General features: G+C 42.2%; 1 protein-coding gene across 4 annotated transcripts; it reads left to right on the top strand.

The window, feature by feature from the left end:
• The first annotated feature begins 119827 nt into the window (after positions 1–119827).
• Positions 119828–270084, top strand: POT1 (protection of telomeres 1). Of its 4 annotated transcripts, none has more exons than XM_038410215.2 (20): positions 119828–122540; positions 130526–130650; positions 137920–137992; positions 141049–141140; positions 164021–164131; positions 172239–172286; positions 176039–176153; positions 199452–199582; positions 211126–211416; positions 216850–217005; positions 237136–237299; positions 238092–238180; positions 240215–240256; positions 241579–241735; positions 244606–244811; positions 251685–251820; positions 254247–254338; positions 260665–260756; positions 265786–265891; positions 267022–270084. In XM_038410215.2, exons 2-20 carry the CDS (start codon positions 130537–130539, stop codon positions 267132–267134), a joined length of 2328 nt encoding a protein of 775 aa, XP_038266143.1. In that variant the 5' UTR covers positions 119828–122540; positions 130526–130536; the 3' UTR covers positions 267135–270084. The 4 variants fall into 4 exon arrangements, with proteins under 4 accessions (XP_038266143.1, XP_038266134.1, XP_038266152.1 ...); XM_038410206.2 differs by having other exon boundaries at positions 122217–122540; positions 240197–240256; XM_038410224.2 differs by lacking the exon at positions 130526–130650 and having other exon boundaries at positions 122277–122540; positions 240197–240256.
• Positions 270085–288358: the final 18274 nt, after the last annotated feature.

Genomic DNA, 288358 nt, shown 5'->3' with positions numbered 1-288358 from the left:
GTGTAGAGGGCTTCTACATCCATAGTGGCTAGGATGGTGTTTTTAGGAAGATCACCAATGGACTGTAGTTTCCTCAGGAAATCGGTGGTGTCTCGAAGATAGCTGGGAGTGCTGGTAACGAAGGGCCTGAGGAGGGAGTCTACATAGCCAGACAATCCTGCTGTCAGGGTGCCAATGCCTGAGATGATGGGGCGTCCAGGATTTCCAGGTTTATGGATCTTGGGTAGCAGATAGAATACCCCAGGTCCTGGCTCCAGGGGTGTGTCTGTGCGGATTTGTTCTTGTGCTTTTTCAGGGAGTTTTCTGTCAGTGGGAATTGGCCTATGTTCTCATTCCCTTCTGGAATCACACACATTCCATACTTACCCAACATTTTCCACTTGGCAAAGAAGTTAGTTTGAGTTGAGGCAGAAAAATGAGGACTAACTTCAGGTTTATTTAGCTTTAAGGTTTTGGAATGAAACTCAAAAGAAATCAAATGTGAGGTACTTTTATGATGGATTGAACTGCTAGAGAACCTGCCTTTAGCCTGTTCAGTCAGTCTTTCTATCATAGCCTTCTAAGAAGTGGATTTAAAATCCTTGAGGGAGAGGGGAAGGAGAAACCTACAACATTGTGTGTTGAGCTTCCTCCAGTGCTTTTGCAACCCCTTAAAAGTACAAAGATGTGTTGGCCTGTGGAACTAGGCTGAGCATAAGGAAAGAACTTGGTTGCCTGAGCATCCCAGTACAGAAAAATACATCAAAGAAAAAATTGGATTTCTTTTATTTTTAGTATAGTTCAATACAGTATTGAACCCAGTCCATCACATATCTGAAGCCCCTCAGTGGAGGGTACTGTAAAAGTTAAAATACTAGTATCCTGAATGGGATGTTTTGTTTTTCCTACAAATGTGTGGGAATTCATTCCTTATACATGGGAGGGGCAATAGGTCTGGCTGGAGCTGGATAGAGTTTGTGAAGGTTCTGTGCAAGCTTCCCACCCTACTGCTCTGGTACTGCCTCTTCCTCCCACCACCCCTTTGCCCTGCCGCCTTCCCCCCACCCCCCAGGCACTCACCAGTTGTCCAGAAGCGGAACCCAGCTCACCTGGAAGATGACGGTGACAGGCACTAGGACCCAGGAGGCAGTGTCCTACAGTTGCCTGGCAGCCTCAGTGGAGGAGAGGGACAGAGGGAGCCTCTTTCCTCCCTGACAGCTAAGCAGAGCTCCAGAGAAATCAGGGGCGCTGGGGCGGGAACACAATGCCTGCTCAAACTACACCCACAGCCCATGGCTGGCACGGGTTCCTGTGGTAACCGGATTTTTAGGACCTGGTCACCAGTGTTAACCGGATAGCTGGCAGTGTGTTCCTGCAGCGCAGGGAGATGCAGACGGGAAGGAGAGGAAGCAGCAGGCTGCCGGGTGAGCTCCTTCCAAGTCACAGGGGGCTGTTTTGCCTTTCCTGCTGGCAGGAGCTCTCCAGCAGGCCCGAGTGAGCAAGCTCGCTCCCCCTCACCTGGTCCCAGCTGTGCCCTCTGCCTGACCAGTAGGGCCTAAAAAATAGGAGGGCCAAGGCTATAGCCTTATTAGTCTAATGGTTAATCCAGCACTGAGCTAAATATAATCTGTATTTAACTTTCTAATAGGATCAAACAGCAGAAAGAGACTATTACAACAGATACTTGATAGCAGACATGCCATTTGTCCCTATGGGAACAGTTCCTTTATTAAGTAAAAGTCAGATATTTGCTGCATCTCTCAAGAGTTGAGGTGCAGTGATTTTCTTTTCAGGATAAATTTTTCCCCTAAGCCATACAAATTCTTATTTTTCTCAAAATTACTATAAATTGATGCTAGCCTGGAATACCTTCTTTTGCAAAACCAGTTCTTGTGTTCAGCATGTAGGACTACATACGGTATCAAAACCTAACCAAATCATAAACAGTAGTGCTAGAACAAAAATAATTGCTCATCAGATGTGACCCCCTGCATTTTGCATTATCTTACATCATTAGATGTGCTATCTAATCTCTTCTCAAACATGCCTGATGGTGATGGTCCATTAAGTGTCTCCCTGGGTAATTTCTTACACTGCCCAACTGCTCCAACTGTTAAAGACTTTTTCTTAATGTCTAGCTTAAGCTTTTCCTTCCTTAACTTCAGGCCATTGCTTCTTGCCATACCATCTTCTGGGACTGATAATTTCCTTCGTTCATTTTTATTGTTACCTTGATAGTATTTATATATCCCCCTGGAGTCATCTCTTTTCTACACTATAAAATGTAGTTCTTACTCTTATCCTTAGATCCTTGGACTGATCATTCTTGTTGATTTTCATTGTGTTTTCTATCATTTTCTCTATATCCTTCCCACACTCTGGGACCAGAACTGAATGCAATTTTCTAAATGCTATGCAGAGTGACACTTTTAACTCCCTTAGTTGGTAATGTGATGACCTTTATTTAGCAAGATACTTTGACTTTTTGTTTTTTTAAACCACTAAAATCAGACTATGAGCTCATACTTAGTTTATTAATATCAGTTTGTATTCTTACTTGTTTTTATCTGTCCCTCAGTTTGTGTATGTGTTTTTTATTTCCTCTCCCTAGGGGTAAGATTTTGTATTTATTTATTTTTTACGATGAATCTCATCCTACTGTATATGTCTCACTGTTTTACTATATCAACTTGGCAACTTGCATTTGCTTTCCAAGTGGTTTCCTATCCATCCATTTTTGATGTTGAGAATGTGTATGTGCACCATTTTCTCTGGCTGCCCAGGATTATGGATCACCTTGTTATCCCCTGGTTAGGGATAGACAGACTTGTGAGTCAGTTCCCTGTCACTCAAGTCTGTTAGCCACCCAAATAATCTCCCCAGAAGCTCTGCTAGTCTTTATTTTGCCTTGCAGGTTAACCCCAAGGCCCCTGAAGAGCGTTCCCCTGTTGTATCCAGCCCTTATCACTGGAAACTCTCAGAAATTACCAAGTTTCTGTCTCCAAAGAGAGCGTACACACCAACCCATTTGGTTCAGTTGAGGCGTCACACTTAGTATTACAGCTAACTGCACTGAGATAAATTTATAATGAAACCAAGAATAAGTTTATTAATAAAGAATAGAGATTTAAGTGATACTGAGTAAGGATAGTGAAAACAAAACATTTACAAATAAAACAAAAAGAAACATGCTTCTACTATACTAGAACTTAACTCTAGCAAATTAATCTTATCTGAAGCAGTTTCTCACCTAACACCTTTCATACTGAGCTTGCTAGTTTTCAGTCATAAGCAGAATTCAGATTTTTCATGAACCACCCATCTCTACCAAGGGTGGTCCTCAGTGAAAAAGATAACAAAATGTCTTTTTGATTCTCTTTATATTTCCCCAAAACTCCATTGCTTTAACCTGAAAGACAAGACAAATCCCTGTGGTTTTAGTCTCCAGTGTCTTCCCAGGCTCATTTTGCATCACACTATCAACATGGCTTTTACATGCAAATACAGCTTCCATTTTGTTTGGGATTTTACAAAGTTTCATTTACCTCAGAGATGTATTTATTGACAGTGTGACGGAGCAAGGCCAGATGGCTATAGTAAAGTAAAGTCCTGTTGGGATCCAGGAATTGAGCAGGCGGAACCCGCCCACTGCTAAAGGATCTAGGCAAACAGGTAAATCACCATCCCTTTGTCTATGACAAACTTGTTTATCAACCCTGCCTGCTTACATGGTTTAAACATATTTTTAGTACATACATACAACTTCTTAATTATCACCCATTCATACCTCACACAATGCTCATGATGGCCATGTAAAGTAAGCTTTAATTTGATACCTCACATGGCCTTCTTTACAGACAAATACTATGGCAGCAATGTGTTAGGTTTAGTGAGTTTGTCAGGCCTGGACAATAGGAGTTGTCGTTACAGAACAGTGAACACTTTGCCAGTTGGTACTCTGGGGCTCTTAGGGTCACTGCACCATCTCCTTAAGAATGAGAAAGGGGGTTCTGAGGGAAACAGAGCAGAAGCTAAGAGTAGGGTTGTGCAGTAACCAGAATTTCCATCCCATTAAAATTTCACATTTCTGAAAAAAAAAATAACTGAATAGGAACAAAAAGTCAGCGATGCAAAAGTTTCTACGAGTTGAAAGTTTTTTTAAAAATGCCATTTTGGAAGAACGGAAACAGAATTTTTGAAAATATTCAGTCTGAGCTGCTTTGGGCTGCCACCTGCCTGGTTTTCATCAAAAGTTTAAACGGAATTGACACATTCCTGGGGAACTGTTCAACATTTCAATTTTGTCAAATCTTTTCCTATGGAAAACAGTTTGGCTGGAAAATTTTCAACCTGCTCTAGTTAAGAATATTTACTAGCTGGTAGAAAGGAAGATACAGCAAGCAGCAGCCAGATGCAAAATAACCACCCTAGAGAGGTGGTTGCTTGGCCCTGCCAAATGTCATAGATTTTTTAGGGTTGAAAGAACAATATGGACCTTCAATGTTGCTATAAAAAGGCAACCCAGCACTGGGGAGCATTAATAAGGACACAAAAGAAAGTGTTCCTGGGGAAGGAGCTGTATCTGAGTACTGCGTTACCTTGCCGATATCACAGATGTCACCTGCAAATATGATTACAGTTTATTTAGCTCTAGTTTTGGAGCTCTGTACTGAGGGATTAGGAGTATATTTCTTCCATGCAATTTATCCTGTACACTAGCTGAAATAAACAATTTACAGCAGCTCCCTCAGCTATGAAGTCAAGAGGGAACTGATTAAATATGAGAGTTTAGCTAACTCAGAAACATGAGAATATTGTATGGATTTGCAACACTAATTGGAAAACGTTAGGTCCATAAACCAGGCAATAAATTACGTTAATCTCAGTGGTGAAAGTAGGGCGGTATGGTATGGTATGGTATGCCATACCATTAAGATATTTATTGCCGGAAAGACACAGGAGCAGAATGTGGGGCCGCCAGCAGCTCCTTCCATGCAGCTGCGTCTCCTGTCTGGGGTCTGTACAGCCTCACCGGAGGACAGGGCTGGGGTGGGGCTGAGGGCAGTACCAGTACAGCCGCACTGGAGGAGCTGCCAGCATGGGGCATTGGCTCCTGGGAGCAGTGGCCCCACATTCTGCTCCTTTCGCCGCTCTAGTTCCGGAAAGCCATGCAGTTCAGAAGTCTGTATCTGGTGCAGCAGGAGGACAGAGTTCCCCCACCCCACCCCCAGGTAACGTGGGATGGGGAGAGTGTGGGGACCCTGGAATGGGGGTGGGGAGGAGTCACATGGGGGGTCATGTGGGCAGGTCACGTGCCTCCCCTTTAGCTGGTGCCCTCCCCCTTTGTGTCCCTCCCATGAGTCGCCTATGCACAGCATACTGATAAGAAATAAATTCTACTTGCACCCTGGTTAATCTAATCTATATATAATATAAGTATAATAAAATACTAGTAAGTTGTCTGGGAGAACAGAACTGAAATTACCCAAATATTTTCATGTCACGTCTGTTATTTCAACAATGTACATACTACATGCCACAAAATTTTGCACTGGGATATGAATAAAGACAGAGGAAACCAGACTTCCAAATGCCATCCACTAATTAACTCACCAGGGAAATTGTTAGCCAGTCTCCGTTTGCAACCTGCACAACCTGCAGCTGGGAAATCTGACAACCAGCTGAAGAATCAAGATAAGGGGTCAACTTCTGGTCTCTGTAACACAAGGGTAAACCCAGAATGACTTCAGAATTATAGAATAAAAACATCCACACAAAACAAGAGCCACATCCTACCATTCTACAAAATAGAAATTACTCATTGTATGAATTATCCTTATTCAATAGATACATACTTTACACATTTTCCAGGAAATATAATGAAAACCTTGACCATTTTAATAACTTCAAGGTTTGAGCCAAAGCCCATTGAATTTGATGAGAAAACTCCCATTGGAAGCCAATTAGATTTGCTGCCTTTTATTATGTATTTTAAAAGTTACTTGTTAATTCTTTTCAAATGTTTCTCTCATTATTTCACTGACTGCTATCTGGCTAAACAGACTGTGCCTCTGGAATTATTATGAAAGGTGAAGGAGGAACATATGTGTTGTATATTTGCTACATGAAAGCAAATATACTTGGGAGGGTGGGGGCAGCTGCATGCCAGGCACTAGATCAGTTCCAGCAATGTTGCTGTTAGCTCTGCTCTCAGTTTAAGTTTCTTTATATGTTCATTCATTTTTTGGCTTCACTTCAAACAAAGAAATTGATTTGCAATTCATCTCTCTGATATAATAAATCTCATTCTCTGCATGTGTATCTTTTTTCCTTATCATTTTTCTAGTTACTCAGCCCAAGACAATATTTTTAAACAAATTGATTAAAAACAATCATCCCAACAAGCAAAACCCACCACCTTTCATGTGTAGCTGGATCTATTTCACTCTGAGGGTGATCTACACCAGGGGTCTCCAAACTTTTTGGCATGCCGCCGACGGAAGAAGACCAGAAGACCTGCCGCAGGCGGGCCACTGGAGGGGAACACCAGCCGTGGATGTGCAGAGCTGCTGCTGAAGGAAAAAAATGGCAGAGTGCCGTCCGGCAGCACTCCTGCTGCCGCGCAGCCCCTGGGATCATCTTGCACACCCACCATGAATTATTTTTGTCCTTAAACAGCACTAGTTCAATTTACTTTACGTTTGTGTAAAAGCCCAGCTGCACAAGGGAATGCAACATTTAAAATAGGGGCAGAAGGACTCCCTTATTACCAGTGTGAGGTATCTACAGCTTATACTGTCCTGTACTGAATCGCTGCCGCTTAGGATGATATGACAGTGCTATTCCAGCATGTTATATCAGCAAATGATCCCCTATAGGAGCAAACATATGTATTATAAATAAGCTTTTTTCATCGTTATTTTTAGTAAAAGTTACAAACAGGTCGCAGGCAATAAACAAAAATTCACGGAGCTTTTCTACAAATAACCGGGGGCAGGGCTAGGTAGGAGGGAGGAGTGGAGTCTCATGGGTGGGAGGAATGACAGGCCGACTCCAGTGGGCACAGCAAGGGGTGCAGCCATGGGGGGCACACAGCTCCTGCTCCAGAGCTGGCCCCGCTGTGGAACAGAGGTGCAGGGCCCCCACTGCAGCCTCCACTAAGCCCCGGCTGCAGCGGGGGGGCACACGGCCCTGGGAAGCCGCAAGAAGGGGTGCATAGCCCCAGCTGTAGCCGCTGGCTGAAGCTGCAGGGCTCGGGCACATGACCCTGGTTGCAGCCCCACCAAGCCTGGGATGTCACAGAGCTGGGGCACACAGCCCCTGCCACGCCCGGGATGAGGCCGGTCTGGGGCGCTTGACCTGGCTGCAGCCCCACCAAGCCCGGGACATCACAGAGCTGGGGCGCACAGCCCCCACCAAGCCCCCACCAAGCCCAGGACGTCACGGGGCTAAGGTGCACGGTCCCCTTCAAGCCCGGGATGCTGTGGGTCTGGGGTACACGGCCCAACTGCAGCCCCCTGGCAGAAGCCAGGGGTCTGGGGTGCATGGCCCCGGCTGTAGCCCCTGTCAAACCCCAGAAGACACGGGGCTGGGGTGCGCAGTCCCAGCTGCAGCCCTCGGCCCGGCTGCAGGCTCCAGAGGAAGCAGCAGGCCTGGAACTCCAGGGTCCTGGTTCCAGCCAGCCCCAGTTGCAGAGCAGGGGCGCCGTCTCCTCCTCCTGCAGCCCTAGAAGTCACGGAGATCCATTAAAGTCAGGGAATCCATGATTGCCTTGACTTCTGTGACTAAATCATAGCCTTAATTATAAATACATGTAATAATAAACATAGATCCTATTCCAGTTTATGAGCTTCTGGTAGCAATCCTGGATATAAGAGGCTAGATTCCCTTCTCCATCCCAGTCTTTCTGCACTACTCTGTTAACACCAAGGATACAGAGAACCACATAGCCATCTCCTAGAGACTATCTCCTCCTGCAGCACTCCCTCCCTAGCATAGGGGGAGTAGCTGGAAAGCTACTGTGCTCTAGCTATTGCTCACTGGTGAACAGCCTCCTGAAGGCCATTACCATCTGTCATAGGTTATTTCAACCCTAAAGGTGTTTTGTTCTATGCCAGGATTGATACAGAACCAGCCCCAGAATCAGGGAATGACAACTGGCTCCTTTGAGCCCCATCTTCTCTTTCCAGCTCTGTCTCTCCTATGCCTAAAATGTACCAGGTGCAGCAGAGAATCTGGGCCAAGAAATGTGGCTGGGCTAAGTGTCATGTAAATGCTCAGAATTTTCCTTCAGCTGTCATCTGACTGTTTCATAGCATAGCTGCTGTTTGAGCATCTGGACAACATAAGAAAGGTCTGAGTAATCTTTGATATCATTGATTTTTTTTCTTCTGTGATTTTGAAGTGAGAATCATGGAATAGTCTTTGTGGATGCAATCCTGGCTCCACTGAAGTCAGTGGGGCTACATTTCACAACTTAACTTTAAGAAGTGCTAGCATACTGCCTACTGAATCTTGGTATGGAAATTCTGGGACAGATCCTCGCTCCAATGTGCAGCAATGCTAGTTTACACCAGCTGATGATCTAGCGCTCTAATTCAAGTGAAGAGTAGAGTGTTGTTTGCATTGGCCATGACAGATATATTCATACAATGATAAAAATATGAATTTCTTATAATGATGTATGTTCATACGAATCACTTTGGAGTAATTTTTGAGGATCAGCTCACCGGTAAAAATATCAGTTTAAGTTTGACTTACACTATGTGCCAGTTGACACAGTTTAGAGCTGACTAATAAAGACAGGCTTTGTCAAACTGCAGTTTTTTCTGTAGTTCAATGTTATTCAATCAGTAGTTTGGGTTCACTCATATTCATTCCCTGTCTATTTTCATTTGGTGTCTCCCATTTTCCAGAAGCATATCAAGTTGTGCATGGAACAATTCATGTTGATTACTTCCATTCCCATATAATTTATATTGGAGCAGCACATGGTATGGATTTTTCTATTCAGCTTTAACAAAACTCAAGCATAAAAGGGTGTAAACACACAGAGGAACAATATAGACTTTCTGCCTCCAAAAGTGTAACTACATAACTGGATTGTGGATCTATTTGTAAGTGCTTTTTAAGCAATGGCTGAATATTTTGCCTTCAGAAATTTAAGCCAAAGCTAAGTCCAGGGGCAATATTTTCCTATAATCCAATGAAATATGTGTAGAAGTGCAGCTTATAATACTCATCCACTGATAATCATTTTAAAGAAAAACAACTTGTCCTGTGATTAATTCTCTTCGATAACACACAGCTAAATCCTAGCTGTTAGGAAGATCTACAGCTATCTTTCTCAAGCATCAGTTCATCTTTCTATGTGAACAATGTCTGGTGTTTATTCAAGGTGATTTGTTCTTGCTGCCAAATACAGAACAAGCTTCTTACATATTCTCTAACCTAGATTTATACAGGATATCCTCTTAACTGGGACTAACTTTATCAGAAATATATTTATATTTGTTCAGGAAAATTAAAGATGCAATAAGCCAAAAGATTTTTTCCATGATCTCAGACAAGGTTTTCCAACACTGTCACACAAAGATCATGATGTAACTCCTATGCTCGTCCCTCTGTCAGATCATTTTTACTGTCACTAAGAGATTTGTTGTCAAACAAAGGCAGAAGGATACAACACTTTTTGGATGTGAGAGCCATGTCGCAAGCTGCTCCTTAGCTACAAAATATCATGTAGCATCTTAAAAGCAGATGTGTGAAATATCTGTTAGTTCTCTGGCATGGATGCTGCACTCAACAAATACCATAAAAACTCTGACATACTCCATGAATAATTGTCTTTTCAATTTTATTCTCTTGTTGCCCACTGGTCAGTATGTGTTATATGTCTCTCTCTGTGCCCAATCTAAAGCGCATATGGTTCTCTTGCATCTCTTAATTAAAGAGACTGGATCTTTAGCTCAAGCTCACACTTTTAACTCTGGACATCCCAAATTCAATCCTTGTTGTGTCAGCCAAGATGGTGGCTCTTCCACAAAATCAAACTGCTGTGTGCTTCAGATGCTTGGGACAAGTGTTCTCTGTCCAGAGGAAATGTATAATTCACGGGTTAGTGTGGGTTTTATATCATGATCAGTGGAACTGGAGTCAGAGGGCCAATGTTCCATGGAGAAGCTATTATTGACAGGACACCAGGGGAACAGGGAAGGGGCCACATGGATTCAAGAGTGCACAGGGTTTAATAAAGTTCCACTTGTTCAACTTAACCTGCATTCAGCTTCATTCTTTGCTAATGACATAGAATCATAGAATATCAGGGTTGGAAGGGACCTCAGGAGGTCATCTAGTCCAACCCCCTCCTCAAAGCAGAACCAATCCCCAACTAAATCTTCCCAGCCAGGGCTTTGTCAAGCCTGACCTTAAAAACTTCAAAGGAAGGAGATTCTACCACCTACCTAGGTAACATATTCCACACCCTCCTAGTGAAATTTTTTTCCTATTATCCAACCTAAACCTCCCTCACTGCAACTTGAGACCATTACTCCTTGTTCTGTCATCTGCTACCACTGAGAACAGTCTAGATCCATCCTCTTTGGAACCCCCTTTCAGGTAGTTGAAAGCAGCTATCAAATCCCCCCTCATTCTTTTCTTCCGCACACTAAACAATCCCAGTTCCCTCAGCCTCTCTTCATAAGTCATGTGTTCCAGTGCCCATCTTTAAAAAAGGGAAGAAGGAAGATCCTGGGAGCTACAGGCCAGTCAGTCTCACCTCAGTCCCTGGAAAAATCATGGAGCAGATCCTCAAAGAATCAATTCTGAAGCACGTAAAGGAGAGGAAAGTGATTGGGAACAGTCAGCATGGATTCACCAAGGGCAAGTCATGCCTGACTAACCTAATTACCTTCTATGATGAGATAAATGACTCTGTGGATGAGGGGAAAGCAGTGCACATGTTATTCTTTGACTTTAGAAAAGCTTTTGATATGGTCTCCCACAGTATTCTTGACAGTAAGTTAAAGTAGTATGGGCTGGATGGATGGACTATAAGGTGGATGTAAAGCTGGCTAGGTTGTCGGGCTTAACGGGTAGTGATCAACAGCTCAATGTCTAGTTGGCAGTCAGTATCAAGTGGAGTGCCCCAAGGGTCGGTCCTGGGGCCGGTTTTGTTCAATATCTTCATTAATGATCTGGAGGATGGCGTGGATTACACCCTCAGCAAGTTTGCAGATGAAACTAAACTGGGAGGAGAGGTAGATACCCTGGAGGGTAGGGATAGGATACAGAGGGATCTAGACAAATTAGAGGATTGGGCCAAAAGAAATCTGATGAGGTTCAACAAGGACAAGTGCAGAGTCCTGCACTTAGGATGGAAGAATCCCATGCACCACTACAGATTAGGGACCGAATGGCTAGGAAGCAGTTCTGCCGAAAAGGACCTAGGGGTTACAGTGGACAAGAAGCTGGATATGAGTCAACAGTGTGCCCTTGTTGCCAAGAAGGCCAATGGCATTTTGGGATGTATAAGTAGGAACATTGCCAGCAGATTGAGGGACGTGATTGTTCCCCTCTATTCGACATTGGTGAGGCCTCATCTGGAGTACTGTGTCCAGTTTTGGGCCCCACACTACAAGAAGGATGTGGAAAAATTGGAAAACGTCCAGCAGAGGGCATCAAAAATGATTAGGGGACTGGAACACATGACTTATGAGGAGAGGCTGAGGGAACTGGGATTGTTTAGTCTGCGGAAGAGAAGAATGAGGGGGGATTTGATAGCTGCTTTCAACTACCTGAAAGGGGGTTCCAAAGAGGATGGATCTAGACTGTTCTCAGTGGTAGCAGATGACAGAACAAGGAGTAATGGTCTCAAGTTGCAATGGGGGAGGTTTAGGTTGGATATTAGGAAAAACTTTTTCACTAGGAGGGTGGTGAAGCACTGGAATGCATTACCGAAGGAGGTTGTGGAATCTCCTTCCTTTCAAGTTTTTAAGGTCAGGCTTGACAAAGCCCTGGCTGGGATGATTTAGTTGGGGATTGGTTCTGCTTTGAGCAGTGGGTTGGACTAGATGATCTCCTGAGGTCCCTTCCAACCCAGACATTCTATGATCTCCTCAAGGTGCAGCATCAGAATTTATAAGTGCCGTGCAAAAAGCTAAAGGGGGTGTTAGAATATAGATATTCAGGCCTGCTTTTAAAGGCCTATACTTTAAGAACTTAGGTGTATTTTTATAACTTAGCTAGTTATAGACGTATAAAACAAAGAATCAAAATCACAAGTATGCCTGTGTATGGGCCTTCTCTCACTAGGATAGTCTGAGGCCTTGTTCTTAGGCTAAGGCCTTTGGCTCAGCAGTAGGGGCAGCCATAAACTGGGAAGCATATGGTCTGTGCTCACCTATGCAAATTGGTGAGGATTTTTATCAAACCTTCCCCAGGAAAGGGAGATAGGATTTGGGAGGACTTTGGGGGGAAAGACGTTTCCAAACGGGCTCTTTCCCAATTATATCCCTGTTAGACATTTGGTGGTGGCAGCAAAAGTCCAAGGGCAAAAGGTAAAATAGTTTGTACCTTGGGGAAGTTTTAACATAAGATGGTAAAAATAAGCTTAGGAGGTTTTCATGCAGGCCCCCACATCTGTACCCTAGAGTTCAGAGTGGGGAAAGAACCTTGACATGGTGGCAGAGTGGTAGGATTTACTTGAAATCATTTTGAGATCAATTTGAGATTTTTGAACCAGAAGCACAGATTTTAAAAGGGATTTTTTTTTCCTTTGGGCTGCTGGAAAGCAGGTTTCCATCTGAAAGCAGTTAGAGGTTTTTTTTCTCTGCTTTGGGGCCAGAGCACAGACAAAAGGGAATTGTCTTTTGTGAGCTGGAGTTTTCTCTACCTAAAGGCAGGGTAGTTAGCCTCCTGCAGGGAAATTCACAAGTCTTCACAGACCTAAAGAAGTTGTTTTGTTTTTTTTCCTAAGAGCAACTAGAGGGGTTTTCTGTCTATTTGCCTGGAGACAATGGACAAAATGGAGGCAAGGGACAAAGAAATGGAGGAGAAGGAAAAAGAGAGGAAGCATGCACTGGAGATGGAGAAGGCAAAGGCTCAGCAGAATATACCAACAAACCCTAACAATCCTTCTCCAGGTACCACTTCCCATCCCAGAAAGTTCCCCATCTACAAGGCAGGTGATGATACCGAGGCCTTCTTAGAAAACTTCGAAAGGGCCTGCCTTGGGTACTGCATCTCTACAGACCAATACATGGTAGAGCTGAGGCCGCAGCTCAGTTGACCCTTAGCTGAGGTGGCGGCTGAAATGCCTAAGGAACAAATGAACCGGTCTGAACTGTTTAAAACCAAGGCAAGAGTCAGAATGGGGCTAACACCCGAGCATTCCCGTCGGCGGTTCAGAGCCCTAAGGTGAAAACCAGACGTGTCATTTACCCAACATGCCTACCACATTGTGAAACATTGGGATGCCTGGATATCAGGAGCAAGTGTTAAATCTCCAGAAGATTTGCCCTTCCTAATGCAAATGGAGCAGTTCTTAGACGGTGTTCCTGAGGAAATAGAAAGATACATCCTAGATGGGAAGCCCAAAACTGTAATCGAGGCGGGGGAGATTGGAGCCAAATGGGTGGAGGTAGCAGAAAAGAAAAAAACTGGTCACAGTTGGAACGGATACCAGAAGGGACAACCTCAGACCACCCACTACTACCGGGGCAGTCCAAGGCCCCAACTCCCCCCAAGGAACCCTCCACACACCTTATTGTCCCGCCACACCGTTCTCCAGCAACCCACCTCACCCCAGCGACCTGTCAGCTGGACGATATTTTAAATGTAACGAGCCGGGGCATGTAAAGGCCAGCTGCCCCAAGAACCCCAACAGATTACAGTTCATTGCACCGGAATCACCCCAGAGGTCCTCAGGCCCAGATACCTCCCAGATACCCTTGGAGCGGAGGGAAACTGTGAGTGTCACCGCATGGAGGAAACTCTTTCTGGTGGACACCAGGAAGACTGGCATCCTCAGAGACAGTTGGTAGTTCCAACTATGTATCGGGTCAAGTTCTTGAGCTTAGCCCATGATCATTCTAGTGGCCATGCTGGGGTGAACAGGACCAAAGACCGGTTGGGGAGGTCATACCACTGGGAGGGAATGGGCAATGATGTTTCTATCTATGACCAGTCTTGTGAGGTATACCAAAGAGTGGGAAAACCCCAAGACCAGGTCAAAACCCCTCTCCAGCCACTCCCCATCATTGAAGTTCCATTTCAGCGAGTAGCTGTGGATATTCTGGGTCCTTTTCCGAAAAAGACACCCAGAGGAAAACCGTACATACTGACTTTCATGGATTTTACCACCCGATGGCCGGAAGCTGTAGCTCTAAGCAACACCAAAGCTAAAAGTGTGTGCCAGGCACTAGCAGATATTTTTGCCAGGGTAGGTTGGCCCTCCGACATCCTCACAGATGCAGGAATTTCCTGGCAGGAACTATGGAAAGCCTTTGGGAAGCTCATGGGATAAATCACTTGGTTGCCACTCCTTACCACTATCAAACAAATGGCATGGCGAAGAAGTTTAATGGAACTTTGGGGGCCATGATACATAAATTCGTAAATGAGCACTCCAATGATTGGGACCTAGTGTTGCAGCAGTTGCTCTTTGCCTACAGAGCTGCACCACATCCCAGTTCACCATTTGGACTTGTATATGGCCACGAGGTTAAGGGGCCATTACAGTTGGTGAAGCAGCAATGGGAAGGATTTACACATTCTCCAGGAACTAACATTCTGGACTTTGTAATCAACCTACAAAACACCCTCCGAACCTCTCTAGCCCTTCCTAAAGAAAACCTACAGGAGGCTCAAAAAGAGCAAAATTCCTGGTATGATAAACATGCCAGAGAGCGTTCCTTCAAAGTAGGAGACCAGGTCATGGTCTTAAAGGAGCTCCAGGCCCATAAAATGAAAGCATCGTGGGAAAGGCCATTCACAGTCCAGGAGCGCCTGGGAGCGGTAAATTATCTCATAGCATTCCCCACCTCCAACCGAAAGCCTAAGGTGTACCATATTAATTCTCTAAAGCCCTTTTTTTCTTGAGAATTAAAGGTTTGTCAGTTTACAGCCCAGGGAGGAGATGACGCTGAGTGGCCAGAAGGTGTCTACTACGAAGGGAAGAGTGCTGGTGGTGTGGAAGAGGTGAACCTCTCCATGACCCTCAGGCGTATGCAGTGACAGCAGATCCAGGAGCTGTGCACTAGTTACGCACTGATGTTCTCAGCCACCCCAGGACTGACTGAACGAGCATACCACTCCATTGACACAGGTAATGCTCACTCAATTAAAGTCCAACCTTACCAGGTGTCTCCTCAAGTTAAAACTGCTATAGAACGGGAGATCCAGGATATGTTACGGATAGGTATAATCCGCCCCTCTGGCAGTGCATGGGCATCTCCAGTGGTTCTAGTTCCCAACCAGATGGGGAGCTACGTTTTTGTATGGACTGCCTTAAGCTAAATGCTGTAACTCGCCCAGGCAACTATCCAATGCCACGCACAAATGAACTATTAGAGAAACTGGGACGGGCCCAGTTCATCTCTACCTTGGACTTAACCAAGAGGTACTGGCAGGTACCGCTAGATGAATCCGCCAAGGAAAGGTCAGCCTTCACCACCCATGTCGGGCTGTATGAATTTAATGTACGCCCTTTTGGGCTGCGGAATGCACCCGCCACCTTCCAAAGACTTGTAGATGGTCTCCTAGTGGGATTAGGAGAATATGCAGTCACCTACCTTGACGATGTGGCCATATTTTTGGATTCCTGGGCAGAACACCTGGAACATCTACAAAAAGTCTTTGAGTGCATAAGGGAGGCAGGACTAACTGTTAAGGCTAAGAAGTGTCAAATAGGCCTAAACAGAGTGACTTACGTTGGACACCAGGTGAGTCAAGGAACTTTCAACTCCCTACAAGACAAAGTGGATGCTATCCAAAAGTGGCCTGTCCCAAAGGCAAAGAAACAGGTTCAATCCTTCTTAGGCTTGGCCGGTTATTACAGACTATTTGTACTGCAATCCAGCCAAATCACCGCCCCACTGACAGACCTAACCAAAAAGAAACAGCCAAATGCCGTTCAGTGGACCGAAGAGTGTCAGAAGGCCTTTAACCAGCTTAAAGCGACACTCATGTCTGACCTTGTACTAAGGGCCCCAGACTTTGGCAAACCATTCCTAGGAACCACAGATGCGTTCGAGCGTGGTGTGGGAGCAGTTTTAATGCAGGAAGGACCGGATCAAGAATTCCACCCTGTAGTGTTTCTCAGCAAGAAGCTGTCTGAGAGAGAAAGCAACTGGTCAATCAGTGAAAAAGAACGTTATGCCATTGTCTACGCTCTGGAAAAGCTATGCCCATATGTTTGGGGATGGCATTTCCACCTGCAAACCAACCATGCTGCGCTACAGTGGCTTTATACCGCCACAGGAAATAACAAAAAAATTATTTGGTGGAGTTTAGCTCTCCAAGATTTTGATTTTGACATCCAACACATCTCAGGAGCTTCTAACAAAGTGGCTGAGGCACTCTCCTGTGAAAATTTCCCAGAATCAACAGGTTAAAATCCTCCTTGACATGTCGAAAATATTGTTAGTCTTTATATACTTGGTAATATATTTAGAGGTGCATGTGTCTTATTAATTTTGTTTTTTCCTAGAGCTCCAGCCAGTGTTTCACCCTATCTGTGATTTGGGGTGTGTGTCATAAATATAAAGGGAAGGGTAAACACCTTTAAAATCCCTCCTGGCCAGAGGAAAAACCCTTTCACCTGTAAAGGGTTAAGAAGCGAGGATAACCTCGCTGGCACCTGACCACAATGACCAATGAGGAGACAAGATACTTTCAAAAGCTGGGAGGAGGGAGAAACAAAGACTCTCTCTCTCGATCTGTGTGATGCTTTTCCCGGGGACGGAACAGGAATGGAGTCTTAGAACTTAGTAAGTAATCTAGCTAGATATGCATTAGATTCTGATTTCTTTAAATGGCTGAGAAAATAAGCTGTGTTGAATGGAATGTAGATTCCTGTTTTTGTGTCTTTTTGTAACTTAAGGTTTTGCCTAGACGGATTCTCTGTGTTTTGAATTTGATTACCCTGTAAGGTATTTACCATCCTGATTTTACAGAGGTGATTCTTTTTACTTTTTCTTTTATTAAAATTCTTTTTAAGAATCTGAATGCTTTTTTCATTGTTCTTAAGATCCAAGGGTTTGGGTCTGTGTTCACCTATGCAAATTGGTGAGGATTTTTATCAAACCTTCCCCAGGAAAGGGGGATAGGATTTGGGAGGACTTTGGGGGGAAAGGCGTTTCCAAACGGGCTCTTTCCAATTATATCCCTTTTAGATGTTTGGTGGTGGCAGCGAAAGTCCAAGGGCAAAAGGTAAAATAGTTTGTACCTTGGGGAAGTTTTAACCTAAGCTGGTAAAAATAAGCTTAGGAAGTTTTCATGCAGGTCCCCACATCTGTACCCTAGAGTTCAGAGTGGGGAAGGAACCTTGACAGTGCCCATCACCACCAGATAAAGAAGCACATCTTAAGATGGTAACTTAGTTTGATAGCATCCTGTCTGGCAAGAAATCACTTATCAATGGTTGTGGCTGTGAAACCCTCATTTCTGTATTATTTTATCTTTATGGCTCCCACTTTTCTATTGTTAATCTGTCTGGTTCTGTAATTGTTTCTGTCTGCTGTATAATTAATTTTGCAAGGTGTAAATTAATTAGGGTAGTGGGATATAATCGATTAGAGAATTATGTTACAGTATGTTAGGATTGGTTAGATAGATTTCAGTAAAATGATTGGTTAAGGTATAGCTGAGAATATTATTATATAACCTGTGGTCAAACAGGACCACAGGGTCGGAAAATTGGAATCCTGCTTGCTGGAAATTAACCCCAGTAAACATTGCATTGTCCGCACTTTGGACTTCTGACCTTTGCTGCTTGCAGTCTGCATGACAAGAACCAGGGAAGTGGGAGGGTGGAGGGAAAGCCCTCTAACAGGGGGAATCCTGTGAACAATGGATGCAATTTTAAAAGCGTATGGGAATATTTTTAAATGGGTGCCTTGAAGGAAAGTAGCAACTGGAAGTAGACCCCTGTGTGGATGTTGCATACTTACCATGAAGGAAAAGTCCTGTGGCATTATGTGATCCAGTATGCAAGAGCTTAAATGCTTTCAGAGCAGAGGTTTCATAGCACCTGTAGAGGCCACTTCAGCCTGGGTAAGCAGCATAATATACAAACTATCAGCAAATTATGCATCTGCATAGAAGGAAAGCCAATGAACTGGCCATTAATAAGATATAACTATCCACTGCCCTCAACGGATGACGTTTTGCCAGAACTATTCAAACCCATAATCTTTATGGTCTGTGATGTGAAGAATGGATTTTGGCACATAAGACTGGATAAAGATTCCAGCATGTTGACAACCTTTTCAATTTGGTTACTACAGATGGCTGCACATGCTGATGGGCATAAGCCCAGTACCAGAGGTGTTCCAGAGAGCGCTGGGAGGGCTGGTTGGGATTAAAGTAATTGCAGATGATATCCTTGTTGTAAGTGAAGGGAGCAATGATAAAGAAGTTGAATGAGATCATGAAAGAAAACTACAAGCTTTTCTATAGTGATGCAGGAACAAGAACATAAAACTGAAACCAGAAAAAATGTGACTCAGACAGTGTAAGGCGACATACATTGGACATCTGCTTGTAGCAGAATTACTGAAAACAGATCCCAAGGAGATCAAGGCAGTCAGGGACATGTCAGCTCCAACAGATGTGAAAGAGGTACAGTGCTTCTTAGGAATGATAAACTTTCAGTCCAAGTTCTGTCCACACCTGGCTGCAGTGGCAGAACCCATATGTCAGCTCACAAAGACAGGTGTTGAGGAGGTCCCCCACAGCATGCTGAAACAAATGATAATGTATGGCCCTGTCCTGAAGTACTACCACCAGAAAAGCCACTGACACTGCAGTGTGATACATTGGAAAAAAAATTGAGGGTAGCTCTTTTGCAGGAGCAGCCAGTCACTTATGTCCACAAAGCCCTGCCAGAGACTGAACAGGGGCATTCCAAAACAGAAAAAGAGCTCTGGCTATGGTATTTGGAATGGAGAAATTCCATCAGTAGACCTATGGCCACTCACTATAGTACAATCAGACCATAAACCCCTAGAGACAGTTATGACAAAGCCCCTTCTTAGTGCTCCTGTGATGGGGGGTATACAAATCCCACACTAAAGAAGAAAGGGTGGAGCTGCTCTGGGCCAGGTAGCCCCACCCCACTGCACCTGCAAAATCTGCATAAGCTGGAAGAGAAGCTTAAAAAGGGAAGCAGAATAGCTCAGTGGCAGGTAGATGGGGAAGTGAGCTGACTTGCACTCTGAATTCCCGGGAAGGAGCACTACAGTTGCTCTTGTGCCTGAGGCCTGGTGATACTGACCTGACCAAGCCTACAAAGGAGGGACTGGTGACTTTTTGAAGGTCAGCAACTTTATTATTGTGTTCAGTTATTTACTTTATCCTGGGAGAGAGACTCACCAAGTTTCGGACTAGATGATCAGAATGGTCCCTTCTGACCTTAGTATCTAAGAAAACCAATGATTCAGGAGACATAAAACCCAGAGAAAGCCTGCACAGAATGGAGAGACAAAGAACCATCCAGAGGTCAATCCCACAGGGAGGGAGTTCACAGAGAGATAGTTTGCTAGACTCAGTGAGAAGGAGATAGAGACAGGTCGCACCCAGTATGCTTGCCTGTTGAGGTGACCAAACTGTATCAATGACTATGTAACCAGCTGAGTCTGTGTTAAAGACAGGACTCCAACTTAGCTATGTGCTAGCAAGGGCTGGCCAAAGGGACATGGTGTGGGGATATACGTGTTAATTATTTGTTTTTAATGTTTATATCAAAATTTTGTAAAATAGGAAAAATGTATCATGATCCTTGGAAACAAAGTCAGAAGGCCAATGTTCCAGGTTTCCCTGGTGTCCTCCAGGGAATAAGTGGAGTTAGCCTGGAAGCAACTCAGCCACATGACAGAACAGCCCATAGGGCTTAATAAAATTCCACTTCTTCAACTTAACTTGCATTTAGCTTCACTCTTTGTTAATGACACAGGTATGTCGACACTGGAGCTGGAGATGTCATTTCCGTCTCAGGTAGACATACTCACAATAGCTCTGATTGCGCTAACATAGAAGTGTAACTATGACAGTGCAAGCAGTGGGACAGACTAGTCACCACAACTACAATCCTGTCTGAAACCCTAGCTACATACTCAGATGGCTAGTCAGTCCTGCTTGGCTTAATCTCTGGCATCAGCCAAAATGGTAATCATCAAACTATTGCATATATATCAAAATCCTGCCCCACTTCTATAAGCATGTAAGTCCATAAACACAGCAGAACCACTATTGTTCTTCTGGACATGTGGCGCAGGCATAGAAATAGTCATGTAGAGGGAATCTACAGCTCTTCCATATCGGGAAGCGCTGTTCTGTGCCAGTTTTCTTCATGGCAGAGTGGAAGAGACTTGGGGCAGGCATATAATCAATGGGACCAAGACTATACAGATTCACTGGCTTGGACCCCCAGGAGGTGCACAGGAGCAATAGATGTGACTAATAAAACCCTTGGATTCACAGTGGTAGGACTACAGAGCTGGTGATCCACAGTCTAAGGGTAAGGAAAGATTTGGTTCCCTCCAGAATCCATGGACATCCTCTGTGCAAAGCTCACATAGTGTGAGTACATGCAAGGGGACAGGATTTGGCTCATGATGTACAAAAACAGAAAGGGCTAGACCATAGCATTTAAGCCATAGCCTTGAATGGATATGGGGAGGGGGTGCTGCTGATCCACATCACCCCAGGTGTACCCTGTGAAGACTGTCTCGGGCAGATACAGTCTCACTTAGGAGTTCTTAAAATGTATACTAGTGTGGGAACTGTTCTATCCATTAAGATGGATGGAGAAGATTCCTTGCCCCAGTGCACTGGGCCTAGTCCACAGGCTGGTATGTAGGGGAGGTATATGACCCCACTTCTTTCCCAATCTCTTTCTCATTGCATGGGAACCTGAGCAAATCCTCCTTGTGCTGCCAAGGATACATAAAGAGTAGAGACTGTATTTTTAGGAGGCTATTGCACTGCTATGCAAGGGGAGGGGATACATCTTGCATCCTCTTGATCCTGTTCGTCCATTCAAGAGCCACTAAAATACTTATTGTACTTACCTCAGAAGGCTTAAGTCTCTCCTATATTTCTGAGTTCAGTTCTGCTGAGAGGTTCTTCTCATATTTTGAAATTGCATCTGTTCTGAGCTATATACATGTAGTTTCCATTTAGTTTGTCTGAGGCTGGTGGGAGCAGGAGTCTATTGTACAATGTAAAACTGATGTATATCAAATTTCATAACAGGTTTCAGAGTAGCAGCCATGTTAGTCTGTATTCGCAAAAAAGAAAAGGAGTACTTGGGGCACCTTAGAGACTAACAAATTTATTTGACAATAAGCTTTCGTGAGCTACAGCTCCCACCGAATGCATCCGACGAAGTGAGCTGTAGCTCACGAAAGCTTATGCTCAAATAAATTTATTAGTCTGTAAGGTGCCACAAGTACTCCTTTTCTTTTTTTATCAGATTTTATGCATTTTTTCCTTTCAAGGAAAAATTGCACATAGTAAATTTTGCTCTGTATGTTAGAGCTTAGTTCACTGGAAACCAACTAGTTTGTGCAAAGCCAGCTAGCACTGCAGAAAGAGACTATACCTCTCTTCTAGAATCAAAGAGCCTCTTGTTCACTAAATGGCCTTTCTGTATCCATAACACAGTGATAAGAACAGTGCAAATTCCTGTACAGATATATATTGTTCTAAGTATACTTTCGTAGTGTGATAGCAGTATATCAGGTTAGCAAAACTAAAAGTACATGCTTTGTAGTATCTGTCCCAAGCAGCTAAATAATTTTTAACAAAACTGAAATCCTGCAGGGATCGTCTCAAATTCGTATAATGGGCCAAATCCTCAGATGTTTTAAAATGGATGCAACTCCACTGAAGTGAATAGAGTTGCATCAGTTTGCACCAGCTGAAGTCTTAATGTTCTTAATGCTCTTTACTGGGATTTACATACCTATATATTAATAAATATGTATGGATAAACACGTATGTGTCAATCCACTTGCCTTGTGGATCCAAATCTAAGGATCCAAATCAGTGGGACAGAATAGCTTGTATGCCTACTATGGCCTTTATTTAAGCCTGCATTAAGACAAGAGGATACAACTCTGTGGTGTATTAGGCTACAATTCACATATTTTGACCAAACCATTTCCTCTGTTTGCACCAGCGGAAAGTTGTCCCTATTGAGATCATATAAATGGAATTTGAAGTGTAGAAGCATCCAGCACAGCAGTATTTATGTGCTGCAGCTAAAATAATCCATCATGTCTGATGCTTATCTGATGCCCTGCAGATCTGCTGAAATGATCTAGCTCTTAGTCCAGAGTATCTAAAGATATGAGGCTATTCTGACTCAATTCTGTCAAATTATGTACATTTATAACATGAAGTATGCTCCAATCCTTTGTGACCAACTGAGAAAACTATTCATTTTATTACAATCTAAACAAATGACAAACTATGGCCCTTAGGGAAACTGTAAAGCACCTTCATTTTTCGCTTTAACATTAAAACAGATGAATGTGTCCCAGAAATAGTTTTTCCGTTGGATTTCTAGTAATATCTGTAAACTTTGGTGGTTGTTAAGATTATTCTTTATTAAAATGATAAGGCCCATAAAGGAAACAATTGTACAGATGTTCTACAGAATCTAGTGTACTTAACATTTTAATTAAAAACCTTAAAGTTAAAAATAAATTTATGTCCGTATGGTATGTAAATTAAGTATTTAAATTAAATGCTGTACTGCACAATGGGTTAGATTTTAATGTTACAATCCAAAGTAAGTTCCTTGAACCCTTTTCATGGAACATCTTACTCTAGATATCTTATTGAAGCACTTATATGGCCCTTATCACTGTAGTATATGAGTACCTCATAGTCATTGATGTATTTATCCTCTCAACAGCCCAATGAGGTAGGAAAGTGCTATTAGCCCCATTTTACAGATGACTTGCCCAAGTGTGACCCACAAAACCATGCATGAAAACAAGCAAAGAGGTTACAAGAATATACTTATTCAGCTATATATACCTCCTGGTTCACCAAAGACCGTCATGTAAAGCATCAAAGAAAAGCCAGTGTCACAATGTTTATGAATATCATGATAAAATGTATGTACTGCTACTATGTTAGGATGTATATACTTCGGGAAATATGTTCTTAAAGTTTGTATCAAGGTGTTAATCCCCAGCAGAGGTGAAAAACTGATTTCCTGCAAGACCAGAGATGTTTATTTATCTCTTGAAATGTAAACTGAATATTGTTTCATTCACAATCACCAGTCTGAGCTAAAAGCAGATGAAACTTGCGCAATTTAACAGGAAATGAAGAATAGCCTTATTTGGGGGTACAAGTCAAAGGTTTACTGGACTATAACTGGGGAACAAGGAAACATCCTGTTATAATGCACTTAGGAAGTAATTGTGCAGTATAATTACATTCATGAAAATGGGATCTCTACCAAGTTTGGTTGAAATGCGTTATGGTTTTGTTTTATATGTAATGCTACTGTTTCCATTATCCTTACTCACTTTCTTTTTTCTTATTTTCACTACAAATATACCTAAATACTGTGGTGTTAAACAAAGTGGTGATTCTGAGCTGAATCAGACAGGTGTATATTCTCTTCCTCTGGGGACAGCTGACCTGGTATTTCTGTGAGTGTTCAGTGAAGAAAGAGCTGGAAACTACAGGGAAATGCCTCAAAGGGGCTTGGGGACTAGGTGTGATGGTCTTTATCCCACATCACTTGTCAGACAAGAGAAAGGACACATGTTCTGCACCTGTAGAGGAGTAATTTCTTCCTGGATAGAGGAGGTAGAGCTAAGCTGTACAATTAGACTGAGGGAGCTCAGTTGGGGGAGATTACTGGAGATGTAGGTCTCTCAAATGGAGAGAAGCCCTGGATTATGGCTTAACAGGCAGGATACAATAAGGGAAATACAGTGAGGCCTGTGGGAGCTAAATGGCTATTCATTTGAAGGCTTATTTGCATCTTTATTTGAACTTGTTTCTGCTACCCCGGAAGGGGTTTAGACTTTAATGTAACTTGACTGGAGGACCAAGCCATGGAACACCCCAAAGGGGGAGTCAGAAAAAGACCATTACATACCAAGGATGTGGCCACTGGGAGAGGGAGAAATGCAAGAGGCAAAGTACCCTGCAACGCTGTGTCCAGGTGGAAGCGTGCATCCTAGATGTAACGATGCACACTTACATGTGGTCTCAGAGTGGAATTTGGAGATCACCCTCCAAAGAAGGAGAAGAGATACCAACAACCTTAAAGGTGAGAGACAGACTAAGACTTATTTTTTGGGGTGGAGAGGGGAAGATGGATGCCATGGTCTACATGCTAACCAACCAAGGGGAGCAGATACCTACTCTTTTGTTGCGCCTACTACAAGGGCAGCAACAACAGCAAGAGGCTCAAGAGACTCAGCAAGAACATTTCCTGCAATGCCTAGAAAAGTGGACCCACAGGATCCAGATAGTTTTGGAAGAGAATTTGCCCAGACCAGTAGGAGGTATGGCTAATTTGGGCGCAGATGACACCCGGACAACATTTTTGCATACTTTTAAGACAGCAATGAAATCCTCTTGGCCAGCTCAAGTGGCCCCATTTCTCCTAGGAGAAGCTCAGGCAGCCTACCAAGCTTTGTCCAATAAGCAGGAGCAATCCTACAAAATTGTACAAGAGACCATTCTGATTAGACTGGGATTTACCCCAGAACCATACCACCATTAGTTTAGAACACAGCTTTTTTTATCCAGCGGGTAAGCCTGGGGGTTTATGAGTTATGACAACATAATGGTTTCAGCCCGACACAAATTGATTAGGCAAGGTAGTAGACCTTATATTTCTGGAACAATTCCTAAGGGTCTTGTGTGCCTGAGTTCAAAGTTGGGTCTGGAGGTTTTGGCCAACTTGTACCGATGAGACCTATATGGAAACTGATAATGCCAAGCCACCCAAACAAGGGATTAATTTAGAGCAGCGGTTCTCAAACTTTGCCCCCTCCCTCAATGTGGAGAGGAATATGCAACAACTTTCTGCCCCAAGTTATGACTCCCACACACTGGTTTCAAACAAAGCAAAAATATCTTTATTAACTACAAAAGATAGACTTTAAGTGATTATGAGGGATAGCAAGCAGATCAAAGCACATTACCTAGCAAACAAACAAAACACACAAACTAAGCTTAATTTACTAAAAAGATTGGATATGAGTAGCAAATTCTCACCCTAAATGATGATTCAAGCAGGCTGGAGATTCTTAAGGGGCCAGCTGCACTTGCTTACAGCTTAAAAACCCCAGGTCTTCCTTTCAAAGGCTACAAATCCCTTTTGCCTGGGTCCAGCACTTCCCCCCAGTTTAGTCTTTGTTCCTCAGGTGTTTCCAGGAGTCTCTTTGGGCAGAGAGTCAGTGAAGAACCATGATATTGTCACTCCCCTGCCTTAAATGGCTTTTGCATATGGCAAGAGCCCTTTGTCTCAAAGCTTAGTTCCCACGCCAGTCAGTGGAAAAACACTGGTATTCCAAGATGGAGTCCAGTACCAGGTGACCTGCTTACATGTCCCTGTAGTGTCACAGCAGCCATTGCTCAGAGAACATTTGTAGCATCCTCAGGTAGATCCCCACCCCCACCTCAGTGGGAGATAAACTTCTTCTAAGGCCTACTGTTTTCTCCTAATAGCCCTTTAACCTGAATGGGCCCTTCCCAGCCAGCCATCTACACTAACAGTCTTTTGCCAAGTGGGCATTCCCTAGATGTAAACACATTTGTAATACAAATATAGTCAATATTCCTAACTTCAGATGCAAAAATAATACATGCATACAAATAGGATAATCATATTCAGTAAATCATAACCTTTCCAGTGATATGTCACATGACCTATCTTGCATAAAATACATCAGAATTATGCCATAATCATATCATAATAATATCACTGTGAAGAATACGGGGTGCAGTGTCACAGGTACATAATGGAGCTTAACTCCCATCACCTGCAACACAAGGGAAAGGTTGTCATCATGTAGTCATGATCTACACTGGGTGGGAGGACAAATTAATTGAATCCTGGATAAAGGAGATAGAGTTCAGCCATATAAGTAGACTGAAGAAACTCAGTTGGAAGGAGACTTCAGGAAAGGCAGATCTCTCTAATGGAGAGAAGCCCTGGACTAGGGTATAACAGGCAAGATACATCAAGGGAACTATAGTGAAGCATGCACAGAGTCAAAGAGCTATTAAGTTGAAGACTTGTTTGAATCTTTATTTGACTGGTTCCTGCTACTCTGGAAGGGGTTTAGACCTTTATGTAACTTGACCAAAGGGCCAAGCCACAGAATGCCACAGACGGGGAATCAGGAGAAGATGCAGACTGAGAAAGGCCATTACAAGCTAAGGAACTGGCCATTGTGGGGATGCAGGTGAAGTCCCCTGCAATGCTGCATCCAGGCATGAGAGGGTGTCCTAGAGGCAAGGAGGCACACTTACACTTAACTATACCATTAGTAACCTGCAAGGCAAAGTTAGGCCTGGCATAGCCCAGAGGAGATTGTTGGGGTGACTAACAGGCTGGTGGTGTCGGGGAGCTGATACCTAGTTAAGCACAAGCAAATCTCTCTTGCTGGATGGAGAGGGGTAAAAAGAGGACTCTCACACCAAGATCTCACACAAAGTCTGTGATAGACTGGAAAACTATACCTACCTCTTACAAGTCCCATGCTAGCACCCTACCCATTGGACCGTCTTTCCTGACTGTTTTAGGACACCTACTCTTACTAATAAGAGAAGAGCCAGGGCTCATATCACTTTCTGCGACTGTTCTCCCCCAGCCCACTTACTTGCAGGGGAGGGGAGAATGTTAGAGTACCAGGTTAGTAATACTGTGCAATTTGAACAGGGGGTTAAGGCAATAGGCTATACTCCCCTACGTAGCCAAGTAAGGGATGTGAGAACTTAGTCCAAAGAGGGAATTTTAGTTATTTACACTTTGGGGATCATAAATAAGAAGGTTATAAATCTATAAACATGTTTTTTTTAAAATTAATTTAGAAGCATGCCTATACACATTTTCAGATATGTAAACAGCTGCACCTTTACCTGGGGTGAAGCCAATAAACATTTAATGTATTCTAAGTGACATAATCTTTTCAAGCCAATGCCACATCTGAGTCTAATTCTTGCTGACAGATTCTATTTTGGCAATTATTTTTTAAAGGTCTGTTTCTCTTCATTTTACTAGTGCATGATAACTCCAAGCCCCAAGGCATCCAATTTCTGAACTAAAGGTTGAAATACAGTAGTTACTGAAGAGGACTAAATGAAAAAGATAGAAATGATAGTAAGTTGTTTGAAAAAAAATGTATCTATGTTCACTTTTTTTGGAGACGCTGAAAAGGTTCTTGCACAACATAGCCAGTGGATGGGTGATGGCATTTTATTGACAGCCATGCTCTTTCATTTAATTCACATTCCTTCTAGTCATTTTGAATGCCAAGGGTACCTGTTGTTACTGAATATGAGAGAAAAAAATTATGACTTTGTGCTGTTTAGAGGTAGTTGACAGTTAACTGCGTTTGTAGAAGATATTGACAAGATGAGCTGGAAGGCCAACTAGCAGGCAAGCCACACACAACTGTTAGAAGGAAGAGTTGATGTAGGCTATAGATTAAGAATCTCTTCATTTTGGATTTAAAATTACAAAAGCAGGGAAGTGAACAGAAGCGCTCTCCATTGTTAGAATACACAATTTTTTTTCTTTCACATTTATGCTTTCTGAATAATGTAGAACCATGGAATGACTGCTCTAAAATTAATTGAAGTTCACTTATTATTCTGGCATACTGTGTTATCAGGACATTTCTGAAACAAGAGGAAAAGAAGGGTACATTTTCTAAAGGGGAAAGCTTTTACATCAATGTGATCTGGGGTTTGCTGCAGCGTAATTGAGAACAGGACTGACCCTTGCCTTTTTTTTTTTTTGGATACCAGGAGAATATTGCAGTCTGAATAGGAAGCTATTAATCTGTAAACATAAAAAGCCTGGTTCGATAACGTTTAGAGTTATATACAATATGGGAAAGGGGAGCTTCTAATGAAATAATAATATGGCTTATATAAGCTGTAGGCTTCTAGCTGAAATGTTAATAATAGCGTGAAGTGCCATTATTAAAAGTTTTTCACCCTAATAAATATAGCAGTTAGGCAGGGAAAGAAATCAGTTGACCACCTTATCCTATATGAGTAGTATTGTTAGTTATTGGTTTATATTCTCAATAATGAGAGACAACCAGATGCTATAGCACCAAAGCCCAGAAGTGATACAGCTTCTCAGTGAAATGATTGTAAGAACGAGTATAACAATGTATTTTTCCCTAACCTCATTTGGAGAAATATCTGAACCATTTTTGCTGAAATTTTCCAAAGACATGCAGCCTGAAGCAGACACCTGGGACGGAAAATTTCAGCTCAAATGGTTAAAATTTGGCACCTGGAAACAAGGTCTTAGAAAATGTTAGGCATTTCTATTATATAATTAGAAATGTATATATTAAAGGCAACATACATAGGAACACCTATAGTTAAGATGCCTAACATTTCTATCATACTGTTCACAATGCTTATAACTTCGCCAGACTTTAACCTATTTAGCTGAAATTTTCCATCCCAGGTGTCCGCCTCAGGCTAAATGTCTCTGGAAAATTTCAGCAACAATGGTTCTGGTGTTTCTCCAAATTAGCTTAGGGGAAAATATAGTGTTAAATTAAATTCCTACAGTCATTTCACTGAGAAACTGTATTACTTTTGGGCTTTGGAACAGGGACTTGAAATTTTACAGAAGTCATTGCTGTGATATCAAGGATGTGCCTTTTTTTGTTCCTGTGGAAACAAAAGCACAAATTTGGCTAAGTTTTGGCCTTTGAAAAATGTTACTTTACATGGTCAGTAGCAACTTGTTAGATTTTGACAGCTACATTCTCTGAATAGCCATCTGCACTGAAAATACTACCACACAGGGCTTTCTCTAAAATTGCTCCTCCCAGCAGCCGAGACTACTATGGTGCCAGATACAGGAGCTTAGAGCTGGAAGACTACATCTCCTGTGTTCTCAGTGCTTCCACTCTGGCACCCAGGCAGTGAGGAGAAGAGGAAACTGCCTGACTTGAATACAAAGGGTTGAGGAGCTGGACCTGTGAGGGTGATTATGAGGGACACTGAGGAACCAGGACAAGGGGGTCACTGGGTCTGAGAAACAAGGGAGTATCTGGGATGAGGAACAGAGGTGAGAGATAGAGGCAGGAATCTGGGAGGATGCTGGAGCTGCTACATGGAGCTGAGTGAGTGTGAGGTGAGGAGATGGGGACTAGGTGGAGGAACTGATGGTGGGGGACACTGAGAATGGGATGAAGATCTGAAGGGTGGGGGAGACTGGGATAGGCTTTCTGAGATGAGGCAGCAATGTTGGGGGGGACTGTGCCTGGAATGAAGTGCCAACTGGGATGGGAGGGAGAGACTGGGACTGGGGTGAGGGCATACTGCTGGGGCCAGGGACAGAAGGGGTCATGATTGGCCAGGACAGAGTCAGAGATAGAGGGTCTGTAACCGCTAGAGTACAGTCCCTTCAGAACCTGGAATGGAACACAAGATTTCTGGGTTCTAATATTCCTCTGCTGTCAGCTAATATCTGTGAAGCCCATTGTCAAAATATATGCCTCATCTCCTTCTGTGGGCTAACCCAGACAGAAGGTGGCTCCCTATTATGCTATCAGTTATTCTGTTAGCTCCAGTAGTAGAGATCTTGCTATGAATAGAAATGATCCAACCCTACTGATGAACCGTGTGGGAGTCATGACGTTCCATATGAAAAAAAAATGGTTTTTTTTTCCAGTTGCCTTTTTTGAAAAGTTAGAAAATTACATACAAAAACTGTTAAAAATGTTTGGGCTGCAAATACAAGCACTCAATAGTTTGGAAACGACAAAACTGTTACCTGTGTCACCTTAATTTGGCCCCTGGTGTGTATGCATTATTATACAGTCTTTATTTACATGATAACATACTATTTTTTTTATCAGGATTCCTGCATCATTCAGTGCACAGGATGGGCATGAATAGCTCTTCAGTATTTTGTTTTATCATCACATGTATATTACTTATTTTGTTCTTTATCAGCTGAAATGATGGTGGATGTAGACTCTGTTCTCCATACCATAGGGCTTAGTGGCTGAGCCATTATGCCCAACAGTTCAGAATGCCCTTGATATGCGTAGCTCATATGCAAGTGATGAGCTGCCAAAATCTTAACAACGGGTTCCCTCCTCACCCTATGCGGGGGTTGTTGCCCACCCGCACCCCCTGGGACTCCTGCCCCATCCACCCCCCTCGCCTGTCCCCTGACTGCCCCCAGAACCGGGCAGGAGGGTCTCGTGGGCCACCATAGTGGGTGCCCACCCATAAGAGCCAGAGGCACCTGCCAGGGGGGCAAGGTGGGGAGTCCTGGTGGTGCTTACCTGGGGCAGCTCCCAGGAAGCATCCGGCAGGTCCCTCTGGCTCCTAGGGGCGTGGGAGCATAGCTAGAGGGGGAGCAAGGGGAGACCCTGCTCCCCCACTGATCACATCAAAAGTGGTGCCTTAGGTGCCGACTTCCTGGGTGCTCCAGGACTGGAGCATCCCCAGGGAAAATTTGGTGGATGCAAAGCACCCACCGACAGCTACCCATCCCGCGCCCGGCCCCAGATCACCTCAGCTCCGCTGAATGCGCTGCCCCGCTCTGCTTCTCCGCCCCCTCCCCCGGCTTCCCACGAATCAGCTGTTCGGTGGGAAACCTGGGAGGGCTGAGAAGCAAGCGGCGGCTTCCCACTCAGGCCGAGGGTGGCAAAGGTGAGCTGGGGCGGGGAGCGGTTCCCCTGCACGGTCCCCCCTTCCCGGATTACCGGCTGTGGTGCGGGTGGCCCTCCTGACGTCCCCCCGTCTCAGCTCACCTCCGCTCCACCTCTGCCTCCCTAGGCCTGAGCAGGAAGCCACAGCCTGCTTCTCAGCCCACCCTGGCTTCCCGCACGAACAGCTGATTCGTGGGAAGCGGGGGGGGGGGCGGAGAAGCATGGCAGGGCAGCATGTTCAGGGGAGGAGGCGGAGGCGGAGCGGAGATGAACTGGGTGTCGGGAGTAGGGCGGGGAGCTGCCGGTGGCTGTTCTGCACCCACCAAATTTTCCCTTTGAGTGCTCCAGGGCTGGAGCACCCATGGAGTCGGTGCCTAAGGCGCCACTTTTGACCAGTTAAATTTAGAAGCCCTTTTAGAACCGGTTGTCCCTCGTGGAACAACCGGTTCTAAAAGGGCTTCTAAATTTAACAACCGGTTCTAGCAAACCGGTGTGAACTGGCTCCAGCTCACCACTGCTCATATGTCAGTTTTGCAAATTGCCTAGAAGTATAGCTTTCTTGTGCCATCTTTCTCTCTCTGTCTGTGTCACTATGGCATCTACATGCTGATATCAGGCTGACATCCTACCTCCTACGTGCTACCAGCAGCAACCGGCTAATTATCTAAAGTAACAGATTTTATAATGGCTATTAAGGGTGTGTGAAAGGATGGGGGACACCATCCAATGCAGGGCAAGTGCATCCCATCTCCCTTAGGATGTAGGGCCGGGGTATAAGTAGCCCATGTTTATGCCTCTGTAGCCAAGGTCAATATATTCACCCCTATTAGCAGGGCACTATGGCCTAATGGCCAAAGTGAATGCATTTGCCCCTGTTGGCAGGGCAGCAAGTCAATAGATTCACCACAGTCTGCAGGGCCTAGTGGCCAAAGTCAATGGCTTTGCCCCTGTTAGCAGGGCAGTAAGGCCTAGTGGCCAAGTGACCGCAGTCAGGGATGGGGGACCACCACGCACAAAAAGGGGAGTGGTGATGGCCCAGATAGGGGGGCACAGGTCTTCCCTTTCCACCAGACCCCAGCCCAGGTAGTGGCAAGGGCGCATGGCACTGAGTCAGCAGGGGTCTGACCGAAACACGCTGACTCAAAGTTCCAGTTCATTAACTGGGCCACTATCTAATTCCCCTGGACTGCTTCCTACTGTGGTTCCTGCTGCAGCAGTCTGGGCGTCTCCGCAGTCTCCAGGTTCCCTGGCCTGCACTGTCCCTGGTAAGTCTGGACTCTGCGAGGGCATCTGTCTGAGTTGCAGCATCTCTGGCTCCCATGACCTCAGGCTTCAGCTGCTCCTCAGCTGGAGCCTGCAATGTGCATCCTTCCTTTCCAGTGACGAGCCCCAACTGAGCTGAGCTGCTCCCTTTTATATTAGTGCATTTGGAGCATGCCCAATAGAGTTGAGGAGGCATGGCTTCCTCAGCCCACAATGTAGGGTTAACTCTTTTCCTTACAGTGCAGAGCAAGTGTGCCCCATCACAGGGTGGGATTTTTCAAGAGCAGTCACCACTGGACCAACTCAGTCAACGGGGATTTATTGTTGATGTTAGTGAGAGCTGAGCTAGCCCAATGCCAAGTGGTTTTGAAAATCCCACCCTAAATATGTAGAGCTCCTGCACTGAAGAATTTGACAAAATGGATAATTTGCCCTGTAACTGAAAACGATAATTGTGAGACAGAAAAGTAGGGATCTTAAAATGAGATGACAAGGATGGACCATCTTTATGCATTCCACGACAAACCCTGGACCCCAGCACACACCTGATGTGACTGAACTGTTCATTGGAATCCATTATGTTGACCACAGACCACCAGGGATGCAGTAGTCCCAGCAACCAGTGCATTCACACTTCACATGGTAGAAAGGCCATTGAATCCAGGTAATTATAGATCCACAGGACTTACTGCCATTCTTCCTCATCCCCTCAAATCCATTCCATGCCAGCGTGCAGGCAGTCCCCAACAGAGCAGGGCTTCACATCTCTCAAAGTGAGTGGATCCCTTGTGCTAGGTCCTCAAAACCTGTCCTCCCAGTTATGAAGTGGAATAAACCCAGTTCTGCTGTACCAGGGCAGCCATAGAGAGAGGTAGGATTTACTTTGGGTGACTAAGTGTGAAGACAAAAGTAGCTGACTGGCTGTAGACTCAAGTCCCATAAAATCAGAGCAATAATTAAAGAAGCCCTCATGGATAAGTGGTATTCCAGAAAATGGAGAGATGGGGGCCTCTTCTATTATTTGGTAGACTGATTTAAGACTTTATGGCAAGAATTGAGGCTCCTTATTACTACTTTCACTTTATTGAGTCAGGCATCATAAATAAGACCACTCAAAATTTGGAACCAATCGGTTCCCATAAAGCATGAAATGCATAGGCCCCACATTCCCCTCCTGATGCATCTGGGGTGACCAGACAGCAAAAATGAAATATTGGGACAGGGACAGAGGCTCCTATATAAGACAAAGCCCCAAATACCAGGATTGTCCCTATAAAATCAAGGCATCTGGTCACCCTAGATGCAATACCCTCCCTACCTCTGTCACTCAGGATAAATGGCAGTTAAATTTAGAACAAATAAAAAGGAAATACTTCCTTGTATCACACGTAGTCAGCCAGTGGAATTCAGCACCACAGCACAGTTTAGAGTCAAATGTTGTACCTGGATTTTTAAAAGAGTTGGCTAATTTTATGATGAATAATAATGAATTATGCAAGCTAAGATAAGGGTGATCAACTCTCATGCTTCAGTGAATCAACTGTTCAGTGCAGGGAGAAGGAAAGAATGTTCCATCATCTACAATAGTACACAATTAACCAGGTTCATTACTGGGGTGGAGGATGGAGTGTTTCAGCTTTCTTAAAAAGCTAATGATCTTGGCCATTCTCTGAAGCACTTTATTAAACAGGGTGGACCAATGGTCTAATCAGGCATAGGAACGTCATATTAGATGGGCCAGATCCTTGACCCTTGGTATTAGTAGCACCCCTCTGTGCTACTCCTGTGGCATCAAGGGACCAGGAAACTCCCATATTGGAGAAATCTCTAGCTGGCATAAAACCGACTTAGCCAGCTTTACACTGCCCCTTTCTATTGATCTCCCAGTCCACTACTTAGCAAACAGGTGTGTCAGAAGTGTGGTACAGATGAGAGAAGTCATGACTCGAGCAGCTTGAGCCCTGGCAATCAGTTTGAGTGCTGGAGCAATGACTCATATGGGTCATTGACGCTGCTGTAAACTAGGGGAGCCCCACGGCTACTTTTATTTGTAACGGGCTAAACTTGCTCGTGGCTTTCCCCAGAATAGCGACTATACAGTGCTAGCTTTGAGCACAACTTGCTGGATCCAAGGTTCCGGCCTTATAAGAAGGAGTTTAGACCCATAATACCACTCCCATCTCAGTGCTACTCCCATCTCAGCGTTGTTTAATACAATTATAAAGTGTTTTTTAAAATAGTCAGTTGTCACTTTGTGTGTCTTGAAGTAGATCGATATGTCTCCGAGTCCCAGCCAATGATTTCGCCTTCAGGGATTCTAGGATACTAAAATAAAACAACATTCAGACTAGCCGGAAGGGTTTGTAATAACCCACATCTGCTCTTTAATAAAATCCTGACTTTCCTATGAGGAGAATCACAATTTTATGGCAAGAGATCTGTAAATTAAAAATTTAAAACCTGAGGTTAAATTGTCTCCTTTCTTACATGAGAACCCACTGGCATATAGAAGTCAAACTGGCAACTTCTTTTTTTTAAGAGAGAGACTTGAAGTTTAAAAATATAATTAGGAAGGCCAACAAAAGAATTTGAAGAACAGCTAGCCAAAGACTCCAAAAGTAATAGCAAAAAAAATTAAGTACATCAGAAGCAGGAAGACTGCTAATCAACCAGTGGGGCCACTGGATAGTTGAGATGCTAAAGGAGCACCCAAGGATGGTAAGGCCATTGTGGAGAAACTAAATGAATTCTTTGCATCAGTCTTCACGGCTGAGGATGTGAGGGAGATTTCCAAACCTGAGCCATTGGTTTTAGGTGACAAATCTGAGGAACTATCCGAGATTGAGGTGTCATTAGAGGAGGTTTTTTAATAAATTGATAAACTAAACAGTAATAAGTCACCAGGACCAGATGGTATTCACCCAAGAGTTCTGAAGGAACTCAAAATGTGAATTGCAGAACTACTTACTGTAGTGCGCAACCCATCATTTAAATCAGCCTTTGTACCAAATGACTGGAGGATAGCTAATGTGATGCTGATTTTTAAAAAGGGCTCCAGAGGCAATAGCGGCAATTACAGGCCAGTAAGGCTGACTTCAGTACTGGGCAAATTGGTTGAAACTACAGTAAAGAACAAAATTGTCAGATACATAGATGAACATGATTTGTTGGGGAAGAGTCAACATGGTTTTTGTAAAGGGAAAGCATGCCTCACCAATCTACTATAATTCTTTGAGGGGGTCAACAAGCATGTGGTTAAGAGGGATCCAGTGAATATAATGTACTTAGATTTTCAGAAAGCCTTTGACAAGGTCCCTCACCAAAGGCCCTTAAGCAAAGTAAGCTGTAATGGGATACGAGGGAAAGGTCGGTAACTGGCTAAAAGATAGGAGGAAAAAGGGTAGAAATGAATGGTCAGTTTTCAGAATGGAGAGAGGTAAATAGTGGTGTCCCCCAGGGGTCTGTACTGGGACCAATCCTATTCAACATATTCAGAAATGATCTGGAAAAGGGGGTAAAACAGTGAGCTGGCAAAATTTGTAGATGATACAAAACTACTCAAGATAGTTAAGTCCCAGGCAGACTGCAAAGAGCTATAAAAGGATCTCAATAAACTGGGTGACTGGGCAACAAAATGGCAGATGAAATTCAATGTTGATAAATGCAAAGTAATGCACATTGCAAAACATAATCCCAACTATACATATAAAATGATAGGGTCTAAATTTGATGTTATCACTCAAGAAAGAGATCTTGGAGTCATTATGGATAGTTCTCTGAAAACATCCATTCAATGTGCAGTGGCAGTCAAAAAAGAGGGGAAGAAGTGAGTATTATGGGCCCCTTCTGAGCTTGGGCCCGGTGCTATGGCACCATTGGCACCATGGTAAATCCGGTATTACCAAAACCCAGGGATATGGCAGCTTTCCCTGGACTCTGATGCCTCAGCAGGCCCACATTCTGCGATACTACATCCAGTGTGGGTTTTAACCACTACAAAGTTGCAGAGTTGAAAGGCAGTAGAAACCCCAAAGCAGTTCACAGACAATTGTACAATCTAGGCAGACAAGTGTTACCTGTGGGAAGTCTGATGTTAAAGTGGGAGGGGAGGGGAGACGGTTGATATCAGCTGCAACAAACTGACCCAGGTTTTTTGGTCTGTTAAGGTCACTTTGAGCTATGTAAGTGGCTAGAGAAGACCAGTGGGGAATTAGTCCATGCAGAGGTACTCTTTGTTGGTGTAAAGTTGTGGAAGCAGCAGAGCAATATCCTATACCAGCTATCCTGTCCACTCACTGTAGAGATGTTTCAGAGTAGCAGCCATGTTAGTCTGTATCCGCAAAAAGAAAAAGAGGACTTGTGGCACCTTAGAGTCTAACAAATTTATTTGAACATAACTTTTTATAACAATTTAGAGACACTCCCTCAAAAGGGACAGTTTTATGAACATAGGAATTTGGAGATGGGCCCTGAAGGCATGGGTTGGGAACACACATGGCTGTGTGCAGCAGTTCACCACAGTAGCTCTCTAGTTTGTTTTATTAAAGTTTTATTCCTTTCTCATTCCCTGGTATTTAATGAACCCCAAGATCGTGACACTCACCCTCGATATAAAGGAAAGAAGGAGTCGTGTTAGAGCATGGCAGAGCAGAGCTTCACTACACCTCTTCTGGCATTGGCGTAGGCAGAACTGTCCCTAGGGCATGGCGAATTGGGGTGACGGCTCCGGAGTCTGCACTCTGGGGGGCCCCGCAGGCCAGCCCGATTGGCCGACACACATGGGTGGCACCTGAACCACTGGCTGGGAGAGGCTAGGGGCCCCAGCCTCGCCCCTTCCACCTGAGGGAGAGGGCGCTGGGAGGAAGAGTGTGCAGCGCCACCACTGCAGCCTCTGCAGCCCCAGGAAGGTGGGTGGTGTGGTGTGGTTGGGGCCATGTATGGTTGTTTGGGATGGCACCGCCTCCCCTGCCCGCCACCCGGTGCAGTCGGTCCCAGAAGTGATAGATTCATCACTTCCATCCTGGGACCCGCCCCCCCCAGGACGGCCCTGGGTGTAGGGTCCCTAATTATGTTAGTGGTATAAGTTAGGGTTGCCCCTATGCAACCCTAACTTGCACCAGATCCAGGCAGCCAGGGAGCCAGCATGCAGCTGCCCCTCACCACTGTGTCCAAGCACAGCTACTACTTTCAAGTACCACTTTTGTGAGACATCTTGAGTGAGCAGCTCATGATCCTGTGCTGAAGAACATTATACGCAAGGAATATTTGAAGCTGTTCCCTAGTAGGAGAAGTCAGAACGAAAGATGCTATGCAGCCTGTGAACTTTGCCTCAACAATGAACGCTGGTGTCCCTCTAATTTCACTGCATCTGTTATCGGATAACAGAACGTATGCAGTCTTAAAGTGCAGGAAATTGTGGAAGACCTTGTGATTAAACCACTTTCCGTTGCAGCAAATGCCTCAGACCAGAAGGAAGTCAAATTGTCCTGTCACTTCGCCCTATTTTTCATCTCAAGGACATAATGTCAAGCTTTTGGAATTTACAACCTTGCTGGGTGAAACAGCTGAATTGAACGTTCTGAAAAGTGTTTTGAGCAAGAAGGGATTCAACTTGTCAAACTTGGTAGCTCTCTCTGCCAACAATGAAAATGTCAGGTATGGTGCACAAGTCAAACTGGCTCAAATAACATTTTCACAAATGTAACAAGAGCAAAAGGATCTTTTTATTACACTAGGCTCCATGACACATAACTGCTAGAGGAGAGCCAAGCATGCTGGTGAGTGCCAGCCTAGGAGAACAAAGCAATTGCATCCAAGATTGCAAGTCACATTTTTCTGGTCCTATTTGTGCCATAAATCCTTCAAGGACCTTTGTGACTTTGTGAATATCAATTACATCTCTCTGCCCAAACAGTCAACAACTCACTGGTTTATATTGCTGCTGTGACAGGGTCAGGCCAGATGGCTACAGGAGCGTGGTCCTATTGGGATCTGGGAAGTGGGTGGACAAAGCCCGTCCACTGCTAAAGGATCCCCCCCCCCAGCCTAAGAGGGGGATCCACAGGACCTGGACACCAAATAAATCCGGGAGACAACTAATGAAATAAACAGGGACAGGAGTGTGGTCAAAGGGTCAAACTAAGGGAACCGGACGGGGACACCGAGCAGAGAACCCTGGACAGTGCCCTTTGCTCCTCAAAGGTGTCAAGGGAGTCAGTAGACGCCGCCCAGAGGAACTCTGCCCGGATACGTGAACGGACTGAGGATGTAGGTCTGGTCTGGGTGGAACACGTCCGCCAGCACGGACCCTAGCTGCAGCAATATTGCTTTTACCACAACTTTGTAGTCCGTGCTGAGGAGCGAGACGGGCAACAGTCCGTGACCTACCCCGTAGGTGAGTAAGGAGTCATGGAAGAGGCGGACCAGCTGGTAGGCCGCGGCACCCTGCTTCCCGGTCCTTTTACCCTCCCCCATGAGGGCCCTCGCGGCCTAGAGGATTTGATGAAAGTCCCCCTATCACTGGAGGGCAAGCTGTACCTTGTTGCGGGAGCCAAGGACATCTTCTAAAAACTCCTGCAACTCCTCTCACAGTGCATAGGGGGGGTGGGGTTACGGTCTCCTGGTTATTCCCCGATGGGGCTCTTGGTACAGTACCTCGGGACATGTCCCATCGCCTGGCAGAGGTAGCACCGGGCCTCCTCCGTGGAGTAGTACACCCAGTAATGGGCCCCCTAGTAGAGGACTAGGAAGGACCCCTCGAGCGCCTCTCTGTTGTGCGCCGCTGGCAGCAGTTGAAGCTGCACTTGCCGGCGGAACGAGAGGATGTGACGGAGGGCAGGGTCTTTGCAGCCTAATGGGAGAAGGCTGACAATGGAGATGGGTTTCCCCAGGGTGGAGAGGGCGGGTAACAGGGTGGCATTGGGAAGAAAGGGAGGAACAGAGGTCAGAACCACACGGACGCCCAAGTCCTCTAGCAGCTTCAGGGGGACGAACACCCCCCACTGCCAGGTCCTTCTCCACCGCCTCCTGGGCGGCGGCCTCCAATGCTAAAAAGAAGACGACCTTGCCATACATTTTGGAAGCTGCCACAATGGCCGTGGGCCCCACCACCCTCGCCAACGCCCGCATGTAGGTCTCCACATGGGGCAAGGCGGGCACCAGGAGGCAACAGACGCCATGCTTCCTGGTCAAGATGGGGAAGGGGCCCCGGCCACTATAGATGGAAGCAGAGATGGTGGGCGGGAGGCATGACATAGTGGCAGGCAGGGGGGCTGCCGCCACCTGGGTGTACACCCTGGGGGCCAGGGGAGGGGCACCTGCAGAGCTGGTGGAGGGAACAGCGGGGAGGGATGCCCCAGGTGGTGGTGGGGCCAGGGCATTGGGGGCAGCCCCTTCCATGGAGGGCCTGGTCTTTTTAGCGGGGCCCTTCCCCTTCTTCTTACCCTGGCCCTTCCTGCCAGCTGGGGGGCTCCCCCAGAATCTGAGGGGGCAAAGGACATGGCAGCAGCGGGGGTCACCCAGGTGCCTGTCGCTGCTGGTGCTCCAGCGGGGGTGGTGGCAGGTGGTTCAGCAACAGCAGCGGAGGTAGAGGCTTGGGGGAGGGAGGGGACGGTGGGGCAGGCAGGGGAGGGGCAGCTGGGGCTGCTGGAGGGGCCCCACACATCTCGTCCCCTGCCATCATGAGCAGGGAGGGAAGAGGAGACACCAGAAGGAGGAGGGGAAAGGGGAAGCAGGTCGACCACTCCTCCTCACTAGGCTGCAGGCAGGGGAGGAGGGCGCCAAAAGGGGTGGGCTGGACAAGGGGACAAAAACAGGGGTTAGGGTAGTCACTGACATGGGGTGGAATTCTGGCTCCTCAAGCTGCACTAGGGGAGGGGGGGATACAACAGCATTGGGGGTGCAGTGAAGAGGGTTTAACCTAAAATGGGGAGTGGCACAAGTGCATGGGAGGGGGCATGGGTGCATGGAGCAAGAGGCTAAGTGGGCTGGAGTTAAAGCAGGGAAACCAAGGGGCTAGCTTCAGAGGCTGGGGTGGGGCAAACAAACAAAGGCTGCAGAGGGAAAACAGGCGGGGCAGACAAACAAACTGAAGCTAGTAAGGGGGCTGGGGCAAAAGGGAGAGCAAAAGCTGCAAAGGGCAAATGGGGCAGGTAGCAAGGGGAAAAGCTGTGAGGTGGGCAGTCCGGGGGTGGGGGGGGGCACGTGAGCCCATGTGCGCTTGCACAAAGAGTCTGTTTAGGCTGGTTGCTGCTTCTGGCCCAAAGGGTGGAATCAGGCCGTGGCAAACCAAGCAAGCAGCTGAGTCCAGAGGCAGGAGCTGAAGCAGATTGTATACAGCCAGTGGGGGTTGGGGGGGGGGACACAGATGGATTGGGGACAGCTCCACGGCACACCCCGTGTCCCTACAAACACTGTCAAGACCCCCACCACAAGAGCACAGTTCAAAAGTTACTCAGTCTTAAGGCCCCTTCCACGGTGGTCTGCAGAGTCTGTAGTTGCTCCCTCACTGGTAGATGGTCCTCTTCTTCTCCTCCTTGGGGCTTCAGCAGCTTCAGGCAGCAGACTCCGCAGCAGCAGCAGCTCCAGGAACTCCAGGTGGTGGTCCAGGCAGGCAGAAAGGACCCCTCTAAAGGTGGTGGTGATGGTCATGTCTGCAGCAGCAATGGCTGGGGCTGGGGTCCCTCACTCCCCCTTTCTGGGGAGCAGGCCACCAAGGGGCTGCAGTTGGAACAGTTCAGCAATCAGGTAGCAGAGAGTAGGGGTGGGTGGTGTCTGGCTTAGCCAGGGGAGCAGCTGGAGCAGCAAAAGCAGTAGCCATATTGGGATCCAGGAAGGGCTTCGCCTGCCCACTGCTAAAGGATCCCCCCTTATCCTAAGAGGGGGGTCCACAGAATCTGGAAAGCCAAATAATTACGGGGGACAACTAATGAATGGGGACAGTGGTGCGGTTAACGGGTTAAATGAAGGGAACCGGATGGGGACACTGAGCAGAGAACCCTGGACAGCGCCCACTGCTCCTTGAAGGTGTCAAGGGAGTCAGCGGATGCCGCCCAGAGGAACTCTGCCCGGAGGCGTGAACGGACGAAGGATCGGAAATAGGACCCACAGTCACAGGAGACTCCATCGGCCAACCTCCTCACTCTGGTTTTGTAGATGGCCACTTTAGCCAGAGCCAGGAGGAGGTTGACCAGGAGGTCCCGTGACTTGGTGGGGCCACGGACAGGGAGCGCGTAGATAAGAAGGTGAAGGGAAAAGTGCAACCAGAATCTTAACAAAATATTTGGGAGGAGTCGGAATAGGGGCTGCAGCCTGGTGCACTCTAGGTAGACGTGCGCCAGGGTTTCCCTCATGCCACAAAAGGGGCAGGTGTCCGGGATTGGGGTAAACTGCGCCAAGTACTTGCCCGTGCTTACTGCCCCATGAAGGAGCTGCCAACTGATATCCCCGGCGGGTCTCGGGACCAATGTGGAATAGAGGCCGGCCCACCGGGGCTCCTCACCCACTAAGGGTGGCAGGTGGTCCCGCCACTTTGTGTCAGGGCGGGACGCAAGGGTGAGGACGTGAAGGGTGTGGAGCACGAGCGTGTATAGATGTTTCCTTGGCGCGGTCTGAAAATGGAACGGCTGCAGCTCATGTAGCCGGATCACGGTGAAGGGGCAGGGGGGCCAGTTGGGTCGACGGAGCAGGGGCCCGATGAAAAGGTCCAGAGGGCCTGGCGTGGAGCATGGGTGGGGCACGCCCTCCTTTAGGACCCGGTCGAGGAAAACTCAAGCAGCGGGCGGCAAAGCAGCCCTCACCTCCTGAAGTACGCGCAGGGGAGTACAAGGTCTGGAGAGCCCCATGCACTGAGCGAGCGTCAGGGGATCCAGCCAGTCTCCCCGGTCGTAGTCCAGGAGGTCTCCGACCCTGGTGACTTCTGCCAGGACCAACCTCCAGTGCACCGCGGGGGACTCCGCCACCTGCACACGAAGCTGGGGTTGTGTAGCAGGGGCTCCATGAGGAGATCTTCCCCCACGGAGGCTGCCACGGACCTGGTCACTGCGAACAGTTTCCAGGTCCGGAGGAGGTCCTGGTAGAAGACCAGCAGCTTGGAGAGGTCTCGCGGAAGACCTCTCGGATGGAGATAAAGGAGCTGTCGGTCATATCGGAGCCCCCGGAGGCGGCGCAGGAAGTCTTGCACCAGTATGCTCCATGCCGTACTACCTGCACCATAAAGCAGCCTCTGCAGGGCCTGGAGGCAGAAGACACGGACCTGAGTGAAAAAACACTTCAGGCCCTGCCCTCCCTCCTCCAGGGGCAGATGGAGAACCCCTGCAGAGACCCAGTGCAGTCCTGAACAGAAGAACTCCAGAGTCAACGTCCGGAGGTTGGCCAGGAAATCCGGGGCCGGGACCAGGTTATTGAGCCGGTACCAGAGCATGGACAGGACTAGTTGATTAAGCACCAGTGCTCTCCCTCGAAGGGAGAGACACCGGAGTAGTCCTGTTCATCTCCAGAGCCGCTCTACCACCCTGCCCTCTAAACCGTGCCAGTTCTCCGGCGGAGACGGATGCGTGGTGGAAAGGTAAATGCCAAGATAGAGCAGCGGACCCGCGCTCCACCGGATGGCCTGAAGCACGGGTGGGAGGGAGCTAGCCTGCTGCCAGTCCCCTACCACCAAGCCAGAGCTCTTGACCCAGTTGACCCGGGCAGAGGAGGCTGCTGAGTAAACGGCCTGGCAAGCCTCCACCCGCGCCAAGTCGCCCGGGTCCTGGACCACGAGGAGCACATCATCGGCGTATGCCGACAGCACCAGCCGCAGCTCTGGCTCCCACAGCGCCAACCCCGTCAACCTCCTACGGAGGAGACAGAGGAAGGGCTCGATCGCCAGAGTGCACAGCTGGCCCGAGAGGGGACACCCCCGCTGTACTCCTCACCCAAAGCTGACCAGTTCATAGAATCATAGAATCATAGAATATCAGGGTTGGAAGGGACCCCAGAAGGTCATCTAGTCCAACCCCCTGCTCAAAGCAGGACCAAGTCCCAGTTAAATCATCCCAGCTAGGGCTTTGTCAAGCCTGACCTTAAAAACCTCTAAGGAAGGAGATTCTACCACCTCCCTAGGTAACGCATTCCAGTGTTTCACCACCCTCTTAGTGAAAAAGTTTTTCCTAATATCCAATCTAAACCTCCCCCATTGCAACTTGAGACCATTACTCCTCGTTCTGTCATCTGCTACCATTGAGAACAGTCTAGAGCCATCCTCTTTGAAACCCCCTTTCAGGTAGTTGAAAGCAGCTATCAAATCCCCCCTCATTCTTCTCTTCTGCAGACTAAACAATCCCAGCTCCCTCAGCCTCTCCTCATAAGTCATGTGCTCTAGACCCCTAATCATTTTCGTTGCCCTTCGTTGTACTCTTTCCAATTTATCCACATCCTTCCTGTAGTGTGGGGCCCAAAACTGGACACAGTACTCCAGATGAGGCCTCACCAGTGTCGAATAGAGGGGAACGATCACGTCCCTCGATCTGCTCGCTTCAGTCAGAGTCCAGTTGAGGCTGACCAGACACTCTGCGGAGGCATACAGCACCTGGAGAAAACCCACAAACTGGAGTCCGAAGCCAAACGCCTGCAGAGTGCTCAGGAGATACCCGTGATCCACCCTGTCAAACGCCTTCTTCTGGTCCAGGGACAGGAGGGCGAACAACAGACCGTCCCTACACCCGAGTTCCAAAAGGTCCCGGACCACATACAGATTGTCAAAGATGGTGCAGCCCGGGACAGCGTAGGTCTGTCAGTGTAGGTCAGCGAGATGGCTTTCGCTTCGATCTTGTAGTCCGTGCTGACGAGCGAGATGGGACGCGAATTCCATAAATCGCGGAGGTCCCCCTTCTTTGGCAATAAGGCGAGCACGGCTCGCCTGCACGAAAGAGGGAGGACCGCGCTCTGCAAAGACTCAGCCCAGACGGTGACTAGGTCTGGGCCGAGGACGTCCTAGAACACGCAGTAGAACTCCACGGTCAGCCCGTCCATGCTCGGAGATTTATTAGTGGGCATGCAATGGAGGGCTTCCGAGAACTCGGCCAGAGCAAGAGGCAGCTCTAGCCAGTCTCAGTCACCTGCGCTGACCGTCGAGAGTCTGACCCAGAGCACTCTGCAAGCGTTAGGATCGGTCAGATCCGGGGAGAAAAGGCGTGCGTAAAAGGCCCTGGCCCTCCCCCACATCTCCACCAGATCCGTGAGGGGAGTGCCATCCTCCACGAGGAGGCATATGACATGCTTCTTAGCCCCCCTCTTTTTCTCCAGGGTGTAGAAGAAGCGGGAGCCGCAATCCATCTCCCGAAGGATGCGGATGCGGGATCAAACAAAGGCACCCCGGGCCCGGTGGTCCTCGAGGGCCCGGAGCTCCTCCCACTTCTCCCGGCATGCCCCGCAGAGGGATGGATCCTCGGGGCTGGCGGCCAGACACCTCTCCAGCTCTAAGACCTCCCGTTTCAACTGCCCTAGCACCACATCCCTCTATTGGCTGGCACCCCGGGTGTAGTCGCAGCAGAAGAGCCGGGCGCGCACCTTCCCTAGGTCCCACCACCACCGTGCTGAGGGAAAGGCATGCCGCTGCCCTTGCCAAGCCAGCCAAAATTCCCGGAAGGATGCCACGAAGCCCACATCCTCCAACAAGCTGTTGTTAAAGTGCCAATAGGCCGGCCCCGGGCTCTCCACACAGAGAGAGACCGTCACAGTGACCAGGTGGTGATCGGAGAACAGGGCTGGCCGAATGCTGGAGAAGTGGGCCCGCGAAAGGTGGAAATGGGATAAGTAGATGCGGTCCAACCAGGAGTGGCGCAAACTATGGACCTCCACCCGGACAAAGGTGAATATCGAGACGTCGTCCGGGTGGTGGTCACGCCAGACGTCCACCAGGGAGTGATGGTCGACTATCCCCCGGAGGACATCCGCGGCAGCCGGGCACTGCTCAGTCCCCGTGCGGTCCCGTTCCTGGAGGGTCGTATTAAAGTCCCCACCCAGGACCAGGAACTCGAGAGGATCCAAGGTGCCAAGGAAGGCGGATGCCTACTGAAAGAAACACAGCCACTCCGGGCCCAACGTAGGGGCATAGATGTTGACAAGATTGACCACGAGCCCCTCCATATGGACCCGGAGGTGCAGCAGGTGGCCCGGCACAGCCTCGGCGACCCCCAGCACCTCGGACCTTAGGTCGGGGGAGAACAGGGTCGCCACTCCAGCCGTACAAGCTGTGAGATGGCTAAAGTAGACCCTGTCCCCCCAATCCAGCCGCCAGCTATCTTCGGCGGCCGGAACCGTAAGGGTCTCCTACATGAAAACCACAGAGTACCCCCCATCCCAAAGGAAGGAGAGCACCTGGGACCTGCGGAGACCCATCCTACAGCTGCGGGCGTTCAACGTTGCGACGATAAGAGGTGTCATAAGGAGGGCTGGGAGGGATCCTCGCCGGTAGGGACGCTCGCGGCTCCCGACGGGCCGCGCAACAGTCCATGACCTACCCCGTAGGTGAGTAAGGAGTCACGGAAGATGCAGACCCGCTGGTAGGCTGCGGCGCCCTGCTTCCTGGTCCTTTTGCCCTCCTGCATGAGGGCCCTCGCGGCCCAGAGAATAAGATGGAAATCCCCCCATCGCTGGAGAGCAAGCTGCACCTTGTTACGGGAGCCATGAATGTCCTCGAAGGAACTCCTGCAGCTCCTCTCGCAGCGTATGGGGGGCCGGGGTCACTAGCACCCGGCTTTGCTCCGGAGGGACCACTGACACAGCCCCATGGCCCACCAAGACGGGCAGGCAAGGGGCGGACCCCCGACGTGGTGCCCGATGGACTGGCGCCACATGGCCCCTGTCAAACCCCGGCTCAATTGGGGGCAGCGGAGGGAAGATAGCAGGCCCTGGTGAGTCAGGACTGGGAAATACAGAGGCCGCTCCTTGGGGACTATCCTCTGGGGGCAAGGAGGTGGTGACCCCAGGGGCGGAAATGATATCACGGGAGGTGGAGGGGACAGGGATGGGGTCGACAACAAGGGCAGGCAGGAATCCAGAGTAGGAGCAGGACAGGGGTTGGAAGCAGAGGCAGGGAAAGGGGCAAGGGCAGGATCCTGGGCTCCAGGAGCCATGCAGCTGGAGATTGGCCCTCCTTGGTGGAACTCAAGGAACTTGGGGGTGGGAAGGGGGCCCTCCACAATGCCGGGCTCTGGCACCATGGCCAGCGGAGTAGCCACAGCATCTCCAGTGGGGTCCCCGCCCGGGAAAGAGGTTGGTTGCCCCACACCCACAAGGGACAGCCCGCGGGGCCCGGGTCCCAGCCACACGGCACCGGCCGTAGCCTCAATGGGCTCGGCGGCCGACAACAGGATGCCACCCGCAGCTGGGCAGATGGAGGAGCAACCCTCGGGGGCGGGAGCAGAAGCAGCAGTTAGGGAGGAGGAGCATGGTGAGAGGGGGCCGGGGTGAGGTCGCTCAGATCGAGGCCCACTGGCAGAGGTTCGTCCTCCCCCTGGGTGACCGGGGTCAGACCCAGGGCCTTGATCTCCTCGTAGATGGAGGGGAGCTCCCCTTCCACCACCCTGGAGGTCTCCCCGCCAATGCCCAAAGTGACGCTCGCCTCGGGGCTCAGAGGGGCTCCGGACGGTAACGGGGCAGGAGGTGCTCCATCGGGGGCTTTGAAGGGAAGGGGCTCCAATGGAGGGACGGTACTGCCCTCCCGTGCTGCCACACCCTCCCCAGCCAGCACTGGGGGATGGAACGCGCCTGTGGGCAAAGCAGAGGGCTCGGCATCGGTGCCCCCTTTTTTGGTCTTCCGGGGGGCTTCTGCATCAGTGGAAGGGAGTGGAGCTCGAGCCTTCCGCTTGCCCCGCTTCCCCTGGACAAGGGCCCAGCCCTCCATGGCATCATCCAGGGGCCGGCTAACAGGGGTCGGGTTGGGATGCAGGGCGATGGCTCAGGGCATATGGACAGCAGCGGTGGAGCGGCATGAGGGAGGGAAAAATCCCCCTGGGGCAGGCCCTCTCCCACGCTTGGTGGTATCCCTGCTACACCCTCCTCTAGATGCCCCGCCAGACTGCAGGCAGCAGAGGCGGGGCTCTACCGCTTGTCTGGGCGTGCTGGGGGGAGCGTCCCTTGGGCCCGAGAGGCAGCAGTGGTGGACTGAGTGGGAGGAGGGGCGGCTCCGGGCGCCGGGCAACCAGGAACACCGGCGATGACAGGGCTGGCACCCCGCTGGGGCTCGGGGGTCCCAGATGCCTCTCCTTGCCGGGCCAAAGGGCAGTCCCTCTGCACGTACCCCATCGCCCAGCAGAGGTAGCACCGGGCCTCCCCCATGGAATAGTGCACCTGGTAATGGGCCCCCTGGTAGGGGACAAAAAGGACCCCTCCAGTGCCTCTCCATCACGTGCCACCAGCGGCAGTTGAAGCTGCACTTGCCGGTGGAACGAGAGGACGTGACGGAGGGCGGGGTCCTTGCAGCCCAGGGAGAGAGGGCTCAGAACGGAAAGGGGCTTCCCCAGGGTTGAGAGGGCGGGTAATAGGGCGGCATTGGGAAGGAAGGGAGGGACTGAGATCAGGATGAGGCGGACGCCCAGGTCGTCCAGCGGCTCCAGGGGGACGAACACGCCCCCCACTGCCAAGCCTTTCTCCACCGCCTCCTGGGCGGCGGCCTCCGATGCTAAAAAGAAGACGACCTTCCTGTACATTTTGGAGGCCACCACAATGGCCGTGGACCCCACCACCCTCGCCAACGCCCATATGTAGGTCTCCACATGGGGCGAAGCAGGCACCAGGAGGCAACGGACGCCGTGCTTCCTGGTCATGGTGGGAAAGGGGCCCCAGCCGCTATAGATGGTAGCGGAGGCGGTGGGCGGGAGAGATGATGTAGCGGCAGGCGGGGGGGCCGCTGCCACCTGGGCATACACCCTGGGGGCCGAGGGAGGGACACCCGCAGAGCTGGTGGAGGGAGCAGCGGCTAGGGACACCGCGGCCTGTGGCAGGACCACGGCAGTGGGGGCAGTCCTTGCCATGGAGGGCCTGGTCTTTCTAGCGGGGCCCTTTCCCTTCTTCTTCGCCTGGCCCTTCCCACCGGCTGGGGGTGCTTCTTCAGAATCCAAGGGGGGCGAGAGGCATGGCAGCAGCGGAGGTCATGCCGGTGCCCGCCGCTGCCGGCGCGGGCAGGTGGTTTGGCAGTGGCAGGTGTGGTAGAGGCTTGGGGGTGGTGACAGAGGGGCAGGTGGGGGAAGGGTGTCTGGGGCTGCTGGATGGGCCCCACCCGTCATGGCCCCCACCATAAGAAGCAGGGAGGGAGGGGAAAACACCAGAGAGAGGAGGGGAAAGGTGGGGCAGGGCTAGGCTGCGGGCAGGGGAGGAGGGCACCAAAAAAAGGGGGGGTAGATGTGGGGTATCAAGGGCTCGTAGGGGACAGTCACCGACTCAGGGTAGAAATCCGGCTCCTCTAGCTGCACTAGGGGAGGGAGGTCACAGAAATGTTAGGGGGGTGCAGTGAAATGGGGGCAAACTCAAACAGGAGAAGAGCACAAGCGCATGGGCGCACTGGGTAAGAGGCTAATCAGGGAAGGGGTACCCCGTGGGGAGGGGGGAGAACCAGGCCAGAGGCAGGACAGGGAACCGAGGAGCTAGCTTCAGAGGCCAGGGCAGGGCAAACAAACAAAAGCTGCAGAGGGAAAAGGGCGGGGCAGGCAAAACAAAATTGAAGCCAGCGAGGTGCTGGGGTAAAGGGGAGGGCAAAAAGGCTGCAAGGGGCAAAATGGGGTAGGTAACAGGGGACAAAGCTGGGGCTCACTAAGGGGATCCAGTCCAGGGAGATGGGGGGGGGGCGCATGTTCCTACGTGCGCTTGCAAGAGTCAGTTTGGGCTGGCTGCTGCTTCAGGCCCAAAAGGTGGTGAAAGGGCGCGGCTGGCCAAGCAAGCAGCCGAATCCCAGAGGCAGGAGCTGAGGCAGATGGTGTGCAGCCAGTGAGGGTGATGGAGGAGGCAGCGGTGGTGGTACTGGTGGGGGTTGGGGGGGACACACAGATGGATCAGGGGGCAGCTCTACACCACACTCCCTGTGTCCTGGGAAACACACTCAAGACCCCCACCACAAGAGCACAGTTGGAAAGTTACTCAGTCTTAAGGCCCCCTCCACAGTGGCCTGCAAAATCTCTAGGTGCTCCCCCACTGGCAGATGGTCCTCTCCTCCTCCTCGGGGCTTCAGCAGACTCCACAGCAGCAGCAGCTCCAGGAACAACAGGTGGTGGTCCAGGCAGGCAGAAAGGACCCCTCTCAGGTGGTGGTGGTGTTCACAGCAGCAAAGGCTGGGGTCCCTCACTCCCCCATTCTGGGGAGTGGGCCAGCAGCCCTCCCCCGAAGGGGCTGCAGTTGGAGCAGTAGCAGCACCCAAGGCTGAGGGGGGGGGGGGGTCCAGCAGCCAGCCAGCCAGCCAGCCAGCAACTAGGTAGCAGAGAAGGGGGGTAGTGTCTGGCCTAGCCAGGGGAGCAGCAGCAGCAGGGACTAGCAGCAGCAGCCCTCTCCCTCCAGGCCAGAGGGCTACAGGAGAGTGGTGGAAGGTAGATAGGTTAAGCAGATCCCTTTTCACTGTGTAAAATGACAGGTACTATTCCAGAACAATCAGGAACCTGCTAGAACCAATTAAGGCAAGCAGGCTAATTAGGACACCTAGTTAGGGAGAGGCACATAAGAGCTGGGAGTGAGAGAATGTGCTGCTGGAGGACTGTGGAATACAAATGCCATCAGGCTTCAGGAGGAAGGTCCTGCAGTGAGGACAAAGAAGGTGCTGGGGGGAGGTCATGGGGAAGTGGCCCAGGGAGTTGTAGTTGTCACACAGCTGTTACAGAAGACATTGTAGGCAGCTGCGATTCACAGGGCCCTGGGCTGGAACCTGGAATAGAGGGCAGGTGCAGGTTCCCCCCATTCCCCCAACTCCCTATTGGACACAAGAGGAGTTGACCTGGACTGTGAGTCATATCAGAGGAGAAGGTCTCTGGTCTGTCCCCGACCCACTGGGTGGGACAACAGAGACTGCGGGGATTGTTCTCCTCCCTTTCTCTCATGCTGGCCAGTGATGAGGTTAGCTGAGTGAACGGCAGGTTTGAGCCAGTGTCAAATGTGGCCAAACTGAGGGCTTCTGTGAATCTCTGAGGCAAGCAAAATCCGCTGGAAAGCGGAGGATCCACCAAGGCAGAGGAGGAACTTTGTCACACTGCCAGTAATTAAATGACTCCTGCTGCTTTGGCTAGCTTTGAAATACCATTTCTTGTTCTCTGAAGGAATGCCATATATATTGCAACAATTCCATTAAGCAGTGAAATTGATTTTGTCTTTCTTTAAAGCCCATTATCCTTATTCAAAAAAGCCAATCCAGTTTTTCAAAAAGGCTGAACTATCTCACCAGACTTCATGTGAGAGATTAAAACAATAAACACTAAGTTTGAAAAATGGATCCCCCTCAGAATTTCTTAGTAGAATCATGCAAAACTGCATGATTTGATGAAGTCAACCAAGATGGAGCAAATATGGAATTTTACACTGTAGCTATTAACTACTTTTTTTAAAAGGTTCATCTACTATTGAACATTTTGATATTGTCAAAGTTTCAAGCTAACTGCACCTGTATCCCCCACCAACCCCCACCCCCACCCCCAATGCCCAGTCACTTCTCAGGTCTCCAGCCATCACCTGTCTCTGAGTAGGGACTCTTGTCCCATTTTCTTTTGACCAGGTCGTTTTAAGGCTGCACAGTTCCCTGCCTTATACTGTGATATCCCCTGCAAGCCAGTCTGCCTATTGGCCAGAATCGAGGGCTGGGAACAGTGTATGCCAGCAGTTACAAGTTACCATAGTGCTCTTTCTAAGCAAGCACATTTATTCTTCAGGTTTATAGAGAAAATGTAATAAAAACAATAAACAGATTTAAACTCACTAAACATACCAGGAGCCACCCACCAGTTTTATGGGGCCCTAGTAGGCCAAAGTCTTGCCAACCTTCTGCACAGGATGGGTTCCCCCCATGTGTCCTGTCCCTTTAAATGTTAAGGGGTCTGTACTCTCCTCCCTACCCAGTGCAAAGCCTCACTTTTGTGTTAGTTTCAGATTTGCAGCTTGAACAGTTGTGTTTCTATCAGTTCCCCTTGTGTCTGTCTCTTTCTCTGCTGACTCCAGAAAGATAACATTTGGTGACGAGGAATTTATATTCCACAAGTGTCCAGTGCTCACGTTGCCTGACCAAGGAGAAGAAAAAGGAAGCAAATGGTACTATGAAAAAGGGAACAAAGTTCACTTAGAGACACAGGAGGTGGCAGGCAGACTCATGCTGAATTTTGCTGCTGGGACAGCATATACCATCTAGCTAGAGTAGGATAAGTAGGCAAATAAAGAGAGAACACAGGATAAGAGTACTGCCATTACTGATGGCATTATTCAAACAGAAGCTGTTTATTCATTCATTCATTATTTATTATTCAAAGAGAAAACTAGCAGCCATATTGATTGACCAAGTGTAAGCAAGGTGGCTGAGGTAATATCTTTTATTGGGCCAACTTCTGTTGATGAGAGCGACAAGCTTTCAAGCTATACAGAGCTCTTCTTCAGGTCACATGTGCAAGCACGCAGACCAACAGCCTTAGCCTGAACTGAGGGTTTGTATCCAGCAGAGGGAGTCCAAGTACAACCAAAGGAGTGTACAAGCACACAGGGAGCAGAGGGCAATCAGATGCAGATAGTGCACAGTAAAGGAGTTGAGGAGAATTTCCTGTGGAAAAGGTGCCCAGGAAGTGTGAAGTCCAACAGGAGATCAATGATATGGCAATTTTTGTGGGCAATATTGGTGAGTTTGATGAAAACCGTGAACGAAGGGTGGTATATCACAAATATTTTGAGCAATTTGTAACCTATGACACAATTCCAAATGGACAAAAAGTGTCAACCTTGCGGGCAGCGTTAGGTCCAAATGAAGACTGCTGTGCAACTGTGCCTGGAACTGCCATTTACACCACAATTACTGCAGCAATTCAGGAATATTTTTCTTTTACCCCTATTGATTGCAGTACAACAATTTTAGTTCCATCTGCAACATCAAGAAAATGGAGAGTCAGTAGCACAGTTTGTTGCTGCTTTAAGGAATTTGTCAAAGCGTTGTCAGTTTGGACAAACATTAAATGATGACATGCATGACCAATTAGTTTCCAGATTACACAGTGACCAGGTTCAGAAGAAATTATTGACTATATCAGTTCTTACATCAAGAAGGCTGTTGAAGTGGTATTGTAATGGAGACCGCAGAAAAGGATTCTCTGGAATTCAGTGTGAACTGAGAAGTTCACCACCTGCATCAGCGAGACAGAAAACCAAGGAAACATTAGGAATTCCTGTTTGGCCATTGTGGGCAAACTATGTACTGTGAGAAGGACTGCTATGCACATCAGGTTATTTGCAAAGTGTCAGAAGAAAGGACGCATCATAATGACCTGTCGTATGGTTCAATGACTAGCAACACAGAGTAACCATACATCCAAGAAGACATCTATGAAGATTGAACCTATGAAAGGATCATTGGGAATTCATAATGTGGAAAAAGACAAAAGCTATAGTCATACTGACCAAGACCTAGCAGTACACATGTTATTGGAAGCTGGAGTCAGACATGGCATCCGGCTCCTTGACTGAAGGAATTCCTACAAGAATGGAGCTTGATACTGGAGCTGCTGTTTAATTGATTCCTGCATCTACTTATCACCAAACATTGTCACAAGTTCTGCTGAAAAAAACCCTCCATGGTTTTGAAGACTTATACCAAAAACAAACTAGTTCCAAAAAGGGATACTCCAGGTGAAAGTTCAGATAGATGGACAATCCATTTGTGATTAAAGAAAAGTATCCACCATTAATCGGCATATCTTGTTTGAGAAGCTCAAGGTGAATTGGACCAAGATTAAGGGAATCGTGAATGCACCTTGAAAACTTCAAGAAACACTGGATAGACACTCCAAAGTTTTTGAAAAAGAACTTAGACAGACGAGCAACATGTCAGTGAAGCTCACTGTTAAAGTCTGAGAGCCAGCCAAAATGATGTAAGCCCAGAGTTGTACCTTATGTGCTAAAGCCTCTCGTGGAGGCTGATTTATATTATTTAGTGAACACTGGAGTCTTGTTACAGGTTTCACTGTGAGTAGGCTACACCCATCATACCAATGATCAAGAAGGATGGCTCAGTCCTAATTCGTGGAGATTTCAAAGTGATACTGAATCTAGTTTTATAAACAGAACAATATCATTACCTTGTCTTGAAGATTTGTTTGCTACTCTTATTGTAGGTCAGTGTTTCAGTCAATTGGATTTCTTCAATGCATACCTACAAGTGGAGTTTGATCTGGCATCTCACAAACAACATGCAAAATGGCTCATTTTGTTACAACAAGTTACCTTTTGGTATCACCTCAGCACCTTCCCTGTTCCAAAAAGCCATGGATGAAATCTGAAGGGACTGAACAGAGTTCAGTGCTATTTGGACAACTTCCTTGTTTCAGAAAAGGATCAAGAGGATCATCTTTAAAATTATGAAACTGTTCTGCAACATTTGGAAAACCATGGACTGAGACTTGAGACAAATGTGAGTTTTTCCACACCTTCAGTTCAATGTCTTGGACATTCACAGGCTTAAGGAAATTACCAGAGAAAGAGAAGGCAGTTCTTTAAATGCCACTGCCAGAGAATGTGTCACAATTACTTTCATTCTTAGGACTCCTTGAGTATTATGGTAAATTTTTGCCTAATCTGGCAACAATATTGGCTTTACATTGGTTGTTACAAGCAAAGAAAAAATGGAAATGGACTAAAGAGAGTGACTATGCATTTAAAGAAGCAAAGAAACTGTCAATATCAGCCAAAGTTCTTATACACTTTGATGTTTCACTGTCATTGCAGTTGGCTTGTAATGCTTCACAATATGAAGTGGGTGCAGTTTTTTGGCATGGAGAAACTAATTGCCTTCACTTCACACTCACTACATCTGAGAAGAAATCTGTGTAAATATACCAGGAAGCTCTTGGCATTGGATTCAAAATTCGAAAGTTCCATATCTATCTATATAATATACATTTTACCTTGCTGATGGATCACCACCCGTTACTTTCAATTTTTGGACTGAAACATGGAATTCCATCACTAGCTTCTGCTCATATGCAACAATGACATTGCTACTTTCAGTTCATTCCTACACTATTCAATTCCATAAAGGAACTTAGCTTGGCAATGCTGATGGGCTGTCATGCCTGCAATGCCTAAGCTCCCATCAACCCAAGAAAACATCAGACAAAGTGTTTTAACTTAATTTGATGCATAGGTTACCCATCACCAGCACAGACATTAATAACAAAACTGCTAAAGATGTTGTGCTTTCTCTTGTGAATCGAATGGTACTACAAGGTAGTGTTGGATCAAAAATGTCTCCAGTTTATTCAATTCACGTTATGTCAATATGAATTATCTATGACTAATGGTTGCATCTAATGGGAATAGCGAGAGATCATTCTGAAATAACTTCATTGTCAGGTTTTGAAAGCATTTCACCTCAATTCTGTCCTGAAGAATTTCAGAGATTCCTAGCTTCAAATGGAATTCAGCACATATGCTTAGCTCCTTACCATCCTGCTACAAATGGACTAGTGGAACAATTTGTACAAACACTTAAGCATGCCTTCAAAGCTAACAAGTGTATTTTGAGTCATCAGCAGAAACTGGACAATTTCTTGCTTGTCAACATGAACACACCACATGATACTATCCAGGAGTCACCTGCAACTGAAATGGGTACTGGAGAACTTGTAAAATGCATGGGACCTGTTCACTTTGTAGTAATACTTTCTGATGGTGTTTTATAGAATTAACATATGGACCAGTTTCAGTCTTGACTAGTATTGGAGTCCAGGGATGATTCAGTAGGACTCTCTGTTCATCCAACTGAACCTCCATTACTACTCCTAAGTTTGATGACTTGATGGAAAAAACTTTGGTACCAGAGCCAGCTGATTCCTTACCACTGACTGTTCCTGTTGATCAGGACACTGCTGCACTACCATCACTATGTTATCCCCATAGAGTAAGAAAATCGGTTGTTCAGTTAGTGAGTTGCTATTCCAGGGAAGAATCCCTTGCAATTTAAGAGTCTGCTGTAGTCATCCCAGAACATTTAATTAGGTTATATAATGTTTCATGTTAGCCATGTAAATAGTAACGAATATGTGTTTGGAAAGTTTTTTAAAGTGGGGTAGAAGAATGTAATGTCCTGTCCCTTTAAATGTTCAGGGGGCTCTGTACTCTCTACACTCCTCCCCCACCCCTCCGCAAAGTCTCACTTTCATGTTAGTTTCAGTTTTGCAGCTTGAACAATAAAGCTACCACTGCAGACAGCTGTGTTTCCATTAGCTCCCTCTGCATCCGTCTATCTCCTTCTCTGCTGGCTCCACAAATATAACAGAAAGTCCTATTTGTTTGCTGGATGAGAGGGAAGGCCCCAAAAGCCCTTTCTTGGTTTGAGTGTCTTGAAATCCAAGCCTGAACTAGTATATGTAAATACCACAGGGATGGTACTTCTCTGAAGTTGTTTACAATCTCCCGGAGTAATCACACACACACACACATCCCACACTGTTTTTAGTTCCTGAAGGAGCTCTGGTGATCCTCCCCAGTAGAGTAGAACACAATCATACAAAGAAAAGGAGTACTTGTGGCACCTTAGAGACTAACAAATTTATTTGAGCATAAGCTTTCGTGAGCTACAGCTCACTTCATTGGATGCATTTAGTGGAAAATACAGTGGGGAGATTTATATACACACACAGAGAACATGAAACAATGGGTTTATCATACACACTGTAAGGAGAGTGATCACTTAACATAAGCCATCACCAGCAGCAGGGGGGGGAAAGGAGGAAAGGCTTTCATGGTGACAAGCAAGGTAGGCTATTTCCAGCAGTTAACAAGAATATCTGAGGAACAGTGGGGGGTGGGGTGGGAGGGGAGAAATAACAGGGGGAAATAGTTTTACTTTGTGTAATGACTCATCCATTCCCAGTCTCTATTCAAGCCTAAGTTAATTGTATCCAGTTTGCAAATTAATTCCAATTCAGCAGTCTCTCATTGGAGTCTGTTTTTGAAGCTTTTTTGATGAAGGATAGCTACTCTTAGGTCTGTAATCGAGTGACCAGAGAGATTGAAGTGTTCTCCAACTGGTTTTTGAATGTTATAATTCTTGACGTTTGATTTGTGTCCATTTATTCTTTTACGTAGAGACTGTCCAGTTTGACCAATGTACATGGCAGGGGGCATTGCTGGCACATGATGGCATATATCACATTGGTAGATGCGCAGGTGAACGAGCCTCTGATAGTGTGGCTGATGTGATTAGGCCCTATGATGGTGTCTCCTGAATAGATATGTGGACAGATTTGGCAACGGGCTTTGTTGCAAGGATAGGTTCCTGGGTTAGTGGTTCTGTTGTGTGGTGTGTGGTTGCTAGTGAGTATTTGCTTCAGATTGGGGGCTGTCTGTAAGCAAGGACTGGTCTGTCTCCCAAGATCTGTGAGAGTGATGGGTCGTCCTTCAGGATAGGTTGTAGATCCTTGATGATGCGTTGGAGAGGTTTTAGTTGAGGGCTGAAGGTGATGGCTCGTGGCGTTCTGTTATTTTCTTTGTTGGGCCTGTCCTGTAGTAGGTGACTTCTGGGTACTCTTCTGGCTCTGTCAATCTGTTTCTTCACTTCAGCAGGTGGGTATTGTAGTTGTAGGAATGCATGATAGAGATCTTGTAGGTGTTTGTCTCTGTCTGAGGGGTTGGAGCAAATGCGGTTATATCGTAGAGCTTGGCTGTAGACAATGGATCGTGTAGTATGATCTGGATGAAAGCTAGAGGCATGTAGGTAGGAATAGCGGTCAGTAGGTTTCCGATATAGGGTGGTGTTTATGTGACCATCGCTTATTAGCACTGTAGTGTCCAGGAAGTGGATCTCTTGTGTGGACTGGTCCAGGATGAGGTTGATGGTGGGAGGGAAATTGTTGAAATCCTGGTGGAATTCCTCAAGGGCTTCTTTTCCATGGGTCTAGATGATGAAGATGTCATCAATGTAGCACAAGTAGAGTAGGGGCATTATGGGACGAGAGCTGAGGAAGCGTTGTTCTAAGTCAGCCATAAAAATGTTGGCATACTGTGGGGCCATGCGGGTACCCATCGCAGTGCCGCTGATTTGAAGGTATACATTGTCCCCAAATGTGAAATAGTTATGGGTGAGGACAAAGTTACAAAGTTCAGCCACCAGGTTAGCCGTGACAGTATCGGGGATACTGTTCCTGATGGCTTGTAGTCCATCTTTGTGTGGAATGTTGGTGTAGAGGGCTTCTACATCCATAGTGGCTAGGAAGATCACCAATGGACTGTAGTTTCCTCAGGAAGCCAGTGGTGTCTCGAAGATAGCTGGGAGTGCTGGTAACGTAGGGCCTGAGGAGGCAGTCTACATAGCCAGACAATCCTGCTATCAGGGTGCCAATGCCTGAGATGATGGGGCGTCCAGGATTTCCAGGTTTATGGATCTTGGGTAGCAGATAGAATATCCCAGGTCGGGGTTCTAGGGGTGTGTCTGTGCGGATTTGTTCTTGTGCTTTTTCAGGGAGTTTCTTGAGCAAATGCAGTAGTTTCTTTTGGTAACTCTCAGTGGGATCAGAGGGTAATGGCTTGTAGAAAGTGGTGTTGGAGAGCTGCCTAGTAGCCTCTTGTTCATACTCCGACCTATTCATGATGACGACAGCACCTCCTTTGTCAGTCTTTTTGATTATGACGTCAGAGTTGTTTCTGAGGCTGTGGATGGCATTGCGTTCTGCATGGCTGAGGTTATAGGGCAAGGGATGCTGCTTTTCCACAATTTCAGCTCGTGCACATCGGCGGAAGCACTCTATGTAGAAGTCCAGGCTGCTGTTTTGACCTTCAGGAGGAGTCCACCCAGAATCCTTCTTTTTGTAGTGTTGGTAGGAAGGTCTCTGTGGGTTAATATGTTGGTCAGAGGTATGTTGGAAATATTCCTTGAGTCGGAGACGTCGAAAATAGGATTCTAGGTCACCACAGAACTGTATAATGTTCTCAGACTCTGTTGGTAGTTATTGGAATTCTGATGGCTACCAAAGCTCATCTTAAGTGATCACTCTCCTTACAGTGTGTATGATAGAACCCATTGTTTCATGTTCTCTGTGTGTGTATATAAATCTCCCCACTGTATTTTCCACCAAATGCATCCGCTGAAGTGAGCTGTAGCTCACGAAAGCTTATGCTCAAATAAATTTGTTAGTCTCTAAGGTGCCACAAGTACTCCTTTTCTTTTTGCGAATACAGACTAACATGGCTGCTACTCTAAAACAATCATACAGAAATCATTCATAAATGTAATACAATGGTCCCCCAAAATACTACATGGGGTTGCTGTATGTGTCACTGAGAGTATGTAATAATATTATACACAAAGATTAGGAAAGGAAGTGAGGAAAAAAAAACTATATCCAAATGAAACTGTGGATCATGCCTGTAGTCCTGTATACATAAATAATGAAAAAGGGAGCTTAGGTAGGCAAACTTCTCTTGTCCTGAAATCCAACTCTAACAAAAGATAGGACAATATTTCAGAAGAGTAAAACTCAGTTTCTTTATGCTGCAACCAAAATAACCCCTTCTTTTATTTAAGTGCTGTGAACTAAGGGCTTTGTCTCCCTCACTCCTTTAAAAGTGAGCCCAATCAACAGCATACTGCCTGCGGCTAATATTGTGGAGGATGAACAAATGGACAAATACTGACTCAAAGGGAAATGTGTGTTTAATATATCAAGTGCTGGGTAATAACATGAGAGAACCCATGCTTATAAAACTAGACTACCTCTTTATTAAGAAAACTATTTAAGGAAGTGCTACAACTGTAGCTGGCATTCCAGCCATGTGCAAACAGACTAACTTCCTGGTGCCTCCTCCAAACTCTTCTCTCCTGCAACATGTGCGCCTCCCTCCAAGTTACATGAAGGTTGCAGCTGTGTGTGCCATCTACTGACTCGTCCATATCATCTCCTACAGCACCAGCCTTATTTGTGTTAATTAAGAGAGAGACACTGGGTTTTCCTGAAACACATCTTTGTTGTATGGCAAGTTTGCAGACTCTGTTGGTAGTGATTGGAATTCTGATGGCTACCAAAGCCAGCCTGCAGTCCTCTGACCTATTTATTTCTTGAGATTTAAAGCTAACTCACATTATTTCTAATTTACATTATACTGTAAACTAGACATCAATGCAACAGCCATTAAGATTTCTCTTGGAGATCTCCCAAGACTGGTTGCTGCTGACTGATGTTGACTTGATAGACTATGAAAAGATGAGAGAAATTGTCAAATTCGTCAAACCTGATCTGGTACTTAAAGGCAGATTGTTTGACAAATAAGTCATGTGAAAGCTATTTTCAAGGAAACATTTGGCAAACTGTTAGAACTTTCTTAGGACAAGCAGTGGGTAATATTACTCAAGGATGAAATGGTGGCTGTATTGAAGAAACTCGTGTCAATTTTGTTCTCGATTCATGCATCAAAAAATGCTCTTGAAAGATTTTTTCTCCTTTGAAAATCAGTAGACCCATGATACAAATAATCCTTGCTGGCAGATTGATTTTGTAGTGTCAGTGCACTATAATTTGACCTGTTAAAAGATGCACCCTAAGGGCTTGATCATCAGCAGATATAAATCAGCCTAGATCAACTGACTTCAGTGGAACTAGGATTAATTACACCAGCTGATACTGTGGCATTAAATCCCAAGAGATCATAATATGCTCTAGGAGAGTCTTTCTGATGAAAAGTACAATTTACTGAATACACTATCTTAAGACTGACATCACGCCAGTGCTCCATTAGTCAGCACCCAAGGTAGAGATGACCTCGCAATTGATGTATTTTATATCCCTTGCTAGGTGTAACTCATTTTGTGCCTTAGTCTTTCTTGCTACACGCTTTGTTATTCTTTTGTACTCCTCCTTAGCAAATGGTCTTTGTCTCCACATTTTGTAGGATTTCTTTTTGATTATCAGGAAGACCCTACCAAATTCACGGCCATGAAAAGTGCGTTACAGACCATGAAATCTGGTCTTTTGTGTGCTTTTACTCTATACTATATAGATTTCACGAGGAGACAAGAGTTTCTCAAACTGGGGGTCCTGACCTAAAAGAGATTTACGGGGGGGTCACATGGTTATTTTAGGGCATCACAGTATTACTACCCTTATTTCTGTGTTGCTTTCAGAGCTGGGTGACCAGAGAGCAGCGGCTGTTGGCCAGGCACCCAGCTCTGAAGGCGATGCCCTGCCAGCAGCAGTGCAGAAGTAAGGGTTGTAATACCATACCATGCTATCCTTACTTCTGTGCTGCTGCTGGTGGTGGCTCTGCCTTCAGAGCTGAGCTCCCGGCCAGCAGCTGCCACTCTTCAGCTGCCCAGCTCTGAAAGCAGCTGCCACCAGCAATAGCACAGAAGTAAGGGTAGCAACACCACAACCCCTCCATAATAATCTTGTAACCCACGAACAACTCCTTTTTGGGTCAGGACCCCTACAGCTACAACACCATGAAATTTCAGATTTAAATAGCCAAAATCATGAAATTTATGATTTTAAAAATCCTATGACTGTAAAATTGACCAAAATGGACCGTGAATTTGGTAGGGTCTTAATTACTAGGTCATTAAAGAGCTCCTGATGGAGCCATATTGGCCTCTTACTCTTTTTTCTATATTTTCTTGCATTGGAATAGTTGTGTGTTTAATATTGTCTCCTTGAGAAACTGCCAGCTTTCCTGAACTCCTTTATCCCATTGATGTTTTTCCCATGATGTCATGTACTCTTGTACATGATAGGTTGCAGGGCTGCTACTTGTAGGTCGGGCTTCTGTACCATATTTGCACTGGCTACAGAGCTTTTAGATGCAAGAGATGCATTCTTTTTAGGGCTATCAAAAATTAATTGCAATTAATTGTGCAATTAAAAAATTAATCGTGATTAATCACACTGTTAAACAATAATAGAATACCATTTATTCAAATATTTTTGGATGTTTTCTACATTTTCAAATATATTGATTTCAATTATAATACAGAATACAAAATGTACAGTGCTCACTTTATTTTTAGTACAAGTATTTGCACTGTAAAAAAAAAAGAAATAGTATTTTCAATTCACTTAATACAAGTACTGTAGTGCAGTCTCTTTATCATGAAAGTTGAACTTACAAATGTAGAACTATATACAAAAAACTGCATTCAAAAATAAAACAAGATACAACTTTAGAGCCTACAAGTCCACTCAGTCCTATTTCTTGTTCAGCCAATCGCTCAAACAAACAAGTTTGTTTTCATTTGCAGGAGACAATGCTGCCCACTTCTTGTTCACAATGTCACCTGAAAGTGAAAAAAGGTGTTCTCAGGGCCCTGTTGTAGCCGGCGTTGCAAGATATTTACATGCCAGATACACTAAAGATTCATATGTCCCTTCATCTTCAACCACCATTCCAGAGGACATGTGTCCATGCTGATGATGGGTTCTGCTCAGTAATGATCCAAAGCAGTGCAGCCTGACACATGTTCATTTTCATCATCTGAGTCAGATGACTCCAGCAGAAGGATGATTTTCTTTTTTGGTGGTTCGGGTTCTGTAATTTCCGCATTGGAGTGTTGTTCTTTTAAGACTTCTGAAAGCATGCTCTGCACCTCATCCCTCTCAGATTTTTGAAGGCATTTGAGATTCTTAAACCTTGGGTGGAGTGCTGTAGCTATTTTTAGAAATCTCACATTGGTACCCTCTTTGCTTTTTGTCAAATCTGCAGCTAAAGTGTTCTTAAAATGAACATGTGCTGAGTCATCATCCGAGACTACTATAACATGAAATATATGGCAGAATGCAGGTAAAATAGAGGCACAGACATACAATTCTTCCCCAAGGAATTCAGTCACAAATGTAATTAACGCATTATTTTTTTAATGAGCATTATCAGCATGGAAGGATGTCCTCTAGAGTGGTGGCCGAAGCATGAAGGGGCATATGAACATATCTGGCATGTAAATACTTTCCAGTGCTGGCTATAAAAGTCCCATGAAAATGCCTACTCTCACTTTCTGGTGACATCGTACATAAGAAGTGGGCAGTATTATCTCCCGTAAATGTAAACAAATTTGTTTGTCTTAGCAATTGGCTGAACGAGAAGTACGAGACTGATGGACGTGTAGGTCTAAAGTTTTGCATTGTTTTGTTTTTGAGTGCAGTTATGTAACAAATCCCCCTACATTTGTAAGTTCAACTTCCATGATAAAGAGATTGCACAACAGTACATATATGAGGTGAACTGAAAAATGCTATTTCTTTTATCATTTTTACAGGGCAAATATTTGTCATAAAAATAATTATATACAGTGAGCAGCATACACTTTGTATTCTATGTTGTAATTGAAATCAATATATTTGAAAATGTAGAAAAACACCCACAAATATTTAATAAATTTCAATTGGTATTCTATTGTTTAACAATGCGATTAAAATTATGAATAATCATGAATAATGTTTTTAATCATGATTAAATATTTACTTAATTGTAAAAAGAAAAGGAGTACTTGTGGCACCTTAGAGACTAACAAATTTATTAGAGCATAAGCTTTCGTGAGCTACAGCTCACTTCATCCGATGAAGTGAGCTGTAGCTCACGAAAGCTTATGCTCTAATAAATTTGTTAGTCTCTAAGGTGCCACAAGTACTCCTTTTCTTTTTGCGAATACAGACTAACACGGCTGCTACTCTGAAACCTTACTTAATTGTGTGAGTTAAGTGTGTTTAATTGACAGCCCTAGTTCTTTTTAATATACTTAATGCACTGCCAGGTCTGGCTGTTACCAGCTCAGGTAAGGTATATAGCACATGACACCACCTCATGGCTAAAAGTTATACTACAGTTTTAGCATTCCGTTATCCATGGGACCTTCCCTGACAGTTCTTTGATTTTGTTAAAGTCTGCTTTTTTGAAGTCCATTGTCCTTGTTCTGCTGCTCTCAATCTGGGTGCGCAAGAGACAATGGTCCTGTCCAAGAAGTGCTAAGGAGAGAGGAACAGCAACAGGAGGGCAGTGTTTTAGGGAAAGGAAGGAGAAGCATTTTCAATGTTTTTCGACTCTGTACTTAGGCTGGTGTAGTTGCAGGAGAGGGACGGGTCTTCATTTCACCCACAGTTTTTGATGTTCCACTGACATAATCCTGTCTTGTACACCCAAACCAGACACAACCCCCAAATTAGGACTCTTCAGGGACTAGCAGTAAAGCCTCCCCACTGGAGCCCCTCACTGCTACACTCCTCAGGGTCTAGGACTGCAGGTGTTAAAGATCATCCCCCACTACAGTAGTACCAACATCTCTTGTGGACTGTTGAGTAAGCTACAAATCCCTACACCCACCTACTAGCAGTCCATCACCACCAGATATCTTAGCTATCTGGATTCCACCAATGTTCATTGGTTCTTTACAGCTTTGTCTTTTTAGTGCCTGAGATTGATTTCCTTTGCCTTCCTCTGCTACTTTCTGATCCTTGTCATTACTCTACCCTCTCCTTCCTCTTCCCTGTCCCAGTCCCTCCACTCCTCATCATCTCTCTATCCTTCTCCTCTATGCCTCCACAGCCTCCCAGTCCCACAGGATGCCCTGTGACCTTCCTCATCCCCATCACCTCAGCTCTGCCCACTTCTCTGAACACACACACAACCCTTAGGCCAAATATTCAGTCAGTGGGAGCTGTATTGGTGTCTCAACACCTCTGATAATCAGGTCACTGATATTTTGTAAGTGATCTTGAGGCCACTTTTCTGCCTCCCCATCTTTTCTGCCTCCCCATCTGCTTTCCTAGGAGCATATCAGGCCCATTCAACACAACTCAGAACTCCATCAAGGTTTGTAACAGCTCCTTTGGGTCATTAAGAAAAGTAAGGATCCCTGAAGAGCAGTGGCCAACCTACGGGGTTGGGAGAGAGAAGCATAAAGCCAGCTACAGCTGCAGTATGCCAGGCAGGATTTCCCTTACACCAGGAAATTCCCAGTGACCTTTTAAAGCTGACTTTCTGGCCCCTTTGTGCCACCACAGTGGTACACAGGGGTCAAAGCTGAGGCCAGAATGTAGTCTTTTCTGTCCAAAATTATACTGTAAACTCTTCATGGTAAGGATCATATCTTTATATTCATTTTGTAAAGCACCAAGCACACTTTTGGGCACCGTATATGTTAGCAATAGTAATAAAAACAAGTAGTAGTAATCTAATTGAAAATGTGTATTTTACAATCATGGTATCAAATTTTACCTTCACTTACATCTATGCAACTCCACAGTTTGCATGGATGGAATTGAGATTAGAATTTAATCCAGTATATGTGTAATACTGACAGACACCGGTCATTGGTGGGTGGGATTGAACCTGGGGCCTCTTGAGCTTAGTGCATAAGCTTCTACCACATGAGCTAAAAGCCAACTGCCTCTTTGCTAAGGCTGTAGAGCAGGCTCATTAATCTCTCTCTCTAAGTGGTCTCAGTGCCACTAGATGGGTCAGAACACCACACCCTGGAGGTGTGTGGGTTACATATGCACACTTGGCACTCTTAGTCTCTCAGAAAAGAGATGACTAAGGGGTGATATGATAGAGGTCTATAAAATCATGAATGGTGTGGAGAAAGTGAATAAGGAAGTGTTATTTACCCGTCACATAACCCAAGAACCAGAGGTCACCGCATTAAATTAATAGGCAGCTGGTTTTAAACAAACATAAGGGGATGTTGTGAAATTCAAAAGTATAACTGGGTTAAAAAGGGAATTAGATAAGTTCATGGAGGAATGGTCCATCAATAGTTATCAGTCAAGACGGTCAGGGATGCAACCCCATGCTATAAAACTCTGATTGCCAGAAGCTGGCACGGGGGACAACACCAGAAGGAACTGAGGTGACTGGGGCTAGATGGTCTTTCTACAACCACAGCTCTGGAAGTTCAATGCTGAGAGGATGCTTGTGGCCCCATTGGGCAGTGCCTTCCGGAAGTTTTCCAAAGTTCAGTAGTATTGTGATGGGAACACTTACTACACATGGATCAATCAATAATTGCCCTGTTCTGTTCATTCCCTCTGGAGAATCTGGCACTGGCCATTGTCAGAAGACAGGATAGTTGGCTAGGTGGATTATTGATCTGATCCTGTATGGCCGCTCTTAACAAAAAAACTTTATTGCCCATATGAACTTTGTGATTTAAAATTGTGAAAGAAATCTTGGATAATTTTCAGCTGTAGTTAAAAGGAAAATAATTACTTTTGCATTGATATAAAGGAAAAGCAATATCTTAGTCAGACCATAGCCCAGCATGATGAGCTCTGATGTCTCACAAGGCCCAGCAATTGTTAACATCCTTTAGCTTTTATGTGAGTCTTATAAAATATTAAAGTCTACTTTGGGGATACTTCTGCTTAAGTAATCAATATTCCTTATTCCCTATTTTTAGTCTCCCCTTTCTTGAAGTTTTTAATCATCCTAGCTTGTACTCTAAGAGGCATGATATGGATTTTATCACTCTCAGTACTTTGTAATTGTCCTGACACAGAATTAAAACAAACAAGCATATCTTTTATTATATTTTTTCTAGTCGCCTTTTTCTTGTCTTATTATTGTCTATTTTGTTTTCCTTCTTATTCCTTCACATCAACTTTCTCCTACTTTCCAGTTAGATTTGCCTAAATGAGAAGATGATTAACTACTGTGATAGTTAAAAAATCACTACAGTAAGAGCTGTTCATGACTTTCCACAAATATTCATTAATTTTTGGACTGTCAGTTTATATAGAATATATATTAAACTCTCATATGGATCCATATAACACCCATCGACTTCAGTGGAAGTTGTGCACTTGTATCAAAGGCCTGCATTTGACTTAGTACTTATAAAATATGCATCTCCAAAAAAGTCTAATTTCTAACATCTCCTGGGTGGGGTACATGGATATATAATGTTTTTGGAAGCATGTCGTATTTTTATTTTGTCTGGACATGATTTAGACCAGCAGTTCTCAAACTGTGGTAATTTTAATGGGATCGCCAGGACTGGCTTAAACTTGCTGGGGCCAGGGGACAAAGCCCAAGCCCAAGCCCCACCTCCCGGGGGCCAAAGCTGAAGCCTGAGGATTTCAGCCCTGGGCAGCGGGCTCAGGTTACATAGAAGAAGATGCAAAAGCCAGTGGGCGCTAAGACGCAGCCTTGCTTCATACCAATATCAGTACTAAACTAGGATGATATTTCATTTTCATACTAGATGGTTGCCTTCATTCCCTTGTGGAACTCCTTTAATAGGGAGAGAACCTTTTGTGGACGGCCAATTTTCAACAGGATCTTATAGATGCCATTCCTGCTAACCATGGTTAAGGCCTTTTGTAGGTCAAAATCATGCCTAATAAACACCTTAACCGTATCCAATCAAATGTGCATATTCAAATAGATAACAAAAAAACAAATGCAAAATCTATTTCACAGTCCAAGTCAATATGAAAAGGGTCCTATCATTAGCTGCCAACTGGTTTTGGCCGGTGTTAAAATGACTTAGGACAACAGTTTAAATTGTGTGAATAAAATAGTTTGTTAAGAAGTGAATATAAAGTAAACAGAGGTTAATAGCTTGAAATCTTACAGCAACGAAAAGTCAAGAACTTCAGCATATGAGTCTCTGAGCTGTAGCTCACGAAAGCTTATGTTCAAATAAATTTGTTAGTCTCTAAGGTGCCACAAGTCCTCCTTTTCTTTCTTCAGGATTCTTTCTTCAGGCTACCTTGCTTCCCATAGGTTGCTGTATTAGGGGGCCATCATAGCAGCATAAGTGATGGTTGTCCTCTTAGATGATACACCAGTGATTGAACTGGGGACCTCCAGAACTAAAAGCCATGAGCTGCTATAACTTGAGCTACAGTGCCCTAACTAGGAGCACTAACAATGCATATCCTCTGCAGTTAGGCACAGAAGGGATGAATCACACATTCACCAGTGAGTTACACATGCACTCTTTTCCTTATGGCCCAGTCCTGGAGGTGTTGAGTCTATCTGAGAGGTTCTGAGCACCGTCAACACCCACCGACTTTAAAAGAAGTTGAGGACACTCAGTACCTCTCAGAAGATCTGAGTATCAATGGAACTGGATCTCAGCCTCAACTGACCTCCTGGGTCCTTGATCCAGAAAAACCCTAAGCTTATCTCACATTGAAATTTGTACAAATGGAGGATGCTCAGTACCATGCAGGAGCACTATTCAGGTTCACGACCTAGATGCAGCCAGTAGAGGGTGAAATGGTAACAATTATTTATGAACAAGTCCAACAATGATACTTTATCCAATTGAGGGCAGTGTCTGGGTGAAAAGATTAATGTAGCTTATCATAGCATTTGCTATGTTAGATGCTGGAGAAGCAGTTTCCATTCTAACCCCCACTTTTTCAGTTGCTCAAACAAATTTCTTTTGAGTTGAAATTATGGTCTCAACCCAAAAGAGTTTTTTTTTTAATTTGTCCAACTTATCATCTGTTTCTAGATGTGAAAAATATACACATTTTCCATGGTCTGATTAATATTTGGGCTTGCACATCTCAATAATGGCTAAAAATAGAAACTTTAAAGTTTACTAGATTTAAAATCTGTCTTGTGGAATGAAAAACAATGGAAGATTAAAGGCAAATAGCACCATATCTCTAAAGTTCTGAAAGTTTGAGAATGGAATGGTCTCTCATGCATGATAGAACAATTTCTGTTTGGTTTTTCACAGAACCCTGAAGCTGAAGTGGTTAAGGACTCTGGTGCTTAAGTATGGTCTCAGAGATGTATGCATGTGTATATGAATTTGTACATTCTCTTTGTCATATGCAGTGTTTTGAAACAAACTATTATAATGAATGTACAAATTATTAGCACTCTCCTTTGGTGAAAATGCTGTTTAGATCAATACTAGATAAAAGGTCAAATGGGAGAAAATGTGTGTTCAAGTTTTAAAATGGACTGAAGAGAGGAATTGGAGTGGCAGTTGTGGACACCCTCCTCCTTCCCCCCACCAGGGCACAACCTGGACTGTGGGACTGGTATGTTCCCTTTAACACTCTGGATCAGGGTACTCTTACAGTGCTCTGCTAGTAACTAAAAGCCCCTTCTGGCTTTGCTCTCACATAGCCATTAGCACATGAGGGCACACCCAAAGTTACATGCAGGGTCTCACAGCCTGTCATGAACTATACATAGGGAGACCACAGCAAATCCCCCAGGCCCAGTCTTGCACCCCAAAAATGTACCATCTTGCATGGATTAAGAAGGTCCTGAGCAGTATAAGATCATTAATTAATTCAGCACTCCTTCAAAAGATAGTGGATGTGCCCCAGACTTTTTGTAATTTGAGCAGATTCCCCAAGCTCTTTAGACAAATTCACTGATAAAGATAAAGAATTAAAATAAGTTTATTAACTACAAAAAGATAGATTTTAAGTGATTATAAGTGGTAGGCATAGCGGTCAGAGTTGGTTACAAAAGAAATAAAAGGGAAAATCAAAGTTTAAATTATAAACTTTATCAGACTAAGCAAGGGTTGAATTAAGCAGTTTTTCTCGCCCCACTCGAAATTGCAAGCAGTTCACAGTTCTTAATACACAGGCTGAACTCCCTGCTCCCTAGTTCAAAGTCTTTTCTGCCAAACGTTCTTGTTGCCTTCAGAGTAGATGGGGAGGAAAGAGGCAGACTCTTAATGCCGCTGTCCCTTATTTTATATGCTCAGTTCATGTGTTTGGAAAAATACTGGCTCAAATGTGGAGTCAAGCATCGCCAGTCCTGATACCTTGCTGACTCACTGAGTTAAGCAATCCCCACTGTGTAGAGCTTGAGCAACTGTCTCTTATTGAATACTAAATCTCTTGTGTGAAATTCCCCTGCTGGTCAACGGCTAGTTTAACAGCCATCTGGTGTGGGTCACCCCCTTTGTTGCCACTGGACAACTTGCTATGGGCGTCTCCTAGACTCACAACATATTTCCCTAACAACCATATAGCAAAATCTCGTAATTCCATATACAATGGTATACATATTTTGATAGAAAAATGAGTTTCAGCAAATCATTAGTTTTCATAGGATATCTTACAAGGCATTCTTGGTACAAAATATAACCACACACAAGTGGTGAATATGTGGGTTACAGAGTGCTATTTTGAAGTACAGTATGTCACAGGTATACAGCATTCTGTGTTTCCACAAAGTCCCTGGCTGAGTTTCTCTCTGTCATGGTGTTAAATCACCCTGTCTGATTGCTTTCAATGTGATCACTGAGAGTGACTATTTGGGGGAAGGGGGGTTAGCTCAGGATTTTATGACTACTCTGACAACTTGAAATTAAACAAAGGTTTCTAACCATCAGAGGAGTGAAGTTTTGGAATAGCCTTCCAAGGGAAGCAGTGGGGGCAAAAGACCTATCTGGCTTTAAGATTAAACTTGATAAGTTTATGGAGGAGATGGTATGATGGGATAATGGGATTTTGGCAATTAATTGATCTTTAAATATTTATGGTAAATAGGCCCAATGGCCTGTGATGGGATGTTAGATGGGGTGGGATCTGAGTTACTACAGAGAATTCTTTCCTGCGTATCTGGCTGGTGAATCTTACCTGTATGCTCAGGGTTCAGCTGATTGCCATATTTGGGGTTGGGAAGGAATTTTCCTGCAGAGCAGATTGGAAGAGGCCCTGGAGGTTTTTCACCTTCCTCTGTAGCATGGGGCACGGGTCACTTGCTGGAGGATTTTCTGCTCCTTGAAGTCTTTAAACCATGATTTGAGGACTTCAATAGCTCAGACATAGGTGAGAGGTTTATTTCAGGAATGGGTAGGTGAGATTCTGTGGCCTGCATTGTTCAGGAGGTCAGACTAGATGATCATAATAGTCCCTTCTGACCTTAATATCTATGAATCTATGAATCTATAAACCGCTTTAGCTTCGAGGTACCTTTAACTGGTTAAGACCTCTTGAATTAAGACTGTCTGAATTAAAGATGTCTTAGTAAATGCCTAGGATGCCTCATATAAGGGCACACTGTTAAAGTGATTAAGCAGCTGTCAGTTGGCTCTAACGATATTGAACAGCACTGAGGTGCTTCTAAAGAATCCATGCTGAGGCACAGTTAACAGAATTTTTTCCCCTTTTTTCCTCCTTTATTATCTTACTTTCTAACATTTATATATTCCTTCTCTTTCACTCTTTTTTTCTTATTAAAACAAATAGAGATATAATTTAATTGCTACATATATATGTTAATGTAAAATTATGATAGCACATTTAAATGGAATCCATTTAGGAAATTAAACTACTCTCAGAAACAGTGCTTTACCACATTGCACATACTGTATATGTTTAAATTTACATTAGGCCAATATTAAGCAAAGCAATTAACCTATTCTTTTTAAGCTATAGTTAAATTCATTCCTATTCAGCAAAGCACCCACTTAAGAACTTCGATAAGGCAGGACCTTATGAAGCAAGGATTCATTGCTTCTAAAGTTTTTTTTTATTATTATCCCATTATCCTAATCCCAGGATGTGTGTCAATGGTAAGACAATAACTCAAAAGAGATTTATTTTTTGCAGTAGCTTCACTAACAAATATACGCACACAAACTATTTTATCAGTGAATACAACACAAACCACTGTCACTAGTCAGACAGTTTAGATTTAAGTACAAAGAGCAATACAGTTCCATCCTCAGAGCTACGGTTAGGGTGACCAGATGTCCTGATTTTATAGGGACAGTCCCGATATTTGGGGCTGTCTTATATAGGGGCCTATTACCTCCCACCCTCGTCCCGATTTTTCACACTTCCTGTCTGGTCACCTTAGTGTGGGAACACAGCTGAATGTAGAACCGGTATTATGACAAAGACAGATGCAAACTAATATCTAGTTATTGTTCACTTCTACAGAGGGCTATTGGGAAGCAAGATAAGATTAATTGAATCATTTGCAAAGTTGACAAGAGGATGCTACTGCTAAGCTAATTAGCCAACTATGGTACTGCAACAAGAGGATAATTAGTGAGTGTATTAATTTAGAAAAAGACTTCTCATTTTAAACAAAAGAGTAGATGCTGCCTTGTACTTCTGGCAAACAATTTTCAGTCTTTAATTCAATCTTCCCTACCCTCTGCTCCTGAAACTTCTCTTTAAGGGGGGCATGATCCAAAGTCCATTGAAGTTAATGGAAAGATCCTTATTGCTCAGGTTCCAAAAGTTTATGTTGACTTCTGTGATGGTTGATGCTAACAGAACATACATCTTATTTAGCAGGGCCAGTCATAGATGTATTGGTTTATTCAAAGAGCATAAAAACTAATCATATGTGAAATTCCACACTGACTGGCCACCTACCTTTACAGAAAAACTAAGAATTTTTGCCTGCTTTTAAATCCATTTTAGAATGCAGCCCTAACAATGTAGTTGCTACCAGGTTCCTCTATAATTACATGACAGTGCCCTGTCCACAGAGTCCACAGAGCAAGTCCCCCAACTTAATCTCTCAGTCTTCCCTAGGTCCCTTACTGTTTCTCTTTCCTTTTCTCTTGGTAAGGGAGGAAACTTTTCTTCTGGTCAGCCTGACTCTTTCTGCATTCTATACTTTAATGATAAGCCATTGGAACCTGGGCATTGGATAAGACATTGGAACCTGGCAGCTATATTTGTGAGTCTGCTCCAAGAGTAAGGATGTCACCTTGAAATATTGACAGTGGACTGGAAAGCATTCTATAGCCATAGCGTTATAACCAACAAACACTCTATAAACATGTTAGTAGCAAGCATATCAGAAAACAGTTGTCATTAATTGCAGTTAGCAAGGTTCAGGGACTATTGTAGACAAGAAATTAAATTATAATATTGTTATGAGTTTAGGTGAAATAGAATGGCTTATCTTCATCTTGGAGTTCTTTTTGTCTGGTACAACAAACCGTAATAATAAATGAGACCCTGGTTGAGATGTTGATCTCAATTACACCAGGATCCATTTTGTTAGGCACACTTGTGAATAGTGTTCTGTAGGACAGATATCAGGAAACTGTAGAACTGAAAAATCAGATTGCCCGCTAATTATTTACAATACTTAACTATTCATTTCTGAGAGTTTCATTGTTTTAATTCTATGCCCAGTACTGAAAATGCTTATTTTAATAGGTCGTGTTATTTAACAACTAACCAGTTTTCATCACCTACTTTTTCTTTTCTTCCCAAATGCCTCTGCACTTTCTTCCATGCTGTTTCTTATGCATACAACACCCTTCCCATACTAACATGTAAAGCTATGACTCCATCCTACATTAGATTCCCCCCATCTCTCCCTCCCCCAGCCCCCGAGACTTATGTTGAATACTGCTAGCAGATACTGAATAAGCATGTGGATAGCTGGGACCAATGCTACTGATACACTGAATTACCTCAAAAGAAACTCTTTGCTATGTCCCAATTCTACACACAGCTCGTCTAAGCCAAAACATTTTTGTATTACTATCATCCCATCCTGCTTCTGCCATCCCCCATTTACTTATTACAGCAATTATTGCACCTTGTATTACATTTAGATTATAAATTCTTCAGAGCAGGCATTGTCTCTTACTATATATTTATACAGTGCCTAGCACAATTGAATCTCAGCATGGGCAAGACGTGTAGGTACTACTGTAATACAAATAGTATTACAGCTGCAGAGGCACAGGAGCTAGCAAACAGAGCTGTAAACAGGGGAGTTTGTATTGTGGTGCTTGTTTGGGGTTTGGTTTTGCTGTGGGGGGGGTGGTCTTTTGGTGTGGTTTGTGTTTCCCAGATTAACAGGATTTAGGTGGGAAGGCTATGACAGAGGCAGCAGTGGGAGTGACTCGTGTAGTGGAAGACACAATGAGGATGACTGGATGTGGAAGCTGTGGTATGTACATGATCCTGGAGGGGGGACCTGGTAAGAGTTTTGTCTGCATGAAATGCCGTCTGATAGAGCTGATGGAGGAAAAGATCCGAGGTTTGGAGATGCAGGTGGAAAGTCTGGTTGAGGTTAGGAAGGGCTTTGAGCAGATGATGGAGCAAAGACATGAAGTATCTGAAGGGAAAAGCTCAAACTTGCAGATGGAAGCAGGGCTGGGGAATTCTGAGGGGAGACTGGGTGAGGAAAGTGGCCAGTGGAAGCATGTGACTAAAAGAACCAGGCAGAGGAAAAGACGGGCTAGTGAAGGAGAAATAGAGCTTAGGAACAGGTTTGCAGAGTTGGAAAATGAAGAAGGGGCTCAGCAGGTAGTTGCTGAAGGTGGAAGGGCAAGGAAGAAGAGAAGAGAGGCTAGTCCTATAGGAAAAGGGGAAGAGTCAAGGGAGACTAACTACACCAAATATGAGCCCCAGGAGGATACAGGATGGGTTGAAGAGGATTATAAGGGAAAATAGGAATGGAAAGAACTTGCAGCCAGAGGAAACAGGGGATAGACTGGAGAATAGCACCATCACCAGGAAAAGGCAGGTCTATGTGATCGGGGACTCTTTATTGAGAAGAATAGACAGGCCTGTAACTAGAGCTGATCCAGAGAATAGAAGGGTGTGCTGTCTTCCAGGTGCTAAGATACGGGATATAGACCTGAGGTTGAAAAGGATCCTAAAGGGAGTGGGAAAGAATCCCCTAATTATCCTTCATGTGGGAACAAATGATACGGCTAGATTCTCGCTGGAAAGTATTAAGGGAGACTATGTTAGGTTGGGGAAGACGCTTAAGGAATGAGGCTCAGGTGATCTTTAGTGGGATTCTGCCTGTTCCTAGAGAAGGGCAACAAAGGTGTGACAAGATTATGACTGTCAACAGATGGTTTAGGCAGTGGTGCTATAAGGAGGGCTTTGGGATGTATGGCCACTGGGAGACATTCATGGACAGAGGACAGTTCTCTCGGGATGGACTTCATCTGAGTAGGGAAGGAAATAGACTTCTAGGATGGAGGCTGGCACAACTGATAAAGAGAGCTCTAAACTAGCAATTTGGGGGAGATGTTTGGGAAATGTCCAGGTAATCTCCACGCCAGATTTTAGCATTGAGAGGGAAGAAGATGAAGTAAGAAAGGATACAGCCGTGGGTAGGAGAATGTATATAAGGAGGAAGGGCAGTGTGGAGACCAGTCTAACAGGTTATACTGGCTGTAGAATGACTGTGTCTAATAGGGTACAAAATGTGAGCGAGGCCAAACAGCAAAAATTAAGATGTTTGTACATCAATGCAAGAAGCCTAGGTAACAAAATGGAGGAACTAGAGCTACTGGTGCAAGAAGTGAAACCAGATATTATAGGGATAACAGAAACATGGTGGAATAGTAGCCATGACTGGACTACAGGTATTGAAGGGTATATGCTGCTTAGGAAAGACAGAAATAAAGGTAAAGGTGGTGGAGTAGCATTGAAAATCAATGATGAGGTAGAATGTAAAGAAATAAGAAGCAATGCAATGGATAAGACAGGTTTAAAAAGTAGCAGCCGTGTTAGTTGTATTTGCAAAAAGAAAAGGAGTACTTGTGGCAACTTAGAGACTAACAAATTTATTTGAGCATAAGCTTTCGTGAGCTACAGCTCACTTCATTGGATGCATTTGGTGGAAAATACAGTGGGGAGATTTATATACACACACAGAGAACATGAAACAATGGGTTTTATCATACACACTGTAAGGAGAGTGATCACTTAAGCTGAGCCATTACCAGCAGCAGGGGGGAGGTAAGAAGGAAAACTTTTCATGGTGACAAGCAAGGTAGGCTATTTCCAGCAGTTAACAAGAACATCTGAGGAACAGTGGGGGGTGGGGTGGGGTGAAGAAATAACATGGGGAAATAATTTTACTTTGTGTAATGACTCATCCATTCCCAGTCTCTATTCAAGCCAAAGTTAATTGTATCCAGTTTGCAAATTAATTCCAATTCAGCAGTCTCTCGTTGGAGTCTGTTTTTGAAGTTTTTTTGTTGAAGGATAGCCACCCTCAGGTCTGTAATCGAGTGACCAGAGAGACTGAAGTGTTCTCCGACTGGTTTTTGAATGTTATAATTCTTGACGTCTGATTTCTGTCCATTTATTCTTTTACGTAGAGACTGTCCAGTCTGACCAATGTACATGGCAGAGGGGCATTGCTGGCACATGATGGCATATATCACATTGGTAGATGCACAGGTGAACGAGCCTCTGATAGTGTGGCTGATGTGATTAGGCCCTATGATGGTTTCCCCTAAATAGATATGTGGACAGAGTTGGCAACGGGTTTTGTTGCAAGAATAGGTTCCTGGGTTAGTGGTTCTGTTGTGTGGTGTGTGGTTGCTGGTGAGTATTTGCTTCAGGTTGGGGGGCTGTCTGTAAGCAAGGACTGGCCTGTCTCCCAAGATCTGTGAGAGTGATGGGTCGTCCTTCAGGATAGGTTGTAGATCCTTGATGATGCGTTGGAGAGGTTTTAGTTGGGGGCTGAAGGTGATGGCTCGTGGCGTTCTGTTATTTTCTTTGTTGGGCCTGTCCTGTAGTGGGTGACTTCTGGGTACTCTTCTGGCTCGGTCAATCTGTTTCTTCACTTCAGCAGGTGGGTATTGTAGTTGTAAGAATGCATGATAGAGATCTTGTAGGTGTTTGTCTCTGTCTGAGGGGTTGGAGCAAATGCAGTTATATCATAGAGCTTGGTTGTAGACAATGGATCGTGTGGTATGATCTGGATGAAAGCTAGAGGCATGTAGGTAGGAATAGCGGTCAGTAGGTTTCCGATATAGGATGGTATTTATGTGACCATCGCGTATTAGCACCGTAGTGTCCAGGAACTATTTCTCCATGTTATTTCTCCCCCCCACCACCCCCCACTGTTCCTCAAATGTTCTTGTTAACTGCTGGAAATAGCCTACCTTGCTTGTCACCATGAAAGATTTTCTTCCTTCCCCCCTACCCCCCCCGCTGCTGGTGATGGCTCATCTTAAGTGATCACTCTCCTTACAGTGTGTATGATAAAACCCATTGTTTCATGTTCTCTGTGTGTGTATATAAATCTCCCCACTGTATTTTCCACCAAATGCATCCGATGAAGTGAGCTGTAGCTCACGAAAGCTTATGCTCAAATAAATTTATTAGTCTCTAATGGATAAGACAGAGTCCGTCTGGGTAAAAATTACATTGGGGAAGAAAACTATTAGAGCCTCTCCTACAATAGTGCTTCGGGTGTGCTATAGACCGCCAGGATCTAATTTGGATATGGATAGAGCCCTTTTTAATGTTTTTAATAAAGTAAATACTAATGGAAACTGCGTGATCATGGGAGACTTTAACTTTCCAGATATAGACTGGAGGACCAGTGCTAGTAATAATAACAGGGCTCAGATTTTCCTAGATGCGATAGCTGATCTTCATCAAGTAGTTGCTGAACCGACTAGAGGGGATGCCATTTTAGATTTGGTTTTGGTGAGTAGTGAGGACCTCATAGAAGAAATGGTTGTAGGGGATAATCTTGGTTCAAGTGATCATGAGCTAATTCAGTTCAAATTGAACGGAAGGATTAACAAAAATAAATCTGCAACTAGGGTTTTTGATTTCAAAAGGACTACTTTCAAAAATTAAGGAAATTAGTTAGGGAAGTGGATTGGACTGAAGAACTTATGGATCTAAAGGTAGAGGAGGCCTGGGATTACTTTAAATCAAAGCTGCAGAAACTATCGGAAGCCTGTATCCCAAGAAAGGGGAAAAAATTCATAGGAAGGAGTTGTAGACCAAGCTGGATGAGCAAGCATCTTAGAGAGATGATTAAGAAGAAGCAGATAGCATGCAGGAAGTGGAAGATGGGAGGGATCAGCAAGGAAAGCTACCTTATTGAGGTCAGAACATGTAGGGATAAAGTGAGACAGGCTAAAAGTCGAGTAGAGTTGGACCTTGCAAAAGGAATTAAAACCAGTAGTAAAAGGTTCTATAGCCATATATAAGAAGAAAACAAAGAAAGAAGTGGGGCCGCTAAACGCTGAGGATGAGGTAGAGGTTAAAGACAATCTAGGCGTGGCCCAATATCTAAACAAATACTTTGCCTCAGTCTTTAATAAGGCTAAAGAGGATCTTAGGGATAATGGTAGCATGACAAATGGGAATGAGGATATGGAGGCAGATATTACCATATCTGAGGTAGAAGCGAAACTCAAACAGCTTAATGGGACTAAATCGGGGGGCCCAGATAATCTTCATCCAAGAATATTAAAGAAATTGGCACCTGAAATTGCAAGCCCATTAGCAAGAATTTTTAATGAACCTGTAAACTCAGGAGTTGTACCGAATGATTGGAGAATTGCTAATATAGTTCATATTTTTAAGAAAGGAAAAAAACGTGATCCGGGTAACTACAGGCCAGTTAGTTTGACATCTGAATCATAGAAGGTTAGGGTTGGAAGGGACCTCAAGAGGTCATCTAGTCCAACCCACTGCTCAAAGCAGGACCAATCCCCAAGTTTTGCCCCAGAGCCATAAATGGCCCCCTCAAGGATTGAACTCACAACCCTGGGTTTAGCAGGCCAATGCTCAAACCACTGAGTTATCCCTCCGTAGTATGCAAGGTCCTGGAAAAAATTTTGAAGGAGAAATTAGTTAAGGACATTGAAGTCAATGGTAAATGGGACAAAATACAACATGGTTTTACAAAAGGTAGATCGTGCAAAACCAACCTGATCTCCTTCTTTGAGAAAGTAACAGATTTTTTAGACAAAAGAAACGCAGTGGATCTAATTTACCTAGATTTCAGTAAGGCGTTTGATACCGTGCCATATGGGGAATTATTAGTTAAATTGGAGAAGATGGGGATCAATATGAACATCAAAAGGTGGATAAGGAATTGGTTAACAGGAAGACTACAGCAGGTCCTACTGAAAGGCGAACTGTCAGGCTGGAGGGAGGTTACCAGTGGAGTTCCTCAAGGATCAGTTTTGGGACCAATCTTATTTAATCTTTTTATTACTGACCTCAGCACAAAAAGTGGGAGTGTGCTAATAAAGTTTGCAGATGATACAAAGCTGGGAGGTATTGCCAATTCAGAGAAGGATTGGGATATTATACAGGAGGATCTGGATGACCTTGTAAACTGGAGTAAAAGTAATAGGATGAAATTTAAAAGTGAGAAGTGTAAGGTTATGCATTTAGGGATTAATAACAAGAATTTTAGTTATAAGCTGGGGACGCATCAATTAGAAGTAACGGAAGAGGAGAAGGACCTTGAAGTATTGGTTGATCATAGGATGACTTTGAGCTGCCAATGTGATATGGCTGTGAAAAAAGCTAATGCGGTTTTGGAATGCATCAGGAGGAATGCATCCCTATTCCAGTAGGGATAAGGAGGTTTTAGTACCATTATACAAGGCACTGGTGAGACCTCACCTAGAATACTGTGTGCAGTTCTGGTCCCCCATGTTTAAAAAGGATGAATTCAAACTGGAGCAGGTACAGAGAAGGGCTACTAGGATGATCCGAGGAATGGAAAACTTGTCTTATGAAAGGAGACTTAAGGAGCTTGGCTTGTTTAGCCTCACTAAAAGAAGGTTGAGGGGAGATATGATTGCTCTCTATAAATATATCAGAGGGATAAATACAGGAGAGGGAGAGGAATTATTTCAGCTCAGCACCAATGTGGACACAAGAACAAATGGGTATGAACTGGCCACCAGGAAGTTTAGACTTGAAATTAGACGAAGGTTTCTAACCATCAGAGGAGTGAAGTTTTGGAATAGCCTTCCAAGGGAAGCAGTGGGGGCAAAAGATCTATTTGGTTTTAAGATTCTACTCGATAAGTTTATGGAGGAGATGGTATGATGGGATAATGTGATTTTGGTAATTAATTGATCTTTAAATATTCAGGGTAAATAGGCCTAATCCCCTGAGATGGGATATTAGATGGATGGGATCTGAGTTACTATAGAAAATTCTTTCCTGGGTATCTGGCTGGTGAATCTTGCCCATATGTTCAGGATTTAGCTGATCGCCATATTTGGGGTCGGGAAGGAATTTTCCTCCAGGGCAGATTGGAAGAGGCCCTGAAGGTTTTTTGCCTTCCTCTGTAGCCTGGGACACGGGTCACTTGAGGGAGGATTCTCTGCTCCTTGAAGTCTTTAAACCACGATTTGAGGATTTCAATAGCTCAGACATAGGTGAGGTTTTTTGTAGGAGTGGGTGGGTGAGATTCTGTGGCCTGCGTTGTTCAGGAGGTCGGACTAGATGATCAGAATGGTCCCTTCTGACTTTAGTATCTATGAATCTAAATACACATTAATAACTAATTATTTTAGGCAGAATAATTTTATTTGAAATTTAATTGGTATTGGGCTTTGCATTCTGGATTTTCCAGCAATGAGGTAACAAAAGCATATATGTCTTACTGTCAATTACAGCAGGTGGATTATTAAACACTAAACCTGAGGGTGACAAGCACAAAGTAACTACGTGATTTCTTATGTATTAATTAGTGATGAAGTCTCTTTATAGAGATGCAATTAGTAGAACTGCATTCTTGGAAAACATCTAGAAATTATTAAACATACTGTAATGATTTTAATCATTCTTATAAATTTGTATTTTTTGCTGCTATGAAGTGTAAGTCAAATGAACAACAGATTATTTCAGATTTAGTGAAACTGATCTCTGCCTTCCCATAATTGAGTGAATTTGGCCTTTGTAAATAAATTTCTAGAAAACCTTATCTAAAATGCTGCCATCAATAATACAAGTTAGCCAACCAACAAGGGCTGGCTCTAGCTGTGTGAGATACTTGCAGATCCAGATAATTTTTGTTCCTTTTGCTCTGTTACAACGGCTCTCAGTTGAAATGACTGGGGACTGTATTATTGACAAATTTTAATGTGTGGCATTTTAATATAGCAGCATTTCAAAGGACTATTAAAGAATAACTAATGTCTCATGGAAATAAAGCATTCTATATGGTACAGGAACAATTCCAGTGTAGTATGGTTTTTATATATTTTTTATTTATTACTTCTTATTTATTGCCAAAGTATTTGCATGAAAACAGAGGCCGAAAGGTAGGATTTTCAAAAGTGCTTGAGGGAATTAGACCCACCCAAATCCCATTGAAAGTTGCCTTTTCTAAGGCATTTTTGAAAATCTCACCCAATACTTCCAAAACTGGAGCCACGATTTTTTTAAAAAAATAGAAGCCTAAACTTAGGGTATGTCTACACTATGAAATTAGGTCAATTTTACAAAAGTCGATCTTTAGAAAGTGATTTTTTACAGTCAATTGTGTGTGTCCCCACTAAGCGCATTAAAATGGCGGAGTGTGTCCTCAATACCATGGCTAGCATCGACTCACGGAGTGGTGCACTGTGGGTAGCTTTCCCACAGTCCCCGCAGTCTCTGCTGCCCATTGGAATTCTGGATTGAGAATTGAGTCAAACCTTATTGACTGACTCATTTAGGCACTTTTGAAAATCCCACCTTTTAATACTGCCACTATTTAGGTACCTAACTATAAATGTATGCACCTAAATTTAGCCATCAAAAGTTTAATCTATATGACTTACTAAAAGTCACACACTAAGTCAGTGCCACGGTCAAGAATAGAACACTGGTTCTCAGTTCTCTTCTCTGCAGAAATATTCTGTTTCTGAAAAATTATTGTACATTTCAAAAATATTTAAAGTATCATGAGAACATATCATTCCTGCTTGCTGCATTCTTTAAAATGATCTAAATAATGTACTTCATTGTCTAGTGTTTACCTATTGTTCACATGGGCTACAGTTTATTAACAGACAAAAACTTTGGATAAACTGGAGTTAAGTTTGTACAGACTTATCGGTGAGTTAAAGAGGAGGAGGAGGGGGGCAGAATTTTCAAGGGTAGTATAGTGAAGCGGTGTGGTTCCTTGCCGCCCCAGAGAGAGATGAGTCCCTCCAGACACCAGAGTGGGTGCAGACAGGGAGCTCTGAGCCCACCCCCCAAGAAGGTCAGGCATTGCCCCAGAAGTATAAAGGCCCGATCTCAGAGCTCACTGGGAGAGCAGCCACTGGGGAGGCCAGATGCCTCTGACCTAGATCATGATTGGGAAACCCCAGTGGCCTGCAGTAAACCCAAGGACTGGCCCGACCCGCGCCAGCTACCTAGAGGAGCTGCCGAGGCTGCCCCGCGCCAGCTACCCGGAGGAGTTGCCGATTCTACCCCTCACCAGCTATCCCGAGGAACCCATCGTGCTTGATCCCCCTGACGACACCACCCTGACCCAGGTACCTCAAGAGGGGGAGTCTGGAAGTAGCCCGGGGGCAGCCGACCCTAGTCTTGCTGCAGCACTGCCAGAACCCATGTCAGTATGTTGCGGCCAGGATCTCCACTGACACAGCAGTGGGTCTTCTGCTGCTGTTAGGGTCCCGGGCTGGGATGCAGTGGAGTGGGAGGGCCTGCGTCCGTCTTGCCACCCAACTCGTGGGTGGCAGTCTTCCTCTCTCCCAGGCCCTTTGGAACCTAGGGCCTGGGCTTGCCATTATATACTGTTTGTTGCTCAGACCCTGCCTGAGGGCCTGACTCACCATTGCCCTGCCCTGACATAGGGCCTGGGCTTACTGTGTTATTTCTTCCTTCACAAAGGCCACAGAGGACAACTCCTGCAGCTGGAATAATTCCCCTCAAGACCTATTCCCCAATTTAGCGTGGCAGTGTGGGTCCCTGCTGCCCCAGAGAGAGACAAGCCCCGGCTAACCTCTCTACACATGGTGGAGAATGTGAGCATGATCCCTCAACCCCTGTGAGAAGGAGTCTTGTGGGGGGAACATACCCCAGAAAAAGCCATGAATATGAACAAACTTATAAACCTCCTGACGGAGTGCCAGGAGCAGCAGCAGCTCATCCAGCAGCTGGGAGCACAGCAGCAGCAGCTGATTCGGGACCTGGGGGTTCAGAACCAGGAACACCGGCAGCAATGCATGCAGCAGCTGGCGATGGTACTACTTCGCCCTGAGGAGCCCCAGCTGGGAGATGCGGCTGGGTCACCCCACACCACCACGCCGGTGCAGCTAACCAAGATGGGACCTGATGATGACCCCAAAGCCTTTTTGGTAACTTTTGAAAGGGTGGCGGTGGTCGCAGGGTGGGTCCCTGACCAACGGGCCACTCTCTTGGACCTGTACTTGACTGGGACAGCCCAAACAGCATACAGAGGGCTGTCTATGGAGGATGCAAGGGACTATAACCAGGTAAAGGCGGTGATCCTGGACACCTTGGATATTAGCCTGGAAACCTTTTGACAGCGGTTCAGGAGCCAGACCTACCCCACATGCACCAGACCCCGGCTGGTGGCCCAAGTGCTGAAAGAAGTGTGCAAGCAGTGGCTACAGCCAGAGAGGAGGACTGCGGATGAGGTCACGGAACAAATTATTTTAGAACAATTCGTACACATCCTCCCGGTGCGAGTAAGGGCCTGGGTGCTTCACCATAGGCCAGCGATGCTAGCCGCCGCTGTTGCATTGATGGAAGACTTCCTCACGGCCAAAACACCGGAGAGGCCAGCTACTAGAGAACACCCCCCTGGGCCAGAGCGCCCTAACCCGAAAAGAAAGGGGGCATTCAGACTGAAATGCGAAGTCTCCCCCGCGGGCAAGAGGCTCGTTCAGGACTTTGGGCCAGAAGCCCCGAACTCCTGCTTTAACAAGGGTCCATGCCCCCCATACCGAGTGTCCTGAGGACCAATCAGAGTCCACCCAGGAGCCTGACAGGAGCCCCCACCCGGGGTGGTCACCTGGAACTCAAGCCCTGTTTTTTATGTGGGAAATATGGACACTTGCAGCGTGACTGCACTGAGATAGACTGCAGCTTCAACCATGTCTGTGTGTGGGAGACCTAGGCCTGGCTGCCACAGGTCCCCAAGATCACAGTTCCAGTAGTTGTCAGGGACCACCAAACCCTGGACCTGATCAATTCCGGCTGTGGCCAGACGCTAATCTGTCAGAACTTGGGGCCCTGGGCCGACTCCCACCTGGGGACGATTCAGCTGCAATGCAATGCAATGCAATGCACGGCGATGTGCAGCCCTACCCCAGTGCCTGGATCCCGCTAACGGTGGCCAGGGTCACATGACCTATTGTCGTTGGCCTGGCTCCTCGACTAGCCTACCCGGTGATTCTGGGGTGGGACTGGCCAGCATTCGAAGAGATCCTCTGCTCAACCCCTGCACTGGAAGGAGTTTGCCCCGAGGCCCAACTGGAGTAGGAGGAGGAGAAGACCCTGGACCCTGAGGGAGGGACCAAGGAAACCGAGGACCCCCTGCCTGGGCCGACTGTCAAACCCCGACTTAACACCAACTTTTTCTGTGATCAAAGAGCAGATCCCACTCTTAGTTAGGCCTACAGACAACTAGCCACTGTCAATGGGGCCATGATCAACTTGTATCGCACAGATCAGTGGCCCTATTTCAAGCTATGCCGTGACCATCTTTACTGGGTGGAATGGGATCCACGCACAGAAGAACCACGGATGCAGCTGCTCGTGCCTCGGTGCCACTGACGAGCAGTAATGAAGCTCGCACATGACATCACTGCTGCCAGGCACTTGGGCCATGAAAAGACCGTTGCCCGGATTTGGACGCGGTTCTTCTGGCCCGGCGTTCACCAGGAGATGAGGAACTATTGTAGCTCCTGCCCAGAGTGCCAGTTAGCAGCTCCCCCATGGGTGCCCAAGGCCCCTTTGGTTCCCATGCCCACAGAGGAGATGCCATTTGAGCAGGTGGGCCCACTCCTGAGAAGTGCCACGGGATTCCAGTATGTGTTGGTCATTGTTGATTATGCCACCCGTTTTTCCTAGGCCATGCCATTGCGGAGCACCACCGCCCGAACCATTACCAGGGAACTAGTGAAGGTCTTTGCTCGAGTGGGCCTGCCCCTTGAAATCCTGATGGATCAGGGCACCAATTTCACCTCCCGGCTGTTGCAGCAGGTATGCGAGTTCCTGGGAGTTAAACAGTTACGCACCTCCATGTACCACCCACAAACTGACGGACTGGTGGAACGATTGAATTGGGCTCTGAAGGAGACGTTGCGCAAGTTCCCCCCAGAGGAGCTATGCCGGTGGGACCAGCTACTCCCATCCTTACTGCTGCAATCTGCAAGGTACCCCAGTCATCAACAAAATTTTCCCCATTCAAGCTACTATATGGCCGCTGCCTGCAGGACCTGTTAGACTTAATGTGGGAGACATGGGAGCAGTCTCCATCTCCAACCCAGGGCCTCCAGCTGTTCTCCAGCTCCAGGAGCACCTCGCTCATGCCAGAGCCCTAGCACATGAAAACTTAAAAGGCACGCAGGAAGCCCAGGCACGAATCTATAACCAGGAAGTGCAGGTTCGTGCCTTTGAGCCAGGTGATCGGGTCCTGCTCCTCCTAATATTGAGCGAATCGAAGTGCTAGCCCATCGGCACGGCCCCTACGAGGTGGCCTGGAAGGTTGGGCCCATCACCTATGAGGTCCACCAGCCCGACTGGAGCAAGAAGACCCAGCGGTATCACATGAATCTATTGAAACCACGGCAGGAGTGGGAGGGCCTATTAATTAACCCTTACCCGCCAGAACCAGAGTTGGGTCCCCGCACGCCCCGACAGAGAACCCCACGGCCCCCAGCTCAGCGACATGCTGGTGACATCAAAACATTGCTAAAAATAGCATTTTGGGCTTTTCTTCCTGATTTGGGATGAAAAAAATTCTGAAAACTCAAAATTTTTCACAGGATGGAAATTCCACTTCCCAGCCAACTTTAGCTAGCAAACACATGGGAAGAAGAAGTAAAAGTGACCAGGAGAGATGAGAACAGCAGGCAATCAGAGAAGATTCAGTACTAGTAAATGTAACATCCTTTATCCACACAGATCCAAAAATGGGTTATTTTTTGGCATGTTGGTATAACACTGTTCTAATATTACTTTTGCACTCTAATCAAGCATTCTAGTTGCCATAGGGAAATGTGGGATTAAGAGCTGGAACTTGAGAGTTGTGGTGATCCACAAGAATAAATCCATTCTTATATTAGGTTGGCATTAATGAAAACGACTGAGAGAAATAAATCCTAGAGAATCTCCTTGAAGAATTCCTCTACTTAACACATACTTTACAATTCAGCTTTATTTTGTATTGTGTCTTTTACACAAGTGTAACTGTAAGCAGAGTCTGAATGGGCTCACCCCTTACATCTAGTGATAAGCTGTGGAAGAGGACTTCAGGCTGGTCTCGTTTGCATGGGCAGACCCACCCTGCCTAGATGCTCAGCATGATAGGATTGTTTGTCCAAATGATCACTTTTGGCTGGTGTTGGATCCCCAGTCTACTTGTTATTGGGGCAGGAGTAATAAATGGTTGTTATCCTTGTTGTGCTAATCAAGGGCAGAAGAACTGTACTTGGCATATCCCGATTGAGGGACTCACTTTAAACTAAACAGTATTCTCTAGACAGGGGACATGGGTTCCAAAGCAAAACTGTCTAGTCCACTTATGATAAGTGGTTTTGGGTTGTTTTTTTTAATTGCTCATAATGTGTTATAAGTAGTGGGTTGCACTACTTTTTGGGGAGAGGATATTCCACTTTTTGTTGTTCATCCTCATGCTATGGATACACTTGCAGATGTAGAGTGCAGGGAGTTAAACCAGCCCTTGGAAACAGCAACAGGAAAAGCACTGCCGTGCATTCACACTGTCAGCTGCAAGTGCAGTGGCACAGCCACATTAGCAGCTCTTGCAATGCCACAGAGAGCAGTGCATTGTGATAGCTATCCCAGTGTGCAAGTGGCTGCAGCAGGCTTTTCAAATGGTGAGGGGGGGTGGAGTGTGACAGGGAGTGTGTTGTGCGTATGTAGGGGAAGAGAAGTTGTGTTTTGGGAGGCAGAGAGTGTGTCAGCATGCTGTCTTGTAAGTTCAGACAGCGGCAGGGGGAAACCCCGACATCAGCCTCTCCCTGCCTCTTTCTCTCTCTCTCTCTCACATATACACACACACACGCACAGATGCCTGCCTCTGCAGCACAAGCATTCCACAGTAATGGTTTGCTTTGTCCCTGAGCAGATAAGCATGCCGGCTGTCAGAAATGGAGCTTTGAAAGGGGGATATCTGCATGCCTGCAGCTGAGTTCAAAAGAATGACGAGAGTGGCCACTTGACTTCAAGTGATTATGGGATGTTTATGGAGGCCAATCACAGTGCAGTAATGCAACATGTTGGCCACACTGACACCCCAGTGTTTCAGCCAGGGTGCAGCAAGCTCTATGCTTCTCGTGGAGGTGGAGTACCAGGAGTGCTCCAGCTGCAGAGTCCAGGCGTTCTAAGTGCCTTGCCAGTGTGGCCTCAGGAGTTAGGGGCCCCGGGCTGATTAAATGCACTCTAACTAGCAAGTGTAGCCAAGGCCCCAGTCTCTGCTGTGTCCATGCACATGGTTCTAGGGGGAGTTTAAAAAGCCTTTAAAAAAATGTCCTTGGTTGGCCCCTGAGGCAGGAAGTGAGAACTGTGTTTATAAACAGAGTGATTAATGGGTGATTAAGACAATAAAGGGCTGTTAACATGTTTCCTAAAGTTAAATGATCTGTTCCAACTCAAGCTTGATGAACGGCAAAAAGTGAGTCGCCTAAATGACAGAAAGTAATTGAAGATTTTTCTACAATTGTTTCAATTGTTGGATTCAAGAGGTGGTAACAACATTACTAATATCTTTCTTTGAGAAGATAGCTGATTTTTAGACAAATGAAATGCTAGCAGATCTAATCTACCTGGATGTTAGTAAGGCATTTGATACAGTTCCAATGAGAAATTATTAGTTAAATTGGAGAAGATTGGGATTAATATGAGAACTGAAATGTGGATAAGGAACTGGTTGAAGGGGAGACTACAATGGGTCATACTGAAAAGCAAACTGTCAGGCAGGGAGATTACTGGTGGAGTCTGAAGTTCCTCCGGGATCAGTCTTGGAACCAATCTTGTTTAACATTTTTATTACTGACCTTGGCACAAAAAAGTAGGAAATGTGTGTATGATACAAAGTTGGGAGGTATTGCCAATATGGAAGAATATCATACAAGAAAATCTGGATGACCACGTAAACTGGAGTAATAGAAATGGGATGATATTTAATAGTGCAAAGTGGAAGGTCATGCAGTGACTAACAACAAGAATTTTTGCTATAAACTGGGGACTTATCAGTTGGACATGACAAAGAGGAGGAGAAAGACCTGGGTGGGAGTGTTTGTTGCTCACAGAAGGAGGACTATGAACTGTCAATGTGGTGTGGCTGTCAAAAAGACTAACTCGGTCCTGAGGTGCAGCTGCAGCGTGAGGCAAGGTATTTCCAGTAGAGACAGGGAAGTGTTAGGATACAAGGCACTGGTGATGAGACCTCATCTGGACTACTGTTTGTGCGCAATTCTGGCCTCCCATGCACAGACACTGACTCCCTGTGTAGGTGCTCTGGGCCTCAGGTATCCACATTAAAAAAAATGGTGGGTGCTTAACACCCAGGAGCCAGAGCTTGAGTGTGGAATGCGATGAGTTCTGTGCTGCTAACAACTTCTGCCCTTGTGGCAGGGAGTTTGTTTATAAACAGAGGCAGGGTGATTAAGATAACAAAAAGCTGGTCATTAAATTAAATTAAATTAAATTAAATTAAATTAAATTAAATTAAGGATCATTAGATGATCCTAAAAGCATTCCAAGGCACTCCAGCTAAAAGACAGGAAACAAAGGGTAGGAATAAATGGTCAACATATTCGTAAATGATCTGCAAAAAAGGGTAAACAGTGAGATGGCAAAGTTTGCAGATGATACAAAATTACTTAAGATAATTAATTGCAAAACAGACTGCAAAGAATTACCAAAGCCCAATGAGTAGAGAGAGGGTGGAGACAGGTACTTGTAGCTCATGCCCTGCCTAAGGGCCCCAGACACCATTTTACCCTTACTTTTTCCACAGTGTAATAACAGAGCTAATTTAGACTCAACTGAGAGCCCACAGAGCTGCTTGGCCATTGCTCTGCCTAGCAACTGAACAAGGGGGATGTTGCCGCTTCTGGGGAGATGCCCAGGTAAGCGCCGCCCAAAGCCCGCCTCACCCTGTCCCATGCCACAACCCCCTGCCCCCTCCCACACCAAAAGTCTGCTGCTGCTGGGGGTGTGGGAGGAGGTGTGGAGCAAGGTAAGAGCCAAGTAGCGAGCCACCCTCCCCCAGCAACCACAGGGCCCCATTGCAGCTGGAGAATGCTTCCTTCTGAGGGCAGGTCCAGACGATTCCAGAGCCTCTGGGATTGGTATTGGCAGCAACCATAGAGCACAATCCAAAAGTCCTGTTGCCAAAGTGGTTTGTTGGTGGCCCTCATACGTTCTGAGGGTTCATTATCCAATGCCTGATGTTTTGATTTGGACAACCATTTACCCAAATGACAAGGCAAAGGTGGGGCTGATCATCAGCCTTCTGACAGGAGAAGCCTTGCACTGGGTATCACCCCTTCTGGAACGGGCAGACCCAGTTCTTGGCTGTTTTGAAGAATTCATCCAATTTTCTTGCTCATATTTGATGACCGTAACCAGACCCACACTGCTGAAGCCTCCCTGCAGTTCCTCACACAGGGTTCACAGGCTCAGCTTATGCAGCTCACTTCTGGCGCCTGGCTGCCTACACTACCTGGAATGAGGTAGTACAAATCTATCACTTTTGCTCAGGGTCAAATGATGCCATAAAGGATGAGGTCGCTCAGGTCGCCCCACCTCTCCTCCCCCGAGTTGTCATCCTCTATCAAGCTTTGTATTCAAACTGACAACTGGCTGCTTGAGCAATGCCTGGATAGGAGGAGGACCTACAACAGACACCAGCCTAGTACCGTAACCTCCTGACCATGCCTTCTGCCCAATCCCATGCAAACTGATGCCACTTAAAGATGCTTCATAGACCAAGAGAATGAGCATTGGTACCAAAATGGGCTGTCCATATTGCAGGGAGTGTGGCCACTTTGCTTCTGGGTGCCCACACAGGGTCAGCCTGGCCCTTGTGCCAGTAAATGACCTTGTCCCTCCCCAATAGAGGGGTCATGGCTGGATGTAACAGGGGGATCAGGTTCCCCAAATGGGCCCCCTCTACTACTTGCATTTGTCCCTTCACTACAGGACCCCACTAGCAAGTCTAGGTCTGGATCTGGATCCCAGACATACCTGAAGTAAGCTGCACCTTGCTTGCATTGATTGACTCCAAGGCATCTAGCAACTTCATGGACTTGACTTTTGCCAGAGTTAACTGCCTGCCTGTACAGAAGAAGTTTTCCCTGGATTGGGTAGAGATGATTGACAGCAATATGCTGTCCTCCTGGCCCACCTCCTATGAGACAGGATCTCTTCAGGTCCTCCAAGCAATTTAACTTGATTCTCTCATCTTACTTCCCAGTCATACTGAGCCTTCCCTGGATTTCCCTCCATAACCAGAGCATTTCCTGGGCAACACAGGAGGTACGACTTAACTCCAGGTTCTGCCAGCTGTGGTGTCGAATCAGACTTAGCATGGGAGAGCTCCAAGGAAGGAGTCCTCCACACTGTGCACATCAGCATCAGGAAATACCAGTCCTCTAATTCCAGCAAAGTATAGCGACCTTACCAATGTATTTGATAAAAAGAATGCTAATGTCCTCCCCACACACCATCCCTATTACTGCCCCATAGATTGGGCCCCACCAAATTCACAGTCCATTTGGTCAATTTCATGGTGTCATAAATATAAAGGGAAGGGTAAACACCTTTAAAATCCCTCCCGGCCAGAGGAAAAACCCTTTCACCTGTAAAGGGTTAAGAAGCTAGGATAACCTCACAGGCACCTGACCAAAATGACCAATGAGGAAACAAGATACTTTCAAAGATGGAGGGGGGGAGAAACAAAGGGTCTGGGTCTGACTGTGTGATGCTTTTCGCAGCGGCAGAACAGGAATGGAGTCTTAGAACTTAGTAAGTAATCTAGCTAGATATGTGTTAGATTATGATTTCTTTAAATGGCTGAGAAAATAAGCTGTGCTGAATGGAATGGATATTCCTATCTTTGTGTCTTTTTGTAACTTAAGGTTTTGCCTAGAGGTATTCTCTATGTTTTGAATCTAATTACCCTGTAAGGTATTTACCATCCTGATTTTACAGAGGTGATTCTTTTTACTTTTTCTTCTATTAAAATTCTTCTTGTAAGAAACTGAATGTTTTTTTCATTGTTCTTAAGATCCAAGGGTTTGGGTCTGTGGTGACCTATGCAAATTGGTGAGGATTTTTATCAAACCTTCCCCAGGAAAGGGGGTGCAAGGTTTTGGTGAGGATTTTGGGGGGAAAGACGTTTCCAAATGACTCTTTCTCAATAATAAACCTGGTTAGATGTTTGGTAGTGGCAGCGAAAGTCCAAGGGCAAAAGGTAAAATAGTTTGTACCTTGGGGAAGTTTTAACCTAAGCTGGTAAAAGTAATCTTAGGAGGTTTTCATGCAAGTCCCTACATCTGTACCCTAGAGTTCAGAGTGGGGAAGGAACCTTGACACATGGTCATGGAATTTTTAAAATTGCAAATGTCATGATTTCAGATATTTAAATCTGAAATTTCACAGTGTTGTAACTGTAGGGGTCCTGACCCAAAAAGGGGCATGGGGAGGCACAAGGTCATTGTAGGGGGATTGCAGTATTACCACCCTTACTTCTGTGCTGCTGCTGGCGGCAGCACTGCCTTCAGATCTGGGCAGCCAGAGAGCCATGGCTGCTGGCTGGGAGCCCAGGTCTGAGGGCAGTGCCATAGCCAGCAGCATTGCAGAAGTAAGGATTACATGGTATGATATTGCCACCCTTACTTCTGCACTTCTGCCTTCAGAGCTGGGCCCTCGACCAGCAGCTGCCACTTTCCGGCCACCCAGCACTGAAGACAGCAATGCAGAAGTAAAGGTGGGATGGTATGGTATTGCCACCTTAAATCTTTGCTGCTGCTGGCAGGGCACTGCCTTCAGAAGATTGGCTCCTGGCTAGCAGCCGCTGTTCTCTGGCCACTCAGTGCTGAAGGCAGCGCAGAAGTAAGGATGGCAATGCCATGACCCCCCCTACAATAACCTTGCAACACCCCCCGCAACCCTATTTTGGGTTGGGGCCCCCAGTCTGAGAAACACTGGTCTCCCCTGTAATATATAGAATAGGGTAAAAATACACAAAAGACCAGATTTCACAGGAGAGACCAGTTTTTCACAGCTGTGAATTTGGTAGGGTCCTACCCATGGATCACCAGCCAGGGCCTAAAATCCCATTTGAGCATATTTACCCTCTATTTGAACCCTAGCTCAAGGCCCTACAGGAATATCTTGATAAGAGCCTGGCCAAGAATATCATCCAGATCTCCAAATCCCCTGCTGGAGATCTGATCCTTTTTGTCAGGAAGAAGGCTTGAACGCTGTGTCTCTGCGTTGACTGTTGGGCTTTGAACAGCATTTATTGTCAAAAACAACTATCCTGTCCCATTGATCAATGAACTTCTGGAATGGGTCAGCACAACTAAAATTTTCACCAAGCTCGACCTGCATGATGCTTGCAACCTAGTCCACATCTGGGAGGGCAACAATTGGAAGACAACCTTCCACTGAATATGGCCACTACAAATACCACATTGTGCCCTTGGGCCTCTTCAGTGCCTTGCTACATTCCAACACTTTGTGAATGACATCTTTAAAGGTATTCTAGACCAGTTCACCATAATCTACTTGGATGACATTCTCATCTTCTCTGAGAACTCTGCATCATTTCTCACATCCTACAGATACTGGAACACCTCAGAGCAAATGGCTTATATGCAAAACCTGAAAAGTGTGAGTTTGAATCCATCACCATCGACTTCCTGGGTTATGTCATCTCGACTGACTGGATTTGTATGGACTCCTGGAAGTCTCTGCCATAGTCACTGGGCATCGGTCCATACCAAAAACTACCAGCAACATCCAGTGTTTCCTGGGGTTCACTAATTTCTATCTGCAATTCATCAAAAGTTTTTCCAGAGTGGTATCCCTGTTTGTCCAAATCCTCCAAAAAAAAGTTCTGCCTTTGTCTGGATGCCGGAGGGCCAACTGGTTTTGGAACAACTTAAGAAGGCCTTCACCTCAGCACCTGTGTTAATGCTCCCAGACCCCTCCAAGCCTTTCATCATTGAGCCAGATGCATCTGATTACACAATCGAGGCCATACTATCACAACAGCAGGGGTCACCTAGCATACTCCCCTGTGCATTCTATTCCAGGAAGCTAACACCCACAAGACTAAACTATGTCATCTATGACAAGGAGCTGCTGGCCATCAAGGCTGCTTTTGAGGAGCTGAAACACTGGGGGAAAGGCGTACGCTTCCCCATTCAAATGTTCACCGATGACAAGAACTTGGAGTACCTGCATTCTGTGAAGGCCTTTAATCAACGCCAGATCCAGTAGTCCTTGTTTTTCTCCCATTTTGAGATTATTCTATGCTACCAATCTGGGGGCTCCAATGGCAACCAGGATATGCTCTCCTGCAAAGGGGAGAACCTCAGCAGTGGTGAAAGGCCATTAGAACCGTCCACTATCTTGAAGTCCCACTGTTCTGTTATTGTGCTGGTGAGCACCAACCTCCCAGCTCTTGTGAAATACTCAATATCTAATGACACATTCACAGCAAAATGGATGTCACTTGGTGCTGACCTCCATCCAAATGTCACTATTAAAAATGGGGTACTCCTGTTCAGAGACTGTTTGTATATCCCAGAAGGTCTGTCTCACCTTGTGATTCTCTGACTGTGGCATGACTCACCCCACTTGGCCTCTTCAGGCAGTGGAAGACAATAAAACTGACTTTGCAGCATTTCTGGTTGCCAAATCCCCCACACACCTCCATTACATCCTACACCGATTCTTGTGAAGTATGCTTCCAGATAAAGGTCCTCCATATTAAACCTCTGGGCTATCTACCCCTTACTCTGATCCTGGGAGTCCATCTTGATGGACTTCACTGTAAACCTCCCAAGGTGCCAGGATCACACAGCCATACTAGTAGTCATGGATCTCCTATCTAACATGTTCCATTTTATTTCCTGAAGATTCTCCACCATGGAAGTGGCAGGCTATTTGTTCTTTGATCATGTCTTTGAGCTCCACAGATTACCCTCAACATCACATCTGACTGCGGACCACAATTCATCTCCCACTTCTGGCAAGAGCTATGCCACCTCTTGGACATTGATGTGGTTTTTAAACAACATATCACCTCCAAACAGATGGAAAGTCGGAATGAGTGAACTAAATCTTGGAGTAATATCTGCTTGTTTTCTTAATTACCACCAGAATGACTGGGTCCAACTTTTACCCTTCACGGAAATCAGTTTTAACAACTCTGATCACAGATCCACTCACCAGAGACCTTTCTTTTCCAACTATGGCTTTCACCACGGATTCCACTCATCCCTACCACCAACTTTCCACGGCCCCATGGCCTCTGACCTATTAAACTCCTCCACCATGTCCAGGAGAAACTGAAATCCCAATTGCATGCCACCAAGGAGGACTATAAGCCAGTTACTGTCAGGTACAAGGTATGGCTCACCACATGACACTTGGACACTTCCTGTCCCTCCTGAAAACTTGACTACCAGAACCTTGGCCCCTTTCAGGTCATTCAACAAACTAACCCAGTCATTTTCCATCTCCAGGTGCCCTGAGCAATGAGTTCACCCTATTTTTCATGTGTCTCTTTTAAAGAAACACACACACAACTCCCTCCCCAGAATAACACAATCTCCTTCCACTCCAGTCATGGTGCAGGGACAAGACGAGTACCTCATAAGACAAATCCTCAATTCCAAGATCCTTTGACTGGGAAGGTACAGCATGGAGGAACACTTGCAGGAACTAGCTAATCACATTCATACTCCCAACCTGCTCTGTGAATTCCATTGATCCCATCCTGACAAACCTAGTTTGATGGCACCTGGGAAGTACTCTCAAGGCACGGGTGGTGGTGGTGGTGGGGAAATGTGAGGTAAACCCTCACCCAGGTCTATGATGACTCATCCCTCACCCAGAACCTGTGATGACTCATCCCTCAGGTGTGCTGCAACCACCAATCCATGAGCAAGGACTGGGGCAGATTATCTCTAGGGACCGCTATTTAATCCACAGAAAGATCAGCAAGCTTGTCTGTGAAATGTTACCACTTGGCTGGGAACTGTCCCTCTCCCTCTGGTGTTAGATTGCTCCGGCATCCAGCTTGCTCTCATCAGCTGGCTCTATACAGGTATCCTCGTGCAGCTAGCCAAGCTGGCTTTACCTCTGCCTTAGTGACTCACCCAGCGATTCCCTGATAGCTAGCACCTTCCCTTCCCTATTCAGGGGCTGCCAGAGGCCTCTACCCCAGGCTGTGGCTGCCCTCAGACCTGCTTGAAATTGTGCTCCCACTGCCATAACCCTTATGGATGTAGCAGTAGTATCTGGGGTGTGGAAAAACCTAAGCAAACCTTCTTCCTGCTCCTGGCATACTATTGGCCTGCTCTGCAAAGCCTCCTGCAATGGGGGCTGCTATGTGGGGAGCGCAGACTTGCTTGGCTGAGCCTGATGGAGTGGTTCCCTATGTTGATGGTATTACCAGTGGGGTACCTGTGTATGCCCTACTGAGGGCACAACAGCGGTGTAAGGAATAATGAGTTGGACAGCTACAAAAAGAGGAAGGCAAAAGCCAGGGCAAGAAGCAGAAAGGGAGAATAGATTGGAGGATGGCATGTCAGAGCTACAGTTCAGCACAGCGCCTGAATAACCCAGCTGTTCTCTTGCTGGATTCCTGAAAACAGTCACCTGCTAGAGATTTAGTCCAATGATTATTCTATTCTGTGCATGGTCTTATACCACCAGCTTCATCACCCAGCACCGTCCAGGAGTGCATGAACCACCCATTCAGAGAGGCTAACTCCCAGCCCCGCTCCTTCTACCTAAGGCCCTGCCCCTCCCACCCCCCTCTCCTGCCAGAGCCCTGAGCCCCACACTGCGGCTGACAGCCCCCGTGCCCCATTCCTGGGATACCCCAGCTGGCTTGCCCCTGTGCCCCCATACCCAGAGTGCCTAGCAGCCTCAGCCACTCTGAGGCCCGGGCTGCAGGCCGGCCCACCCTAACCCCTGCCCGCTTTGGGGAAAAAGAGCAGCTTGGGCTGGGGCCACAGGGGAAAAGTGGTGTTGGGAAGCAGAGACCTTGGAGCAGAGTGTGGGCAGGGCCACGTTAGGGTTGCTATAGCCTGCACCTTAACCCCCTACCCCAGCCCTGAGCCCCCTCCCGCACTCCAAACCCCTTGGCCCCAGCCCCACCCCAGAGCCTGCACCCCCAGCTGGAGCCCTTACACCCTCCTGTACCCCAACCCCCTTCCCCAGCCCAGTGAAAGTGAGTGAGTGAGGGTAGGGGAGAGCGAGCGACAGAGGGAGGGGACTGGAGTGAGGGGTGAGGCCTCAGAGAAGGGGCAGGGCAAGGGTGTTCCATTTTGTGAAATTAGAATGTTGGTAACTCTGGGCCATGCCTGCCTGCTTGTGGGGGCTTAGCTAGGTCACCAATTCTGGCTGGATGAATTCCTGGCGGTTTCATCACATGACATAATCTTTAATTAAAAATTAATATTTAATTCCCAGAGACTCCAGGACAGTCCTGGAGGGTTGGCAACCCTAGGTTTAGCCTCCCCTGGCCTGCAATACCCGCTGCCCATGCAGGAGTGCATTAAACAGTATAAAGGTCTGTTGCTGACTTTCTTAGTTACTACCCATGTGTCTCTGGATCGTCCCAGATGTCGAGCCCAGATGGTTACGAATACCCACGGGTTGTGGCGGATTGGGTAATCAGTGAGGTGGAGAAGGGGTAATCTCCGCCAAGATCTGAGCCCGTTTCCACACTCCCATTAGGGCTCAGTGTTATCCTGATTGGGACCTCTCATTGAGGAAAGCTTCTGGATGGTAAGTTCAACCACTACCTCCTCATGGTGAGAGTCGGTAACCGGCTTGGATAGCTGCGTGGATTCTGGAGGACGAATCCCTGTCCCTTTTGGGGTGGAGATTGGGGTGGGCAGCCCCAACAAATCTGTCCCCCGTTAAGGGTAGTTTTCCCCTGGCAAGGGTTGCCTCCCCCAACAATGGGTTGAATCCTGCTGGTAAGGGTTAGTTTCCCCCTGGCAAGGGTTATATCTTTTAATTATGGAAAAAAGAAATTTTTATTTATCTACCAGATTGGTGTTGGACCGGGTAAACAATGCCCCCACTGCTGGCTTTGATGCCCTGGCTGGCAGTGTTAAATATATTAGGGAAGTAATTAGGGTTGCTGGACCTATGGACAAGATGTTTTTTAATGAGTAGATTTCTCACGAGTCTGAGAAAAGAGACCTCCCTATTGAAAATGAGAAAGGAGTTGAGAAAATTGATTTGACAGGTGAGAACCAGGTTGAGGATGTTTTATCATTTTTATCTATGGTTTTTACTAATGACACTTTTAATAATTTAGATGTGGACAATTTAAATCCTGGTTTTGAGTATTTAAATGAATTTGAAGATCCGTATTTTAAAGAATCTGGGCATTTTAATACTAATTTAACTACTGTTTTTAACAGTATAGGTACATATAATTTAATGAATTTACCAAATTTATTAAATAGTAGCTCATGGAAAGATGGAGTTTTTTTTTTATCTAGAATATCCCGTCTATTGTTTTAATTGTCCAATTTGCCCACAGATTTTAGCAACATTCGGAAAATGGGCAAAACATATTAATGTAGTACATAAAAGCAAGGCCATAAGAGTGGTCAGCAAAAAGTGTGGAAAATCCTCTCAATTCCACAATATAGCATGCCACTACCCCAAATGCGTGCCCAAGGAAGTGGATACCCCAGTGAAAGGCTATACCTGCTCAAGTTGTGAGCTGGCTTTTCGGCCTAAATCGGGCCTAAGCCAGCATTGTAGACATAGACATTCCGCTATTAGTAATGAACAGAGAAAAGAAAATATAGCAGCTAGGAGTAAGGCTAAAGAAGCAACTCGAATCTGGACAGATCATGAGATTGAGTGGCTTTTTCAATTGGAGACGAAATATGTAGGAGAAAGGAATATAAATAAGTGTATTGAAAGCAAATTAAAAACAAAGACCAATAACCAAATTTCAGATAAAGGCATGAATTGGCTAAGAGGAAGATCAAGAAAGATAGAGGTATTGATGAAGTGGGAGAGGTAGATATAGGATTGAAGAGAATATACTGGAAGTTCCGCCTCTGAGAGAAATAATTTTGCCACTAAAGGAGCACCCATATGTGGACAAGTGGGGAAGGTTTCTAGGCAAGGGAGACAAAGTAGGAAAGCTGGAGAAATATCGAATAACCTAGGGGAGATCGAAATTTTATTAAAGGAAAATCAGACAACATCGGTTGGGTAGGCAATGGTGGAAAAGTTGTATAACTCGTTGGTAGAGATAGATATTAGTAGATGTGAGGAACAACAGGAGATGAACAATAATAACAGAAAAGGGAATGGAGGGGTGGGTGATAGAAAGAGACAGTCTAACTCTATTTGGAGATATGCCAATAAGAAGGATAGATACAAATTTTACCAAAAATTATTTGTTAAGGATAAAAGAAGATTAGCCCGCATAATCATGGGGGAACCAGATAGGGCTAAATGTGATATTCCCCTCAAAGATATTGAGAAATATTATGTAGATATATTGGAAAAAATTGGACATGGAAGTACGGTAGGATGGCCCCCGGACACAGAGAGCAGATAATGATTTATTAATGAGTCCTATTTCTGTGGATGAAATCAGGGAAGCCCTGAGAGAAATTCTCAAAGATAGTGCCCCTGACCCAGATAAAACAACAGTGAATGATTTATGGGATATTTTTAATCTGGACTCCTCAATTCTCATGAAAATTTTTAATATATGGTTTTTAAATAGGCAGGTCCCTGATACTTTTAAAGAAAATAAAACTATTTTAATTTCTAAAGTGCAAATTGAGGAAGAATTAAAGAAACTATCCTCCTGGAGGCCATTAACAATAGGTTCTGTGTGGATACGACTGTATACGAAAATTTTAGCTAAAAGATTAATGACTGCAGTCAAAATTTACAATAGACAAAAAGGTTTTATCTCTGCTCCTGGCTGTGAAGGGAATATCTCAATTTTAGACAACCTGATAAAGGGAACAAAGCAAAATGGAGAGGAATTAGCCATTGTATTTGTGGATTTGGCTAAGGCATTTGATTCAGTGGGACATGGACATATTATATCTGGCCTAAAAAGGTTTGGGATAGATGAGCACTTTATAGAAATTATAACGGACCTCTACGATAACTGCACTAATAGGATTTGGGTGGGTGAAAAGAGCACTGAGTCTATTTTAATTAGGAGTGGGGTTAAGCAACGCGACCCTCTATCTCCTATTTTATTTAATATTGCCATGGATCATTTACTAAGTAAGTTTTATGTTCAAGAAAATAGTGTCACGTCTTTGGCATTTGACGATGACGTGGCAATTTTAAGTGGGTTGTATCAAGGGATGGCCAAAAATCTGGGAATTTTAGATTGTTTCTGTAGAAACACTAATCTTTGGGTTAATGTGAAAAAAAAGAAGGGATTCCACATATTAGCAAAATATAAAACCTATGTGATTAACCCCAAGAATAATTGGAGAATGGCTACCAAAATTATTGATTATGTACAGCCAGGAGAATTCGAAAAGTACTTGGGCGCAAGGATAGATTCTTGGATAGGAATTTAAGGAGTGCCTCTTAAGGACAAATTGACTGAATGGAGTGAGAACTTAAGTAAGGCTCCTCTTAAACCGGCCCTAAAACTGATGATTTTACAAACGTATATTTTACCTATGCTATTTTATAATTTACTTTTAATTGAGCCCCCTTTTTATCTTTTACATGAGTTGGATGTTTTAGTTAGGAAAACAGTAAAACAGATTTTACATCTCCCACAATGTACTACTGATGTATTATTTTATGCAAGGGGAAGAGATGAAGGACTTGCATTAACCAAATTCAGTGTACAAATACCCAACCTGCTTATCCACAAGTGGAGAAGACATATTGTGTCTAAAGATAATTCGATAGATTTATCCTATCTATATGCTGGAGAAAACTTAGTTGATAAAACATTGGTTCTTAGTGCAGCAATACCAAATGCTAAGAAATGGAGGGAGAAGGAATTTTTTAGATGGTGTGGGTTAAGGTGCCAGGGGATAGGTATTAAATATTTTTAAAATGATGTAATTAGTAATTTGATTTTGAAAAGAGCTAGTATGGTTAAATCCTCCTCATTGATTGATGCATTACACCTTAGGGCTAATATGTACCCTACAAGGGAAACATTGGCAAGAGAGAGAGAAGGATTAAATGCCACCTGTAGATGGTGTGGTAAGACTAGAGAGACAATACCAAATATATCGGGAAAATGTTTTAAAACTAAAGAGGCTAGGATTAGAAGACATAATAGGGTAGTTTCTGCAGTAGTAGATAAGGTGTGCAAATTGGGGTGGAAATCAATAATAGAACCTCACCTGAGAACTAAAGAAGGAAATTTTGAGAAATCCAGATATTGTTTTTATAAAAGGAGATATTGCGGTGGTGGTAGATGTCACAATTCGCTGGGAGGATAATGCGATAGTCTGGAGAAAGCCCACAAAGAGAAGGTCGCCTATTACCTCAAATTGGAGGAAGATATTAAGAAACTAATGGGAGGTACAAATGTCCACTTCTTTGGTCTCGTAGTTGGGGCTCATGGCCAATGGAGCGAAGGAAATGATGATCTTTTAAAGCTGTTAGGAATTGAGAGAGGTAAAAATTTTAAGGAAAATCTTTGTAGACTAGTTTTATATGCCACTGCAGATATGATGGCTATGTTCAGTGACAAGTAGAGATCCTGGAGCTCCATTCCATATATCCTACTATACCTCTACCCCAATATAACGCTGTCCTCGGGAGCCAAAAAATCTTACTGCGTTATAGGTGAAACTGCGTTATATCGAACTTGCTTTGATCCACCAGAGCGCGCAGCCCCGCCCCGCCCCCCCCCGGAGCACTGCTTTACTGCGTTATATCCAAATTTGTGTTATATCGGGTCACGTTATATCGAGGTAAAGGTGTATTACTAAATTTTAGCGATTTTTTTCCATATTTTAAATGTATGGATTATCAATTATCAATATCTTTATATCCATTGCTATTTATCAAGTTGTCCTTTCAGATAGTGGTTTTAAGTCATTAATAAATACTTAGAAATTTGGACTGATATCCTATTTTAAATTATTCTTTTTACTGGACTTGGATATGGACTGGCCGCTTATAGTAACCAGGAAAGGGCAGGTAGTCACGCCTTGTCAAGGTTCCTTCCCCACTCTGAACTCTAGGGTACAGATGTGGGGACCTGCATGAAAACCTCCTAAGCTTACTTTTACCAGCTTAGGTTAAAACTTCCCCAAGGTACAAACTATTTTACCTTTTGCCCTTGGACTTCCACTGCCACCACCCAATGTCTAACCGGGTTTATTTTTGAGAAAGCGCTGTTTGGAAACATCTTTCCCCCCCCGAAATCCTCACCAAAACCTTGCACCCCCCTTGCTGGGGAAGGTTTGTTAAAAATCCTCACCAATTTGCATAGGTGACCACAGACCCAAACCCTAGGATCGTAAGAACAATGAAATGTTTCTCCCCCCGTCCAGCTTTGAAAGTATCTTGTCTCCTCATTGGTCATTTTGGTCAGGTGCCAGTGAGGTTATCCTAGGTGCAAGGGTTTTTCCTCTGGCCAGGAGGGATTTTAAAGGTGTTTACCCTTCCCTTTATATTTTAGCATCTCTTGCATGCTCCCCTTGGGGAGAGCTGTGCATGCCACCAGGCGTCGTCGGGGAAGTGGGTTTCTTTTTTACACCTTGCTTTGGCATGACACTGGAGTCAGCAGGTGGAAGAAAGATGCCGAGCCCACTCCCTCCTTCAGCCCTGCTCCCTCTGTTTCTGCCCCTTGTGCTGCTCCCGGCCCACTTTCGTCCACGCGTGGGACCAGCGAGCACAACAAGTCAAGGCAGCACTCGGGCAAGGGCAACCGCTTGCTCACTGTTGTTACTGCGCATGCTCCAGATGCTCGGGAGTTAGGGGCAGCTGTTTCCAAAGTTATTCTTGCACATGCTCAAAGCCCTCAGGAGTTACGGGCCGCCGCTTCCACGGTTGTTACCGCACATGCTCAGAGCGCGGAGGCATGTGCAATAACAGCAATGCAATAGGGAGCTGAGTCTGAAACTGCTACACGCAGCCCTCTTGGCTCTGTGCCCCATGACAGGTACCTACCCGCCTGCTGAGAGGATGCGGCGTGGGGAGGGGGATAATGGGGCAGGTGAAGGACTGCCGGGGGTAGTGATGGTGGGTTCACCACCCAGTGCAGGCGGACGGGTGGCTCGTGCAGCATCGCCATGCACCGCCCTGTGGGGATTGAGGCAAGACAGTGAGAGGCAGGTCCAGTTGCCTCCTCTGAGCCTCCCTCCTCTTTGGCCTGGTTGTCTCTCCCTGGAGGGGGGCTGCTGGACCCTTTCCTTCCGCACTTTTCAGTGGGCACCTCTGACACACTTTCTCTGGTCTCCAGCGTGAAAATGTTTCTTCCCCCTGAACGTCCTCGCTGCAAAGAGAGCCGTGCACTCTTGTGAATGGGACTGAAATTGACCACTGCCCTGGGCTGTTGTAATGGTTCTGACCAACACAGCCCTCAAGTGTCTCTCTCTGGGTCCTGGTATCATTGGTTGGTATCTGCACGGACAAACAGCATAAAATACATGCTTCTCATTGTGCAGTTGTGGTTATTTATTTTCTTGCTGAGTGATTCTTGTTTTAGAGAGGCAAAGGCTTAAATCCAGGCTTTTTGCATTCCTAGGTTCTCAGCAACAAGTATACTTGACATCCTGGAAGGATCCATCCAGCATCATTGTTTGATTTTGAGATCCATTCATTTCACAGTTTATGTGTGTCTTTCAGTAATGATCATTTTACAGAATGAGATCTTGTTTGTTCTGAGTAGACATTAAAGATCCCATAAAACTTTTTGTAGCTTAGCTCATGCACACACTGATGTGTAGCTTGCCAGTGAGTTAATATCCTCTCATCCCAGAATTGTATAGGTGCTATATTACTAGAAAATATTTTTTAAATTCTTTTGAATGAGTGGCATTAGATAAATGCAAAAATCTATTCAGAACTTTCCATGTCAAATGATAACATGGGGTTAAAATATGGTTTCTTCTGTGTTCCTTCTAGAAAACAATAAATATAAGGGAATTTTCATTGTCATTATTTTGTGAAAAGGTCTCTGTATGGTTGCTGTTATTGGAATAAGAATGTCCTAAGCCCCATGACTAGATATGGGCTTGAAGCTCTAGAGAAGCAGCTCATTAAGCCTTTGTGGATATAAGATCATGAGATCCTTATGTTGCCCTTGAGCCAATTACACTGCACACTGATATCCTACAGTGATATTCATCAAAAACTTAAATTTATAGGCGCCAATATATCAAGCAAAAAACCAAAAACAGAACAAAAAAAGCCAAACAAACCACAGTTATCTTTATGCATATGAGTAGTCCAATGGGACTATTTACATGCATAAAGTTAAACATCTGTGTAACTATTTGCAGGATCAGGGCTGTAATCTGTTTTGTGCTTGCTCTATTTGTTTTTACATGAAAACTGTAGTTTAAAAACATCAATTATATATTGTTAAAGTGGTGTACTTCAGGTGGGTATTTAAAGCTTTCAGCTTGTCCCAATTTTTGCTGATATATAACCAGAAATTGTATTGGCGAGACCTCTAGCAGCCAAATGCTGATGCACTTGGTTTTGCTGTTGTCCTCATTCTTCTCAACATCTTGATGAGAATTCTTCTAGAAGTTCTGTATCTGCTTTCTGGTTTGAGGAGCCTCCTCTTGTATATGCCTCTGTCTAGTTTTCTGATAAATGTGAAGTCTGCTCCCATCTCTGTCTGTTAGAGTCTTCTGACTATCGGACCGCGTGGAATCTAGAACTACCACCAATGAAGCATCAATGTGATTTCTATATTAATTAATTTGATTTAATGTTAAAGTCCTTAATGGTCTTCATAGACTCTTCTGTTCTCTCTTCTCTGGTTATAGGAGGCCTGCTTTACTCCTTATTCACCACTCAGCTGCTACGAGGTTTCTCTGCTCTTCTACCCCTTCATCAATCTTTTTCCTCCTCTTTTATGAGTTGTTGGATTAAAAATTGCTTCAGAGAAGAGGCTACAAAGTTTGCAGAAACCCTCCTATTGGGTAAAGCTGATCTAGCCTAAAGTGAAGTGAAAAAAACTCCAGTGGCTGTCATTCAGTTAAGGATGGCAACAGCTGAATATTAGGAAACTGGTAACATTTAGCAGTGGTATTGGACAAATTAGTGCTAAAATGTATTTGGGATTTTTAGATCTTTGCAATCAGAAGCTATATTCTTCATGAAAACAATTTCACTACATGTAACTCCATGTCTACACTAGCACTTATGTCAGCAAAATTTTGTTGCTCTGGGGATTTGAAACGCATAATGCGGGTACACGAGTGGTTACAGCAGCATAGCTGTATAGGTACCGCTGTAAGCTTACACTCGTGTAAGTGTAGAAATGGCCTAAGATTTCCTCCTCCTCTCCCCTCCTGTCAGTAGCATGTTCTGGCTAACTTTACACCTAGATAGAAGAGTTGAACGAGCTGTTAACAAAAATTATTTTCTTGAATTTGTTCAAATGGCAAGAAAGAGCTTGCTGTAGTTGTGGAGAATTTTATTTTGCTTATTTTTTTTCAGTCTCTTTCTGTGTCTGACTAGTTCAGGGATCGGCAACCTTTGGCACACAGCCCATCAGGGAAAGCTGCTGGCGGGCCAGGACGGTTCGTTTACCTGCAGCGTCTGCAGGTTCGGCCGATCGCAGCTCCTACTGGCCACAGTTCGCTGTTCCAGGCCAATGGGGGCTGCGGGAAGCGGCGTGGGCTGAGGGATGTCCTGGCCACCACTTCCTATAGCCCTCATTAGCCTGGAAGCATATAGAGAAGTGTTTGTAGGATCAAGGTTTTGGTTTGTAATATGGATTCCTCTCTTTCCCCTGCAACTCCCAGACCCAAGAAAGAGCTCTGCGTAGTTTGAAAGCTTGTCTCTCTCACCAACAGAAGTTGGTCCAGTAAAACATATTACCTCACCCACCTTGTCCCTCTAACATCCTGAGACTGACATGGCTACAACAATGCCCCGTATCCCCATTATATGTTGTTGTTGTAGTAGGCACAGAGTGTAGACTTTAACTATTGGTTCTTTTTTCCTTTCTTAAAGTTTAATACTATTTGTTTATTTATTTTAAAACACCTGTTCCTCTATAGTTCTCAAAGATAATTTACCAGTGATTCAGCTCCAGTGGATTCTTTCTGATTTAGGTCACGTGCAAAAATCCATTTGGTCTCCACTATCTGACAAAGCTACTGCATAATTTGCTCAAGAAGGGCAGTGATTGGACTTGCACATCTAGACTGAGGTATATTGGCAGAGCTATTTAGGTAAGTTTGTATAGCATCTACCCTCACTTTATTTTATTTGGCTGAAGCCATTGCTATTAGACCTTCATTTTCCCAATTACTAAATAACCCAAAAAAAGGAAAAGTTAAAAATAACCAAATATAGAAATGTATTCAGCAAGTTTTTGGTAGTCAGAATGTGTGTGTGATTCCCAGCCGTAATAGGAGGTCAAATGTATCTTTGTCAGTACTAGTAAGTGAGACAATTTGCAGTGCTAAAATGTTTACTTAGGGTTTAACTTATTGTGTACTGGTAGCTGTGGTAGAACATAGTCGCTGTGCAAGAATTGTTTTTTATACTGAGTTTGCTACCTACATGTTTGTACTGAAACCTTTTAAAAATTATAACCTATTACCATACTAATTACTAACTAGGATACAACTTTTTCATGTTGTTGGAAGAAGCATGGAAGAACAGTAATGGATTGTCTTGACACAAATAATAGTTGTCTTTCTGGCTCAGTTTAATTTCCTTTTTGTCTTATCTCATAGTCATGTTGTGCTTGCTTTCAGGTCAATGTTACTGTATTGTTTATGTCCAGGCAGCATTAAGCCATAACTTGCTAATAAAGTTGAGAGTTGTGGTACAGATGTGGGGACCCGCATGAAAGACCCCCTAAGCTTATTTTTACCAGTTTAGGTTAAAAACTTTCCCAAGGCACAAACTTTGCCTTGTCCTTGAACAGTATGCTGCCACCACCAAGTGATTGGACAAAGAACAGGGAAAGGACGACTTGGAGTTCCTATTTCCCCAGAATATCCCCCACAAGCCCTTACACCCCATTTCCTGGGGAGGCCTGAGACTAAACAAGATGAGCACAAACCAGCCTGGGTTTTTGGGTCTTAAAAATCCAAATCAGATTCTTAAAAAACAGAACATTATTAGAAGAACCAAAAAAAAAAAAAAGATAAGAGAACAACTCTGTAAGATCAGAATGGAAGATAATCTTACTGGCAGTCAGATTCAAAACACAGAGAATCCCTCTAGGCAAAACTTTAAGTTACAAAAAGACACTAAAAAAGGAATACACATTTCCTCCAGCACAGCGAATTTTCACAAGCCAAAACAAAGAAAACCTAAGGCATTTTCTAGCTAGATTACTTACTAACTTTACAGGAGTTGGAGGGCTTGCATCCTTGATCTGTTCCCGGCAAAGGTATCACACAAACAGACAAAAGCCTTCCCCCTCCCCCCCGATTTGAAAGTATCTTAATCCCTCATATTTTGGATCAGGTGCCAGCCAGGTTACCTGAGTTCCTTAACCCTTTACAGGTAAAAGAACTTTGCCTCTGGTCAGGAGGGATTTTATAACACTGTATACAGAAAGGTGGTTACCCTTCCCGTTATATTTATGACAAGAGACTTAATGGTTCTAGATAAAGGGATGATAAAAACTAATCTGAGTTTTATTTCTAGAGTATACTTTGTACATATACAAAATTAAGATTTAATCTATTTGTATCTTAACGGGCGTCCAGATATGTGGCAAACTAAAGTTCTAAGTCTTTTTATGTGGAAAGTGTCTGAACATTTTGACATCCATTACATTTTAAGGCAAAATCCAGTATTTTGTATTCCAGTATTCAAGACATACTACAGTGCATTCCAGTTAGGACAAATGATTATAAAGGGCATGAAGTTATAGAGGACAAAAGACTTCCTGTATGGTTTTCAATACATTTCCATCAATTACTGGCATGTTTTGGCCATTTATGACCATTATTATTGTTCTCAAGAAGGGAGGAAGCAAAGAAAATGGGGAAAAATATTAATATAAATAAGGGGAAACTAGAGACTTATTTGTGTACAGGTTGCTTATATGCCTTCTTTAAAAAAATTCAGTATATAATGAACATAAGAACTGCCATATTGGGTCAGACCATGGTCTCTTTAGACAGAATCCTGTCTTCTGACAGTGGCCAGTGCCAGATGCTTCAGAGGGAATGAACACAACAGGGCATTTTGAATGATCCATACCCTGTAGTCCAATCCCAGTTTCTGGCAGTCAGAGGTTAGGGACACCTGGAGCATGGAGTTGCATCCCTGACCATCCTGGCTAATTGCCATCGATGGACCTACCTTCAATGAACTTTGCAGTCAATTTTGGATTTAATTATCATGAGTAATTGTGTATCATCTTCAAATTTTGCCTCCTCACTGTTCCCCCTTTTTCGAGATCATTTATGAATATGTTGACTAGCACAGGCTCCAGTACAGATCTTTGGGAGACCCTGCTATTTCTCTTTCTCCTTTGTGAAAACCGACCATTTATTCTTATTCCCTGTCTTTTAACTAGTTACTGATCCATAAGAGGATCTTCCCTTTTATCCCATGACTGTTTAATTTTCTAAAGAGCCTTTGGTGAGAGACCTTGTCAAAGGCTTTCTGAAAGCAGAATTACACTGTTTCAACTGTATCACCCTTGTTCACGTGTTTATTAAAACCCATAAAGAACTCTAATAGATTGGTGAGGTATGATTTACCTTTACAGAAGTTGTGTTGACTCATCCTGAACATATCACATTCCTCTGTGTGTTTGATCATTTTGTTCTTTACTATAGTTTTTCAGTTTCCTTGGGACTGATGTTAGGCCTATCAACATGTAGTTGTCAGGATCACCTCTGGAGCCTTTTTTATAATCAGCATTACATTATCTACCCTACAGTCATCTGGTACAAAGCCTGAGGTAAGCAACAGATTATGTACCGCATTTAGTAATGTTGCGATTTCATACTTGTGTTTCTTCAGAACGCATCTGCTCCTGGTGACTTATTGTTTAATTTATCAATTTGCTCCCTAGCCTCCTTCATTGACACCTCAATCTGTGACAGTTCCTCATATTTGTCACCTAAAAAGAATGGCTCGAGTGTGGGAATCTCCTCCACATCCTCTCCAATGAAGATTGAGGCAAATACTTCATTTAGCTTCACTGCAATGGCCTGGTCTTCTGTGAATGATCCTTCAGCACCTTGATAGTCCAGTGGTCCAACTCACTGTTTGGCAGGCTTCTGCTTCTGCTGTTTTGTTTCTTTTAAAGCTGTTATATTTTTGACTTTTGCTAGTTGCTCTTCAAATTCTTTCCTCGCTTGTCTTATTATTCTTTTACACTTGACTTACCAGAGTGTATGCTCCTTTCTATTTTCCTCACTAGGATTTGACTTCCAATTTTTAAAGAATGCCTTTTTGCCTCAACAGCCTCTTTTACTTGGCAGTTTAGCAATGGTGGATCATATGTTGTTAGAGCCCATCCTCCTCCTTTTCGAAAGAAAAGTAGCCAAAAGACTGATGCTGAAATTAAATCAACCCTAAAATCTTAATTGCATATACACTTAAATTCATGCTTACTGCAAAACTAAAGGGGAAATAAATAGACACATAACATTTCTAGACAGGATTTTGAGCTGTTTTTAATCCATCCACATTTGCTCCAACTTCTTGGTCACACAGAGTACATTTATTTTCTGCTAGCTCTTTTCTGATTAATATGGACAGTAGAATTAGCAGGTGCGTCAAGTACAAATGTGTCAGTATATACCTAGTTGCTTATGTTAGAAAGCATACCTATAGATGAATACACAAAAAAAGAAGCTTACAAGAAGTGGAAGCATGGACAAATGACCAGGGAGGAGTGAAAAATATTGCTCAGGCTTGCAGGAGTGAAATGAGGAAGGCCAAATCACAATCAGAGTTACAGCTTGATAGGGATGTTAAGAATAACAAGAAGAGTTTCCATAGGTATGTTAGCAACAAGAAGGTGGTCAGGGAAAGTGTGAACCCCTTACTGAATGGGGGAGACAACCTAGTGACAGAGGATGTGGAAAAAGCTAATGTACTCAATGCTTTTTTTGAATCTGTCTTCACAAACAAGGTCAGCTCCCAGACTACTGCACTGGGCAGCACAGAATGGCAAGGAGGTGACCAGCCCTCTGCGGAGAAAGAAGTGGTTCAGGACTATTTAGAAAAGCTGGATGAGCACAAGTCCATGTGGCTGGATGCGCTGCATCCGAGGGTGCTAAAGGAGTTGTCTGATGTGATTGCAAAGCCATTGGCAGTTATCTTTGAAAACTCATAGTGATCGGGGAGGTCCCGGATGACTGGAAAAAGGCTAATGTAGTGCCCATCTTTAAAAAATGGAAGGAGGAGGATTTAGGGAACTACAGGCCAGTCAGCCTCACCTCAGTCCCTGGAAAAATCATGGAGCAGGTCCTCAAGGAATCAATTTTGAAGCACTTAGAGGAGAGGAAAGTGATCAGGAACAGTCAGCATGGATTCACCAAGGGCAAGTCATGCCTGAATAACCTAATTGCCTTCTATGATGAGATAAATGGCTTTGTTGATGAGGGGAAAGCAGTGGATGTGTTATTCCTTGACTTTAGCAAAGCTTTTGATACCGTCTCCCACAGTATTCTTGCCAGCATGTTAAAGAAGTATGGGCTGGATGAATGGACTATAATGTGGATAGAAAGCTGGCTAGATCATCGGGCTCAACGGGTAGTGATCAATGGCTCCATGTCTAATTGGCAGCCCATATCAACCGGAGTGCCCTAAGGGTTAGTCCTGGGGCCAGTTTTGTTCAATATCTTCATTAATGATCTGGAGGATGGCGTGGATTGCACCCTCAGCAAGTCTGCAGATGACACTAAACTGGGAGGAGTGGTAGATACCCTGGAAGGTAGGGATAGGATACAGAGGGCCCTAGACAAATTAGAGGATTGGACCAAAAGAAATCTGATGAGGTTCAACAAGGACAAGTGCAGAGTCCTGCACTTGGGACAGAAGAATCCCATGCACTGCTACAGACTGGGGATTGAGTGGCTAGGCAGCAGTTCCACAGAAGAGGACCTAAGGGTTACAGTGGACAACAAGCTGGATATGAGTCAACAGTGTGCCCTTGTTGCCAAGAAGGCTAACAGTGTTTTGGGGCATATAAGTAGGAGCATTGCCAGCCGAATGAGGGACATGATCGTTCCCCTCTATTCGGCATTGGTGAGGCCTCATCTGGAGTAGGGTGTCCAGTTTTGGGCCCCACACTACAAGGATGTGGAAAAATTGGAAAGAGTCTAGCCATAGGGCAACAAAAATTATTAGGGGGCTGGAGCTCATGATTTATGAGGAGAGACTGAGGGAACTGGGATTGTTTAGTCCGCGGAAGAGAAGAATGAGGGGGGATTTGATAGCTGCTTTCAACTACCTGAAAGGGGGTTCCAAAGAGGATGGATCTAGACTGTTCTCAGTGGTAGCAGATGACAGAACAAAGAGTAATGGTCTCAAGTTGCAGTGGGGGAGGTTTAGGTTGGATATTAGGAAAAACTTTTTTACTAGGAGGGTAGTGAAGCACTGAATGGGTTACCTCGGGAGGTGGTGGAATCTTCTTCCTTAGAAGTTTTTAAGGCTCAGCTTGACAAAGCCCTGGCTGGGATGATTTAGTTGGGGATTGGTCCTGCTTTGAGCAGGGGGTTGGACTAGATGACCTCCTGAGGTCCCTTCCAACCCTGATATTCTATGATTCTATGAATACAGTGATACCTTCATTAAAGGTCACATCCAGTAAGCAAACCCCCGTTTTAAATGTTCACACTGAATTATTCCTAACATTTCCATTGCAGTATTTATGACCACATAAATATAGGTATAAACAATGATTTGCAAAGTCCCCACTTGCTGGTGAGAAGAATCAGGCTAAGGGCAAGTCTACACTACAGCGCTGCACCAATGCAGCTGCGCCGTTTTAGCACATCTCGTGAAGACACATTATGCTGATAGAAGAGCACTCTTCCATCGGCATAATTACTCCACCATGGTGACAAGTGGAAGCAATGTCAGAGGGAAAGCGTCTCCCACCAACATTGCACAGGTGTGGACAGCATGAAACATGCATCATTTGGGAGGTGTTCACATGCCTGAGTGACGTACGTTAGATCGACTTAACCGGTAGTGTAGACCTGCCCTAGGAGTTGCTTTCCCCTCTGGACCTGCTGCCTGCCAGAGTTTCTCTCCTGCTTTCACTGTTGGATACGGAGATGGGGGCAGTCTATGAGTTGCAGAACACGAATGGCATGTGTTCCCCATTCCAGATGAACAAATCCTAAAGAGGTTGTGTTTGCTTTGGTTAGGCCAAAGGCTGATCCTTTTTTTAAAACCATCCCTACTAGGCAGCTGCTTTGCTAGGCCCTTGGGTGGTGATTAAGACAGTTTTCATTGTATTTGAATGGACATTAATTTTTCCCAACCATAAGGATAAACTGCAGTCAAACTTTGCTATACAGTTCTGTCATGAGAATTCAAATCCTATTGATGGCCAGGAGTTGAAAAATTTGTCAGACACCTACTAGCCAGTGTGGGAGAGTTTGAGGTAGGATGCAGCAGCAGCAGTCATTCATAAAAGTTCAGGCCAACACTCAGGAAGTGAGTTTCCTTCTCCACTTAAACCCAAATATCTGTTGCTGGAGACTGGAAGTTGCTCTGATTTCTTCTAGAGTGTTGTCTCTGGACTCTATTGGGGGCTTCATTTTTTATATCCACCATTGGCTATTAAGGTTAGTAATAAATATCAATCACTTTTTTTCCATCCTCTTGGCACTTTCTAGCTACTGGAAGGATGAGATTTTTTTTTTTTAAACTCTCTGGTCCTGCCAACTCAGAGTTTCCTGTTAGTGGTTGTTTTTGTGGTTGCTGCTGGGGTGGATGTGCGTGTGAGAGAGATATGCCTGCTACTCTCCTTATACCTTTCCCTACCTTCCTGTCTACCACCAGGGAAGAATTCTATGATGCTCCACCTACCTCTAGTACAGTCATTTTAAGTCTCTTTTCCTATGAATAGCTCCATCTACTGCTGCTCATAGACTTCTCAAATAGCAGAGTGAAATTGACATGATCCTTGCCAGTGTTGTTATTGCCCACTGTTCTGAACATCAGCAGAGAAATTTGGCAGACTTTGTCAATTTCACTGTGTTGCTCTTTGGGAAAGCTCTGAACACCAGGGACAGTACAATGTGGCCCAAAGTAATTTTGTTAAGGACTGACAGTCCTGAGGGGACTGCAATCAAATACTCAACTGTAATAAAATTAAAATGATCTGCACAGCCAAAGAACTTCAGAGAGTTTTTGTTGCCTACCCCTGTAGGAAACTAACTAATGCAAGTTAGTTCATATGCATGCCAAAGCCATAAGAAAAATCTCTAAAAAAAGGCTACTATGTGAACTATTTATCTTTCACACTGCACTTCAGTCATTGTTCAGGTATCACAGGAGTACATAACCTCTTGTATTGATTTACCAATCTCTGACAATCTGAATTGCGAGGTGTGTGCAGAACAGGCCTTGGCCTCACTGAGTCTTACCTCACAGTGTAGACCAGGACTTAGTCTCCTAAATCCATGTTCAGGTTCGTGCATGATTTTTCAAAAGTGTAGAGCACCCAGCACTTCTATTGGCCTCAGAAGGACTAAATGTAGATTTAATACTCTAACTTTAGGGTCTGATTTTTTAAAATCTTGGTGTGTGTATGTAAAGTTGGGCTCTGAAGTCCATATTAGACACCCAATGCAAAATCCTGGTCCCATTGAAGTCAATAGGAGTTTTGCTGTTGACTTCAATAAATGGTATGAGACTATATAGACCCTAATGGTTTCTTTGGAGCCTTTCTGGTCTACAGGCATTATTTAAAATGCAGATGACTGACTCCCACTGTAATACCTACATTACAAGCATTAGTCTGTTATTCAAGTCCTTTTTAATACGTAGCTCATTGATACAGAAGACAAATTGGCCAAGAGGCCAAAAGTTAGCTGGCATATGCCAGCTAAGGATTTTCTAAATGAAATAGACTAATATTCTTGGAAAAACTTAATACACAAAAGTAGTAGACCTCTTTTAATTAAGAGATCAAACATTGATCTGTTTTTGCTTTGGCCCTTCAGACGGAGCCTGATTGCAGTCTTTACTCTGATAAAATTTCCATTGAGGCCAAGGCGAATTTTGCTGGAGCAAGGACTGCTGGACTAGACTCACAGGATTTGAGAAGAGCACTCAAAAGGGACTGAACTAAAAGGAGAATCAGATATCTACTTTGATATAGGGACATATTTTCTGCTACCATTACCAATCCACTGATTTGCAGTTTTTGAATAATCTCTGGTTTTTGGTTTTATTCTATTGTAGGTTAGTTTTGAATGCAGTATAACAAATGTCATATCTAGAATTCCCTTTAGCGAACCATGTTTAAAGGGCACTCACATATTACTTGAGGGCATATTACCAAAGTACATCATTTCCAAGTAGATCCTTTTTCCCTCATGCCCACGTACAAACTGGAGGCTTTCAGTTGCAACCTCCACCAAATTTTTACTGCTGTTGTATACTGCCATCCTTTAAAGGTTTCAGATTGTACAGTAAGGGCAAACATTGAACAGATGTGACATTAAAATATCTGAGAAGGTTTTAGAAATAGCTTGTTGAGAACATGTGGCAGATGTTCACTGAACAGGTTTAGATGTACTTGCTATTGTAAACAGGATGCAAGTTTCCTTGCAGTAGCTACAATGTCTGCATAATTGGTGCTTAACGTTTCACTGTAGCAAAAAATCATACAAGAAGCCACATGCTTCCTGTTATTTAAGGAGCTAGTAACCTACTAAAAATCCTTAACTTTATACATTGAACATGTGAAAGCAGGTCTGAAAAGTGGACTTGCTAGCATCTTAAGTCCCTTTCCCTACTTTTTACAAAACAGCTAAATATTTTAAGAAATATGGATTGCAATTTGAAAAAAAATTACTCTTGTAACTACTAATAAAAGTAATCCATTCAAAATTACAAAGTCATGAACATTTCAGCTTTCATGGTCTCCATTAGAGAAGCTAGAGAGAAGACAAAAGGAAAACTCATTCATAAAATGTTTGATATTTTAAACAATATATTGTTTGCATAACCTGCCACATTGATGAGTTCAAGGTATCTTATTTGCCTATATTTTTAAAGTTGAAATTTATGAATTGTTTAAAAGTCTTTATACTCCATACCAATACTTTGATTTTCCCCCCAAATCCCATCCTCACTTTACTTTGCCCACAACAGCTACAGCAGGCTCAATAGCAAGTTTCCTTGTGTAAGCACTAACATTTGGCTTATGAGTTAATTAGCAGCTGCTCGTCTGTACCAGTAGCTAACATTAAAATAAATAAAGAGTTGTGCAATTGAAATGGAAGTAGAATCAAGCTCTAGCTATATTTGTACAGCACCTAGCATAAACAGGGCACTGTTCCATGATTAGGGCATCTTCAGGACTATGGTAACACACCCTACACTGGAATAGAGCACATGGAGACTGAATATTCTCCAGGCTAGATCTTCAATTTTAGGATTTATTTCCCTTATCATTACGGCAAAGCCTGAGTTAATGTCTTAGGTGTAGTTAAAAATTAAGCTTTTCTTTTTATTGAGATTTTGAAACCTGAATAAGGGGATGGATGAATCAAGAGTGGGGGGATTAGATAGGTTCCCTTGAGAATTGTCAGCATGTTAATTTTTTATTTTATATATTGTATTCATATCCAGCAGTTTCAGAATGCTCTTATAAAAAGAACTTAAACAGACCTGAACCTCTTCGTATTTAAGTGGCATGGCTATCAATTAATCATTTTTTTCTGCTTACTTTATAGAAGCCTAACAGAAACCTCTTCCCACAAAATCCCCAGAACACATCACCAACTTCCCTTTTGATGAGATTCAGTCAGATCTCAGCAGCTAGGCCTAGGACAAGGTTGAACAGTACATCTGTAGAAGTCTTTCTACTCTGAAGTAATGGTGATAGAGGTTACATTATACTACTCTAGGGTCCATATTCAGATTAGACACTAAACCAAAGTCTTAACCATCCACATAGATTCTATGCATTTTTATATTTTTAACCATAAAAAAGTTTTATCTGGACAGGAATCAGTATGTATATTTACATTCTGTCCATTCAGCCTCCCACGGAAGTTTCTATTAGGTAGCCTTCATTAACAGTCTTCAGTTTGTTGTGTAATCATGCCATGCATTAATAGCTACTGCATTTTAGTATGTGGGTTAGGGAGCAAATGGAATGCTTTAAGGTTCATTAGGATGAAAAATACCATTTTTAATAAAGCTCAGATCCACGACACTAGTATCAGTGGATTATAAAAGACAAATGAGCATGCATGCTAAACTGGTGACAACAGTGACACTAACAAAGGAATTTTCCTTGCTTTTATAACAGAGCTAGTTATACCTAAATGTGAGATTTTGCACACAGCAGAGTTTGTTTTCTTGTTGTTGCTTTAAAAGGAGTAACCCTCTTCCTTTTTTAGAATAAAGTTTTAGTCACTTGACTGGTAAGAGACAACACTTATCTATTCAGTCATTTTCTCCCCTTCTGCCCCAGAAATCAACATAGCTCTTCTACTTGCTGTCTTTGAGGGCAAGGATCAGTAGTCCCAGCACTATGGTTTAAGGAAATGGAGTGGCTGGCTAGCTGAATCCAGACACTGTGGCTCCTACATGAAATGTGTTTTTTTCCCCCCCTTCAACCAACAAGATTGTGGAATAGAACTTGTTAAACATTGCTCAATCTATTAGAACAAATTTAAAAATAGAGCCTAAAAACAACTGTAGGCTATGCCTTTATATGCATGTGAATTTGTTCCAGCATATCACCCTGGAATGGTAACCACTGAGAAGGTTGTAAACTGCTCCCAGATCTCAGCTAGCTCCAGCGCTCTGCAGGAGATAAGACAGTCAGTCACTGGTGTGCAAGGGGTTCAGTATATTTTTGGAGTTGGGGAGGCTTGCATAAGGTAATGACAGAGCTTCTCTGCCCTACTAAAGCTGTTTGCACCTCTCTCTCCTTTACAGTATCTGCATGACCAAAACCAATATTGGTAGAAAATCCAAACATTTGCCCATTTTGGAAGCATTTTGCCACATGTCAATGCTTAAGTTATAATTGTGTCTTTTTTTAGCTTGTGTCTGTCATACTCTCATCTTTCCCCACTCATCTACCCCGGCTACCCCTCTACAAGGGCTGGATGGAGAGAAGGAAATAGTGCTGTGCAGGCAACACTGCCTATCATAATGGAATGGGATAGGTCTACATGCAGCAGAACCCTCAGCTCCAACATGAAATCCAAGGGGTACCAGCTAGTCCTAAGTGCACCTCATTCACCAAATAAAGTTTTCTTTAATGTGAAGTGACTGAATACAAGAGGTACAATTCCAATTTAAGGGGACTGAGGGCAAGTCTACACTACACTGATGCAGCTGCACCACTGTAGCACATCTGGTAAAGACATGCTATGCTGACAGGAGAGTGCTCTCCTGTTGGCTTAATTACTCCACCTCAGCAAGAAGTGGAAGCCGCAATAGCACCAGTGTGGACAGTGCAAAAGGCATATTTCTGGGGCTGGGGGCGAAGAGAGCTTTGTCACACTCCTGAGCAATGCAAATTAGATAGACTTAAGCAGTAGTGGAGGCATGCCCTGAGTTATTTAGTCTAAAGGAGATTGTTCACTTTCACAGTAGAGACTAATTCCTTTATCTGGCCCTCTTTTCCTCTGTCCTGTTGCTCTTTTTGTAAGGCTCTACTTGTGCCTCGCTACTTTTCCGCTTCCCCCCCTCCTAGCTTGTGCCAAGGTTGCTCATATGGGCTCTACACGTCTCTTGTGGCATAAATACCAAAGCACCACAGTCAATAGATGTAAGTATATTTGTTTTCACTGTGCTCCTATGACAATGTAAGATACGCACTGTGGGTAAGAACAGCACAGGCATGCTCTGCTGTTGTGGTGGCAGGGACAGGGAGAGAGGAATAGTAAAGTTGCTGTGATTATGGATCAAATCTTTGTAGATCCAGATAGATCAACAGCTCCATTAGCTTCAAGTATCTAAATTAAGCAAGTATGCTTTTGTAAAGTAATCATGTTTCTAGAACAAAATATTTTGGATATGTATATAATAAATCATTTCCTTCAATCAGTGTCATTGCCAGACATTCAGCTGACATACTCTTTAAAAAAAGCCTCCAAAACTTACTGCATCTTTTCATAAGAAAATGAACCCAAACAATTGGCTACGCAGCAGTTCTGCAGAAAAGGACCTAGGGGTTACAGTGGATGAGAAGCTGGATATGAGTCAACAGTGTGCCCTTGTTGCCAAGAAGGCCAATGGCATTTTGGGATGTATAAGTAGGAGCATTGCCAGCAGATCGAGGGATGTGATTGTTCCCCTCTATTCGACATTGGTGAGGCCTCATCTGGAGTACTGTGTCCAGTTTTGGGCCCCACACAACAAAAAGGATGTGGAAAAACTGGAAAACGTCCAGCGGAGGGCAACAAAAATGATTAGGGGACTGGAACACATGACTTATGAGGAGAGGCTGAGGGAACTGGGATGGTTTAGTCTGCCGAAGAGAAGAATGAGGGGGGATTTGATAGCTGCTTTCAACTACCTGAAAGAAGGTTCCAAAGAGGATGGATCTAGGCTGTTCTCAGTGGTAGCAGATGACAGAACAAGGAGTTTTGGTCTCAAGTTGCAATGGGGGAGGTTTAGGTTGGTTATTAGGAATAACTTTTTCACTAGGAGGGTGGTGAAACACTGGAATGCGTTACCTAGGGAGGTCGTGGAATCTCCTTCCTTAGAGGTTTTTAAGGTCAGGCTTGACAAAGCCCTGGCTGGGTTGATTTAGTTGGGGATTGGTCCTGCTTTGAGCAGGGGGTTGAACTAGATGACCTCCTGAGGTCCCTTCCAACAATATTCTATGAATACAGAAGTTAATCCTGGAGATGCTGTCTGAACAATAAATTAAGTTTGGCAGTCCAAGTTCTTAAACCTTTGAGCCTGAAATAATTAAGTTAGCCATCTATATTTCAGTGTCTAATCTCTGCATTTCTGTTTTAAATTTCCTACATGTAATTCAAAGGGGGAAAAAAAGAGAGACAACACTATTTGATGTTGGATAGAAAGGAGGCCCTTCTCCCTTAGCGAAGTTATTTGCAACTGTGCGAAACTACTCAAAGTACCTCTCAAAGTAGCACAGATGCCAGTCACTCCAGGGCTACATGTCAGGCTAAGGGGCTGTAACTGGGACCACATTTAGTTATGTAACTAGACTCCAACTCCCCCATGTGACTTACAGATCAGATAAGCATTGATTTGTGCAAGTTGGTAGCAAATATTTATTTGCAGTACTATTTTTAATGCAACGGTACACAAGCTCCAGGATAAGAGGTCAGACAATGCATTTTTAAGCTCCCCTTCCTCACTCACTATTGTCTGGAAAGACGGGTAGAAGCAAACAGAATATAAATGAACAATTTAAGAGGGATAACACATTAGTCCCTCTCTGGCGAAACCATGGAATCCTCTAGTTTTAAATTTCCTAATTCTTTGTTCAGTCTAGTTTTAAGTATGGCACCTTTAAAAGACTACCAGGATTACATAACATTTCCAGGGAAGATTTTTACTATTCATATATAAGCAAATCCAAGAGTTAATACATTGGTGCAATTGCAATACTTCAGATGATAGATTTGTTCTATATATCTGTGGTCTGAACTACCTGTTATTTAACTGCATCATGTTCTCAGAGTGAGAGACTGTTCCACTGAAAAAGTGGGTATCACCCCAAAAAATATTATAGTCAACTTTCATGACTGGTCAATCCTATGAAGCACCTTCAGCATTTTTCCTAGTAAGCCACCTCTGCAAATTGGTCCAGTGTTGAGAGGGAGCATGCAGCAGCTCACAAAAATGAGTATATTTGCAAACTGTGCAGACGTGGACTAGGATAGTTAAGTATCTCACTAAGATGAAGAGACACCAACAAGCACTACCACAAGAAATCTAACCAACAAAGAGTTGGTTGCTCTTACAAGTGAAGTTGCTCTTACAAGTGAAATAAGGAGAGTCAAAGACTGGACCCAAATGTGACCTAATTTAGATAGCAGCAATCAGACACCTTACAACCTTGTCTGGGTGTTGTGAAAAACATTACTCTCTGCCCCCATACTGGCAGCTGGGGCAGGGAGAGGAAGAACAAGAACTTTCTTCTGCAGCAACTAAGCTCAATGCAGAGAAGAGGAGGAATGAACTTGCGCCAGGAGCTGCCACATCCTGGGGGTGGAGAATGGGACAAGAAGTGAGAACCTTCCTCCGCAGCATCAGATACACCCTTCTGCAGATGGGTAATAGGGAAGGGAAATAAAAATCCACCCAGACTCTCCAGCTTGCGGGGGGGCGGGGGGGGAAGGAAGCGCGGACTACGCCCCAGCAGCAGCCACTGCTGTCTCCACCTGCTTGGTCTGCAGCCAGACAACCCCACAAGAATGCAACATGGTCACATGACCTCCGGCAGACTCCCATCCCTCTCCAGGGAGACCCTGTGCCATCTTGTACTGATGCAGTTACAAATACAGGCTCAGGCTGGCCCTCTCCTCAGCTTATCTCCTCAGTCTCGGCACTGCTTAGGTGATGGTTGTCAGGGCCTTCTCGTTCCTTTCACCTGAGCTTGACTCAGTCTCCGAGCCCTCAGATTCCCCAGCGCTGGGATCATGGCGCCCGTTTTCTCCCTTTGTACCAGCCTCCCCCGACAGCTCCTCAGACTTGCCCAGCTGCAGGTGCCCCTGCTGCAAGATGATGTCAGCAGCAGCCAATCCGGGCACGCCTGGGCAGCCCACCCAGCCTGGCTATTGGCTTCAATGCAGTTTGCTCCCTCCTCCTCCTCTTCTTGACACCGGAGCGAACCGCGGTAAGGACTGAGAAGTGGCCAAGCTAGAGGTGGGGGAGAGAAATAGGAGGGGAAAGAAGGAAAAAAACCAACAACAACAAAACCAAACCCACCAAGACAGCAGCCACCATTTCGCACAACAGGCTGAACCCGAACAAGCAGCCCAACCAAGTGCCCTACAGAGAGAAAGAGACAGAGATACACACACGAGTTAGACAGGAAAAAATACCTTGGAACTCCACCATAGCCACAAGACATTTAATCACTCCCTCCCCCCATACTTGATGCCTCGTTATAGCCGCCTCTTCTGCGTCCAGATCCTGTCATCTCAACTCCCTCCTGTCCCAGCAGTGGTTCTTTACAGCCCCTCTGTGCCCAAGGCACGGGGAAGGGTAGGCTATGGCACGGTGGCTAGCGGCTTCTCTGGTCACCCGTTTGTGGCGGCTCCATCAAGGCAGGGTAAAGAGCTGCCAGCCCAGCTTTTATGTGGTGCCCCGAGTTTGCGCACTGAAGGAGGCTCGCTCAGCCCCTGGTGGGCGTCGAATGAAACCCCAGCAGCTGCCTCCCCTCCCTCACCCAGCCATCGCTAGAGGGGCTGAAGCCAGGGAGGGAATGCAGTGCGCTGTGTGGGCGGCACACACAGGGAGGGGATGTGAGGGAAGGGCAGGAGCTCAGCATAAACAGAGGGGCTGCGCCTGTCTTTCACATACTTACCTCTTGCTCTGCCTGTGGCTAGTCCAGATCAGAGCTGCCCCAGACCTGCCCCCACAGGTATCATTCACTAAAGGGGAGCCTCACAGGCAAAGCTGGCCCTAGTGCCCCAGTCTCGTTCCTTGGAGGAGATTCCCCTAGGCAGGCCTGCGCTAAACCTCAGTCACTTGTGGAGACACTTCCTCAGCCAGACCTGCCTCAGGTCTCCACTAAGTGGGGGGGAAGAGGGGAAGATCCCCTCAGCTAGCAACCCTCCATCGTTCACCAAATGGGCTTCAGTCTCATCCCCGTCTCACTCTGCGTGGGGGAGACTGCCTTGGTCTCGCAGCCTCCCCCCCCCCCAAAGCGCGTGTGGGCCGGCAGGGCTGGGCCAGTCTCACAAGAGGTCGGAGGTAGGCTGGCGCAGGGGCTCACTCGCGGGCAGGCTGAAGACAGGTTTCCATGTCTGCGTCCCTGCGGAAGACAGGGTCTCGCTATGCACTTGAGATCACCCGCAGCATCATTTTGGGCCCGAACTCCTGCCCCGTGGACTCCGCTGCACGATCACCCCAAGTCTCCACTCAGACGCAGTTCCCTCGCCCTTGCGGTTCCCTAGCCTGCCCCTTTCTGGCATTTTTTGATCGCAGGGCGCACTCCCTGGCCCTCGGCCCTCGAACAATTTAATATCGTGAGGAAACCCCCTTTGTGAAATGGACATGGCACGAGGGAGGACTTAACGGACAAATACAGGCTCAGGCTGGCCCTCGCCCCCAGCTTATCTCCTCAGTCTCGGCACTGCTTGGGTGATGGTTGTCAGGGCCTTCTCGTTCCTTTCCCCTGAGCTCGACTCAGTCTCCGAGCCCTCAGATTCCCCAGCGCTGGGATCATGGCGCCCGTTTTCTCCCTTTGTACCAGCCTCCCCCGACAGCTCCTCAGACTTGCCCAGCTGCAAGATTGAGGAATCATAGAAAAAACTTTTTCATTAGGAGGGTGGTGAAGCACTGGAATGGGTTACCTAGGGAGGCGGTGGAATCTCCTTCCTTGGAGGTTTTCAAGGTCAGGCTTGACAAAGCCCTGGCTGGGATGATTTAGCTGGGGATTGGTCCTGCTTGGAGCAGGGGGCTGGACGTGATGACCTCCTCAGGTCCCTTCCAACCCTGATAGTCTGTGTCAGCAGCAGCCACTCCGGGCACGCCTGGGCAGCCCACCCAGCCTGGCCATTGGCTTCAATGCAGTCCGCTCCCTCCTCCTCCTCTTCTTGACACCCCGCGGTGAGGACTGAGAAGTGGCCAAGCTAGAGGCGGGGGAGAGAAATAGGGAGGGGAAAGAAGGAAAAAAAACCAACAACAACAAAACCAAACCCAGCAAGACAGCAGCCGCCATTTCGCACAACAGGCTGAACCCGAGCAAGCAGCCCAACCAAGCGCCCTGCAGAGAGAAAGAGACAGAGATAGACACACGAGGTAGACAGGAAAAAATACCCTGGAACTCCACCATAGCCACAAGAGGTGTAATCACTCCCTTCCCCCCACCCTCGATGCCTCGTTATAGCCGCCTCCTCTGCGTCCAGATCCTGCCATCTCAACTCCGGCCACCCGTTAACGGACGCAGACGGCGCTTCAGCCCACAAGCAAAATGGCGGCTGTTTGGCTTCGCCTTGGTCACCTTGCCCCTGCCGGGCGGGGCGGGTGCACCCCGTGTCGGGGGAGGGAGGGGAGCGCGGAGGCCGCCATTTTCCCAGAGAGAGGCAGTGACGTGGAGGGAGGCGGGAGCGGCGGCGGCGCGGGGATTTGTACCCAGGTCGCGAGGCAAAGGCGCTTCCCTGCAGGGTTCTGGGTACCGAGCCGGCCGGGGGGACCCCTCTGCTCAGTCCTCTTTGCCAGAGCCAGCTGAGGGCTGCGTCCTGCCCAGGCTAGGGACGTCCGCAGTGGGGCCGTTGCTTTGTTTTGGTTGGGATAGGAAAGGGGCTCAGCTAAGGGGGAGCTGCTGCCTGGCCTGTGATCGTTACAGGTGAGTCTCCTGTTATGGCTATCGCTCCTGCCCAGGTGCCGAGGGGGAAGGGGGTTTCCTAGTAAGAGTTAAAACGTTAGGGAGGCCTCCGTTTGCATTTGGGAGGGCTGGGGTGTGAGATCCCCTCCCTTCTAAACCGTGCATGATTCTGTACAAATTGCTTTGGATATTTTACAGATGGAAAACAAAGGCATAGGGAAGATAAATGACTTTCAGAAGGTCAGAAAAGAAGTCTGTAGTGGAGCAGGGTCTGGCCATGTGTTAGGCTAGTGCCCTAATCCTTAGATTATCCTTCCTGTCACGTATGCCTTACCATAGTCTTTACTTACACGATTGTATCCTATTTTTTTCCTCCCACAGGATCCTTGCATTGTTCTGTGCACTAAATGGGTGCTTTTTATCTTCATTCACAAAAAGAAAAGGAGGACTTGTGGCACCTTAGAGACTAACAAATTTATTAGAGCATAAGCTTTCGTGAGCTACAGCTCACTTCATCGGATGCATTCAGTGGAAAATACAGTGGGGAGATTTATATACGAGAGGCTCATTCACCTGCGCACCTACCAGTGTGATATATGCCATCACGTGCCAGCAATGTCCCTCTGTCATGTACATTGGTCAAACTGGACAGTCTCTACGTAAAAGAGTAAATGGACACAAATCAGATGTCAAGAAGTATAACATTCAAAAACCAGTTGGAGAATACTTCAGTCTCTGTGGTCACTCGATTACAGGTCTAAGAGTAGCAATTCTTCAACAAAAAAACTTCAAAAACAGACTCCAACGAGAGACTGCTGAATTGGAATTAATTTGCAAACTGGATTCAATTAACTTAGACTTGAATAGAGACTGGGAGTGGATGGGTCATTACACAAAGTAAAACTATTTCCCCACCCCCATCCCCCACTGTTCCTCAGATGTTCTTGTCAACTGCTGGAAATGGCCCACCTTGATTATCACTAAAAAAGGTTTTCTCCCTCCCCCTGCCCCTGCCCTCCTGCTGGTAATAGCTCATCTTAAGTGATCACTCTCCTTACACTGTGTATGGTAACACCCCTTGTTTCATGTTCTCTGTGTATATAAATCTCCCCACTGTATTTTCCACTGAATGCATCTGATGAAGTGAGCTGTAGCTCACGAAAGCTTATGCTCAATTAAATTTGTTAGTCTCTAAGATGCCACAAGTACTCCTTTTCTTTTTCTAATACAGACTAACACTGTTGCTACTCTGAAACCTATCTTCATTCAGTGTCTGTGACTCCATATTTCATGTACTGCACACCATCCAAACCCTATGAAAACAGAATTTTTAATTTCCTTTGGACTTTTCTGTGGTTCTCCATAATATCTGAGTGCTTCAAAAACATTTAATTAATCTTCACGAATCCCCCTGTGAGGTGGTGGAATCCCCATTTTATAAATGTGGAACTGAGGCACAGATACTTTAATGTAAAAGATATCCACTAATTCTGGGAACCCAATTTGAGATGCTTTGGACCTGATTTTTTCAGAGCATTTACTACTTTATAGCACCGTGTATGTTCAAAGCACAGCTCTTGTTGACTTCAGTTGCAGCTGTGAGTATTCAATTCTTCTGCAAATCAGACTCCAGGGTCTCAACTCAGGTATGAGGAACACACATGAAATGTTCCTGTGAAATGTTTTTAAGTGTCTTGCTCAACATCACATAGGAACTCTGTGGCAGAGGCAGGTATAGAATCTGATTCTCCAGAACAGCATTCAGCTGCCTTCACCATGAGACCCTCCTTAATCTTCGTGCAGTCTCCAGCTTCATTCACTACACACGTTCCAGCTTCTGCAACTAATGAAGCAGGGGGTCATACAGACAACAGTCTCATTAAATACTGAACCTAGATTTATTGCCAGAGCACAGTCCATTCTGTGCATGAAATGAGGCAAGGGTCCTCTGGGGAAAAAAGAGTATGCAATCATATTATTAAAGATTGTATAATAAAGCACAAGGGACCAAATTAACCTTAATTTTAGTGTTTCCTAACTTTGTTTAATGTTGCAAACATAATCTTTTTATGTAGTTTTTTACTGTAACATCCTAACATAAAACAATCCTGAAAAATACAGAAATTCCATCACGCGGTACCATAATAAACCTCACATGGGTCATCCAGCAGGATTTGGATCTTCAGATCCCAGCACATATCTTTACTATTTGAGCTAATGGACTAACTGTTAACAGTAGTAGGCTCTTATCCTCTTTATGGGCCAGAAGCTACCAAAAGGGGATAAAACACATACTTTGCCAGTAGGTTTCACAGCTATTTGCTAGTCAGAAAAGTAATATAGAGACTCTCTGGAATCCCAGATTCTGTAGGAGAGTGTCTTCTAGTGGTTATAAACACTTCCGTTGCTGTACACACTTTCATCTGTCTCAGGCTCCTGCAACAGGCAGCCAAAAGGCAGAATTGCAGGCCCATGCTTCCTGCCTTCCTACAGCTCAGCAGAATGTGAGAATGCAACTGACATGTCAAAATGCGTGACAGGACTGTCACATGAGATGCCTGATGCTTGGCAATCCTTCATAAAAAGGGGCATTGGGACATTTTTGGTGATTTCCAGGAGTGACTCTTTAGGGGGAAGCCCAAAACTTCTGCCTTCAGCACTGGAATGAGGAGGGTGTTGAGATTTCTACCATCTTGGAGCCTGCATGGGGAGGTTCCACATTTCATATCGAATAGAACAAGGGTGACATCTGATGAATCTGAAGCTCCAATAGCCAATAGAAGGAGGTTTTTATTCTCTTCCTACCTGTTTCCTCCTTGTCATTTGGTAGGGGAAGCTTCTACTACACACTCCATTGCACTCACCTCCCTCTCCTCACCCATTGGTTTTTTGGGGGGTGGGGTGGTCCTATCATAGGGTATTTCAACTGTAAAATCTTTGTAATGTTATAGAATATCAGTGTTTTCAAAGTTGCTTTCTTTGTCTACCTAGGCTAAATAAAATAAGTCTATGTAATCGTTGTCAGTCAAGGAGATAGGGGGAAGAATAGCTCAGTGGTTTGAGCATTGGCCTCCTAAACCCAGGATTGTGAGTTCAATCCTTGAGGGGGCCATTTAGGAATCTGGGGCAAAAATTGGGGTTTGGTCCTGCTTTGAGCAGGGGGTTGGACTAGATGACCTCCTGAGGTCCCTTCCAAGCCTGATATCCTATGATTGAGTATCTGCTTGTTTACTTGTTCCATAAATGTGGGTCTAACTTCCTTTGCAGTTCAGAGTGTACGGTATTCTGAGTATTATGCTGAGGATTTTTTGACCCTGTCTTCTATACATTACATTGCAAGGCCTCTTTATTAGGAAGAAAGTAGTGAAAAAGGCAGTTGCACTGTTGGCCTAGGAACTATTTTCATCATTTTATTCTGTATGTTAGTGGGATACTGTGCAATTGGTGAGATGTAGTATCAAGAGCTTCCAGAGGTCTTGCTACTTGGTTATATAAGGTATTTTTTCAAAATTTGCATTACAGTTTAAAAAACCAACCCCTCCCCCAAAGTAAGGAGTAAATATTCTCAGGTGAGGGCTAATTTGACAGATTTTCTAGAATATATTGTGATTTCTCATACATGCCTCGTTGCATGGATACAGTAGGTAAAGAAGCCAAAAATTGGTTTTACTGGTATTGCTTTTTAACTTATTATTGTCTGAAGGAAGGATTTGATATCGATACAGCAGAACCTCAGAGTTACGAACACCTGGGTTATAAACAACTGGTTAACGACACACCTCATTTGGAATGGGAAGTATGCAATCAGGCAGCAGTACAGACCAAAAAAAAAAGCGCAAATACAGTACAGTACTGTGTTAAATGTAAACTACTAAAAAAATTAAGGGAACGTTTAAAAAAATAAATTTGACAAGGTAAGTTAGCTGTTTCTGTGCTTGTTTCATTTAAATTAAGATGGTTAAAAACAGAATTTTTCTTCTGCACAATAAAGTTCAAAGCTGTATTAAGTCAGTGTTCAGTTGTAAACTTTTGAAAGAACAGCCATAATGTTTCGTTTAGAGTTACAAACATTTCAGAGTTACAAACAACCTTTCTTCCCTAGGTGTTTGTAACTCTGAGGTTCTGCCATAGTTAGAAGTTAACAGAACCTTTTATGGCCAAGGTATAAAACTAGACTAAAAATTCAGAGAACATATTTTACTGCCAATTGTAGATAGTCTGCCCTACAGGAGTAACAAATGAAGGGGTCCCAGGTACAGTAACCATGCTGAGGAATAACTGTCAAGCCTTCCCGCACTACAGTTGCCTTGGCTTATTGGTGTGTCAAGAGCTCAGTACAATAGCATGGTTGCACGAACTTGCCTGACCCTGCCGAGTATATACTCGCATTGCTAGCCTGTGCTGCCACATCCTCACTGCTCTTTTTAGTGAGGTAGTTAGTTTAAAGCTAGCATGGGTAGCTCCACATGAGCTGCAGATTACACCCTGAGTTGCAGTGTAGATGTAGCTTAGATGGGAACAGCAGTGGATGACCAGTGAGGGAGGTGTGAATAGTGGATGGACTCAACTAACTTTGGATGCTGGGAAGGGAGGAACTAACTTGGGAAGGAATAGAGGGAATTGTCACTTGCTCTGGGTTTTGAATTGCTAGAAAACTGAGATGAGAAGGCATCTGGCTCCATATGCACTGGCGAGCTTTTTAGTCTTCAACATGATGAATTATTGTTTTTCATTTTTACTTTAGAAAGTGCAAAAGCTTATGATCAATACTGCAAATGGATCATTAGTGTTATGTGATGATTCAACAAGCCTAGAGTTGAAAGAAATGGTAGGAAACAAGTAATTTGAATGGACCAAAGTAATGAACACAGTTAATTCTCTTAAAGTAAAATGAAATATTGTTTTAAGAGTTCTTAAGTAGTGAGATGAAAAAGGATTCATGTTAATTGGAAAGTGCAGAAAATCAGTTTCTTGATGTTCTTTAACATCCTGTATATCAAGGATCGGCAATCTTTGGCACGCGGCCTGCCAGGGAAAGCCATTGGCAGGTCGGGCTGGTTTGTTTACTTGCAGCATCTGCAGGTTAGGCCGATCACAGCTCCCACTGGCCATGGTTCATTGTCCCAAGCCAATGGGGGCTGTGGGAAGCGGCATGGGCCAAGGGATGTGATTTCTGAGTTAGAAAATATAAAGTATTTTGGTTAGTTTGCCTGAAACCAACAGAAGGACAAGACTAAAAGGGCAGGAAGTTCTATTTAAAGTGGACATCTTCTAAAAAGACTAAGTATGAAGAAATAAAACAAAATTAAGAACATAAGAATGGCCATACTGGGTCAGACCAAAGATCCATCCAGCTCAGTATCTTGTCTACCACCAGTGGCCAATGCCAGGTGCCCCAGAGGGAGTCAACCTAACAAGTAACGATCAAGTGATCTCTCTGCTGCCATCCATCTCCATCCTCTGACAAACAGAGGCAAGGGACACCATTCCTTGCCCATCTGGCTAATAGCCATTAATGGACTTAACCTCCATGAATTTATCCAGTTCTCTTTTAAATAGTTCTAGCCTTCACAGCCTTCTCAGGCAAGGAGCTCCGCAGGTTGACTGTGCTGAATGAAGAAGAACTTCCTTTTATTTGTTTTAAACCTGCTACCCATTAATTTCATTTGGTGGCCCCTTGTTCTTATATTATGGGAACAAGTAAATAACTTTTCCTTATTCACTTTCTCCACACCACTCATGATTTTATATACCTCTATCATATTCCCCTTTAGTCTCCTTTCCAAGCTGAAAAGTCCTAGCCTCTTTAAACTCTCCTCATATGGGACCTGTTCCAAACCCCTAATCATTTTAGTTGCCCTTTTCTGAACGTTTTCTAATGCTAGTATATCTCTTTTGAGATGAGGGGACCACATCTGTATGCAGTATTCAAAATGTGGGCATACCATGGATTTATATAAGGGCAATAAGATATTCTCCATCTTATTCTCTATCCCTTTTTAAATGATTCCTAACATCCCGTTTGCTTTTTTGACTGCCGCTGCATACTGTGTGGACGTCTTCGGAGAACTATCCACGATGACTCCAAGATCTTTCTCCTGATTAGTTGTAGCTAAATTAGCCCCCGTCATATTGTATGTATAGTTGGGGTTATTTTTTTCCAATGTGCATTACTTTACATTTATCCACATTAAATTTAGTTTGCCATTTTGTTGCCCAACCACTTAGTTTTGTGAGATCTTTTAGAAGTTCTTCACAGTCTGCTTTGGTCTTAACTATCTTGAGCAGTTTAGTATCATCTGCAAACTTTGCCACCTCACTGTTTACCCCTTTCTCTGGATCGTTTATGAATAAGTTGAATAGGATTGGTCCTATGATTGACCCTTGGGGAACAGCACTAGTTACCCCTCTCCATTCTGAAAATTTACCATTTATTCCTACCCTTTGTTCCCTGTCTTTTACCCAGTTCTCAGTCCATGAAAGGATCTTCCCTCTTATCCCATGACAACTTAATTTACATAAGAGTCTTTGGTGAGGGACCTTGTCAAAGGCTTTCTGGAAATCTAAGTACACGTGTGGACAAGGGGGATCCAGTGGACACAGTTTGTTGATCCCCTCAAAGAACTCTAATAAATTAGTAAGTCATGATTTCCCTTTACAGAAACCATATTGACTTTTGTACAACAATTTATATTCTTCTATGTGTCTGACAATTTTATTCTTTACTATTGTTTCAACTAATTTGCCCAGTACTGACGTTAGACTTACCGGTCTGTAATTGCCAACATCGCCTCTAGAGACCTTCTTAAATATTGGTGTTACATTAGCTATTTTCCAGTCATTGGGTACGGTAGGTGATTTAAAGGACAGGTTACCAACCATAGTTCTGCAATTTCACATTTGAGTTCTTTCAGAACTCTTGGGTGAATGGAATCTGGTCCCGGTGACTTATTACAGTTAAGTTTCTCAATTAATTCCAAAAACACCTCTAATGACACTTCAGTCTGTGACAATTCCTCAGATTTGTTACCTACAAAAGACGGCTCAGGTTTGGGAATCTCCCTAACATCCTCAGGTGTGAAGACTGAAGCAAAGAATTCATTTAGTTTCTCTGCGATAACTTTATCGTCTTTAAGTGCTCCTTTTGTCCAGGGGCCCCACTGATTGTTTAGCTGGCTTCCTGCTTCTGACGTACTTAAGAAACATTTTATTACCTTTTGAGTTTTTGGCTAGCTGTTCTTCAAACTCCTTTTTGGCTTTTCTTATTACGTTTTTACATTTAATTTGGCAGTGTTTATACTCCTTTCTAAATAAAATTTATTTTATCATCTGGTATCTTGAAAAATCAGTTGAGTCTAGTTTTTATTAAATCACTATATGCATTATTCTTATGTCTACTTATTTGTATGAGAACTTGTGAACACAGTTCTGTACATCTTATTAAAATTGTTTTTATACCAAATTCATGCTATACTTCGAATGACTTTTTTTCTTTCCCCCCAACAGAAATTGTGGTAGCTTTTTTGAATTGCAATAAACTGCTGGTAATGACATAAAAATATCTATTCTGACTTCCCAGGTCAGGGTCTGATACTTACTATTTTATATGGATTTTATGGGCAAATGATACTCATGATGCCCATTTTGTTCTTTTTTCTGTTTTAAGTATTATGTGTGAGCATTATTTTGTTACAGAAACTTAATATAAAATGAATTCTTAAAAAAAAAAAATAGCTGAAAAGCTTGCAAATTGAAAAGGCTTAACTTGAGACCTCACGTCAGGCAAGTGCTCCTTTGATATGCTTTGCATCCTGCTAACATCAGTAAGATATTTGAGCTCATCTGTTGTTGAAGATTATAAATATGCCAAATGAAGCAGTTGAACTTCAGCTCAATTGAAGTGACTTCACATTCAAACCAAAGTTGCAACAAGATTTAATTATTTCTTTACTGTACAGGTTAGTAATATGTGACTAATTGATGCCTTTATTTTTAATCTCACTTAGATAAAGCAGCTATGTCTGTTCAAGTCATTGATGGCTCTCTTGAAACTCTACTACCAAGCCATCTGCAGAAAGTGGATTTAAAATACCTGCAAATGGGTTGTGATCAGGCCAACAAATACTTTCAGGTAACTTACTAGCAAGAGGATATTGGTCATCTTTAAAAAAATAAATAAATAAAAAAAATGCTAAATGTATAAGGCATGCGTAAGCTCCCCTTACATGGCCCCGGCATCTGTATATCCTCCCTGGATCTAAGTCGTTGTTTAAAATACTTTACCATTTTCTTTATAGCATTTGTATTCCAAAAAATTGCAGTTTTGGGAGCGTTTTTTTGGGCTTGATTAGATAAACAATCAAAGAAAGGGAACTACCCTAAAATGACAGCACTATGGATTAAAATCACTTTTCTGGTCTGGTGATTTTTAAAGGCGTTTCTCATTTCTTATACAAAGCAATTCAATCTTCCAGTTTTATGAAGACAATTATTCTAATAGCAGCTACCACATCAAAATGTAATTGTTTTTTCCTCTTTATGCCCTTGCTATAAAATGTGCTACATTGATAATAGCAATGTTTGGTTGCCAAGTAGTTAGTTGTTCCAGACTGGGAAATGTAGGGGGTATGGAGCAGTTCACATTTAGGAGTGTGTTCTCAGCTTCAGGCACAGAATGTTAGTGAAATAGACACCTTAGATCTATTTCTTAAAATGTGAGGCCTTATTGTGTTCTTTTATCAAAATGTTTACTTTAATAAGATTTCTGTGAATGTAACTTTAAATCCGTTTTATCATCCCAAACACTTGGGGGGGATGGGAATCAATATCCTAAACTTTCATTAGGTCTGCTGTGAAAAACAATCTCTGTTTAGAAGAAAAAGCCAAACAAGCCCGGCAGTTCAAACTTTCGATCATTGTTTTGCATATTGTGCACATTCAGAGAAAGGCCTGTGAGGTGGATGTGATACAGAGATCCATTTCCCATACGGTGTGGGGATGCTAGTGAGATCTTGCCACAAGCCATCTGGCCTGATTGTTGTTTCTGTGGGGGGCTGAACCTGCGGACCAGATCACTAAGAGTAATGGGGGAAAGGGGAAAACACAGGAGTTTAAAAGAAAGAGAATTCATTTCTAATTGCTATCGTGTTGTGTGTGGCCAAGAGAGGTTTAGGCCTCCTTTCTCTATACTTTTTGTGTTGTCTTCAATCCTCCATATACTAGGTGGTTTAGTCTGCAGGAAGGGCTTGTTGCTGCAATTTCTTGAGGTGGAGTGAATTATTCCCAAGAAGATGAGAGGAAATATTTTTGAGAATTGAAGTGAAAAGGGACATGACATCCCCACCCCCTAAAGTCTTTCAGGAAAAAACACATTCTCCTAAGTTCTGTGTTTCTCCTTTCCTCCCACTTTCGGATATCTGTACTCTTTGGAGTAAGCACATCTGCAAGCAAATGTGACAGACTGTACAGAATTACTGGACATGTAGTAAAACGTTGAGGCAGACAAAAGCAGATTCGAACTTAGGAAATACTTCTGCCAAAATCTACATCTGCAGTTGGAAAGTAGAATGTTTAGTGTGTCTGGTGATAGTGCAATATTTTAGCTGATTGTAAAGGAGAAGCTAGATACAATTGCCTTCTAGGACCCTTGTCTCACATTGAGAGAGCTTGATTCTGCTGCAGCCTCTTCTAGGAATAAGCAGGTGACTGTGAAAGAGTTGTTTGGCACAAAACAATACAGTTAGCAATCTAATCCTTTTTTAATGTTGAGTGCTAAGTGCTCTGGAGAATCCAGTTTTGCATGGCTAGCTGTGAGCAACCGTAAAATAGCCTGAGATCATCTCAGTGGTTGAACTCCATAGAATGCATCCGATGAAGTGAGCTATAGCTCACGAAAGCTTATGCTCAAATAAATTTGTTAGTCTCTAAGATGCCACAAGTCCTCCTTTTCTTTTTGCAGATACAGACTAACAAGGCTTCTACTCTGAATCCATAGTTACTGTCGCTCTCTAGAGGAATTACCATGTTGCAGAGCTAAAAGAAAACGAATCGAATCAATTTTTAATTTTTTGGCCAATGTCTAAATTCATTTTGTCCTCAATGAATTTATCCTGACTCAGCAAAGGTGATAAAGGAACAGATAGCAGCATGGAATTTAGTCTAGTTTAAAAAGAAAATCCTCTTGCTACAGCTGCCCTGAATCTCCCCACTGTATTTTGTAGTTTTACAATCACATTTTCCTGTTTTTGTTTGTTTGTGGTTTTTTGGTTTTTTGGTTTTTTTTTTTTGGTTTTAAAGTTCCCCTCTCCTTTTGCTGTATGAAACTGACTGCTCAGGGGAATCGGTGAAACTGACTAGATACGAAGTACTAAACTGCAAAAGTAGACCCACTAATTTTAGATGTTTGTTTAGGCATAAGTTATAAAATATTTTCAGACAAAAGTTTTGTTTTCTTAAGTTTAACTGCCAGCTGAAATGAGCGTCCAAGCTATTCTGTTGGAATGTGGAGACTATACATTGTAAACCATTTTCCAAACCTTTTCACGAAGGTGTTTGGATACGTGAGGGACAGTGCTGTGAAAGTGAGCAAGTACTGGTCATAAGCCCGAAACACGTACTACTTAATGGAACATGTTTAACTTCTTGGCACATCTCCTGTACTTCTTGGGGAACATTTGGAGGAGGAGCTTTAGGAACATAAGTTTTCTAGTGGTAGTTGGGGAAGAAAGAAAGTGGGGCAATTCATAGCTACTCCAATGAAAGCCATTTACAAATAGTTCTTGCAGTGTCACTGCAAATACTTAGGCCACGTCTGCACTTACCATGGATCGATGCTGCTGCGGGTCTAGTGAAGACCCACTAAATCAACCGCAGAGCTCTCTCTGATCGACTCCTGTACTCCACCGTAACGAGAGGAGTAAGGTAAGTCGATGGGAGAGTGTCTCCTGTCGACGCAGCTTGATGTAGACACTGCAGTAAGTCCACCTAAGCTATGTTATTCACATAGCTGGAGTAGCGTAACTTAAGTCGACTTACCCCGGTAGTGTAGACAACTCCTTAATATTGCTTTCCTTGTTGGTCATTGCAATGTGCAATGTTTGGTTTCCTGATGCTTTTTGCTATGTAGGACACTTGGATTAGGACAGCTCCTTTTCCAAAGATAGGTGCAGCCCAACTGACAATGGTGTAATTTTGTCACTAACTATCAAATGTAATTTTAAGCATGTAGAATATATAGTATGTATCTGCATCAGTAGAAATGCGCAAAACATGAGGCAGACTAACTGAAAGCCCACTTGATTTATGTCACAAAACTGGATTTTGTCACTTTACCAGAAGACACAGATAAGCTTCTGAGTACTGAAATGCAAAAAGAAAGGAGGGGGAAAAAAAGCAAACCAAAACACACACACCATGATAAGATGCACCCAGACACTGCATGAGTGCTTGGAGAAAAATGAACAGGAGTACTTGTGGCACCTTAGAGACTAACAAATGTATTAGCGCATAAGCAGCAAAATGGTTGTTTATATCAGCCAGGTGCACCTAATTTGAAGCAGTGCAAGTACTTTATCTACATATGAAGTCTTGAAGGTTATCAGATACCTTTCTAGTAAACCAGCTGCTGAGGATTACATTGCTGTGAAAGCACAACTGCATTGAATGAAAAGGACGTTATTTAGTTTTATCAGGTTAGCACAGAATGTTTTCCAGACTTGAAAGTTGTCTTTAAGAGCCAGTCCATAGTGCAAGTGATTAAACCTTCTTTTTATGTTCTGTCAGTGGTACTCGAACTTTTCCTGCTGTGGGCCCCCCCACCTCCTTACCAGTAATGGAATCTGTCTGTGTCCTCCCTCCATTACTGCACAGTGTGCTCAGTGGTGGAGCTGGGGGCAGAACTGGGGATGGGGGAAGGAGCTGGGAGTAGAGGCGAAGCTGACCTGGGGGCAGAGAGGGAATGAGGGCAGAGGTGGGGTGGGGTGGAGCAGGCAGCGGAGCAGGCAGCCAGGGTCGCAGCAGAGTTGGTCTGGGGAGAGTGGGACTGGGTGGAGCTCCTTTCCCCACTCCTGTGGGGGCTGGCCCTGGCCTCACTGCAGGGCTGCCTCCCCCCGTGCCCCCGCATGTTCCTCTGCGTCCCCCCAGGGGACCACTGTGTTATACTAATGCTAGATGTTAAATGCAGGGGCATGAAACCAGATAACTTAGGTCAGCATATAGTGCTGCAGCAGAATGAACTCAAATGAAGAACAGTTCCTTCCAACAAAAGTTCCAGAACACTTATTCTTCCTCATTTGTTTTTATTAAAATTTGGTGTCTCTTTTTTAACAACTTGTGCACAGGTTATCCTTTGCTTGTGTCAAGGCTGATTCCCCACTCTGGCTCTCTGAGTGCAGGAATTGGGGGCCCACAAGGATTCTAAAAATTAATACTGGCCACTCTAGGCTTGTATTAAACTCACAAGGTTATAACTTTTCTCTGACCTTGGATGGGTAGATGCTGCAACCACCCAAGTGCAAAAAAATCCTTTGAGAACCCAGGAAGGTGCACTTGGGAATTCCTTTCAGTGGGGTAAATTTTATTAGAAACAAAAAGAAAGAAAATACATCTGGAAACTCAGGCTATTGCTAGATTTAAAAAAAAAACAAAAAAACCCCACTTACAAGGATTAAGCATCAAGAATAACTTTCTTGAGGTGCAGCTTAAAAGTTAAAAGCAAAATAAAAGCATTTGGGGTTAGCACAGCGGAGTCCACAAGCCATAAAGAACTAAAAAGAGATAAACGTAATCGCATCTTCCCAGACATTTCCTGATCTACTTACATATCTGGGATTTCAAATGAGTAGTTTTAGGTATGATACTGAGGATTTTTCATACCTGGCCCAAGCTTCTTACAGCATACTTGCTCCCCCTTTCTCGGTCTGTTGTTCTCGGAGAGAGGCAAACAGGAAGTTTTTTCTCAATTTTAAAAAGTTCTATCCTTCCCATTGGCTCTTTTGGTCAAGTGCCTGCTCCGTTCTTTTTACCTATGCATTGCAGGGAGACTTTTTAACTCTTTACAGGTAAAGCAAGTAGAGGACAGCTACTAAGAGGGATTTTATAGCTAGCTTGTGTTCATAAAAGGGAGCCCGCCTTTCATTTATCACAGCTTGTAATTAACTCTTAGGTTGCTTTCTCCCTTCCTCCCTCCCCCCCCATCTTGAATCAGTTTCTGCTCTTTTACACTGGTAGCTCTGTTAGATTCAGGGGAACTATGGATTTAGACTGATGTTACTGGTAACAGGCAAAATTCGGTGTATTTTTTTTTAACAACTTGTACACAGGTTATCCTTTACTTGTAATTTTAAATAAATCCCCAAATTAAAATATGAGTGGAAAATCTGTTTCTTTAGGTACTTTTAGGGACATTTCCGGTACCTTTATAAAGCATTGTTTTAGTGTTTGCTGGTGATTAAAATGTGCATTTATGACATTTCATGTTGCACCATAAAACTTGCCATCTTGCTCCTGAAAAGTGGCACTATTACCATGATAAATAGTGTTATAACTTTTTTTTTGTTTTGTTCTAAATGAAACACTATTGCTGCTTTGGCAGAAATAAAGCTGTACAACATGTTCTGAATCACTACTCTATTTGAAATATGTTGGAGATTAGGGGTACATGGATTTGTTTTTAATTTATTTTTTTTAGAAAAAAAAGAAAAATTATTTGGATTTAATGTGGAGACTTCTATTTTGGTTACTAGTCAGTTGCCCAATGTTGTTTATTTCTTAAAGTGTCTGTAATAGATGGCTATTGATATGTAGCCTATACTCATTTAGCTTTCCTGCCTCCATTGACAGCTGTTTCCACTGCCTAACACTGTCTTCTAATATTTAACCCACACTTCCCGTGATGCTATATAAGACCACTATGATTCTTTCTGTCCTGGTTGGCTGGTAATAACATACCTGTCATCTTGTTAATGCTCCTTTTGTGGTTTTTATAGACGGTTGTCTTTCTCCCTCTCTACTCCACTCATGTTTTTCCATACTGAACATACCCAGTTCTCTTACAGATAGATAGATATAGATTTATTTTTCAAACCTTATCATGTTTTTCTTCCCGCTGAACCATTCTTCATATTGTTCTATTTTTAAAATGGACATAGCACTAAACCTGCCAAATGTGGAGGAATGCACTCAGTTGACTTACATGTTCTGTTAATTAACCTTTTTATGGTAAAATCCCATTTTTGCCCCATTCATTCATTCTGAGCAGATGTCCAGTATAACTAGAATTGGAATGCAATGATATAATTCTGTGCTTCCATTTGACTTCGGTGTAAACGGAGTTTGATTGTTAGTAGGTTACCCTGTACAGCCAAAAAGTATTTGCAACAGTCACACAATGGTGTGATTCAACTCTACATGCCCCGGGTTTGCATGATACCAATATTCTGATCAGTTCTCCACGTCTTAAATACATTTATATAGAGGATTATTTATTCCCATATGAATTTCTTTACTTTTGTCTCTTGACTCTAATTTCACACACGTCTCAATACTTCCCTCCAGAATATTTGCAATCCATTGTATCTTCTGATTATTTTGCATCACCTCTTTAGACACTTTTTTTTTACTTCTGTGAATTAGCCCTTCATTTGCCCTTAACTAGCAAAACCTATCTTTGTGGTTACCTCCTTTAAGTACATGGCCTACATTTCTGAGGTACTCATTAGCATCTGTGTAGCAACTACTGATAACTCTTGCAGAAATGTTGTTGAGAGTTGCTTATGTGTCTGTCCACTTGAGTCTTCCTCAGAAATCAAATTTATTTTTAGTGCCTACATATTTTTATCTCCTGGTTTGTAACTCTCAGTTAATTATTTTGTTATGTTCCTCTGTCTAAATATTATTTCCTGTATTCTGAGAGGCTATTGTTTTCCTGCCTTCTCTTGTTTACTTGCTTTAGTTAACTTCTCACCGGATATGTGCCTCTTTTCTCCAAGTGGAAAGTCCAAGAACATGTATAAAAAAATAAAATATACCAGACGTAATGAAAAGCAGTGATTAATTTAGTTTTGGTCACCTGTTAGCCACTTGCTTTCTTCCTTTCTCGTTGCTCTAGCCTAGATGGTTGAATTGCTCAATGTCAAACCCCTCTTAGACCTGACAGCTTTTGGTTAAAATTCACTTACTTGCTCTCATATCTTCTTAACCTTGACCACCAAATTACTCTAAACCGCCCCCACAATCTGTTTGTCAAACCAGAATAACATTAATTCATGCTGGACACTGGCTTTGTGCTTTGAAGCTTCTACCAGTTATTTTTATTGCAGTGACCCAGAGTTGCTCATAGCTTTATTTTAGAGTTTTTTGTTAATCAAATATTTTTGTTTGTTTGTTTCTTCTTTCATTTCAGGGAACAGTTATTATCTCCTACCCTTTAACTAAACTTGGAAATGGAACAGAATTTTTCAAGATTGTACTTCAAGGTATTCCCATTTAAATATACAATTCTTTACTTTTGTGGAAGTTACTAATGTATCTCTTAAAATTTTTCTATATCAGTATTAATAAACCTTGGAAAAGAGCTGTTTTGTTGTGTTCAGCACTTGTATACCCTCAGAATATGGTATTTTAAATTTACATGCCACTGAGTCATTTGAAACAACGTGACTATAGCGCTTCAGCAGACTTCCTGTAGTTATGCAACCTTGTAATCTGTTGTGTTAGATTGTTCCAGCAATATATTACTTTTATGTACTGTCTTAATGCTGCATTTCTTCAGTTTGTAACCACTTGAAAAACTGAAGAGCAACTGTATCAAATTCAGTAGTAATAGCCATGGTTGATATATGGAAATAAAGCGTTTATTGTGGCCATTGTGCTGGCAGAAGGTATAATGTATAACATATTGAGTCCTATTCCAGGTTGAACAGATTAAAGCTATATCTTTAATTAATTGACTTGGGTTTTAAAAAAAAAAAAATTGAGACATTTAGTAGTCAAGACTAAACTGCACAGCTAGAAGCTGAAACAAAAGATGAGGAAGGGAAAGATTGCTAGTGATATTCAAAACAACTGCTGAGAAGCCCAACTCTCCCAGTTCCGTGGAGAAAGAATGCAGATGGTGTTCCTAGATACTGCTTGGGGCCGTAACTCTTGTATTGGACTCTGGCAATACAGTATTTAAGGGCTTGTCTACACTGGCAATTTACAGCGCTGCAACTTTCTCACTCAGGGGTGTGAAAAAACACACCCCGATCGCAGCATGTTTCAGTGCTGTAAAGCACCAGTGTAGACAGTGCACCAGCACTGGGAGCCATGCCCCTCATGGAGGTGGGATTTTTAGAGCACTGGGAGAGCGCCGCAACCACACAAGCCATGTTAAAGTGCTGCCGTGGCAGTGCTTTAGTGTTTTCAGTGTAGACTAGCCTTAAGTTTTGAAGACCCTCTCCTGGCCCAGAAGAAAATATTTTATTTCTGTCTTCCTCTTTCCCACTTTACTTCTCCTCACCCCCATCCTGTCCTCCACTAGAGGATCTCTGCTACTTGACTCCTCTCTGTCTCCTGGTTGTTGTATGAGGGTAGGGAAGAGGGTGCTAATCTATTATTATACCTCTCCAGCCTCAAGGGTTACTTTGTGGTTCTTGTCCTCTACTCTCTAGTTACGTTTACAATACACATCACTTTCAGCAGCGTGTTGTGTACATGTAGCTACATGCCAGAGTGAAAAGCACATTGTGTCCACACTGTGGCTTGCAGCTAGATGATCCAATGAAAAGCTCTGGCAGAGGGGAGGCAGCAGAGAAAGGCTCTATCAGTGGAGAAGCAACGGGACACCGCGCTGACAAAAATAGCAGTGTAGATGGGGAGGCATGGCTTGGGTGAGTAGAGAGCCTTATTGGGTGTGTACTTGAGTATATACTGACATCCTTCAAGCATGTCTTTATTCTACTTGCCTAAGCCATGCCTCACCATCTACCCTGCTGTTTGTACCTGTGCTACAGGGTCTACATGATTATGTACACTATACACCCCCGAAAAGCATGCAGTGTAGATGAAACTTATCTGTAGTGCTGATGCTCCTAGCACAGACGTGGGCAAACTATGGCCCATGGGCCACATCCAGTCCACGGGACTGTCCTGCCTGGTACCTGAGCTTCTGGCCGGGGAGGCTCACCCCCGGCCCCTCTTCCCTCCCCCACAGCCATGCCACCATGCGGGCAGTGCTCTGGCCTGCCACTCCTGTCGGGCAGTGCGGCAGCGTGGCTGGCTCTGGCATGGTAAGGGAGTGGGGGGTTGGATAAGGGGCAGAGGGTCCCAAGGGACAATCAGGGAGCAGGGGGCGGTTGGATAGGGGATGGGGTCCCGGGGGGGGCGGTTAGGGGTGGGGGTGTGGATAAGGCAGGGGACAGGGAGCTGGAGGAGGAGGAGGGTTGGGTGGGGTCCCGGGGGTGTTTAGGGGTGGAGGTTCTGGGGGGGGGGAGGGTCAGAAGATGGGGAACAGGGGCAGTTTGATACGGCGTGGGAGTCCCAAGGGTCTGTCAGGGGGTGGGGGTGTGGATAGGGGTAGTGGCAGTCAGGGGATAGGGAGCGGTGGGAGTTGGATAGGGGGTGGGTTGGGGCGGGGGGCTCCTGTGAGGAGGCAATCAGGGGTCAAGGAGAAGGGAGGGGTGGATGGGGGTCGGCGGTTCTGAGGGGGGTGGGAAGTAGGAGGGGGTGGATAGGGAACGGGGGCTAGGCTGTTTGGGGAGGCACAGCCTTCCCTACCTGGCCCTCCATACTGTTGCACAACCCCGATGTGGCCCTCTGGCCAAAAAGTTTGCCCACTCCATCCTAGAAGCAGCAGGTGAATTTGATGCAGTCATTGTCAGTTTCACTGCTACCTACTCAGGTCTGAATAGACCTGAAACTTCCCCAGAGTTTGGTTAACCTGAGCCGCAGCAGAGTGCAATTATCTATGAGCCTCAGCAGGGGCACTGGAGTTCTTTACAGTTTCAAGAAAATGACTGTATCAGTTCACACATGGATGGTCATTTCTGTAATCATAATAGCTAGAATATGTTTTAAAATGAAAGCTTAATTATAGCAGATATTCAAACCTAGGTCTCCCAGCTCCCTGGGGAAAACTTCTTGGTACTTTTTCAAGTCATGGATTATCTCCATATAAAATAGTTATACAATATATTCTTTGCTAATACAGAGAATTAAATATAACTTAATAGTGTATTCTATCTCTAACATAAATCATCCAAGTGGGAGCTTTGTCACTTCTATGTTTAATATACATTGTTTTTCTGTACATGCACATTTTAAATTGTGATCAAACACATAAAAAGTATTTTATTTCATATAGACAGTATTGTTTGTATAGCTACTTTTCTGTGCCTTTTAAAATATTTTGCATGTATATATCAGTTTTCATTCAAATAAAAATGTGTTTTGCACTGTAGAGAAGAATGTTTTTGTAGAGACTTTTCTGTCACCATTTTGGTATAAAAGGATTGGTAAAAGTAATCTGGATTGTTTATGCTTCTCTTTATAGAGTCAGAGAATTCATGTTCAAAGACCAGCACCATCAATGTTTTATTCTTTGGAAGGTTGGCAGACGATTGTGGAAAAGTTGTACATCAAGGGGTAAACATTTTTATTTCTTCGTCTTTCTGAGTGGCTTTTCTAAAGATCTAGCTTAATTTACTATTCTATCTAATTTGTTTAAATAGATTTTAAGCGACATATTGAGCCGTTGTTAGAAATATTAACTAGAAAGGAAAATATAGTTTTGTTTGGGTTAATAAGAAATTAACATAAGTAAACTAAGAACTTGATTATTTTATATTATCAGAATACCGTCCTGTTTACCTAGCAAATGAATGGGGATGAATATTGGTGAATGGTGACTCGGAGGCTGCCCAGTTATGAATATAAGTAACATTTATGTTGTAGTTTGATGTAGACAGTAGATTAATCACTGAGTTGATTTAAATGACACTATCAAGCAAAAAGTGTTTTGAAAATGCCTAAAATAATGCAACTCTTACTATTTATGCAGTATAATTGGTGTACCTTACTTTTTGTGGATAATGAATCTAGCAGTAGAATATACATACAATATAATATTAATGCCTATCTCTTGTATATAAAACCACATATGGCACTTCAGTCACTGACTGGCTGCTGTCTTCATAATGCAGCAGAGTTACAAGTTTGGTTTAATATACCAGTGAGATGCATGTAAAGTCAAATCAGCACAAGAGGTTGGTTGTTATGGTCCTAAAGTAGGAAAGTAAAACAATTTTAAACAACGAATGTGCTAAATATTGGTTAGCTTGGATGATGATGACACTTTAATAAACTGATTTTCAGATCAATAGTTAAACTAAAAAAGGAAGGCCAGAAAAAAGTGAATCCGGTACATAGCCTTGTTTTAATGATTCAACATTTCTGAAGTAAACAATTTAAAGCAAAAATCAGTGTGAATTTAGTGTGGAAAGAGCAATGGCTTGGGTAGTGTACTTGGCAAGCTTCTTTGCACAACTCTGCCACTACATTTTACCACTGTACTAACCTGTGGGGGCACACGCATGCGCGCACACAACTGACCACTCTTCGGGGCGGGTCTGGAAATGGGCAGCTTCAGCCTGAGTTGCTCTGTATTTTTGAAGTGTATGAAATGCATAGGTATTGGGCTAGCTCTGCTCTTTTAAAGACCAGTCAGCTTTTTTTTTTTTTTTAAACTCCGAGCTAAGTTATGACTTAAACTTGGCTCTCAGTAGGAAAAAAAAATAAACTTGTACTTCTCATGAGAAGCTTTAATACAAAACCATATCAGCTTCAAGGATTCATTCATCAGACCATGAGGAAGGTGGGATGGAAGCTGCTGGTTTCCAGGGCTACACTGAGTGCTTTAAAATCCTTGAGGTCCTAGCACAGAGGTGGGCAAACTACAGCCTGCGGGCCACATCCAGCCTGCGGGACTGTCCTGTCCAGCCCTTGAGGCTAGCCCTCAGCCCTTCCTCTGCTGTCCCCCTCCCCTGTAGGTATGCTGCCACGCAGACAGCGCAGCTTGCGCCCGCCCACCTACCAGGCTTTCCAATAAGCCAGTCCTGCCACTCTGAGCAGCATGGTATGGGGGCGGGGGAGGGTTAGATAAGGTGCAGGAGATCCCGGGGGGCAGTCCAGGACAGGGAGAAGGGGGCGGTTGGATGGGGCAGAGGTTCTGGGGTGTGTGTCAGAGGACAGGGAATGGGGGTGTTGGATAGGTGTAGGAATCCCAGGGGGCTTGTCAGGGGGTAGGGGTGTGGATAGGGGTCGGGGCAGTCAGGGAACAGAGGGCAGTTGGATGGTGCAGAAGTTCGTGGGGGGGCAGTCGGGGGATGAGGAACAGAGCGGGGTTGGATAAGTATGGGAGTCCAGGGGGGCTTGTCAGGGGGTGGGGGTGTGGACAGGGGTTGGGGCAGTCAGGGGACAGGGAGAAGGGGGGATTGGATGGGGGAGGGCCCAGGGCTGCAGTTAGAGGAGGGGGCCTGGGAGAGGGTGGTCAGGGGACAAGGAGCCGTGGGAGTTGGATGGGTTGGGGGTTCTGAGGGGGAGCAGTCAGGGGGTGGTAAGTGGGAGGGGGCTGATAGGGGGCGGGGACCGGGCTGTTAGGGGAGGCACAGCCTTACCTAGCCGGCCCTCCATACAGTTTTGCACCCCCGATGTGGCCCTCAGGCTAAAAAGTTTGCCCACCACCTGTCCTAGCACTTTAAACATTCTTAACGTGACTAAATTAATATCACATTTTTAAAAAGTGGATTGCCTTTCTTTTTGTGTATGAATGGATCTCAGGGGAAGGTAATTAAAAGTTAGTAATTACCGAAAGCAAATGTCTTCAGAACTTACCTTACGTGTGAAAGAGGGTATATCAGCCCTTTAAAGTGAGAGACTAATGCAGAAGATATTTTGAAGACTGCACTGCTTGTAGGAAATCTACTATAGTCCACCTGATCAGAAAGAAGTGGACTATGAAATAATTGTTAAAATAAAAAAGTGAATGCTAGTTCCATCTTTGCATCTCCTCTTATCTGCAAACACTTCCTTTCTGCCTCTCATGTCATCAGATACTTTCAGGTCATTTAGAATCTCTGAGCTGAAATACCATGATATCTGCAAATCCTTTCTTACCAAAGCTTCTGGGTCTTGATACCTGTTATCAGCCTTCTTGAAAACATCATCTGGTAATTTACCAAACATCAGACCGATATTATTCAAGTTAAATAAAGTGATGTGCATTTAGGATACAGTTGAAAACTTAAAATCAAAGCTTTTAAAACTGAGCACCTCAAAAGATGTTCCATAAAGATAAACTTAAGTTACGCAAGGGGAAAAAAAGGGTTTTGAAAACAAAAAGATTTGTTTTTCTCCCGAATGTGTCGTAATCACTACCAACTGCAATGTTTTTCAAGAATGAATGTTCTTTTTCAGTACCAGATGCCTGAAAACATACTGATAAAAAGAATAAAGCATCCTTCTATTTGAAGCTATAGAGATTCACAAACCTTACACTCTGTTTCTGATACAGAATACATTTCAACTTTTCACTTAAGTTTCATTTACACAACAGTTTTTGCTGGATCCTTAAGCTTTTCTAGATTCGTTCTTGAAAAGCATTTTAAGAGCAGCTGTCTTGCTGGTAACATTTGCTAACACAAGCTTATTTTATTTTTTAAAAATACCTGTACTTATATTCTGAAGCTTATATTCAGACCCAAGTGCTTGTCAACAACCATTTTTAAAATGATTCCTCATCCACAAATTAACTGGGTTTTTTTACATGCATCTTTTAAAAAATTCAGCATTAAAATCTTTTAGTTTCTTTTAATCTTCCTGTTTGAACAGTGCTGCATCGTTTATACTCAGTTCAAGTTTACAAGGTTGTGGTAAATTCTGCGTATACAGCATTTAGGAGTACATGGTGAGCTAGCAATATCCTGTCCCAATAGGTAGAAAGTCTAGTCATAGATGTTCACAAAAAAACTGGGCATTTTGCTTCATTCAAGCTTAGGATCTCTCCTTCTGTCAGAGTCGTTCTAAGGAGGATGAGCTACTGAGGCCTAGTATTTCTGAGAAGGTGTCTTCTTGTAGGAAGCCTTCCAAAAGGTTGAATAAGTAAGATGTGCAAGTACCTACTTGAATAATTTTCATTGCCCCCAGTGGAAATTGCTTAAATATTTTCTGCATCTCTATAAGACTAGCTTAAAAAAAGATCCATGAATATTCTTTTGGCAAAAATATCGATCCATCACAAATATATCAAATGTAAAGTCCTAGATTAAGGCTAGAAGGAACCACTATAATCATCTAGTCTTACTGCATCTGTAATACAGGTCAAAGAGGCTTAGCAGTCATTTCGAATCAAGCCCATAATTCCGTTTCAGCTATAGCATGTTTTTAGAAAGATATCCAGTCTTGATTTAAAGATTTCAAGTGATGGGGAATCCTCTACATCTCTAAGTAAGTTATTAGTTACCCTCACTGCTAAAAATTTGTGCCATATTTCTAGTCTGAACTTGTCTAGCTGCGATTTCCAACCTTTAGATCTTGTTATGCTTTTGTCTGTTAGATTAAAGTGCTGTCTACTGTCAGAAATCTCTTTCCCATTTAAGTGCTGGCAGACCATGATTGAGTTGCCTCTTAACCTTCTCTTGGATAACTAAATAGACTGAGCTGCTTTTATGTTGCTTAAAGGCATGTTTTCCAAGGTAGACCAGTTTTTCAGCAGCCCCTTTTTGTGAAATTGAGCTTGATTATATTAATTTGGTTTTTAAGCTGATGAAGGGTCCTTTTGAGCCATTTGGTACATATGAGCTTAAGGACAGTACATGGGAGGTCATTTCAGACGTGATGGTAAAGACTTTGGGTCACAGGGTGAGCTTTGTTTCATGTGACATATTTCTGTGGGTTCTGATGTAACTCGGAGTCTTGTCTAAGTGTTTCTCAGATTGAATCCTTCACTGTTATAGACTGGCATGCCTAGAGCTTAAAGATCACGTCAAGTCTCATGCAGTTTGGGGCAGAGTAGCTTTTGCTGACAGGCTCAAATCTCTACAGCAGATTTGCAAAGCAACTACATGGTAGTTTGTACGAAGATTCTCAAAGCCATGTGACATCAAGAAACAAATCCAGGTTCAGATAGTCTTGTTCCAGAGCCGATTATCCATATCACCAGTGGCTGAGTCCTCTGAAAATTAAAGACCTGATGGTTTTTGCCCTTTCTGGCAGAAATACAAGCAGCAAAATGATGCCCTATGCAATAATTAGAAGATCAGAGAGCAGAGCATCAAACAGCAGCCATTGAACAGCCAATTTCAAATGTCCAGAGTGCACCAGCATCAGTGTTCAAACCTCCGTTGTGACTTGGAACTTCATTATACTTGCACCACTTTTAAAATGTGGTGTTGGGTTTGTTTTTTTTTTTTTTTAAATTGTTCAGTGTTAATCTGAGTGGATGAATTTGAGTTCTGGAAAGAATGGAGCTGTGACTCAGCAGGGTTTAATTAAAAAGCAAGATTATTATTCTCGATACACAAGCCCCCCTCCTGATAAGATACAAAAGGCAATAAAGATCAAAATGAAAGGAAAATACAGTTCCTTTCCAAGATTCTGATCTGAAATACTTTTTGGACTGCAGTAATCCATAGGCATCTCCAGCAGAGTCTGTTCTGAGAGACAAAGGTCGATATGAGTTAGATACCCCTTGAGGTCTTGCTTCCTTAAAGGCACAGTACTAAATTCCCACTCAACTTTTGCTCATGTTTATATCATCACTGTGCTACGGTACTATGAAGCTCTATTAATCCTTTTAAAAAGAAATAGAAAATAGTAGCTGGCCAATAGAGAAACAGTCAGTTCAACAAGGTTGAATGCTTTAGCACTGCTTGACACTTAGCCCTGGTCTACACTATGTGTTTAGGTCGAATTTAGCAGCGTTAGATCGATTTAACCCTGCACCAGTCCACACAATGAAGCCATTTTTGTCAACTTAATGGGCTCTTAAAATCGATTTCTGTACTCCTCCCCAACGAGGTGATTAGCACTGAAATCGACATTGGGTCGAATTTGGGTTAGTATGGACTCAATTCGACGGTGTTGGCTTCTGGGAGCAATCCCACAGTGCTCCATTGTGACCTCTCTGGATAGCATTCTCAACTCGAATGCACTGGCCAGGTACACAGGAAAAGCCCTGCAAACTCTTGAATTTCATTTCCTGTTTGACCACCGTGGTGTGACCACGCAGAGCTCATCAGCAGAGACGACCATGGAGTCCCAGAATCACAAAAGAGCTCCAGCATGGACTGAACAGGAGGTACTGGATTTGATCGCTGTATGGGGAGATGAATCTGTGCTATCAGAACTCCGTTCCAAAAGACGAAATGCCAAAATGTTTGAAAAAATCTCCAAAGGCATGAAGGACAGAGGCTGTCACAGTGACCTGCAGCAGTGCCACGTGAAACTTAAACTTAAGGACTTAAGCTCAGGCAAGCCTACTAAAAAAACCCTAGAGGCAAACACCTACTCAAGGTCAGAGCCCCAGATATGCTGTTTCTATGATGAGCTGCATGGAATTCAAGGGTGTGCCCCTACAACTATCCCACACCTGTACGTGGACTCCTGCAAGGGAGTCTCACGCAACAGGGATGAGAATTTTGGGGATGAGGGAGATGATAGCGCACACCAGGCAAGCGGAGAAACCGTTCTCCCCGACAGCCAGGAACTGTTTATCACCCTGGAGCCAATACCCTCCCAACATGGACTCCCGGACCTTGAAGGCAGAGAAGGCACCTCTGGTGAGTGTACCTTGTAAATATATACACGGTTTAAAAGCAAGCGTGTTTAATAATTAATTTGCCCTGAAGAATTGGGATGCATTCGCGGCAAGTATAGCTACTGGAAAAGTCTGTTAACGTGTGGTCCCGCTGTTTGCTGGCATTCAGTAACATCCGTTTTTATCTCTCTGTGTTATCCTCAGGAGAGTGATATCATTCATGTCACCTGGTTTAAATAGGGAAATTTTATTAAGGGGACATCAGAGGTTCCTGCTGGACTGTTTCCTGTGGCTGAAAAGAAATCATCCCCGCTGTTAGCCACTAGGGTGTGGGGAGGGGTGAATCGATCATCCCAGAGAATGGGGGAGGGGGTTAGTTGGGTTTGTGCTGCACATTAATCCGAAAACATGAGCCCCTCCTTTTAAATGACCAATGTGTCTTTTTCAGTTTTAATCTCCCTTTTTTTCCTCCCGCAGCTGCAAATGTTTCAATGCTGTGACTAGCATCTCCGTCTCAGAGGCTAGGGCAGATAAAAATGCGAAAAAAACGCGCTCGTAATGAAATGTTCTCTGAGCTCATGCAGTCCACCCAAACTGAAAGAGCCCAGCAGAATACGTGGAGGTAGACAATGGTAGAGTCCAGGAAAGCACAAAATGAACGCAAGGACAGATGGCTGGAGCAACAGGAGAGGTGGTGAGATCAAGAGGAAAGTTGGTGGCAGCATGATGAAAGGAGGCAGGATGCAATGCTTAGGCTACTGGAGAATCAAACTGATATGTTCTGGTGTATGGTTGAGGTGCAGGAAAGGCACAGACCGCCACTGCAACCCCTGTGTAACCAACCGCCCTCCTCCCCAAGTTCCATAGCCTCCTCACCCAGATGCCCAAGAACGCTCCTGACTACTGTCCAGGGTGCCTGTGTATGGCTTCGTGAGCCATGGCATTAAGGGGTAGGCTGGGTCCCCAAGGATAACTATAGGCATTTCAACACCTCCAATGGTTTATTTTCTGGTCTGGAAAGTAAGTCCCTTGCTGCAGCTGTTCATACCGACCACAGTTCCTGAAGATGCGAGCGTCCTGTACCTTTCCCAGCCATCCTACTTTGATGTTGGTGAAACGTCCCTTGTGATCCTATAGTGCTTGCATTGAAAAGTACCCCTTTTGGTTTATGTACTGGTTGCCTTGGTGATCCGGTCCCAAGAAAGGGATATGCGTTCCGTCTATCGCTCCACCACAGTTGGGAATCCCATTGCAGCAAAGCCATCCACTATGACCTGCACATTTCCCAGAGTCACTACCCTTGATAGCAGCAGCTCAGTGATTGCATTGGCTACTTGGATCACAGCAGCCTCCGCAGTAGATTTGCGCACTCCAAATTGATTCCTGACTGATGGGAAGCTGTCTGGCATTGCAAGCTCTAATCTTGGTATTCTTGCGCTTCAGAGCAGGGGAAAGCAAGTCATAAAGTTCCATGAAAGTGCCCTTACGCATGCGAAAGTTTCGCAGCTACAGGAATCATCCGAGACCTGCAACACTGTGTAGTCCCACCAGTCTGTGCTTGTTTCCTGGGCCCAGAATCGGCATTCCACGGCATGAGACTGTCTCATTGCCACAAGCATGGCCAAAGTGCTGGGGCCTGTGCTTTGAGAGAAGTCTGTGTCCGTGTCCTCATCACTCTCATCACTGTGCTGCCATTGCCGCCTCGCCTGCTTTTCCAGGTTCTGGTTCCGCATATACTGCATGATAATGCGCGAGGTGTTTACAATGCTCATAACTGCTTCAGTGATCTGAGCAGGCTCCATGCTTGTCGTGGTATGGCGTCTGCAGAAGAGTAGAGTTGCAAGGGAAGTAGTGGTTGGATGACCAGTTTTGCAGACCTACTGCACCGTCTGCTGCCAGGACACAACAGCTGAGCAGGCTGCACGCTTGCCGTGGTATGCAAGACAGGAGCAGCCGAGCAGAGTGGCAGCGGAAGCGGCCCTGCGAGACCACCAGAAGAGCAGAGTGGCAGAGGATGATGACAGTCATATAGAGGACCTGTGAGGTGGATTCATAGCATCAGGAGAGCAGAGTTGCAGCGGAAGTGGTAGATGATGACAATGTTTTGCAAACTTACTGCACCATCTGCTGAAAGCAGTATGGCAGCCGCACGGAAAAAAGTTGCGAAACGATTGTCTGCCATTGCTTTCACGGAGGGAGGGGTGACTGATGATGTACCCAAAACCACCTGTGACAATGTTTTTGCCCCATCAGGCATTGGGAGCTCAACCCAGAATTCCAGTGGGCAGCGGAGACTGCAGGAACTGTGGGATAGCTACCCACAGTGCAATTCTCTGAAAGTCAACGCTAGCCTCAGTACTGTGGATGCACTCCACCAATTTAATGCGCTTAGTAGGGACACACACGATTGACTGTATAATATCGCTTTCTAAAAAATCAACTTCTGTAAATTTGACCTAATTTCGTAGTGTAGACATACCCTCACAGTTACAAACTCTGCACTTGTAGGCGTTCTTAAACCTGGCTTTCCTTTCGCAGCTTTAGCTAACACAAGGGAAGAAGTGATGATAACAGATCACACCCTTTTCACTGGCTCCCAACTATAGTGCTCTCCATGTCTGCCATAAGTTGGTGGCATTCATTAATCTTCCAGAAATGGTTAGGTATTTCTCCTCTCTCTCTCTCCCTCCCCCTCCTTTCTACCTAGGGATGCATTTTCTGTTTACACTGTTTTAAAAATAGTTTGCTGAATCTAGTGATTTCTGTGCAGTGTATTCATATGACCTGAAAATCCCACATGCTTGATGTAAAGAATTTGATTGTCCACCCAATTGTGATAAAAGTGTTTTTTTATAAGTCCTCTTATCTATAGGGCATTGTAGATCATCAGTGTGAAACTGATAATTTCTATTTTAAAAACTAATGTTATATAGCAGTTCACATCTTTAAAACGCTATACAAACATTACCTAACTCTTCATAATGTCTCCTTAAGTTGTGTACATATTAACCCCATTTTTCACATATAGAAACAGTCACACAGGCTGTAACTTCCCAGCGGTCCTACTGTAAATCAGTGGGAGAGCTGGGAAAAGATCTCTGCTTTCTATATCCTAAATCAGTGGTTCTCAAACTTTAGCAACCTGAGGACTCCCGTTTTGATTTAAAATTTTTCACAGACCCCCAAAGTCCCCGCTCAGCCCCATGTCCCACTCCACCCCTTCCCCCAAGGCCCCACCCCCCCATTTCCTGTCCCCATTCCACCCCTGCCCCTCCTCTTTGTGCCCCCTCCCCTGATTGTGCCCCATTCCCACTCCTCTGCCTCCCTCCCAGCACCTCATGCATGCTGCTGGGAGAGAGGGGAAGGAGTTGATCAGCGGAGCCCCTGGAGTACCCTTGCGGACCCCAATTTGAGAAACACTGCCCTAAATCATGTTGTCTTTTATAATACAGTGCTGAAAGATTTCTTTTTCTTCACTTAAATTGTGCATTACTGACAGTGATTTAATGTTCACAGTAAATATTCAATTTATTAATTGGTCACTGTGTGACTATTTGAACCTGTACAATGGTAAAGTTTCTTTTCAGTGCAAGACAAGTCAGTCAGCTATACAGAACTCTAATCCTGAGTCAGCAACGAAGTTCCAGAATCACTTTTGTGCAGCCAGTAATCTGCTAAAATGCTGAAACAGGAATAATATATACAGGGGCATAGCTTTTTGGTTTAGGGTTGATTTCACTATTGGGGGAACAACATAAACAGCATCAGCAGCAGTAAGAGCAATGATGCACAACATACAACACCTGGTATTGGCAAAACAGCTCAATTTAGCAATGCTTGTATATGTTAGGGTCTCTTTCAGTTGTTTTGTTTTAGTGTATACGCACCGGGTAAGTGTAAGGTAACATTAATATATGTCAGCAGTGTAAAGGAAAGGAATGCTACATTATCTAATCATTTTGACCTATTTTAATTTATTTGGGTTTGAGTGGGTTTTACGTTTTGTGTGACTTATACGATGCCTTTAAGCAGCAAAACACATATTTTGTTTCCATTTATGATGCTATGTAAAACTCACCATCCCCTGGAATTTTATTTAAGCTGTCTGTTCTCACCTATGTGTTTAGGGAAAAATTTTTAGCAAATCCTTCAATGACCAAATATACCCCCATCATTTAAGCTTGCAGTCTTTTTTTTCTGCAGAAAACATTTTAAGATTTAGGATCTTAAATCATTTAGAATAGCATTGTGAGAGACTGCTGAAGTAGCAAAAAGCATTCATAGTGCAGTATTTGGCTAAAAATGGTCAGCTTTAATCAGAAAGCTCTTTTATTTGTTGTAATCAAATAAACACATGAATAAAAAACATGCAGTAAAAGCTTATGGGAGTGCTGTTGATACAAGGTCAAATAGAAAGCAGAAGGCTTTTATCTAACTTGTTTATAGCCTGACAGGAGTCCATCAGTCTGAAGGTTTTTGTGGGATATGGACCACTGGAGGAAGCTCTGCTGAAAAGTACTGGTGCCAAAACTGGCCTACTGTAAAGGAGCTTTAAACTGCCCTATATTTGTTCAGCAAGATGTCTTGTTGCTTCTTTGAGGAGTGTCCCTGTGGGTGCTCCCACTTTAGGTGTTTGTGCGCCTGTGCGCTTCTAGGCGGAGATTTGTAGTAGCAGTGCCCCGGCTGTCTGGTGCACGTGCGGCAGCTGCCTTGCGCCGCTCCGAGTGGCTACCCAGCGTATGCAGCCATCCACCCTCCAGCTCCTTCTCTATCACTGTTGGCTTCTGTCAGAACAGCAGTACCCTCAAAATCTTGCTATTCCTTTAGTTCAACCCCCATAGTTTTATCCTTTTTTATTCTTCCTTTATTAAAACCAAACCAAAACCAAAACACAACAACAACAAAAACCTTAAAACAAGGGTGGGCAAACTACAGCCCGCAAGCCATTTTGAGCCAGCCCACAAGCTGCACCAGGCTGCTGATTCCCGCTTCAGCTGGGGCGCAGGGTCAGAGGCCGCACCAGGCCTGCTTTGGCTCTTACGCACAGCAATGGGAGCTGCAGGGAATGGGGCAGTGTGCAGAGCCACCTGGCCATGCCTCTGCGTAGGAGCCGGAGAAGGGTCATACCACTGCTTTCGGGAACATCTCCCCACCACGATCCCCCCCCATCCACTCTCCTAACTCCTCAATCCCCTCCCAGAGCATCCTCTTGCACCCCAAACCTCTCATCTCCAGCCCCACCCCAGAGCCCGTACCCCCAGCCGGAACCTGCGCCCCTTCCCGCATCCCTGCCCCAGTCCTTATCCCCCTCCCACCCTCTGAACCCCTCAGTCCCAGCACAGAGACCCTCCTACACCCCAAACTCCTCATCCCCAGCTCCACCCCAGAGCCCTTACCTCCTTTTGCTCCCCAACCCTTTTTTGTGAGCATTCATGGCCCGTCATACGATTTCTATTCCCCGATGTTTGCCCACCTCTTCCATAAAACCTTTTTCGTTTTTTCCCTCCCGAGGCGGCCATCCACCTCACAGCCCAGAGGCACTTGAAAGGGCCTATTCCCATTCCTTCTTTGTGAACAGCCTCTTTGACATGCTTGGTTCTCCAGGTTTTAAATGCTGTCTGACATGTAGACTGTCAATACCATCTCAGACAGTCACTCGCAGTGTGTCCGTTGTCTGGGAGAGACACGCATCGCACAGAAGTGCCACCACTGCAAAAAACTGACAGCGGGGACTAGAAAAGCTAGGGATCTCCAATTAAGACTTATAATGCTGGAGAAATCCCATCGACCTGCTTCTGATCCTGAGCCTAGGAGCTTTCTCTGCCAGCACTCACCCGTGGTGGCATTGGACATGGGATCCTCTTCAAAAACAGCTGCAAAGGACCCAGTCCTGCAGAAAGCCACAAAAAAGCTCTCTCACTCTTCACCTCAGTGAGAATCACCTCAGAAAAGGCAATCTCCGACTGCCAAATCTGCCCCAGTACTGTCGGCACCCAGAGCCATGGACCAAAAGGCACCAGGACAGCCTGAGGAGCAAACCCCCTCCTCCCCATGGTCTAGCTCTAAGGACCCAGGCGCAGCCGGGGCAGCCCTCCCCTCCCCTCCCCGGCCTGAACCTAGCCCTGGCCCGGATCTGCTGGGGCTGGGAGAGGGACCTATCCTGCAGCCTCAGCCTTGGAGCTTCTGGGGCAGGGAGAGGCGCCTTTCCCCTACAACCCAGGTGCTGCTACATGGGAAGAGAGCTGGGGGGAGTCCTCTCTCCCCACCGTAGCCCCAGAGCACCCTCCTGCACCCCTAATCCCTCATCCCCGATCCCACCCCAAAGCTCACACCCCCAGCTGGAGCCCTCTCACTTTTGCACCCCAACCCTCTTCCCTAGCTCTGAGCTCTGTCCCACACTCTGAACCCCTCAGCCCCACCTCCACTGCATGAACCTCCTGTGTTCTTTACTGAGGGCAAGTCTACACTACTGCTTAAGTCAATCTAACTTATATCACCCGGGTGTGAAAAAACCCTCCCCCTTGAGTGACGCAAGTTGCAGTGACCTTAACAATGTCTATGCTGGTGCTATGTTGACAGGAAACGTTCTCCTACCGACAAACCAATTTGGGGACTGCCCAGGAAATCAGGAAAGAGCCATTACAGGTTTTGTCTCTGAGAGAAATGAATATTCTCAGATATAATCAGCATATATATTCCAATACATTTTAACAAGTATTATGTGGGGGGCAGGGGAAGCTAAAAGGAGAGTGATCTCTTTATTTCACTTTAGGACTCCTAAAGTTTGTTCCAGCAAAAGAGGCAATCTGCACAGTACATGGTTGATAGCTAGTCTCTTTGAAAGGCTTAGAAAGTGTCATATACTAAGTGGGTTTTTTTGCTTCAGTTAAGAGATCTTTGCTATCCTAATAAAGGTCTTTTGAAGTTTTTAAAATCCATCTGAGATTTTTTTTTCCAAGACTTCTGTTCTTTGACTGTTGTGTCAAAAAAGGATGTAGAGGAAATGCTTCCAAACAGTAGCTTTCCCAAATACCTCACAGTATTTCAGCTAAATATATAGCTTCCAAGTTTTGCTCTGTACCATGCATCAGTGGTTCTCAACATTTTCTTTCTGAGCCTCCCCCCCAACTCCACGGTCCACCTGTGCCACAATAACTGATTTTCTGTATATAAAAGCCAGGGCCAGCATTAGGGGGTAGCAAGCAGGGCAGTTGCCTGGGGACCCATGCTACAGGGGCCCCCACGAAGCTACATTGCTTAGGCTTTGTCTTGAGCCCAAGTGGTGGGGCTTCAACTTTTGACTCTGGTCCCCAGCGAGTCTAATGCTGGCCCTGATTGATGGCCCCCCAGAAAGCCCCAGACCACTGGTTGAGAACCACTGTCATATGTGTGACAGTCCATGCAAATTGTATAATGAGGTAATTTGCATATTTGTGCATAATTTGCATATAAACATGTCAGTGACAGATTCAGGGAATTCAATTTATTTAGCTTGGCACACACAATGTAAAGGGGTGATTTGATCAGTATAAAACATACACTTTGATTCACACAGAAATTAATGTAGGGAAGTTCTCCGACCTGTGATATGCTGGAGGTCAGGCAATCATAGTCACTTTGGAATCTATGAAATACTAGCTTATGGTTAGAGCCCTACACAATACAAAATCCATATCCGCAGATATCCATGGAGCTGCAGGGCTCTAGCAACAACAAGCAAGACCAGCATAGCCATGGTAGTATTGTTTTTTCCATTTCTAATTACCTTGGAGGCATTTCAATAATATAGTATTGAGGGTCATGTAAATACCTAGATACTTGAATCAAAAATCATATCCCAGACCATAGAATCATAAGACTGGAAGGGACCTCGAGGGGTCATCTAGGCCAGTCCCCTGCACTCATGACAGGACTAAATATTATCTAGACCATCCCTAACAGGTGTTTGTCTAACCTGCTCTTAAAAATCTCCAATGATGGAGATTCCACAACCTCCCTAGGCAGTTTATTCCAGGGCTTAACCATCCTGATAGGAAGTTTTTCCTAATGTCCAGCCTAAACCTCCCTTGCTGAAATTTAATCCCACTGCTCCTTATCCTATCCACAGAGGTTAAGAAAAACAATTTTTCTCCCTCCTCCGTGTAACAATCTTTTGTGTACTTGAAAACTGTTATCATGTCCCCTCAGTCTTCTCTTTTCCAGACTAAATAAACCCATTTTTTTTCAATCTTCCCTCATAGGTCATATTTTCTAGACTTTTAATCATTTTTGTTGCTCTTCTCTGGACTTTCTCCAGTTTCTCCACATCTTTCCTGACATGGTGCCCAGAACACGATACTCCAGTTGAGACCTAATCAGCATGGAGTAAAGCGAAAGAATTACTTTTGTGTCTTGCTTACAATACTCCCGCTAATACATCTCACAATGATATTTGCTTTTTTTGTAACAATGTTACACTGTTGACTCATATTTAGCTTTTGGTCCACTACAACCCCCAGATCCCTTTCCTCAGCACTCCTTCCTAGGCAGTCATTTCCCATTTTGTATGTGTGCAATGGATTGTTCCTTCCTAAGTGGAGTACTTTGAATTTCATCCCATTTACTTCAGACCATTTCTCCAGTTTGTCCAAATCATTTTGAATTATAATCTTATCCTCCAAAGCACTTGTAACCCCTCTCAGCTTCGTATCGTCAGCAAACTTTATAAGTGCACTCTCTATGTCATTATCTAAATCATTGATGAAGACATTGAACGGAACTGATCTCTGCAGGACTCCACTCATTATGCCCTTCCAGCATGACTATGAACCACAGATAACTACTCTCTGGGAACTATTTTCCAACCAGTTATGCATCCATCTTATAGAGCTCCATCTAGGTTGCATTTCCCTACTTTGTTTATGAGAAGGCCATGTGAGACAGTATCAGAAGCTTTACTAGAGTGAAGATATACCATATCTACCGCTCCCCCCACATCCACAAGTCTTATTACCCTGTCAAAGAAAACTATCAGGTTGGTTTGACACAATTTGTTCTTGACAAATCCATGCTGACAGTTATTTGTCATTATCTTCTAGATATTTGCAAATGTATTGCTTAATTATTTGCTCCATTATCTTTCCGGGTACAGAAGTTAAGCTGATTGGTCTGTAATTCCCCGGGTTGTCCTTATTTGCCTTTTTATAGATTGACACTATATTTGCTCTTTTTCCAGTCTTCTGGAATCTCCCATCTTCCATGACTTTTCAAAGATAATCACTAATGGCTCGGATATCTCCTCAGTCAGCTCCTTGAGTATTCTAGGATGCATTTCATCAGACCCTGGTGACTTGAAGACATCTAATTTGTCTAAGTAATTTTTAACTTGTTCTTTACCTATTTTAGCCTCTGATCCGATCTCATTTTCACTGGCATTCACTGTTAAACGTCCAATCACCACCAACCTTCTTGGTGAAAACTGAAACACAGAAGTCATTAAGCACCTTTGCCATTTCCACATTTTCTGTTATTGTTTCCCTCCCCCCCCCCCCCACCATTGAGTGAGTAACGGGCCTACCCTGTCCTTTATCTTCCTCTTGCTTCTAATGTATTTGTAGGATGTTTTCTTGTTATCCTTTGTCTCTAGCTTGATCTCGTTTTGTGCCTTGGCTAATTTTGTCCCTACATGCTTGTGTTGTTTTGTTTATATTCATCCTTTGTAATTTGACCTAGTTTCCACTTTTTTTAGGACTCTTTTTTTTTTTTATTTTGGGTCATTGAAGATCTCCTGGTTAAGCCAGGGTGGTCTCTTGCCATAATTCCTATCTTTCCTACGCAGTGGGATGGTTTGCTTTTGTGTCCTTAATAATGTCTCCTCGAAAAACTGCCAGTTGTCTTTAATTGTTTTTCTCCTTAGATTTGCTTCCCATGGGATCTTACCTACCAACTCCCTGAGTTTGCTAAAGTCTGCCTTCTTGAAATCCATTGTCTTTATTTTGCTGTTCTCCCTCCTACCATTCCTTAGAATCATGAACTCTACCATTTCATGATCACTTTCACCCAAGCTGCCTTCCACTTTCAAATTCTCAACCAGTTCCTCCCTATTTGTCAAAATCAAATCTAGAACAGTCTCTCCCCTAGTAGCGTTCTCCACCTTCTGAAATAAAATTGTCCCCAGTAATTTCCAGTAACTGGATAATCTGTGCACTGCTGTGTTATTTTCCTAACAGATGTCTGAGTAGTTGAAGTCCCCCATCACCACCAAGTCCTGTGCTTTGGATAATTTTGTTTGTTAGTTTAAAAAAATCCACCTCTTCTTCCTGGTTAGGTGGTGTGTAGTTAGACCCCCTACCATGACATCACCCTTGTTTATTACCCCTTTTATCCTTACCCAGAGACTTTCAACAAGTCTATCTCCTATTTCCATATCAATCTCAGTCCAAGTGTATACATATAGAAGACCAGGTAAGGAACTGCAGCGGCAAAAGCAGCAGCATGTTGGGCCACTGCTCGTTGGAGCCAGTGCCCAGGCCAGGCAGCTCCACTGGCATGGCTGTACCAGCCTCAGCCCTGCCCAGTGGGGCGAGCACCAGGGGTCACTGGCAGCTGTCCCTGGTCACACTAGTGTGTGCAAGTGGCTCATAGGCCCATCAGTGTGCCTCTCCTGTATATTAACATGTAGGAGAAAAAGAGAAACCTTATTAGGACTTGACACTTTTAGATGCAAATTTAATGTACAAAACTTGGAAAGCTATTGACCTGCATTTACTTTTACAGAAAATTCTTGAAAATGTCTCTTTTCTTGAAGAAATCAGCTAGCCTCTGGAGCATTATTTCCCACTGAGGGATGGAGTGGAAGTTAAAGATAATCTATGCATGGCCCAATATCTAAACAAATACTTTGCCTCAGTCTTTAATAAGGCTAAAGAGGATCTTGGGGATAATGGTAGCATGACAAATGGGAAGGAGGATATAGAGGTAGATATTACCATATCGGAGGTAGAAGCAAAACTGAAACAGCTTAATGGGACTAAATTGGGGGGCCCAGATAATCTTCATCCAAGAATATTAAAGGAATTTGCACCTGAAATTGCAAGCCCATTAGCAAGAATTTTTAATGAATCTGTAAACTCAGGAATAGTACCGAATGATTGGAGAATTGCTAATATAGTTCCTATTTTTAAGAAAGGAAAAAAAAGTGATCCGGGTAACTACAGGCCAGTTAGTTTGACATCTGTAGTATGCAAGGTCCTGGAAAAAATTTTGAAGGAGAAATTAGTTAAGGACATTGAAGTCAATGGTAAATGGGACAAAATACAACATGGTTTTACAAAAGGTAGATCGTGCCAAACCAACCTAATCTCCTTTTTTGAAAAAGTAACAGATTTTTTAGATAAAGGAAATGCAGTGTATCTAATTTACCTAGATTTCAGTAAGGCATTTGATACCGTGCCACATGGGGAATTATTAGTTAAATTGGAGAAGATGGGGATCAATATGAACATCAAAAGGTGGATAAGGAATTGGTTAAAGGGGAGACTGCAACGGGTCCTACTGAAAGGCGAACTGTCAGGTTGGAGGGAGGTTACCAGTGGAGTTCCTCAGGGATCGGTTTTGGGACCAATCTTATTTAATCTTTTTATTACTGACCTTGGCACAAAAAGTGGGAGTGTGCTAATAAAGTTTGCAGATGATACAAAGCTGGGAGGTATTGCCAATTCGGAGAAGGATCGGGATATTATACAGGAGGATCTGGATGACCTTGTAAACTGGAGTAATAGTAATAGGATGAAATTTAATAGTGAGAAGTGTAAGGTTATGCATTTAGGGATTAATAACAAGAATTTTAGTTATAAATTGGGGACGCATCAATTAGAAGTAACGGAAGAGGAGAAGGACCTTGGCGTATTGGTTGATCATAGGATGACTATGAGCTGCCAATGTGATATGGCTGTGAAAAAAGCTAATGCGGTTTTGGGATGCATCAGGAGAGGCATTTCCAGTAGGGATAAGGAGGTTTTAGTACCGTTATACAAGGCACTGGTGAGACCTCACCTAGAATACTGTGTGCAGTTCTGGTATCCCATGTTTAAAAAGGATGAATTCAAACTGGAGCAGGTCCAGAGAAGGGCTACTAGGATGATCCGAGGAATGGAAAACTTGTCTTATGAAAGGAGACTTAAGGAGCTTGGCTTGTTTAGCCTAACTAAAAGAAGGTTGAGGGGAGATATGATTGCTCTCTATAAATATATCAGAGGGATAAATACAGGAGAGGGAGAGGAATTATTTCAGCTCAGCACCAATGTGGACACAAGAACAAATGGGTATAAACTGGCCACCAGGAAGTTTAGACTTGAAATCAGACGAAGGTTTTTAACCATCTGAGGAGTGAAGTTTTGGAATAACCTTCCAAGGGAAACAGTGGGGGCAAAAGATCTATCTGGTTTTAAGATTCTACTTGATAAGTTTATGGAGGAAATGGTATGATGGGATAATGGGATTTTGGTAAGTAATTGATCTTTAAATATTCAGGGTAAATAGGCCAAATCCCCTGAGATGGGATATTAGATGGATGGGATCTGAGTTACTATAGAAAATTCTTTCCTGGGTATCTGGCTGATGAATCTTGCCCATATGCTCAGGGTTTAGCTGATCGCCATATTTGGGGTCGGGAAGGAATTTTCCTCCAGGGCAGATTGGAGAGGCCCTGGAGGTTTTTCACCTTCCTCTGTAGCATGGGGCATGGTTGACTTGAGGGAGGCTTCTCTGCTCCTTGAAGTCTTTGAACCATGATTTAAGGACTTCAATAGCTCAGACATGGGTGAGGTTTTTCATAGGAGTGGGTGGGTGAGATTCTGTGGCCTGCACTGTGCAGGAGGTCAGACTAGATGATCAGAATGGTCCCTTCTGACCTTAGTATCTATGAATCTATCAGTGAGCAGGCCTGGGTGAATCAAGTTGGGCAGTGGAGGAAGGACTCATACAGGAGGACCCATCTTTTTGTGTGGAGCCCTCTGCATATTAACTACCCACCCTGTAATGAGAGATCCTGAGGCCATTGATGTCTGAAGGAAGCACATATATCTGGCAGCATGTATTTTATATTGTTACCTTTTAAAAAATTGAAAACAAGTTTTAGCTGAATGATCCTTGTGAGATTCACCAGAGAAATGCAGATCACTTCATATTTTCAATTCAGAGGCAGGATTTTCTTTCTGTAATAGTCTGAAAAGCCCAGAGGAAAATCAGTGGTATATTAACTGTATCTCTGAGATCATTATTGATTTCTCCATTCATTAATCAAGATCAAAGTTTTACAATACAATAGGAAAAATAATTACAGGCATAAGATATGGAAAAGTACAAGATGTACTTTTATTCTCCATCTGTTTAATTAATCTGCACCTTTATATAGTTGACTTTCCACTATTGGGAGTTTGATCTTAATTTACTGGACCATATTTTCAGCTACCTCTTTTCTTTCATTTTTTTAAAGCTCTCAAAATGTCACCACCTCACTGAAGAAATCATTGAATTTTAAATGCTCAGGAAATTTTTTAAACTAATTAAACACTGTCTTAAGCTTTCTGCTTACAACAAATGTTTTATTATTTTGCAAGTTTAATGCAGTTCATTTCACATACCACAAGGATAATATAGTTGTGACGTCTTTAGGTAATTTCTTTTGCGGCTCCTCTTAATGTTAATGTCCATATGGAAATGACAAACTAAGGCTATGTCTACACTACCGCAGTAAGTCTACCCACGCTATGCAACTCCAGATACGTGAATAACGTAGCTGGAGTTGATATACCTTAGGTTGAGTTACTACGGGGTCTATACCGAGGGGGTTGACGGGAGAAACTCTCCCATCGACTTACCTTACTCATCTCATTGTGGGTAGAGGGGTCGACTGGAGAGCGATCTGCTGTCGATTTGGCATGTTTTCACTAGACCTGCTAAATCGACTGCCGGTGGATCGATCTCACAACATCGATCCCGGCTATAGTGTAGGCATAACCTAATAGTGACCACTATAAGCCATATATCATTTTTCTTTTAAGAAGAAAATGTGAATGGGAGGGTTTTTCCCCATGAGAAAAAATGAACATTTAAAGACTAGATTCTTGTGTGTGTGTATTCTTAAGTCTAGATTCATCTTCCAAAAGTGCTTTGTGTTTATCTTGTATATACACTTGGGCACATTTTAAACACAGCTTTGCATTAGTGTTCCATCAGTGTATCAGACTTTCTTAAAGTTGTGGCTATATATAAGAAGGGAAGAGTGATACTAAATTGGCCAGCCTAACTTTACATATCTGCATTCATAATTTAAATAATTAAAAAGAAATTGTGTTACTTACTGATTTTAGGGATTAGAACAGGTGAAGGAGAGGCCCTACATTTTTTATATTTTGAAGTAAAATAAATAAAAATTCGTAGCACGTAAAGCAAGAGACTGAGCATCTTTGTGAAACTCTGTCATTGATTTGCTGTGACAGAGGGCAAGTCTCAACTTCTCTCTGCATTAGTTTGTCTATTTGTAAAATTTACCCACCTTTCAGATTTGTAGCAGTATCACAACAGGGGAAACATGCCCAGTTTTTCCCTTGTTTCATTCTTGCCCTCATTTTCTGCCTTGTCTAAAATATAGATTTACAGCTCTTTATGGCATGAACCATATCTATCTATATGTTCTGAAAAGTGCTTACTTTCCTCTGGGGACAGTACATTGAGACATTGCTTGTCCTGAGATGAGTAGATGTTCCAGTAATGCTGCTGAAACATATTGGTGAGTTTGGAGTTTTTCCATTGAGAGGAAAGTATTTTAAGATACTGCATTGGGAATGAGGAGATCTAGGGTCAATTTCCATTTTCCCACCATAGATTCCCTGCGTGACCTTGGTTAAATCATCTAGGCCCAGATTTTTAAAGGTATTTTAGGCATTGCTGTGCTCAGCATTGCAGCACCTAAGTCTAGTTTTCAAAAGTGACTTAGGAACTTAGGAGACTGCGTACCATTGATTTTCAATAAGGCTTAGGCTCCTAAGTCACTTAGTGTTGAAACACTGAGTGGAGGAACCTAAATCTGGGCCTTGTTCTCTCTGTGACTCAGTTCCCCTTTGTAAAATGGAGTTGATAATATTTCCCTTTCTCTGTCTTGTTAATTTAGACTGTATGTTCTTTGACAAAGGGAGTTTCTCTCACTGTGATTGTACAGTGCCTATCACAAAGAGGCCCCATTCTTGGTTAGGGTCTCTAGACACTACTATGCAGATGCTAATAAATTACAGTGAGCGCTCACCTAGAATCATAGGGTTAGAAGGGTCTTCAAGGGTCATCGAGTCAAACCCCCTGCCAAGATGCAGGATTTGTTGGGTCTAAACCATCCATCATAATCATTATGTAGTAAACATTCTGTGACACCTTTGTTTTCTATATCATGATGATGTAGTTAATTTCCAATTTTATGATCTCACATTTGGCTAAACTCCGCTATTGCATACTCTGCCATTGGTGAATGAGTAAACCAGTTGAAACTATTCAATTTTGGTTTTGATGCTTAATGTCCTCCCCAACTGAGGTCCTGACTAATGTGTGTATGTGTCACATACATTTTTGACGTGCGACTTCTGTTGGATGCATCACTATGTAAATAGTTACCTCATAGGTGTAAAATAGCTGAAGTGTGCAGATGATGGAAATATCTTATTCATTTTCATTCTCAACCCAGGAAGTATATAAATCTTTTTCTTCTCCTTTCGCCCTGTGACTAATAACTTTCTTTATTCCTTTTTTGACAGGCCAATGGTACAACATTCTTCCTCAAATAGAATCATTTCATGCAAGCATATTCCATTATGAGTTTAGTACAGTTTTGAAATCATTGACATTTAAAAGCTATTTAAAAAAAAAAACCCATAACAGAGTGTCTGTACAAAAGGCAGTCTCCACAAAATAGCTTCCCTTTGGCTATATGCCAGATTGACTGTTGGGCAAACAGTTTTGTTTGAAAAAGAACAGGGTGAGAGATTGAGGGGCATATGTGTGTGTGTTCCTGATTTAAACACTTGCATTGAAGAAGAATCTTCTAAAAACGTTCATACATATATATTATTCAGCTTGGAATTTTGTGTATAAATTATACCACTTGCAAATTACCTATGTTGTTAAAGGACCCGTAAAAGTGTGATTTGCACATTTCAAGGACATGGAATATTTGTATCTTGTTAGTGCCATTCTCTAGGTTAGTCCCTAGAACACTTGATACTTTTATTTTTGATAGTCCAGTAGTTAGAAATTCTTTTTTGAAAGATGTGCTGCTTGCATATTCCTGCATTTTGAACTTTAAATTATATTTCAACAAAAAATATTCTCCTCCTTTCCTTCAGGTGGCATTTCTGATTTTGCTACTGGTGGTGAACGTATTTTTCTTTCAAATAAGGAGAAGTAGTTAAAGTGGTGGGGGTAGGGGACCATGGCTATGCTTTATATTATGAACTACTTTCATTGTACAAACAAAAGGTATGAGACTTGGGATTCCAAATAATGTCTGAAATAAAGAAAGGTCACATTTTTCAAGGGACCTCATAGACTTCTAAGCAGGGGTGAAAGTAAAGCCAAAGACGGTTAGTGGCGAGGGGGGGGGGGCAAAAGGGGCAACGACATTAAAGTGCTGCATATCGAATAAAGAACAATGTCAGTTATTGGTTTAATTTTGTCTTTTCAATAGGACACCATGATTGTAGCTGGATTTAACTTGGCTAAGTCACCTTCTGCAAATGAAGATGACCGACACTGCTGTCATCTGGAAGTATCTGAAGATGCAGGATCAACCATTTACGTACGTGGGTACACAGGGTTCAGTTTTCCACTTTAGATGTCCAAGTTGTCATTAATTTGTTGTTTAACAGAAGAGAAAAAGTAGTGATAGAAAAAGCACATTACTGTAAGTACCATAGGCTATGTCTACATTGTGCAAGTGCTGACTCCGGGGGTGTGAATTGTGGTGTGCACCAAAGTGCTGTGCTATAACTACCGTATGTGGACACTGCTGGCATGAACTGAAAGGTACCTAGTTTGTGTTCCCTTAGTACTATTTGAGGAGGACTATGTTTACAGTAGCGAGATACCTTTTAGTTCACGTTAGCAGTTGGGCAATTACAGAAAAGCACTTTGAGTGCTGCAGTTCACTCCCCAGTAGTCCGAATTGTTGGGCCATGTAGACAAGCTCATAGATGGTTTGTTTACTAAGAAATAGCCAGTTATGGTGCAAAACCTTGGAAGTTTTTAGGTTTGAGAGGCATTTTATGGTATGTCACTTTATCAAAAATTAAATGTAAAAACATACTGTAATGCAAAATTAAGGTTGTACAGATAACCTAGTTAATACTGGCTTTGACTTTTTAAAGTTCATACAGCAATGTTCATTTGGACATATGGCAGACATGTTTCCTAGCCCATTTTTTCAAAGTGGTGTAGCTTGTCAAGAAAATTTATACTATAAAATATACAGGATGTGCAATGGGTCCTGGTTTTTCCTTTCTGTAGGAACCTGGGAATTGACAGGGGGTGGAGATGGGAATCTTATCTGCTACAGCCCTTTTATAAAGCTGTGGAAGAGTAATGGGTATCTCAAAGTGCTGGATCAGGCCATGGGAAAATTTCCCCTGATGCACATTTTATGCAAGGCAGTTTATATTGCCCAGTGAGGCCCCAGATATAGATGATATGTTGAGGGAAGGGCTGACATAGCAGGGATGTATCAGGTGCTGTGGTTGGGGTCAGAGCATGTAATGCTTTGGCGAGTCTACCCATAGGCAGCCAGCAATGGGCTGTTGCAATTTACACAGCCCTCCAGAGCTGTCTGAGTTACTCTGTGGTCTGCACTGGTCCTGCAGCAGCCAAGAATTGAGAGGGTGGGAAGGTGGTTTAAATCACCATAAATTTCCCTGTACCTTGGCTATTTTAGCATGATGTTTCTTAGCCCTGGTCTACACTAAGAGTTTAGGTCAAATTTAGCAGTGTTAGATCGATTTAACCCTGCACCCGTCCACACGACGAAGCCATTTTTGTCGACTTAAATTTTAAAATCGATTTCTGTACTCCTCCCCGACGAGGGGATTAGCGCTAAAATTGACACTGCCGGGTCGAATTTGGGGTAGTGTGGATGGAATTCAATGGTATTGGCCTTCAGGAGCTATCCCAGAGTGCTCCATTATGACCACTCTGGACAGCACTTTGAACTTCGATTCACTAGCCAGGTACACAGGAAAAGCCCCGGTAACTTTGGAATTTCATTTCCTGTTTGGTCATCTTGGCCATGCAGTCTCCCCCAGAATCATAAAGCGTAGAATGTTTCTATGCTCTCCCTATCATCTCCCTCCCTGAGGTTATCGCAGATTTAGAAGGCAAAAAAACTGCACTTGCAATGACATGTTTTCCGAGCTCATGCAGTCCTCCCGCACTGATAGGGCACAGCTTAATGCATGGAGGCATTCAGTGGCAAAGGCCAGGAAAGAATTGCTGTGTTTGCTTAACAGCAAAAGTATCATGCCTCACTAGTGATCCTACCCGAGCCAGGTCGCTGTATCACATGCACTCCGTGCTGTGTCAGCCTGGGGTGGGGGCATGACTGCTTTGTGAGCAGGAAGGCCATAGATATAGACGTTGCATTAGGTAGCTTCTGTAGCTAGAGAAAACATTCCTGTGCATTTGGCAAAGTCTGTGGCAAAAAAAGAGAAGCCCCATTCAAGTTGGGTTTCAGGAGTGTAATGGTTATCACCCAACATGCGAAGGGTCCTCAGTTCAAAACCAGGCTGAAACAGGTCACTGTTTCTTTCTCTGACTCCCTTCCTGTATTTTTAGTCTTAGAACAGACCGCGCTGTGAAATTGTACTTTGAATTATATCAATTATGAGTTAAATAATTCTCTCAAAGTTATAATCCTGGGTTCCTTACCCTTTCAGCTGCTTTGATAAATAAACATTTTTGTTGGGGCAAGGGAAAATTTTCATGAAGCCTTTTATAGAGACTAAATGCTATCTAGGACTCTGAAATAATCTTGACGTGGCCCATAGAATGCAATCCTTTGTTATGGATTTGTCATTCCACAAGTTGAACTGTCCAGGCTTCATGAGCCCTGGGAGCAAGGGGTAGGCTGGAGTAGGTGTGACCACATGGTGCTGCCGGCTGGGAGAGCAGCCTGAGGCAGAAGCCTCTAGCTCGCATGATATTCCAGGCAGGATTGAATCTCCATGAGACGAAGTTTAAAGAAGAGAATGACCTGGAGTCCCTCCCATTCGGTGCTCTAAGAGGAGGATAGCCATGTCTGTCCAGGGGCCCTGATCGACCTCACCAAGGTCTGCCAGGAGCACTCAGGAGATGTACGACTGCTATAAGTCCTACTGCACCATCTGCCACGAAGGCAAGGAGCTGCTGCTATGTAGCAATGCAGTACCGCATCTGCCAGCAGCACCCAGGAGACCTCTGGTGACGGTGAGCTGAGCAGGCTCCATGCTTGCCGTGGTAGGAGCCAGCGGACGGAGCCCCAGCCCGGCAGTGGGCTGAGCTGCTCATCCCGCTGCCGGTCTGGGGCTCTGTCCGCTGGCCCCGCTCAGCCTGCTGCCTGCCTGGGGTTCCGATCATCCAGGCAGGCAGTGGACTGAGTGGGGCCGGCGGACGGGCCCCGGAAAAAAGGCACGAAATGATTGTCTGCTATTGCTTTCACAGAGGGAGGGAGGGGGGCCTGATGACATGTACCCAAAACCAGCTGCGACAAAGTTTTTTGCCCCATCAGGCATTGGGAGCTTAACCCAGAATTCAAGTGGGCAGTGGAGACTGCAGGAACTGTGGGATAGTGCACCGCTCTGTAAGTCGATGCTAGCCACGGTAGAGAGGATGCACTCTGCCGACTTAATGTGCTTAGTGTGGACATACGCAATCAACTGTATAAAATCGAGTTCTAAAAATCGACTTCTTTAAAATCGACCTAATTTTGTAGTGTAGATGTACCCTTAGAGGCACAGTGTAAAATCTCACAGTAACTATTCATTTCCAGGCTGTTGTGGGGTTATATTTTTACCTCTATAGCATTAAAGGGTATGTTAATCTACAGTTAGACCTCTCATTTTTCATTTATTAAGAAAAAAAATTTGTTTTATTAATATTAGCACTTAAATGTTGTTGGCCTTTGATACTTCTAACTTACGAGATGTGGGAATAGTAATTATCCTTTTTTGCTTCTGCGGTTATTTATTATTTATTATTCTTTATTATTTATTATTCATGTGTTTACATAGCTACGACTGTATCTTTTCTATTGAAAAGATATTAATGTTCCTTGCAGGATCTGCGATCTTTATTTCAGATCTGTTGTTGTCTTTTTTGTCTTTCATAAGCCAGGCTTTTATAATCTTTCCTGCATTTTAATGACAATTTTTCAATATCCCTCATGCAAATTATCCAAGCAGCAGTTCTAGTACCTAGTAGGCTAAACAGTGAATATATGCATTTTTCCCTCTAGCAGCACTGTTGTGATATGAAATGAAGTAGAACTGTATTATGGTGTGCTGAAAACATTTTAGCTCATGACTACTCTGATCAGGCTCAGAAATGATTTTTCAATTACTTACAACTTTTATTTTAAAATTTCGCACCCCAAATCATACACTAAACAGCCTCATTAGTGGCTAGTTATATGCTAAGTATCAAGCTCCAAACTTCCGTTTGGCAGGAACTTTTTTTAACTGATTTTTTTAACTCTTTAAATTCAAAAAAATTGAATGAAATTTCAGCTCTAAAAACCTGTATGAAATATTTAAGCCCACTGTAGAGTTATTAACCAGTGAAAAAGAATTATAATGCAAATTGTTTTGTTGCATTAGTTGTTGGTGACAGTGATGATGTACATATAGGATGCTTAAGCACACTTAAAAGTAATATACATGAAACAATGGATAGGTAAAGTATGAGCCACTTTGTGTAATATAATTTCTTAATAACAACTAGCTGAAAACCAATGTCAAACATCTTGCTATAATTATTTATAAATAAAATAGTGCTTTATTAGTTATAAAACAAACCACATGCTAAACAGATATATTGGTAGACTAGGGGCTTGTCTAGATGAACAGGTAGTTTGCAGCAAGTTATGATGTAAATCTATCCCACATTAGCCTGCCGTACAATAAATGTCTATGTGTACCCTGCTGCTGTGTTATAATTCTGTGTCTTTGGTTCTAGTCGTCCAAACACATTAACTTTACTCACAAGAGTAGTCCTATTGACCAGTGTCTTTTAAATTAGCGTGCATTTTTTTTTTTACTTTAGTGAACCAAATGTCAATTTTCCAGATCTTTTAAATTGCTCATAAATTGCTTACGCTTGCTGACTATTTGCTGACAAGGAAAGTGTGGGCCCCTTACTGAATGAGGGAGGCAAGCTAGTGACAGAGGATGTGGAAAAAGCTAATGTACTCAATGCTTTTTTTGCCTCTGTTTTCACTAACAAGGTCAGCTCCCAGACTGCTGTGCTGGGCATCACAAAATGGGGAAGAGATGGCCAGCCCTCTGTAGAGATAGAGGTGGTTAGGGACTATTTAGAAAAGCTGGACGTGCACAAGTCCATGGGGCCGGACGAATTGCATCCGAGAGTGCTGAGGGAATTGGCGGCTGTGATTGCAGAGCCCTTGGCCATTATCTTTGAAAACTCGTGGCGAACGGGGGAAGTCCCGGATGACTGGAAAAAGGCTAATGTAGTGCCCATCTTTAAAAAAGGGAAGAAGGAGGATCCTGGGAACTACAGGCCGGTCAGCCTCACCTCAGTCCCTGGAAAAATCATGGAGCAGGTCCTCAAAGAATCAATCCTGAAGCACTTAGAGGAGAGGAAAGTGATCAGGAACAGTCAGCATGGATTCACCAAGGGAAGGTCATGCCTGACTAATCTAATCGCCTTTTATGATGAGATTACTGGTTCTGTGGATGAAGGGAAAGCAGTGGATGTATTGTTTCTTGACTTTAGCAAAGCTTTTGACACGGTCTCCCACAGCATTCTTGTCAGCAAGTTAAGGAAGTATGGGCTGGATGAATGCACTATAAGGTGGGTAGAAAGCTGGCTAGATTGTCGGGCTCAACGGGTAGTGATCAATGGCTCCATGTCTAGTTGGCAGCCGGTGTCAAGTGGAGTGCCCCAGGGGTCGGTCCTGGGGCCCGTTTTGTTCAATATCTTCATAAATGATCTGGAGGATGGTGTGGATTGCACTCTCAGCAAATTTGCGGATGATACTAAACTGGGAGGAGTGGTAGATACGCTGGAGGGGAGGGATAGGATACAGAAGGACCTAGACAAATTGGAAGATTGGGCCAAAAGAAATCTAATGAGGTTCAATAAGGATAAGTGCAGGGTCCTGCACTTGGTATGGAAGAATCCAATGCACCGCTACAGACTAGGGACCGAATGGCTCGGCAGCAGTTCTGCGGAAAAGGACCTAGGGGTGACAGTGGACGAGAAGCTGGATATGAGTCAGCAGTGTGCCCTTGTTGCCAAGAAGGCCAATGGCATTTTGGGATGTATAAGTAGGGGCATAGCGAGCAGATCGAGGGACGTGATCGTTCCCCTCTATTCGACACTGGTGAGGCCTCATCTGGAGTACTGTGTCCAGTTTTGGGCCCCACACTACAAGAAGGATGTGGATAAATTGGAAAGAGTACAGCGAAGGGCAACAAAAATGATTAGGGGTCTAGAGCACATGACTTATGAGGAGAGGCTGAGGGAGCTGGGATTGTTTAGTCTGCAGAAGAGAAGAATGAGGGGGGATTTGATAGCTGCTTTCAACTACCTGAAAGGGGGTTTCAAAGAGGATGGCTCTAGACTGTTCTCAATGGTAGCAGATGACAGAACGAGGAGTAATGGTCTCAAGTTGCAATGGGGGAGGTTTAGATTGGATATTAGGAAAAACTTTTTCACTAAGAGGGTGGTGAAACACTGGAATGCGTTACCTAGGGAGGTGGTAGAATCTCCTTCCTTAGAGGTTTTTAAGGTCAGGCTTGACAAAGCCCTGGCTAGGATGATTTAACTGGGACTTGGTCCTGCTTTGAGCAGGGGGTTGGACTAGATGACCTTCTGGGGTCCCTTCCAACCCTGATATTCTATGATTCGAATATTGAGGGATGTAGAATCAGAAATGCAGGGCTGGAAGGGACTTCGAAAGATCATCAAGTCTCGCCACTGGCACTGAGACAGGACCAAGTAAACTAGACCATCCCTAGACATCCCTTGTCCAACCTGTTCATAAAAACCACCCATGATGGGGATTCCACAACATCTCTTGGAAATCTATTGCAAGTTATCCTTGTCTTTAACTATTCTTAACCTAAATCTCCCTTGCTGCAGATTAAGTCCATTACTTCTTGTCCTGCCTTCAGTGGACATGGAGTACAATTGGTTACTATCCTCTTTCTAACAGTCCTTAACATATTTGAAGACTGTTTTTACTTTCCCATTTTGTCATCTTTTTTCAAGATTAAACAAGCTCAGCGTTTTTTTAATCTTTCCTCATAGGTCAGGTTTCCTAAATCTTTTATCATTTTTGTTGATATCCTGTGGACTCTTTCCATTTTGTCCACATATTTTGTAAAGTGTGGCACCCAGAATTGGACACTGTACCGTAGCTGAGCCCTCACCAGTGCCAGGTAGGGTGGGATGATTACTTCCTGAGTCTCAGATATGGCACTCTTGTTAGTACACTCTAGCATAATATTTAGTCCATTTTGCAACTGCATCACATTGTTGGCTCATATTCTGTTTGTGATCCATGACCATCAGTTACCAGCTATTCCTTATTTTGTATTTGTACATTTGATTTTTACTTCCTAAATGAAGTGTTTTGCATTTGTCTTTATAGTATTTCATTTTGTTGAATTCAGACCAGTTCTCCAATTTGTCAAGGTCATTTTGAATTCCAGTTCTGTCATCCTAAGTGCTTGCAACCCCTCCTAGCTTGGTGTTAGTCACATATTTTATAAGCATACCTTCCATTCCATTATCTACGTCAGTAATGAAAATATTCACAAGTACTAGACCTATGACAGACCCCTGCAGAACTCCACTAGTACACCCTCTCAGCTTGACAGTGAACCATAGTTAAGTATGCTTTGAGTATGGTCTTTCAAGCCTTAGCTGAGTCAGCTCAGCATGGGGAGAAACTCATGGGAAAACCTTGCTCAGTCCCAGTACTACTGCTGAGGTGGTGCTGGCATGAGGGAGAGTGTGATGGCAGTGGAAATGGGGATGCTGAGATGAGGCTTGGGAGAGTCGTTTCCCAGGGGAGTAGGAGACTCAGGGTATGGGGCTGGGGTTATTTGTCTTCCATAGGTTCTTCAGTGACCCAGTTCCCGGATCTGTGAACATCTCACACTCATTACCAAGGGCGCTGGAACATTTTTTTTATATGGGGGTGCTGGTAGCCATTGAACCACTAGCTGCAAACACTGTATATAATAGAAACCATTTCAAGCAAAGGGGTGCAGCAGCACCCCCCATATCCCTAGTTCCAGCACTTATGCTCATTATTGTTTCTCCTCACACAACCCCAACATGGCAGGGCAAGGAGTCAGGACCCCATTGTGCACATGGGACTTGCCGAAGGACACGCAGGGCATAGCAGGGACCTGAACTCTGCTCTCCCTACTTCTAGGCACCCAGCACTGGCCTTTCTGCTTTTATGTAAGGCTAAGTCTTACTCTTGTAGTTTCATAAATTATGGAGGAAAGGAGAAAAAAGGCATTGTGTTGATTTTTCTTTTATCACCTGAAGTCAGACTTGTCTTTTGTCGGAGAATAAAGAATTTTAAAAATACTTGCGTAAGCAGTTTAAAATTGTATTTGTTATTACAATTACTGTACAGTTTTCAGATTTGTAATCCATAAATCTGCTGACTTTCTTCTCCTCAGATTTATACTAAGCCAAGTACAGTCACTGCTTCAGAAACAGCATCCATGGTGAGTTTATATTCTAGTAGTTTTTTAATTTGCATATGTAATTTAAAAGGTTCACTGAATGTGTATGAGTAGAAAATTTTTCTATCTCCTTTACTGGAACATAATTTTTAAGTGGCCTTTGTATTTTGAAAATGACATGCATGGAAAATACACTAACGTTTGTAAATAGTACTTCATGCTTCTCCAGTGCGTTTCTTGCCAAAATCTTAAAAAGTGCAACTAGGGCCCTGATCTTGTAGTGGGTTACACTAGGACAAACTCCTGCACCCTACAAAAGGTCGACTTAGTTGGGGTTCACACAGGTTCAGGAGTCCACCCATACACAAAACATTGCAGGAATGGGACCAAAGAAGGTAGCACAGCACCCTTGTGAAGTAGGAACATGGATCACTTTACTCACCTCTGAAAAAAAATGGACTTCTGGGTTGGAACACAGCTTTTTAACAGGGCAGAAAATGAAAAGCAGAAACTGAAGTAGGGGAACCCAAACTCTTCCAATTCCTAGAATTTTTGTTTCTTTTGGGTTGGCAGTTATTTGAGTTAGCTTAATATTGGAAGTTTTTATTTCTCTGGTGAAAGATCTCTCTCTCGAATGCTTAGCCAGACAGTCGGCCATAGCGATTGTTTGCCATTTGGCCTGTTCGTTCACAACCGCAAAGGCTTGACGGCCTGAGAATCCAACATCGGAACAGACTTGATGAACTCATGTAATAGGGGGTCTGCCTCTGGGTCGCCTCCATCCCTCAGTTGGTGGAATTTTATCCCAGACAAGTCACCCGGAGAACGGTGTTTGCTGGAACAGCTTGTGGCATCCTTGCAACATGTCCAAAAAACATAAGGCACTCCCTGTGGACAATGGCCCGAGTAGTCTGTAGACCCAAGCAGCCATAAACATCTACATTGCAGATGAAATCATTCACTTTATGCCCAATATACGACATTGACATTTTGTGTGGAAAGCCGTGTTACGCAGCTGTACAACGGTATGGGAAAGATGTAGCTTGAATAAATCCTGAACTTGGTTGTCATACTAAGATGATGTTGTTGATTCCATGTCCGTTGTAAACAGCCCATGGCAGATGCCGTGATGTAATCTGATGGAGAATCTCGGTGTGAGAATTGGAGGAGTTGGTAAGTGTAGAATCCAGATAGCGAAAGCTGGAGTCTGATTCAACAGTTTCGTTGTTCAAAGACATTGGAGTCGGAGGTGGACCTGGTCCTAGATTTTGCAGTTTTGTCTTTGACCGTGAAACATGGAGACCAATCTTAGCTGACTCTTCCATATGCTGGAGTGCCCCAAAAAACCTGTTGGGGCTTTGTACTAAAAGAATGTCATCAGTGTAGTCAAGGTCTGTGAGCATGAGATCACTGATCTCAGTGCCTATGGACCTGACAGAATGCTGCATTATGAAATCCATTGCCTGACAAAAGAGTGTAGGGGACCAAAATGCAACCCTGCCTAACACCAGATACTGATTTAAAAGGCACTGACATCCGGTTCCCCTGATGAACATGGGCAGTGGTTCCATTATGCAGCTCTCTAATCAAGTCCAGCAAGTCCTACGCCCTGTAAGGCCTTCCGTAACGCGACACAGTCTACTGAATCAAATGCAGCCTTAAGATCAACATATGCTACATGCAGGGACTTCCTGAACTCACAATGTATCTCTGAAAACAAGTGAAGGGCCAAAATGGCATCTAATGTGGACCTGTTCCTCGTAAAGCCTGACTGTTGGGGCAATGTTCCGATGTAGCAAAGGCTCTAGGCTCACCAGCAAAAATACGCAAGCACCTTACCTGGAACGAAGAGCAAGATGATCGGCTGTAGCTCTTATATTCACTGCACGGTCCCTTGCCCTTATGGAGTGAGTCCTTCCAGGCAGTTGGCAGGGTTCCAGTTCTCCACACCAGACGAAAGATGGCCAGAAGTGATTCTGGTGCAGGATCAATAGCACATTTTAGCAGCTCTGAGGGGATGTCATCAGTACCGACTACACGTCCGTTTTTCAGTTTAGAGATGGCACACTTTACTTCATCCAATGTAGGTGCATCAGTACAAATGTCTGGATTCACCCAGTGTGAGAGAATGTCATCATCTGATTTACATGGATGGCCTTTGCTGTCGTTCAGGATGCCGTTTGTAGTGACTGTTGATCGCTGAGGTTGCAAATGGTGTGGAATGCTGGCTTAAAGTCGCCCATGGCTAAGCCAAATTCAACATCATCCACCACTTGATTATAATATGCCTCACGATCGCAGAGTGCCAGGGTGTTAAATTTCTGCTTCAGCTGATTACGAGCCTGCTTATCGCTATGCTGGCGGGCTGCGGCCATCAATTTAATTATCTGGAAGGCCTCCTCTGATAGCCATGGTCAGCATGCTGGATGCCTATAGCCAATTGTCTGCTCAGCAGATTGGTTGAGGATAGAAGTGAACAGGGATCCGGCAACATCCACATTCTCTTGCAGAATAGCTGGAGCCGAGAATCTGTTGCCGACATCAGTATAAAACCTGTTGGCTAAATCTGGCACACAGAGTGCGTTGATGTCAAACTTTTTCATCACAGAGGGTTTACCTGCTCGTTGGAGCAGCAACACCATTCAGGCGACAGCTAGATAGTGATCTGTGTCCGTGTATTCCGCACCATGATATTGAAGGTAAAGCTGAAAGATCCTTGAGCCTATATTTGTGCTTTTCACAAGTTAGAGCTATCTCTACTTTACTTTCTTTTGATTTTAAAAACACAACTTGGTTCTTGTTGGACACTGGCTTCCACCTAACACTACCTATTGCAGTGATTGATTTTTAATCGAAACATCCGTAGACCTACAGAGTGGAAATGTTGTTTGTAAGATATTTTTAAAGAAGGGATAATTATATAATTCTTTGAAAGTATCACACAGGATTCTCACTCATTCACCCTCTCCCTCCCACAGTTTAGAGATTCAACTTTTTGAGGTATGACCTGGGTCTTCCATCTATGTGTCCATTTTATGTTGTTTTTTTGTAGGAAATTTTTTTATAATTTCTTTATCATCTTCAATTAATTTGGGGAAACTGTTGTTTTTTTGTTCATGAAAGGAGCTGGCAGGCACATTGTGGGACTTTATGTTGGGGGATGCTCAGTAAGACAGAGCCCTTGAGCTAGCCTTCAAGTACCTCAGAGGTTCAAAAATCTTAAGAGCTAGAGAAATTTCCCTGGATGACTGTTGCAGGAGATGCGAGACTCGAGAGCAGTAATGATGCGAGGTGATCTCTGCAAAGAAGAATTACAAAAATATTTTATCCCGAGATTACTACTGCATCTTTAAAATGTCCTCAGATGCCAGCACGATGGCTAAAGTTAAAATCGATTAAAAATATATTTTCATGTGTTCTCTGTCATGCTTATACTGGTTTCATTCACATAGAGACAGGCAAATTCAAATAAGTTGAATTGACTAGTTTGTATTTATAACAAGGAAAATACAATCACAGAAAGAAATGGAGAGTGAAAATCAAATATCTCCTCATGCTTGCTTGCTGCCTGTGGGTAGTGGACATATTTGTTTTGAGCTCCTAAAATGAATAAGGTAGACTCCTGCTCTAACACCTGAGGGGATTAGACTAGATAGTGCTTATTTAAAAAAAAATAGCAAGAAAAGGGCAGGATTTGGAGTGGGAGGGTTAAAAGAAATAATTTTGGATTGATTTTTTTTTTTTTTTTTGGAGTAATGTTTTCATATGTATCTGCTTTTTTATTGTCTTTCCAGCCTGTTGCACCAAAATACACATATACCCCTCTGAGTCATCTTAAAGGCGGAACTATAGTCAACTTGTATGGTGCTGTGAAATTCTTCAAGCCCCCATATATAAGCAAAGGAACGGGTATGTACTGTATCAAACAGAAAATTTAAAATCTCTTAATATATCTCAGGCTGTCTGGTATGGTAAATGACCATGAATGACAACCTCAGGGCAGACTATGAAAAAGTAGGGCAAACACCCCAACCTTGCTGTATGCTCTATAATTAGATTTCACCAACCCAGTAACAAATGTGGACTCCTGAAGCACACTAACAGTCTTTCCATGGAGTCACAGACTGTTGCCTTGGGCATTCCAGTCTGTCTTGTCAGCCAGGCAAGCTGGACTTAGCGATAGCTTGTTGCCACACATCAAAAATCACAAAATATTTGGGTTGCTTTCAGTCCTAAGAAACCAGTCATTTACCAGAGGTCAATTTGTACCTCAGATCTCACACCAAAGACAACATGTGTAGCCAATCCTTTGGTAAACTAAGGCTTTATTAACTAGGAGAAAGAAACGAGAGAGTAATTTACAGGATGAAGCACGCAAACATGTATACCAAAATGAGTTACAGTCTATGGTTTTAAAAGGTGACAGAGTTGTAGTATTCTGTCGGCACTAAATGTCTTTTAGGGCTGTGTTGCTGGCAGATCAGGTCAGTCCAGGGCCAGAGGCCAATTTACTTTTATTTGGATAGAATGAAGTAATTGTTGAATACAAAAGAGTGTATAGAGTGTTTAAACTTCATGGAAACTAATGGGCCGTTACTTGTACTGTTCTCACTTACCTGTTCCTGTACAATGCAATAGCAAACATTTACATTGTTTGTACACCTGTGAGTAAATAACCCATCAAACTCCAAAGTGTAAAGGAGCTATAAATATGGATTCAAGAAAGGATGGACTCTTACAGGGAAGTGTGCCAGATGCAAAGTTGGGCTCCCAAAAGACAGACTGGGTACCCTGAAAAGACTTTTTTTATTTTATCACTGCCACCATTTGGAGTTACAAATTGTGATTTATCTGTACATATATTTTACCTGCTTTATTATCTCAATAACTTTCACCTTTTCTTCCTATCTAATAAATCTTTAGTTAGTTTACTATAGAACTGGCTGCCAGCATTGTCTTTGGTTTAAGATCTGGAATACCAATTGGTCTGTGTTAAGAGACTGGTCTCTTGGGACAGGGAGAAATCTGATGTGGTGTGATTTTTGATTTTTATAACCTTAACCTTTTGTCACAAAGTTCAGTTTGTCTGGGTTGCAAGATAGACGGGAGAGGCTAAGGGGACTGTCTGTGACTCCATGATAAGACTAGTGTAATGATCCAGGAGTTCACATTTGTTGTTTGCTTGGTGAAATCTAACTACAGAACATACCACCAGTTTGGGGTGTCTGCCCTTGTTTTTTGACAGTCTTCCGAGATAGGCTCTTACAGTGGTGAGCCACTCCAGACAACATGACAAGGGACAACCCATGTTGACCCTCAAGAACTCTGCTTCTCTTTCACAGCTCCAGCCCTGTGAGAGTCCAAAAGGCAAAAGAAATGAAAAAAATTCTTGTTCAGTATCTTTATTTCCTTTTTCCAGAATTCAAGCTTGATGGGACTTTTTGCATGTAGCCTCTTCGTGGGTGTGAAGGGGCAATTAACAAAGTCTTGTTGTGATGTTCTAAAATGGCCCATATAGTTTTGATAGCCTTCTTAATGAGCAAAAAGAAAAGGAGTACTTGTGGCACCTTAGAGACTAACAAATTTATTTGAGTATAAGCTTTCGAGAGCTACAGCTCACTTCATCGGATGCATTTGGTGGAAAATACAGTGAGGAGATTTTATATACACAGAGAACATGAAACAATGGGTGTTACCATACACACTGTAATGAGAGTGATCAGGTAAGGTGAGCTATTACCGGCGGGGTGGGGGGACCTTTTGTAGTGATAATCAAGGTGGGCCATTTTCAGCAGCTGACAAAAACGTATGAGGAACAGTAGGGATGATTCCTTCTGAAAAGTTAAAAATTGTTTAGAGTTATTAAGCAAAAACTTAAATATTACCTTATAGCATGTAATAAAGATATAATAAGTGAGATTGATGCAGGAAAAAATTTACAAGCATTTAATAAAGTCTAAACACATTGTTATAAGTTCAACACCCATCTTCAGCATATTAACACACAGGTGAAACAGAGTGGTTTCCTGTGATGAATTTGTCAGTGCTTGGCTGAGGCCAGAAGCTTTGGTAAGAGCTGGTGTCTGGTCAGCCAGCGTCACAATAAACAAGTGGGGGGTTTTTTTTAGGCCTTTCGCATTTACAGCATTAAAAAAAATCAAAAAGCCATTTTTAATTTATTGATATTTTCATGCCTTTAGCTATGGAGGGTAAAACTAAGGAGAATAACAGAATGACATCTGAGCTTTATTCCTCAAAATAGAGCTTTTAAATTTTCCCTATTTTGCCCAGTGTGTATGATTCAGTTTAGACAGACGGGTGGAGAAAGAAAGTAGAAGATGGGTATCTTACGGTAATAGTCCATGCAAATTAGGGCAGAAGATTTGAAGCCCAGAAGCCCAGCATTTATCCTTAGGGGGAATAGATTGCTTTGCTACTGTGTATAATAATTCTTTTTTGAGATTTTAACAATGAATGCAATTATACTGTGCTGTAAATGTGACACCGTTGTGTCTCTTACACAAAGCAGCAGTTCAGAGCATAAATTATTCATTTTACTCATAATGGGAACACTTGTTGTTTATGGTGTCATGCCCAGAGGCTGTACTCAAGTTCGGCAGCCCCATTGTGATAGGTGCTCCATAAACACAGAGGTAGACAGAGTGCCTGCTCTATTTATTCAGAGTGAATCGAAAGCCTATGCTGGTTGTTCAAAGGCTTCAATACATTTTAAGGATTTTTTGCTAACTGTGTTACCACTGAAAGGGAAGGTAAATTATCTGTTGTAACATCTCTTAAAGTTAGAAGCCTGATTTATGCATTTTTAATATCAGTATAATTATGTCAGTTTAGGTATGATTTTTTTTTTTGGTAACTCAAATATTTATCTATGTTCAACCCCTAGTGTAGACCCAGTTATGTTAATAAAAAGGTGTCTTATTAGGGTTGCCAACTTTCCAATTGCACAAAATCAAACACCCTAGCCCCTCCCCTTCCTCAAGGCTCTGCCCTCTCTCACTACATTCCCCCTCCCTTGGTGGCTCATCTCCCCCACCCTCACTCACTTTCACTGTGGCAAGGGGTTGGCTTGCAGGAGGGGGTCAGAGCTCTAAATGGGGGTGAGTGCTCCAGGGTGTGGCCAGAAATGAGGTGTTCAGGGTGCGGGATGGGGCTCCAAGCTTGGGGGTGGGGCCAAGGGATTAGGAATATGGGAGGGGGCAGGGGGTTAGGGTATGGGACGGGTGAGGGCTCTGGGCTGGGGCCGAGGGATTCGGAGTGCGGGAGGGGACAGTGGGTTGAGGCAGGGTTTGGAGTGCAGCAGGGGATGAGGGATCTGGGGTGGGGCTGGGGATGAGAGGTTCAGGGTGTGGGAGGGAGCTCTGGGCTGGGGCAGGGAGGATGAGGGCTCTGGGCTGGGTGTAGGCTCTGGGGTGCAGGAGGGGACTCTGGGTTTTTTGGAGGCAAAGGGCTGGGGTGCAGGAGGGGGCACGGGTTCTGGGCTGGGGGTGTAGGCTCTGGGGTGGGGCCAGGGATGAGGGGTTTGGGACGTGGGCTTGCTCAGGCATCTCCCAGTCAGCAGGGCTAAGGCAGGCTGTCTGCCTGTCCTGGGGCTCCATGCTGTGTCCCAGAAGCGGCCAGCAGGTCCGGCTCCTAGGCGGCAGGTGGGCAGGAGGCTCCACAGTGCACGCTGCTCTTGCCCACAGGCACCACACACCCCTCCAAGCCCCTATTGGCAGGGAACCAGCCAATGGAGTGCGGAACCAATGCTCGGGCAACGCATGGAGTCCTGTGACCCCCCCCCCCCACATCTAGAAGCCAGACCTGCTGACAGGAAGGGACTAGTCTCCCTTAACTCCTCAGCACCGCCAATGGGACTTTTAATGGCCCGGTCAGCAGTGCTGACCGGAGCGGCCAGGGTCCCTTTTCAGTCGGGTATTCCTGTCAAAAACTGGACACATGGTTACCCTATGTCCTATGCCAGTTTAGAATATTTCCCTTCTCATATGGGAATAGCTATACTGGTATAAAACACCTATATATTGTTATAACTATGTCCATATTACAGGGGTTGTACTGTTTTAACTCTACACGTATGGGTAAAATATAATATAACTCTTGTGTGCTATTGAGTTATCAGGAAGTGTAATAGTATTTCCTGTGGACAATTATGAAACATAATGTATAGCAAAAAATAAGTCATGAAATACTGTAATTTAGATGTCAGATCTTTAAAAATGGATGCAATCATTAAATCAGGAATCAAGAGCTAATAGTGATCCATCTGCCATTACAGAGATCATAGCATATGTTTTGCTAGTTTTTCTCTTGAAACTAAATTAAAATGAATATCACTACTTTCATGTCAACATATTCTTTGATACACGCTTGTAATATAATTTTTGCATATATATATATATATGATATATATATAGTAATGTGTCTAACCTATACATTTCAGGGTCCTTTATTTAAGATGAGTTAGTTGTCTATTGGTTATTTTATGTTGCTGGTAGAGAGCTCTGTGAGAGAGTCAAACAGCACTGGTTGTGTTTTCTGAAAATGATCCTTTTTGACAGTACTGTAGACTAATACAGGAATAAATGTAGAAGAAGAAGCTCCAGCTGTTCTATGTTATGAATATTATTGTGGCTGTTACATTATACACCATATATTCCTAGGTATACATAGATAATAATTGGAGGGAAAAAATTTGGAATAAAAATATTTGCCCAAATCTAATTTATTTAGACTGGGGGTGAAAAGGTATTTATTCCAACATGTAGAGTTGGAAATATATTATAAAATAGTTAATAAATGCGCACATGCACACAGCTATGTATATATTATATATATTATACCTTTAATATACCTTGATTTGTTTTATTTATGCACAGAGATATGTTTATATTATATGTATTATACCTGGTATACCTTGATTATTATATTATAGTATAGTATATCATAGATGCTGTTTTTGGCCTAAGAAAATTAAATGGTAAATCTTTTCATATAATGCATGATATTAGGGCCACAAAACATAATTTGGGTCATCCAATCTGATGTCTCTCTCCATGCCTCTCTTTTTTTGAAAATCCATCATTCTCACTGTTAGGGACCTTGGGGTTGAGTTCCCTTAGCTGATTCTGGGGCTAGCCGGTGCAGCCTTCAGGCAGGTTAATGAATCCAGCTGGCCTGTGGAGAATGGTCTGATTGGACAGTCCACCTGAATGACTGAAGGAGCCAACAGGTTTGCATTTAAGCGCAGCAGCAGGTTTCTGGCTGCTCAACACTTACACCCAGAGTTGCGTTTGCTCGTGTCGCTGCCTTGCTCCTGCCTTGTTCCTGTACTATTCCAGTCTGCTGCTGCCCTTTTCAAGTCCTGCTCCCTTGCCTGTCTTCTGACTCTGGCTCTAACCTTTGACTTGATTTCTGTTCCCTGATTCTGGCTTTGGCACATGCCTCTAGCTTCCCACTCCTGTCCTCTAGCTGTAACCACTAAGTCGGACCACCACATCCCAGTCCTGATATCCTCTATGCTGCATAACATGGTTTAGATTATCTGTTGTCTTGGTGTCTGTCACCTCCCCATCTAATCTCTTACTTTATCCAATTGCTCTTAGGTAGGAAGGGGGTAACTGTATTAAAATCTAGTATATTGTGCTCTATTAAAAAATTGTGACTCTCTGGTTACCTTTTCTAGTTCAGAAGTGTTCTGTGAAGCTCAACAACTTGGAGCATATTCTGTGGTATCTGCGTGCCTGGCTGTAGATAGCAGATTTCTTGTTGTATTTGGGGTGGTTACTAGATCTATCAAGGTAGGTGTGGTGATCTGTTAGTTTCTTGTGTATGGTTGTCTGTACAGTTCCATTGTTGGAGCTGATTGTGGCGTCAGGAAATTGCTGGTAGTGTGGGAGTGTTTAAGAGAGAGTTTAATGGATGGGTGGTAGTTATTGAAGTTGTGATGGACATCGAAGAGGGAATTTAAGCTGTTTGTCCAGAGGATGAAAATATCATTGATGTCTCTCAGGTATATCACTGAAGAAGAATTTCTGGACAAATGCATTGCAAAATCAAAGTGGCCCATGAAGAGGTTGGCGTATTGCAGAGCCATCCTCGTACCCATGGCTGTTCCCATGGTTTGGACAAAGGGTTTGTTGTTAAATGTAAAATTGTTATAGGGAGGATGAAATGGATGAGTTTGACAATGTATTTGGGGTGAATATCTGAGAGTTTTCCATTGTGTAAATATTTGAGGTGGACAGCTATGCTGTCATTGTGAGAGATGTTGGTGAATAGGGAAGTGACCTCCATGGTGGCAAGGAGGGTATTCTGACAGAGATGGTTGATGTTTTGGAGTTTGTGGAGGAAGTCAGTTGTGGCTTATTACAACAGTCTGTAATCCACTAACCCCACTTTTTGTCCTATGATTGCAGAGGTGTTAATGGGCCACTCTATCATGATTGGTCCCTTAGAATATGTGCTAACTCTTTATGCTAAACAATCAGTTCAATCTTGTATTTAACTGTGACACATGGAGTACCTTTCCCAGACCCGAAGAAGAGCTCTGTGTGGGTCAAAAGCTTGTTTCTTTCACCAGCAAAAGTTGGTCCAATAAAAGATATTACCGAAAATATATAATAAATATATAATAATCAATTAAAATTACTATAATGTTATGTCACACTTTAAGCTCTCAAGAAATTGAATAATTAAGACAGTAATTCCATATTTTGGGCCCCATTTTTCAAACAGGCACTTGAGTACTTATATAGGAAGTCCTGTTAAAATTGATGGGATTACTCATGTGCAAAAGTGTTTGCAAAACCCTGTCATTAATGTACAATGTGATGCCTAAGCAGTTTAGGTGGCCTAGTGTGACTGAGGTGTTTTTGTTTTAATTTTCTTGCCTCCCTATTCATAATGATCACATTGAGGAGAATTCTTTTTTACTTTCTTGTATATCCTTTTTATCCTTCTCACCTTTCCTACTCAAGTGATATAATGCTGAAGGGTGTTTATTCTCTGTGGTTTCCATTCTCTGGAAATTGCTGCTGATTATCTGACATTCCTAAAACCAAGAATATGTATCAGGCTTTATCTATAACTATATACTGAATGGTTCAAAATTTCAAAGGAAATCTCCCTAACTCAAAAAGGGATTTTTCCCCCCTTACTGATTAAAATTGATCATTGGTGTTAATTATTGTTGGGTATGTGTCTTTATTTGTTTAGAGGAGTTAGCCGTGTCTCAGAACTTGGTATGTTTATGAGCGAACGACGTTCAACAGATTACAGTAGTACAAGCATCCTTTTAAGGAAAAAAAGAAAGTAACAAACCATGAGAGAAATATATGTGTTACTCTTAAAGATGTGACTTCTTTGAATGTAAAAACAGCATGCTAAATATTTAATTTTATATTTTACATCTTTTACAGAAAAGTTCAAATGCTGCAGACAGTGTAAATTTCTTGCGCTTTTAATAAATGTGCTAACCTTGTATTTTCTGTTTTTATATTTATTCTTTCCCTCTTCTTGACTTTTTGATACAATATGTACTGTTCTTTATGGCTTTAAAAATGTGGCAACAGCAGTGGCTGTATATTTTAAGCAAACTGCAGTTTTACTCCAAATGCAATAAATATTTTTGTATCGTCCATATTTTTAGTTACTGGTGCACTCTTCTTTCCTTTAAAATTTCTTATAGAGCAAATAACATACACAAATTCAACTACTAATTCTCAAACAGTGGGCCAGATGGCAACCTCTATTATTCAATATAGATTGCCAGGTAAATTGGAAGCTCCTACTGCTTCCCTTGTTCAGTAGAATATTTTTTTGGATAGACACAGTGTGTTAGAATCTGGCCTAATGTTTTGTAAACTGCTTTTTCTGTTATCAAGAGCAATTTCATTCCTTGATATAATTGTGATTGATTCACTTACAACTTTATTACTAAACTCTCTGTGCTTGAAATAGTTCTCACTTTGATTTGCTGTTTACAGCAAGAATAAATTCCCGCTGTTCAGGTAGATATTGCTGTGGTATTCAACAACCTAGTTAAAACTCAATTTTATACATGTTAATGTCTATAGCAAAAATTTCAGTCAGAGTTGGGTACTAACTTCCTTAGAAGCTATGCCATATTAAACCAGCTAAGGTTTTAACTGTTCATAAGATGCAATGTCATTGGAACTGCTTACAATGACACATAAGCAGCCCGTTGATGTGAACTAGAGAGGAGTATTTGGTATGGTCAGAAACTCTGTTATAAACCATAGGAATGAGCTAATGTTAATTTAGGATATTTGGGCTCCATATTCAGATTAAGAGGTTTAGTCTGGTATGTCTACACCTGAGTATTTTTAAAGGTGCAAGTTTATTTCTTCCTTTTGGCGTGGCATAACCCAATCCATCTTACTCTTTCCTACCGTGGGAAACTGCTGTGAAAAGAGATCTTCGTACCATTAGATAATGGGAGGCATAGAAGTAGCACCAAGAGTCTTCCTGACGGAAACTCCATTACACGTGTTTGCAAAACATACACAGAACCATTATATTAAGATATATTGTACATTGAATGAAAGTGTCAGCTCAGTTTACACATATGTGCACAATGTCCATTAAGGGATAGTGTATTTAACCCCTCCACCACCGCATTCTCATATATATAAAAATCCAATATATGTACAAAGTAAATTTTAAAAAAATTAGTGTTTCGGAGCTAAGTCCCTATTCAGTTTCAGGATTCTACCTCATGGAGAGTAGTTGCTTTTCAAAAAAAGGTTGCAAAATCGTGTGGTTGATTTTTATTGGATGCTGTGGGTTGGATAATATATTTTATTAGACCAACTTCTGTTGGTGAGAGAGACAAGCTTTCAAACTACACAGAGCTCTTCCTCAGCTCTAGATGTTGGTGCAATAAAAGATATTACCTCACCCACCTTTTTTCTAATATCCTGGGACCAACATGGCTACAAAAACATTGCATAAGCAGTTTTTGCTCGAATTCTCAACAAAGGTTTTATCTTGAGCTGAGAACATGGAAAATTTTAGCACAACTGTTGTTTGAGCTATATGTATTTGAAAAGGGCACTGTCAAACTATAATGCTTGGTCACTTTTATTTATCATCACCCTGCAATAAATAATAGCACAAACATTTTCAGAATGCTATATGAACACCGATCACACACGTGCACCAATGAAGGGGTCTATATTATTCTCATTCTTTAGATGGGGAAACTGGCAGAAGTAAGTTACTTTGTTTTATCAGTACAGTAATTCTGATATATGCCTCACTCAGGAGTATTTATTATAGTCCAACTAGGTAGATAGTATAAAATTTTTCCAGCCTAGCAAGAAAACCCCTGTAAAGATAATTATAGATTGTTGTTGGCATGTAACTAGTTTCTTTACTGTTTAAAGTGTTATTTTCTATAAAATATCCAATATTTCTTCTGATGCTTGGTAAAAATAAAGTAAAATTATTAAGGTTAATAAATAGTTAATAAGTATTTGATAAACCTATCGTTTCAGTCACTTAGTTAATGAAAAGAAATCCCACAACAGTTATTGTGATCTACAATTTACAAACACTGTCATTAAAGCATCTGTTTAGCCAGATGCCGCTCATAGTTTTTGAATGTTTGTGAGTGTCTCTTAAGTTTATTCCCTAATTAGAAATAACAATTAAGATGTATTAAGCTTAAATCTTTGGAGTGTTCTCTTTGGAGTTTTGCAAAATTCTCGTTCAGATTTTTTTTCTAGGATGTGTTATAAGTATTTCATAAACCTATCGTTTCAGTCACTTAGTTTAGTACAAGGATCTTTGTATACTGATTACCCTGGTAATGAAAAAACAAAATGTTGCTATAGGTATTAAAGGAGAATGTGGTTTTCTACAATTATGTTTTTATATTATTGCAATTTAGAATCCGAACAGTCTCTATATGAATCCTTGTACCAATAACCTTTTCTCCCTTTGCAGTAGGAGGTTATTGATCCAGTCTAGTGTCTTCCTGGTGTAATGCTAGACAGTAGAATGTATTCCCTTGTCCAACCCGGATCGAACTTTAATCTAATTTGTTAATCAAAATTTTGTCAATTTTAAACTACACAAACTCACTCTAGCAAGTGACGTGTTGATGCTCTGTCATATTTTTTAAACCAAATTTTTGCATACTTTATTGTAGCCAGTCAGGTAAAAACTACTGACTGATCTGAAGCCTGACTGGAAGTGGCCAAGGTTCCTTCACATAATAATACAGGCTATTGGATGTACAAGAGACTTTGGAGCAGTTGTTGTACCTGGACTCCAGATCGTAGTACATCATCTGGTAGCATAACGCAGGTTTTAGGCTGTTGAACTAACAGTTTAACTCCTTAAGTGATAGGAAATCTGTTTAGTAAAGAGATTGTACAATGTCCATTTTGCAGTGTTTGTTCGTACTGAGATGTCCCTCCAGTTCAGCAGTTCTCAAAACTAGGCAATCTGAGAGCCTGCTTATTTGTTAGTCTCTAAGGTGCCACAAGTACTCCTTTTCTTTTTGCTTATTTGAGAATACGGAAATCAGACCTCAATTTGATCTTTCACAGATACAGTAAATGCTGCAGCTATGCAGTTTCTTGCCCTCCTTTCGTAGAAAGTAGGTATTGTTCCTTGTAGAACACAGTATTTCAGTTCAAAAGGAAATCTGAGGTTTTGATGGTGCTTGTGTAGTATTTCTTTTTCTCTCTCTTCTTTATCCCTCTTCTATGACACATTTTCTGTACTTTGATGTTTTGCAGAGGATATTGGAACTCTGGAAGTGATTAGCTAGCTCCCTGTGTCCTGCTTAATAGGCCACATTTTCTCAGTATTATTCCTCTGAGGATAGTACCTGAAGATAACTTCAGTTACAGGAAAATAACTTCCTTACCTGCTGCCTACAGGATTCAAATTAGACCTCATTAGAAATGCAAATATACGGTATTATTAGGCCCTACCAAATTCACAGTCCATTTTGGTCAATTAAAAAATCATAAATTTCGTGATTACAGCTATTTAAATCTGAAATTTCATGGTGTTGTAATTGTAGGGGTCCTGACTCAAACAGGAGTTTTGTGGGGGAGAGGGTTTGCAAAGTTATTGTATGGGGCCTTTTGGTACAGCTACCCTTATTTCTGCGCTGTTGCTGGCGGGGTGCTGCCTTCAGAGCTGGGCACCTGGCCAACGGGCTCTGAAGGCAGCACAGAAGTAAGGGTGACAATACCGTGACACTCTTTCCCCCCCCTCCCCCTACCAAAGAAAGAACTTTGCAACTCCCCTGAAACTCCTTTTTGGGTCACGACACCCAATAAGAGAAATGCAGGTCTCCCCCTGTGAAATCTGTATAGGATAGGGTAAAAGCACACAAAAGATGAGATTTCGGGGGCAGACCAGATTTCACAGTTTGTGATGCATTTTTCACGGCCATCAATTTGGTAGGGTTCTAAGTATTATACAGCTTGGAAAACCATAGTAAAATTGTAAAATTTATTGAAAATTGCTGTTAGCTGCCCGGTAACTATTGACTTCTTAATGCATCTGGTTTAGGAGCAACTATACCAATAATTTGATTAGAAACATTCTACTAGCCACTAGTGACATTACTTGAATTTATTTTTTAAACAGCATATTATTCAGTTCCTAATTTAAATACTGTTGATCTTAAAAATGCGTATTGTGCAAGTAAAGGAAATAATTCTGTGCAAGTATTTTAGCAGAGTATAACATGTATATATTCATGACTTCTTTGATTAAAGACTTAACTTAGTATTACTAGCCGTTTTTCTTTTACAATAAAATTCCCAGGCAATTTGCACTTACTCATTCCAAGGAAATTAGGTGAATTGCTCAAGATTGCCTTTAATGCCTAACAGAGAGTTTAATTTTTCATCTTTCAGAGTAGCAGCCATGTTAGTCTGTATCCACAAAAAGAACAGGAGTACTTGAGGCACCTTAGAGACTAACAAATTTATTAGAGCATAAGCTTTTGTGGGCTACAGCCCATTTCATCGGATGCATAGAATGGAACACATAGTAAGAAGATAGATATAATATATATCTATATCTATATATATCTATATCTATATATATATATACAGAGAAGGTGGAAGTTGCCATACAAACTGTAAGAGGCTAATTAATTAAGATGATACTAGCTCATAAATATCCCTGTGAAATGTAGTTGTAAGTGAGAGAATATGATAAAATATTTTTATGATGGATAACTTCAAATCTTATCAAACTTTCCTGCTTTTAACTTCATAAGCAAGATGAAACTAAGGATTTTGAATGTAATTTTGAATAGAACTCATTTATGCTAATTAACGTGTAGCACTCATTCCAACAAAATATAATTGAGGCCAAGAAGGTATCAAAAATGTAAGATGAGAACATCTGCAGGTACATTAGTCAGGATAAATAAAAGTTTTAGGAATATAATTATTCCTACTAAAGGCCAACCACTAATCTTGAGGTTTCCTGCCCCTTCCTCTGTCCCATTTAGAGATGGGATACTTGACTTGATGGACCTGTGATCTGGTCTGGTGTACCAATTCTTGCTGATAGGAATAGGCAAAAGAATCTTCAATAATGATGTAGAACCAGTTCTGAAGGCATCTAGTATTTTAGAATTAAGAATTGTATAATCTGTGCCAGAATATTGAAAAATCAGTTATCATGTGTATAGAAATGCTGTACCAATTATTTATATTTGTATTAGAAATAGGAAGATGTGGGGTTTTGGCTCTTTAAATTGCATATGGGTTCTCTCCTGTCAGCACTTCTCTCATCTCCCCGTATTCATATAGAGTTTGGTAAAAGAAAGATCTTTTTAAATGGATCCAAAACTGTCATATGTACATGTTCATCAGAAGAATATATCAAACAAGCCTGATTAATGCCCTCCATGTTTCTGTGACCCATGTGCCAGCTTCATCTAATTAATGGATCATGACATCCTTTGTTTCCTTCTAGGTCTTCACAGTCTTAATATGGAGAAGCTGTCACAGTGTATTGATGGTGTCTTTGATTCCTCTAAGCAGTTTATTTGTGCTTCTATTGCTTTATAAAATGTTTACTGAGGATTAGCTCTAAAACCAAGTTATGAGAGGTGACCTAAGGAACTGAACAGAGAAGAATTATAACAGAGTCAGTTGTGTTTTGCACACTTCTTGCCTTTCCCGAGGATCACAGTGACACTAGCCAAGGGGAAATGTGTGTATCACTAATTGCTTACTGCTAAAGTAAATTGTTCTATTGGGGGAAAGACCTGAGCCTTAATAGCAAATGTTTTTGCTGTAAGTTTACACTAACTTTTGTACTGTTGTTGTTATTAGTATAAGATGTTTTTATATTATCCCACAGGATGTAGATGCAGTTGTGATATTAGACAAAATGATAGGTTTGCCTTTCTGATTGCTGACTGGTTTGTGGCACTGATTATTATAATTTGATTAAGCTGACATGGCCTGTGTAGTTTCTTGGTTGCCATATGAAATATGACTGAAGCTAACATTGCTCTAAAATAGTTGGTGGTCATATTTCCAGCACTGACTTTGACTGTTGTTTGTCTGACTTGAAAAGTTCTCTATAATGGTAATTAGTTAAATCCCTGGGCTGTGTTTATAAACTCTCCTGCCATTTCATGTAGTCATTACAGAAGCTGAAGACATTCATGTTGTCACTCAAACAAGGCAGATGCTTAGCATTTTCATGTTTCTGGTGTGTGTTCTGTTCTTACTGTTTGTTCTAGTAGCAATTAACAGTATAATTCTTAAACTGGATTATTCATTGCTTTCATAATTTAGCTTCTTGAAGTATGAATTGATGCCTGGTACATTCTGTTTATACACTGCTTTCTGAAGAACCTAGACAACTTGGGACACCAGAGTTGCAACCGAGTTAGCTGTAGGTTGCTTGAACTGTGATGCAGGTCACAAGAAATCCCCAAACACTGTCTCCTGAAATTTACCATCGAACCCTGAGAAATATTGCACTTGGCCACTCTGAAACCCCCAAGTTGCTCTCTAGCTCAGCATCTTCCTCTCTGAAAACAGAGAAGATCTGCCTTCCCCACCCTGACAAACAAAATGGTGCCTGAGCCGGATGGAGTGCAACTGATGGCTGTACTACAACAGATGCCTGCAGACACTCTTGACATTAAATCTACAGTCTCCATTCTACAGACTACCATGACTGAGTTTCAGAGTATGCTACAAGCTCTATCCAGATAGATGGATGAAGCTGAACACAGAATTTCTGACGTGGAAGATGATCTCAAAGGGAACAAGTTACAGTTTATAAAGAACTGTAATAATATCAAAACTAATAAGACCAAGCTAATTGATCTAGATCGGCAGTTCTCCAATTGTGGGTCAGGATCCCAAAGTCGGTCATGAGCCCATTTTAATGGGGTCCCCAGGGCTGGCTTAGACTGCTGGTGCCTGGGGCCAAGGTCTGAGCCCCACCACCTGGGGCCCAAGTCCCACCGCCCAAGGCCAAAGCCCAACAGCATCAGGTTACAGGCCCCCTGCAAGGGGGTGAAGATAGTTGCATTCAATTCCCCTCAGGAGGCAGAAAAATACCTCACAAATCTGCCACCTCCTCCCTTTTAAAAGGAGATGTCTTTGGAGTCATCTGATGATATGGAATTGGTTTTGCTCTCTCAGATCGGATATGGCTTGTCTAAACAAGTTGATATGCACTAGCTGATATTGACATGTTAGTTCCTTTTCTTTTTTTTCTCTCTCATTGCGATTAAAGGGTTATCAATTTACTTCCTATTGCCTTAGCTCATGGGAAAGGAACATCAAAATGTAAAATCAATCATTTGATTAGTAATTATAATTTTTTAAATCATTGCTTCATTAGATGGTGCGTCCTCATAGTTCTATTGGTAATAGGTGATTACTGTACTTGTGATGTTTGGGGCCCCAGAGGCTGGAGAGGGTCTCCAAGTTTCAACTGATCCAGGATGCCTCCTGGGTGTCAAATGTGGTTTTTTGGATTGTTTAAATAGATTTTTCTTTTTGATGGTATGGTGCTACTGTGTATTTCTTTCTCCACTATCTTTTCTGTTTTGTTTTTTCATGTATTTAATTCCTCTTTCTGCCCCCTCTTCTTTCCCTTCCATGCTGAGAATTCCCTTCCCACTTCTGTAGAATATGTATCAGGAAGTGACACTCTATATCTGGATGATAGAACTTTTGCTGCTTAGATATGCAAGAACTATATGCTGCTCAGGAAAATTTGCAATTTCTCACTTATTCACAAAGCGTATATGTTATCCATTATGTTTTAATAATGATGGCTCTGTGTGGCGGGGTGGTCACCCCGCTCCGGCCCTGAAGGGGTTAAAAGCAGCCCTGGAGAGGGCTGCAGCTGGAGAAAAGCTAGGCTGGTTAGGGGAAGCAGCCACAGCTGGGGCCACACCCCAATCAGGCCACAGCTAGCCCTATAAGAGGGCTGAGGGCCAGAAGCTCACTCTAGCCCTGGAGTGGGAAGGGCTAGCTGCCTGGGAGCAAGGTACCTGAAACTGGAGCAGTGCTGGGGAATAGGGCAAGGGAGCTGGGGAGCTCCAGCCTGGTAAATCCCCAGGCTGCAGGCCTTGGTGAAGGCCTATACAGGTACGGGGGTTGCAGAAGTGCAGCCTGGGGTTCGGCAGAGGCAGCTGGTCCAACCTCCTTGCCAATGATGAATTGGCCATGACAGACTGCAGTTTGCCCCAATGAGCGGGGCTAGATGATGACTGGCAGTAGCCAGTGAGGCAAGGTAGGTTTAGAGGGTTGGGGGTTCCCCTGGGAGAGGAGACCCAGAGTGTGGGGGGTACTGCTGGGCAGAATCCTGAGCTAAAGGAGCACCGCGGTCTGGCAGGGACAGGTGAGACACTGGCCAGCAGAGAGTGCTCCAAGGCTGGAAAGAGCTAATTCCCAAACAACCAGCAGGAGGTGCCATGCTGGTGAGTCTCGCATCACTACACTCTGATAATTAAATGCGTCTCCTTGAATATAAAGGGCTTTAATAACCCTATTAAAATAAAAAAAATATACCCAGTGCTTAAAAAATAAAGAATGTTGACATTTCTATTCTCTAGGAGACACATCTGACAGATCTTTATGCTTCTAAACTGAATAGAAATTGGGTAGGCCTCTCAATTTCTAGTTACTTTAATTCTAAAACAAAAAGTATTGCTATACGATATACATTTAAAAAAAACCTGAATGTTAATATTTTGAGCGCAAGATTTGACAATGAGAGCAGATTTACTATCCTCAAGGCTGACACTGGCAATTGATAATCAAATTTGCAGGCCAAACCAGTGTGATCCCAATTTTTTTCATAATTTTTGAGAGTATAAATGACATCGGCCATCAGCCTGTTGTTACAGCTGGAGTTGTTATATGTTCGCATCCTTTTGAACCGTCTCATCCCTCTTGTCGTCCACGTCCTTCCAGAATCCTAATGTGTTTTCAGACCATCTCAGGGCACCACAGATGTGAGTTTTGTTGCACAACAGCTCCCAGAGAATTGTAGAGAACAGTACCAGCCATTGTTTATAGCATTTATTGACTTATCTAAGGCCTTTGCTTCCATCAGTCATGAAGGGTTATGGAAAGTGCTGTTTAGGTTCAGTTGTCCATTGAAGTTCATTTGAGTTCTCAGGCTACTTCATGATGGGATGACCGCCACCATCCTCCGTAATGAGTTGGAGACAGACCTATTCACCATCCATGCTGGTGTTAAGTAGGACTGTGTTATTGCCTAAAACCTTTTTTCCATCTGTCTTGCCGTGATCTTGATTCTTATTCGTGATCATCTTTCTTCTGGAATTGGGATTGAGTATTGCATTGAGGGCCAGCTCTTCAACCTGCAGCATCTTCATTCTAAAACTAAGGTCACCAGGACTGTTATTACCTACCTTCAGTATGCTGACTGTGCTATCCTTGCGCACACCGAGGCTGACTAGATCTCGTCTTGGGCACCTATCAGAGCCTAGAACTTTCCCTCAATATTGGGAAAGCTAAGGTGTTCCACCAGCTTGCCTCAGTACAAGTTGCCCCCATTCTCTCACAAATTGTCATCAGTGGTGAACTCCTGGAAAATGTTGAGCATTTCCCTTACCTTGATAGCCAATCTTTATGTGGAGATCTAATATAGAATCCATTGTCCTTTGGAAAGTTACTTCATTGTGTCTTTAGTGACAGAAATCTGCGGATGGAAACTAAGATCCTGGTCTATAATGCAATAGTCATCCCCGCTCTTTTTTATGAGGACATGACATGGGTGACATACGAAAGCCATCTTAAGTGTCTGGAGTAGTACCAACAGTGCGGCCATATCAGATGGGAAAATCACCACGCCAGTGCCAGCCTTCTCTCTGTAGCTAACACCACCAATGTTGAGAGGAAGATTATAAAACATCAACTTCACTGGTCTGGTCATTGTGTGCGGATGGCTGATACTCATCTTCTGAAGTAAGTCCTCTTTTCTCAACTTAGTCATGATAAGAGGACCCATGGGGGACAGAGGATATGCTACAAGGACACCCTGAAAGTATATCTTAAGAAGGGAGGCATTGACTCCATGAATTGGAAAGAGCTGGCTGGTAATAAACTTCAATAGCATTGCATCATACGTCAAGCCTCAACCTGTTCTGAAGAGAATCGCCTTGCTCAAGAGGCTGAGAAACGGCAGAGGAGGAAGAAAAGTGTACAGCATCCCAACCAGCAGTTGTGCTCTCTCCAAGCCAACACCTGACACATATATGGAAAAACCTATAGAGGATGGATTACACTTCTAAGCCATCTTAAGTCTCATCAATGACTTTTCCCCCTGCAGACATCATCCTCATATCAAGGGATAGCAGACAATGATAACTGGAGATTTTAACAAAACTCTAGATCCAGTCCTTGATAAATCATCTCCATCTCTGCATAGAAAAGCTAATACTTATCAGCTACTTCAGACATACTTGGCTTTATTTAGGTTTACAAGATGGGTGGAGATAGGGGAAATCTTACAGCCGGAGACGGTACGTTTTTTTTTTCTTCTTCTTCTTCTTTCTGCATCTCGTTCAACATATACAAGATTTGACTATTTCTCAGTGTCACAAGACTTGATAAATTCTATCACAGATTGTGGCATTGGTACTATTGCTATATCTGACCATGCTAGGTGAGTCTTTTAGGCCCCAATAGTATGCACCCCCAACTAAGATGTGGAGATGAAATACCTTTCTTTTGTTGATACATCATTTGTTAACTCTTATTTTATTTTATTTTTAAACAATTCCCCTCTCTGCATCATCACTGCCACGTTTTGGGATGCCTTTAAAGCCTTCATCAGAGGACATGTCTCATATGTTACCTTTAAGAAGAAATGGAGAGAACATAGAATCGATACCCTTGTGATGGAAATCAAGACCTTGAGTGTAAACTATTCTTCTGCCTCTGCCCCAAAGAAACTAAGACCCATCTAAGATATGAAATCAAACAAACTTCTCTCCCAAAAGGTTGAGTTTGCTTTATTCTATTTCAAGCAAAACTATTGAGAATTTGGTCAGAGAGAGGGCAAGACTTAAGCTTAAGGCTAATAGAAATAAATAGTTGCTACTTGTTATAGTACCTACAAATTATATATACCACAGACAGATATTAATAAACAATTTCAGCAGTTTTTTTAATACTATGTTTTGCTGAAGAGGAAATCAGTAAAGATGCCCAAGGTAACTTTTTAGTCGACTGTCTCTGTCACAGATCTCTGAGCTGGAGAAGGAACTTATAGAGGCCCCTCTAGAAATAATGGAACTGATGAGCTATACAAGAAATGAAGGTTGGAAAGACTCCTGGTATAAGCAGGTTCTGCTTTACAATAATTTTTACACCTAGATTATTGAATACGAGGCAAAGAATGAGAAAATGTTCCCACCTATTGTGGAAGAAGCTGTAATTTCAGTTATCATAAACCTCGGAAAGATCTTGGACTATGTAGTAATTACAGGTCAATTTCTTTAATGAATTATGATAAGATTTAGCTAAAGCTCTTGTTATGCAGTTGGACAAAGTTCTCTCTCAGGTTATACATATACATTACATGGGGTTCCTTTGTAATAGATAAGGTTCAAATAATTTGCTCTGATATTATTGCCCCTTCAAGAGATTCTAAAGAACCTTTTTCTGTAATTTCTTTAGATGCCAAAAAAGCCTTTGACCACATAGCACAGGACAATCTTTTTGAAGTATTAGCAAAATATGGATTTGGTAGCCAATTTATTGCTGAGATTAAGCTTAGATACTCTAACCTGACTTCCAGGGTAGTTACCAACAATATTATTTTTGCCCTATTTGCATTACAGGGAGGAATATGGCAGGCCTGCCCCCTTTCTCCTCTTCTCTTTGATTTAGCTTTAGAATCTTTAGACAGTGCCATCCAAGCAAATCAACATATTCATGGTATCAGGGGAGGCCAGACATAGCACCAAATTATGCTCTATGTGGATGATGCTTTTGTATCTAAGCCAGAGGGTACCATTCCTAACCCCCCTAACCACTATTAAAAAGTTCGGACACTTCTCAGGAAATAAAATTAATTGGGGTAAATCAGAAATCCTAGGCATTAACAAATTTGTCCACAAAGGTCTTTTCTCAAATTGGGACTTTGAATGGCAATCCTCTGACATGAAATATTTAGGAATACTGATTCCCAATAATATTCAGAACTTCCCTAAGATAAATATATAACCAGTTATCTCCCAACTGGGTTGTGATTTTGGAGATGGAATTTGTTAATCTTCAGTTTGTGGGATAAAATTAGTATACTGAGAATGAGTGTCCTTCCCAGAATTCTGTATGTCCAGAGTGGTCTCCCTATTTCGATTCCTCAAATATATTTTGAGAAATTAAATAATATTTTCAGAATGCTTCTCTGGGGAAGGAGGAGGAAGGAATTGAGGAAGTGAGTAATTTAGACTGGCTCTGAACAAATTACAGCTCCCTCCATCTCTGGAAGAATTTTGTTTTCCCAACTTGAAAAATTACCATATCTTTTTTGTTATGCCAGTCATTTTTGTGACTGTTAGAGGTGACCATGCAGACCCTACCTTGGGTTCAGATTGAATGAGAATTGGTGTATCCTCTCCCCATTTTGGGCATTATAGGATAGAATTATTATGGACTGGATGGCTCCTGAGCTCTCACAACAAGAACCGTGAGACAAGTTTGGTCAAACTTGGCTAGAAAGTTCTGCTTCCATCCATTCTTCCATTTAGAGATGGTTCTGTGGAGCAATCTTTCCATAAAATCGGTGGTAAAATGATGTGGAGGAATTGATGGAGCGAGGAATTATGACTTTGTCGCAGCTAATTGACAATGATGAACTTAAACCATTTGTAGATCTTCAGCAACAATTTGGCTTTCCCTGCTCGGGAGCGTGGAAATATCTCCAATAAAAGCATTTACTTTCAAATGTATTTTAGACCCAATGCATTGGAAGCTCCAGAGCCTCCATAACATTTTTATTATTTTGGATCAAATCTTCCTGGATTTACTCACCCAGTGATATCCTTTTATGATTTTCTGGTGCAGAAAACTCTGCCAAAGATTGATAATTTGAGAGTTGCTTGGAATAGAGATTTGGATACACAACTATCTCTGTAGTGTAATACAATTGTATCTAATGTTAAAAAAACAGCTGAAGATTTGAGACTATGGCTTATTCACCAAAAGACACTTTTTTGAATATACTGGTCCCCACATAATCTAATTATAATGGGCCTCATAACTGCTGGTGGCTGTTGGAAATGAAACTCCACTGGTGCTGCATTACCTCATATATTTTTGGGAGTGCCCCTCTATCAAGAATTTCTGGTCTGAGGCAGGTCAAATGACTACTCTGATTTTGGAAGCTAAATTGGAGCCCTCTCCCTTAAGTTTTGTTCTTGGATATGTTCCTGATACATGGAGGTTACCTGGTAATAAGGTAGAGTGGTTCCAATGTGTGTGTTTGGTTGCTAAAACCAAAATGGAAAAGTCAGTCCCCACCATTAACCATGTGATTAATAGCCATTATTTTTTAATAGCTTGACAGCCCATATATATATATATATATAGATAGATAGATAGATAGATAGATAGATAGATATAATTTTAAAAATAACCTAGACAACTTGCTGATGGCTTAAGCAGTGTTAACTAAATTCTGAGAAAGGGACTCCAAGGGGATTATTTAAATCTTAACATTGGAAGTACTACAACCATTTCTGATTGAGCTCAGGAGTCTAGATTTGGTTGCTGCCAGTACACAAAATAAAACCGAGAGGGCAGAATTAACGCTTCCCCTATTAGTGTGGTTTCTGAGAGGAGACCATACCAAAGGTACTGAGATGTAGGCAAGAGGGGAAAGATTTCTGTTTCCAGCCTGTAAATCTGAACTTTTTACTCCTCAAGTTAGCACTTTACCAATATAACAACATTTACATTGTATATGAAAGTGATCTTTTGCAAAAACGAAAACTTGAGTAAAAAATTAGATCTCAAGCAGTTCAGAACTGCTGATTTTCACCTTTTGCTTTGGTCATGACTATACTACAGACTGCAGGCATAGCTATGTCAGTCAGGGATGTGATGAGGTGTAATTTGTGACCGACATAGCTGTGCTGTCAAAAGCCCCTATTACAGACTCAGTTATATCAGCAAAATTGTGCTTTTACCGGCATAGCTTGTCTCATACTATTGCAGGGAAAGGAGTGTATAATAAGTTACAACGCTAAAAGCATAGTTTCACAGGCATAAGCTGTATCCAGCTAAGACTGCATGCTAGTAGAGTATACCATTACATTTATACCAGTAAAGCACTCCAAGCGTAGACATGGCCTTAGTTTGCACAATACTTAGCAGCACCAATTAACTCCAAAACTCCTGGTGTCTTCCAAGTCTGAAAGCATAAAATGTTTCAGTTCACTTTTCCAGTAAACATTTTCAACTCCACTATAAATGGCATACTCAGTATAAATGGCAAGTAAAGTAACTAATGAAATGAGGGCTGGAGTGAAAAAATCATGAATGGGCAAGTAGGCCCACTTTTATGTATTGGTGTGTAGATATACAATTTTTAAATGTAAGAATTTAATTTAATTTCTTCACTCTTAGGAATGCTATTTTGTACATTCTGGCACTGTTCACCTAGGGATAGCAACCTTCACATTCAAAGCCAATGTGCACTTCTCCCTTTTCAGGAGTTAGTACTTCAAAAATGGAACCGTTGTGTATTGTTAGTTAATGCATTGAATGTAATGATATGCTTTTCTTAAGGGTCTTACTGTACATTATTAAAACCATTTTCAAAACAAAGTTTTGCATACATAACTGCCTGGCTAAGTCATATATCAACATAGAAATGGACTATGGTGCCATTCCTCTGCCGATGTCCTAGTGGTATTTTCAAAAGCAACCACGCAAATTAGGCACCTAACTCCTTAAATCAAGACAACAATTTCACCATTACTTCCTTACGGATTTCTCACTTAAAGACGTCCAGCTGAGCACTTGCTTTTACATTTCTGTTTAGGGAAGTCTGTAACATACATAATACACTGTTACAGTTGTAGTGAGGCAGAATAAAGGTCATATAGTCTTTGGAGTTTCACCCTGTGGCTTGTTGTGGAAGTGCAGTGCCATTTCCTGGGTCTCCAATGCCTGCCTCCCAAAACTAAATAAAATAGCAGCTTGAAAGATGATAAACTTTCAAACCACTGATATGTGCCTGCAACCCTTTTTCTTATGTCTGCATGTGGGGTGGTAATTAATGTTTTAATTTACTCTTAACACTTGCACAGCTCTTTATCTCTTAAAGTACAGTGGAAACACTATTATTCTCACAACTTTGTGAGGTAAATAGCTATTTTCCCCATTTTGCAGATGAGGAAACTGAGACTTGTGAAGATGTGACATTCCCTAAACCCTACAGTGGGCCCATGGCAGAACAAAGAACAGAATATGGGAGTTTCTGACTCAGAGCTCTTTGCACAAGCAACCATACTGGTTTTCAGCTATTCTAACAGCTTACATAGCATATGATGGGACGAATTTTCTTATTAGCATTACACCCTTGATTTATGTGTTAATCCAAATATGAATATATTAATACTAAAATGTCATTAAGTCATTAAATGTCATAAATATTTTACAGATTATTGTTCCGTTGTAACAATTGTGGACCAATCAAATGTGAAATTAACATGCACGCTTTTTAATGGAAATCTAGATGCCCTTCCAAAAATCTACAAAATTGGAGATATCGTTCGATTTCATAGAATAAAGGTACGTTGTTTTTAATACATTTGGTTTTTTTGAGGGGGAAGGCATTAGCAATGTGGGGTAACTTCATTCATATTGAGAAAGCCCAATGTGGGACAGAGAAGTTCACTAGTTTATGAACCAAGACTAAATTGATTTCAAAAACTAATAATAATAATTAATAGGCACCCTGTTGGTAGTTTTTATCTTAAGAAAGTTAGAGGTAATCCTGGGAATTCTAGAACAGTGAGCCTTATTTGAGTGCTAGGTAAACTAAATGAATAAAATCTTTAAAGATAGCTATAGAATTCATATGTGAACAGAATATGATAGGAATAAGCCACCATGGATTGTGTAAACAAAAACAATACCTCTTCAAACTATTAGAATTATTTGAGCTATTTACCTTGAACGTCACCCCAACTTTGGGGCATGCTAGATCAATCTGGAGGCTGCTCTAAAGTCAACTAGCTAGCCATAATCCTCTATAAAATGGCGGCAGTGGAAACCCTCTAGCCATTTTTATGTACTGGCACATGTGCACTGTAAAAATCTACATATTCCTAAATAGTGTTCTTAATTTGGGTGTCCCAAAGATTTAGTGAGTACCATGCACCACCTTGGGTAAAATTCAACAGACTGAGACCCACATTACATCAATAGTTTTATCTGTAGCTCTGAGCCAAAAGTAAATAAAAAAAAACAAAACCTAGAAACTTTTCGAAAAATGGCTGTTATGGGGTATTTACAACTCCACAATCTCTGTCTTAAATGACCCGAAATTGAGTCACTAAGCCAATTCTGCACCCTTCTAAGGTATGCCACATTTCAAAGGAATCTGACTAAGCATGCCAATTTAAAAGGCCATAGAAGGTTGCCCTTTAGACTAAAGTTGTGACATAACCTTTATTATAGTGGTGCTGCTGCACCATGATAATAATTAAAACAGGTATTGGCAAGGCTCTATGGGTCAGAGCTAATAATGTAATGGGGAAAAAGAGTTCATTTGGGATTAGTCTAGATACAGAATCACTTGATTTGCTCAATGTTTCAGGAAATGAAAATTGCAAGCATCTTGATAACAGGATTGAAAGATTGTATTGCATAATTATATTTCTGTTGTAATTTTGTGATTTAAGCTAATACTTAATGAATTACTACAAATATACCTGGGCCTTCTACTGCATCAGTTACTACAGATATACCTGTGCCTTCTACTACTGTGGAGGGAAGAAAGTTTAGCTTTCTCCCTAACAGTAGAAGCACACAGTCTGTTTATATCAACACCGTACTCACACGTATCATATTGTACTCTCCTTTTGCCCTTATGTTACACACACTAAACTACATTAAAAGAATGTTGAGGTTACAAGTCCAGCACTCAAAAAGTTAGGAAATACCAGAATTGAGGTTGCCTGTGCAACATTAATTTGGCCCTCTTGTGAGTATGTATTGTGATACAGTCTTTAATTATATGATCATGTGACATTTCAGATGCAATCCAGACCAATGAGGGGCAAGGCCCCTGCCCTGCAACCTAGGATGCCTAACAATGCTTCGCTGTTGTAGCTCCCACCTGGGCAGCTCACAAACAGCATGCAGATAACACCTTGAGTGATTGATTGTGTATAGCTGCAGTCTGCTAGCAACACTCCAGTCACAATCTGGCTTCCACCAGCCTGGGTTACCACATGCAGGATGACGCCAACACACTCCCAATCCTGAATTTCCCCCGAAAAGTGTGTTTAGCACTGTCCAACCCTCTCTTGGACAGTCCAGATATATAAGGTCCATTGCCTCTGTAAGAAGATCAAGATACAACCGGTTGCCACCTTAAATGGGGTTACACATACAGTTCATAACCCTGAATTAGTTTTGATTAAAGAATAAAACAAGTTTATGTAACTACAAAGAGATAAGTTTTAAATGAGTACAAGTATTTAGTCATTAAAGTCAAAAATGGTTTCAAGGAAAATAAGAATAAAAGCTTCCTACTACTAAACTTAACAAATTAGACTTGGTTCAAGATGAAATTCTTACCACAGGTTTTCAGTAGCCGTGCTGACTAAATTTCCGGTCAGGATCTTCTCCCAAGGTCCAATGGCTGTTTTTTTTTTTTGGTCATCTTAGGTCATGAGAGAGAGGTTGATAGGGAGAGATAACTTGGGGTATTTTTGCCCATCAATTTTATAGTTCAGTCACCCTTTTGAAATGTATTTTCTTGAGATAAATTTTTTCCAGTTGAGAGCAGAGACATAGTCTGATGGGAAAGTGGCTTCATTCTGTCTCTTTTCATCAGTGCATATGGAAATGCACACTTTCTTTGTCTTGGTTCTTCCCTCTTTCACTGTCTGAGGAGTATATTTTCAGCTTGTATGCAAATTGAGGTACACACACATTCCTTTGTTTAATACAGGCCTTCTTGACCAGACCCACTAACTGGGGCTATGTGAGTTTGAATATGTGCCTTTAGCATCATGGGGCGGGGAATTTCATAACTGTACACACAAGGTTGCTACAAACATTGCACTATAATATTATTGACCAGTCAGTTATTAGGTTTCAAATGATACCTCACAAGGCATATTTTGTACAAAGATTTTTACAGTAATGTGTAGAGTGGAAAACTTGACCAGATTTAGGTGCTTTTTCAAGGAATGGCAAAAAGCACATCCCCAGCATGAGAGAAACTCTCCCCTGCCAAATTTCAAGCCCTTGCTTCATGCATGGGAGCATTAGACCGACTCAACTAAACAGTTGTAAGAATTTTTTATAATATTGGCAAAACAGTGTATTTTCTCCCAAACTCATTCAAAGAAACAACCAAACCATTTTGGCTGAAACTAGAAAAATATTTGGCCTGAGGCACACATTTGGCATGGAAGTATTTCAGTCCAAATGGTTAAAGTCTGACAAAATTATAAGCAACTTGAACACAGGATCTTAATATGGGATGTGTCAGGCAACCTTAACTATGGACAGTGTGACCAGGTATGCCTATAACTAGGGATTGTTGTTTCTGGTGCATCTGTTTTCTCTTAGCGTGTTACCTGAAATCCTCTTTAGTGTTGTTTTGCCAAGTCTTTCACAATTTTAAAATATTCCTAATTGTTTCTTCACTACAGTATTATCAGAGAAATGTGTGCTGTGTGTGTCTGTCTTTTAGGGTTGTCTCTTCAATAGAACGTTGTTTGCAGTGTTGTTGTAGCCATGCTGGTCCCAGAATATTAGAGACACAAGCTGGGTGAGGTAATACCTTTTATTGGATCAATTTCTGCTGGTAAAAGAGATAAGTTGTCAAGCTCTGCATTTCTGGGCCCAGACATGAAAAAGAGCTCTGTGTAGCTTGAAATCTTCTCTCCTTCACCAACAGAAGTTGGTCCAATAAAAGACATGACCTGACCTGCCGCGTCTATTCAGTAATATCACAGTTTTATAATGTTTTTAAAGTTGACTGTTAAGTGGGAATGTTGTGGGGTAGATACACTCCATCATGGGGTGTTGGGTCACGTGACAAATAAGGGGTTATCAGAGTAGCAGCCGTGTTAGTCTGTATTCGCAAAAAGAAAAGGAATACTTGTGGCACCTTAGAGACTAACAAATTTATTTGAGCATAAGTTTTTGTGAGCTACAGCTCACTTCATCGGATGCATTTGGTGGAAAATACAGTGTGGAGTTTTATATACACACAGAGAGAACATGAAACAATGGATTTTATCATACACACTGTAAGGAGAGTGATCACTTAAGATGAGCCATCACCAGCAGCAGGGAGGGAAAGGAGGAAAACCTTTCATGGTGACAAGCAAGGTAGGCCATTTCCAGCAGTTAACAAGAACATCTGAGGAACAGTGGGGGATGGGGTGGGGGGGAGAAATAACATGGGGAAATAGTTTTACTTTGTGTAATGACTCATCCATTCCCAGTCTCTATTCAAGCCTAAATTAATTCCAATTCAGCAGTCTCTCGTTGGAGTCTGTTTTTGACTTTTTTTGTTGAAGGATAGCCACCCTCAGGTCTGTAATCGAGTGACCGAAGAGACTGAAGTGTTCTCCGACTGGTTTTTGAACGTTACAATTCTTGACGTCTGATTTGTGTCCATTTATTCTTTTACGTAGAGACTGTCCAGTTTGACTAATGTACATGGCAGAGGGGCATTGCTGGCACATGATGGCATATATCACATTAGTAGATGTGCAGGTGAACGAGCCTCTGATAGTGTGGCTGATGTGAATAAACCCTATGATGGTGTCCCCTGAATAGATATGTGGACAGAGTTGGCAACGGGCTTTGTTGCAAGGATAGGTTCCTGGGTTAGTGGTTCTGTTGTGTGGTGTGTGGTTGCTAGTGAGTATTTGCTTCAGATTGGGGGCTGTCTGTAAGCAAGGACTGGCCTGTCTCCCAAGATCTGAGAGAGTGATGGGTCATCCTTCAGGATAGGTTGTAGATCCTTGATGATGCATTGGAGAGGTTTTAGTTGGGGGCTGAAGGTGATGGCTAGTGGCGTTCTGTTATTTTCTTTGTTGGGCCTGTCCTGTAGTAGGTGACTTCTGGGTACTCTTCTGGCTCTGTCAATCTGTTTCTTCACTTCAGTAGGAGGGCATTGTAGTTGTAAGAATGCATGATAGAGATCTTGTAGGTGTTTGTCTCTGTCTGAGGGGTTGGAGCAAATGCGGTTATATTGTAGAGCTTGGCTGTAGACAATGGATCATATGGTATGATCTGGATGAAAGCTAGAGGCATGTAGGTAGGAATAGCGGTCAGTAGGTTTCTGATATAGGGTGGTGTTTATGTGATCATTGCATATTAGCACCGTACTGTCCAGGAAGTGGATCTCTTGTGTGGACTGGTCCAGGCTGAGGTTGATGGTGGGATGGAAATATATATATACAACTATACTCTTAACCCAGCAGAAGAATCTGTCCTATCTTGGGGCCTCTTCTTTTACCCCTCCACCCCTACGAACATGATACAGTTCTGTGGTGACCTAGAATCCAATTTTCGACGTCTCCGACTCAAGGAATATTTCCAACACACCTCTGACCAACATATTAACCCACAGAGACCTTCCTACCAAGACTACAAAAAGAAGGATTCTGGGTGGACTCCTCCTGAAGGTCAAAACAGCAGACTGGACTTCTACATAGAGTGCTTCCGCCGACGTGCATGGACTGAAATTGTGGAAAAGCAGCATCACTTGCCTCATAACCTCAGCCGTGCAGAACACAATGCCATCCACAGCCTCAGAAACAACTCTGACATCATAATCAAAAAGGCTGACAAAGGAGGTGCTGTTGTCATCATGAATGGGTCGGAATATGAACAAGTAGTGGCTAGAGTAGGTACTGCTGTCCTAGTCTATAAGGCAGGGTGTGTTGCAAACTGGCCAGAGGCCTGGTGGTGCTGCCCTTATTCTCAGGGCAGCATGAGCTACCAGCCAGAGTCCTGGGGAGCTCTCCTTTTCCTTAGAGCTGTGTGGCCTAGCCCTGAGGTAGGTGTGGGGCTTTTCATCATCCTTTTTTTTTTTTAAGTTTATGTTTTAATAATCTGTCAATCATCACCGTCTTCAGGAAAAGTGACAGATATCCTGAAATACACTGAATTTTGACTAGTCCTTCTCATGTTAGTCATGTAAGCAGTTCCTTTGACTTCAACAGGGCTGCTTATATGATAAGTGGAGCATCATTTGTCATTACTGTGATAATATCTGTACTTGATTGTTGGTCCAATTTCCTATTAGTTTGATAGGTCTATCAAAGTTGTAGTTTTGCACTGTTGCAGGATAGCTTTCACAGAAACCCATGCTCTTGATTATTACAATTTTTTTAATCGATGATCTTATAATAATATGTGCATCTGTGTGGTCTACTAAATATTACTTGTTCTGAAGGAATATCTGTAAAAGAATTAAGTTGTTTCTATCTGATCTCCCAGAATATTTTAAAATATTGACACTTTTTAAACACACATGCAACATTTTGCCATTTGTTGCTCACACCTGCAGTATTTCTCCTGCTTCTGAATTCTAACCTACTTTTTAAGCTAAGAATCCAGTACAAGTTAAAAAGATTTTTCTTCTGAATTAGTCTCAGCATTAGATCTGAAGCAAAGATGGCAGCATTTTTAGAAATTTGGTCCACACCTTAAGGCTGGTATTCAGAAAAGGAGAAGAGTCAACAGGAATACTTGCTAATAGAAGAGTAATTTATTTTATTTTGGCTAATAATATTGCTTAAAAGGTTACATGCAGTATCTGAATTGTATTGAAGGTAGCTATATCATAGAATCATAGAATATCAGGGTTGCTATATGGTTCTTCACCTCCACAATGTTCAATCAGGCAAACGAATTAAAGCATAGTTCATCCTCAATACTTTTTTCATCCTTGAGTTTAAAACAAAAAAAAAAAATGATGTTGGTCTTTTTGGAATTGTAACACAAGAAAATGCAATATTGGCTTAAACCAATTTCTACCTATTTAGGGTTAGCATAAGACCTTCATGGAGGGGGCTGATTATCCCACATCCACCTACTGCATGTTTCCTTAACCTTCCTCTGAAGCATGTGGAGCTGGCTACTCTCTGAGATAGAATAATGGACAAGACAGACCACAGGTTTGATCCAGCATGGCTGTTCTTCATGTTACCCTATCCTGACTTGGTGGGACCATCTCAAAAGTTAAGAGTAATTTAGTGTCAATACTTTTTTCATCCTTAATCCTCTACTGAGACTTCCAATAAGTATGCCAACAGTCATGATGGCACTGTTTGTGACTTTTTGTGTGTTTGGTGTGGACATCTGTCCCCTAGGACTTGGACTGAGTTTATAGCACATTTATAGCACAATACCATGAAGGGGACTAAGTGCCATAGTGGTGTAATGCATTTACCTTAGATGCAAATCCTATTTAGTATTTGTACACTTTTGAAACAAATGTACACTCACAAGATTGAAACTATCCACCCAGATCAGCAATTTCTGTACAATAGTTGGTGTTAGCTACTTGATAAATAAGTGCATTGGCAGAACTGTATGGAAAAGCTTGCACAGCATAGTGTCCAAATTGTGTCTTTTTAAATGTGTCCTATTTTAGAAGCTGGTGGATATTCTCTTCAAATCATTACAGCTGCTTTTAGTAATTTATTTTTGTTAGCATTCTGTTTAAATATATGCACAAAGATTTAATTAACATTGGGAACACAACATATTTACTGAAATATTATATTCTTACTTCTCTCTTCCATTACCACCTGCCTTCTTATATGGCCTCAATTATTATGCATCTATTAGGATAAAGGAATTAAAATAGTAAAACCCAAATATAAGAGAGAGAATATGATCAGGATACCATATTATTGAAACCAGTTTAAATTGTGGATTAGTACGCTTAAAGAAATGTGACAAAACATTTACAAAATATAAGGTAATGTTCCAGAAGACATCATTTTGGGAAGGAAAATGTTTTCATAAAAGCAGCTGTCACAGGCATCAATCCTCTATCTCAGGAATAATCTGAGAATCTGATTGAGCTGGTCAAGGTTCGATCACTTGGCAAATTTAGAATAGTAAAAGTTAACTAAGTTGCGTATAATAATTTAACATGCTTAAGTAAATTATAACTTTACTGTTTTCCCAATGCCTTATAGCAACATGCAGTATATTCTTTGCCTGGTTTCAGTTTCAGTTTCTATCTATAGTGAAATATTGTTCTATTTAAGAAACAAACAAACCCTTTGTCTTGAAACGAAACTACCAAACATTCTTTTGAGAAATGTATGTAAATTATGATCAAGCCTTTGAACTTGTGGCATCCAGGTTTGAAAAAGCTGTCTTCGATTCCTAATCCATCTGGAAATCAACTTTCAGATTTAGTTTAGATTCTTCTTACTGTACTGTACTTACTGTAGCAGTTATAAACTAGCTTTGTTGTCTTTGTGAGGCATTTTGATGATCTATGACAGCAGTAGTTTTGTAATAGTCTCTTACATTGCTCTTGCCTTTATAATTTAACAATCAGTTTTGATGGAAAATTACCTCAGAGATACTATTATCCCAGTCTAATATTCAATTTATTATCACACTTTCCCTTCCATTGAACTCGATAGATGATGTTTTTTTGAATCCAGATATATTTGGCTTTTTAAAATTTATTTATGAAGCATTGGAGATTAGTAACTGTTGTGTAAATGTATTCCGGGTGAAATCCTGTCCTATTGAAATATATGGAAGTTTGCCTTTGACTTCAGTGGGATCAGGATTTCACACTCAATTCTTCAGGTTTAAAATTACTTATCCAGAAGCTCCCTTAAACCATAAGTGAAGGTAGTTGCTTGCTCATTGCAAGCAAGGTCCATGCCATCTGTTTCGTTGTATTTTTTTTTCCCCCACTAGATGTTTTTTTTCTACAGTGATTATTATTTATTCCAGAGAGTATCTGTCTTGCCGCCAGCCAAGATTCCAGGAATAATAAAAAGTATTTCTTGTAGGAAAAGGTTGTCATCTTTTAATAAATTCACAGGTTAGCTTTATCTATGTTTAATTAAATTTAAAGTTAGTTTAAGTGCTAAGTACATCGATATTTTATAGTGTATCATTGCTTACCATGGTTTGAGAACTATTCACTGTGCTTTAACAAGCCACATTTGATGGAACTCTGTCCATGAATTTTCTTCAGATTACCCTCCACTGATTTAGTCGCAGTCTTTTGCAATGGGCAAGCCAAGAACATTCTCCCTGTACATTCTCCCTGTATATTCTGTAAACATTCTCATCTGTTCCTTGGTTCTGATGTTCTCAGCTAGGTAATTTTTTTTTCTTTGTAACCTCTGCTCTATGTACTTTTCTGTTCAGATTGTCATTTGCTAAATAGTACCATGCATTATTTACCTTATGAACAGCTTTGAGACCTGTGAGTGTCTTCCTCACTTACCCAAACTTACGGAATTTCACAGAAAAAACTTCACTTCAAGATCATTTGTTAATGTCCTCCATCATGCTTTTTGAGGACTACTTATGTTTCATTTCCTTTACTGCTTAATTACTGTATTTAACTGTGTTTGTCTCTGATTTCAATCATAATAAACTAAGGTTACTCATAGAGACCGTAGGAACATGGCACACACAAACAGAACCCATAAGAAAGGAGCATGAAATCAAGGCTACAGTCAGCGAAAATAGTCTAAATTGAAGGGATAGATGAAAGCTCAAAGGATTCCACATGAGCCAGTATAGTTTCCTGTCTGTCTTACACAGGAATTTAAGAGCTTCATAAACTTCTCTCTCTCAGGTCTAGTGGTGAGTTTTCAGTCTATAAGTTGCTGAGATACTATGGCAATGGGTACTTGATAAATTATTGAACAAATAAATGGGAAATAAAAGCAAAACATCTGTGAGAGGGATTCATTTGAAATGCCACATAAAATATTTGATATAGCTGAAATCTTTTTGATCATAGATAAATGAATAAAACTGAAGAAAGAAGGCTTTCCTTTTCCCTCAGTGCTGCATAGTTTTGTGCATAGTATAGAATATATTGCCAGTGTCAGCAGCAGAGCTAAAGGCTATTCATTTATCATGGGTTTATGATGTTTATAATAGAAGTTTTACTTTTTTTGCATTGAGGTGGGAGTTAGGAGACAGAGTTGATTCACTTCAAAAGAATTATGAAAAATGCATATATTCCAGATTTATGTCTTTTATTCTTCTGCTGTTGGGTTGTTGTTTTTTTTTTTTGGTTGGTTGGTTTTAGCTAAAGGTCAAAAGATTAAAATTTATAACATTATCTTTAGGAAAAGCTACCTCATGAAATGCTGCTTACTTCATCTGTCAGGTCTAGAGAATATATAAGTGCATGTAAGGTTGGATTTTATCCTAGAAATGATCCTTAAGGCATTTATAATTGTAGACAAATTAGCAAGGATTAAGGAACTTCCTGATATCAAGCCCTCTTTAGCTGCTGTGTTTACGAATTGATAACGTTTATTTATTTGTATACTTACGTTACAAATTATGCTCTGGAAATGTTGGCAAATCCTTGATTAAATCTCCTGCTGTTTAGAACAGTTTTGTAGTACAGATTCTCTTGGGTTTATGCTATTTTCTAAATTGCTAGAATATTTAATTGGCCTGAAAACAGGGCACTGGGAACCCTGTACTGATCATTTTACAGCATGGCTAAGATCTAGGATGTAGAAATGGCAAAATTATTCAGATGAGTTATTCTGAACAATTACTGCCTTTTGATAGCCAACTCTTAAATTATATAGTGCTGGATTACCCACTTGGCAAAGTGGGCCAGTGCCTAGAGCTCCTGTTTATGGATCATATCATGTATGTGAGGATGTCCTATTGACATCACATAGAGACTGGAGAATATGAGGAGCAGACTGCCTGCTGCTTGAGGGAACACTTCAGGATTTGAGCTTGCCAGAATGCATTGGATAGTGGCAAGTATAAGTTAAATCAGTCATCTGGCAGGCAGGTGTCCATTGCAGGAAGAAGAATAGTTAGGACTCTGAACTCCCATTAAGGTAAGTTGCATGCATGAGTCAAGGAGGAAATTGATCTATTTATTGTGTTGTCATATGAGTAGAAGTGTAGCTCACAGAATTGGTGTATTTTATTATTGAGGAACCGAAGGGGCAATGTTCAACAATCTACTTTATTAGCTTACAGTGTGGTCTAATGTATAAGGAGTTGGACTGGGAATCATGATACTGGGGCTCTATCAGTGGTCTGCTTAGTAACCTGTGACCAGCCATAAAAAAATAAGAACAGCCCTATTGGGTCAGACCAATGAGCCCATTAGTTGTCTTCCGACAGTGCCCAGTGACAGATGCTTCAAAGGTAATGAACAAAACACAGCATCCAGCGAAGTGAGCTGTTTCTCACGAAAGCTTATGCTCAAATAATTGGTTAGTCTCTAAGGTGCCACAAGTCCTCCTTTTCTTTTTGCGGAAACAGACTAACACGGCTGCTACTCTGAAACTAGCAATTATTGAGTGATCCATTGCCTGTTGTTCAGTTCCAGCTTCTGGCAGTCAGAGGTTTATGGACACCCAGAGCATGGGGTTGCATCCCTGACCAACTTGGCTAATAAGTTCATGGAGGATAGCTCCATCAATGGTTATCTAATTTTTTTTAACCCAGTTATACTTTTGACCTTCACCTCACCCTGTGCCTCTGTTTCCTCATCTGTAAAGGGTAATAGGACAGATGCTTACCTCCATTTGGGAAGCACTTTGAGGTCGATGAATGAAAAGCTTTATATGAGAGCTATTTTTATAATGTATTTGCATATGCATTTTGGATCCTGCCAGTACAGGAATTATTGGTGTTAGGTTGCATTTTCTGTTGCTTGTCTGGTTGGTTTTCTGGTTGTATTCATTTGTTTTGGTGTCTTTTCATTTGGTTCCTCCCTCCATATGTGTTCTTATTTTGTAGGACTAATACATTTTAAAGAGCAATAACAGGCAACAATCATTTTTATGCATATAAAATATTGAAATTTTTATACATTTTCATGCACTGTACTCAATATTTTTTTTCTTCCTGTTTTTGTGTTGTAGATCAGGGAATACAATGAACAGATGCAGGGGATTACTGGTATTGGCTTTGCATCCTTGACATTTGATGGTACCGTAGGAGCACCGATAGTGCCTCGAACCTCTAGTAAATCATACTCTTTCACAGAAGAAGAACAGAAAACAATAGAAGAACTACGTATGTGGGCAGCTAGTAATCTTTCAGTCTGTGGGCCAACAGCAAAATTGTCTGGTGTCCAGCCAATGCTGTTTTTTGACCTTACTTGCCAACTTGTAGGGAAAGCAGAAGTGGATGGATCTTCCTTTCTTCTCAAGGTGGATTTTTAAACAATTTAAATAATTTAAATAGTTGTTACAGATTGACTATTAGATTCTTATTTCAAGACTTTATGTTCAGGGTTTTAATGAACTCACTCAATCTTGTATTTAAATAATGTTATATAGGAGTCTTTTCGACATTTAAGGGTTATTTTAGTAAATATATGATCCTCAACCAATTCACTTTCATACAAATTCATACTTTAATTTGTCTTTAAAGACATTCAGCTCACCTATTCCTGTAGAATTATTCACAAATATTGGTGTGACAAGGTACGTGTTCAGAATAGGATTTCACAAGCATTTGTAGTTAGAAATTACAGAATTTCTTAATGCTGAAAAAATATTGTCTCTTTTAAGTTTTTACATTGTTGCTAGTTAAATAATAGACTTCTTCTATGTACACTTCTCTGTATTATGTTTTATTAGAACATATGCAGGATATAATTTAATGCACTATGTAGCATTGTTTAGCATATGGATGGATGAATTGAGTATGCTATCTTTTTGAGGTATTTGAGTTAGCCTTTATTAGTTATGCCTAAATTCTTTACAGAATCAGTGCTTGAGTAAAGAAACAAAATACAATGTGTCACACGGTTTGAAAGCACTCTCTGGGAATTAATACTTAACATCAGCTAAGTGAAAAGGGATCTGGTGTGTCTAATTTTCCTGAATTAGAAACAGTGACAGTGGACTGATTTTTATCCTAAAACCCCTCTATGAGTTCACTGTTAACAAATAAGAGACAGTCTGATGTTTTCCATCTGAATATTTCTGCTTTTATATGTAGTAACACCAAGAAACAATTATCTGAAGCCATATTTTAGTATTTTTAGATAGGCAGAAAATAGTGCATTATTCCTTCATTAAAGCAGCATAGATGTTCTCATGCAGAACATTGTTTACATGACATAAAAAGGAATGTTATTTAAACTACATCTTGCAACATGCCCTACAGCTGTTACAAACATTTTAATTCAAACAAACCCATGTAAAAGGGATGTCAAACAAGGACTAATAAAATGATTTAAGTACTTTATGAACTGGAGGTAAAACGTTCATAGTTCATTGCCTCAATGAGCACACGTTCATGCTGTGAGATCCTTTTGTAAGGATACAGGCAAGTAATTTATTAAATTGTTTATCTTTCATTGCTTTCTGTTTATTTTACGTTCGATAGACTCCTGCATTTGTGTTAGTTTTATATAAGCAAAAGAACAAGTGGGAGGGGGGAAACAAAGGCTTGACTTGTGAAGCAAGTTGACTTGTGAAGCATATTAGATCAATTTATTTGTATTAGTAACCTTGACAGAGTCATTTTTGTGGGAGTAGCATAAAAACATTACCTCATAAAACTATATTTAAATATAGCAGTTAGACAAATTCAAAAATGCTAATTTTGGGGTTAATATTGTTATGGCATTGTTAATGCACTCCTTGGTGCCTATGTGCTAAAGTCTATCTGATTCTCTATAAAACATTGATCTTACTATAAGCAAGGCTCATACTTTTGGCAGGGTCTTGGCTAGCCTGTGCTGAATTGCTAAAAGATAGTGTCCATGCCATCACCATTTCATATAGTTCAGATGGTGCTCTTGATTAAGTCTTTGTTCTTATGATTTAAAGCAATGATTACTTTGACTATTTAATAATTTTCAGCAGACCAGTTGCTCAATGAATAAGTATGTGAAGGTAGTCATCATGGTGGCCTAACAGACCTTTTGATGTTCACTCAGAGAAACAATCAAACTTACTTCCAGGGCTTTGTGCATGGCCAATAGTATTTGTTTAACCAGTTTTTGATATTGTATTTGTTGCACAGAACTAATAAACCAAATGACCAGTAATAGTGTTGTGAAAAAAAAAAAAGAGCAAAGAGCAATTGTCAAGTGCTTACCAACCGCTCTGAGAATTTTCTGTTTAAATTGGGGATACTCAAATCCTCACACTGGAGCAAAAGCTATCAGAAGCAGGAGAAGAAGGAAAAATGAAATTGAATTTTTAATGCATAAACAAGATTAAGTTTACAAGATTAAAAGACTTATTGCTTCCTTCGTTAAATTCTGGTGGCCTCTGCCCACCTCTATCATAAGAATAGCGTGCCCTGCCGTGGAACCATTCAAAGCTGTAAAGCAACTAAGAGGTGCCTGGATGTTTCCTACTGCAGCGTTTTGTATCCATGAGTATAAAAGGCCTCCACCCCAACCTTTCCCTGTCCTTCCATCAGCTGTGAAGGACCGTTCCTGTTTCCTGCACAGGTTTGATTTAGTTAGCATACTAAATAACCTTTTTAGCCTTTTAAATAGCCTAATGTTCAAATTTTTGGTTCATAGTGTAATAGGAATTGGTCCCTGCTGTAGCAGGGATGGAGAAATGGACAGGTCCTTAAAGAAAAAGTGTCAGTGGCTTCTTATTCTAGCAAAATATTGGTTCCATCTACTTATTCCCAGTGTTTCAACTGCTTAAGAAGGAAGCTTGAGCTTCATTCACATCTATGAAAGTAGAGAAGGAACCACAGATTAAAGACCTTTCTTGGAAGAGGCCTTAGTGGCTAATGGGTATGAAAAGGGATATCCTTAAAAAGAATCCATCGGTCCTTCAGGTTTCTCCAGCTATCAAAAATTAAATTAAATAGTTGTCCTTAGATCTGACAGGGGGGAATCAGCTCTTTGGATCAGAGTTTATCAATTCCCTCTTTTGCGTATTGGACTACGGAGTTGTTCCAAATGCAGCCAGGTGGAAAATGGAGGGAAATTTTATCAGAATCCATACACACTGCTGCTTTTTCTGTCAGTTGACCAGCTCTACTCCTGAGACCAACAGTAAAAGAAATCCTTGGTGCCTTAGTCCACTTCTTTAAAGTACAGAAATACTGGCATCTTTTAAATAGGTCAGGTAACTTAGGCACCAGGTAAGATGTTGGATCCAAAGTTGGTTCCAATTATGCCCGGGTGCAGTTGTCGGCGGAAGTTAGAACTTCTTAGGATCCATGACAGCAAGTTCCTTTTCCTGCTCTGGGTCTTCAGTGTGGGTGGCTTTCTTCTTTTGTTTGCTTTGTCAGGTTGAGCACATGTGTTTTCTCTAGCTTTTTTTCACGACTTATATTTCTTGTAAATGCTTGAGGACCCTTCAAACAGGAGATATCTTTCCATCTAAGCTACAGGAAGTAGACAAAAAGGGAAAAGTCTCATCTTTTCTTTTGCAAATTACGTCTACAGATCCTAACTCTTGGGGAAAACATGCTTTGGCACCATGTATTGAGAACTGTCTAGAAAACAATGTCCATTGGGGTTGTAAGCATGTCTCCTTGTGGATCCAACATTTAATTGTTATGGCCCCATCTACCCTTAGTTTCTTTCCTACACTGTAAACAGCAGCTTTCTGAACCATTATTTTATTACAACCATTATTATCTACTTTGGTAATAACCTTGCCACTTTTTTTCATAGGGTATAGATTAAACTATGGTTTTAAGAAGCTAGTAACTGCCAATAGTTTAGCCTTTAATTTTGGTCTCTGTTGTTGTGATGCCCTAGACTGGTTATTTGCTCTGTTGCCAATTATCCCCATGTGGACCCACATACAAAATTCCAGATTTGAATGGTATATATCAAATGACAATAAAATGTCCATAATGAACCACCACACCAGATACCTTCAGCCCTGGGAGAAAACAACTCTTTTTAGAGAGTTCCTAGCATGTACTCGCTTTTCCTCCTTTGGTCTGCCTTCCACAGCAGTAGTAGCAAAAACATCTATTGACAGAGAGGAATCTCTGAAAGGCCAGCTAAACACTAGTGGGTGCATCTCCTCCAACTGAGTACCATGAGAGAACCCCCCAAAATATTTCCAGGGCTGGGTTCTTAAGTCCAGGTACAATTTGTATACTTGAGAGAAGTTTTTTTTCCTTCTCCCAATCCACCTGTTATACCAATAAAATAAAAACCAGCAGGATCTTATTAAAGGGGAAAAGGCAAAATACCATATTTATTGTGAATACAGAAAGAATGATAGTAAGCAGTTAGCTATAACATTCCATTCAATCTCATATTTATTCACACATTCATTCATACGCACGCACACACACACACAGGTTCTGCCAGGTTGTTGTTATAGTTACCAGCCTTAGAGTTGCTCATGCCAAGCCACTGGCCAGGTGGCCTGGACATGAGGAGGGACCAGGGCCTTATCAGATGCTCATCTGATGCTCGTGGAAGTTGGTTTGCAGAATCAGATGCCCAAAGTTCTCACTTTCTAGAGTCCATTTTTATAGGAATTTCTTCCTATGCCAGTCTATGGGAATTGCTTCATCATGCTATTGCTGAATCAATCAGCAGATGGCACATTCCTGACGGCTCCATGCTGGCAGATGTTATCTTGTTCTTTGGTTCTCCCATTCTTGAGGCTGTTGGGTGGATTCCAGTCTGCCCTCCTGGGTCCTCTAGTTATTTCCAGTTGACACCTTCTTCAGCCGATGGACACTGGATTCTTAGGCTGGCACCTCCCTGATCATTCAGTTATTATCCACACCAAGCATCCATCCACATACATCCTCTATCTCTTTTTTAATCACATTTTTAACAAAGCGAGATGAATACAACAGAAGGGCGGGGGGTCTCTTGGTGCTGTTTCTGTTGTTACAGGGTATTGTTTTGAGTCTCTCTCTGTGTGAGTAGTTGTTGTTACAAAGAACTGCTTTGAGAACAGACTTTGTCTTAGAATATACTAACATAATTAGCAGCTTGCAAGTTTCACACATAGAGGGAGAGAAACAGTACCAAAGACCAGGAGACCTCTTAACCAGTGATACCCTGGAATTCAAACCATGGGAATCAAACTCATTTGTGACTTTAATAAAGAACTTTTTTAATATGATCCAACACACCTGCCTGATAAGCATCCTAGAAAATCAAGTCCATGTTAACAGGAGAGCCAAATTGTCTCGAGACATTCCCTCAAGCAGTCTTTGTGTCACATACTATGCCAGATCTGTGGCACTTCCCATCACACTCCACCACTACTACTTGGTTTTTAAATCTGGCTTTTTTTAAGGTGTGTTAAGGCTAAGATGTTAGATTTACCTTTTGAAGGACTGGGCTTGTTCATCATAAAGACTGAGAAAGTTTGGAGAGGGGAAAATAATAGCGAATACCAATTTAGAGTATGTGTAGCATAAAAATATATAGGGGCCATGATCAACACTACTTAAACTTGAAAAATTGCTGCTGAATCAAGTGAGAGTTTTTCTTAGTTAAGGAGGAAAGTAACCTTAGTAATTATTTTGACTCACAATATTTAATAATGTGAAGGTAAGTAGTTACATATGTTTGTAACAATTTAATCTAAAGTAACCAACTTTTTAAACCTTTTATTTTGCACATTAAAAGTATTAAAAGGGATTGTTGAAATAATATCTTTTCATGGCAGGTATGGGATGGTACAAAATGTCCCTACCCATCTTGGAAGGTGCTTGTGGAAGAAAGTGACCTTGAAGGAGATAAAGTTCTCATCCATCAGCTGAGAAATCTGATTGTAGACATTCTAGTTTACGATAACCATGTTAAACTGGCAAAATCACTGAAGGTAACAGAGAAATCAGTATTTTTAACTTTAATTTTACTGGATTTTTTGTTTTTGTTTTGGATTCACTTCAAGAAAGCTAGCTATCCACTTCTACAAGTGATGACTTTGTTTCCAATGTGCTTTTTATCCTTTATGATCTTTCCTGTACATGCTCTTTTAGTGCAGATCACCTTCAGCAGGTGTGAAACAGCCTCATTACCTTAAAATCACTATGAAAAATTATCCTTCCAATTAAACAGCTCTTTCCAAACATTGTAACGTCATTCATTACCATTTGAACATAATGCATTATGGAAAATGTACTCTATAGTTGAAAATTATTTATTGGAACTGATGTAAAATGGGGTTAAATTTGTTGCCCAATTAAATGATAATTCTACAGTCTATTCTGTGAAATCTGCTGCATTCTGCAATACATATCTTGTTTTAGTGGGTCAGTAATGTTGATTATACTTACTTAGGGAAAAGAACAACATAATTAAACATGTTTCTGAGTAGTAGCCATGTTAGTCTGTATTCGCAAAAAGAAAAGGAGTACTTGTGGCACCTTAAAGACTAACAAATTTATTTGAGCATAAACTTTCATGAGCTCACAAAAGCTTATGCTCAAATAAATTTGTTAGTCTCTAAAGTGCCACAAGTACTCCTTTTCTTTTTATAATTAAACATTTGATCTTTAGCAACAGTACCATCTTGCTTCTGAATAAAATAGATTAGCAGAAAATGTAGCTTTCATTTTACAGCATGATTATTACACTATTTAAGATGTACTTGGTTTTAGGATCAATTTTATAAGTAATTGGGAAGGGGGGAGTGTAGATACATTTTTATGTGGCAAATATTAATCCAGTGTTATGGGAAGACTTAAAATCAATTTACAATACTGATATTGTAAATCTATATAAATAAATAAAGACATGTTTGTGAGTAATTTGCAGATAAGAAGATGGCTCTTGTTTATGTAAGATTGTTAACTGTTTTGGTCACACAGTTATTTTTATTAATCTTAGATTTTTTCCCAAATATAGATTTATCTCTTGCTAAAAGATTCACTCCAAAAGCAATGTTGAACAGTACTGTCTGAGAATTAGGAGGAGAAAGTCTACACTTTTTAAGATTCCAAAGATGATCAGTTTTCTTTTACTGGGAAGTCTTGGGTATTTGTAGCACCACCCCCAATCCTCAGCCAGTAATGTTTGTAATAGAAGTTTCCCGTCCTGAATCCAGGTTTTAATGTAAGAACATAATACATGGGGTGGTTTCATAAGATGCCTCTACTTTTCTTCCCATTTATCTCTTCCGGCTTCCTTCTTGTATCTCATACATCTGTTCTTGTCTATGCCGACCAGCAAGTTATGTTTATGTTCCTGTCATCTGTTTTGTCAACTCACGTTCGCATAGCATGATTAGATTTTCAGGTGAAGACAAGCCCTAGGAAAGTCTCTCCAGACACAACTTAGTCAAACATCTTTCAGAGAGAATATGATATCTGTGCTTTGCTGCCCTGTTTGGCCCAGCATGTAAGAACCATAAGGTGATTTTAGGAACCTGAATTCCTAATACAGAGTAACAATAAAAGGGTTTTGCTAATCCTATGTAAGCCAAGGTTTCTGCCCCAAGAACCTTGCAGTAAAAGTACAGATAAAGGAGATGAGGAAGAACATATTGTGACACTGTATGGAGTTTGGGATGTTATGCATACCAATATTATAAAATTGCAATGAGTTATGCCAGATACGCCATGTAACGTATATGGAAAAATGTTGTAATTTGCCAAATATGATAATCTTGTTTATATGTTTGTATCACCTTTGCATTATGAGTTATAGATATGTATGTATGTCTGTATTTCAAAACTTGTGCTTTGCTTCTGGGTGACGCCCCCGACAGTCTGGCATCAGCATTGCCTAGCCTGCTTGGTGACCCATCCAAGCTGAGGATGTGTTCTAGAGGGACTTTCAAGCCAGCAAACTAACCAATACTGCTAGGAACCTGATATATGGACTTCAAAGTCTTTGTATGTATGTAACTGTTTTACCATTTAAAATCTCTCTTCTTGTTCTTCCTTTTTTCTTTATAATAAACCTTTAGTTTTAGACACTAAAGGATTGGCTGACAGTGTGGTATTTTGGGTAACATTAAAACCTATACTGACCTGGTGATATGGCTGACTCTTTGGGGTCAGAAGAACATTTTGTACATGTGAGCAGAGTTTTTTAAATAACTTCTCACTGTACTGGACCTAGGTGCTGATTTGGAGCCAGAGAACTGGAATGCAGTCAAGGGGGCTGTGTAATTTCTTTTTTTGCTTCTTGATAATCAGTGTGGGGGATCAGAAGAAGAGTTTGGGACTTGTTGGGGAGTTTAACTTCAGTGTTACCCACCAGTCTTGGGAGTATCTGCTCTCCCTTTTGCAGCCTGCCCCGACATTAGCATTTCCAGTGAGAGCTACCCCAGGCCAACCAGGGCACACACATGTAACAAGAATGTGTTTTACATGCTTAGGTTTGGTACATATCTTGTAGGTCCCGATTGTTGTGTGTATGTTTATGTTGCAATTTTATGAGTATATATCTTTGAAATTTTTATTGCAGGCAAAACTAAATCTATCTTAGGTATTTATATGGCTCATGATACCATACTATCTGAACACCTCTCAATCTTTGATGTATTTATCATCAGGTAGGAAAGTGCTATTATCCCCATTTTACAGATGAGGAACGGAGGCACAGAGACTAGGTGACTTGCCTGTGGTGGAGTGGGGAAGTCTGTGGTGGAGCAGGAAATTGAACCCTGGTCTCTCAAATCCCAGCCTAACCACTGAGCAATCCTTTCTCTCTGGTAGGTAATAGAAGACTAGCCAAAATAACTGAATTTCTAGGAAGGGCTTGAGTTGAGATGGTTTGGACCCTGGGGGAATGGAGACTATTCAAGTGTAGTGTCAATGTGGGGTTGGGGGATGTTTAGAGGTGAAATTGATGATGGTGATGAAGAAAAAGGGTTTGGTGAGGTGGAAAATGTTGATAAAGCAAAATGCACTAATGGGAAGTGCAATAGAAAATGAGAACACATAGCAGCAGAGGTAGAATCTTATTAGAAGGATTGGTGAGGGGAAGATAGAAAGAAAGGAAGGAGACCTGAGAAGAGAAGACTGCATTGTGCACATCCTTGTTATCTCTTGCCTGAGCAAGACTTTTGGCTGTGGAGATAAAGGAAGGGGCACATTTTGTATGTGTTATAGATGAAGAAGTGACAGCACTTTGCACAAATTTGGATTTGAAACTAGGAGGACAGAAAGAGTATTGGAAAATGACCCCAAGATTGTGAACCTGCAAAGTTCAGGGAGCTGTGCCTGCCCGAAATATTGATGGCACAGTATGATTAGTCAAGTAAGTATTCATATATCGCTGGAATTCACTAGAATTTTTATGACATACATTTTCTAAACTACAGGCTAAATCAGAATTGTAGGCATTGAATCTTTTTTGTATTCATTTACAGACTTAAATTTTTGCTATAATAGGTGGTTTTAATTTAGGTGAGGTTACAGTAAAAATGTGAATTCCAGCTGCTGCCTGCTGAAATTTTATAAATCTTTGAAGTTTAATGTTTGTGTGCACTCAATTTTGCTTATTTGTCATACAGAATAGACTCATAATTAAAACTTCAGATGTTCTTTGTAAAAGGGAGAGATGCTTTAATAAAGGACTTGCTTTGAGGGGATGTTTGCAAGATATGTAACTGAAATAATCTATGGTCATATTATTTCATGTAATATGTCATGTAATACAGGCTTTTGTTATGCAGAGATAAGGAAATCACCTAATCCTGTGCTTAACTCTGAGCACATGCTTAAAATCCTTTTGAAGTCAATGTGATTTAAGTAAAAATCTCAGTGCTTTCCGGAATAGGTATTAATATAAGAATGCCCTTAACAGGTATTGTAATTTAGTAGGTGTTTTGGCAATTTCAGTATGATAGAACCAATAAAATACTACACTGTTTGTTGGTACATCCTTTTTTCTTTGAAATTCCTTTAGAATTGTGTTTTCATGTGAATTGCTGTTAAAATGGTAGGTTTCACTTTCCAGATCATCATGTACTGTTTGGAATAACAGCAGCAGCTTTGAATAATGATGTTTTAATGTAAGAATAATCTCCTTTACCCAGACTTGTTATCAAGAGGTCAATAGCAAAGACTGTATAAAAACAAAATATTTAATTTTATTTTAAAATTATATGCATTTGAGAGCATTCTGACTAGGAGCAAGAAAAGATCATAGTAGAGAAGTTGGGTAGTGCAGTATAGTCAATTTATAACAAATCATGAAGCCTGGCATCATAATATATCTTCATGCTTATTCCCTGCAAGAGTTTGTAAAAACAACTATATTGTCTTTGTGTATGCCAGAGAGAACTAAAGATCTGAGTATATTATATACATCTTTTTTTTTCCAGTTAGATTATGAATAGGGTTTTCTGTTGGGAAAACTAAAGATTAGTAAGACTATGACTACGCTGTAATTACTACTGATAAATAGGCTTTATTTTATATATGGTTGCTGCCTTCATTTCCCCATCAGGTCAGAATATAGCACTTCAGCATTGCTCTGTGTGTGTGTGTGTGTGTGTGTGTGTGTGTGTGTGTGTGGTTGCTGCCTTCATTTCCCCATCAGGTCAGAATATAGCACTTCAGCATTGGTGAGTGTGTGTGTGTGTGTGTGTGTGTGTGTGTGTGAAAGTTCTAAATCTCTTTAGTTCTTTTGTTCCTCAGTCCAAGGTCTGTGATTGTGTTGCTTGTTCCTGACACTCACTTCTGAAGGACTGGACACAATTTAACCCATTATGTATTGCTATGTAGAATGTGGATAAGACAGAATGGTCATCAATATATGTTGAACAGAAATCATTTTGAGTTTTGCAAGCGGATTAGAAAGTTAATATTTGCTCACTGGTACCATAGAGAGCTCCAATGTTAATTGGAAACTGATCATATTAGATACCAGTGTACACTAATTACTGGCCAGTATTGGCTTTTTAATGACTGCCACTCTAAATGTTCTTTAAAATACTGTGCATTCTTTTTAACAAACATAGGCATTGTCCTGTATGGTTTAGGATAGTGGGGAGAACTTCGTTTGCTGAAAAGTTGCTTTAGCTTTTAATTTTACTTGCCTTAAACATCTTATGTAAATTTGTTGTTTATCATATATTTTATTTGTAACATTTTCTTTTATTGTCGTTTTTTAGAATCATCATCTATTAATTATATTGGTACCTATTTCTGGTATGTTCATGAATGCTATCTGGAATGTTTTGTTGTTGATTTCCATTTTGATGTTTCTTTAACATTTTTTTTAAACATACTTGTCTTACAAGTGCCAGTTGTAGTTCATTAAGAGATTGTTCTAGTTCAAGTAAGGAGAGCTGTTTCTTGTCTCTAGTCATCGACATCTATAATTGAAGATGTCATTTATAGAGACTGATAGTGGCAGTGCTCTTTTTAATGTTTTTTTTCCTGTTGGATTATATCTTAGCATCGGCTAAAATATAAAGAAATGTCATATGCTTTTTCTACAAGCATTCTGTGAATTGGGAGGTGATGTTCAAAGCTTCTTGCTTAACGTGATGCTAACAATATGCAATGCTGCCTCCCAAAGGAATTTATATGTATTACGCTTTCTTACATAGGGTATAATCAATTAATGTTATACTGTGTTGCTATTCGTAATCTGTACAACCATTTTAATATATGATGCTGCTGATTATAATTATATCACTTTACTTATAAGCAGTTATCAAATGTCTAAAACAAATTAATAGTATCACTAAGAATGAAAAGACATCTGTGGATGTGATCAAAATATAAATATGGGGGAGGCAATGCCTTGTAGTGATCAAAAAACTTGGAGAATCATAGAATAGAATCATAGAATATCAGGGTTGGAAGGGACCCCAGAAGGTCATCTAGTCCAACCCCCTGCTCAAAGCAGGACCAAGTCCCAGTTAAATCATCCCAGCTAGGGCTTTGTCAAGCCTGACCTTAAAAACCTCTAAGGAAGGAGATTCTACCACCTCCCTAGGTAACGCATTCCAGTGTTTCACCACCCTCTTAGTGAAAAAGTTTTTCCTAATATCCAATCTAAACCTCCCCCATTGCAACTTGAGACCATTACTCCTCGTTCTGTCATCTGCTACCATTGAGAACAGTCTAGAGCCATCCTCTTTGAAACCCCCTTTCAGGTAGTTGAAAGCAGCTATCAAATCCCCCCTCATTCTTCTCTTCTGCAGACTAAACAATCCCAGCTCCCTCAGCCTCTCCTCATAAGTCATGTGCTCTAGACCCCTAATCATTTTTGTTGCCCTTCGTTGTACTCTTTCCAATTTATCCACATCCTTCCTGTAGTGTGGGGCCCAAAACTGGACACAGTACTCCAGATGAGGCCTCACCAGTGTCGAATAGAGGGGAACGATCACGTCCCTCGATCTGCTCGCTATGCCCCTACTTATACAACCCAAAATGCCATTGGCCTTCTTGGCAACAAGGGCACACTGCTGACTCATATCCAGCTTCTCGTCCACTGTCACCCCTAGGTCCTTTTCCGCAGAACTGCTGCCGAGCCATTCGGTCCCTAGTCTGTAGCGGTGCATTGGATTCTTCCATCCGAAGTGCAGGACCCTGCATTTATCCTTATTGAACCTCATTAGATTTCTTTTGGCCCAATCCTCCAATTTGTCTAGGTCCTTCTGTATCCTATCCCTCCCCTCCAGCGTATCTACCACTCCTCCCAGTTTAGTATCATCCGCAAATTTGCTGAGAGTGCAATCCACACCATCCTCCAGATCATTTATGAAGATATTGAACAAAACGGGCCCCAGGACCGACCCCTGGGGCACTCCACTTGACACCGGCTGCCAACTAGACATGGAGCCATTGATCACTACCCGTTGAGCCCGACAATCTAGCCAGCTTTCTACCCACCTTATAGTGCATTCATCCAGCCCATACTTCCTTAACTTGCTGACAAGAATGCTGTGGGAGACCGTGTCAAAAGCTTTGCTAAAGTCAAGAAACTATACATCCACTGCTTTCCCTTCATCCACAGAACCAGTAATCTCATCATAAAAGGCGATTAGATTAGTCAGGCATGACCTTCCCTTGGTGAATCCATGCTGACTGTTCCTGATCACTTTCCTCTCCTCTAAGTGCTTCAGGATTGATTCTTTGAGGACCTGCTCCATGATTTTTCCAGGGACTGAGGTGAGGCTGACCGGCCTGTAGTTCCCAGGATCCTCCTTCTTCCCTTTTTTAAAGATGGGCACTACATTAGCCTTTTTCCAGTCATCCGGGACTTCCCCCGTTCGCCACGAGTTTTCAAAGATAATGGCCAAGGGCTCTGCAATCACAGCCGCCAATTCCTTCAGCACTCTCGGATGCAATTCGTCCGGCCCCATGGACTTGTGCACGTCCAGCTTTTCTAAATAGTCCCTAACCACCTCTATCTCTACAGAGGGCTGGCCATCTCTTCCCCATTTTGTGTTGCCCAGCACAGCAGTCTGGGAGCTGACCTTGTTAGTGAAAACAGAGGCAAAAAAAGCATTGAGTACATTAGCTTTTTCCACATCCTCTGTCACTAGCTTGCCTCCCTCATTCAGTAAGGGGCCCACACTTTCCTTGGCTTTCTTCTTGTTGCCAACATACCTGAAGAAACCCTTCTTGTTACTCTTGACATCTCTTGCTAGCTGCAGCTCCAGGTGCGATTTGGCCCTCCTGATATCTTTCCTACATGCCCGAGCAATATTTTTATACTCTTCCCTGGTCATATGTCCAAGCTTCCACTTCTTGTAAGCTTCTTTTTTATGTTTAAGCTCCGCTAGGATTTCACCATTAAGCCAAGCTGGTCGCCTGCCATATTTACTATTCTTTCGACTCATCGGGATGGTTTGTCCCTGTAACCTCAACAGGGATTCCTTGAAATACAGCCAGCTCTCCTGGACTCCCTTCCCTTTCATGTTAGTCCCCCAGGGGATCCTGGCCATCTGTTCCCTGAGGGAGTCAAAGTCTGCTTTCCTGAAGTCCAGGGTCCGTATCCTGCTGCTTACCTTTCTTCCCTGCGTCAGGATCCTGAACTCAACCAACTCATGGTCACTGCCTCCCAGATTCCCATCCACTTTTGCTTCCCCCACTAATTCTACCCGGTTTGTGAGCAGCAGGTCAAGAAAAGCGCTCCCCCTAGTTGGCTCCCCTAGCACTTGCACCAGGAAATTGTCCCCTACGCTTTCCAAAAACTTCCTGGATTGTCTATGCACCGCTGTATTGCTCTCCCAGCAGATATCAGGAAAATTAAAGTCACCCATGAGAATCAGGGCATGCGATCTAGTAGCTTCCGTGAGTTGCCGGAAGAAAGCCTCATCCACCTCATCCCCCTGGTCCGGTGGTCTATAGCAGACTCCCACCATGACATCACTCTTGTTGCACACACTTCTAAACTTAATCCAGAGACACTCAGGTTTTTCCACAGTTTCGTACCGGAGCTCTGAGCAGTCATACTGCTCCCTTACATACAGTGCTACTCCTCCACCTTTTCTGCCCTGCCTGTCCTTCCTGAACAGTTTATAACCATCCATGACTGTACTCCAGTCATGTGAGTTATCCCACCAAGTCTCTGTTATTCCAATCACGTCATAATTCCTTGACATCACCAGGACCTCCAGTTCTCCCTGCTTGTTTCCAAGGCTTTGTGCATTTGTATATAAGCACTTGAGATAACCTGTTGATCGCCCCTCATTCCCAGTATGAGGCAGGAGCCCTCCCCTCACAGACCTTCCTGCCTGTGCTTCCTCCCGGTATCCCGCTTTCCCACTTACCTCAGGGCTTTGGTCTCCTTCCCCCGGTGAACCTAGTTTAAAGCCCTCCTCACTAGGTTAGCCAGCCTGCTGGCAAAGATGTTCTTCCCTCTCTTCGTAAGATGGAGCCCGTCTCTGCCCAGCACTCCTCCTTCATGGAACACCATCCCATGGTCAAAGAATCCAAAGCCTTCTCTCCGACACCACCTGCGTAGCCATTCGTTGACCTCCACGATTCGACGGTCCCTACCCAGGCCTTTTCCTTCCACGGGGAGGATGGACGAGAACACCACTTGCGCCTCCAACTCCTTTATCCTTCTTCCCAGAGCCACATAGTCCGCAGTGATTCGCTCAAGGTCATTCTTGGCAGTATCATTGGTACCCACGTGGAGAAGCAGGAAGGGGTAGCGATCCGAGGGCTTGATGAGTCTCGGCAGTCTCTCCGTCACATCACGAATCTTAGCCCCTGGCAAGCAGCAGACTTCTCGGTTTTCCCGGTCAGGGCGGCAGATAGATGACTCAGTCCCCCGGAGGAGAGAGTCCCCGACCACCACCACCCGCCTTCTCCTCTTGGGAGTGGTGGTCGTGGAACCCCCAACCTCAGGACATCGCATCTCATGCCTCCCAACCAGCGGAGTCTCCTTCCGCTTTCTCCCCCCAGACATATCATCTGGTCCACTCTCCGCATTGGTACCTGTGGAGAGAACATGAAAGCGGTTAGTTACCTGTGTCTGTGTTACTGGAACCCGGACATTCCGCTTACCTCTTCTGGAGGTCACATGTTGCCAAGCTTCTTCACTGGCCTCTTGGCTCCTCTGTGCAACCTGCTCTACATCTTTAGAGCTTTGTGCCCCTAGAAGGCTATCCTGAGTTTGGTCCAGAAAATCCTCAGTCTCTCGTATACAACGCAGGGTCGTTACCTGTTGCTCCAGACCTTCAATCTTCTCTTCCAATATGGAGACCAGCTTGCACTTTGTACAGACAAAGTCGCTTCTGTCCTGTGGAAGAAAGACAAACATGGCACATCCAGTGCAGGTCACAACAGCTGAATCCCCCCCTTCCATATCACCTACCTACTACGGAGCTTCCTCAGAGACGTTGGCAAGATGTAAGCCTCACTGGGCTCACTCCAGGCGAACTCCCAGGCAAACTCCTGCTGTGAGCTGCTCTGCTGTCCCCGCTGCTCAGCTGGTTCGCGAGGCTCTGGCTATTTTTAAACAGCCAGGCTTCCCTGACGCAAACACACAGACACCCTAATGCCCGCCCCCTGCAGGCTAGCAGCCAATCAGACACTCACTCAGGCTCCCTCCCAGCAAACACACGCTCGGATACTTCCTCAGCAAGCAAACACACACACTCGGATACTTACCAGTCCCAGGCAAACTCCTGCTGTGAGCTGCTCTGCTGTCCCCGCTGCTCCGCTGGTTCGCTGCTGCTCAGCTGGAGAGGTTCATCATTCACTAATATAGTACAATATGTGGTTCGATTGACTTTGCTTGAAGTCCAACACAATATCCATCCTTAATGTATTATAATGACATTGAGTATTGCTAGCTTGCAAACTCTTGTCTGTCTTTTAATCCAGCCGTTTCATTTCTCTTTTGCTTGGGTGGAAAGAATGATGATGCACTATTTTGTGCTCCATAGAGCCAGCTGGAGCAAAAATAGCTTTATAAATTACTCATTTGGCTCTCTAATTGTAGTTATAATAAGTTGTTGTTTTTTTTTAAGATCAGAGCCAAAATTCATGTTTAACTGCCTCAAATCTTTGTAGAATCTCACCTTTAGTCTTTAAAAAATGGCTGCTCAGAGCTAATCACACAGTTAGATTTATTCCTTAGGATCATTTGATATGAGGAGAAATACAGCACTTAACTATTAAAAATTTATCCAGCTCAGAAATTTTTGCTATCAGGCAAATTTTGTAAGGTGGCGTCTCTTGTATATTTTATAAAGATTCAACTCCAAAAAATTCCCTTATATTCAAGGGTCTTTCATTTATGTATGATTCAGACTAAAACTCCAGGCTAAAAATCAGAAAAAGAGGAATTTATGTCTTCCAATAACTGGATGATTGGTCAGTGAGGGGAACAAGTCCACTTGTATATCCAGTTCGCATTACTCCTTTTTGATCATCTGTGTCTGATCTTAAACATGGGGAAGTTGACATTAATACCAAATCAAAAAAGCAAGCTTGTTGGGGTCCTGCTTGAGCTTGAAGGCATTTCTACCAAATGAGCAATTCTGGGCAATTCATCACCTGTATCTGTCTCTCCATTTTACCCTTTGACTACTACCCAAGTGGGCCTGAAAATGTTAGGTCTTATGACCACATGCACTTACATGGTCCAGCATGCAAGATTGCTCCTGTGTTCCCTTCAAAGTTGTTGAAGTTGGACTATCGTCCAAATTATCAGGCAGAGAATGGGCTTGTCCAAATGCCTCTGGCAGTTCTTCATTCTCTCCAGTGGTGGACAGTTCAGAGTAATGAGCAAAGGGAACACCCTGGCATACATCTTCCCACCTCCTCTCCCAAAACAGGACCATAAATACTGATGCTTACACAATAAATTGGGTAGTATATCTGGGGGAATTTAAGATACAAGGTTTGTGGATGGAGCAGGAAGTATCTTTTCATATCAGCTTCAGGCCATTTACAATGCACGCAAGATATTTTGAGCACTGATCAAGGGTGCAACAATTCACATACATCACAGTAGTGTTGTCAGTGAGTATTATGTGAACAAACAAGGGGGAGCTCATTCAGCTTTGTTAGAAGGTGATGAAATTGTGGCAGTTCTGCATTGAAGGGAATGTCAATGCCACAGCCATTCATTTACCAGGGCCCCAGAATTACTTGGCCAATCGTCTAATCAGGAACTTCTCCCTGAATAATGAGTAATCTCTAAAGTAATAATGAATAATGAGTGATCTCTAAAGACCAGTGTGCTGAAGTCCATCTTCAGACAATGGGGCATTCCGACTATAGACCTGCTTGCAATGGAGGACAATAAGAAGTACAGTCACTTTTGCTCTCATGCAGGTTTCAGTCCAGGTTCCCTGACTGATGCATTTCATCTGAATTGTGGATCGGTCCCAGTGTATGCTTTCCTCTTTGATCCCAGTCGCTCCTCAGGTCATCATCAAGCTGAAGGCGGATTATGCCAGACTGATTCTCATTGCACTAGCTTGGCTGAGACAGTGCTGGTTTTCTGACTTCCTCAATTTCTCTATCATACCACTCCACTCCTCTTCCTTGTTTTACCATTCTACTGCCTCAGATTTTGCATCCAGCACTGAGCAGTCTGCACCTCACTTTCATAGCTAGATAAGGAGGAGGTATACTGTTCTGCATTTAATAGTTTCTCCTTAATAGTAGAAAGCCCTCTACTAGGGTTATGTATTTGGTTAAGTGGAATTGTTTTCATCTTGGTTCCTGGCCTGGGGAGTTCAACTGAACAGGCCTGCATCCAGGACATTTTGGAGTATCTATTATCCCTTCAGTCCTCTGGTCTGTCAGTCAGTTCATTGAAAGTCCACTTGTTGGTAATTTCGGCATTTCATCCTCCAGTTCAAGTAAATCAGTTTACTCAAACTCCATGGTAGTCAGATTTCTGAGAGGGATCACTTATCAAAGTGATTTCTCAGAGGAGCCTTAACATAGTGTTGGCTGCTCTCCTGGGTCCTCCATTTGACCCGTTGGCAACTTGTTTTCTATCTCTCCTATGCCTAAAGGCAGTGTGTCTTGTGACCATAACTTACATGAGAAGAATGAATGAGCTTCAGGTCCTATGTATACCTGGTTTTTCAAGGACAAAGAGGCCTTGAGACCTCATCCAAAGTTTTTGTCACAATTTCATCTTAACCAGACAATTCGTTTATCTCTGTTTTTTCCCAAACCTCAATCAAATGCTGATGAACAGCATCTTCATTCCTTGGATGTGAGATGATGCTTGGGATTTTACTTGGAAAGAACTAAGCCAATTTTTTCATCACTTCATCTTTCGGTTTCATTTGCAGATTGCATAAACAGTCAAACAGTCTCCACACAGACGACTTCCAGATGGATAACATCCTGTATTACAATGGCTTGTGGGATAGCTCAGACTTTACTTCCACAGAGGTTAAGGTCCCATGCAACATAGATCACGTTTCTCAGTGATGTTTTGACATTGGACGTTTGCAGGGCTGCTATTTGGTCTTCCATAAATACATTTACCAAGCATTATGCTATTACAACTGCATCCAAATCAGAACTGAATTTTGGAAAGGCAGTCTTTCAAATGCTCTTTAAGGAGACTCGGAGCCCCACCTCCTTCTAATACAGCTTGTGACTCACCTGAGTGGAATGCAGGTCTGCAACCATTCAAAGAAAAGACTGGTGCTTACCTCTACTGTATCTCTTCTTTGAAATGTGGGTACAGATATGTATTCTATGATCCACCTTTTGTCCCCTCTGCGTCAGAGTCTCAATTCTTTACTTTTCAGTGTGAAGAAACTGAGGAAGGTAAGCACTGGCCTACCCTTAATTAAATTGGAGAGGAGATAAAGGGCCAGAGGGTATGACTGCTACCTCTCTGGGTACTGCTAGGCTACCTTCTCTGGCTTTGGTGCACAGGGCATGTACACATCTGAGTGGAATATATATATGCACCCACATTTTGAGGAACAACAATTATAGTATTCTAGTAAGGTAAGTAGTCATCTTTTTCCTTGAGTTTAGGGTTTTGTTTTGTTTTTTAAGTTGCTATCTATATAGCACTATAAGTCTATGCAACAGCATCCTTATGTTTTGGGTGTATCAACTTTTGAGACTTCTCATACTTCATTCTAAGTCTGATGCAAAGAATTCCATATAAGTAAGATGTATTCTTTCAAAAATTACTCATGTTTTTCTTTGACATTCTACCTTTCCTAATTTGACAGCCTTTCAGCTGTTTCTAATTGGCTTCTTCTGGCTTCCTGTGGTCACACTGCAGGATTAATCCAAATTACTCTTGGATTATGCTTATCCTGTTTTTAGTTGGAGTTAATGGTGGAGTTGATGATTTTGTAGGTCATGGGGCTTACAAATGCTTTCACAGCACGGACTACATCCTAATAGGGAGATTATCTCATGAACCAACTCCTTTCACATTCATAATTGTATGGACCAGCTTCCCTTCATTATTGATACCATTGTACCAGCAATAAAAGCAATTGTTTGTGTGGGGTGGGGAAAAGTAATATTAGGGAAGGTAATTAATAAGTATGTATTAAACTGTATTTTATTAACTTTTTAGGTGGAAACAGTTCCCTCAACAACAGCAACACTCCTAAGGATGTGAACAAATTTAAGCATGTGAATAGTCCCATTGGTTGCAGTGGATCCACTCTCATGCTTAAGTGCTTTGGCATATTGGGGCTCAGGGCAAGAAGGGAAAGGAAAACAAAAGAAGTTAAGAGAAAAGGAACCTGGCCTTCCCTCTCCCTCAAGTAGAGTTCTGTTTTCTTTGGATGAATCAGATTCTGTGTACTAAGCTGTGTTTTCTTTTTTCTTCTCATCCCAGTATTCTAGTGGCGTGGTGTTTAAGCTGAGCCCAAGAAAAGGGCAGTTGGCACCAGCCAAACCTCTACCTCTGCTTGCCTAGTACATACTTATCCCTAACTCAACAAGATCAATCACGCAGTCATCACATATATCAGGCTTTCTTCTGCACCTACTCAGTAGACAAAAAAAATACACATACACACACCATGATATATCTCATTTTGTATTAAATCCAGGGTAATGATTAAAAAAATACAAATTAGATTATTGGGTGACCAAGCCCAAATGACTATAAATGTATGAGATGGAAATTATCTCTGGATTTTTAGGGAGGTAGCCTTATCCCCTAGATGATTTCTCATTGAAGTTCAGGCTGTTCATTTCACATTTATTCCTACTTTGCTCAGAATTGACCTGTAAAAAGATTCATGCTTAAACTGATTCTGGGGAAAATGGAACTGAAACTGCAAAATCTCCAGATTGCCAATTTGCTTAAGTCAGTGACATTTTCCCACTTGTCTCTGGCTGGATTCATGTGTTTTATTTCTTCTGGGCTGCTCCATATGGATAAATTGGAGGCTTTTGCAGTCATCTCACTATACCAATACTTGGAAAGCTCGGGAAAAACAAATAGCATTTCTCCTTCTAAACACTGCTGGAGGCTTTTCCTTACCCTCCCACTTCCCTGATTCGTGTCACACAGACAGCAAGCAGCAAAAGAACAGAAGTCCAAAGTGCGGACAATACGATGTTTATTGGGGGTTAGTTTTCAATCAAGCATATTGTGAAGCCCTTCACACTAGTCGGACTTATCTCTATATGCTGATAGCATCTGTTCCCCAGTGTTCCGTTCCAGCACTGACACCGCAGAGCATTTACCCTGTCCCCCTTCCCAGCTCTGATACTGCAGCATCTTGCCTGTGTCCCTGTTCCCTATTCCCTGTTTCCTTCCCTCTGCCTTAGCAAGCATGATTCCAATTTCCCTTCCCTCCACTTTCTGTTTGACCCATTTATATAGTAATATTCTCAACTATACCTTAACCAATCATTTTACTGAAAATTTAACTAACCAATCCTAACATAATTTTCTAACCAATTGTATCCCACTACCCTAATTAACTTACACCTAGCAAAATTAATTATACATCAGACAGAAACAATTAGAGAACCAGACAGAATAACAATAGAAAAGTGGGGGCCATAAAGATAAAACAATACAGAAATGAGGGTTTCACAACCATTGATCTTAACATTCCTTGCACTGCTGCTATTATTTTTTACACAACTGTACCCTGATTACACTCCCATCTTGTACAGAGACAGTCAGGTTAAGTTCCACTAGAAACACTTTAAGTTCCTTTAGTGATTTTGATTAACTCATCCAATAGTCAGACAATATAGATCAGAGTATCTGGTTGCCTGCAGCAGTACTTTACAGACCATTTCTGTGGGAAAAGGGCCCATTTTCTCACAGAATAGCTATAAAGCCTCCTGGGGACAAAAACATAGTGATGGTAGTAGCCACCTGACCCCCTTGTATAATCTATTTAACTGCCAGGGTTCCACCCAATGTGACTGTACCGAGTGCACAAATAATTACATCTACATAACTGGGTTTTATCATCAAACCAAAAACTTCCTTCTTATAACACCACAACTGTTACTCTTTAACATCTTCACAACTGTTACCTTTTTACATTTCCACAACTCCCAGCTGTTTACTTCCCCCCAAATGCTGTATTAATTTCTGCAAACAACTGCTTTTTACCCTGTGCTGTCTTTACCTCGGGATTGTTCAAAAAGGCAGTAAAATTTTTTTATCAATTTTTATGAATTTCTCAGTTCAGTTTAAAAAAGAGAGAGAAGAAGAAAAAGCTTACCATTGTTAACATTCTGATGAAACTAATAAAATACAAAGACGGGAAATCAGATGGAGAAATACAACTTTAAAAAAGAAAGGAAGAGGATTGGAAGAGGTGGTGACAAATTTAATGTAAACATCTCTGGATCCAAAGCTTTAAGGTGTATAGGATTTTTATACTTTTTCAAAGGACAAAGAGACAGACAGCTTTCAGAAAGAGAGCAGGTTCCACTCCATAGCACTCCCTAGAAAAGTGCAGTCTGTTGCTGACTTCTGACACAGTGGTAGAAAGACTAAGCCAAACAGATAGTATAGAACCTTGAGAGACACCATGCTTCCAATTCATCGATGAAACACATTTTCCCATTATCACTGATTTACTTCAAGGCACGTTCCAGGAATGAAGGGTAGCAATATAGTTTAGTGACTGGTCTGGCCTATAAAAAAGACTACTGAGAGATCCAACATAAACACAACAGTCAGCTGTTTATTTTAAACCCAGCAGATAATTTAAGACTCTGATTAGAATAGTCTCAATTCTAAGGAAAGCCAAGAGGGAGATTGGACTCTACCTCCTATATCATTGGTGTCCAAGTGCAACTGGAATTGAATAAGCACTGACTTACCAAACACCATCCATAAAATGGGAGGTTTGAGAATAAGCAGTAATTAGGCAAGCTCATTATGGTCCAAACTTGGTTTCTTAGTAAAAGGAATGATCCCAGAATTTAAAGATAGTTGGCACTTTATCATTTGCTTAGTAAGTTGTTAATAATGTCAGTAATGACAGCTAATGTGCAAACCTCAAGTTACCAAGATGGAAAAACGAGTGGTTAGCGTCAAAGGAAACTCAGAAGACTGTAGAATCTCTAGTGAGAAAACTAACTGAATGTAATCAGTGCATTTCAGGCCATTCGGATATCATAGCTTTCATAATCAAAAGCTCCAATGAGACAAAGGAATCTCACAAAACTGGGTGACTGGGCAGCAAAATGGCAGATTAAATTCAATGTTGATAAATGCAAAATAATCCACATTGGTAACATATCCCAACTATACATATAAAATGACAGGGTCCAAAATAGCTGTTACCACTTAAGAAAGAGATCTTGGAGTTATTGTGGATAGTTCTCTGAAAACATCCACTCAATGTACAGCGGCAGTCAAAAAAAACCTAACAGAATGTTGGGAATAATTAGGAAACGGATGGATAATATGACAGAAAATATTGTATTGCTTCTATATAAATCCATGGTACACCTACATCTTGAATACTGTGTGCAGATGTGGTCGCCCCATCTCAAAAAAGATATATTGGAATTGGGAAAGGTTCAGAAAAGGGCAATAAAAATGCTTAGAGGTATGGAACAGCTTCCATATGAGGAGAAATTAATAAGAGCTTGAAAAAGAGACAACTAAGGGGGGGATATGATAGAGCTTGATAAAATCATTACTGGTATGGGGAAAGTAAATAAGGAAGTGTTATTTACTTCTCACACAAGAACTAGGGGTCACCAAATGAAAGTAATGGGCAGCAGGTTTAAAACAAACAAAAGGAAGTATTTCTTCACACAATGCACAGTCAACCTGTGGAACTCCTTGCACGGGAAGGCCAAGTCTATAACAGGGTTCAAAAAAGAACTAGATAAGTTCATGGTGGATAGGTCCCTCAATAGGTATTAGCTAGGATGGTCAGGGATGCAAAACCATGCTCTGAAGTGTCCCTAGCCTCTGTTTGCCAGAAGCTGGGAATGGGCGACATGGGATGGATCACTTGATGATTGCCCTGTTCCGTTTATTACCTCTGAAGCATCTGGAATTGGCCACTGTCGGAAGATAGAAAACTGGGCTAGATGGAACATTGGTCTGATCCAGTATGGCTGTTCTTATGTTAAGTCTGCTCTGGTTGACCCAATTTAATTTGAAGAGTGTAATTTTATTACAATAATTGTATGATGTTTCTAAATCATCAGTATTCTGAATAGGTGAAGGTAGTGGAAATAAAATAAGTACTATTTTTTTTAATTTTTAAAGATTTGGATAGCTTTGCTTTCAGCCTTCACACTGTGCCAGTCAGTCTACCCATCATGCTACTGGAAAAATCATCATCTTTATTCACTGTTCCACTTACCTGTGTGCGTATGTATTGCTCTCTTGAAAACTTGCACTGACTTCTGGTCTTCATCTGCATCAAGCTCAACTCTTTAACCTCCTCTTCAAAGTTCTGTACAGTGTGGCTCCTGACTACATTTCCTTTACTCTACGTACAACCTATATTCTGCCAGCTCATCATATTTCAATGCTTTGTTGATAGCCTCCTTTCACAAGCAACTTTATGCCATCTGTCCATATTCCAGGAATGCACTCCCAGCCACTTTGCACCTTGTAGACTCTTAAATCTGTCTCCAAGACTCGTTAGTTTTGGTTAGCCCCTCTCTGTCTTGGGACTGGTTCTATGCTTAGACAATTGCAAGTCTCCCATTGATTTTTAAAGGTGTAGGCCATTATCTCCAGCCCCTTCCCTCTTGCTCCCTCAAACCGTAAATATTTATCATCTAAGTGAACAAATGCAAAACACTTAATCATATATTTTTATTTTTAAAAAATAATTATCTAGGTGTGTAAGTAACAAAGAGTGTCTCATGAACTGTGAGTGAACCCACTGTAAAGTGTAATGCAAAACAGATGTGGCTATAAAAATAATGGGCTACACCATTAGTTAATACTAATCTGCATAAATCCATTGGCTTCAATGGAGTTTTTCCAGTCTACACCTGCTGAGAATCTGGCCCAATAAGTGCTATGAGTACACTTAAGAAATTTCTGCCCATGTGGGCAATTCTGTGTTTAAACCAGGCAGTCGAAACAGAACTTTTTAAGTGTTACCCCTGCAATATTGAGGTTAATCAAGTGTGAATTTAGAGTCTTCTGTAATTTACATATATGAGTCATGTTTCAAAGGTACTTAGAGCAAGTATAAATCCAGATTATTAAATATTTGCAACTTGAAAGAAGGCTGCGTAACTGTCAGCCTATCAACTGAATCCTGGCTGATGTTTTTCAACGAGGATATGGAAAACAGTAAATAATATTCCTAAATCATTAAAATAAGTCAAAGGAAAATGAACATAGTTAACCCCCGAAACATGCCTACCTTATGAAAAAACTGCCATTTATTTTTGTTACAATAAAAAATAATCATTTCTGAAAATATGTGAAACACCAGTAATCCTCTGGGACCTCCTTTGTCTTTGAAGTCATCTTTGTAAATAGACTTAAAAGTATTTTTGTAATTTGGCAAGACTGTGTTTTGATACAACAGAACTGATTCTAAGCAAGGCGGGAAATACTCTACCAACTGTTGATCGATGGAGAGGAAGTCTGGCAGAGTTAGAAGTAGTGTCAAAGGTTGGAAGCTGTGAAAGCTGTTGGTTCTTTGATGCCCCAAAGTAAATTATTTGCTCATTGAACAATAAGACATGGTGGGGCATGAAACTTATTGCATTAATTTACTCTTAGTGATGTGGTGGACATGAAGCCAAATACTAGGTTCTATTAAATGAACCATGTGTACATGAAAATTACAACACAGATCTGTCTCTGGAGAGTCTTATTGCAATTATAAAAATGTACTGTGTCCTTCCAGGGAGGAAGTACTTGGACTTGTTTGCTCTGTAGCTGCAACTTTGGCTGCTTGGAGAGCAGAATTGATAGCAGACTTTGCAAGAAGCCAGATCCAGTCTTCTTCAACTGATGGACCAGTTGCACACCAGCTTAACATTGAGAGTAAAAGTAGACAAGGGGATTGATTCTGAGGGTTCAGAGGCTTTTATTAGGAGAAAAGCATGATAATTCTATTCATTTTATATTATGAAATCATGTGTTTGCTTAGGTTGGAAGCTTTCTGAGAATTTACAGTCTGCATACAAAACAAGCCAGTGCTGAGAACCAGCCTGATGTTTCCTATGTAGAATTTCATCTTCATGGTGGCACCTGTTATGGTCGAGGAATTAGGGTTCTGCCAGAAAATAATCCAGATGTCAAAGAACTAAAAGCGTAAGTTCTGTAAATAAACTTTGAGATTAGTCTGGAAGTTTAAATGCAGTATTTTAGAATTTTAGTTCCAGTAAACAGGAAGCTATTTACATTTTTAAGTGCTTTGGGGGCTGATTACATGTAGGTACCCAGTGCTTCTGGAGTGGAATGAGGTTGCCATATGGTACTACCACACCACAGAACAGTTTTCAAAAAAGGGTAGGTAAGTGAGTATTAAATTTTCCAATTGAAACTATGAGAGGAGTTTAGATTAACAAATCATAATGGTCCAAGTTATGATTTAGCCAAGCTAGCAGGTGTTGTAAACATAATACTCTTCTTAAAAGTGGCATGCAGTCTTTTAATGATGAAGGTGCCAATTAGGCAAAGTAATTAAGCATTTGCTTCACTTAAAGCATGTGCTTAGGTCCAGTTGAAGTCAGTGAGATTTAAGTCCATGTTTAAAGCAAGGCATATCAATAAATACTGTATTGAATTAGGGCCCATAGGCAAAGAATAGCTCAGGTTCAAGGTCTCAATTTTATATTTCAAAAGTCTGCATTCCAGCAGCATAGTTCTCTCTTTGTGCTATATAGGATATTGATTCAGAGGGTCTCTCCTACTGAATCTTCAATAAACATGCCTATAGCCCTTGGATTCTTTTCTGCTTTATGTCCGTACAAGAGTTTCTATTGTATTTAAACATTCTAGCTGGACTCTGTGAAGACAAGGTTCACATCCTTGATACCTTTAAGATCTATTGAATACACCAGAAAATGTATATCTTTAAAATCTTTGTTCTTATCTTTATAGATTCATGGATTCTGTGAATCTCACAGAGAGTCAAAACATGGAGAGCATGTCTTCACTGGAATTGGATGGCATTTTTGGCAGTCTATCATGTAAGAGCAATTGGAAATTGATTCATTATTTCTTGCTACATGAAAATAATACTGGTCATGTTAAATTTATTATTGCTTTAAAGAAGACATGGAATGTTTTTCTTTCATTTAAACAAAAAGTATTTGGGAGATACAAGATACATTTCTATTAGACCAGAAACCAATATTCTCTTATTCTTCTGTCTCACAGCAGAAGATTGTCATGTAAATAAATGAATGTTAAAAAGGACTTGGTAAAGAGTTAACTTAAACATAGAGGGTAAGATCTTCACTTCACTGTAATGTAGCACTGTTTTGAAACAGCACTATGTTAAAGCACACTAGAGAACATTTAGTGTGTACCAGCAGGGTGTACACACCAATTAATGTGCAACTAGTGTGCTTCAGAAAGCACACCCTCATAGCGCATTACCCCACTGTGTACAAATCCTTAACAGGAAACATGTTCATAAAAAAACAGAATGCTGGTTTAAGGAAACTCGCATCAAAAGTAAGGTGTCTACCTAAGAAAGAGACAACCCTTTGCCTATGATGACACATAGGAATAGTAGCAAAATACTCACTATCTCTGTTTTGAAGAACTAAGATTCTAGAATCTGTTCTCCTTTTCTGGGTATGTCATGAGTGTTGCTTCCATTTCATTCTGTGTATGTTACCTGCATAAATCTCCCACTCATCAAAAAGACAATAGACCCTTATGAGCTAATATACAGATGTTTAAGGGAATGATGCTATGGTTTTAGAAATTCAGTACATACAAACTTTTTTTAAAATAAAAAAGTATTTGGAGGGAGAAGTTTGCAGCTACTATTGGATTCATATTTAATATACCTTTTCAACAGTTATCTCTTATATTAATTCTTTTTTGTGTAGAATGGAATCTTGTGGAACTGAATCTATTTAGGAGACCCTCACTGCTCTTATATTCCACTGTGGTGAAAACCATTGTAGACAGAACCTCAGAATTGCTATAAGACTAAGAGAAAAGGCCTTGGGTTTGTTTTAAAGCAAATTACCTGTTAGCTGTCAGATTATGAAGTTATAGACTTCTGAACTTTTGATGAGGTCAGGAACAATGAGAATAGTGAATAAATTATTCCTAGAACTCAGTCTGCCAGGCAGGAGAAGTTAATGTCCAGAGCTGTTGATCAGGAAAAAAGCACTTTTCAGTGTCCTTGAGCTTAACAGAAATCTATGTCCGTAAAAGACACCAGATATCCTATAGTGTATGGAATCTAATTGCAGAGATGTTAACTGTAATACCGTTCTTTGTTAACAAATATAGAAAACAAGATTTGGGTGAAAGTAGAAGTGCAGCTCAAATGTGAAAAGTAACTAGAGCTGTACTAACATACAATGTGTAAACATAAATCTAAAATAAATATTATTATTTATGAAAAAAGATACCTGCACCTGATGAAGCCTTTTACTGTTAGTCTCTTCTCCTATACAGTTTGAGCAAAACCTAAAGGACACTGTGATAATGAAAAGCAGGTCTTGCCCAAACAGAATGGAATGGACCTTTTTATGGTAAGAGGCATTATCAGATGTAGGTATTAATCTATTGTAAAGCATCTTTCATGGTTTAAAACACTTTAAGTGACACATTTATATGATCATACATTTTCAATTGTCTACCATTGGACCATATTTGCTCTAGTTAGTGGACAAACAAACACCTATGAAAAACAAAATAAAACACAAGGCGTAAGTCAGGGATCAAAAGCAGGTGGATTTTTGAATGATTAGGGGATGCCATTACCATTAACAGTGTAGATAGGAGAGAGATTTTCCCAACTAAAAAAAATACAAATTTCTCAACTATAAATGACATCGAGACAAATAAAAATGTAGTTTTACGTAGAGTATTAAGTTTTCATCAGTGATTACATTAATTTTTTCCTATTAACTGAAATGCAGCAATTATCTATAACTCAGAATTAATAACAATCGTACAGTGTTAAGTGGTTAGTAGCAATGTCATATTCAATTAACACAATTATTTTTCCTTCAAAGTATGTCATTTTTTAACAGACCAGTCATATTCAGAGAGATGCCAGCAGTTGTCTGTTACAGGTAGGAAACATTTTTTTTTATACCAAGTTGGTAGACTTCTTACAAATAGTCTTAGAAGGATTAGAAGTTTATCTGTAAATTTCAGTAAATTTCAATTTCAGTGTACGCACACATACTGATGAAAAAAATATTTCCATTGATGATGATCAAAATTTACAAATGGTCCAAGTAACAATAATGCTGCTAGAGAACTTATTAGAGTTTAATTTAAGGATATTTGCTTTGTATATTTTGACATGTGATGTTGACAATTTGTGTTTTAATGGTTAGAAAGCGTAACTTTTTGAATCATTACTGTCTGACCCCTCCCAATTGTCTGACGATTCCCCCCCATAATTTCCAATATATGTGAACATTTAAAATCATAAAAATAGAAAAAGCTTAAAAATAAATAGATATTATCCATCAAAATTAAAAGAAAATAAAAATCGAATTTTGCCAAGCCTACTTATAAATAATAAGGATGAATGTTGAGATGTTAGCTACAAAACTGTTGAAGTAAATTTAATTGTCTAATTACCGTTATGAATATTGTTTTTAAGGAAGATATGCATTTAGATGTAGATAAAGCCACACTACAAATTGGGCAGTTATGTCTATTGGATGCTAATATGTTCAGCCTTGTATTTTCATCCTCTCATTTGCAAGTATCTTGCTCTAATCACCTTTGTTGAAATATCCTATTGCATTTGTTTCATTGTATTGGAACATTTTTAAATAGGAAGAAATTATGATATTTCAAAAACCATTCTTCTTAAAATATGTAGGATTTTTCCCTACTTGAATCCTTTTCACCCAGGGTTAAATCATTGCAGACTTTGGGAACATCTTGCATCTTAAAGGCCAAAGGAACAATATTAAACATTGCACTTGTAAAACGGAGGCTGCAGCCACAAATACATTTCTCAAGAGTTCTGTCAACTCAGCTAATACCTGTTACTGCCACTCTTTTCATAAAAATGGACATGTGATTTGTCAAAACTGGCTTAAGTGTTGCAAGAAGACCATTTTACTTTACCAGGGTTTGCAAATCTAACAATCAGTTCCATGGGAATTGTAATTGCAGCCATCAGCTGAATTACTTAGCTACAGCTGCACACAGGTTCTGCAAAAGTAATTTCTCAAATGTGCTTATAGACTTTAAGATCCAATAGAGTATCTTTACTTTTTTCAAGAAAATTCTAAAATTAAAAAAAAAAAAAAAGTAGTGGAAATTCTTTAAACACATCCCTGTGATGGTCCCATCCACTCACCTTATTGTGCACTTTTTTTTTTCAGATATTGTTTGTTGCTTAATAGCTTGTATTTTTATTGCTTTACAGTATTAACAGATCATCAGCATTTAGATGACACAGCACTGAATACTATTTTGAACAGCACTGCTCCTCAACAGTATCGCATTAGAGCAAAACTGAGAACTTTTAAACCCCAGAAGCTCTATCAGTCTGTTAAACTTTATTGTTCAAAATGCAACTCACTGTAAGTATTTTACATAATAACGGTAAAAGTTACAGATTGCTCAGTATGTTTTAGGAATCTTAGGTAATCTTTTAAATATTTTCATCTTTCTTTTAACACTGAAGATGAGTTGAATTTAAATCCATTTTGTTTCAAGCAAAGGCTTAAAAGCTTACTGAAATTAGTTGGGGAAAACTGGAATCATATGGGATATGCTTACTAAGTTCTATTCAGTGGCTCCAGAATTCTAGTTTCTGTTCCAGTTTGCAAATTTGGCACTCAATTTTGCCCTGGACCTAGAAGCAAGATTTACCTAACCCTACTCTTACAATTTTTTGAGTATCCGATCACAATAATCTGTTGGTATCCACATAACTATCTGTATTTTGGCTTTTAGAATTCTAGAATGGTGGAGACTACCAGTTCAATTAGAGACAGAGTTTTGCTTTATTTTCAAAGTGATTTTATCTAATGGAAAAATACCATTGGAAAACTGTCAGATATCAATTTTGTCTTGGCAAAACTCACTACTGTAAGTTAAGTAAAAATTCAGGAAATCTCTGATGTTTCAAGTAAGTGCATTGAATATGTTAAATAACGTTAACATAATTTCACCTTCTAGCACATCATGAAGAGCAGAGTAGTATGTGTGTTTAAGAGTCTTACTTCTGGGTTTTAATCCTAGATTTCATAAAATCACCTTGGAAAGAGTTTTAACATCTCTCAGTGTCCCATCTTTAAAAGGAGGATAATGCCTTTCTTATAGAGAAGGGTTGTATGGATTAATAACGGTCATTAAAAGATGATCCTGAAAACTGATGAGCTCTCTGCCCCAGCACGTGCTTAACTTTAGTTTACTCAAATGCTTAAAGTTGAGCATGTGCTGAAATGTTTTGCTAAAATGCGGCCAGACCACTCAGTTTCTTTCAAGATCGAGCCCTCTGTGTGGTGAAAATGTATACATCTGTATACCACTGTATACATCACTGTGCAGTATTATCTTATGAGACTTTCTTACAATATGTTATTTATACAGAAGCTTTCAGCCCAAGGTACTTTACAAACTGGGCTAACTTCTGACTGCATCTGGACATACACTTGAAAAGTCACAGCCAGAGTGGGGAGTTTCATCCTGTTCCTTCCTCCTCCACAAAACTGCAGAAGGACTGTTCTGAAGTTGCTCTGTAAATGGAGCTGAGGAGAGGGGCATTCCATCATGGTATCAGGGGTACCCATATATTCCACTTCCCCATCTATAAAATGGGGAATAATAGCACTTCCCTACCTCAAAATGCTGTTTTGAGCATAAATACATTAAAGATTGTGATTTGCTTTGAGATCTACTGATGAAAAGTGCTATATGAGAGCTAAGTGTTATTATCATAGACTTTAAGGCCAGAAGGGGCCATAATGATAATCTAGTTTGACCTCAGCCACCCACTTCTGTAGTAGGCCCTTAACTATGGCGAGTTAGTGAAGTCTTCAAGGAAATGAGTTTTATTTTAATAATCCATGGTACAGTTCAGTTCTAACAATTTAATAACATTGTCCTTTATTAGACAAACATCTATATTTTACAATTAATAATTAAAGATGTTACTGGTTTAAAAAAAAGGGTTCTTCATTTGAGTAGAGCTGTCAAAAATTTGATAGGACTTTTTTATATATATATTTCATATTTAATTTAATTTTTTATATTTTCCTTTTATTTTAAATAAAATATTTTTAAAAATGAAAATTTTAAAACCAAAATGTTTTGATTGACCCAAAACAAAAAAGTTGGAAAAATTTTGTTTGGTGAGAAAATTTCAAAATTTGATAAGTTCCAGTGCAGAATGAAATGCTTTAAAAATCATGTAGCAAATGAATAAATAAATACAAATGCCAATAGAAGAAAAAAACAGACACAATTAATACTGAATACTCTTTCATGCAATACAGTTATGCGTTCAGAAGCATGCTCTGGTTGGAATTTTGCCTTTGATATCTTTGGGAGCAGGGAAATGGTGTGGATAAATGCTTTTTTAAATAGAGAGATTGAGTTTCTGAAATCTTTTAAAAAAAAAAAAAAAAAAAAAAAAAAACCACACCACAGATCTTTTTTTTTCAGCGTAACAATGTTTCTTGTCTCCTTGTTGCTATTCCACTCAAAGCCAACAAGGCTTTTTCCCCCAACAGAAAGTGTGCCAGAACATTTCCTGTTAAAATTTCATAAGCAATCCACTATCTTTGTGTTCATGATTACACTTATACATTGGCTTGATCCTGCAAGCTATTCCACCATGCAGAGTAAGGAATGCAATGTGTTAGCACTCCAGCACAAGTGCAAACAATGATTATGTGTGGCACAACATAAGGTATTGTCTTGCAGTGGAAAGTGGTCTCAAACAGCTGCTGCTCTTGTGGTGGTTTTTTGTTTTTGTTTTTTTGTTTTTGTTTTTGTTTGTTTTGTTTTTTCAGAATGCATGGTAAAATAGAGTGGGGTAATCTGGGTTTCAGTGCTAAAGAGATACGTGGCCATTTTAGGGCCTATTCCAAAGCCCAGTGCAGTCAGTGGGAATCTTTCTGTTGATTTCAGTGTGGGCTTGGATGAAGGTATTAGGCTTTACCCCTGCTGATGGACAGAATTAGCTTTCTTGGCATGCAGCAGCGGGCTCATTAATGCAGGACTAGTTTTCCTTGAGCTTATATGCACAACACTCCACCCTTAAATTGCTACAACGTGTATATTATCTTTTGTCAAAGATCAGTGTGGAAAGGTAAATTTTCCTCTATATGCTGTTATAATAATATTTCAGTATCTTGTTTGTTTAAAGTACTGCATTTCAGCTACTAGATTTCGAAAGAGAAGCTGCTGCTATTTACCTATTGATTTCTAAAATGTTTTTTAGGCAAGAAGTTCCAGATGGAGATGATTTTGACTTAATATTAAGAGACTGTGCAGCTACAGCTACAAATCCAAAAGTACATAATTCATTGTGGTATGATTCTGCAGTGTGGGATACAGAAAATCAGGGGCAAAGAAAAATAGCTGTTCATTTTGTAAAACATGATGAGCTGCTTCAAGAGCCAGAAGATACTTTAATTATGGTACAAGGTAAGATAGTTAAATTACAGTTATACCACCTATGATGGCACAGTGGTCTTTACCACTAGAAATTTAGGATTTAAGTATTTCTGATTTAAAAACAAAAAGTTAGTGAGTTGTATTTAAAAACAAGCACACACACATTAGAATCAGCTTTAAGAGATGATAAAATCCATTAGAATTTTAAGGTTAGAGGTGGTTGGTTGAGTCTCTTAAGTTTTCAGATAAAATCTAAACTTGCAAATATAGTGGGTTTGGATTTCTGTAAACCAGACAGGAGTCAAATAGCTTTGTATCTGATAAATCCAAACCAAGAAGCTTATTCATGATGCAGCTTTTAAAAAAAATGTACTATCTCCAGCTGGGCTTTTAGGTAGGTACTGTTCTGATTTGGAATGTGATTGAAGATTTTTGGTAAGACTGCAAACGTGGCTGGATAAATAAAAGGCTTCTGATAATGCAGACCTACTATTTACTTTGTCAGCCTCTGGATGTCAGTGTTGTGTCACATAAATAAAGCTGAAGCAGTGTGCTTTTTATCTGATTGCTTTTTAGAAAAGGAGTACTTGTGGCACCTTAGAGACTAACAAATTTATTAGAGCATAAGCTTTCGTGAGCTACAGCTCACTTCATCGGATGCATTTGGTGGAAAAAACAGAGGGGAGATTGATATACACACACAGATAACATGAAACAATGGATTTATCATACACACTGTAAGGAGAGCGATCACTTAAGATAAGCCATCACCAGCAGCGGGGGGGGGGGGCGGGAAGGGAGGAAAACCTTTCATGGTGACAAGCAAGGTAGGCTATTTCCAGCAGTTAACAAGAATATCTGAGGAACAGTGGGGGGTGGGGTGGGGGGGAGAAATAGCATGGGGAAATAGTTTTACTTTGTGTAATGACTCATCCATTCCCAGTCTCTATTCAAGCCTAAGTTAATTGTATCCAGTTTGCAAATTAATTCCAATTCAGCAGTCTCTCGTTGGAGTCTGTTTTTGAAGCTTTTTTGTTGAAGGATAGCCACTCTTAGGTCTGTAATCGAGTGACCAGAGAGATTGAAGTGTTCTCCAACTGGTTTTTGAATGTTATAATTCTTGACATCTGATTTGTGTCCATTTATTCTTTTATGTAGAGACTGTCCAGTTAGACCAATGTACATGGCAGAGGGGCATTGCTGGCACATGATGGAATATATCACATTGGTAGATGCGCAGGTGAACGAGCCTCTGATAGTGTGGCTGATGTGATTAGGCCCTATGATGGTGTCCCCTGAATAGATATGTGGACAGAGTTGGCAACGGGCTTTGTTGCAAGGATAGGTTCCTGGGTTAGTGGTTCTGTTGTGTGGTTGCTGGTGAGTATTTGCTTCAGATTGGGGGGCTGTCTGTAAGCAAGGACTGGCCTGTCTCCCAAGATCTGTGAGAGTGATGGGTCGTCCTTCAGGATAGGTTGTAGATCCTTGATGATGCGTTGGAGAGGTTTTAGTTGAGGGCTGAAGGTGATGGCTAGTGGCGTTCTGTTATTTTCTTTGTTGGGTCTGTCCTGTAGTAGGTGATTTCTGGGTACTCTTCTGGCTCTGTCAGTCTGTTTCTTCACTTCAGCAGGTGGGTATTGTAGTTGTAGGAATGCATGATGGAGATCTTGTAGGTGTTTGTCTCTGTCTGAGGGGTTAGAGCAAATGCGGTTATATCGTAGAGCTCGACTGTAGACAATGGATCGTGTGGTATGATCTGGATGAAAGCTAGAGGCATGTAGGTAGGAATAGCGGTCAATAGGTTTCCGATATAGGGTGGTGTTTATGTGACCATCGCTTATTAGCACCGTAGTGTCCAGGAAGTGGATCTCTTGTGTGGACTGGTCCAGGCTGAGGTTGATGGTGGGATGGAAATTGTTGAAATCCTGGTGGAATTTCTCAAGGGCTTCTTTTCCATGGGTCCAGATGATGAAGATGTCATCAATGTAGCGCAAGTAGAGTAGGGGCATTAGGGGACGAGAGCTGAGGAAGCGTTGTTCTAAGTCAGCCATAAAAATGTTGGCATACTGTGGGGCCATGCGGGTACCCATCACAGTGCCGCTGATTTGAAGGTATACATTGTCCCCAAATGTGAAATAGTTATGGGTGAGGACAAAGTCAAAGTTCAGCCACCAGGTTAGCCGTGACATTATCGGGGATACTGTTCCTGACGGCTTGTAGTCCATCTTTATGTGGAATGTTGGTGTAGAGGGCTTCTACATCCATAGTGGCTAGGATGGTGTTTTTAGGAAGATCACCAATGGACTGTAGTTTCCTCAGGAAGTCAGTGGTGTCTCGAAGATAGCTGGGAGTGCTGGTAACGTAGGGCCTGAGGAGGGAGTCTACATAGCCAGACCATTCTGCTGTCAGGGTGGCAATGCCTGAGATGATGGGGTGTCCAGGATTTCCAGGTTTATGAATCTTGGGTAGCAGATAGAATACCCCAGGTCAGGGTTCTAGGAGTGTGTCTGTGTGGATTTGTTCTTGTGCTTTTTCAGGGAGTTTCTTGAGCAAATGCTGTAGTTTCTTTTGGTAACTCTCAGTGGGATCAGAAGGTAATGGCTTGTAGAAAGTGGTGTTGGAGAGCTGCCTAGTAGCCTCTTGTTCATACTCCGACCTATTCATGATGACGACAGCACCTCCTTTGTCAGCCTTTTTGATTATGATGTCAGAGTTGTTTTTGAGGCTGTGGATGGCATTGTGTTCTGCATGGCTGAGGTTATGGGGCAAGCGATGCTGCTTTTGTCTGGCTATGTAGACTCCCTCCTCAGGTGGGAGGGAGTCTATCACACTATCTTACAGTGTGTATGATAAACCCATTGTTTCATGTTCTCTGTGTGTGTATATCAGTCTCCCCTCTGTTTTTTCCACCAAATGCATCCGATGAAGTGAGTTGTAGCTCACAAAAGCTTATGCTCTAATAAATTTCTTAGTCTCTAAGGTGCCACAAATACTCCTTTTCTTTTTGCGAATACAGACTAACACGGCTGCTACTCTGAAACCTGCTTTTTTAGGGGGAGAGAAAAAAAGCCACCTAACTTTAAACAAAGCAATTTAGGCAAAGATATAAATAAGGATGTTTGGATAGAATGTAAATAAGAAATTTTTGCACAGCTTCACATTCTGAATTTAAAACAAGGTCACAGTATCCAAGTGGATCAAAGTGGAAGGGCAAGGGTGAGTCAGTTGGCCGTTTCCATGGACAGATCATTAGGGTTAATGACAAAGCCCCTTCTGTTTGCTACTTAGCTTATTATCTGACTAGTTTCAACAGTAGTCTGCTTTGTGGTGTGTCCCCACATTCTTCAATCTGTTGATATAATTTTCTTCCTTTGTAAAAACCTTGTCTCCCCAGTTCTCTTTTTTTTCCTCCCAAAATAACCAAACAATATGCATTGCTCTGCAAATCACTGGAAAGGATTAAAGCGCCAGCAGCTGAATGTGAGAGAGAGAGAGAGAGAGAGAGAGAGAGAGAGAGAGAGAGAGAGTGCATGTGGGGTGGAAGTGAAAGACACAATTGTAAATCTTCATATATTTACTAATAGAAACTTTAGCTGACCAGTATGTCAGTTCATTTTCTCCTTCCAAATACTGATAATGGAATAAAGAAAAGGAGTACTTGTGGCACCTTAGAGACTAACAAATTTATTAGAGCATAAGCTTTCGTGAGCTACAGCTCACTTCATCGGATGCATTTGGTGGAAAAAACAGAGGAGAGATTTATATACACACACACAGAGAACATGAAACAATGGGTTTATCATACACTGATCACTCTCCTTACAGTGTGTATGATAAACCCATTGTTTCATGTTCTCTGTGTGTGTGTATATAAATCTCTCCTCTGTTTTTTCCACCAAATGCATCCGATGAAGTGAGCTGTAGCTCACGAAAGCTTATGCTCTAATAAATTTGTTAGTCTCTAAGGTGCCACAAGTACTCCTTTTCTTTTTGCGAATACAGACTAACACGGCTGCTACTCTGAAACCTGTGATAATGGAATGTGTCTAAAAAAGATGGCTACTCGCAGAATTTGGACTTTTTACTTTTTTAATTTACAAGTTCTGGGAGGAATTTTTTGAGTGTTCCCAGATACATCCTTCCCTAATTTCTCCACATACACACAATAGCAGCTATTCTTCTGGCCAAGTAGATCTAAATATTACTCTTGGTGTTGCATAAGCAGCTTGCTTTAGTACAGTATGAGATCGTCCCTTCCCCAGAGAGGGTTGTTGTTGTTTTTTTTTTGCCTCTGTTGAGCTGAGAGTTGAAATAGAGCTAAATCCAGGAAACAGATTCGCTGCTAGGTCAGCCTTTATTTAAACAACTTTCAGTGTACATAAATATAACTAATTTGTGGCAAACCTTAAAAAAGGTGGAGTTTAAAATATTGATTATATTTAGATTAACATGTACTATCATTTACTTTTTATCCAGTAAATGTACTCTGATTCATTTCAAAGGATAGCTATTGTTAATCTGACACATTTGTTGATGTTGAATTGTTAGTACGTTGAAATCATTGTCTAGATTGACTTTGTATTCCAAATACCTTTAAATTATGGAGGCATCCCAATGGTTCCATAGTTAAGGCTGTAGTGAGTTTTATGCTTAACACATGATTTAAATCCTTTGTCTGACCATAACATTTCAAGCATTGTGTTCTGAAGAGGTTGTTGCTATGGCACAGGACTGGATTCTATTCTTGGCTCTGCTATGTAACCCCAAGCAAGTCATTTCATGTCTCTGTGCCTCCGTTCCCCTCCCAAGTTTTATTCATCTTTTATGGTTTTATTATTCGTAGGTACTGTCTCTTACTATGTATTTGTACAGTGCCTAGCACAGTTGGGCCCTGATCTGGTTGGTTTCTCTAGTCACTCCTGCATGATAAATAACTGTAATAACAATAATAATAAAATATATGAGACAAAGCCATAGTTCCTATAATAATGCATTTGTAAGATCTTAAATCTAATTTAAACTAAAGTTGTTTTTGGAGAAAGTTACTTATTTCAGGAAATTCACTGCTTATTTCTTTCCTATTATCCATTCATGAACTAATTAATTCCAATGTTATTTAGCCTAAAAGCTAGTGGTTAATTACGTGCGTAACAATAATTACAGGGTAAAGTGTATCAAACTGGTTCTTGAAATTACAAGGAAACTGAATTATACTGTTCTGAGATCAGAGTGTTTCTAGATTCAATCCAGCAACCATATCAGACAAGCACGGCTGTGATTGAAGGACCTGTGATCATTTTAAGAAATTACATTCCTGTATCTCTAAGGGATAAAATGCATGTCTTATGATACTAGACCGAGGTGGGCAAACTATGGCCTGCAGGCCACGTCCATCCCATTGAACCTTTTAATCCGGCCCTCAAGTTCCCACTGGGGAGTGGGGTCGGGGGCTTTGTGCAGCTCCTGGAAGTAGCGGCATGTCCACCATCCAGTTCCTATGCATAGGGGCAGCCAGGGCCAGGGGGCTCCGCACACTCCCCTCACCCCAAGCGCCGCCCCCCGCAGCTCCCACTGGCCAGGAACTGTGGCCAATGGGAGCTGCAGGGGCAGCACCTGTGGACGGGGCATCACGCAGAGCCGCCCGTGCCGTGCTTCCGTGTAGGAGCTGGAGAGGAGCGTGCAGCTGCTTCTGGCAGCTGCGGGGAAGGTGCCTACGGACAGGCCAGCACATAGAGCTACCTAGCTGTGCTTCCAGTAAGCACCGCCTGGAGCCTGAGCCCCTCCCTGCCCCAATCCCCTGCCCCAGCCCTAGTCCTGATCCCCCTCCCATCCTCCAAACCCCTCGGTCCCAGCCCAGAGCACCCACCTGAAGCCCAAACCTCTCATCCCCAGCCAGAGCCCTCAACCCCTCCGCACCCTAGACCCCTGCTCCAGGCCTGATCCCCCTCTTCCCTTTGAACCCCTCAATCCCAACCCAGAGCACCCTCCTGAACCCCAAATCCCTCATCCCCAGCCCCACTCGAGAGTCCACACCCCCAGCCGGAGCCCCCATACCCAATCCCCTGCTCCAGTCCGGAGCCCCGTCCCACACCCTGAACACCTCATTTCTGGCCCCACCCCAGAGCCCTCACCCCCTCCTGCGCCCCAACCCCTAATTTCATGAGCAGTCGTGGCCCGCCATACAATTTCTATACCCAGATGTGGCCCTCGGGCCAGAAAGTTTGCCCACCCCTGTACTCGACTCAGAAAATCCTAGCTTCTCCAGTAATATAAAGCATTCATTTCTAGTCTTGGTAAGTTACCACATAGTACTTAAAATCATATTATTATGTTTACTACTGTGTTGCATTTTTCCCCTCACTTCAGTTCTGATGCTGTTTTAACAGCCACTTGCTCTCATATTGCAAGCTAAAATTTAATATTTTGTACCACTTAAAAGCTGGAAGTGTCAAGCTGTTTTCTAGTGGTATGAAGTGTATTCTAGTTCTGGTCATTCTCAAGACTGCAGCCACTAAAATTGCTGGAAATGTAGTGAAAGAAAAAACAAAGTGTAACTTGAGTAAAGTTACTTTAAGGTCTGTTATCTTGTTAGCTACTATTGTTATCAGGAAATATATTTAAAACATATGTTATGGTATCTTACAGCTTTGATTGCACATGTAGCACATGTGGGTTTTTTTAACATTTTGTTGTCTTTTCATGCAATAATGAGTCACTTTTTAAAAATTTGTGTGGTTGTTCCTATACTTTCAATACATGCAGTACATTAAGGAGTTTCGTCAACACTGGCCTACAGTGATGAATTACAGATGCTGAAATGGATATCTGATAGTCCAAGACAGATGAATCAAGTAATTTAGTATTAAATACAATTAAGAAAACACTTTTTTCTACTTTTAATAGGAGGGATGCTAAAAGAAATCAAAAAACTTTCAAGAAGATTTAAATGTATTATACCTGTGAGATCCACAAAAGAAGATCTTGAGTTACTAGACCTTTCAGCTCCCTTCCTTTTGCAAGGGAAAATATGGCATTATGGGTACGTTATAAGAAAAAAAAGTCTTAATAGTTTAAAAGTGGTTGCAATTAATAGATGTATAGAAAGTTAGTTTGTTTCATTAACTTAATTCCAGTGTCAATTGCAAACAGATATAACTTTACCTTCTAAAGCTTGTTCTTGAAAAGAATTGTCCATGACAATTGCAAAAATTCAATTTGTATGGAAGAAGACGACGACATCGATCTGGATCCTGACCGTGAAACTTATGCTACCATCACTGTAGTTAAGAGAAAAGAAACTTACATTATACACTTCTATTTTCAGGAGCTGACAGCTTTTTTAAAAAAACTACCCATTAGGTTAAAAAAACCTTATTCTCAGCCCACAGACTTTCCTATAATTCTCTGGATGGTAGCGAGGGGTAGGAGAGTTTCCTCAAGGGTCAAAGCTTCTAGGAGGCGGTGGGTATAGGAGCTCAAGGGCTAGGGGTATCAGTGCTTGATTATATGCATATATGCCCTCCCATGCACTTTAAACTACATCCCTTACTTGATGGTATGAAAAGATGGTTATTTGAACTTACCTGTTTTTTCTGCCTTAAAAAATAGAAACGCTCTTGGCCATCAAGAGATGCCTACTTACACACCTCATTGAGGCAAAGGCATTGGTGATACCTGAGGTTCCTGCTGGGCACAGGTCATCACCTGTACAAAGTACCACCCTTTGAACTGTCAGCATGCCCCATGTGATCACTAACTGTTTGGCAGCTCAGCTTCATAGATGGGGCCTTCAGGTGTTTCCTTGTTCCCAAATGTCTGTCTCATAAGAGCCCAGTCTTATAACTATGCCCTACAGGAGATATTTTCCCTCTTTAAATCTTTGGGTTTTATTGTAAACATTGAAAAATCACACTGGTTCCTACGCAGTCTTTCACCTTCCTAGGGGCCATCTTAGATATGACATGAGCCCTAGCTTTTCTGCCCAGGACAAGATTTGAGATCTTCTGGCAGTAAACCTATTCAGGTCCAGAGGAGCAGGAGCAGTAGTTTTGCATTTGGCCTGATGGCAGCTTGTACCCTTGTTGCCCTCTTTGCATGGGTATGAATGTGTCCCTTGCAGAGGTGGTTCATTCTACTGTGCAGACCAAATCATGGCCTGTACATTATAGTTTCCTTTTTTCAGAAGGTTTGTGATTCTCTTTTGTAGTGAAAGCTCCCAAAGTTTGTCTCAAAGAGAAGCCCATCCCACAGCCAGCACCTTGAATAATGGTAGACACAAAGGCCTCCAAACTTGGGAGTTCATTTAGGAAACGTGAAGGTTCATGATGTTTCAAAGTCTCACTTGTGTGTACTTACCAAAGGACAACAAGTTAAGACTTTTACAGTAATATCAAATATGCACCAAGGTATGCTTGGTGTAGGGGCGATCCTTGAATTCCCTGACAACTATACATTTAAAATCTAAGCCTTTGCAATTTTCATTAACGGTCTTACATTTCATCTATGTAGAATTTTTGGGTATTATCTTATTGCCCATGTAGTTGTCCTAACTCTGAATGCCACATATTCTATGTAACATATTTTAAAGGTATGAATTGTATTCTTGCAACGTATTAAACCAAATTCTGCTATAGTTTCTCCATTGTAAAACCAGAGTGACTTTATTGATATCTGCTTCACACCAGTGTAAGTGGGAGCAGAATTAGGTCCACTGATTCTACATGACAAATTTGCTTTTAAAGCTAATCTTAAAGATAATAAATGTCAATTTTATGTTACAACTGTAACATACTAGCACAGAAGCTTATTTTGAGGGCAGAATGATGCTACCATAACTTTGTTTCTTAGGGCAAATGAAAACAACTTTATATGGACATCTCTCAACATAAGATATTTTTATTCACTTACAGTATTTTAGTTGCTGTCTTACATCTTGTAAAAGTTTGATGATGATACATTAGTACTCCAGGGATAAAAAGGAGAGGTTCTTTTAATAACTCATAATTAAAATATTTTAGGCACAGGTTAAGCCAAAATCCTATACTAATAATCTTATAAGCCTATCATGTTTTTAATACATAGTAGAGTTTCAGATTTGTTACTGTTGTTACAAAATGGCACATTGTAAGTATTGTTAAACAACCAAAAGTGTTAGTGTATGAATATGTGCTCAGTTGGTATTGGTGCACAGTTAGTCTTTTTTATTCAATTAGGCTCTTTTGTGGGTCAAAATAACTTTTTGTAGCTGGTGATTCATAAGGAGCATTAATGTAGTTTAGTACTTTAGATGTTGTACGAAGCTTCTCTACCTTAAAAAACCTGATTTGTAAACTTTTCTTAGTGGAGGTGGTTTGCATCTCCATTGAGTAACTTTATTTGAATAAACTTGTTTGGCGCAGAATGAAAAAGCTAATAGTTCATCACCGTGAAGTATGTACACTATCAGCATCTTATTTTAAATGTCAGGTGCAAAGAGTGTTCAAATCAGAAGACTATCCAGAGTCTCAGTTCCCTTGCAGAAGAAGAACCATCATGGGAGCCCACTGAAATAGCCCGAGGTTAGCTAACTTCATTATGCCTGAACTAGATTGTGCCTTGATTCTTAAGGTAGATGCAAATTGTCTCAATGAATGGATTACACTTTTGCTCAGATCTTTGTGTCCTATGGATGCATGTGTATTTGCATATATGATTACCTTTTTAGAATATTAATTAAAGATGAACAGAAAAACTTTTTACCTGTCGGAATGTGAGCTCATTATTTAATGTTTATTCTGTACTAGGTGGCATTTTAACAATTAAGATAGTGCAGGTGTAACGAATCTTTGGTTACCTACTTTATAGATGCACACAAACACATATGTAGCATCAGGAATAAAATTTGTACCATGCACAAGTCTTTCACTTGAGCCAAATGTGAATCTTCCTTAGCTGTAAATGATAGTAAGGTTTGTATCTTTTTTAAACCCTACCCTTAGAGGACATAAACACTAGCCTACTACATAACCCAGGGAACTGGTGAAGAGTTCATCACTCAAGTCAAAAGGGTTTGAGCCCCTAACTCCCCTTTCTGCTTTTGAAAATCTCCCTGTCTATTCCTTGCTTTAGATAGTCTCATCAACTGATGGAAGGAAAACAGAGCCCTGGGAAATACAATGGGTAAAGAAGATAACAGTTCGAACTGTTTCTAAATTTAATTATTTTAAATCAGTTCACATCCTAATAAGGATTTGCAATCTCAAGAAGTATCTAAGTCTGACTGATTTTATTAAAGAATACAAACTACTGCAGAAGCATAATTTGTCTCACAAATATCCTCTCATGTTTATTCTGTATTAGTAAATGTAAGCTAACACATAACTTACAGTATCAAAGTGTGTTCGTTAGAAATTTACTTCCCCCCAAATAAAAAAAAAAAACTAAATTAAATGAAAGCTTTCCAACAAATTAAATAAAAGCAGTAGTTGGGAGATGCGTAATTCCTCACAGCATAATTCATCAACATATCAGTGTGGCTACTGCATGAAAACCAATTTTGTCTGGCTGAATAAATAGCTTTGGTTTGGTTAGATTGAACCCTTTGCTTTCAGAATGTACTTCCCTGACATATTTTAGTCACTGAGTGGTTGGATCATGGCAGCATATACAGTATACAGGACTTGTTTATAGGTAAATACTTGATCAACTATTTTACATTTTTCCCCAGAATTGTCTAATTAAAGATAACACAGATATAAAATGGAAAGATATATAAATGTCAATAATACAAAAGTAATGCATATAATATATAACTAATATTTTCATAAGAATTTCAGTTAATATGAAGGTCTATAAGGCAAGAAGTGTGTTAAAAAGCATCAGTTGTTTATATTCAAATACCTGTGGGCTGTAAGAGCCCGAAGTGCAAAGTCTTCCCTATATTACAATTGTGGACTCCTTTTAATGGAGTCTAGACTCTTACTAAACAAAATTTCCTGAAAGTGAACTAGTCTGGAATCATCAGGAGAAACTGAATAAGTGGTGTGTAAACAGGAGATCCACCTTTCTCTTGGAAGAAACTTCAACAATGTTTCTGTAGAGATGTTTATTCTCACATAACTTCAAACATATACTGCAAGCAATTATTTTTACTTATTTTATCAATTTGATTTTAAAAGTATGTGAATATATTTCTAGTTTTAACTGATTATGTATCATTTGCGCATAGAATCAGAATCCTAGAAATGTATGACTGGAAGGGACCTCGAGAGGTTATCTAGTCCAGCCCCCTGTGCTGAGGCAGGACCAACTAAACTTAGACCATCCCTGACAAATGTTTGTCATACCTGTTCTTAAAAACCTCCAATGACGGGATTCTTTAACTTTCCTTGGAAGCATATTCTAGTGCAATTTTTTTTTGTAATATCTAATCTAAATCTCCTTTTCTGCAGAGTAAGCTCATTACTTCTTGTCTTGTCTTCAGTGGATTTGGAGAACAGTTGATCATCATCCTCTTTGTAACAGCCCAAACATAGAATCATAGAATATCAGGGTTGGAAGGGACCTCAGGAGGTCATCTAATCCAAGCCCCTGCTCAAAGTAGGACCAATCCCCAACTAAATCATTCCAGCCAGGGCTTTGTCAAGCCTGACCTTAAAAACTTCTAAGGAAGGAGATTCCACCACCTCCCTATGTAATGCATTCCAGTGTTTCACCACCCTCCTAGTGAAAAAGTTTTTCCTAATATCCAACCTAAACCTCCCCCACTGCAACTTGAGACCATTACTCCTTGTTCTGTCATCTGCTACCACTGAGAACAGTCTAGGTCCATCCTCTTTGGAACCCCCTTTCAGGTAGTTGAAAGCAGCTATCAAATCCCCCCTCATTCTTCTCTTCCGCAGACTAAACAATCCCAGTTCCCTCAGCCTCTCCTCATAAGTCATGTGTTCCAGTCCCCTAATCATTTTTGTTGCCCTCCGCTGGACGTTTTCCAATTTTTCCACATCCTTCTTGTAGTGTGGGGCCCAAAACTGGACACAGTACTCCAGATGAGGCCTCACCAATGTCGAATAGAGGGGAACGATCATGTCTCTCGATCTGCTGGCAATGCCCCTACTTATACATCCCAAAATGCCATTGGCCTTCTTGGCAACAAGGGCACACTGTTGACTCATATTGGCTTCTCGTCCACTGTAACCCCTAGGTCCTTTTCTGCAAAACTGCTGCCTAGCCATTCGGTCCCTAGTCTGTAGCGGTGCATGGGATTCTTCTGTCTTAAGTGCAGGACTCTGCACTTGTCCTTCTTGAACCTCCTCAGATTTCTTTTGACCCAATCCTCTAATTTGTCTGTGGCCCTCTGTATCCTATCCCTACCCTCCAGCATATCTACCTCTTCTCCCTGTTTAGTATCATCTGCAAACTTGCTGAGGGTGCAATCCACACCATCCTCCAAATCATTTATCCTACTGAAAGGCGAACTGTCAGGTTGGAGGGAGGTTACCAGTGGAGTTCCTCAGGGATCGGTTTTGGGACCAATCTTATTTAATCTTTGTATTACTGACCTTGGCACAAAAAGTGGGAGTGTGCTAATAAAGTTTGCAGATGATACAAAGCTGGGAGGTATTGCCAATTCGGAGAAGGATCGGGATATTATACAGGAGGATCTGGATTACCTTGTAAACTGGAGTAATAGTAATAGGATGAAATTTAATAGTGAGAAGTGTAAGGTTATGCGTTTAGGGATTAATAACAAGAATTTTAGCTATAAGTTGGGGACACATCAATTAGAAGTAACGGAAGAGGAGAAGGACCTTGGAGTATTGGTTGATCATAGGATGACTGAGCTGCCAATATGATATGGCTGTGAAAAAAGCTAATGCGGTTTTGGGATGCATCAGGAGAGGCATTTCCAGTAGGGATAAGGAGGTTTTAGTACCGTTATACAAGGCACTGGTGAGACCTCACCTAGAATACTGTGTGCAGTTCTGGTCTCCCATGTTTAAAAAGGATGAATTCAAGCTGGAGCAGGTACAGAGAAGGGCTACTAGGATGATCCGAGGAATGGAAAACTTGTCTTATGAAAGGAGACTTAAGGAGCTTGGCTTGTTTAGCCTAACTAAAAGAAGGTTGAGGGGAGATATGATTGCTCTCTATAAATATATCAGAGGGATAAATACAGGAGAGGGAGAGGAATTATTTAAGCTCAGCACCAATGTGGACACAAGAACAAATGGGTATAAACTGGCCACCAGGAAGTTTAGACTTGAAATCAGACGAAGGTTTTTAACCATCAGAGGAATGAAGTTTTGGAATAGCCTTCCAAGGGAAGCAGTGGGGGCAAAAGATCTATCTGGCTTTAAGATTCTACTCGATAAGTTTATGGAGGAGATGGTATGATGGGATAATGGGATTTTGGTAAGTAATTGATCTTTAAATATTCAGGGTAAATAGGCCAAATCCCCTGAGATGGGATATTAGATGGATGGGATCTGAGTTACTATAGAAAATTCTTTCCTGGGTATCTGGCTGGTGAATCTTGCCCATATGCTCAGGGTTTAGCTGATTGCCATATTTGGGGTCGGGAAGGAATTTTCCTCCAGGGCAGATTGGAGAGGCCCTGGAGGTTTTTCGCCTTCCTCTGTAGCATGGGGCACGGGTCACTTGAGGGAGGCTTCTCTGCTCCTTGAAGTCTTTGAACCATGATTTAAGGACTTCAATAGCTCAGACATGGGTGAGGTTTTTCATAGGAGTGGGTGGGTGAGATTCTGTGGCCTGCGCTGTGCAGGAGGTCGGACTAGATGATCAGAATGGTCCCTTCTGACCTTAGTATCTATGAATCTATTTATGAAGATGCTGAACAAAACTGGCCCAAGGACCGAACCTTGGGGCACTCCACTTGATACCGCTGCCAACTAGACACGGAGCCATTGATCACTCCCCATTGAGCCCAACAATCTAGCCAACTTTCTATCCACCTTATAGTCCATTCATCCAGCCCATACTACTTTAACTTGCTGTCAAGAATACTGTGGGAGACCCTGTCAAAAGCTTTGCTAAAGTCAAGGAACAACACGTCCTTGACATATTTGAAGACTGTTACCAGGTCCCTCCTCAGTATTCTCTTCTCAAAACTAACATGCCCATTTTTTTAACCTTTCCTCATATGTCAGGTTTTCTAAACATTTTATCATTTCTGTTGCTGGACTCTCCAATTTGGCCACATATTTCTTAAAGTATGATACCCAGAACTGGACTCAGTACTCCAGTTGAGTCTTCACTGGTAGAGCTGGACAGTTACCTCTCATATCTTATTACATATGATATTCCTGTTTAATACACCCCAAAATATTAGCCCTTTTCACAATTGCATCACATTGACTCTTATTCAATTTGTGATTCATTTTAACCCCAGATCCTTTTCTGCAGTGCTATTCCCTAGCCAGTTATTCCCTGTTTTGTAGTTGTGCCTTTAGTTTTTCATTCCCAAGTGTAGTACTTCGCACTTGTCTTTTGCTGAATTTTATCTTGTTGATTTCAGAACAATTTTCCAATTTGTCAAGGTTATTTTTAATTCTAATTCTGCCCTCCAAAGTGCTAGTAACCCCACCCAGTTGAGTGTCATCCACAGATTTTACAAGCATGCTTTCCACTCCATTATCAGAGTCATTAATGAAAATATTAAATAGGACCAGACCCTGGACAGGCCCCTGCAGAACCCAATAGGAATCTAAAGCAATATTCAAATATAAACCACACACAGACTCTCAATTAAAGATAGCCAGGAGAGAGTATGATTGGAAAGTGGTTGCAATAATTATATAGATTAGATGCATAGTTTTGGATCTTTTTTTGTCTGACAGATGACATAGTTAATATCAGTGGGAGAATGTACTTAGCCACTGAATTTTCACAGATGGGTTTAGTTAATTTCAGAGTACCAGTCAGGCAGCTTTTTTATTTGAGTAGAACTTGCCCAGGAATTTTAACTACATCATATGGAATACTTTGTTTTCCCATAGATAATATATTTCACCAAATATATTGCAGTATGTTAGTTTAGAACACGATCCTGTTATCACTGAACCAAAGGCAAAACTCTCATCCATTTCAGTGGAAGATCAGGCAGAAAGAGATCCTAACACATAGTCAGAAGTTAGGATGTATGCAAATGTTTGCAACATTTTTACTAAAGAGAAAAGAGGTACTTTGGAGCATTTTCTGTATTTTTCTAAACTCTTGAGCAAAACTGAATTTCCATTCTAATGTGGTACTCTATATGTAAATCTTTCTGAGCATCTCATTTTACCTGCAACACAAAATGTTTTCACATAGTGTATAATAACATTGTCATGAAACATATATGTAGTGCTATGTGAAATTTTTAGTGAAAATACATGCTTCACTGAAAAAATGCAGATTTGCTTCAACCAAAACAATTAGCAAATTCAAGTAGATTTTGGTGAATTTTTTGTATTGGTGGGAGGAGAGAGGAAAAAAACTTTTCATTTCAGAAATGCGTTTTGTTTTGGAATTTCCCTCAATTTTATATAAAAATAAAAACCTTGAAATCAAAACAAAATGTCTGGTTTTAGGTTGAAAGAAACATTTCCATTGTTTGCTTAAAAAAAAAAGTGAGAATTTTTTGTTTCAGGTCAACCTGAAAAGATTTTGTTGTTTATTTTTCAGTTCAGTGTTGAACTGAAAAATCTGTGATTCGCACAGCTCTAATTATAAATCCACAACCGCCACCTGATTATATTGTAATATATAGTATCTGATTATATTTTAAAATTATGGTCTTACAATATGTCACATCATTAAAAGCAAGTCATTTCAATTACCTTGTGTTGTGATAATTTTGTCTTGAACACTCAGTACTTAAAGCAAAATATTTTCCCCGCACTAGTTTTAGGTATTGAGCCACTCCAGTATGTCTTTGTTATGAAGTTTACACTTGATGATGGCACAGGAACACTGGATGCATACCTCTTTGATTATGTAAGTAAATAGAGTGTAAATAGATGATGGTTCTTGTTAAGTATGGTCTCAGAGATGTATGCATGTGTATATGAATTTGTACATTCTCTTTGTCATATGCAGTGTTTTGAAACAAACTATTATAATGAATGTACAAATTATTAGCACTCTCCTTTGGTGAAAATGCTGTTTAGATCAATACTAGATAAAAGGTCAAATGGAGAAAAATGTGTGTTCAAGTTTTAAAATGGACTGAAGAGAGGAATTGGAGTGGCAGTTGTGGACACCCTCCTCCTTCCCCCCACCAGGGCACAACCTGGACTGTGGGACTGGTATGTTCCCTTTAACACTCTGGATCAGGGTACTCTTACAGTGCTCTGCTAGTAACTAAAAGCCCCTTCTGGCTTTGCTCTCACATAGCCATTAGCACATGAGGGCACACCCAAAGTTACATGCAGGGTCTCACAGCCTGTCATGAACTATACATAGGGAGACCACAGCAAATCCCCCAGGCCCAGTCTTGCACCCCAAAAATGTACCATCTTGCATGGATTAAGAAGGTCCTGAGCAGTATAAGATCATTAATTAATTCAGCACTCCTTCAAAAGATAGTGGATGTGCCCCAGACTTTTTGTAATTTGAGCAGATTCCCCAAGCTCTTTAGACAAATTCACTGATAAAGATAAAGAATTAAAATAAGTTTATTAACGACAAAAAGATAGATTTTAAGTGATTATAAGTGGTAGGCATAGCGGTCAGAGTTGGTTACAAAAGAAATAAAAGGGAAAATCAAAGTTTAAATTATAAACTTTATCAGACTAAGCAAGGGTTGAATTAAGCAGTTTTTCTCGCCCCACTCGAAATTGCAAGCAGTTCACAGTTCTTAATACACAGGCTGAACTCCCTGCTCCCTAGTTCAAAGTCTTTTCTGCCAAACGTTCTTGTTGCCTTCAGAGTAGGTGGGGAGGAAAGAGGCAGACTCTTAATGCCGCTGTCCCTTATTTTATATGCTCAGTTCATGTGTCTGGAAAAATACTGGCTCAAATGTGGAATCAAGCATCGCCAGTCCTGATACCTTGCTGACTCACAAAGTTAAGCAATCCCCACTGTGTAGAGCTTGAGCAACTGTCTCTCATTGAATACTAAATCTCTTGTGTGAAATTCCCCTGCTGGTCAACGGCTAGTTTAACAGCCATCTGGTGTGGGTCACCCCCTTTGTTGCCACTGGACAATTTGCTATGGGCGTCTCCTAGACTCGCAACATATTTCCCTAACAACCAGATAGCAAAATCTTATAATTCCATATACAATGATATACATATTTTGATAGAACAATGAGTTCCAGCAAATCATTAGTTTTCATAGGATATCTTACAAGGCATTCTTGGTACAAAATATAACCACACACAAGTGATGAATATGTGGGTTACAGAATGCTATTTTGAAGTACAGTATGTCACAGGTATACAGCATTCTGTGTTTCCACAAAGTCCCTGGCTGAGTTTCTCTCTGTCATGGTGTTAAATCACCCTGTCTGATTGCTTTCAATGTGATCACTGAGAGTGACTATTTGGGGGAAGGGGGGTTAGCTCAGGATTTTATGACTACTCTGACAACTTGAAATTAAACAAAGGTTTCTAACCATCAGAGGAGTGAAGTTTTGGAATAGCCTTCCAAGGGAAGCAGTGGGGGCAAAAGACCTATCTGGCTTTAAGATTAAACTTGATGAGTTTATGGAGGAGATGGTATGGTGGGATAATGGGATTTTGGCAATTAATTGATCTTTAAATATTTATGGTAAATAGGCCCAATGGCCTGTGATGGGATATTAGATAGGATGGGATCTGAGTTACTACAGAGAATTCTTTCCTGGATATTTGGCTGGTGAATCTTGCCTCTATGCTCAGGGTTCAGCTGATTGCCATATTTGGGGTTGGGAAGGAATTTTCCTGCAGAGCAGATTGGAAGAGGCCCTGGAGGTTTTTCACCTTCCTCTGTAGCATGGGGCACGGGTCACTTGCCGGAGGATTTTCTGCTCCTTGAAGTCTTTAAACCATGATTTGAGGACTTCAATAGCTCAGACATAGGTGAGAGGTTTATTGCAGGAATGGGTAGGTGAAATTCTGTGGCCTGCATTGTGCAGGAGGTCAGACTAGATGATCATAATGGTCCCTTCTGACCTTAATATCTATGGATCTATAAACTCTGTTTCCTTACTGGGTAGATTCCAGCCAAAGCCATATAGCTGTCCATCCTCTAAATCTAGTTGTTTGATCTAAAGGTCTGGGTAATGGGGGCTCTTGCTTGTCATGAACTGACTAGTGCCTCCTAGGTTTTCATCTAGCCTATAAATGTTAGTCCCTGCTCCAGAAAGATTGTTTGTCTTACCTAAACACTTGGTCTCCACATTTAACATAAGATTATACATTCACTCTTTGTGACTTTACACACTTTGCTTAAATTAGATGTCTCCATTTCCGAATTTTCTAAAATAGAAATGATATTGGCTTGCTAATGGGAATGTGAGGGATTAACTAAATGATTCTAAAGTGCTATCTAAATATTCAATATTATTTTTCATATGCATATGTAATAGATGTATTATTTTGTGGAAGTAATGGAAGATTTTATTTCATATATTCATGATAGCAGAGTTAAATTAGTTGTGAGTACTCTGCATGTCCTAGTTTTTGAGTAGCTGGGCCTTCATGTTTCATTTATATAGTTGTTTGCATTCAATAGACATTTATTTTGGCTGTCCTTTCGGTTGTTGCATACCTGCTGATAATTTCAGGTAGGAATGTAAATGTTAAGAAGTATGAGGGCTTTGATAAGATGAATAGATGCTGATGATACTAATCTAATCTAACATTATATTTGTAATATATTACACAGCAGCTTTGGAATTATCTAAAGCAAGTTGGGCTTTTTGGTCCCTGTGTTTCACAGCTTGCAACATCCTCACCTCAAATACATACAAATTAATATAGAAATATATTTTTACTCACTGTGTCAGGGGGACAATCAGGAGGAAATATTTTCCCATTTCTTTTCTTTTAACACATTCTGTATAACAGGTTAAAAGGCTCTTCTCTTAAAATATTAAGGCCTTTAGCTGCAAAGGAAGCTGAAGCCCAGCAATCCTCACTTTCTCCTCTTTCCTTTCCACTGCCCTTCTCCCTTTCTTTGAAAGCTGTTCTTCTAAATTGAGAAACTAATCTGGGGGAGCTGCTGAGTGCTACAGCTGAGCTTCAGGGGGGAAAAGGCAGTTTTCTTTTGAAGTGTCACCTGCACTTCAAAAGGAAACTGCCACTTTCCTCTGCCAAGACTAAGGTGCTCCAGCAGTGCTTGAGAAGAAGCTGGGCTGCTTTGAAGTGTGACTTTAAACTAGCTTCCAGTCAGATTTCTATAGTAATGCTCCCAGTTTATTTTCTTAACCTGATAGTCTGAGTTAAAGGATCTGGGGAGAAGAGTCAGCAAAAATTATGGTATGGTGTCGGGAAGGACTTCGGAAGTCAGAGGGAGTAATCTTAAACTGTCCCTCTCTGACATGTCCGCACCTTTTGGTCATTTTCAATTAGATTTCTAGTATAAAAATTAAACTGAGGAGAAAGTGTTCCCACATTAGTTCTTTTAAGAGAAAGTGAGAGTTGAAAATGTCTCTTTTGCCGTAAACGGTTGTTATTTAACATTTATATTATAGTTCCATCTAGAAGTCAACAAAAAAGGACCCCGTTTTGCTGGTGACACATCAGCTGGGCTCCAGGGAGAAAGAGAGTTGAGGTTGGCCAAGAAATGTGGGGGAAAGAGGAACAAAATGAAAGTCTGGTCAAAATTATATTAAAATAATTATGCTGTAGTGAAAATTGTTGGGAATAGGTGTTATACAGTTTCCCTACTCTTTTATTTCATCATCTACTTGGGCTACTCTTTATAGTAGGAGGATAAATTGTGTAAAACCCACCCACGTGTCTTTTCAAACTGAAGAATGACATTCAAAACGAAAGTTCTACTTGCATAGGTTCAGATTCCAACACCCTTACTCCTGTTCACCTCCCTTAATCTTGAGGAGTTACTGGTATTTTACGCCTCAGGATTTCCATTAATAGCAGTGGGACTATTTGAGGCATAGGGTTGAATTTAAATAAGGATAGCACAATCCTGTCTGTAATTTCTATCTGTTTGTCTATCGTACTTATATGGCCCCCATCACTTTAGTATCTAGAGCTGGGCAACTGGGGGGAGGGGGAATTATTTTTGCCAAAAAAACCCCAAAACATTTTGAGGGCTCTGAAACTATTCACAAATTTGTGATGAATTTGTCAAAAAGTTTTGCCTGAAAAAAAGAAAAGAAAAATGTTTTTTCAAAAAGTCAAAATTTTTAATTTCAACCATTTGAAAATATTGTTTTGACTTTGTTTCAAAATGTTTCATTTTGAAAATTTTGAAATATCTTTTTGACTTTTCATTGTGTAATGATGTTTCATTTTTAAATTTTGTCCAGTTAAAAAAAAACTCACATAAAATGGTGGAAAAACACCCAAAGCTGATGAATCAACACTGATTACAAAAAAGTAATCATTTGGTGTCAACCTAAAACATTTTAATTGGTTCAAAACAGAAAAAAAATTGAAAAACTGAATTTCAGTTTGAATCAAACCAGTTTGTTTTTTCACATTTTTTGAGTCAGCCTCCTGCCAACTGAAAAATCTATTATTCACTCAGCTCTAATAGTGTTTGAGCACCTCACAATCTTTAATGGATTTATCTTCATGCAGTATGTGTGTTAGTAAGGCATTAATGCACTTTTTTGGTGGTCTAAGTCATTGCGCATACTACATGTCTCAGGGTTAATGCCCTACTCATGCATGTTCTGGTTTGTTTCTAGCTGTATTTGGATCATTTTAAAAACACTGAACTGAATATATTACTCCCTTTTGTCATTTTAGTCTCTTCATAAGATTCAAGAGCTTTCTAAAATGACACAAACGAATGACAACCTGATTTATTTTTCTCTTCTTTTCTCCTCAAACCCTTCCACTTTCCTCAGGAAAAGTTTTTCCAGATTCCTGCCTCCGAAGTCCTTACCAGTAGTCTTCTTCAGGAGAAGATGGAAATGATCATGAATATACTTTGTCCTCCAGGAACAAAACTAGGTTAGCTGTCACTTTTTGTAATCTGCTACTATATATGTAAAGTTAAGCTGTATTCACCATTAATTTATTATATATATATGATGAGAGCACAGACCAATACTATAGAATTGTAAGGAAATTGTTACTTTTATTTAGTGTAATATGTTTGGTTTGTCCTTTTTTAAAAAGGGGCCTTTGGAAACAGGAGTAATAATTCAATCCCTAAAAGGGTAATGAGAGAGTGCCGCTGTTCACTCATGTTGGCATAAATTCAGTTTGGTATGTATACCTGCATGTCCAGGCAGAACTAGATGTGTAATTCACATTTATATGGAAGTTAACCAAAACACCTTTATTTAAAATGTCACAGAAGCATAGTGACAGTTGATAGAGAATTCAGTCTGAGCCCCTCACTTTAGGCCAGATTCTTCCATTGAAGGCACACACAATGTTGGAGTACCCTTTCCTGTGGGATATCCCTGTGACTCAGGGACAGTGACTCAGGGTAAGAAAATCTTCATGAAGATCCCATCAGAGTTCCTCTGAGCATTTATCTGGGGGCCCAAAGTGGAAGCTTCCATTGGGCTGTCTGCACAGAACTCAGAGTAGCAGCCGTGTTAGTCTGTATTCGCAAAAAGAAAAGGAGTACTTGTGGCACCTTAGAGACTAACAAATTTATTAGAGCATAAGCTTTCGTGAGCTACAGCTCACTTCATCGGATGCAGAACTGTTTGTCTTTGCCATAGCTCTGGCCCTTAGTAGCCTGTTTCCTCACAGTGCAAGTCCAAAGCACACAGGCATCTTTGTCCCTGGGGACCTTCTTCCAGCCAGTGAGTGTTCCGTGGAATAGAAATTATATCCCTAGGCTACATTATCTTCTCCAAGTACAATCCTTTGGTGAGAACAGAGGGGGAATAATGATACAAGTCCCACTCTGCTGCCTCCTCCCAGGTGGCTCTCTGTAACAGCAGAGAGGAGAAGGGTTTCTCAATGGGGACTGATCAACCCCTTCTGTGCATAAGAAACTTCAAAATCCATTTTTAGTCAGCTGAATTATGTGCTAGTGTTCCTAGTTAAAGGCTGTGTTAAAGTTCCACTTTTCTTATAAGAGCTGGAAATATCAAAATGTGTCATTTGTTTTTGATTTGTAGATGACTTGCCATGGTTGGAATGCTTCATCAGGTCTTACAATGTCAAAGATGGAATGGAACAGCAAGTTTGCTATCAAATTTTTGACACTATGGTTGCTGAAGATGTTATCTAGTGATATGTATTGCAATTTAAGAACGTGCAATTTATTGATATTATTGATTACAAAAAAGTTTTGAAGCTATAAACACCATAATAGGTTTTGTATAACGTTTAATGTATCATGTTCTGTGTTGAGAAAAATTAATCAGGAAAACAAATGCCTTTTTCTGCATCTCACTTGTGCATGAAGGTTTTAGCTCTTCTGTTCCTGAATTAAAATTAATTGGACATATGCTAAGAGGTATTTATTACTTTCTCTGGGCCCAACCCAGTGAGTCAAGTGGTAGTTGAGGTGCTCAGTACTTCATGGGATTGATCACTGCATGGTTGAAACTGTTAAAAGTAATTTAATATCCAACCATTCCAAGCTATTACACAATTGAAAATTATCAATAATGTTACTAAACTCCGTTATGACCTACAGCGTCAAATTTAAAGGAACATTGTAAAATGTAAACATGTTTTGTAATGTATGAAGAACAGTCAGCATGATTATGCTTTGTTTATTTACCTATTTTAATACAAAAGAGTGATTTGAGCACAGCTGTGGAAATGGGGCTCTTCCATTAACTTGTATTTCCTCACTTTATTCTGTACAAATCTATTTTAGGGTTCTAAAAAACCATGGGGTTTTTCCTTACTTTAATTTCTCATTGATATGTAGACTGTAGCAAGCTTTTCCTGCAGTCCTTATGTGTGCAAGTAGTGTTATTGACCTCAGTGGAGCTATATGCATGAGTTAGAATTACTCATCTGGTTAAGAATCATAAAGTCAGGCCATAAAAGCAGGGATATTTAAAATATGAAAATGAATACTAATATTTATTAGATTATAAGGATGGTAAAGTCGGACTTATTTGGGGCCATATCTGGCATTGCTGCTCCTTAAAATTGTATGTGTATTTGCAGAGGTTCTTGCACATAGTTTGGCTAAATTTAGTGTCCGATTATACTGTCTCAATTGCTTTTCTCTTTTATATAATTGGATTGGATGGCTAAATTTAGAGACAGCATTTTCAGGCCAACGAGTGACTAGTTGGCTACCACAGTGAAAAAAATGTGTGCGCTTTTACCTTGCATTCTAATATTTGCCCCAAATTCAGAATAATTTTCTAGAGAATAATTTTAATGTAAAAATTCTTGTTAGGAGAATATGCTTCTTGTCATCAAGGAAAAAATTAAATAACACTTGCACAGAGGACTTTTTTAAATGGCGCATGGAGATATTTAAAATAGTGCTAACAGTTGACTAGTACTTTGATACTAAATACCAATGATTTTACAGTGTTCTAAAAAATGATTAGTAGAATAAGCTATTATATCCACTTAGTTTCATACAAATATCAATAGATTTTGTGTTACTTTAAAAATCACTCTGAGCCATAGAAACAATGAGCCATGAACCTAGAAGTTGTATGCTTTATCAATTATCATGTGAGTAGAAGGTACATTAACATTGGAAGCCGATAGTTCACTTTCAAGGAGAGGAAAAACTATCAGCCTGATTGAATGGGACCATCAGCTTGCCAAGCAAGGAAAAAAAACTGGCAATAGTTCTGGCAGCTGCTTACCTACCCCTGGCCTGATGAGAGATACTGCTAAGTGAATTATTTTTAAGACTTGAACACCTACTTGGGTGTCCAGATAATTTCAGTGGAATTTAACTCCTGAAGCGCTCATCCATAAGAAATATATGAGAGTTTGTTTGCTAGGTAATGGATAGTTTAATCACAAAAACTATAGCCCAAACCTCTTTTGGAATAAGATTTGTATAGAAGCCTGTATTTCTGGTTGTGTTACATGACATCACAAACCATAATATGCACTGCCAATCATTATTAGAAAGTATATGTTAAATTGTAAATGTTTTTATGTAAATAAAAAGTCATGTTCCTGTACATCATTGCAAGTATTAATAATATCTATTTTAAAGTAACCCTTTTGAAAAGTAATAGATCAGAATATATAAGGCTCACACTTCAGTGTATATTTGTTTTCCCCATCTCTAATGTTTGAGATTGTTGGCGGAATGTTTTCAAGTCATTTTATGATTGTACATATGGCATTTAAAGTTGTTTGGCTATTGAATATTATAATATTTAGCTGATTGATGAACATGGTTTAAAATAATGCACTCTTTTCTCACACTTAATTTTTGGATATCTATTCACAAACACTCTCTGCTGCCAATGGCCTTCACCCAGCAAAGCTCGTTCTTAGATAAGTTTGTTGAATTGGAACCCAAATAGTTAATTGTCTTACCAGATATATTTTATTTGAGATTTTCAGTGCTCGTGGAAGATGTTGAATTTGTCAGAACCGAAGATCACGGTTCACAAAACTTGTCTCAATGTTGACCTGAAGGATCCTTCAGTAGAGGTGATTGAGCTGTGTTCAATCTCCATGACTGTTTTATTCCTTAATGCTTCTGTGGAGACTGCCAACTTGGAAGCCAATTGGGATAGTAGTTTCTGTGACGCAGGCAGTTTCCACTCTGATCTGAATTGAGAGCACAAACTCGCACCAACTTACTGTAGGCCACACCGGTTACAGTAATGACTTTCAGTCACTACCGACCTGAACCAGATACCATCTTCTGCATTGAAGCAAGAAATTCCATCTCCCATTTTCAGGCCCTTAGTCACATTTCTCTAGTTTCCAAAGCATATTTTAAAAATAAATCAAAACTGCCTTTCTGAATTGAGTGAATGAGATTGCTGAGATCCATCGATGTTATAGAAGCTATCCATAGAATTAAAGACGTTTTAAAATGTTACGTTTACATTTGATTAATGTGGGAAAAATCAGAATGCTTTGAAAGGTGAATCTGATATCTGTGATTTCAAAGCTGATTAATGATTAACCTGTTGAATTGGAGATAATTTACCTCCCAATGACTTCATAAATACCTGCTTCGGTTACCTTTGGTAAATGAAATAACCAAACAATCATTCATTTTCTGATACAGCTGTAAAACTAATTTGAAAAGTTTTCAAAATAAATCACTGTTTAAAAATGTATGTAGTATGTAACTTCTAAAAATGAAATCTACATCTGTCTGAGTTGTGAAGAACATGTATTAAGGTTATAACAACCAAAAAGAATGCACTTTTATGTAGAAATCCAGATTAAATCGAGTCTTCCTGACTAATGATTTAAATCAGGATTTAAATCAAATTGATTTAAATTAAATCCACTCTGATCAGATCTATTTTTAAAATACAGTATATTTTTAATGAGTGAGTTATACTGTTCCATTTTGGGGTTCCGGTGACATGTAAACTACTTGAGCTGTACTCTTTGATGGACAGTGTTACCAGAATCCCTTCAATGAAGTTACAGTCCCTATAATTCATAGCTACCTGCTAGTCAGTTTATAGAAATTACAGCTAAAAATGAACAGATCTGTGAAGATGTAAATCATTGTATACAAAAAGCCACATTTAAATCACTGACATTTTGCATACTGCATGTATAGTAAACAGTATGGGACAAAATGCATATGCAGAAATAGGAGGAGTAGGTTAGTGCAAATGCAATTTAACAGCTTTTCAGATCAAAATTTCAGCTTTTTTTCAGACAGCTATGTAAGTGCTGTCATCCATATTTCCTCTGTAAAGACGAACTTATTTGCAAAATTCAACCATTTAAACTGCATCTGAAATTCAGAATATCTGAACATCCCTAACTCAAAAGTGGACAAATTTTGCAAACAAAGAAAGCATCTGGATGGAGGGCTTGTAACCAGTTTCAAGAATTTCAGGTCATTGGAATTAAAGACAAATGACCAAGTTACAGCAGCTTTTTTGAAACACCATTTTACACGTGTATATGGAGAAGATAAACTATAACCATGACAGAAACTAACAGTGTCCAATAAAGTAAAGCAGTTATGTTGTCAAGGAAACTCTTTCCTCCCTCTAATCCACCCAGAACACTGCAGCACTGTTTCAAACACCCTTAAATCCCTCTTTTCTGCTGTAAACAGTTCACCTTTTTCTCTACACCTTTAAGACACTTAGAGTCTGATCCTGGAGACTCGCTGCATGCAGGCGGACCTTTGTACCAATCAGAATCCCAGTAACATCGGTGGAGTTTCACATGGGCCCATGGGTCTGCGTGTATGAGCCATCGGATCTGTATCATGTCTTTGCCATAATTTCCTCCTGTCCCTTTTCCTGCTCCTTAAATTCCTTTCCTTTCTTACTTGCTGATCACTACATACCTGGAATAACCCTCATTCACATCTACTCCCCTCTCTGCACGCAGAAAAACCATATGACAAAGCCTCTCTCCAAGATGCTTACTATCTGAAGAGTGCACCATATTCTCTGTATTGGTTCTATTCTTTTATTGTCCTCTGTCCTACTCACCACTGCATAATGTAGCTCCTTTGAAATAAGTGAAGCATAATTGGAGTATTGCAGTGATGAATTCAATGGTTACTGAAGTTCTGTGGCTGCAGAATCCCCATAGAATGGACCATTCATCCCAGCTTAGACAAGAAATCCTCTCTCCTGTTGCAATCTTTTCCCCCACTATCTCTTTTCCAAGTCTCAGTTCCTCCTCTCTTCCTCAGTAATCAGGATTTATGGGAAGCATAAAGGATTCCAGGTCTTCTGTGTGTCTGGTTCCTGCTATGATAAAGGGAGGATAGCAATCACTCACTGAAGAGCTGCCATCCCAGATGTTTTTTATTTTTTATTTATGTACCTGTTCCCTTTAACATGAGATGGTATGTGCATTTTAACAACAAGGAGTCTGGTGGCACCTTAAAGACTAACAGAGTTATTTGGCCATAAGCTTTCATGGGTAAAGCACCACTTCTTCAGATGATGTGCATTTTAAAAGTCACTTAGAACTTGCTGATTTGGGGACATCCAAGAAAATTAATCCAAATTAACGAAAGGTGTCAATTTGAAGTGGATTAGGTAAGCTGTATTAAATACCTGTGTGGATGCTGTTATTCATTAAAATGGCCTTAATTCAGTTTAGCTTAATTCACTTTGGATGTCCCAATCTTAGACAAGCCCTACACACTTACGAGCCTAAATTTTATTGACTTACAACTAAACACAGTCCACCCATCATACTTGGAGAGGCTAATACATTATGCTCTATTGATGAGGCCTGTGAAACATGCTTTGCCATTTCATGTATTTTGAAAGTGAAAAAGGTTCCTATGTGTATGTTATAATCTATAATATGTAGTTAATCTAAAGATAAACCCCCCCTGGGGTGCCTTGTTAAATTTCAATAAGACAAGCTCCTAAATCATTTATGAAAATGGGGTTTAAGATCTCAAGCTTTTGGAAAGTATGTCCTTTTTTAAAAAATACGTGGTTTTTAACCTACTTTTCTATTTTTTTCCTCCCTAACTTTCAAGCATGTTCACTTGTACATATGCTTTCCCCTGTGAGTGGGTATTTCCCATCGTGGGATGTAATTTTCCAATGCTGGGACTTTCTCCCTACTCTGAATGTCCCAGACAATTCTGCAGTCCATGCTACTATGGAAATTTCAGTGTGCGACAGAAATCAAGGAGCAGAGGTAGAAATGAGCCTTACCAATGAATTAAGATTGAACCTTCTGCAAAGTAAACAGGAACCCATGTCCTATGTTGTACCAGCATATGTCCTATCATTGTAAATGTTCCAGGATAGAGACTTTGTACAGTAGAACCTCAGAGTTATGAACGCCTTGGGAATGGAGATTGTTTTTAACTCTGAACAAAACATTTTGGTGGTTCTTTGAAAAGTTTACAGCTGAACATTGACTTAATACAGCTTTGAAACTGGAGGTGCATCAAATGAGCACTGCAACCGTTTGTTATTTAACTTGGGACTCTTTACTCTCTTCTAAATTTCTTCTCAGATTTGTTCTCAGTTTCATATATTATTTATTTAAAAACATTGTTGCTGTTAACAAGCATGTTATCTCTGGACAAATCCACAGTTTCAGAACTGCAAAACTAAGCATCTCTGTATGAAAGCGATGCCATTTACTTAAATCAGTCTACTCTCTGAATTGTGGGTTTGGTTTGGTTTGGTTTTCTGCTGTTGCTACAAGTAACACCTAAGAGCACTATAACTTGAAAGATACTAAAGAGAGGAATATTTTTTTTTCCCTTCCAGGTTGTTAATGCATTCGATAGCGCTTTGCACACTAGTGCTTTCTCCATTTCCCCTCTGTAGTCAGTTTCACCTGGTGTTTGTGTGGGTCTCTCCCACAGCCATGGGGGAGAAAAAAACATTTTTAAACATGGGAAATCTGATTGTAATACCACAAAATTTCACAGGGACATTTAGAGGCAGGGGCCGTACCTGAAACCACCTTCATATCTCAATTTTAAATTGACAATGTCTGTTTAATCTTTGAATTCCTTTGCTTTTGTCTGTTTAAATTTGGGCCTTATTTTTATTAGAAAATAGTAATTGTTTCTTGGTGTTTTTTTAATGTAGTATCTAGTTTAAAACTGAGATCTAGTTTTCTTGAGTTCCTATGAAAACTGACAGTGCATTTTCCAAAATACAATCTCTCTTAATCCAAAAGTCTTAGTGCAAAATTGCTACACATTTCGATCTTTATAATTTGATCAGTACGTTGACTACATCTTTAAAGACTATTCCTATCCATTACTAAACTGTCCCCTTTTAAGAAGTTTGTAGCCACGGTGCAGTCTCCTTAGATCAAAGGTTCACATCCACAATTGGTCAATTCAGTCCATATTCTTAAATGTAATCTTGGATTCCTTAATGATGCTGAGCTCCCTGATTGCAACAGCTATGGGTAATACTATACTACTGTATCTGGCGACTAGGGGAAATTATCTATCTAGTGGACAAAGACCTGGCCTCATTTACTCACACCTTCGTCACCTCTCAAGCTGGATTACAGCAATGTAATATACATGGGCATGAAATCATCAGCACTTGAGAAACTACAATCTGTACAAAACACAGCAGCACATCTCAGTAACACAGGCTACCATGAGCACATCACATCTGTCCTCTGCTCGCTACACAGAATTTAAAATCAAGTTCAAAGTCTCAGTCCTCTTCAAAGTGCTCCATGCCCTGGGCCCAGGATACCTAAACGACCATTTAAAGCTCCACGATGAGGACCGTGGCCGACAACTTCACTCCTCTGGTACAATGGAACTCTCAACAATAAGCATGACGTTTATCTGTGCTGGAGACATACCCTTCTCTGAGCGTGGTCTGCAACCGTGGAATGAACTTCCCCTGGAATTAAGGATTATCACAAAGTTCACCACTTTCTACTCCAACTGTAAGATGCATTTCTTTGATCTTTCCTTCTCTAATATAAAAACATAGCATGAATATTTATTTAATAAATAAAAACCCTACCAAAACAAGACACTTCACTGCACAATCCACTCCCTCTGGAAAAAGGATGAGAGAACAAATATGTGACAGATGCATAGTCACGTTGCTTAATGCACTACAGGAAGGTGCCCAGATACTACAGTAATGAGCACAGTGTACAGACCTGGAAAAAAAGTATAGTTTCAGAGACAGTATTAAAGTCTATTTAGAAGTCAGTACTATTTCTTTGCACACCATCTGTGGAATTTGTATCTTTATAACAATCTCCTATAAATGGGTCAGTTTACTTCTCCTGTAAGTGTTAAGTTGACTATGGACAAAATTCTGAGCAGAATTAAAATGTAAAACACCTTCACTGAATATAAAGACTCTTTCACCTTGCCAAGCGTTATAGGTTGTTACCAGTCTGTCACTTCTCTGCAAGGACTTGGTCACACAAGGATTACTTATAAAATGCCCTTTCATAGAAAGCATCTCAAGGCATGGTAAAAATAGGAAATTTTCAAAGCTCATTTCAATTTCCTCTAGGACTTGAGGAAAACATGAATGTCTTTAGCCTACTTTTCAACCTGGGCAAAGAAGTATCTAATCTTATACAAATGGGCAGCAAATTCTCATGCTTTCGAAACACATTTCAAAGAGGTTGTTAGACCAGATACTATCATCTTCAGTTTAAATGTTGAGAACACTGATTAACGTGTGTCAGAAGAGCACAAGGTTGGGATGGAAGGTCAAGCCCACATATGGCAACTCAGAAGAATTTCGAAATTCATTCAGAAATGTAGGGAACTGATACGACTGGAAATCTGGGGCGGGTGGAAATGTGATATTTTCTGCTTGTTAATTAGCTTTGTTAGAGAATTCTGGACTGGCAAACTTGTTTTTAAACATGTTCACCTACTTAGGTGATGAGGGCCATAAAAGTACTTGGTTAGCTAGAATTTAGAATCCATGAAAGGTACTGGATTGACAATCCTGAAGACTGATCTTATCTGTGTACAGAACAGATCAAGCTTCTACTCCTGGGTATTTAGGGTCTCCATTCCCATGCAATGCTTGGGTCCCTGCATAGATTGGGTCCCTCAGCAAGGGTGTCAGTTGGTCACCAGCGTGGTTTGTGTCATATAAACACATCTACTAGGCACTGAACTGAAACAATCTATATATTTCTCATAATCCACTGTAAAGCTATCAGTGACACCTTCGGGTTACTTACTGATTTAGATTGGCAGTCTGAATCCAGCAGGCAAGGAAAAAATGTTGAATATTTCACCAACAATTGCCTTAGCCATGTTTTTCTCCCACAAACCCCTGTTGTTTAAACTTATTGAGGAAGACATAATGTTAGAAAAATACTATAGTCAGTCTTGGTTGAAATAAAAGCCTGCATCAGCCCCATAATACCAGAAGTTAAGGAAGAGTTTGTGAATGTTTACCAGATGGTGGAAGGAATCATTCTCCATCTGGTTACAACATGACTTGATTAGCTAAAAAATATCTGAATTTCATGGTCAGGTAAAGTAGTAGATGGAGGCAGTAACTAGCAGCTAGTGGGAAATGGTAATATGGTCAGTTTTATTAGAATTAAACATCTTAAGGGGTTGGATGCAATAACAGAATGGAACAATAATAATACTTAACGTATAGAGCACTTTCCATCCAAAAATATCAGAGCACTTTGAAAACATTACAGCAAGAGGGCAGGTATGTTGAACATTATCTGCATTCTACAGATAAGGGGAAACTCGGGCACAGAGCTGTTGTGATTCAGGCAAAGTCACATAATAAATTGGTGTCAAGGCTGAGAATAGAGCCATATTTCCTGTCTCCCAGATTCTAAGAATCTGCTGCCTCCCAGAGTGTCAACACAGATTCATAGATGCATAGATACTGAGGTCAGAAGGGACCATTCTGATCATCTAGTCCGACCTCCTGCACAGTGCAGGCCACAGAATCTCACCCACCCACTCCTACGAAAAACCTCACCTATGTCTGAGCTATTGAAGTCCTCAAATCATGGTTTAAAGACTTCAAGGAGCAGAGAAGCCTCCCTCAAGTGACCTGTGCCCCATGCTACAGAGGAAGGCGAAAAACCTCCAGGGCCTCTCCAATCTGCCCTGGAGGAAAATTCCTTCCCGACCCCAAATATGGCGATCAGCTAAACCCTGAGCATATGGGCAAGATTCACCAGCCAGATACTACAGAAAATTCTTTCCTGGGTAACTCAGATCCCATCCATCTAATATCCCATCTCAGGGGATTAGTCCTATTTACCCTGAATATTAAAAGATCAATTACTTACCAAAATCCCATTATCCCATCATACCATCTCCTCCATAAACTTATTGAGTAGAATCTTAAAACCAGATAGATCTTTTGCCCCCACTGCTTCCCTTGGAAGGCTATTCCAAAACTTCACTCCTCTGATGGTTAGAAACCTTCGTCTAATTTCAAGTCTAAACTTCCTGGTGGCCAGTTTATACCCGTTTGTTCTTGTACATATGATCTAGTAATTTTGATTTATAAAAAGTACCTGTCTGAGATACTGTATCTTGTCATGTCTGGAGACCAGTTCACAGATGAAGCTTAGCTCATAGGTGAAAATAAGGTTGGTTTTCTCTATCATTGTGATATCTATCATTCCCTGGTAGATATCACAAAGTCACCTGAACATGTCCCACAATTTTGTATGATTAGCATCTCGCTCAAGTGGGGCTAGGAAAGGTGTGTGAAATGGGTGATTCCTTCTTTTTTGGAGAGTGAAAATTAATGTGAAGTATCTTGTCACATAGCTTTACATGGCTGTCTAATTTCTCTGCCTTCAGAAAGTAGATTTTCTGGTAAAATTTTTGGGAGGCTGAAATTTATTCACAGTGAATCATGTGAATAAAAAGCCGCTTTCACTCAAAAATTTGTACATAAAAATCTTGGCGGGGACTGGTGGTGGCTCCCCAGAGCCAGATAAGCAGCTCTACCCACCCAGTAAATTTTGTACCTAAAAGGTGTTTGCGCATGCAAAGGAGTTAGTTGTGACTGGCAGTGTAAAGGGACCTCAGTGTAATTGAGACTCAGGCTCTTCTGTGTAGTTAGTTACTAAAACACTGCCATTAGTAGCAGAGGTTATTTCTGACTTTTGGTAAAGAACAGTACATGAAAAAAAATCAGTAGTGTAATATTTTTAAGAGTAAACCAGGGTTTTGAAGAAGGGTTTTGTTAACCCAGATATTCTACTCTGTTCATTTAGGGATCGATGCCAACATTAAATGAACAGAAATGAGGTTTTGGCAAAGGCAAATGTGTTTGGTTATGGTCATAAATGGTTTGATTTCCCAAATTAAGAAATGAAATACCATCTAGCAGAAATATTAAATATTTTACCTTAGATGTGTTTTCAGACATCTTAACACATTATTAAATACTTATGGGCACATTCTCCCTCTTAATGTGTACACATAACTCTGACTAATGGTAACCGGCATTAATGGAACTTAGACATTTCCATTAAGTGAAGAATTTAACACCTAGGGCCTAATTCCACAAATAACCCATCTGTCTTGCACAGTGCAGAAACCAGAAAGATAATGATAGTGTTAAATCAAGCCCTTAGCAGTGAGACAGTCCACCACAACCCAACAGTGAGTCATGAGTTGGCATTACTATCCATTAGTTTGTCTAGTGCTATGTGAGATGCAAATTGAAATCAAGGGCTTTTAATAACCTAGAAAACTGATATTTCATCACAGTTGTCTTTTAATCTTCCCAAAGACTAAAAGCAAACCCCAAAGGTATGCATATTAATTAAGAGAAGAAATGTTGTTGTTTTCTTTAGGCACAAAAAGATAAGGTAAAAGTGGAGAAAGTTCTCTGCCATTCTCACATGACTTGAGTGATCTCATTTTCTATTTTATCTATAGAGCCCTATACACTATAAGCACTTCCCTCATAAATGAACTTTTCATAGCAAGGGTTCTAGGTGAGCTGGGCATGAAACAGTTTGTTCATCTCTTGAAACTTTTTGAGATTTCAAAAAAATTGCTGTTCCACATTGTGAACTCCAAAAGATCTTGCGTTTATCCCAATGGGGGAGACCCAACTTCATGTCCCTGCTCCAAATCAAACAGACCAGGAACAGAAACCTGAGTCTCCCACCTCTTGGATGAATGCTCTCGCCACCATGCTGTGGGCTACTTAGGAGAGAGCGTGCTCAATCTTTCCTGTTGTAGCTGTTCCACTTTGTTTAAATAATTAAATATTCATTGGAAGAGAGAGAGGGCAATAGCAACTGATTATATAGTCCAGCAGTTAGAGCACTCACCGGGTTCGAGTCTATATTGTTTGCGTGCACTCAGCTTACCGACCAACCCACATCACTTTCCATCCTCTTCATTCTTTATCATTCCCCCAATTTTTGTGTCATATGCAAACTATATCAGTGATGATTTTATGTCTTCTTCCATATCATTGAAAAAATGTTAAATATCATAAGGCTAAGAACCGATTCCTTGTGTGACCCAGCTCACTCAATGCTTCCCCGTTTGCAATTGCATTTTGAGACCTATCAATTAATCAGTTTTTAATGCCTGTAATGTGTGCCATGTTCATTTTATATCTTTCTTTTTAATCAAAATGTCATGGGGTATCAAGTCAAATGCCTTACAGAAGTCTAAGTATATTACTTCAGCACTATTACCTTTGTAAACCAAACTTGTACTCTCATTTAAAAAAAAGAGAAAGTTAGTATGACAGGGTCTATTTTCCACAAACATTAATTATATTCGCAAAAAGAAAAGGAGTACTTGTGGCACCTTAGAGACTAACAAATTTATTAGAGCATAAGCTTTCGTGAGCTACAGCTCACTTCATCAGATGCATTTGGTGGAAAAAACAGAGGAGAGATTTATATACACACACACACACAGAGAACATGAAACAATGGGTTTATCATACACACTGTAAGGAGAGTGATCACTTAAGATAAGCCATCACCAGCAGCAGGGGGGGGGAAGGAGGAAAACCTTTCATGGTGACAAGCAAGGTAGGCTAATTCCAGCAGTTAACAAGCAGTTAACAAGAATATCTGAGGAACAGTGGGGGGTGGGGTGGGAGGGAGAAATACCATGGGGAAATAGTTTTACTTTGTGTAATGACTCATCCATTCCCAGTCTCTATTCAAGCCTAAGTTAATTGTATCCAGTTTGAAAATTAATTCCAATTTAGCAGTCTCTCGTTGGAGTCTGTTTTTGAAGCTTTTTTGTTGAAGTATAGCCACTCTTAGGTCTGTGATCGAGTGACCAGAGAGATTGAAGTGTTCTCCAACTGGTTTTTGAATGTTATAATTCTTGACGTCTGATCTGTGTCCATTCATTCTTTTACATAGAGACTGTCCAGTTTGGCCAATGTACATGGCAGAGGGGCATTGCTGGCACATGATGGCATATATCACATTGGTAGATGCGCAGGTGAACGAGCCTCTGATAGTGTGGCTGATGTGAATAGGCCCTATGATGGTATCCCCTGAATAGATATGTGGACAGAGTTGGCAACGGGCTTTGTTGCAAGGATAGGTTCCTGGGTTAGTGGTTCTGTTGTATGGTGTGTGGTTGCTGGTGAGTACTTGCTTCAGACTGGGGGGCTGTCTGTAAGCAAGGACTGGTCTGTCTCCCAAGATCTGTGAGAGTGATGGGTCATCCTTCAGGATAGGTTGTAGATCCTTGATGATGCGTTGGAGAGGTTTTAGTTGGGGGCTGAAGGTGATGGCTAGTGGCGTTCTGTTGTTTTCTTTGTTGGGCCTGTCCTGTAGTAGGTGACTTCTGGGTACTCTTGTGGCTCTGTCAATCTGTTTCTTCACTTCAGCAGGTGGGTATTGTAGTTGTAGGAATGCATGATAGAGATCTTGTAGGTGTTTGTCTCTGTCTGAGGGGTTGGAGCAAATGCGGTTATATCGTAGCGCTTGGCTGTAGACAATGGATCGAGTGGTATGATCTGGATGAAAGCTAGAGGCATGTAGGTAGGAATAGCGGTCAGTAGGTTTCCGATATAGGGTGGTGTTTATGTGACCATCGCTTATTAGCACCGTAGTGTCCAGGAAGTGGATCTCTTGTGTGGACTGGTCCAGGCTGATGTTGATGGTGGGATGGAAATTGTTGAAATCATGGTGGAATTCCTCAAGAGCTTCTTTTCCATGGGTCCAGATGATGAAGATGTCATCAATGTAGCGCAAGTAGAGTAGGTGCATTAGGGGACGAGAGCTGAGGAAGCGTTGTTCTAAGTCAGCCATAAAAATGTTGGCATACTGTGGGGCCATGCGGGTATCCATCGCAGTGCCGCTGATTTGAAGGTATACATTGTCCCCAAATGTGAAATAGTTATGGGTGAGGACAAAGTCACAAAGTTCAGCCACCAGGTTAGCCGTGACAGTATCGGGGATACTGTTCCTGACGGCTTGTAGTCTATCTTTGTGTGGAATGTTGGTGTAGAGGGCTTCTACATCCATAGTGGCTAGGATGGTGTTTTTAGGAAGATCACCAATGGACTGTAGTTTCCTCAGGAAGTCAGTGGTGTCTCAAAGATAGCTGGGAGTGCTGGTAACGAAGGGCCTGAGGAGGGAGTCTACATAGCCAGACAATCCTGCTGTCAGGGTGGTAATGCCTGAGATGATGGGGCGTCCAGGATTTCCAGGTTTATGGATCTTGGGTAGCAGATAGAATACCCAAGGTCGGGGCTCCAGGGGTGTGTCTGTGCAGATTTGTTCTTGTGCTTTTTCAGTTGGCCACAGTATTCCAACATTTTTATGGCTTTACACTTCAATCTCTCTGGTCACTCGATCACAGACCTAAGAGTGGCTATCCTTCAACAAAAAAGCTTCAAAAACAGACTCCAACGAGAGACTGCTGAATTGGAATTAATTTGCAAACTGGATACAATTAACTTAGGCTTGAATAGAGACTGGGAATGGATGAGTCATTACACAAAGTAAAACTATTTCCCCATGTTATTTCTCCCTCCCACCCCACCCCCCACTGTTCCTCAGATATTCTTGTTAACTGCTGGAATTAGCCTACCTTGCTTGTCACCATGAAAGGTTTTCCTCCTTTCCCGCCCCCGCTGCTGGTGATGGCTTATCTTAAGTGATCACTCTCCTTACAGTGTGTATGATAAACCCATTGTTTCATGTTCTCTGTGTGTGTGTATATAAATCTCTCCTCTGTTTTTTCCACCAAATGCATCCGATGAAGTGAGCTGTAGCTCACGAAAGCTTATGCTCTAATAAATTTGTTAGTCTCTAAGGTGCCACAAGTACTCCTTTTCTTTTTGCGAATACAGACTAACACGGCTGCTACTCTGAAACCATTAATTATATTCTCCTCCATTTTTTTTTCATTGATCAAGTCCCATATCAGCCACTCCAGTATCTTGCCTGAGATTAATGCAGTTACCCAGGTCTTCCTGTTTAACCTTTGTAAATATTGGCACAACACTAGCTTTCCTCTAATCCTCTGGAAGTTCCCTGGCATTCCGAGACTCATTGAAAATCACATTAATGATCCAGTAAGCTCCTAAGACAGCTTTCTTTAAGACTCTTGGATGCAAGTTATTTGGACCTACTGATTTAAAAATTACTTCAGTAGTTGCTGTTTTACATCCTTCTGAGATACTAGTGGAATGGAAAAAAATGGAATGGAAAATGTGTATTACTGTGTATAATATAACTGCATCATCTGTTTTCCCCAAATACAGAACAAAAATATTCATGAAATACTTTTGCCTTTTCTACATTATTATTGATAATTCTACCATTTCCATCTATTAATAGACCAATACCATTGCTAGAATTCTTTTTGTTCCTAAAATACTTTAAAAAAAACCAGCCTCCTTCTTATTGTCCATAACTCTGGTGGTCATAGATTTCTCCTTGTGTCTCTTTGCTTCCCATATCAAATTTCTACAATTCCTAGCTTCTGATTTATAGTCATTTATAGTTATTACTGTCCATGTCCCCATTCTTCCATTTGCTATATATTATTTTTATAGTTGCCTTTACTTCCCCTCTAAACTAGTTTGCTTTTAACCAATATGGTCTTCTTCCTTGATAGTGGGATGGTGGCTTTGGGGGTATCTAGTAAGGTAAACAATTCCCACTTATCATTCACATTTTTCTGATTAAATTCTTCCTTCTAGATGATTTGGCTCATAATTGTTTTTCAGCTTTGTGAAACTGGCCCTTTCAGAGCGCCATATATATATATAACCGGTCTAGACTTCACTCAGTTTGAACATTATAAATATCATCAAGTCATGAGCACATGTAACTAAAGCTGCCATTAATTTTTAGTTCTATGAGCAGTTCATCTTTATCTGTCAAGTTAAAGGCCCTGATCCTGCAAAGGGAACCACACCAGAAAAGGTCCCATTTGCGTGACTTTCTTTGTAGGACTGATGTTGGGAACTTCACAATTTCTTTATTCATAATTCCATGTTTCATACTATCTGTATGTAGAGAGTGGGTTAGGAATTGTTACATCTCCAACCTCTTCCCTCCCAGTCCTGTCTGAGAACACACATCACATTAATAGTGAAGTTAGAATTGTATCCTGGATTATTGCTGTAAACAGAGTTGGCCATGTCTTCGGAAGTTTTAAGGACCCACAGCTTCCATTTAAAGGCAAGCAACAGAAAAATCAGATCTGTGTGCGTGAGTCTTCCACTGAACACATGGAAGCCAGATTCCTCAGTGTGCAGCAACTACCATTCATGTGATTCTAAGGCTTTGATTCAACAAATTGTCCTAATTATTATGATGATGAATTGGCTCATTATGAAAATGTACAACTTGAAATGCTACTAGACATTTTACACAGATTTTGACTGATGAGGAACATGGGACTATCTTAAATCCATGATTAACTCTAAAATTACACTTAATATCAAATCTACAATAAAGAGAGTGCAAGAGCAAGTTTAAAAACATTTTTAACCACCCAGCCTTTTGAGATAGATTGTGCTTGTTGGTAATATTGTCTGAATCCTCCTGTAGTTCTTTAGGGGAAGAACATGGGTTTTCCATAATTAAGAACATGACTACTGCCAAAGTGGGTCAGACCAGTGGTGCATCTATCCCACTCCTGTCTCTCCCTGTTTACAGGGGCCATTACTGGAGCTTCAAAGGAAGTGTACAGAATGTGGCAGTTTTGAAAGATCCACCTCTATCTTCCCTGTCAAGCTTCTAGTAGGTAGAGGGTTAGAGTTGCCATGAGCGTAGGGTTGCATCCCTGACCATCTTGGCTAATAGCCATTAATGGTCAGATCCTCCATGATCTTACCTAGTTCTTTCTTGAATGCAGTTATACTTTTGGCCATCACAACATCCCATGGCAATGAGTTCCACAGGTTAATTGTGTAAAAAAAGTACTTCTTCTTGTTTGTATTAAACTCGATGCCCATTAATTTCATCAGGTGACCCCTGGTTTTTGTATTGTGGGAAAAGGTAAATAACACTTCTCTATTCATTTTCCACATCATTCATGATATTAGAAACCTCTATCATATTTCCCATTAATTGTCTCTTTTCTAAGCTGAACAGCCCTAATCTTTCCTTGTATGGAAGCCATTCCAAACCCTTGTCAACAACTAGTGTTGTTCTATATGATCAGTTCTAGATTTCAACCGGGTGTACATTATTTATAATATTTGAAAATTATAATGTTTACTTGACTTTTTTCCAGCCTTAGGCAAGTGATAGCAGTAGCATTTTAATTTATATTTAAAACTTAGCATATAAGACTAAGTGAGAGACAGGAAAAACAAAATAGTGGAGCGGGGAGAAAAATCCTGGCACAACAGTCCAAAAGAGAACACACATTACTCAGAAAATTCCTCTAGACAATCAGAGCACCAAGCATATTTCATTTTTATTTACTTAAGAGAATGAGGACACAGCCTGAAAATTGAAACAATCATAATTGCTGGTTAGAAAGAGAATCCAATTTGAAGTATTAGTTGTTTGATGCCCAGAGATAAATAATAAAAAATGTCTTCTCAGCCTGGGGGTGGCGGCAGCAGCAGCGATCCCTCGTGGTCGATCTCTTTCACATGTTTTATTTTTCATGGGTCCTTTGATGACTGAAGAGTCCAATTCTTGAGCCACAGACTCATTAGCAGACATTGCAGGTGGTGTTGGAAGACAGGGTTGGGCCGCGATTGCTGCATAACTGTTGTGTTTCCTTTCTTTTCTGGCATTTTTCTGTGACCAGGGCAAGACTATTTTCCTCAAAAGTGGACAAGTCTTTCCTCTCTGACAAGTCTTCACCGGTTATCCCTATCCTGGGCTGCTGTCTCCCAGTGTACAGTGTCGATGCCACATCTCTTGATGTTTATCTTGAGGGTGTCTTTAAAGCGTTTCTTTTGGTCTCCTTGTTTCCTTTCTCCTTTGGTGAATTGGAAATACAGGAGTTGTTTTGGTAAGCGTACATCAGACATGCACATACAGTGCCCACTCCACCTCAGCTGGTGCTGGATAATCAGGGCCTCAACACTGAAGATGTTGGCCTTTGTGAGGATACTGACATTAGTGCAACGATCATCCCACTTTATAATGAGGATCTTCCGAAGAAAGTGCTGCTGCTGGCGTTCTAGGTTTTTCAGGTGTTTTCTGTAGGTCATCCAAATCTCACAGCCATAGAAGAGAGTTGGGATTACCACCACTTTGTAAACCAGGGATTGGCAACCTTTGGCATGCAGCCCATCAGGGAAATCCGCTGGTGGGCCAGGACAGTTTGTTTACCTGCAATGTCTGCAGGTTTGGCCGATCACAGCTCTCACTGGCCGCGGTTTGTCGTTCCAGGCCAATGGGGGCTGTGGGAAGCGACATGGGCCGAGGGATGTGCTGGATGCCACTTCCCGCAGCCCCATTGGCCTGGAATGGCGAACCGCGGCCAGTGGGAGCTGCGATCAGACGAACCTGCAGACGCTGCAGATAAAAAACCATCCTGACCCGCCAGCGGATGTCCCTGATGGGCCGCGTGCCAAATGTTGCCGATCCCTGTTGTAAACTAACAGTTTAGTATGTGTTCTGATGTTGTGATTGTTGAACACCTGGCGAGACAGTCTGCCAAAGGCAAGGCTGGCACAGTGAATTCTGTGCTGAATCTCAATGCCTATGTCTGCCCTCTCTGAGAAATGGGTGCCAAGATAGGCAAAGTATTCTACATTTTCCTGTTCTTCTTTGTCAATATAGATCTTCCTTGCTGGGTCTGATGATAGCCCGGGAACTGCCTGATGGAGAAAGTTTGTTTTGCCGCTGTTCAGAGTTAGCCCTAGGCTTTTGTAAGCTTCAGAAGTAATTAAGGGATCTTTGAAGACCCTCCTTTGAGTGTGCAACTACAGCACAATCATTGGCACGCTGGAGTTTGTTTATTGTTGCTGATATTACTTTAGTTCTGGCACGGAGATGAGAAAGGTTGAAGAGGTTGCAGTCAATCCAATATTGGATGCCAATGCCCTGTGGTAGACAGTCTCGGGTTAGTGTTTTCATAGTTGCTGAGAAAAGGGTGGGTGCCAGTAAACAGCCTTGTTTTATGCCAATTCAGATGACAAAGGGCTCTAAGGTAGAGCCACTGTACAGGATGAAGGCAGTCATCTGGTCATGGAGGAGTCTTACAATGATGATAAATTTGCTTGGGGAGCCAAACTTTGACATGATTTTTCACAGAGCCTCACGGTTGACAGAGTCAAAGGCTTTGGTGAGATCAATAAAGACCATATACACCTCCTGGTGGTGGTGTTGACATTTTTCCTGGATCTGCCTGGCTGTGAAAATCATGTTGGTTGTGTCTCGTGATAGTCTGAAGTCACACTGGGACTCTGGAAGTAATCATCTGCAAGAGGGAGCAGGCTATTCAATAGGATTCTAACAAGAATCTTCCCAGCGATGGAGAGGAAGGCAATGCCTCAATAGTTGCCACAGTCAGTCCTGTCTCCCTTTTTGAAAATGGTGACAATGTTAGCATTACATAACTCAGCAGGGATTTCTTCAGTGCACCAGATTTTGAGGAGCGGCAAGTGAAGCTTGTTAGTCAGTGTTTCTCCCCACACTGTCAGTACGTCAGCTGGTATGCCATCAGGACCTGGAGCTTTGTTGTTCTTCATTTGTTTAATTGCTTTGTAGACCTCCTCAGGTGTTGGCAAGAGTTTTCCAGATTGGATGCTGAGGGATGGAGTCAATCCCATTGGATTCTCAATTTAGAAGCTTTTGGTAGTGTTCCTTCCAACACTCTCTTTCTTGGATTCGTTATCTTTAAAAAGGGCACTACCATCTTCGGATCTTAGAGATGTGTGGCCACATGAGCTTGGTCCTTACAGGGTCTTTGTCTCACAAAAAAAAGCTCCGCATAGCATGTCTGTCAATGAATGTTTGAATTTCTTTTGCTTTGTCCTCCCACCATTTGTTTTTGATTTCTCAGATCCTCCTTTGAACTTCAGCTTTGAGCACATGGACAGAGCTCTGCTTCTGACTGGATAGTGGTTGGTTTTACCAGTCGCAGAAAGCTGTGGATATGCACAAGATAAAATTCCTCCTCATTTATGACCATTGTAACTACATTGAAATCAGTGGCACTAAGGAAATGATTTGTACCAGAGCAGGATATTTCCACAGTTTGCCAATGGAGCAAAAATGTTGTTTGCAGTGTTGCAGCTATGTTGGTCTCAGGATATGAGAGAGCCAAAGTGGATGAGGCAACATCTTGTGTTGGACCAACTTCCGGTAGTGAAAGAGACGAGCTTTCAAGCTTACACGGAGCTCTTCTTCAGGGCTGGGAAATGTTCTTAGAGTATCACAGCTAAATACAAGGTGGAACAGTTAACACCTCCTGAAAAAGAGCTCTGTGTAAGCTTGAAAGCTTGTCTCTTTCACCAACAGAAATTGGTCCAATACAAGATATTACCTTAGTCATATTGTCTCTCTAAAAAGAAAATGAGAATATTTGCCTGGGAACCTTTTAATATTATTGTTAATAACTATCCATTATTTATATGGCATAACAGTTAGAGGCCCCAATCAAGGAAAGTCCCTTTGTATTATGCACTGTGTGCACAAGCAACATGGAGACTGTCCCTGGCCTCGAGAGCTCATAAACCCAGATTATGACAAGATGCAACAGATGGAGGAAGCAGACAAATGTGGGTGGTGAGGGAAAGGAAGTCAGGATACAGGTAAAACTAGCAAAATGTGCATAGGAGGCAATAGGCCCACCTTGCCGCCTGCTAGCCACTGAGGAAACCACAACCCCTGCCTGAGTTGCGTGGCTTCATTCTATGCTAAGATTAGTCAAGAAGTTCTGGAGTCCATTCCTTATTCTGCCACAGATTTATGGTCCAATTTTCAAAAGAACTAACCTCCCACTTAGGCACCTAAAAGAAGTGGCTAGATTTTCAGAAGTCCTTAAATGGGAGCTGTTGCATGCTGAGCTGCTCTTTTGAAAACATATCCCTTGCTGCAAGGCGTTTCACTGCTCTGTGCCTCAGTTTCCCTAACTGTGATGATGTTGTCAATCATGTTGTAAAACACTTTGATTCTTGAATGAAAAGCTGTATTGATGTGCAGAATAGTATTATAAATAGGCCTTCTTCTGTGCTGAAAGATTTAACAGGAGAACTAGGCATGTGGAGAAGGGCAAAACAAGTGTGTCATCTAATAAACTTAAAAATAATTAAGAAACACATGCAGGAAACTTCTTTATATAAACTGTCTTAATGTTACAGCATGTGTGCCTATCTAAACATTACTTTAAAAATATTTGTAAATTACAATATACCAGGAGACATCACATTTGAAGTTTGTAGTGGACAGAAATTTTCATAGCACTTCAGTCTTATTCTGCAGTTTCTATAA

Source organism: Dermochelys coriacea, chromosome 1, assembly GCF_009764565.3.
Source record: "Dermochelys coriacea isolate rDerCor1 chromosome 1, rDerCor1.pri.v4, whole genome shotgun sequence".
Lineage (NCBI taxonomy): Eukaryota > Metazoa > Chordata > Testudines > Dermochelyidae > Dermochelys > Dermochelys coriacea.
The sequence above is the reverse complement of the archived record's forward strand: the minus strand, read 5'-3'. Positions and strand labels throughout refer to the sequence as shown.

Excerpts from the sequence above, each read along its gene's own strand:
- POT1 (XM_038410206.2), top strand. The coding sequence starts at position 130,537 with ATGTCTGTTCAAGTCATTGATGGCTCTCTTGAAACTCTACTACCAAGC. Across the intron at positions 199,583-211,125 it reads TTCGATTTCATAGAATAAAG|ATCAGGGAATACAATGAACA; the intron begins GTACGTTGTTTT and ends TTTGTGTTGTAG. Across the intron at positions 251,821-254,246 it reads GGGAAAATATGGCATTATGG|GTGCAAAGAGTGTTCAAATC; the intron begins GTACGTTATAAG and ends TTTAAATGTCAG.